A 288,358-nucleotide genomic window follows, 5' to 3' on the forward strand; every position below is an offset into this window, starting at 1 on the left:
AGACGTCAAAGTTCCATGGGGGTGGAAGAAAAATCCTTTGTGGTCTGATCCCTGATGCCTTTAGCTTGGGAAGAGTTATGGAGAAATGTAAAGTAGTCTACCTGCTGAGAGCAAGACAACTACATATCAAAAATATTTGTAGCCCACACTGTTTTTGTACAAACATTCACATTTGTGCTCTCTGTTAGGGAGGTACAGATGTACAGAGTGATTAATACAGGCCCCAAACAGTAGGAAACACCCCTTGAGCTTGATTGGAAACACCAAGTTCAGCAGCATGGGTATAAGCAAGAGTGGCTCCTAGAGCAAAACAAGGAACCCTCCTTCAGCTGCCTTCTCCAGCAAGCCTTCCCTGTACCTGAATTTCTTTCAAGAAAGAACTTTTATCTAGTAGAATTCTTTTGACAAGATGTTTGATCTTGTAAGACAGGAGAAAGAAATAAAAAAGTGAGCTAAGGAAAGTTATTAATGTAGTGAACATTAAATCTTATCCAGAAATTCCATCTATTACAGAAACACAATATAAACATTTAATTAAGCACAAATATGGTGATTACAAGATAGAAATGTAATGACATATTTATTAAGTTAGATAATTCATTCCACAGATTATAGTCAGTTTCAGCTCAAAATAATATATTCTGAAGAGCCTAATATAAGCTTGATTTTATGCAGTCAAAATATCCGGAGGACATACAAAGGGAGGAAAGGCATGAGAACCTATACATATTGGTGGGTTTGTGTCTACTTACTTTATTGTTATTAACAAGTCTGCACAGGCAGAGTATTTGTCTTGCTGTGGGGTGCTTGGTTTCAAGATATGAAACCTTAAAAGCCTCAGCATATGGTAAATTATCATATATATATATATATATATATATATGATTATCATAGGAGAAAGTTTTAAGCTTGGCAGTTTATATGGGATATATTTTTAATATTTCATGATTTTTTAAAAGTAATTTCCAGTCTTCCTTTGTAGTTTTCTTGACTAATTTCCTGGATAAAAGATCTTTATTTTTACAAGGCCTCCTCACATTGCAGATGCAACTTAACTTAAGAAGTGCCTCTCCAAATCTTAAAATAAAAAATCACTCACTATCACTAATTAATTCACATATGAAATTTTCCAGATGCCAACACCACCTCTTTTATCACAATAACATCTGGCATTAAATTCTTCTGTACAAAAAAAAGACCTTACCTTAATGGCTTTAAAGCAAGTGCTTTTTAATTATAAGGACAACAAACCAGTTCTCTAACTGAAGCAAAGTTTCCATCAGGTATGCATTCCCAAGATGGCTATTATGATTATCATCCTCAGAGTTTTCTTTCAGTACTGTTCTTGTAAACAGAGAACTTGTTCTGGAACAATATTGGGCATTAAGTATCTCATCTGATAACTCACTGCCTGGCTACTTCTGAGCAGCAGAAAATCAGTACCTTGGTCTTAGATCAACACTGTTTACCTCCCTTAGAGATAAATGAAGGAGAGATTCAATATCCTTCTGAAGTGTGTGTGATGGTTTAGATGGTATAAGAGATGGAACAGTTTTTGTACAGCCTCTGCAACTCACTGAAGTCAAGCAAAAATATGTCCTTTCTCTGAAATGAGGTATAAATTAGATAAAAAATTTATAGCAAAGTTTCACTGGTGAAGAACTTTATTATTCTATAAGAAAGAATGGTAAATTTCCTTTCTGTAATGCACTATTATTCTATTCATTATTCTATGATTATTCTAGTCAAGCATAATTAAAAGCTCAGCAGTGATCAGCAAAAAAAAAATGTATTTCATATGAAGAATCTGAAACAAATATTTAAGAACAGCTACTGCTGGGGAGTTTTGGTTTTGTTATGCCTTTTATGCCATTCATGCCAGCTTGTTTTCCATCTTACTGATACTTGAGTATTTTGTGTTTAACCACCTTGTTTGGAATACTGTGCTTACTTGAAACAAATGGGGCAATTTAACTTTGTCTATATTGCTTCCAAATCGGAAATATTCGTATTCATGTAAGACAGTGCATTGTGGTTCTTAAAGTTTCCGAGTGATTAAGAGTAGACTTCAACAAGAATTTTCATGACAGATGGAGTTCTCATAAACTTAAGGGTTCTGGTGGACAGCAAGCTGCCCATAAGCCAGCAGCATCCTTGTGGGAAAGCAGGCCAATGGTATCCTGGGGCATTAGGAAGAACACTTCCAGCAGGTTGATCCTGCCTGGTGAGGCACATCTGGAGTGCTGTGCCCAGCTCTGGGCTCCTCAGTACACGAGAGACACGGAGTTCCTGGAGCAGGTCCAACAGAGGGAAACAAAGATGATTAGGGGAGTGGAGCATCTCTCTTATGAGGAAAGACTGAGGGAACTGGGCCTGTTCAACCTCAAGAAGAGACAACTGAGAGGGGACCTGATCAATATTGAAGCATCAGAAGTATCTGAAGGAAGGGTGTCAAGAGAATGGAGCCAGGTTCTTCTCAGCAGTGCCAAGGAAGACAAACCACAATGGGCAGAAACTGAGGCACAGGAAGTTCCACCATGAGCTTATTTACTGTGCAGGTGACTATGCACTAGCACAGGTTGCCCCGAGATGTTGTGGAGTCTCCCTCACCAGAGATATTCAAGAATTATCTGGATGCAATTCTGTGCAATGTGCTCTGGGATGACCCTTCTTGAGAAGGGAGGTTGGACCAGATGAAACACTGTGGTCCCTCCCAGCCTGACCCATTCTGTGATTCTGTAAACAGACTAAGGCAAGTAAGGAAGTGGCATTTACACTCTCAGTGCCATGATATAGAATTATGAGATATGTACAGGTGCCTAAGCATTAACATTACAGTCTTTGAAAATTAAGTCTTCTTCTCTGTAATTGTTCAAGTGAACTTCCATGGAGCACACTGTGAAATTAATTTACTTGCATTTACTATTTAATTCAATCTGGATAGAAGTTTAGCTAGAAAAAGGGAATAAATGCAAATAAAACAAATAAATATTGCAAAACATTCCATTCGGCTGAGAAAAGATTATCCCACAATTTAGATGGAAATTAATAATTTGTTCCAACACTGAGGAGAGCCTAGTGTTTCATTAACCACTGATTTGTGGTGATCTAATTTGGGAATTTTATTTTCTAACCCAGATGTTTCCTTTATTACACATCTCTACTTTGTTACAGACATGAAAACGCAGATGGGAAGGTGATGTTCTATCCCCAACACATGTTCAGAATTTAGTCTCTCGTGTTTGTTCATTGGTTACAATTCAGGTCGTCAGACCTATTGTATATTTTACTAGATCTCCCCTTCTCTTCTTGTCTCCCTCATCCTCCCACCAAAAGCAAAACCTACGAAGCAAAACCCTTTGCTCACCCCAACAAGTCTATATGCACGTTGAAGTTAACAACAAACTCTCGTATACAAATATTTAGTAAGAGTTTCTTTCACTGTAAAATAAAAAAAAGAAAAGTGAGAAAGGGCTAGCTTAAGATCTTAAAAAGCTGCAGATTAAAATTATCTAGAAGGTAAAGTTAATTCTAGGAGGGTTTTTTAAAGTATGTAATGACTATAGACTCATGCTAGATCAGCAATTCTCCAGCATATTACTTGCTGAGGTCTGGGTTCAGTTCATCCACATGTGGGTACCTGTTTGAACCACAGATGTTAGGAACCAAATCACCCCTTGCTGTCTCCCTCGTAAAGAGAGGATTAATGCAGCTAATGTGACTCAGACAAGACCTGGTAGAAAGAAGCTCCTGTATTAACTGAAAAGGAAGAATGGTGCTTTAGGGTCTAGCCAGTTGAGTGGATCTCACCAGAAAGCCCTTTTCATAAAAATTTGGAAAGCCAAAGGCTGCTAACAGCACCTTTCAGCTCCCTTTCTAGTCTCGTGCCATTGTAGAAATTGGGCTTAGGTACATCACGGAAGATCACAGCATGCAGAGTTTTACATATAAACATTTGTACTGTTTAGTATTTAAAATGCAAAGCCATATCCTAGGAAGAATGAGAGAAACTAAGATTTCTTGCTCTTATTTTAAAGGAAGATAATCTGGCCTCCGAGTGAAGAAAATCCATCAGTTCTTCTGTCCTTGCAAGGCAGAGCACGGTGAAATAAAAACAAAAGTCAAACAACCCCTATCAGCTTTAAAAAAACATGAGAGAATTAATTTAAAAATTTTTTTCCAAGATAGAAGTTTCAAAATACCTATAAGGTTTCATTTCCATATTAGAACAAAAATTTTTAAAAATTCCCCTCATACCTGGTTTTCAGTGGATTAAAATGTGTGGCAGAAAGAGATTGAGAGAGAAAGACTTCTTTTCTTCCCACAAAAATGAAGTTGTGAAAAGGAGACTTGAATTTAACCTTTCAAAATTTTCATCAGAATTAGGACATTTCCCCTTTCATTTATGCACATATAATCTTTCAGCTGTTTGCCACAATGAAAAAAGCTGATGGAATGCTATGTGTTCCTGCTTTGGTTTGGTTTGGTTTGGTTTTTTAAGCCAGATACACCACAGTGTAATAGGCTTAGTCTGGGAGCAGTGTGTAGACCGGATAGGCCTGATGTTGTGCATTAAGCTAAATCTGCATTGACATTCCACTGTGCTCCTGCCCACATTACCTACTAAGTCTCTTTATGCACTTCTAAAGACCCCAGGGTGAGATTCTTAGATTGGTCTGTGTAGCAAACATTGCAGAACAAGGTTTTAAGGGGTCAGAGAGATGGGAAAGATTAGAGAGCATTTCTCCCTGCTTTTACCTTTTATTCAGATATACCAGAGTTCTGGTGATAGTAATTCTACAATAGATTTTGGTCTTCCTTGACCAAATTCAAACACTTTTAAAGAAGAAATTTAACTTAAGTGTAGTTTTTTTCCAATGAATTGTGAATTGATAGCATAGAACATTTGCTTTGAAGAATTTTTTATGAAAAAAAAGTAATGATCATACCTCTAGTCTAAAAGTTAGCACATGGGGTCAAAACTATACTGAATAATGGTCCTGATCAGAAGTCTGCTGTGGAGTTTTTCCTAGCAATGCCTTTCCTATTCTTTAGAACAAGTCCCTGTGAGTATGTATACCCAAGGAATGGAACTGGCTCAAAACACATAAACTGTTTAGAAACAAACAGTTTAAAATTTTTGTATTGTTACTGCTAATATTGCTCACAGAATTTCTACTTGTTTCAAAAAGCATGGCTTATACTTCTTGGACTCTTGTATACTCATTTATCTTTCACATTTGATCTCTCATGTTGCTTACATAAGACGTAGATAATTCCCCAATTTACTTTTTATTAGAAGAATATTTACTCACTCTTAAAGAATGTGGCTTAGACCACATTGTGTTAGACCAAAAGGAGGGGGAAGATGATTAATAATAATACTAATACTAATAATAATTTATTGTTTCTCCCAAAGATAAAATTTACATCAATGTTAAATAAAATTATAAAGTATGCATTTGTATGTCCTATGCTTCCCCTTCATGTTGAGCTGTCTGTCTTTTTCTTTCTTGTGGAGCAGTTCCTGGATGAGTTTTAGTAGAAACATAAACACAGGATCACCGTGGTATTTCTGGCAGTACTTCCAGACAAATTGGAGTAAGGAATCCATAGACACCATCATCATCATTGGCTGTGAAGATTTCAGGGTAGTTCTGCAGATGCAAATGCTTGGATAAAGGAATTAAGGATGCATCCATTTTTCTCTGGTGTCAATGTTTAGGTAATATGGAATGGTGCTCTACTCAGACTGGAAGTCTTTCCCTTCCCCTTAAACAGGTAGAACTCTCTTATTGTTTAAAATTATTAACAACATCTGTCAAATTATCTCGAATGGTACTAGTGATTTGAAGAAAGTTGCATCAACAACTTAAAAGAAGCTCAAGAATATTTTATATGTTTTACATGAACATCTTGTGCACACCTCCTCTCTCTCTTTAAGCTTGGTCCCACGTAATTTGGCTTTAGCACATTGGCAGGTGTTAAATATAAGCATCCTTCAAATATAGTTTCCCTTACTCCACACTGTCATCTCAGACACAGAAATATTTTGGTTTCCTCATTTTCAATTTCACAAGAGAAAATTACAATGCATGCAAATTTCACCAGTAAATTCCAGGTCATGGAAGCTATCAAATGTAAGCCTAACATCTATGTGATCACTGATTTCCACTTCTTTGTTTTAAATGTAAGTTTCAAGAGGAAAAGCCATGACATCCGGCTTGAAATAAAACTTTATAACCCACATATTCCCCTGACAGAGTAGCTGGCAATAATCTGAGATGATCATCTGTGAATGAACACTGTCATATTCATTACTCTGGACATCACATCTGAGTTCTGTGACTGCATGGAACTGATACTTGTCAGATAGTTTTGCTTTTCTTTTTTTTTTTTTTTTTTTTTTTTTTTTTTCTTTGATGGCACATAAAAACCACCCAGACAAGGACTGTGTTATGGCAGATGCTCTATATAATATATGATTATGCTTTCAATGTACCCCTAAGGATATTCTGGCCCTTGTCCACCCTTAGATGCTTAGGCAGCCAGAACCAAACATGAAGTTCATCTTCATAGTAACAACAGCCTTCTCCCAAGTAGTGGAATTTATATATATGCTTGTCTATTGAGCAAAGATAAATGAGAAATGGGGTGGAAAATTAATTAATTGAAGCATGGATTTAAACATAGAAAAAAAATTACAAATCTTCTTAACTTGTCCTCAGGGACAAAATTAAAAAGAAAACATACAAGCCCACAATAAACTAGTAAAATACCTTTATCGAACATGATTCTCAACCTCTTTAAAATAACAGCAAGTGTCTATGCTTATAGCTGTTAGTTATACTTCATACCAGTGGAATAATCTGGATGTACTCAGCTCTGAGTACATCTTGTTTAAAGCAAATATACTGGAAATAAATGGACTCCAAAAAATTTAATGAGTTGAAAGATAGCTTGGGGGAAACAAAAGGTGTTTCATTGTTACATATATCTACAATAGTCTTTAAAAATTTGAGAACTATTGATCATAAATACTTCTATGTTCCTCATCAAGGAAAGGAATGCTGAAAAATAAACTGAAACATAAAGCATGGAATGTTTTTTATAGAGAACTTGAAAATCTACAATCTGAATAACAAAACAAGAAAACTTGAACCTGTTTTTTTCTATTTATTCATGATATGAAACATTTCTGTTAAAGCAAAAAAAATCCTCTCATCTTGATGCCATCCAGATGTTGGTTAAATAAGCTCTTGTGTCTTGTTCCTACTTTGAATTTATTTAAATTTATTTTAAATGAAATGATTCTCAGTGATATTGGATATGTAATCCATGAAACGTAACAGTGGGTTGCTACTTGCATGTAGTACAAGAAATCTTTGCAGCCTTTTTTATGTGACTTCTGTAATGTAAACTAGGCTGATGGAATATGAAATAGTTGATATAGCCAGGATACTGTCTAGGAAAGATGTATGTGATTCCCTTCCAAACTGCATTATCATACAAACCTATGAGTCTAAAAGTCACACCTTTCTCCTCCTTACATTTGCTGTGATTTTTTTAAATGCATTTAAACTGGGCAGATCTAAATAGTGAAACCCAAAATAGTTCAAAGGGAGAAATCATTTTAAGATAAACCATGTTAATAAAACACATGGATTAAGGAAGTACATAAAAAAGAGAGAAAAAACACAGTATGTTGGAATAGAAGTGGTGAAATAGTACAAAGAATTTTTTAAGAAACATTTCAGCCTGATTAGATTCTGGGTGTGGCTTCAGTCTGTGTAGAGAGTTTTATTGTACACCAACATTTGTGAATAATCTGGGAAAACTTTTGTCCATATGAATGTTTTCAGACAGCAGATTCCAAATCTGTAAGTCATGGTTTTGTCTCAAAATGTGTTCCAATAAACAGGGAACCAAAATTCACTGTGGGTGGAGCAGCTGTACAGCTTGGCTCTACTAGTCAGGGAGCAAAACCAAAATCCTGTGACAATGGAGAGAAAATATCTAAGGCCTTACTCAAAGGATGTCTATAGGTATATGATGAAGTTTTAAGTTCAAACAGACCAGTAAACAGAACAATTCTTCATTAATTTTGATTACCTAATCTTTTTATAATAAAAAAAAATGCAGGTTATTAATTAATTAATGTTAAATTCAGAAGACATTGTTATTTAGGGACCTTAAAGATAATCCAATTCCAACCCCCATGCCATGGGCAGGGACACCTTTCACTACACCAGGTTACCCAGAGCCTTTTCCAACCTGGCCTTCCAGGGACAGAGTGTCTACAATTTCTTTGGGCAACCTGTTCCAGTGCCTCACCACCCTCACAGTAAAGTTTCTTTTTCTAATATCAAATCTAAACCTACTCTCTTTCAGTTTGAATCCATTCCCCCTGTCACTACATCCTCTTTTAAACTAGGGTCTCTGCATCTCTCTTGTAGGCTCCATACAATTTTCCTTACATGTCTGAAAAATCTGTATTTCTATGGAAAAAATCACAAATGCTTCAATATTTGCATCAGATATTCATTCTCTATAAATTCTGAGATGCCGGAAATATATCCTTGTAATTTATTTATTCATTCAATGAGATTTCTTTTGAACGGACACAGGTATCTTCCTGAATTTTATGGGAATATAAGATCAGTGTTTGAAGATAAGTGTAAGAGATGATACTAAAAAAAATAATAATAACTATAAAACTATGATATCTAATCCCTGAGTTTTATGAAACATTAATTGGGTTGTGAAATGCACTTTTTTTCCCCAGACAGCAGTGCAAGGGGCAAGGGGCAATAGAGACATGACCACGATACACATGGAATGCTGCAACATAGACAGTTTGATGATAATTAGGTCAACAAAACAAAGTTTAGAGAAGGAGAGAAATGTATATATAAATCCAAATCTACATGCAGTAATACGTGTTTTAGTGTCATACTGCTGTTGTTGCAAGTGACTAACCCTAACAGAATTGAACTTCAGAATAGGAGAAAACTCTTTGTTCAAATAGCAGTGTACATAATGCGTTCCATAACAAATAAAAGGAAGTTACCACACTACATGAGAAGAGCTCATATTTTTTACGTCTTTACCGCTGGTCGTTTTGTAAAAGTAAAGCTCACATTTTAAAATTCTGACTTGCTTCTTTAGGAAAGTAGAAACAATAAATACTTCATCCAAATAATGGAAAATAAACATGATGATAATTTAAAGTTCATGTTGCAGTGTTTACTTGTGTTGAGACTTTATTTGCTAAAACTTATCCCGTGAAGACTTTTTTTTGAGACAGATTAATTAAGCCCTGAAAGCATGGGTGGAACTGCAGAACAGCTGGAAACAGAGGGATCACAGCTTTTATAATGGCAGGGCATGCAGCAGTGGAATATCTTGTAGGTAAAACCCATTGGGAACCACACGGTGCTTTCCTGCTACACAAGTAAGACAACAATTGCACTGTGGCAACTGTCCAGCAGGTAGCTTGGTAGGTTGTGGGATGCATACTCTTCAGCTTGTCTAAGGTGCAAGAGTTGGTTTTTCATTTGAAAATAGGAATAGGACTGTGTCTTTGGGGTCTTGGGACAAGAAAATTTCCCAGGATTGTAAAGTTTGCTTTGAATGTTTATCTGTAGTATCCATGTACATCTTCTTTTCTTTCCTGATGAATCTTGCAAACAGTAAGCTGTCTTTGAAAGACACTGGGATTCCTGACAGACTTGATTGCTGCTGGAACAGCCTCTCCTATAATGTTTCGTTTCCTGACTCTTCTTTTTGTGGTTTATTCCATCTGTCCAAGCACTACCCCACCTCAGACATTGTTGTATTGACTCTGGCTGTTGCTGATGTTATCTCTTACACATGGCAATACTTGCTATGACCCCAGATAATTTTAGAATGACAGAATGGGATTATCTACAGAATTTCAAAAGTTTTTTTCTGATTGCACAAAAATGTGCAAAAAGCCAAAGAAAAGTTTAACAGGTAATTTACCTTAAACATAAACAAAAGTGCTCCTACATAGTACAGCTTCAAGGAGAGAGCCTAGGTTGATATGCTTAATACACATCTCTGCAGGAGAATGTTTCATACAAGATTAACTGATCTTTTTTGATTAATAAATAGGTTTTTTTGCAAAGAGAAAGCTTTTAATATATAACTATGAAAGCTTTATGGTTTGCCTAGATTAGCTGAGATTTCTGAGTTTCCTCTCTGATGGGAATAGGGAGGTACAGCTGGAGTCTTATCTTGGTTTGAATCCAACCTAATTCTCACAGGAAGCTGGGATAAAGATTTTTGATCTACTGCCTCAGACCCTAGCTTCATTTTGGAATTCACTGTAGCACACAAAAGGCCAAGGTCAGTTGAGCTTGTGTGATTGCCATGCCACACGCTCAAGCTTTGCACCATGTCAGTTCAATTAACTATTCAGTTCTAGATAAAACAAAAACTTCTCTCTTACATGTTTTAGAGCCATATTGTTTAATTTTTTTTTCCACCCAGCTTTCAGAATTAATCAATAGGTTTTAAAATATTAGTACCTGACTTATAGAAGGAAAATGAGGTCGTATTTCTGAGTATCAGGATTGCATGTGCGCAGCTGAGATCAGAATTTGACTAACACCACATCAAAATACTTTTGGGATTACCCCTGGAAGGTATCTCTGTCTCTTTTGTCTAACCCCAAACTGACAAAGCATATTTTTAAACTATTGGCTAAAGGTGGGCAAGAGGGAAGATGCCTATTTTATATTTGGGTAAAATCACAGAATCACACAGAATCACCAGGTTAGAAGAGACCTTCAAGATCACCGAGTCCAACCCATGCCCTAACACCACCTCAACTAAACCATGGCACTGAGTGCCACATCCAATCTTTTATTAAACACATCCAGGGATGGTGACTCCACCACCTCCCCAGGCAGATGATTCCAGAACTTTATCACTCTTTCAGTAAAAAACTTTTTCCTAATATCCAACCTAAATTTCCGTTGGTGAAGCTTAAGACCGTGTCCTCTCGTACTGTCTGTTGCTGCCTGGAAAAAGAGACCAACCCCCACCTGACAACAACCACCTTTCAGGAAGTTGTAGAGAGTGATAAGGTCACCTCTGAGTCTTCTTTTCTCCAGGCTAAGCAACCCCAGCTCTCTCAGCCGTTCCTCATAGGGCCTGTGTTCCAAGCCCTTCACCAGCCTTGTTGCCCTCCTTTGGACACGTTCAAGTGTCGCAACGTCCTTCCTGAACTGAGGGGCCCACAACCGGACACGGTACTCGAGGTGAGGCCTCACCAGTGCCGAGTACAGGGGAAGAATGACTGCCCCGGTCCTGCTGGCCACACTATTTCTGATGCAGGCCAGGCTGCCATTGGCCTTCTTGGCCACCAGGGCACACTGCTGGCTCATGTTTAGTTGGCTGTCGACCAGTAAGGTCCCTTTCTGCCCAGACACTGTCCAGCCACACTGTCCCCAGCCTATAATATTGCAGGGGGCTGTTGTGGCCAAAATACAGGACTTGGCACTTGGACTTGTTAGACTTCATCTTATTGGACTCTGCCCATCTCTCCAGTCATTCCAGGTCTCTTTGCAGAGCCTTCCTACCTTCCAACAGATCGACACACGTTCCTAGCTTAGTGTCATCTGCAAATTTACTCAGAGTAGACTCAAATACCCTCATCCATGTCATAAAAAAAAAATATTACACAAAACTGGCCCCAACACAGATCCCTGAGGGACACCACTGGTGACTGGCCACCGACTGGATGCAGCACCATTCACTAGCACTCTCTGGGCCCAGCCATCCAGCTAGTTCTTAATCCAGCAAAGAGTGCACCTGTCCAAGATGTGGGCTGCCAGCTTTTCCAGGAGTTTACTGTGGGAGACAGTGTCAAAGTCCTCGCTGAAGTCCAAACAGACAACATCCACAGCCTTTCCCACATCCACCAGGTGGGTCACCTGGTCATAAAAGGAGATCAGGTTGGTCAAACACGACCTACCCCAACCCATGCTGGCTGGGCCTGATCCCCTGGCCATCCTGCAGGTGCTGTGTGATGGCACTCATAATAAACTGTTCCATTCCCTCACGTGGTACCGAGGTTAGACTGACTGGCCTATAATTTCCAGGATCATCCTTCCTACCCTTGTTGTGAATGGGCATCATATTGGCCAGATTCCAGTCATCTGGAACCTCACCAGTGAGCCAGGACTGTTGGTAAACGATGGAGAGTAGCTTTGCAAGCTCATCTGCCAGCTCCCTCATCGCCCTGGGAGGGATCCCATCTGGTCCCAAAGATTTATGAACATCCAAGGAGCTCAGCAGTTCTCTGACTGCTTCCTCCGGGATAACAGGGGGACCATCCTGCTCCCTGACACCATCTACCAGCCTAGGAGGAACAGTTGTACTGAGGACAAACCATCTTTCTGATAAAGACCAAGGCAAAGAAGGCATTAAACACCTCTGCCTTCTCCCCATCTGGGGTCACTAAATTCCCTCCCACATCCAGTAGAGAACCGAGGTTGTTCTTACCCTTCCTTTTGCCATTAATATATTCATAAAAGCATTTTTTATTATCCTTCACCAAAGTTGACAAATTAACTTCTAACTGAGCTTTGGCCTCTCTAATTATTTTCCTACATGCCCTAACAACCCTCTTGCATATTTCCTGATACCTGACCATCCTTCCAAAGATGATACATCCTCTTTTTATTCCTTAGTCCTTCATAAGCTCCTTGCCTATCCAGGCTGGACATTTGCCTCGTCATCTCATCTTTCAGCACACAGGGACAGTGTGGTCCTGTGCCCTCAAGACCTCTGTTTTGAAGCACACCCACCCTTCCTGGACTCCTTTGTTTTTAAGGGCTGCTTCCCTTAAAAGGGACTCTCTGAATAAGTCTCCTGAATAGGCCAAAGTCTGCCCTCCAGAAGTCTAGTGTGAAAGTTTTATTGATGGCCCCCCTATTTCACCAAATATTGAAAACTCTGTAATTTCATGATCACTTCTGCCCCAGGTATCTAACCCATCCCTTAAACATTGCCAGCTGAAATCCACCAACTGATGACCCTATAAAAGTGGTGCCAAGCACACTGGCTCATTATATGGCAGCCAGTCCATTGGTGAAGGCCAGAATGTGGGGTGACTTCATTAGCCCTTTTGAGGAAAGTAGGGAATTGCCCAATTTATTGTACATACCAAGCTTGTTACTCACTTCAAAGGAAATTCTATAATCTCCACATAATTTTTAAGGTAACCTATGAAATTCAAATATGTGAGGTGTTAATTAAATTCACCTAATAGAAAAGACACACATGCCGTAAGAAATTGGTCTTGTATATGATGGACACTGAGATATGTAAAACATTTTGTCCAAAAGGTTTAAATTACAAAAACAGAGAAATTTCTTTTCCTGTTTCCCAGAGCAAAAATAGGCTTCCATGGCCAGAAAAACCTGCAAAGAAATGCTGACAGAAAAGTATTTTATTTTATCCTAATCTATTTATGTTTTCTGATAATTGTTGACTAGTCAGACCAGTCAAATACTTCTGAGATGCATAAAAAAATGCAGTCAAGTTCACTTTTATTTATTTTATTATTACTATTTCAGGCAAGCAGGCCTCCATGCACAAATGTACTTTTCCTGAACAGCAGAATTAAAGCCCTGTATGAGATAACTAGAAACTCTCTATAAATTTAGAGAACTGCCAAAGCCAGGAATACGATTTTCCTAAAGCAACCATCAGATCCTGATGAAGACAGCTGCACCGAGTCTCACTCTGAATATGAAATTTGATTCTTTCCCTCTATCATTTCTTCCCCTGGGGTTTGTCTTGACCCATCATCTGCAGTTAGAAACTTTAGCACTAGAGAGGCATAACCTATCCCTCCTTACAAAGCACATGGAGACAGGTATGAAATACTTGGTCCAGTTCTCCTTCAGTGCAACTCTACCCATATATGCTTTGTTCTCAGAAAAAGCATTAACTCTGAAATAGAGCACGGTCATCAACAAAGGCACTGGGACCAAAGACAGAGTAGTTCTGAATGATATTCAGCAGAGCCAGCAGCCAGTATATTACTGAGAGACAGACGCTTGTGAGAGCCATCTGTTTCCAGCTGCTGACTGCTGCTGTCTTGCTTTTTGGGAGCATTTTCTGTTTCCCACAAACACTGGGAGAGAAAAATGTTGTGTGCCAAACCACTTCAGGGAGACTGTTGAATTGAGCCAATATGCTTTAGGACTAGGGAGAATACTGTCCTTCCCTCTCACTGAAGTTGTTCCTCCTTGAATGAATAGACTGGAGCTTCCCAGTCTGTGCTCCCCCTCACTCTGCACAACCCACGAGCACAAATGTGATCCAGGTCAAGATGTAAGCACATGCCAACCTTTATGCACTGTCAAGTTATCCACAGTGCCTTGATAAGAAGCTTAGGCTACTTGTGTGCCTTTGTCCCAGCTTGGATCTGGATGTGCATGACCAGATGGTCCCTGACACAGTTTAAAGTATTTGCTTAAACAAATCCAAATCTCCTGGACACACTTGCCTTGGATCACTGATCTGTGCCCTGTGACCATGACGTGTGACACAAATTATTCATCTAATCTCTAGGTCCCAAAGAAAGTATGCTCCTAATGATGTTAGGAATAGAAGTCAGGATGTTGACTTCAGGGGACCGGGAAGGCAAGGCAAGATGGAAGTATTGTTGTCCAGATCACGTATCAACATGTAAAATATTTTCATAAGCAATATTCATAGATATTTCTCTCCTACACACAAAGAAAATAGTAAAAGTGTGTGCAAAATCTGCTTTTGAAGGGGAAAGACAATGTTTGTTGTTATCTTGGCAATAAATTAATTGTCCGCCCAAAGACATAATTGTCCACTCGAAGATATGCAAAACTGCATTTTGTTTGATGCAGTTTACAAGGGATGCAGTTTGTGAGCAGTTTATTAGTTTGTTGTCTGCTTGGGGGTTTTGTGTTTTGTAACAGAGATCCTGAAATTCAGCACTTGAATAAAGCCCTCTGGCATCACTACTGCTTTGTCATTAATTTCAAAGCTCTTCAGACAGCAGGACTACCCAATGGGAAAGGCTCAAACAACCAAAGCACTGGCATCCTGAGAGTAGGAAACATAGTCAGTTCCCACTTTTTCAAAGGAGATAGTCATGAGTAGCAGTGAGAGATTCTGAAGAATAAAGAGACAGCAAAAGGGACTAGATTCTGGTGTCAAGCATGTCTGAAAATCTTGTGAGCAACATTTGCATGTTTTGCCGCATTATCAGAGCACATGGAATAGAGGTCTGAAAAATGAAACAGGATTGAAGGAATTCTGATGAATGAGATGGCCAGAAGGATTTTCAGACATCTCTTGAATGAGATGAGCAGAAGGTTATGTTATCTGAACGATCACACTGACATATGTAGGCATAGGATCATCAGAGCACAAAAGTCACAGTAGGGAACTGAGTGGCAGAAAGGATTTGGTAATATTAATGGATATAGAAAGGAAATGGAAGATGTAGAAGTGAAGCAGAGAAGGAGGGCATCTACTGCCATAAGAAAGAAGGCAGAGCTGTGATAAGAAGATAGTAGAGACAGGACCCCAAGGGGAGAGAGGCTGATGTTTAGGATATCTGGAACAAGAACAAGAGAAAGCATAATCTACATCTAGAAGGAAGAAGCAGAAGAGAGAAAGGGCGTGAAATTTATGCCAAAGCCAGGAAGTTTGCTCACTTTATGGGAGATATCACCTTTTAAAGAAAAATTGTCAAAATTGCTTTTGATGAAGAGATATTTATAAAGAAATAAAAGAGTAGATAATGTCCTAGATACTTTAGGATTTAAAACTAAACTACACAAAATTGACAGTCAGTGTAGGTTCAGTCTTCATGGAATGTAAGTCACAAGATATTCTTAAAAAATACAAAAAATGTAAAAAATGACATTTATGTCATGAGTCTCATCTGGGGATATTAATAAATAACACGGAAAACTAAACTAATTGGCTCAAAGCTGAGTAAAAACAAAGCTTGACATGGGGATTTGCTTTACTTCCCCTGGGCTGGAAGTCAGTGAGCTTCTCAACTATTGCTAGAGAAATACTATTGAGAATTATGCAATTACAGATAACACTAATTTCTCAGAAGCAAATGATAATAGTAATGTTTATTAAGGAAATAAGAAATATCTTCATCAGTTACACATCTGGGAAGAAATGAAGCTATTTGAGATTTGTTGGAAAGTAGTGAAGACACTGTACAGAAACAGTATGTACAAAGTAATTTTGGGTGGGACCCTAGAAAGACAACTGAGTTGAAATGGAACAAAAACCCCAGAAGTAATTAAAAAAAAAACCAACAAAAAAAAACCCAAAACCAAAATCCCTCCCAATTACAAAAGTACCTAACTTCAATAATAAATATTTAAATATTTGACATTCAGTATTTAAGGTAATTTAGTATAAATAATTTAACATTCAGTGGGGTTTTTTTGTGGTTTTTTTTTTTGTTTGTTTGTTTTTTGTTTTGTTTTGTTTTGTTAAGCCTTGGTAAACTGTCAGAATAATTAAAGAAATTGTCTAGAACATAAAGGTCGGGGAGCTGTGTAGGATACATCACAGGTTGTGCACCAGTGACTTGAATAAAAAAGAGAAACCCACCAAATTCCTCTATTTAAAGTTGTATTCAAACCACAGGAAAACTTTTCTAGGGAAGAGTTTTTGACAAAACTGGCTTAAAAGCTAATGAAGAAAGAATATAGGTATAGTAGAGAATTCTAACAAATGAGACAACAGGGTGCAAACTACTCATGAAAGAAATCTTTCTAGGGAAATAAAAATTTTAAGGAAAGGAAATAGTGAAAAATTAAATTTAATAGGGCCTTTGAAAGCCTAAAAACTTTCAGAGGAACCATTTGGAGATGAACAAATTTGCATTTATTAATAATCTCCAACATGAGTTTTATAAAGAATAATCTTGAAAAGAGAAAACTATGCATAAACTGACAAAGAACATATAATGTCATAGATGTTAGCAGCCTTCTAACCATCAGAGTATTGAGATGCTGAAACATCCTCCCCCTAAGACAACAGGAGTAAAATCCAATCGAGAAGCGAGTAGAACACATTATGGGATATTGCACTTGAACCTGCTTTAATTGTGATTTCTAAATATCTAACTTTCTTGATAAGAATTAGAGTAGATCTAAGAGGGGAAAAAAAGACAACTAGCAGACCTGAATCAGAGAACTTCTGTAAGATATGGCTGTAACCCTATTTTGGAAGAAAGAAAAACTGAACCAAGCGTCATATCTGTGAGAGAGAGAATTGCCTCCATTAAAGTATTAGTTACAGATACTTTCACTGAAGAGGAAAATAAGGAGAGGGAGAGAAGGGAAGACGGATGTAAGAATACCATGTGTACCTATCTCATTCTTCTCCTTAGGCTTAGTGTAGACTTCAATGAATATTTGTTCTTAGAGCAAGCATGTTGGGCTTTGATTTGGGACTAGAATTGAGGCAGACTGTAACTGCACAGTGTTCCTCATGTTGAGTTTTCTCTGGACAGAATTTCCAGCTAGGGAAAAGCTGGTTTCTCAAACATAGATCAGATACGGATCTTGATATGGATCAAATTTTCATCCTCTCAGCTGCAGGCAAGCCAGGAAGTAATGCAAAATATGAATCAGGACTATATACTAAATCCTTCAATAGATCTAGTTTGCAGTTTGAGAAAGTTTGCCTTAATAGGTAAAGATGTATAAGTTCATTAAGCATTAAGCTGGCTCTGATTTTGCTTGCAGTTAGATGTTTTTTCTTTTTAAAATAAAAAATATCTGATTTCCTTCACCAAATCTGCTTTTTATTCTGGAGAGATAGGAAAGAAATTCAAAGGAGGACTGCAAGCTTGTTGAAATTATTGGCCCAATTGATTTGTGAAATGATAACACAACTTGACACAAACAAGCAGACAAATTCTGGGGAGTGCATTAATTTTCCAGTGAGAGATTCATGGAGGTAAGAACTGAAAGGTTGATTCTGCCAAGAAAAGCTGGAAAAAAAGGGATTTCTTCCAAGTCAGGGAAGGATAGCTCAGGCTAGGAAGGCTATTGCATTGCATTGTACTAAATACAGTCCTGGCAGATGATTTGAAAAAAGCTTAGGGTCCCAATCCAGAAAAGCACTTAAACATGTGGATACCTTTTTTGCAATGGTTGAGTAGACACCTACTTAAAGTTATGAGTTAATAGCACAATTGTTCTTCCCAAGGACAATTATCTGAAATTTTTTCTCAGAACAAGGCTAAAGACAAAACCCTGAAAACTGAAGAAAGAATCTTTCCTTATTGCTGTGGCTGAACAACACACATTCTTACCTTTATTTGTGGTAGCATTTTAAACCTTAAAATGTCTTTATATAATTTATTCTTGTTCATAGCAGAGGAGAGCACATAAATGACTATACTCATTATTAAAACCCTTACACTGTGAAAGAAGACAAAAATTTTGTAAAAAAATACATCAATCCCCTTGACATATAATGTCAGGGACATTTCTATGGCAGTAAACAAAATCACTGGCTACCAAATATGACACCACTTTCACCAGATACGGTAGGAGAAATCAAAACAAATTTAAATGAAAGCTCCAAGGATTGTTTCAATGGAAAATAAATGGTGGAAAAGCCCACAGGAGTCCACAGTGTATAAAATAACAAATACTTCAAATGTGCTGACAGCAGGGCTGAACTGCTAAGGTGACGAATGCTCAGGAAGCTATACAACATAAACAAATGCATGTTTTAAGTGTACAAGTGAGACCATACTTTGAGAACAACATCAAGTCATTTCAACCTCTGGCTGCCTGTGTCTAGTATTGTCTCAGTCTTAGTAAACTAGGTGATTACATTCAGTCCCAAAGACACTAAGACCTCAAAGAAAAATGTAAGTGGTCTGCATTAAAACCCTGGTCAACAATATTTCTTGAGTGTCCTTAAGCCAATCGGTGAGAATGCAAGCCCAATTCAGTAATTACTGGCCCCACTCAGAAGTTTATTGCTGTGTGGTAAAGATACTTAACTGAGAGTCTACATGAGATATATGGCATCAGGAATCCCCAAAAAAGTGTAAGCGTAATTTGACTGATTGGGGTAACATGTAATACATCTCTTTTACAACGTGATCCTATCATAGGTCAAGAAATTAAAAAAAAAAAAAAATTAAAAAAAGAGCCCAGAAGGAACAACATTGTCTTCTTAGTCTGTTGAACAATGAACACATCTATTTATATTACTGATCCTAGGAAGCATTCCAAATTCCCAGTATCCTGTATTCATACTGAGGCAAGATATTGGCATGTCACCCACATTTCTGATCCATATTCAAGTCTTTTTTATAGAAAGGGGGCCTGGACATGTGAGCTCACAGGGATCTCTGGCAGATGTCTGAACTGGAAGACTAGGAGACAGAACCATGGTTTTCACTGCAGTGAATCCCAGCAGGTAAGTCTAGACAATAAATTTATTTTCTTCAATTGCACATTGTTTTATAAAGCAGGAAGGATTTGCTCGCTCTAGTAGTTCTTAATTTCTGAGCCCTCAATCTCACTGGAAGCCAAACTGGGGCAGAGGAAGAAGATCTCAGTTGACATATAGCTGGTTGCATTTTCCTGAAAGGAGACATAAAATCATCAAAAAGAAACATTCTGCCAATACAATTACTTCTCAAATGTCTGAAAAAAAATGAATATGCTATCAAGGCACATCATGCTTACCCAGAATTTTACAGCATAGCAATATGTGTTTACAAATAATTAGCACACTATTTGGGGACCTAGGGCCTCCATTTCATTTTCTTGTTGTCCCAGTCTGAGGTTTCCAGGACTGCTGTAAGTAAAATTATTGAATCACACATATCTTCATACCCATGTAGATGTAGGACATTTTTTCAAAGGCTACGGTCTTCTCATACTTGCCTATACCTCTGTTTTACTTAGATATTTGTTTGATTTTTTTTAATGTGATGACCTCTTAACCAGCAATGTCCTAGAAGTTGATTTCCATAAAACTACATTTGTCAAAGTCAAATAATTTTAAAACTATGTTCCTGTGCTGTCATGGATTCATCTTGATTTCCCATGTGGATGTTTGGGGTTTTTTTGCTGTTGTTGTTTTTTTTTCCTTTTCTTATAATTCAGTTCTTCATTATCAAAGTTTGCCATATACTTCACAAGAAGATCAAATCCTTATTCAGTTTAACTTGAGGTTATTTCAGCACAGTAAAGAAGGCCAGCCTATTCTGAAAGACGCTAAACATCTGTACATGTGGCAACTTAATTTTAGGTTCTTATTCCCCAAGATGGATTCTGTAATCCTTACAGGATGTGGGGGCACCACTGAGAATTTAGTTTACAGCATTTTGTTGCTGGGAGTCATATTAACCAATATGATGTTCTACCCATATACATATCATTTGGGGTTAGAAGGAGCCATCTGAGATGGAGATTTAAAACAGTACACACACACCTCCTTTGATCCTAGAATTATTTTCTTCCAAACATTTTAGTCTTCACCGAATGCTTCAATGAAATAGTTGGAAAGTATTTGCAATATTGGTGGAAATTTTTTCCTTAGCTTCATTTTTAGAAACAACTGAGCCTTTTTCAGCAATACCCTTAAAGAATTACAAAGGGAAAAAAATACAAAAAACGGAACACTCCATAAATCCTGAATCATAAGCAAAGGACAAGCGTGGAAAATTTAAATCCAGCAATTAGTTTAACCAAGTTATAAATATCTGCAAGCCGAAGCTTTTCATGTTTCCATTGAGTTAGACAGTCTTAATTTAGACATTGCTACTTGCTATGCCTATAACACAATATCCCACCCCCACCCTTCCAAAAATGAAAAGGTCGCAGTTACTGGATTACTTAGTTGATGGTTTCTATTTAAACTCTTTCAGACTCTTCATGAAGCTAATGCAGAAATAAGACTCAGTGTCTGAGTATTGTTCTAATCTGTCTCAGTATTGTTCTAATCTAATGAACACATGAAGTAAAATAATCAGACACTGGCAAGTACAGGCAGTTTAGACAGTTCACTTTTGAACTACTGTGCAAATAAATCTTTCAAAGTTTAACTTGACTTAAACAATCCAGTGGTTTCTGTTGCTATTCTTGTCCATCTTCTATGTTCAGTTCTCTACTTCTTAAAATTCTTTCCAAAATTTTCAGTACTTGTTTTTAATTTACTGTTTTTATACAAAGACCTGCCAGCTCCTGTCCTGTGATTTGAAAATTGGTGCCAAACATAATGATTGTTTCATACATTTCCTGAATTAAAAGCTGGGAGAATAGTCTTGATACTATAATAATCATAACAAAAAGTAACCCTCCACCCCCCAAAAAATATCTTGCTACCTGATATCTGAGATTCCTTAGGTTTCTGTCTCCTCTTAATTTTTCTTCAATGGAGAAATCATCGCCAAGGATTGAGCTATATTCATGTATCAGAGCTGAACCCAGGCTAAAATCTTTCCTAATTTTTAACTATCTAATCTCATCAAAGTCAATAGGATTATACCAACATGAAACAAAGCAGAGTTTACTCACTTGCCTCTATCCTCTATCAGTCTGCCTATAACAGCAATAGTTCTTTTGATGACTTCTGCATGTTTTGCCTGTTGTATCTTGTAATCTTGCTTATTATCTTTCTCAGCATGTCTTGCAGATTAGTACAAAAGCAGAGGGAAAGGTTAAATAGGAAGCGTTGTATAAATATCCACCACCATCCAAGCATGCTTGAGTTCAGCAGACACTGTTTCTCCCTTGCTGTGCTGGATATAGATTTTGGCAGCCTTGAAAACTTCTAAGAGAAATGTTGCAAGACTAAGAAAATATTAAATTAAAAGCTTCATCAATACAATTTTAATATATGTATTTTTAAATATGTAGTGTAATCCTCTCTTGCTCATTTGTGTTATTAGTAAGCCAAGGAAAATAATGACGGAACTTTAAAACATCTGTTTTCTTTATTTAGATTATAAATCTCATTCATATTTCATTAGCATATGCTAGTTATTGCTAGCTACTGCTAGCGTCTTCTCAGAATCATGCTGGCAGAATATAAGATAAAAGACTTCCAGAGATGAGAGTTTTCCTGAGATGATCAAAGCACTGCAAAATTTGCTGTTTCACTGTAGCATCTGCAGCTGGGTCATCAATTTCCAAAGTATTTCATGCTGGCTGAGAAGAGTAAAAAAAGGCTATTCAAAGATGAGCTGGAAGATACTCCCCTGCCAGGAAAAGCAATAACTGAGCCTCTGAGTGAGGTGGAATATCTGGGTACTTCCAAAATCATAAAAAATGTTCCCTCAGCTAGCCTAAGTGTGCTATTTCAGGCTTTTGGAGCACTGGATGGTCTTCCTCAAATCTAAGATTTCATTCCACATGACAGTACAGTACTTCATGCTCAGCAGTAAAGAAAAAGCATGTGTTTTTTCTTATCAGGCCAAATAAATTTGGACACACTCAATTTGTTCCATGTACTTCTACAATTTATTTTCCTCCTTTATTTACAGAGAAAGAGCAGAGTGTACTTAAAACAAAAATTTATATATGAGCATCCAGATATACATGTATATACAAACAGAACATATGTATGGAAACATAAAACATACACATGCACAAAGACACACATATATCTAGCTAAAGAAAGAGAGAAAGACATGCAAACACATGTACACATATCAGGATCTGCACCTTTGGAGAAAAAGGATAAATGTGCACAATGTCACACGTAATTTATAATTAACTTGATACAATGGGGTTCCTATCTGGGCGTTTGGTCTAAGTGAGGATTGAAAGTAAATTATGATACAGACAGCCACAATGAATAGCATGTCCTAGGATTACTTTGAGAGTAAGTCACTATGACCTAGGCTATTAGAAACTGGCCCTAAGTAACAGCATCTCAACTTCCATTTTTTCCCCATGGGCACTTAAACTCACAGAACAGCTGCAACAGGGGGATGGCACAAGCCTGTTGGACATTGTTGAATGGGAAGCAGACTTTAGCCATTTTGTTTCCCCATATCTGGGACCAAAATTTCACATTTCATCCTGTAATTGTTAATACCTTGCTACATATGCAGGTTTATCAACTACAGTTATATTTTACAGACAGGTTGTAGCAAGGGTGGGAAAAGCTAGGACAGTGTCTGTATGACTCAGTATAAGAAATTACTCTGAACTACATTTTGCTCTCATGAGTGGTCTGACATCTCTAATTACTACAAGCTTTTGTTTTCCTCCATTTGGTGGAACCCCCTACAATGTCAGAAAGCACAATTCTGGTCTTCGGTAATTGATTTTGGCTGATCAGCTACATCAGTCTGTATGAAGAAATCTCAAATGAGGAATGGCTCAGGACAGTCTGCTTGAGTAGACCTCCCATGAGCAAGTAGTTTTGTTTCCCATATTTTCAAATGTTATGTATCCATGTGTTACCATGTTTTATGTGAAGCTAATCAGAGAGAAAAAACCCACAGCTTTTCTGATTCTCTTAACTTACAAATATTAAGCCCGTCACCATTTGCTCTGTGTGATTATGCAAAAACAGCCTGTTTCTTATTTATTTTACTTTTTATGAGCTGGGAATCTCCCTCAGATTCACTGACATATTGAATGAATCACCAGAACTTTTTTTATTTTAATAATAGGTCTTTTCTAAAAGTTGAACTGGGTAAGCTGAATACTCTTAAACACTGTCCAGCAGTTTAAGAATGGAACTGAAGGCTGTAAGAAGAAACTGTAACAGGATATATTTTGTTTTAAAGGCTTGGCACAACATATCCCAAATACATTCCAAAATGAAGTCTGAAATACCAAAAAAAGTCACGATAAAGAGAACTCTAAACTCAGTGCCTCAAACCTTTTCTTGCAGACAACTTTGATACTGTGGAGTCATATATCCTGAGGCTCACCTCATGTCTCCTCTACTTTTAACCCTTTACATGTCTTTCTCTTGACACAGCAAGAAACAATTTATATGAGTCAAAACACGATGATTAATGGAACAGCATGACATATAGCATAAGTTCATGGGGCCAAGCAGACCTTTATTGTAAGTGTGTCTTACAGTGCTTCCCAGGGTACTCAAAATGTTCATTAATGAGGGGAAAAGGAATGAGACACTTGCTTTTCTCATTATTGTTGGCTTCATGGCCGTTATTAAGCATAATTGTCTGTCAGCATGCTGAGGTGACCTGGGTATAGATTAATGTTCCTTTTGTTGTGCAAGGTTATGAGAAAGCTGAGGATATGGTCTGTCTGAGGGCAAGTCTTCAAGTTGCCCAGCACATAGAGAAAATCCTGTGCAAATTCTTCTGGCCTTAGAGAGCAGCTAAAAATTCAGTTGAAAGAGTTCCTCCTCTACAGACCACAGAATGCATCATTAAGTCAGTTTGTGAAAAACAATAAAAATTTTTGTATAAGAGATTTTGTCTGAGTTTTCTCTTTCTTAACAACACTGCCTTTTATAAAGAAAACACTTCTCCCCTAGAATGATTATTAGAATACACAGCTATCATGCAACTGAGAGGAATGAATACACTGTGCATTGCACCAGGAGGTACTGGTTCATTATGACTGCAGTAAGAAAGACATTCGGTAAAGGGTATTTTAAATCAGCATTTATTAGAGATAGCATTATAAAGAGAGGGTGGTATAGATAACCTTGCTTCCCTTCAGGTGCTGGAAACCCTGAGCTGTGCAGTGCCAAACAGGCCTCTAATCAGGATGTGGAACACTGGGCAGAGCCCATCCATGGTAGAGTTGCCAGAGTTTGGTTATTTGAGCTATTTTTTAAAAGTAAACAACTCTACTCATCATTTCTACTGTCAAACAAAGAAGATATGCACATGTGAACTCACACTGTGAGATAAAGGCAAGGCCATGCAGGCAGTGTAATCACTGGCACTGAGTGGGAGCTGCCTGCAGGCTTCTCTTTTATAATTACTATGTGAGTTTACTTTACAGTCAAGGGATGTGAGCAGCACAAGATGGGTCTGAAGGCCATGCTGTATGTGTCACACAGCACTGCAAGCTCCGCATGGGCCTGCACTGCTCAGGTTAGTTGTGATGTGGGTCACTGCCTCTCCAGCTACAGTGGTCCGCCGGCCAGCATCATTACATGCAGTTATGAAGGTACACTTACATATGCTTCAGGAAAACATTCACAAGGCTATACAAAATCATGCATATTGAAAAGTTTAGGTATAAGACAAACATCCTTTTATATTCTAAGAGGGTTTTTTTCCCCAGTTACTCACAGGTCAAAGACAGATGAAATGTCAGGGTAAGCTTAACAGTTAACTGTGGTTGGAAAAGGTGATCCTGCTGCTCCTTGCTTCATTCCAGATTGCTGCATATTCATTTTCTTGCTCATGGACCTTTCACTAGTAACTTGGATGAACTAGTTCAGCTTACTAACCAGGGAGGAAACTATACACTCCATGTGTCTCCCACCCCTTCTGATTAGTTTTTTCAGCAAATTAATAAATTGAACTGGCTGAAGAGAGAGTACACATTAATAAAAGAGCTGGCATAAATAGATCATGGGGAAATTTACTGCTGAAACAGGGAAAAGATAGTGTGGGTTTGGGGTTAGGGTTTTTTTGGCAGCACACTAGTAGATCAGCTAACCCCACCTTGACTATCTGCATTGTAAGCTATCTTCCTATCCACACACACCACCTCCCCCCATATTGTGTTACAGATGTGAGATGAATAAATTTTAATTATATCAGTGTTGTAGCTTACAATATGAAGAATGTAGTATAAGATGCCTATTATAGTTTTTTTTATAACTACGTATATTTGTTTATGTACACTTGCTGTAATAACAGCACAGTAATATTGTCATTAGGACTGCCTAGTAACACTTTTTATTCAGATTTTAACCAAGATATTAGTAGAATTTTTAAAAACAACTGAACAGGATAGTAATACCTTTTCTGCACACTGTAAAAAAAATTTTGACAGAATGTTAGTTTTCTAAAAGTATACAATTAGATGTTAACCTCTGTTTTTACACAAGAAAAGCCCTTTGTATCATTTATTCAAGTCCCAATTGCCATACTTTTCCTTTGCTTTTTCAAAATACTCAGATTTTTAATTTCCTTATCAGTTCCCAGGCTCACTTTACTTAAAATGATGATTCAGTTAAGAAACTGTTAAGAATTTCTTTGTATAGACGATTCAGAATCCAATAAGTTTCCTATTGATTTCAGCAAGATGTTTGGTCTGCTAGCTTTACAGGAGTAGCATGCATTTGTCATCCCTGATTACCACTTATTTTTTTCCCAGGTTAGTAAATAGGGTTTTATTAAAATGTTGCTCATTTTCCTTGTTATTGTAATATTCCAGAGAAGCTCATAAAAACCCAGAGCAGTTCTTACTAGGCGAATACAGCAGCTTAATCCATTGACCCTTTGTGGTAGAAGCAAGGAAAAAAAATCTAGTTTTGAGTCAGAGCCTGAATTATATTTTAACTAACACTGGGAATGAAGGTAACAGTGAAACCCATACATGAGTTGTTAATTCAGGGGTTATGGAACGTACATGTGATATCAGGTGTGCTTTGAATGATACAGAGCACCACAGGAGGTACTTAGGTGTGACAGCACCACTTATTATTTTAGTTTTATAATCTGGTTATCCATCTCATGTCATTCTACCCCTCACTTGTCAAGTCACACTGCTTGGCTGCCACCTCCAATCCCTGGAAGCTGTGAGACATCATATATTTATGCCTCTCAACCACTCAGTGATCTGGCACATCAGATGTGGCCAGTCTGTGAATTCTTTGATATAATGGCCAGCTGTGCTTGATGAATGGCGTCATGGAGAAGGGAAGAAGCAGCAGTACTGCTGCCAACATGCATTTCCCTTTGTGGAGGTCCCACATTCAAAGAAGTGCTTAGTAGGTGGTACACAGCTGCAGTTCAGTGTCTTAACATCCACAGTCCAACGCGATAGCATCTTTCCTGTTGCATGACCCCAGGTGTCAGAGGCATCACTCTCACCATATATGAAGAGTAGCAGTGGGTCTTGCATGTGGGAGAGAAAGAAACATGAGAGGTCTACCTCCCAGGCAAAGAAAGCATTGCTTATTCAAAAGAGTAAGCAGAGGCTCAGAACTTCCCATGCACTAAAGACTCCTGAAAAATAGGAGTGTCCTCAATTACCACTACACTGCCTCTTTATTGCTTGTACTCTCTTTCTCTCACTATTACATCACCTATGAAACTCAAATTTCCTTCCAAAGAAAAAGGTGGGATTGATCACAGAATGGGTGAACATCTTGGGTGGCTCTTGAGCCAGGCTCAACTGATTTATGGCAGGTAAGATTCTAACTCAGATAATTACGAAAGTTACTAGCATTTCTGCTAACTGTTCCATGCTGGTGTTACTGGACTGAAACAGCAAGAAAAGGTTTTCAGGAAAAAGCAGTATCTTTTTTAGGCCAACAGAAATAGCTGCAAAAAGTATACACACCTTTGGGGCAAACAAACCAATTTCTAACTTTATACATCAATAAATTGCAACAGATCTAACAAGCCACTCATTTCTTCTGCAGGATGATAATCCTCCACAATCTACTTCATGTGCTTCCCCACTGTGTGCAGTGGCTTCTGTCTTATCATCTTTTTGAGGACACATGACTGAGGGGTGATTAATGGAGTGTTAAATATTCTCTGTGAGGATTTACGCTGCATTTTATCATTCAAAACCTGCTGTGGTCAATTTCCAAACGATAAAAGAGAGGAAATGATTTTAAAAGCTATACATATGCTTGTACAGCTTTTAGGATATTTTTGTGGTAGATGGCTGCATTGAAAGATTGCAAACTCTTTTTTGAAAACATACAGATAAATAAAACCCAGGCTGGGTAGAAGAAATACATAAAGTCATTGCAGTTCTTTGCTTCTGCTCTGGGCAACTCTGTGAATGATGTGGTGTGAGATGCCTTTGTAAACCAAACTCCCTGAATGAGAAAAAGATTCTATGACATAGCCGCTTCTAGAAATCTCTTCACGAGATTTCCACTATAAAGATGTGGACCTGTTCATCATGTTCCCATACCTGTTATGTACTAAATGGTTAATGACTCCATAGATAATCATGAGGATTATGTAGATAAAAATCATAAGCCCAGACTAAAGTCAGCAAACAAATCTTTCTGTTACAAGTGCATCTAATTATTACGAAAATCTAGGAAAGATAGGAGTGTAATGAAACCCCAAATAAATGTAATAAAACCCCAAGTAAATGTAAAGAAACTCCAAGATTTCTCAGTTTCTTGGACAAGAATGTTGATTACCTGTTACAGTTATCAGACTAAACTTTTTTTAACTGTCTCCAAAGATGGGAATTTCAAAATGTTCTCAAGAAAAATAATACACTGTTCAATAGTTCTTGCAGTTACAGTGTTTTCTTAGTATCTAGCCTAGAGCTTGCTTGGAGTAAGTTTCTCGTACTAACCTCAGTGAGCCTGAAAAACATCACTATTTCTATAAGGACTACACATTTTCTTAATTGTTGTATTTAGTATTTGGCCTTTTTTTCTAAGGCAGAACAAGCTCATCTTATTTCAACTAGAATTATAGGTTATCTTTCCTAACTTACTTCCTTGGACTCTTTCCAATTTGTATTTGAGCCGGACTGCAAAAAGAGTATGTTCATTATGTTCATTCACACGGCCCTCTTGAACAGACCACAAAGTGATAAGGTTTTGTTTGGAATGTCATGTAGTTAACTTGTGCAACCCCTACACCTTCTTCACTGTTTACTGTATGTGTATTCATTGTCCTTTTGAATACAATTCTCACATTTGTATTTATTGATGTGGCGGTGTTATTATTTTTTATTTCCAATCATTTCACCCATCTAGAAAGATAACTCAGAATTGCAGTTTGGTCCTATGTACTTTAATATTTTTCAATTGCATAATATTCACATATTTTTGAAGTGTCTTCTCGATACCTGATAGCCATTAATGAATGTGGGAAGGCACCAGACCTAAGCTGGATTCAGCTGACATGTTCTCCTAACAGAAGCAGTTACTCATGACTTCTCTGTAACATTTATCTTCCCAATTTATAACAGATAAATCACACTTCTTTAGTTTGGTCATGAGGACATCCCATATGGCCATGTAAAAAGAAAAATCTGCAAAAGTAGGATATACTATACCAATTCTCTCTTCCCATACTCTGGACTAACTACTTGTGTGAGAAGGTTACTAGACTGTTGTTATATTATTTGTTACAGAAACATGCAGAGCAGCTGCTTCCTATCACTGTGTTATTTTACAGATGCTCTTATATTGATTGTTTAGCAATGAGTTAAACAAAGTACCTCTCTTAATACCAGTTTTGCTGATCCATGTTTTCTCAACTACAGCTTTGGTATTTTTTCCAGTCTTCTTGTACCACAATTGGACTTCATGAGCTTTTGAAGATAATCACTAAAACATGCAAGTGAACTCAATAGTGTTTAGGAATTTTATCAGATCTAGACATGAATACCCTGTTAAATCCCCTGTTTATTGCTTTTCTGGTCTATATTCCTACATCCGTTTTTGTTACAAGTTCCTAACTGTGTTCTGAATATGGTCACAGTGAACCTCTTTTTGTGAAGGCCCTTGCAAAAAATACATATACAACTGCAGTAATTTTCAATCTGCATGGACATCTTGTTATTCTGCTTCTCCAAAAAGGACATAAACAAATCTTTCTTCTCAACTTACAAAACAACAGCAAGGAATGGCATGTTTTCCTTTCCATGGAAACTATCCAGAACCTGCTTTGATTGATCAAGTAAAAATTTTGAAACCTTCTCAAACCATGAGCAAGCACTTCATTTCCTAGCATTTCCCCAAATCAGAAAAGAACAAACTCCATTGCCTTTGAATGCATGGCTCCTCTTGGTCTGAAAAATGAATGAAGACTTCTAAAGAAGAAAAATGAGTGAAGTGTTGCATCATTCAAGTAATGTGAATTTTTCATTGATTTATTTAACACAACTTGCAGATAATTACCTGCAAACAATGGAGAAATTATGATTTAAGTTCAGTGTCCTACAACTGTCTTCACTTGATGGATGATTCAGCACATGGAGTGACATGTAGATTCAGTCTCAAGAATGTAAGTCCTGGAACAGACTTAGTTTCCCTGTGAACTTCCTTATTTCTACAAAAGGAACTCAAGATAGATATCCTGGACAACTGCTATATCAGCAGAGAGAGAATGACAGACATGACATATGGCCAAACACTGCTTGAATGTAAAAAGCGTTCATTTGATACTTTTTAACTTGTAGTTACATTTATTTTGGAAGAAAATTATATTTTATAGGTCTCTCATTGGAAGTATATTTTCATAAAAGGGGAAAAGGCAAACATAATGGAAATTATAACACAATAAAAAAAATTTAAGTCCACTTTTAAAGAAATTTTGCAAGCATGCAAGTTTTGACTTAAGAAAATGTCTAGAGCCAAATCTTTCATTTCTTAGCCTCCTAAACTTCCATTGGCAGCTGTGAAAATTCTGGACTGAGGAATAAAACATGATCAGATGGTTTCTTTGATCCTAAAAGATCAAATGTTTTAATTTGGGTTTGGATTCTATTTTCTTCCCTTAACATAAAAGAAATCTACTTAATGGAAATATACAGAAGTAATTAATTACTCAAGAATATCTCTAAATTCACATAACTGTTAAGTGAAGGCTGGACAAATGATTAAAAGTGCTTGACTCCTACTACACTGCCAAATGCTGACTTCAGACTCTTTTACAAGATGTATTATTATTAAATTTTGCATGACTATTTTCCAAATTGGAAAACTACTATAAAATTAAAAGTAAAGGATCTAAAGACATATCTGATATGTTCAAGGAAAATAGCCAGAATAGAAAATACCTCATGGGCAAGCTAGCTAAAAATCTTAAATGCCTCTTTTCTTTCTTCATTAACTACTCTAACAAGCAGCTACATCCCTGCCAGGTATTTAGGTACATGCTTCCCCATGAGCACTGATTTGGTGGTTTAGGGCCCAAGGGTTTAAACCATAAAAAAGAAACTAAGACATAATTAAGTGCTATTTAATTAGGCAACATATCCACAACTTTAATAAAGTTGTGTACAAACCACAGATTTTTAGACTGCACTGATGTTTTAAAAAATAAGTTTCATAAAATATTCTATCACATAAATTGTACCCCTTGTATGTTCAGCAATGCTCTTCTCATTTAATTTTATATTCTTGTTGTAATCAAATACCTTTTACTTTAAGTAGCTCAGTTCTGTTTACCACTAGGATAAGTATACATTTTGCAATAGCTTTCTATTTTCCAAACAGGATAAACTTGTGGGGTGAGGAAATCTTTGCTTCCAGCTTTTGCAAAATGTAAATACTAGCAAAACACTTTACTTTCTGACATGTTTTGATCAACAGAGAAAACAAAAATAAAGCTTCTACTCTAACCATATTCTAAAACATGAGTGTAAGTTTTATGAACAAGCAGAACTTTAAGAATTCAGGAATATGTAAGAATCCATATGTCTAAAGCTAAGTTAACATTTGAAAAATTCTGATTGGTATAGTTTGTTGAAAAATGGGCATATACATATACATATACACCTTGTAGCAAATATTTCTATAGCACAAGAGATAAATCTTCATAAAATTATGCACATTGTCTGGTAATCCTTGACTCCAGAAAAGGTATTGACATTGTAAATATATGCTGAAATATACATAAGTTTCTATTAAAAAATCGCTTTTGAAAAGATAAACAATTATACTGATTTGTCTTCCCTAAAACATCTATAAATGAATCAAATAGAAATTGATTCAAATACAAGGACGTATAACACTACATTACTCTGATTTTTTTACCTAACTCCATACTTCCACTGTTTAGAGTTCCTTATTTTCTAAAAAAAAAGAAAGAAAACCAGTGAATACATTCTTTGGAAAATATTTTTTATTATAAAATGTACAGTATATTGACCTTAATATTATAAAACACTGTAATGTATCAGAGTCTTGTAAAGACCAATAATTTATAAGATGAGACCAAATTCATTGTTAATTTTTCTAGTCTCATAGTCAGAATAAAAAATATATATAAAATATAGAATGAATTAATTGATCATAGCGTCCTTAGTAGCTGGCAAATGTATGTTCGTATGTTAAGGCAGCTAATCTCTGCATGTATTTTTATTAAAATAGATCACTCTTATTTGCTAATTTAGTCTTTGATTTTGAAGAGCTGATAGAAGCATGAACAGAAAGGTTAGTAATCATATTCTATAAGCCTAGATTATGTAAAGGCGCTGCAGGGTATAATGAAAATTATGTTTTACTAAAGTACTTCTATCACTGCAGCTCACTTATTAACAGTTAATACTTCTTTGGTACTTTTAAGGTGCTTGTTAGAACAAGAAATAGCTTTGAACTATTGACAAGAATAGAGTACTTTAGGTCTCAGATGCTATTGGATAGCATGAAAAACCACCTTACACTGTCTTAACAATTTGAAAACCTTTTTCAACATGTTGGTCTTCTCAGTTCCAGTATGTCTAATGCCTCCTTCTATTGCAGGGACTTACTACCATTTTGAGTACAAAAGAAATGCAGATTACTTTCTTTTTTTCCTCTCCTTAGCTATTGTTGCAAGCAGTACTTCCCTCATTGCACTCATTTGGCAGTGACTTGAACACCAGTATCCAGCCAAAGGCACTTGTTTTAATGTTAGAATATGTGTATGTAGGTTGTTTTCGAATCACTGCCTAGAATATTTTTAGCAGTGCATTTATAGAAGCCTGCATCCCTTTGAGTGGACTGCTGGATGACTAATGACCCCTGAGGATGGAGGAATTTGTTTCCATACAGACGAGATTGAGCTCCTGTTGTCAGATGTGATTTATCTGGAAGCTCCCATGTTATTTCTGCTTTAGGAATCCCAATGGCCATGCAGTTCAGTTTAACTGAATTTCCAGGTCTGGCATAAATAACGGGTGCTGGCTCACTGGTGATCCTGGGAGGATAGGCGATCACAATGACAGGCACGGTCATAACAGAAGTGCCATACTCTGTTGACACTTTGCACAGGTAAGTGCCCCTGTCAAACACAGAAGCCTCACGCACCGTCAATGAGCCATTCTCCATCAGGGAAAAGCGACCCACAGCCTTGGGGGCATCCATAACCATCCCATTGGGCAGTGTCCAGGAGATCTGTGCCCGCTGGTTTGCCTGGGTCATGCAATGAAGCTGCAGAGTTTCTCCATTGATGATGCTCACCAGGTTGTTGTACTGGTTGCTAATTTCTGGCCTGAGTCCCACCTTCAGAAAGACTACTCGTTCCACATAACCTCCCAGGTTTCTGGCTGTACAGCGGTAAGTCCCAGCATCCCCAGCAGACAGGCCGCTGATGTGTAAGATCCCATCCCTCTTATGGTAAAATCTGTGCAGGCGACTGCCACTCAGCACTTCAGAGCCATTGGGAAGGATCCAGCTTGTGCTGGGTTTGGGGTTCCCCTGGACTGAGCAGTTCAGATTGATGCTGTGCCCAGCAATGGCAGTGATCCTTTCACTGACAGGGTCTCTGAAGGAGGGTTTCTCCACATGGTCTGTGATGAGGAGCTGCACAAGCAGTCTGGCTTCCCCTCCTTCGTTCCGTCCGATGCACACGAGCTGCACGGCATCTGTTTGCCTCACCCCTCTGATGTCCAGCGTACCATTGCGATGCACAGTGATCCTGTTCCCATAGTAGGGAGCCGGTAAGATTACTCCTTCTGGAAAAGCCCATAAGACACGTGGAGCAGGGATCCCCTCAGCTTTGCAGTCAATAAGTTTCCGGCTGTCTCTGATGGCTGTCTCCCTCACAGATGTTATTGCACTGAGATGACCATTGATTCTGGGAGGCTGAACATCAACATGGATCCAAACGATCTTCCGATCTTCTCCAGCACTGTTCCGTGCTACACAAGTATAGTTACCACTGTCAGACCTTTGGGCCTTTTGGATGAGGAGGGTGCCATCCCTGTATATCTGGTATTTATCAGATAGAGCAGGAATAGGCCTGTTGGTCGGGGAAAGCCAGGTCACTTTGGGAGTGGGTTCTCCTTTGGCTTCACATGCTGCTGTGACAACATCGCCATAAGGTACATTAATAGTGATGTATGTTTTGTTCCTGATGGTTGCAGGCTCTGCCACCACTTTGACCCGCACTTTCATTTCATCCTTCCCAATCTGATTTTCAGCATAGCAGGTGTAGTCCCCTTCCTCTCTCAGTCCAACATCATTGAAATACAGGGTTCCATTGTCAAAGACCACATATCGCTTCGTCCGGCTACCGCTGTCATCCGACTGCATGAAGGTATTGATCATGCTGCCATCGGGGAGACCCCACGAGATCTCCGGATTTGGCAGACCTGTGGCTACACAGTCGACTTTCAGGTCCCCTCCATACTTGACCTTGTGGTTATTCTCATTCTTATGTTCTATTTTTGCTGGTTTCATCATCACATTCACTTTGAGGACCACGTAATCATCACCTATCTTATTGCGGGCCACACACAAATAGTCTCCTGCATCTTTGTCTGTAACTGAATTAACAACCAAAGTCCCATTGCTGAATACTTTGATTCTAGTCTCCAAAGTACTGAAAGGAAAGAAAAAAGAACCTAACATGAGCTACAAAATCACATTTTGGTTATTAATTATTGAGCAAAATCTGGAGGATGGGCGGGAATAACAACTCATCAATGTTAAAAAAAAAAGGAGAGGAACACTGCTATTGTTAGATAATTAAATGGTCAGAAATGTTCAGGATATTCACCACCAAACAGCAAATGGAAAAAAATAGTTCTACTCACTTGTAACCAAGCAATTCTGTTGTGGTTAATGACTTTAATGCTGTTTTTGACACTAAACATTCACTAAATACCAAATTATGGTGGTTTTGACGCTCTTCTGACTACATGTACAGTATCCTATAACATTCAAAGATGATCTCTGAATGATATAATCCATATGGCTATTTGGACCATAATGGGGTCTGGTACCTGGGTCTTCAGTTAAAAACAAGTAACGATGAAGAACTTCCTCTGGCCTCGGGTATAACATATTAAGCCTTTACAAAAGTCACAAAGAAGCAAAATGTTGCTAAGCTTTGAAACAAAGAAAAAAAAATTCCAAAGTGCTTAAAAACCTATTACTCATTTCCACTTCACTATGGAATTGGTGTATTGTGGTCAAAACCAACTTCCTCAGTAGCCACAGGTTTCTCCCCAAAGGAGATCTCCAGTATTTGAAAAGCAGTCCACATAAAGATCATGAAGGAAAATTAAAAAGAAACACAGATTTTTTTTCCTACTGCTATGAGGCATAAAATGAATTCTGGATTTTGTGCTATCTACAGGTTACCTAAATACACTTTTCGTCAATATAAAAAAAAATATTACTATGTTCAGCTGTGAAGAAAGTTGTTCCAAATTATGCATTTTAATTACAGTGCATTTCTCATCTGTTTATAGTGCTCGAAGGTGAGCTATGAATAATTTATAGCACAGAAATTTGTTTTCAGCCAAGTCTTAGGACAGTTATTGTAGGTTTGTAGAAGTGATATTTTACTTGATATTGCAAACATTGGAGAATGCATTGTTTCAGGCATTTATATGCAACCAGGTTTGCAGATCTTACTGTGTGGTAACATTTGTTTACACATGATGTTAAAATGATAGTGCTTATTTAAGTAATTATAACTTGATTTATTTGCTCAGTATTTACTGCGTGCAATGATTTACCTAAGAGATAAAATTCAATGATCCTTTTCCTTCTGGGGAAAAGCAGGCACCTGTGCAATATTATTCAGACTAAGCACATTGGAACAAGCAGTACACAAGCTGTATATCTGAACTTTTGCCACTGGACTTTACTACATTTACGAGTGGCTGTAAAAGACAAACAGTGGCAGCTTATCCTAGAAACTTGAAGCTAACTTCAATACAGCTTTCAGTAAAATTATGCTAAGATATGACTTGACTATCTTTCTGATATAATTTCAAATTCCTTCTTAAGGATTGGGTGGCTTAGTCAAAACCTGCAGAAGTCAGGAATGAAACTTGTACATATATGAGTGGGTGTTTCTCTAAGTTAATCTAAATGCAATTTAGCTGCATCACCCCAAACAGAAATTTACCTGTGTAGGGAATCAATCATCCTTTTGGAAGGCAACCTCCATAATATCCGAGGCCAAGGGTCACCAGAAGCACTACAGTCCAAATGCAGGATTCCGCCATATGTTACATCTGTTCTCTGAGGAGAGCTCCCAGTGATCTTAGCATTAGACGCATGCTTCTTCACATGGAGTTGTACTGTTCTCCTAGCAGCCCCCACCATGTTAGCAGCAATGCACTCGTAGGTCCCACTGTCCTTGGGGGAGACGTTGCGAATGTAAAGAGTCCCATTGGGAAAAACAAATAAATTCCCATTGACAAACTGAGAAGGTCGGATCTGCGTGCCATCAAAGACCACCCAGCGGATGTTGGGAGAAGGTGCTGCTTTAGCAGTGCAGTGGATGTTAATACTGCTACCAAGGGGCAAGGAAATATTCTCTTGCTTGTCCTGCTGGATGATGGGCGGTAAGGCTGCAATGTGCAGCCTCACGGCAATGCTGTCAGCTCCTGCAGCGTTGCTTGCTACACATTTGTAAACTCCTCGGTCTGAAAAAGTTGCTTGCTTGATAGACAAGGTTCGATTTTCATGAAGCATTATCCTGCTTTCTGTGGTGGTGACTGTCTGCAAAATCTTCCTATCTGGGAAAATCCATGAAATTAGTGGGCTTGGAGTCCCACTAGCCTGACATTCCATTGCTATGGTCTCTCCAAAGTAGACCGTGACATCTCGATAACGGGAAAGTAAAATTTTGGGCTGGTGGGCTACAACTGTGAGCACAACAATCATTTTATCTATGCCATGCAGGTTCTGAGCTGTGCATAAATACTGTCCACGATCCTGAAGCTGAGCACTTCGGATAAGGAGAGTACCATTTTTCCAGACTTCAAACCTTTGTAACTTGCTGCTGGTTGTCATTAGCGCTCCTGTGAAGGTGAGAGGAAAGAAAGAAAGAGAAAGTCAAAGGGTTAAAAATGTACATTATTGCAATAAAGAAGTCTTAAGTGAGATTTTAAGTTTACTCAACACCAATTACAACTTCAGCGGGCCCACATGAAATCTTCTGACACTCTCCATAGCTCAAATTAGTCTTTGTTTCTATTGCAGAACTAACCAATAGCTTGCAAACATAGTGTGGAAATTTTTAAAGGCCTTATGTTTTAGGATTTCTCTTAAATCTTTATGTAACTTTTCTGTTCCTTTTGTACATGGACATGATACACACACCAGTATTTAAGACTGCAATGTTAACAAACCCATAGTCACAAGTATTGCCATAATAAATTCTAACTGCTGTGAATAAGCAGAGTTGGCTGCTTTTCACAGCCAAAAATTACTCTTCAAAAATGAACTCATTAAATGGTAGAGTTTTTCTTTTACTACAAGAAACACTGCAAATGTATTATTACTTCTAATGATTAGTTGCAATTAATCATTTTATCTACAATGATTGTAAGTGACAGAAAGTATTTTCCAGTATTTTGAACTACTCCTGTGATCATGTTGCATTTCTGTGCAATACCCCTACAAACCATGTGGAAGAACACGTTTTCCTTTATCTTACCTGTAGAGACTTTTGTCCAAGTAATAAAAGGCTTGGGTTCCCCAACTGCATCACAAGGGATAAAAGCATCCATTTCCGCAAGGACGGATATGCTCTGAGATGCTTTTGTGATAATTTTAGGTCTTTCTCCCTGTACCCTGAAATTAGTGGAAGACTGAATTACAGTCAAATTGTGTGGCATGCTTCCCACGTAAGGCACAGATGGAAATTTTTGATGACGATGATGGACATTTTTAAAAGGATGAACTGTAGTGGTTATTTGTGGTCTTGTGCGCTGAGAAAGAAAGGCTGGGGGGCTGATCTTTAAAAACACTGGTGGTAATGTGGTAGTTGTGGCATGTGGCATTGGAGGCACCGGAATAGCTGTAGCTTTTTGCACTGTAATCCCAGTAGGTAAGACCTGAGCAACCTTCTTCTCCTTTGTGTCTTTTGGGACTAGTTGACTAGGGACGTCTGGTTTAGGATGCATATTTAAGTGAGGGAATATCCTTGTTCTGTTGAAAAGGAAGGGTATTCTGGAACTGGGGTAATAGGGGATCCCTTGACTTGGTAGTCTTCCTGCTGTGCCTCTGTTATCTGGAACATAGTTATTTCCAAAAAATCTTGAATTAATATTGTATCTGTTCTGACCCTGATTACTGAACCTGCTTTCAGTCAATGGATTTATTTTGTGAAATGGAGAGGCTTGTGTTGGGGTAGTTGTTTCTCTCTGGGAGGCAAAAGTTTTTCTGTCCTGGATAGTATGTGCTGCATACGCTGTTATCTCTGGTTTGTTTGTGTAGTGAAGAGGCTGATGTGTTATAAAATAGCGAAGTGGGCCCTGTGTTACAGGAAGCTTCACTGTGCCTCTTACTGGAACATGCCTTGGAGGCACAGCAGGTAGTCTTTGGTTTATGCTTGGTATCATTCCAGCAGGTGGATGGGGAAGATTTGGATTTAGAAGTAAACTGTTGTTTGACTTGCTACTGTACAACTCATTGAATTGCTGCTCTTTTGACTGTATGCTGATCCTGTTTTGGTCAGAGGAAGGAGTAGGGTGAACATTCTGTCTTGAGCTTATCACTATTTTCTCACTATCAGCTCCAACTTGTTTTGCTTCTGGGAACCTTTCTTGATTGAAGACATTACTTTCCTCGGTGGTATAATGAAGAGAAGGATGTGAAGTGCTTGACATGGAAGTGGGAAGAGTGACAAGTTTTATAAATGGAATAAAAGCAGTGGATGTAATAGGAGGCTTTTTAGTTGTCTGCAGATGATGAAACACATGTGGCATAGATTCCTTTCTATCCAAGGAAGATGGCTCTGTCCCAGCCTGAGAAGTAACAGATTTCTTTGTCTGTCTAACTGGAAAAGCCTGAGCTTCTGCAGTGCTGGAAGACGAGGATAAAGTAATTATTTCATGTTGCTGAGGTGGCTCAGTTTTTGCTGGTGTTTCTATAGATACTGTGGGCTTCCATGGTTCCTTTGAAGCTGAGAGGTCCTTAAAAACTTCAACTGTGCCAACAGGAACACTTAAGTCAGGCACAGTGGGATATACCAGCTGGAATGTTCCAGCAGTTGTTTCATTAACCACAACTTCTAAGTCAAATAGGTTAGGCTCCTCCTGAGATTTTGGTTTTGCTGATAGTATTGAGCTGTTCCTATATGCAGGAGAAGTTGTTGTGCTGGATTGTTCCACTTTATGATCCACAGTTTTAGGGTCTGCTTTCATGTCCTTCTCTGCAGATGCACTGTCTAATGAGTGGTATGCTGGCACTTCACTTTGCTCTGGTTTCAGAGGTACACTTGACTCTTTTGTGGGAAGTGCACCTTGTACAGCATATGATGATAAAATCATGATAGGTGCAGTCACTGGAAGTGCCAAGGTTTCAGGGCTAGTAGGGTGCGTCACATGTTTAGCTTTAGGTAGAGCAGTGGTAGGCCTAAAAGAAGGAGTTGTGACCACATCTCTGATTTTTGTAATTTTCTCTACGACACCTGAATCAGGAATTAATGAAGGAGTGGATTCCATACGCTCCTCTTTCCTAGCCTGTATTTTGATGGTTTTAAGATCAGGACTTTCACGAGTTGCAGAAGTAGTTTTGGTAACAGCTTCAAATTCAGGTGTCCTTGGAATAATAGACATTGCCTCTGTGGTTAAAGCAACACGGGGAAAAGGCTTTGGTCTTTGTCGGATTCTGTTTGGCCTTCTCCTTCTGCCATAAGGTCTTTTTCTACCATGCTGAGTAATAAGTGAAGGCATGGTCTTTCTATATGGAGACGTTTTGGTGGCCACAGTGGTCAATCTACTGATGGAAGAAGCCATTTCTAACCCCTCTGCTTTATGAAGAGCATCAGTGCCATGCAAAATGAATATGGGACCCGGTTTTGGAATGGCCAAGTTTCTATGTGCCTCTGTCTGAGAATTGTCTGCATAACTGCTGGACACACTTTCTGGAGTCACTGTTTTCCTGTGGATCTCAAGTTCTTCATTGCTCTGAACCCTGATGGGTGTGACAGCTGGAAAGCCGCTATTTAAGTCTGGTGTTTTTGCATGACTTGTGGATATTTTTTTGTGCTGGTATCTCGTATCATTGCTCTTTTCTCTAACAAATGAAGAAGTGGATGAAGAAACAGTAGTAGTGCCTACAAAATCTGTTGGGATGATCTCATCATGAGAAGGTGCTGTAGTTACGGTGTTAACACTCATTGGGCCCACTTCATTTAACTTCAAGCTTGTCTGCAAGGTGCTATGAAGATCCACAGTCTGAGATTCAGCAAGGAGAGTAGCATCAAGTGGTAGCTCAGCAAAAGCAGAACTTTCTTCAGATATAGCAGATACAGTTTTATCTACATTTTCCACTGTGAATGAACTGCTCTGAACATTAGGAAACTTTGTCACAACTTCTTTGGCTAGAGGTTCTTCAGTGAAGGCAACTGAATCATCCGTCCTGACATCAAGATGCTGCTCCCCTTGGGGATGCAGAGTTGCAGAGACAGGAGTCAAATATGGACCTGATAAAGCTATTTCTACAGTGTCTGTACTTGCAGGTGTTTCTAAAGCCCTGTGGTTGGAAAATGGTTCAGTTTCTGACCCTATTAATACAGACTGCACTGAAAACACTTTCGTGTTCTGTGAAACAGTGACCAAGAATTGCTCATCTTCACCCACAGGTGATGCATCAGCAGAGGAGTCCAGCACATCAGCTCCTGTCTCTGAAGGCGGAGGGCTGGCTAAGGGATAAGGGGCGGGAGTAGTTTCCTGCATGACTGATGGCAGTGAAGTTGTTACAGAGGCGGTTGTAGCTGTTGTTGTTCTAGGAAGATTCTTCCCACGGACCTTTGCCAAAATGTCAGCCCAATGCTGTGGATTAATCTGTTTGCTTGCCACGTTAATTCTCCTTCGAGATTCAAATACTCTCCGGCCTTCTGCAACATTGCTGTCTTGGGTTCTATCGGTACTTTTCCAGATTTTCATTTTCCTTCTGCCCTTCTTTCCCTTTTTAATTTGAGCCTCTGGCACCCGGTCACTTTTTTGTTTAAAAGGTATTTCCCAGTTTTTTAGGTGATTCTTTCTTCGTGGGAACTCCTCCATCCCTCCTGCCCCTGATCCCTCTTCATCATCTATGACCCGCCCTCTTGTTTTTGACAAACCTTTTGAGCCTGGGCGCTTCTTTAGTTTTATTCGTTTAAATGATCTGTCAGACACCATTTTATTTACTGTGACTCTTACAGCAAACTGATCTGATCCTTGCTGATTGACAGCCACACATCTGTAATGGCCACTATCAGTGACACGGCTCCTTGGAATAAGCAAAGTACCATTGGGCAGCATATAGCCTTTTGAAGAGTTTGATAAATCATTGAGTACCTGACTGTTTGGAAGAATCCAGCTCAACTGTGCATCTGGAATGGCAACTGCATTGCACGGCAAAGCTATTGGATCTCCAACATTTTTTTCAACTCTTGCTACATCTGAATCAGCTACCTGAATAGCTGCAGGCTGCACGACGAGTCTGTAAGACATTATGTCCACATCGTCTCTCACTTGGGCAACACAGTGGTACACACCTCCATCAGTGTAACTCACTGCTTTGATTATTAGTTGGCCACTACTGAGAATGGAAAACCTACTGTCTTTCTGATTAAAAGGTGCCTGCAGTTTAGTTCCATCTGGAAAAAGCCACTGAATGGAGGGGCTCTCAGAAGCTTTCACACTGCAGCTCAGCTGACACTCTGACCCTTCCACCACACTCTGTGCTGTCCTTGTGCTCTGATTTTGCTCTATCATTACCCAGTTTCTCTGCTGCCTGGTGGTTTTGGTATGAATTGTCTGAGAAAACACAGTAAAAAAAGATAGCACCACTTTTTTCCCTGTACTCTGGCGCCTGTTTAATTGGATATTTATAAGAGGTTGCATTACCCAGGAAGGCTCAGCCAATATTTGAGCTTTTACACCTGTGTAGTAAAGAGCATCATAATCTGAGCCTTGCCTGTACTGATAGATTATTTTAGGCTCTTTTTTGAGCATAAGTTCCCTCTCTAATTTGACAGGTACTTCACTGTAGTAAGCTATAAGCTTCCACAGTTTTTCGTAGCTTTCTCGATTCATTGGACATTCAAAATCCAGTGCAATTGTAGCATTTATATCTATCTCCTGAGTCTGGATTTGATTCCACTGAATTTTGGTAGAACCTGTTGGTTTTTTGATTTCACAGTTCAGGTGGACTATGTTGCCATGCTCATCAGTCATATTTAGAGCAATGTTCCATGGTGAGGACTGAAGTTCTTCCAGAGGGAGTTCATAACTGTCACCATCATCCTCCTCTTGAGTGCTGCTATTTTGCCTCAGTGAGGACTGAATGACAGGTTTCCTACAGGAAATATCTTTCAAGTTTTGAATATCTTCTTTCTGCAGTTGTTTTGGGCTGCTGCACTTAGCACACAGCTGTCCCCCTTCATAGGCTTTGTCCTTTTTGCATTTTAAAACACCTGCAAAAAAAAAAACAAAAAAAAGGAAGAAAGAAAATGAAAAAAAAGGATAAGCTGAAAAACTCTGTTCTAAAGTTAGACAATTCTCAGAATTGTGAAATAAACTTCATGAGGATTGCCATTATGTCACATGACATATAAGTCAAGACTTTTAGAATGGCACCTCATTGTTTTATAGATGAATGGACACCTGATTCTCAATCTGACCACGATTTCTTCTGACTTTAATGAGAGGATTGAATATTCCATCCTTCTGAAACTTAGATTCACTGCCTCTAAACAAAATGCCTAGAAACTGAAGTGTGCAAAGCAACATTTAAATCAGCAACAAACTATTCTGTGTCAAAAAGTCTGCATTTGTACAGTGACAGCCTAACTTGTGTATCTAATGTGAAGAGAAGTGGGACCTTTCAGCTTTCAAAAATATAGCATTTACCTGAGAACTGCTGGACTTCCTCATTAAATAATCCAGGAAGCTTTCTATTTTTCTCTATTAATTAAGAACAGTATTGGCAGTACACAAAAACTTTTACTGTAGCTACCAAAATGGGCTGACTAGTTCTTGCATTTACAAGCCATTTATCAGCAGGAAAAATTCCAAAAAAGAAAAGTGCCACTTCTTCCCTGACCTCTGAAACAACTGTAAACTTTGTAATGAAACAACAAAAGCTAGAAGAGGAGGGCTAGACTAGGAAACTATAGCCTTGACTCCTCTCTCCTTCAATGCCAGAAAGACTGTTGTCTGCAAAGTAATAGCCATACTTTTATTACATTTTTCTCCTCACTAGAATGTCAAATGTCACCTTAGGTATTTAGTTTGGAGACATAGAGCAAATAAATTTTTACAGTTATTCTAGCCATAAGTATCATCCTGAAGAATGAGGGATCTTTGAATGAATGAACAGTATACCGGTGGGTTATAAGGCAAAACGTCAGGAGAAAGGGAAATGAATGGCAAATTTTCATACCATTATTTTAATTGAAAATATATGCTTTGCTAGTCTGACAAATCAATTTTCTTGAAAATTTGTTACAAATGGAATATTTATATATATCTATATCTCTATATCTATCTGTATATCTATATCTATATATGCAGTTTATTACTTGCAGATTCAAACAGGACATTTCAAAAATAAGGAAAAACTGGCCCACAATCAACTTGGCAGTGGCTACACTGATCTGAAGAAATTTAGTAACTCTTTCTGGACAGAATTCCCAAAGAAGTTAATGTTATAGTTATATACAGATACAAAATCTGCCATATTCGAAAATGGCATGGATAAATTCTTCCTCCTTCCAAAAATCACTACTGTTTTAGTGCAAAGAGGTAACCTAACTGAATAAAAACGCTAGCAAAGCCAACACTGCACAAAGGAATGTTCAGCTAATATCTCATTATTATAACTTACAGTAAAACTTAAGTACACCCATTACACATACACACACAATTTGGATCAAGAACAGAATGTAAGAATATTAAAATGTAAGCTAGTGGAATACAGTATTTGAGTTAGATGCCTCAAGTATCTGTTCAGTCAGGAAGATTTGTATTACTCACACAAGCATCGCACATTCTTAAAAAGTACTGCCCTATAGTGAAGTGCAAAACTGCAATGAGTTACGTGTTCTAAGATGACAAGACCCACCTTCGTTCACCATATGTGCTCGAAAATCATGATATAAACCTTGTGACACCATCACTCATTTGAAACATCTTCAGTTACAATTAAATGCCAATTTCCTCTTAATATTTTAGCAATAGCTCTGGTGTGACACCAGTTCCTCTGCTGAACTGAGATGCCCAAACTGAAAACTGAAACTCAAACCCTTCTTCATTTAGTGTATTCCTGAGACAGAGGCATTATAAAACTCTATTTTTTGCTTCTGCACACGATCAGAAACATCCCAGCCTAAGCAGTGTGATACTTTTCTCACCTCTAAGCCTGAATGAAGATAGACTAGCTATTTTATGAAAAAGTTACACGTTTGAAAAGAAATACGTTGCAAGTACTGGAAAATACTTAAAACAGATTTGCTCCATCATCAAAGGAAGTTGTTGTCAATGAAGAAACGTGGCTAGACATGAAGGATGCATACTACAGCCTTAATGTTAATAGAATCAAAGTTAGAGGACTTAACCAGGAATTTGGTAAACTGATTTCCTTCCTTCCTTAGACAAACATGTTCAAATCCAATCTTACCACCTTCCATGAGAGCATATAGTCAGTAGCTTTGTTGGTTGAGGACAATTGGCAGCCCTTAGTCAAAGGTGTACTGCTGCGCAAGCAAATGGAATAAAAGGTTATAACCTATCTCTTTCCAATTACAAACATCACTACCACTTCTGTCATCCCAAATGTAATGGCTAATTTCTTTGCTGTTAAATACATATTTTTATCTAATGAAACAAAACTGCTTTCTTTTTACACTGCTTTTTAAATACACACATTTATTGAACAGTAACAGAACTTAATACTGCACATAGAGATCATGTTGGCAATAATACTCAGGAAATAACAAAACCAACAACATGCAGAACAGGAAAAAAATTCAACATTATGAGTTCAATAAACACTGGTAGCTTATGCTCCTACCTCCAGAAGCTTCATTCCATTCAAGAAGCCCCTTCAAACTACAGTCACAGGCCCATGGATTTCCATGAAGGTAAAGATTTTCCAGCAGTGGCATGCCTTGAAACATCTCTGCAGGCAAGGTCCTAAGAACATTTTCAGATAGGTAGAGATGCCTTACTGTTGACAGTTTGAAATAATCAAGGACCATAAATGTTGAAAAGGTGTTGGGGTGAAGCTGCTGGAGCAAATTTCCTTCTAAGTGGACCAGTCTTAGAGAAGTTAAACCATTAAAAGCATTTGGATGAATAAACTCAATTCTGTTGTGATCCATGTGCAGTCTCATTAAGCTTGAAAGTCCTTGGAGAGTTTGGCCAGTTATGGCTTTCAATTTATTGTAACTAATTTTGAAAACCTAAAAAAAATTAAAAAAAAAGAACCAGAGATTAATTTTTTTATCTAAATCCAAGCAGAATAGCAATCAAGCAAATGTTTTCCTCCCACATTCAAATCTTTTGCACCACTGAAAAACCATACGTTGGTCAAAGAGGTAGAATAAAACTGAGTGTTAGTTGGGATTATCAAGTTAGACAGAGGCATAGTTAATAGATATCCAATGTATTTTGGGGGAAAATGGCATCTTAATCCTAAAAAGCCACTAGAAAGAACACTTAATTTTGTTTTCCGTTATTCATGGAAGCTAGTTTTGAAATTTAGGAAAACCTAAGCTGTACCTGTAGAGACACAAGATCTTTCAAAGCACCATTAGGAATATTCTGAATGTCATTTCCATGTATCATAAGCAATTCCAATTTTGTAAGTCCCGCGAAGGAGTTTTCGTATATAGACTGTATACTGTTAAACCTGGGGAAAAAAAAATCACACATGCAGTTACATTTTATACACTGACTGTCACAGACTGCAAATGTAAAAATAGTATAACCCAACTTCCAGGAAAAATTGGAGGGACCTTAATGCATTGTCAAAAGGCCAGAAGTTACTGAAAGATTTTTACAAGGCCCAAGCATACTTAGCTCATGTTTACATTAATATTTCTTTTAACTCACTTTGTGGCACTTTAGCCATAAATTAGGAGTAACAGTAATAAATAGGCGTTTAAGTTCTAATAGTTGTCAGTGTATTTTTCCATCCAGCTCAGTTTATGAAATGGAAGTAAGTTAATGGCCTCTGGCCAAACCATGATGCTATGGAGCCTGGCAAACTAGAGAGGCTGCAGTGTTGCCAAAGCAGCATCTAACAATAAATAAATAGAGATTGGGAAAGTAAACATTAAAAATGGTATCTCCCAAAGAGCACAAGAAGCAGTAAGTCACATCCTGCTTCACTTACTGTTACAACATGTATTGGCTACATTAACTAAATACATAAGGTCTAGGAATTGACCTTCCAATTACATAATTCGAGCCTTGAAACTCCTCTTAGATAAGGAATACAGAAAATCTACTCTTTGAAAATATTCAGTTTTGCTTTGGACAAGCGAATCAGACTTTATTTGCCAACCTGGAAGAGTTGCAGCTGGTGGCCAAGCTCTACATTTGTGTTTTTCATATGTATACAGAAAATTAAATGTATTATCTAATCTGGGCACAAAGTCTTACAACTAAGCATAGAATTTCAAAGGTTTTTCCAATTTCTTAGTATTTTCTAGAAAGCAGGGGAAGACACAGCATGAAATTAAAATACTTTGAATACGAAGAAAATACTTTTAGATCCTCACAATGTTATCTATCTAAAGATTCTTAATTTGCTAAAAATTTAGACTATTGTATTAACATTTTTAGTTCTTCTGCAGATCCACTATGCTTATAGCAGACATCTTATTAAAATTCCTTATTTCAAAATCAGTCCTTCAAAAAAAATATGAACTTGTCTAAATAAAAATTTTTCCTAAGTTACTTCCAGTTAGAAAAATAATCTTCACCTCCTAAATGCACAGCACTTAAAATAGCAATATAAAAGAATAAAAGTGCTCTTTCAAAGTGAAAGAAGCACAACAACAGACAGTTAAGACTGCTTCTCCCTGGGAAAGGACCCAAGTCAGAAAATGTCATTTGTAGTGATGAAATACAGAGAGGAAAGGGCTTTTATGCTAACAGTATATCAAACAATGTACTTTACTAAAAAAAAAACCCCAAACACCTTAGTAACTTAGATGTCTACATACCATTTACAAAAACAATTTAGGGATTGGAGTATATATTTCGTTAATATACCTTTACTGAGCACAAGAGCATTTTGAGACTAAATTTAGGCTTTAGGCACATAATATGCTGGTGGACAGAAATTTTAATTATGGAGAAGCAAAAAAACCCCAAAAACCAAGGGCCCTACTGCCAGTCATTGCACGATCAGTTGCAGCTTACAGGCCTTGAAGTTGTGAGGATAATTTCATCACAGGTAGTGGGGCAGCCCTGACACCAAGCAGAAGAGGACTGAGACTCTTGCACCATTCTATATCACACAATGACCCAACATGGTGCTTTTTCAATATGAAGCCTACCAACAGTCCCTGCCTTCTTGTCTCAAAATCTGACAGAAGTGAGTTGGCAATTCCCTGGAGAGCAAAGTGAGTTGGAGCCTGAGCAATCCCTTCCCAAAACATGCTTATATTGCACTTAGTTGCTTGAAAAAAACTGCAACAAAACTACAACTCCACAGGCAGTGGATCAGATTTCTTTCTACTGTATTCATTTAAGATATGCTATATCACATTGTTCTCCAAAATGCTACTGGATTACCTCATAGAATTTTACTCCTGCTGTATTTTTTTTTTAACATCAGGTATAGAATTCCATATTCTGTAGAAATCCCATAAAAGGTTAAATTCAAGATCTTTTTTTATACACTGTAAAAGACTAAATGTTCTATTTGCCAAAAAAGAACTCACACCATGGCATAAATGTTTATTTGAAAAGAGTACTAACTTTTGTTTGAAACATAAAGGCCAACCTAATTTCTCCATGCCAGCAACTGTAGTGTTTGAAACACAGCACCGACAAGTAAGTACCCATCTCTGCAATTCTACTTAAGAACTACACCCAGAGATCCCGCTTTGCCACATGTGTGCGAAGCACTCCAGGCTTCGGCACTAAGAACATAAAACTGTTTGCTCCAAGCTGCCATACAAACCCGAAGTTGATTCTTTCCACATGCTTAGCGATCCGTGCCGGCACGGCTGCCAGGGAGCGGAAGGTGCAGTGGACCTCGGTGGGAAGGTAGCAGGCGCAGGGCTGGGGGCAGCCCAGGGCGCCCAGCGGCAGCCCCAATCCCAGAATCAGGACCACGGACAGCGCTCCAGCCACCACCCGCTCCCCCATCTTGTCGCCTCCCCTTGCCTGGCTCTTCCTGCATTGTTCCGGGGCGGGGAGGAAGAAAAGAGAGAAGAAATGATGATTTTTAAAAACTTTTATATACCCTTTATACATTTTAAACCCTTTATATACCTAGTAATGACCTGCATTGTCCAGAAAGTCTATAGACAATCAAAACCAAATTCAGTTGGAAAGCCATTTTCCTTATTCCATGTTATTTTCTACTTCAGTGTTAATTTTTCCCCTATTACTCACTTCTACTTAATACCTAATCTAAAAAAGTTATGCTGTCTCCCTATGCTAATAAATTTTATAGGCTTATTCTGTACACCAAGAATAGTACTCATCTCAATGAAAAACTAGAAAACTTTTCGGGACATATCTAGCTCAAGCAAACTGCCATGGCTCCCTCTACAGTCAATGAAAGAAAAAAAAAACCCAAGCCATAATCACTTGAAGATTAATAATATCAGCTATCTACCTCATCAGATAACTAGAAATAGTACAACTGAGCTTCATTAGGTCCCTAGTTAGCAAACCTACTACCTCGCCTACTTGCCTAATTTTCAGACAGGCTACTAACTTTCATTAGGGTAAAATGTGGCTCAATGAATCTCATTCATAATAGACACGGGAAATAATAGAGATAGAAAGTAGTAGAAAGAATTGGTTCACCACAGATCTAGACTCTGTCATCCTTTGCCATGGGTTGCTCTGTGATGTTAGATATACTCTTACATTGCAATCTTAACCAAAAAGGTATGGCTGATCAGAACTGATAAAACTGGACAATTTGTTTAAAAGCATAAGCACAGACCTCACAGGAAAAGTTCATAATATATCTACCAATACTCAAGTTCAGATTTTTGGAACTGTGTGTCAAATTCTGCATGGCTAGAACCATGGAGAGTCATTTAAAGAAACACAGTGTGCTAAGAACAGACAAGAAAGCACAACTGTTATCGACCTTGAGCACTAGTAATTTCTGAAAATAAAATCATTTATGTAATGTCTTATTACAGATTAAGCACCCTAACTTTAGACAAATGAGTTTAAAACATTCCTATTCTTATTCTACCATCAGAAGAATTTGAAAGCTTTTCAAATTAAAGCCATACAAGAATATGGGCTGCTATTAGTAACAGAAATTTAATATTCCTGCTTTTGTACAACACTGCGACAATGACAGAAAGTTATTCACTTCTACCAGCTATTATTACGTCCATTAGTAATTTCCTTTTAGTATAAAAGTCAGATTTTATACTGTGCAACAAGATGCACATTTTTTCCCTAAGATTATCATGTGCAAACCATTACAGTTCAAAGGAGAGGCTCATTGGGATGAAGAGTTTTCCCAAATACCCGTGGTCAAGTTAATGAGATGCTTAGCATTCTTTACGAGACATATAGCTTGTAATTTGTTTAAGAATTTTCAGGTGCTGTTTTCCTTATGTTCTCCTCAACGAAAATTCTTTCTAAAAAACAGCCTACCCATTTCAATTTGTTTTGTGACAGGTCCCTTTCAGGACGTGCTCATTGAGGCGAAGAGGAGACTGCAACGACTTGTGAGGGGCTGTGGAAGGGCCGGCCAGAGGGACTTACCGTGCTCTGCCCGGGTAGGACGGAGCGGCAGCCGAGCCGAGCCCTTCCCACGGCCCAGCCGCAGCCGCTCCTGCGGGAGCCGCCGGGAGGCGCCGGAGCAGCTCCCGCCGCCCCGCCCCGCCGCACGGGGGCGCTCTCGGCGGCTCCCCCGCCATTGGCTGCTCCCGCCGCCCCCGCGCAGCGTGCCGGCCAATGGGCTGCGGCCCCGCCCCGCGAGGCGGGGCGTGAGCGGGGCCCCGCGTGGCGGCGCTGCCCGCCCGGCGCCTGGCGGGGCCGGAGGTCGCCCCGCGGGGAGGTTGGCGGGAGGGGCGGTCGCTCCTGCGCGGCCCCGGCCCGGGCTGTGCGCCAGCCGCGGCTGTGGCGTAGGTGGCTGCGAGGGAGCCGTAGTCCCCCTCGGCTCCGTGCTTCTTTCTGCCGTACCGGAGGACAGATGCTTCCCATTAGGGAAGAATGTCCCCGCCGGGCCGGGCGACGGGAGCGCTCGGGCTGAGGGCGGGCGCCGGCCGCGGGACGCCCGACGGCCGCCAGCCAGGCAGCCGCGCAGCCCACCCACCTCCCCGCCCCCGCCCAGTCCTGCGGGGGAACCCCAAAACCCGAGCCGCCCCGCACCCGACTGCGCTCTGGCAGCGGCGTTAGCGCGCTGCTCGTTACCTGCGGCCGGGCGCGGCGCTCTCAGCAGGCGCTGCCCGCCGCTCCCGATGCTCCGCGGGGCTGCGGGCGGCCGGCGGCGCGGGGCCGGCGGTCACCTGGACCCCGGCCTCCCCTCCGGCACCGGCTCGCCGATGCTCATCGCTGCCTGCAGTGGCCCGTCTCGACGCCGACTTAGGACTCCTCATCGCCCGTCATCCTGCGGGATCCGCCGCCGCGGCTGGGTCCCCCCGAACAAGCATAAGCGATGCGCGACAGCTGGGCAGGCACCGCCGGGTGCTGGTTTGTATTGACTGCTACTGCCTCCGAGCGCTCCCCTTCTCCGGGTGCCCCACGATCCCGCCGAACGTCGGGGCGCCGCAAGCCCTCAGTCCCGGCGGCAGTCCAGCGCGTCGCTCCGGGCGCTGCGGGACCTCCGTGGGCCAGCGGGCGGGCGGGCGATGCGGGCGGCTCCGCGCCGCCGGACGGGCTGCCTGGGCGTGCAGCTCCTCCCGCGGCGGCAGCGTCCCGCCGCCCGCCGCCGCATGGGGACGAGAGATGCGGGTGCCGGGGCGCCGTGCTCCGCCCGCCTCCCCGCGCCGGGCGCTGTGCAGAGGGAGGGCGCGGCGCAGCGGCTCCTCTTGCGGGGTGGGCGGCCCCTCCGGGGAGGGGGCGGCTGCGGGCGGGCCCGCGCCAGGGGCGGGGGTGGGTAAAATAGGCTCCGGAGCCGGCGGACAGGGGTCGCGGCAGTTGCGGTTTCGCATGGGTTCGGGACCTGAAGCTCACGGAAAGTTTGTCTCTGGGACCTAGGCACATCCAGCACTGTCGAAGCGCTCAGATGTGCGCTCACACGCACATACACACACACACAGGAGTTCAGCGCATAATCCCTAAAGTGGACCGACCAGTTTGGGTTCCTTTCTCTTCCCATAGTGATATGGCGCTTAGAGACATGGTTTAGTGGTGGGTTTGGCAGTGCAGGGTTAATGGTTGGACTCGATGATCTTGAGATCTTTTCCAACGTTAAAGATTCTATAGTTCTTTGAAATAGGTGTCTCGTCACAACACAAAGAACCAAAGTGACATCAATCCTTATACTTCATACTGGCACAATTCTGCTGCAGAGACCTGTATCCTGTCTGTATGTGAGAATTTGATTTTTGCAATCATACTCAAGGAGAGGCACTCCAATAAATGCATGTGAACAGAAAATCTCAAAGAGCTGGAATTGAGAGGAAATTACAGCAGTAGAGGAAAAGACAGGAGCCAGTAATTAACCAGACTGAATGTAGAGTCGGTCATTAACTGCCTTTTACCTTTAAAATCTACCAGAGAAACAAGCTTTAGTTTAAAATCTTTCAATCATTGACATCCCTATTCTCAATTTCCCTCTGGTATTATCAGTTTTTTCAGTTCACAAAAGTTAAGCCTATCTCCACTCCAGTGAAAAATGCATCATTCAGAAGACCATGCACTACTGCCTAGTTAGTTCCACTGTATGGTTTTTGGATATGCACAATTTTCTGTTCTCTAGATGGCCATTGTGGCAGTTTCCCTCATCTGTTCTAAAAAAACCAAAGAAATCAGTCTTTCAAGACACAGAAGAATTGCAGAAATGAGCATAGATGCATCTTGAGTCGTAAGAATGCCTCTGAGTTTTGGTATGGAGATTTACCATCTCCAAGGTAAGTAAATGTAGTGAATGGCATTATGTTCAAGGCTGTAAAGATGTGGCAAGTGGATCATCACCAAATTAATAGGAATAATCAGAATCCTAATTAATGAACCATGTTTGACTTTGAAACCTGTGAGAGGTGTGATTATCAAAATGGTTGGTGGGGAAATGTCTTCAGCTGTTAGCAATAAGATGTTGTCAGAATCTGGACAAGTCATATGTTCCAAATGCATTAACAAAGTTTCACTTTCAAAAGAAAAGCTAATTATCCAGGCTTTTAGCTGCAGAACCTTTTTTGTGTTGTGGTGGGCAGCTTAGCTCCGCACAGCCTCTCCCTCGTTTACCCAGTTTGATATGGGGGGAGGGAATCGGAAGGGGAAAAGTTTGAAAAATTGTGGGTTGAGATAAAGACAGTTTGATAGGTGAAGCGCAAGCAAAGCAAAACAAGGAATTCATTCACTACTTCCCATGGGCAGGCAGGTGTTCTGCCACCTTCAGGAAAGCTTAAAAGTGACTTTTAAGTCACTTAAAATGCTTAAAAGTGACTTGTGAAGGCAAGTGCTGTAACTCCAAACATCCCCCCCTTCCACTCTCCTACCACAGCTTTATATGCTGAGCATGACACCATATGGTGGATATCCCTTGGATCAGTTGGGGACTGATCCAAGGAGCAGTCCCAGCTGTGTCCCCTACCAGCTCCTTGTGCATTCCCAGCCTGCTCTCTTGATGGGACAGTGTGAGAAGCAGAAAACACCTAAACACCACACGAACCTTGATCAGCAGTAAGATAAAACATCCTTGTATTTTCCACACTTCTTTGGTCACAAAGCTAAAACACAGCACCATATAAGCTACACTTAAATAAATGCAAGTATAAGATATTGCAGACATTTAGAAATAACACCACTAACATGATGTTCACTATCTTCAGCATAATTTTTTTTTCAGCCAAGTAAATGCCAATACTGACCCATATTGTTGTATCAACTCTGTATTAACAGTAAATACATCAACAGTTCACAAGTTAAAACCACACTACTTTGACAACAAAGCACACCCAGATCTAATATATATGTTTACTTTATTGCAAAGTTTTACAATTTCTTTAATTGAAATTATGGGAAAGAAAACTATTAAGGACAGGATTTTTTAAACTGATGTGTAGTACTTACAGTTAGGGAGTTAGCAATAAAAGATTGTGGTATGAAACTTGTAGATGCTACATGTGCTTGGACAGCCCCATGGTCCCATTATTTTTTCAGTTTTTTACTTTGAGGTTTCAGCTATATTTCAAGAAGAGGCACTTACTAGTGTCTAGGTAAGACAGCTGCTGCATCAGCATAATTTCTCTGATGCTAGGTTGTCTGGCATCTGGTGCGGTAAATGGTTGGAAAACATCTTTACAAACTGTTTGAAGTTTTTACACAGTGGATAGGGACAGGCAGAGCAAAAAAAATGGTGAAGGAAATCATCCGTGTCACTGATATTTGCCATTTCAGCTGTGGTACCTGCTGTTTACACAGAATTTACAAAGTGGTAGGAAAATATTTCAAAGGAACAAGGGAAACCAAGTAGAAATACTTGAACTGTAGGGAGCAGCGAGTCTCTGATACAGCCATTTCTGAAAGTTAGTCTGAAGATAAAAGACTATTCACATGAACAAGAACCTGTTGTAGGTGGCAGCAAATGACAGGCTTTTTGACAGGACTGGGAGGCAGCTAAGGGTAAGTCAAGCATGACAGTTTCAGAAACTGTAATATTAGAGAGAACTGTCTTTCTTATTTTCACTGTATTTCACTAATTGTGGAATGCCTTCACTTTGTTCAGATTGGCAGTGTTTGAGGGAAAATTCCATCATTACCAGTGTCCTTGTGGTTGGTTAGCTCACAGGCTGAGAAGTTACCTTCTACCTTCAGTAAGAGCCAACATCAAAGCAGGGTTTTGGCAAACTATCGCAGCATGACTGCTCTCTCAGAAATGCAGGTTTGGGTTTTCTAGGAGCCAGTTACCTGTTTCTCTCTTTGCAGCTGCAGTGCCAGTATGTTGCTGCCCATTGCAAGGGCTCTTCTCTATACCCTTCTTCAGACAACTTATCTCCTCCTAGCCTTCAGATTTTCCTGTTTGGGGTTGTTTTTCCATGGTTTAGCTGCTCTTAATGGCTTTAAGCTGAAAGAGAGTAGATTTAGATTGGATATTAGGAAGAAATTCTTCACTGTGAGTGTGATGAGGCCCTGGAACAGGTTGCACAGAGAAGTTGTTGACACTCCATCCCTGGAAGTGTTCAAGGCACAACAACCCCATGCAGCACTACAGGCTGGGAGCAGAGTGGCTGGAAAGCTGCCCAATGAAAAAGGACCTGGGAGTGCTGGTCACCAGCCAGCTGAACATGAGCCAGCAAGTGCCCAGGCTGATGGCATCCCGGTCTGTATCAAAAATAATATGGCCAGCAGGAGTAGGGCAGTGATTGCCCCTCTGTACTCAGCACTGGTGAGGTCGCACTGCAGGTGCTGTGTCCAGTTCTGGCCCCTCACTTCAAGAAAGACATTGAGGTGCTGGTTGTTTAGAGAAGGGCAATAAAGCTGGTGAAGGGGCTGGAGGGTAAGTCATGTGATGGATGGAGTGTTTAGCCTGTAGAAAAGGAGGCTCAAGGGAAACTTTATTACTCTCTACAGTTACCTGGAAGGAGGTTACAGCGAGGTGACAGTTGCCCTCTTCTCCAAGGCAACCAGTGACAGGACAAGAGGAAATGGCCTCAAGCTGTGCTATGGTAGTGTCTTGGGGTGACTTTATGATGTGTATCCTATATCGCTGCCCTATGCCCAGAAATTAATTTGTGTACCTTTCTATGCCTTTAAACTGAGCCTGAGAGGGGGAAGGAAAAACTGAGCAAAACTTTTTCAAAGCAGTTTGCAGCTTGTTCAAGGTCACACAGAGATAGAGACTTTTTTTTCAGCTGTGACAGGAGAGAGGGAGGGAAGGGAAGCGCCCTGCTTGCTTTTCTTTCCAGCCAGCTTTCGGCAGTTTTTTCCTCAGCTCTTTTTTCCTTCAGAGAGTTGAACTTTCATTTTCCTAGGACTTTGTTTTTTTTCCCTTTTCTCTCTGCTGGACGGTTTCAACATCAGAATACATTGGGAGAACTTTCCACCGAGGCCTTGGCCCTGGAGGTGGGCCCACCACCCCGTCCCAGCTCCAAGGAGGGGGAGAGAGAGATCGACGGAAGGACTCTGAAATTTTCCCAGGTTTCTCTCAGCAGGGCAAGGGGTTTTATTATTTAGCATTATTATCCTTTTCCCGTGCGTTTGTTAAATAAATAGTTTTTGTCTCTTTCACTTTCCTTCGAGGAAAATTTATTTTTCCCGAACCTAGTGGGGGAGGGGTGGTTGTGCCTTCTCTCAGAGGATATATTTTTAAATTTGACCTAACCGGCACAGGTAGGTTCAGATTGGACATCCTGAAGAGTTGATGAGGGTGGTTAAGTGTTGGAACAGGCTGCCCAGGGAGGTGATAGAGTCACAATCCCTGGAAGTCTTCAAGAAATGACTGGACATGGCACTTAGTGCTATGGTTTAGTTGGCATGGTGCTGTTTGGTCAAAGGTTGGACTTGATGATCTTTGAGGTCTTTCTCAGCTTTGATGATTCTATTGTATGATTTTAAGGCCAGGTCTTATGGGGCTCTGAGTAAAGTGGTCTGGTAGAAGGATGATCTTTAAGGTCCATTCCAACTCAACCTGTTCTGTTATTCTATGATTATTCTTCTTGCCCCAGCTTCTGCTTCCTGGCATATCAAAGTGTACTGCTTTATCCCATGGTTCTTGCTGAAAGAATACCTATATGTGGAATTAAGCTTCCTGGCTTCTTTCCTCCCCTATTATCTCTGTCCAGTGTCATCCTTCTCATAGTGATGAGTTGGGATTCTCTCTCAGTTTCTCTTGTCAAGCAGCCTCATACAGGAAGGAGGGAGAACCATGAGGTTCTGTTTGCGAAACAGGACAAACTTTTTTAAAGTTGAAACTGAATTATTTTATTTGCTATGGGTCAACAAAGAGAGGAATAGACTGTCACAGTCCTACTGATGAATAAACCTGATGGACAGGTTGACTTCCCTGACAGCTGTCTCCAAAAGAGCAGAAAGAGGGAGCCCAGAAGACTGAAAAATCCCATGAGTGACACACATGTGAAAAAGCAGCAGTTTTTAAATGCCTTCTGTTGGAGCTGGTAATAAATTAACTATTTACTTTTACCACTTGGCAGCAAATGTGGAATAAATTTTTGCAGATGATTTAGGACCTTGTTTAACTTCCAGCAGAAAAATGAAGAGTTCTAGAAAAGTTGATGGACTGCATTCAACTTTATGATGCAGAAAAACAAACTGTTAACTTACAGAAATAACAACCATGTGCTGTCATGACTTGCTCACTACTTGTCTTCAGGCACTGAGTATTTGTATTGGGAGAGCATGCTGGGTCTACTGCCAGTGTCAGTATTTCCTTTATTTACTTTTGATCTTTCATGTGTTTGAGCTATAATGCCTGACCAGTTATATCACAAAGTAATTGGAGTAAATGCTGATTAACAAGAAATGAAGAAAAAATGAGGGTCAGCAGTGTGGGAAGGAAAGCAGCGATAGGCCAAGACTCACTGAGGTATGCAGAAAATACAGGCAACAGGGAAGGCAGAGAGTCAGTAATAGATGGTGTTAGGGGTCTGCTACAGCCTTGGTGGGCCCTCAGCTGCCATCAGCAAAACAGAACTGTTTCTTGTGCCAGTGCAAACAAAAATGTCACACGGCTGTCCTTGCTTCCAGTGCCTTTGGGCATGTCTGGTGGGTGGCTGGAGCCCACTGTCTGTGTCTGCAGGGAAGCTCCAGACGGGGATTGTATAGCTGTGTTAGCTTGATCCCATGTCTGCCTTTCTGCAGAGTTTGTTTGCTTGAGCACAGCACTAGGCTAACACTTCTGCCCATCACATATCTCTGGATTGACTTGCATCCGGAGACATTTGAGCACAGGACAGACAAGTGTTGTATACACTGCCACAGCTACACATGGCTCTTCAGTTTCCCCCAAACCAGTGTAGCCCATTTGTACCTAGCTTATCTGAGGGGTGACTTGGATGAAAACCCATGGGTCAAGTTCATTCCTCTTGTTACCTCAAGAGATGCAGTGCTGCTTTACCTTTGTGTTCTAAATGACAAAGGAAAAGGGCAGGAAATGGTGTAGGCTCTTAAAGTATTAACAAATGAAGGAATAAAGAGGTACTGTGAATAAAAGGATGAATGAAGGAATCTACTGCGATCTGTAGTGAGAGATACCACTAAAAGAAATAGGTTTAGTTTCCTCTGACTGTATGCCAGTATCTCATTATTCCTCTCATTTTATTTCTGTTTTCCCAGTGAAATGTTGTGAAGAGGAGCTTCTATCTTCTAGATACTTCTATCAGACTGTTAATAACCTGGGAGTAATAACATGGAAACTGTTGTTGGGCATTTTCTATGCCACTTTCACATCTTTGAAATGAAGCGTAACAGTGCCAAATTTTCTTCTTTATGTTGTCAGCTAAAGAATTGCCACAGAAAGAAAAATACTTCTCTCTTTTCAAAAAAAAAAAAAAAAAGCTGAAATAAAAGAGGTGATGAGAACTTTATTTCATTTGCTTTCTTTCCTCAGCGAAGAATTCAACTTTAATAGAAGTATTAAAAAAAAGAAAAAGAATGATCTGTAGCAGTGGGCAGTAAACATTCTCCACATGAGTCTCCTTCACTTTACTGTGGTTTGCACTATATTATTTGGCATTGAAAATTATGAAAAGTTCCTCCACTTCCTCAGTTTTAACCTTCTCAGCCAGTGTTGTTCATTTTATATTGAAGAACAACATTTCAAGTTGAAGAACAAATTCTGTCCTTCTAAGAATGCTGCCAAACTGCTGCTCAGCTGTTCAAGTCCCTTCTGCCAATGAAACCCAAATACTTGGCTCTTCCTTTTAAGCTCCAAGACTTGCTGACACTTTTCTTGGTGCACACTTGAAACACTGCAATGTGTAGTCATTTCTCGTTGCCTCACTAGGAACCCTATGACTATTAGGCCAATGAACTTAGTCTCCTAATAACACAGGCTATCCTGATGTACACCTATTCCCAGGAGCTTAACAAGGTCCTCAGCAGCACTAATCAGGGATGATGTTTTCCCTCTTTCACCAGACAGCTATTCCAGCTCCACTTTTTATCCATCTCTGCTTTTGGAAACATTTTCTTGCCTGAAACAAGTGCTTCTCCTACCCTTTTTGGTATTCTCACACTGTATATCTGTATCAAAAACTGACAGAGAAACACTTCAGAGTCGTTGGATTTTACACAGCTGAAGGCAAACCTTGAATCCTGAAGTGGATGCCCAGGTGACTTGACACTGGAGTAGCCATAGTGAAACAGGCTTTGTACAGTTACTACCAGGCAACTAACAGCACTCTAGGAGTGTTAGCATGCCACAAACCCTGGAGAAATCACGAGATACATTCTGCTCCATCTTTTAAATATTCCTATAGGCCACAGATACCTTAATGCCCTCTATAAGAACTGAACTGCAGGCAGCAAAAATAATACATCATTTTAGAGGTTAGATGATTTTAGCAATGAACAGCTTTTTTTTATTTACTTATGTGTAGATTTGCAGAATGAACAGTTGTAATTGTTTTGTGTCTGAGTTGTGTAAAAAGCATAACAGCATGTGATCAAAGAGAAAATATGTTTCCCTAATGCTCAGCATGTCTGGACAGATAAGTGCAGATTTAGCTTATGTTTTGCTGTATGTTATTCAGTTTCATGATGTTTGTAGTAGTGCAGCATTAGACAGATCTGCCTGATATGAATGGTTAAATTATATCCAGTGACCAGAGTATTAGAAACCAGGATTTTTCGTGTGGCTGCTCTGATAAGTAGACATAGAAAAAATCTAGGCTTTATCTTATGCTAGAGTATAGCCCAAATGACACTTAGAGGCCATATCTAGGAGAGGAGTTAACACATTTGGAGAGTTGAGTTGAAAGTACTAGGCTAGTCTTTTCAGAAATATGTTCTGAAAAATGAAATATAAGTATGGTTTTTTCCTACTGAAAAGGTAGATACATTTAAAAATATTTCTTGCTTATTATTACCACTTTCTTTTTATTTCCTTAAAAAAAAATTATGCCTTCACTGTATCTACAGTACAGAAGTTTTTAACATTTATTTACACAGAATTACGTTTGGAACATCCAAGACCAATGGTGCTACCATTGAATCCAGATGCAGGGACTTGGCCTTGCTTTTGTAATTGTTTCTGTTATAAATCTAAACCCCTATTTCAAAGTTCGGAATCTTGTTATAAAAAATGCTTCCAGAACACAATTTGGCATCTAAGATATCAGTCAAGAAACACTTATTGCTAGTTTGGTTTCAGTGTGGCTTTTGGAACTCACAGATGTGTCTTGAGAGTTTTATCCATGCTTTCAGATATTGTAAAGGTTTTAAATACCTTTGACTAGCAAATGGAAATCATCACAGTGTTTTGGAGTGATAGAATCATTTTTAGCTAAAAATGCCATTAAAACTCTAAGTGATCATGAGTTTTTTTCTAAATAGTAGTGTAGTTACTTCATAGCAGGCTTGAACTAAGGGTAAATTGCAGCCTCACAATGCTCCAGTGAACATGTTTTCACCTAAAGAAAGGGAGAATTATCCAGCTTCCTCAAGCATAGCAGCTACACTGTGAACAGTTAATGAGATAAGCTGCTGATTCCAGTTATAGAGTGGAAATTGGCTTCTGTCTTTTTCGGCTCATTACAGATAAACTGAGCCAACCGAAGCAGGCTTCTCTTGTGTCAGCTTGTTTGAAGACTGCATGAAGAATAACTTCTCTGCACTTGGGCAATGTGAAAATTTTGTCAAAAAATTGCCCAAGATCTTTTATGGATTGTAGAACCTAAGCGACCCAGAGGCATGGAACTGGCTCTTTGCCAAGGGTATGGAATTAGCCCTACAGGCAGTGAGGCCTGTTTTAATCAGAATCCTGCCTCTTTACACTGGTAGTTAAGTAAGGTGGTGAAGCCCACTTGGCCTGCTGAATTGCTTCCTCTTGGCACACACTAAGTTGCACCTGGAGCAAAGAAGGAGCTTTCTGGTATCACTGCATTTTATAACCTCTAGCTACTGAAACAATAATATAAAAATGCTTTTAAGTCACTTTAAGAGTGTGGCTGACCAATAAACCCTTAAAATGAGAGAAGGCTCAGAGAAGATGGGCAAGGACAATGGGACTGTGAAGTTCAGTGAAGAATGCAAGGTAAGACTGACCTCAAATGTTGCGAAGAAGCTGACTTTATCTCGGCACAAAAGAGGACTGAAGAGTGACCTTTGGTTTAGATAACCAACTATCAGCAGTTGAGTGTATCGAGCTCTGAGTTCCTTAAAAGAACGTGAATGACTTCCTGAGTTAGGCAGGCCAGCATGGGGGGAGTGAATACATAGCTCAGCCCAACAGAAAGTATAAAAACTAGACAACTAATATAAGAATTTTGAAGAGGTGAATGGGCTTGACCTGTGGGCCCAATGAGTTTTAACTGTGAAGTAAAACTACTCCACATCTTGTGACTATCAAGTATAGAAGTCAGTTATGAAGAGCCCTCACTGCCAAACAGGCTGGTTGTATTTTAAGATTTTCATAAGAACTGCTTCTTTCTAATGAGTTTCTTCTTTAAGGAAGAACTAATAAAAAATTGATGGATTTTGACCTGATACCAGAGTTTCTTTCTTGGAGCAGGGGTGCCTAGCAGTAGTGCTCTCCAATTTGTGTGACTGAAAGAAGTTCCATGCTGCCTCCCAGGGATCAAATAGTTTCTGGCGTGTTAAAATATATGAAGAGAAGTTAGGAGGAGAAAGGTGTGTACAAGGGCAGGACACCAATTGTCCATATGATTTTGCATTGTAGCATGAAAACATCATTCCAACCGACTGGAAATTTTTTAAGGGAATATTGCTTCCATGGAACGTTTTGATTTGCTGAAACTGCAGGAATGAAGATATATTTGATGGATTAAAATTGCCCTTCCTGGCTCCTTAGCAGAGTCTCTCCTTCAAGCTACAGGGTCATCATCAGACTACCTGGAGGGATATTTATGAGCCAAGAAGATGGAAGCCTTGAGAGGCCTTATCTGCCCAACCTTCTTGTCTTTTTGCAGCTTACTTGATAATATGTCAGGGTTTTTGTTTCTGAGTCTTCTGAGTGCAATTAAGGCTCCAAAACTCGCCAGGCCTGTGGCAGTCCTATGGCATATATATGCAATATAAAGCCTTTAGTTACTATAAATTGATACTGGTAAAGTTATGAAAAATCTGTACTTTTTCTTGGACTTGTAAATCCGTTTCCTTGCCATGTCAAGTACCATTTTTTCATTCAAGAGATATGGTTCAGAACTGAAAAGTCAGACTGTAATGTTTAGAACACTTTAACTATTGTTGTGATATAGAAAAGATCAATCATTCCCTACTTCCAGGTCCTCATCCTATGAGGAAACTATCTGCACCCACTACTGCAGCTGACAGTCCTGAGAACAAAAGCTGAAATCAAAACCAAACCCAAAGTAATTAAGAGCACCATAAAATATTTTAGTTTGAATAGTCCTCATTGTGGATTCTTTAATCTTAAAACTTCTTTCCACCAACACTGCATTTTAGAAGTCAAACCTGATTAGCATCATGGTTTGCTCTTATTTATTACTCAGAGTATAAGAAGCTTGAGTGTTTTCACAACTTTTTTTTTTTTTTAAACTCTTACAGATCTCTGAATGTTTGCTGGTGAAATCTTGTCCCCATTAATGTCAACAAAAATTCAATTATGGCTTCAATACATCCAGGATCACCTCACTTTAATAGGGATTTGTGTTGCTATGGCAGAATAGACCCCAATTTCTGGTTTTGTCATGTTTTTCATCTTAAAAAAAAAAAAGGAGTATGGTTCAGGTATAATTGGCATGATTAAGCTTGTCAGAAAACCCATGTTTGTGGACTATCTGTTCAAGGATCTTCTTCTTATGGATCTCTTCTATTGCTTAATGCAGTGTTCTCATATGTGTAATGTACTCAGTGATTAAATTCAGCATTTAATACAGGTATGTATAATGTGAGTGATCAGATGGATCCAGTCCAGCCTGCCCCTTTTCTCTTTTTCTCTCTAGTTAGGTACAGATTCCTGTTATGTGAGAGGAAACTGGGCAATGGGGAAGTGTAGGGGATGGAAGGAAGCTGCATTCAAACACATGCAGATTAAAAAGACTGATGACGGGTGCAGCTGTGATTTTTTAACACTTAATGCTCTTTTTCAAGGGGATGGCAGCATAGGAAAGGTGAACAGTCCATGCATTTAATGGAAACCAAATATAAACCGAGTATCATGAATTGTGAACTTTAAAGATGTCGCTGGGTATTTATTGAACATTGCTGAAACATGAGGAATAACTGAATCAAATTTTGACATACATCAGGTAGTTACTTTCTCACGGTTTTCTGTTGGATGATATCACACTGATATTTTGCATTCTCTCTTCCATGGTACCCACTTCTGACAGCACTTGGAGTATGATGCAGAACCTGTACATTTCTTTTCCAATCTAGACTCACCTTCCCTGTGATGTATACATGCAAGCACCCAGCTTTGACTGCTCTGCAGTGTACTGCTGACAACAGTACAAGAGGTGACAACAACCACTTCTGTTTCCTCTGCATACTCAGCACCATAAGGTGGTCAATCAAAGTCTTGTTCCTGTGTTGCAAGTACATTGGATCTGGGAACAGTGGGCCATGCAACTGCGTTACACTGATAGATCACCCTTCCTGTGCTCTGAGCCCTAGCTCCATTGAAGCATCACCTGGGCATGTGTTTTGAAGTGGATGGGTCCCAAGTCTTGGCATAGTTACCCTTAATCTTAAAACTTCTTTGTGTCTAACCCTATAGACAAAGTTCTGGGATTCCATTGCAATTGGATACTAGTTGTGGCAAGAAAACATATTATAAGCATTAGATACTCCATTTTGAGTTAAAAAAACGAAGCACCTCTCTGCCATGTTTTAGATCATAGCTGGCCTTAAAAATTACACAGAACTGCAAGGAAAATAAAGCAAAACCCAATTATCTCAGGATAAGGGAAAGGAAGAAAGGAATGTAATGGAATAGTTGGGGGAACAGCTTAAAATCCAATTTCAGTAAGAAATATTTTTCATCCAAGTATCTAGAGGGAATACACCAGAAATAAACTACTTTATAAAGCAACCAGCCATCTTAGTGATTTATCGTGTCATTCCTTGATCATCAGACAGAGAATTAAATTATCTAGATGGGATGCAGAGGGTTGTGGAATTACACATTGCTTTCTTCCAAGGTATATGAACTCCATGTGTTATGACTTTCTTGAGAACTGCGTTGTGGTTAGTCCACTTTCTGGACTTCTTTTGTTTTCTTATGAGGAAAAACTAATCTTACAAAGAGAAAGCAGTTCCCTAGTATATGGTCTGGATTTTATTAGGTACACATTACACTGTTTCCTGATATTGCTCTTCTGTATAACTTTTGCACCAATTGATAAGCAATAGTGTGACACAGCATCACAAAATGCCCTCAGAACAACTTTATAGATGGCACTTACAGACACTTATAATTTAAATGCAGTGAGTAAATAAGAAAGCACATGTTAATAAGGATCTGGTCCTGTATCCACTCAAATTAGTGGCATAATTATCAGACGCTTAGGTAAGTCAGATTCATAACTTTGAACCTGCCAATTTTTTTTTCAATAGAAATGCATTTCATATGAAGGAAATTAACTAAGCAATTTAGTTTTTACTGCAAATGGAAGGTAGAACATATATCACAATAATGTTGGAAATAGACATCTAATATAAGTAACATTAAAGGACGGAGTAAGACTTGCCTTGCCTTCACTACCTTATCCTGTTCTGTCCTGTCCTATCCTACAGGAACCTTTCCTTCTTCATGTACAGACTTTGAAGCGTACTCTGCTTTTCAGTTTGACCAATGCTGCCAGTTACATGTCTTTTCTATTTGATAGAGAGCACCACAGGGATTATCTGCATAACTAGATGTCAAAAGCAAAATGTGAAAATAAAAGGAAAATAAGAAAGAATCAATTTTTTTTAATTTGCTGTCTTTTTGAGCACACAGTCATGACTTTTCTGCCAAATGTCCTCCTTCTATGAGAATTAGACTGAAAGTCCAGAATGGGTGCACCTGTATCAAACACTAAACCTTGTTTATTCCAGGATATAGTTTTTCAGAAGACTGGAAAATGGGAATGTTTGAAATATATTAATCTGTTTGCCTAAGAATGTTAGAAACAGGCAGCATACAATGCTGTGTGGTTTTTAATGAGAAGCAGATGCTGGTGGCATCACCTCTCTGGGACCTGGGTCTGTGGCAACGGGGGCTCCCCTGAGGCTTGTGGTCTTAGCCTGGTGTGCAAATTTTTATTGCCCAAACACAAACCTGACTAGGTAGCTATTTTGAATAGGGGATCTGACAATCAAAGCAAGTTGGTTACAGCCAAGTTTTGCTGTGAAGGGTGTGTTCTCCTTTTTCCCCCTCCTTCATTGAAATGCACATACAGGATATGTTCATGAGCAGCTGGAGGCAGTTATGTATCGGTTTCGCCCATGGCCTGGGACAGCCAGATAGAGCAACCTGGAATTAAAAGCCTGTGCACGTTAGCTCATGCCCAGCACTATGCTAACACAGTTGTTTTCCAAATTTATACAACCACGTTAAAGACTGCGCCATCTGGGCACACGTCTCCCAGGGAGGCAGGCTTGTGTCTTCATGACATAAATCATCTTGATGCTGTGAGGGTCTCCTCCAGCAAGATTACTTTGCTAGACTGAGACACTCAACTTTGCTGTTTTATGGGCATTAGAGGCAGATTTATAAGTGCTGTTTTCCCCATTGCTTTTTCAATTTTTACTTATGGTTCTTTCTAAGCTGTGACAACAATTGCTTTGGGACAGTTTTTATCAAACAAAAGGATATGTTTCAAAGATAGTCTATAGCTTTTCAACCCAACTAGAATGAAAGGGGCCATGGGCCCCACACAATAGAGCAGTTTGAGGTACTTTGGCATGCTGATTGTACAAATATTATCATTTAATTAAATGAAGTTAATGTTCATGTCCTGTGGAAGATATTGTACCATTTAAAATGATTCAAATATATACAAACTTGGAATTTTTCCACTCTTTATTTGCAGTATCTTAGAGTAATCCTGTCACTTGCCCTGAAGATTATTATATTTATAAAAACAAATGACTGCAGTGTAATTTGCAAACAGAATGATAACTTTATTATAATTTTGTTATAAAGTTCTGAAATTAATAGATTTTCTATAATAGAAACTATGACACAAAATTTTCCATCTTTTCACAACTCAATAAATCTCTTTTTGGACTAGCCAAGACCAGCTAAAACAAATAAGCCTACTAAAAATGCTGTTAGGTTTATTTGCATCATATGCTGTTCACTTACAAATTTATTAATTCTGTGATTCTATTACGAATACTGAACTGAAGGGTTCTTTTTTTTCTTATACAACTGCTGAAATGGATGACTCAATATAAAATTTGTAAAGTGTCATCTCCAGATAGTGATTGAAAAGGGACAGGATAAAGGCTAAATATCAGTATAAATAAATTTTCTGTCTGAGACATCACAGCAATATTGTGTGTCACTCACAGTTCTGTCCCATTTTTTATATGTGGACTGTTTCTGCAGTTTCTGAAACTGTTTCAGCACCTGAAACCTGAAATGGCTCTCATGGAAGACAGGGCAAAGGGACGGGCAGTAAATAAAATATAAACATTTGATAAGAAACAAAATCATTACCAAATGGATGCTGTAAGAATTATGATACAGTAGTCAAGTTGAATCTTCTGCCCATGTATAATCTCAAATATTTTTACACATGAAAGTTTATAATAGCTGTTAAATTTTTTATGATTCTGCCTGGTTTACACATTCATTCTGAATTTGTAGAAAACAGTTAGCTGAGACATTAATAACTGGGGGAAGATTTTTTTCAGACCTCAGGATAAAATTGTTTCTGCTGTTTCCATTCCATAAGCCAGGGAAGCTGATTATCTTTGCTTTCATAACACACTTTCTCTTTTTTTCTTCTTTATCCCTCTGTGTAAAAATATCTACATATATATGTATATGTTTTTGAGCAAAAGTGTATCTATTCTACATATTTTGTAAAATACATGATTTTCAACAAAACACACTAAAAATATATCATGTGAACCAAGACTGAAAAACATGGAATATAAATATTTTCACAAAGGGTAGACTGAGTAGGAGTATGAAGACAATATCACTCATATATTTTTTCCCTAGGGCAACTGTAACTACCAACTCTGCATTTTCTTTAAAATTACTTTCGCAACCCAGCAATATTTACTTAAATTAGATAACTTGTCAAATGAATCATCCCAGCATGATCTCTATCTCAAGTTGTTTCCCAGCATTCATAGTTGGAACTTGATTTTCATTTTGCACTCTTGATCTAATTAAGATTATAATTTTCTTATGTGTTTGTGAAACACACAGGCAGTTGTAGACACACAATTTAGGCAAAAAAAATGCCCACAATGGCAGCACTGCTTAGAATTTAAAGGACTTGACAGCTATATTCCCAAAAGTTATTTCCAGCAGATGGTAGTTTAATTTATGTCCTTGTCCTCTTTTCTTTTATCTGTTGTTTTGTACTTTTATCTGAATTAGAACATTTGCCATTTATCTGTCTGTTTATCTCTCTGTCTGTCTTCTGTTTTTATTTTGTTGTTGTAGAAGGATAGAAGGTGTTAGATATCCCACATTAGAGTTGGCCTGAACCCAAAATTCAGAAGTTTTTATTTCTAAACCATCTCAAGGCATTGAAGAAGAGTCAGTTCTTTTCTCCTGAATAAAGTAATATATATAGTAGGAAAGATTGTTCCAGAATGTGGAATGGGATATCTGTCATCCAAAGCTTTTGAGACTAAATCAACAAAGCTATTTTTCTAAATAATGGTTTAAGTGTATTTGGCTCATATTTGTACTGTGGATTGGATGAAATTCTCTTCCAAGTACTTCTCTAGCTTTATTTTCTCCATTCTTTACTTCTGGAAGAGTGTCCCTTCTATTCTGTCTGAGAAAGTTTGAAGAGGATCAGAGGCCCTGGAGCACCTCTCCTATCAAGACAGGATGAGAGATTTGGGTTGTTCAGCCTGGAGAAGAGAAGGCTCCAGGGTGACCTTATAGCAACCTTCCAGGACCTAAAGGAGGCTCATAAGAAAGCTGGAGAGGGACTTTTCACAAGGCTTTAAAACAAAAGAGTAGAATTGGCTTAGATATTAGAGAGAAATTCTTTTCTGTGAGGATAGTGAGATCCTGGAACAGGTTGCCTAGAACAGCTGTAGATTTCCCGTCTCTGGAAATGCTCAAGGGCAGGTTGGATGGGGCTCTGAGCAACCTGATGTAGTGGAAGGTGCCCTTTCCTATAGCAGGGGGAGTTGGAAATAATGATCTTTAAGGCCACTTCCAACCAAAGCCACTGTATGCTTCTATGATTCCTGTATCTGGTTATCTCTATTCAGAAAGAAGAGGGAAAATGGTGTTTCTTCCTCTTATATGAATTAGTTGTTCCTTATAACATACCTTACCCACTAGTCTAAGGCACAATCCAAACAGGCTAATCTGGAAATAAAACAGAAAATGAAATATTCCTAATCATTAATTCAGTCTTGAAAATAAGTGTGATCCAATCAGGCTAAATAAAACAAAATAAAACAGCAAACAACTGAAATTATTCTCCAATGACTCACTGAGAAGCAGAACTAAGCAAACCAGCCTCCTCTTACCAGCCGCTCTCCCTACCTCTCCTGTTGCTTAAAACACAATGCTTCACTTCCTCATGTGAATCCAGCAGACACCCCCACAATACTTTCAACTTAGTACCATAACCCCTAAGCACATTTTATTGCTCTCTAGCTGAGCAAGAGGTAGTGTGCCAAGTCAGTAGTTTAGGGATGTATGTTCCTGACTGGCCTACCAGCCACTACCTCTTTACTGTTCCTTCCCTTTTCTCTGAAGGGGAACACAGATGGGGAACACAGACAGGGAACACTAATCTTACTGTCTTATTTTCATAGCAAATATAAGAACATACTATAGCTTGGATGATTCACCTCCCTCTAACATATTCTTTAATAGCCTAGAATTCAATAGGTTACTGGATAAGGGGACAGGGGAAATAAAGGGAAAGACAGGGCACATTCAAATGGACATGCAGATAGGAATTATTTAGATCTTAATTTCTCAGAGAACCAGCTGGAAATCAGTTAAGGTCATTTCCATTTAGCTGGATAAGAAAAGCTGCTAAAAATCATTTAGCATTTTTCTAGAGAAAAAGAAAGTATTTTCTTTTTTAATTTTTTCATTTGGAAAGATCATTCTTCTCATTTTACGATTGAAAAAGCAAACATTTAGAATAAGTCCAGTCTCTTAATTTATTGTTACTGTTCAAAGGTTTCCTTGGTGTACATAAAATTTGTGATCCTTTGTAACATGGCCAAGTATGAAAACAAAGGGAGAGAAAGTCCATGGGTAACCAAGCTTAAGCATAGTAGGAAAAATCTCTTTAAGGGCTTTAGTATTATATAGAACATTTGCTCAGTAAAAATAACCCAAACCAGAAATGTTTCTGGATGTATTTCTTTCATGCAAAGTAACAGTCTATGAACACCAAACAAATAAGATTTGAAAAAAAAACCAAACAACCCCAAATGAAACAACATCCAGTGTAGCTCTCCCTCCAGCTACAGCAGTTTTTTTAGTGCTCAAGCTTTACTAGGTTCAGTTGAACCTGATGGCAACAGTATCTGGTGATGCAGCTCTAGTTATGGTCTCTAAGAACCCTCTAGCATTAGCATTGAAAAGCCATGTCAACCTCTTGGTTCAAAAGTTTATCAGTGAGTGCCATTGCTAAAGCAGAACTTATTATTTTTAGAGGATCTCAGCCATGGGGAACTGTAGGATCTGTGCACAACATCATCCTACATTAAATATTACTGAAGTCCAGCATCCTATTCAGTGGCTAAACTGGAAATATGGGGAATATTCAAAGTCTCAGGGTAAGAATTATCTCTCCTTTTTCCATTCTCTGGAAACTGTAGTTTTAAATAGCTTTATTTATTGGTTAATGTTAGGAAAACATTACAACTAAGTTCATGCCCACTTACTTTTACTAGCAACCTTTTGGGAATATTTGTGTGTAGGAGCATTTAAGATCAAAATTGTCATTTCATGTATTGAAAAATGTGGGGCTTTTTGGTAGAATCCAATGATTGCATGATTTGCTCTAACTTTGCCAAACAGTACAAAGTAGCACATGAGAGTCCTCATATGGACAATTATTTGTCTGTCTTATGAGAAATTCAGTGCTTTCTTGTCTATGGTGCTCCTTTTAGCCATATTTTCTTTTTGGACCGTTTTTGTTACGGCTGCTTTTTTCTTCAGCTGGAATTAGAGTCAAATTGAATTTACATATTTCCAGGGCATTTCATAGGTTGCTATAGAATTTTAAAAAACATAGACATTAAATATAGCTTTGCTCCCCTCAAGGAAAGATGTTGCCAATCAATTCACATCTGACATTCTTGAAAACAGCACAACAGATGACAGCAAGAATGTAGAGAACAAAGAGCCATATTTTCTCTATGATTAGCTGTGCAGTATTTTATGTCTTTTCCAGCAGTGCTGGTTTATTGTTGATTCCACTATCCATGCTTTTATGCACAATTTTAATGAACTGTAGGACAGATAGAAACCACCTCACATTACTGAGTAATGTCATGCCTTTAACTGGAACAGAGATCATGACCTCCTGATCAAAACAGAAGAAAGAAAAGTATTCATCATTCAGATGTCTATTAGGGGTTTGCCTCTGCCTCCTCAGACTAGCTGAACACCACAGTAATTTTAAGACCAGTAGAGGGTACTAGTGTATGTACACAGAACTCAGTAAGTAACAGCAAAGATGGCTGCATGAGAAATTTGGACTAAACCTGTAGAGAGTGCACTAATGTTAAAGCAATAAGACTTAGTAAGATATCTTTAGCCAGGCTGCTTTATTTTCTTAGCTACTGAAACGTCCTTTCAGCATCCACAGAATATATTCTGATTTAAAGTTAGGTTGTCGTAACCATTTCTTTAGAACACCAACACTGATATCAAATAAAAGGTCTTAATTCCACTGCATCTGTGTTTTTGAAGTGGATTTTCAGAAAAAAAGTAAGTTTTGGAAACACATATATCTTTAATATCTGTACAGTACTTTGCGGTTTCTTTCCTTTCTAAAATGAAGGGTGTATCTACAAAAGCAGTGTCATGCAATCAGAAATATTGTCTTCAGGAATCAATAACCTAGGTAAGAAGTCAGATGAACATAGTTATATTACTTTTTTCAGCTACATAGTATAGTTTATATCTGGACTGTGCACAATCTCTCATATTCATATCAGACACCTAAATAAAGCTTTGCTGATTTTTAGAATTGCTGAGCCATCATCCCTTACTGACAACAATTGGAGCTGTTATATAAATATTTATTTATATCTCCCCTTTGACCTTGTCCCCGGATCCTTGCCCAATAATCCCAGGCACTGGAGCTTATTCAGCAGTCTACCTTCTGAGCACATTTGAACAGCTGCTATTCATTAGAAATACAAGAAAACCTAAAAAAATCAGAACCTCAAACTTCAATCTGAGACGGATATCATTCCTTCTTTTCTCTCCAAATGAATGGTTTCCTTAAAATATACGTCTGGACCAGACCCAGGACTTGTAATAAGTTTCCTATGCACAGAGATATTATGGCCTTAAGATCCAATATCCTTTGCCCTAAAGGGTGAGAAAAGGGAGCTTTATCCTGTTTGTACAAGGGTATATGCAGAATTCAATCCATTTGCTGTAAGGGCTGGAATGAACTTAAAGTGTTTCCACGGAATAATGTACTTATTAAAAAGTTCCTGTACATAATTTTGTGAAGTCTTTTGCATATAGTAACTTTGCTTTTCATCTTTGGAGCTCTGCATTGTTGGATGCTAGGTGATTGGCCCAGACACTATTTATGCATAGGTTTAACCAATTTGTTTCTCTTTAAAACAAGAGAATGTATTCTTTAAGAGTTCAGAAAACTATCAGTTGATAGAAGGATAAAGAAGGGGGAAAGGATGCATATTAGAATTTTAAAACAATCTCAAACATCCAACTAATAATTGTAATATTAATATGAATTAGAACCATTTCTGTGGAAGACATGATTTTATTCTTACTGTGTATAGTCATGGTAGCTTTGCAACTGGAAGGTGAAAATCACTGATTCCTGATCAGCTTAGAAAATCTCAATGGAGCTATGATCAGGGCACAGTTCATTCATCAAACCATAAATGTCTTGTGCCACCTCAGGTTCCTTAGGGTACCTCAGATACTCAGAAGGGCCCAGCATATATGACATAGGAGACGTGAGAAACCTGTATCCTTTTGGAAATGCGCCTGGAGCCAGGGTGAAGGATACTTTATGGATACTTTAAGGATACTTGGATGCCTCTAGACCTCCCTGTTTAGGCACCTTAATAGGTTAAGTAATTTATAAATTAGTTAATATTTTTAATGCTTTCATTAATTAGTTAATAATTAGTTAGTAGTAGTTAATATTTTAAGTAATTTATAAATTAGTTAATATTCATCAAGGCCCTCCATGTTTGCTATGTCTAAACTTTGAATGACAAAACCAAATATAATTTGAAGACTAATGCCAGAGAACTGGTTTCCAATAATCTAAGTCATAGTATCTTTAAAGTGACACTTTAAAGTCACTTTAAAGTGACTGACAATTCAGAGCAGTAAGACAAATAAATCAAACTCAGTCCTGTTTTTGTCAGCATGTGTTGCAAAGCTGTGAGAGACCCCTACACTATGTCCAATATTGTAATATTCCAATGACATACTAAAACCTGGAAAATCTTTCTGCAATAACAGTTCCTGAGAAGAAGTAGAGATTTTTTATGGAAGATAAGAAGGAAAGAGGGATAGGAAAAGTGTATGAAAAAAGGTAATGAGAAGACATATTTGAAATGGGTTATGACAAATGGCAAGCAGCCATCTATTGGCTTCTTTTTACATCTTGGAAAAAGTATAGCAAATGCAAGCCAGTTCCTATAATTTTTTAGCTCTGCCAGAGAGCATTTTTTCCATGCTTTGCAAGCTTTCCCTTTTCTATTTGCAACTGCTTACCATCTGGGAATTTGTGGTTGTGAACAGTTAATATTTAAAAACACACTTGTATTTCACTTGAAATTAAGATTTTCGGTAAAGTGACTGGATTCCACTTTTGGGTGGAATGTGGTGAGATAAATATGTGCAATGCTTGGGGATGGAATGCTGGCTCTGCACTTGGAGAGAAAGTTGGGAGTTTTGTCCAACTCCAGAGTTTTGATTTTATAGCCAGTGATTAAGTTATAAATAATATAATTTTAAAAAAATCTTTTAACACCACTGTAACTTCTTTCTTTTTTAATTAATTTTAATTTCATGCTTTTACAGTGTGTCTTATGGGATTAGTGACAGGATACTGACTATATTTCCTCTAAAGCTATTGGTTAGCACATTGCTATGATACTTGTAATGCAGAGGCACTGTTGAGTTGCTCTAAAGAGTTGACATGGGTAGAGACAGCACAGGCAAATTTCTATGATACTTAGCCTTATACTGAGGTTTCATGGTAACACAGAGTTCTGGGGTCAGAACTAGACTTGCAGTTCCAAAGCTAGATAATTGATATATATCTTGGGGACATTTACTGAATGCTCTAGTTGCAGCAGTGTCTTATCTTTATACATGTTGTAAGTCACTGTTTCAAATCCTAGACCTCTTTCATCACTTTAGATCAGAGAAACGGGTAGTTTTAGAGGACTATCTGCTGTCTTTGTACCACTTCATTTTCATCCCAGTACCTCAATTAGAATAAAGTGGATCTCTGTTCTGGCAGATTTAGCAAAACAGTTAAAGACTGACAGAGCAGGGGAATGAACCCACCTTCAGGTCATTGGTCTGGAATAATATTCAGGCAGTGTCTGAGAACTCTCCAGGATTTAAATGCCTCTGTTTGTCTTCTGCTCCTTGTTCTTTCTCCTATTGATCTTGTTGTCAAGACGGTTTTGGGCCTTTTTTTATCTGTACTTTTGGCATGTCTTCAGGTCTGCCTGCCCATCTCTTCTTTTCCACTGTCTGTTTCACTAATCTCCATTGCTGGCTCATCTTCAAACATTTTGTGTTTGCTTCTGTTTTTGTGTTGCTGTACACCTTTGTAAAAAAATCTCATTACCATGTAGAATTACAGAACTCTAATTTACTCTGCCATTCTTCAGTCAAGCATTTCTTCTTGGCAAGATGATATCTGAGGTCCTTCATGCCTCACTGCCTTTAGACTCCATTATAGAAAGTATCTTGTCCTCTCCTCTGTTTCTACAAAGAACACTAATTTATCATTTAAAGAATCTGTCCAGATCTGGGGAGATCTCCCCACTTTTTTTTATTTTCTTACCATCACTCTGTGTTACATTTCCTGCTAATGACACTGAAGCTTTAGTCTTCTTTTAATCTCACTTTTTCTTCTGTTTTAGCAACAACTTTTTGCCTCTTTCCCTCCAGCTTTCTCTCTTCGTTATTCTTTCTCATCTGTTACAACCCCTTCCACTTTATAATCTTCACCATCCTTACAAATACAAATACAAAAATTACATCTTCCTCTTTCAATTCCATTCTTTCCACTGCTGATTTATCTATCAGCAATCTTTAAGGTTTTTCACCCTCAATTGTTCACTGACTAGAAACTTTGGGATATTTTCATACTCCTTAAATTATGCTTATATTGGAGTTTAGTCATGAAAGTGTCAGGCAGGGACTAATACTGCTCACTTTGAAGAGTAGTCCAAGCTGCAATGGGACATGGTATCATCTGCCTTAAATTCCTCTTCCAGATTCTGTTTGCTTTTCATCCCATGATTCTAGAAAGTGGAAACTCAGGACAGGGGTTTGACTTTGGTGTCTTCTTGCTCTGTCACTGTCTTTCTTTTTCCCTCTCTTCCTTTCTCTGTGTTTCTTGAATGTTGACCAAGATCCAATGGGATGTTTGGAGAGCAGCTAACAGCACTTGCTTAAAAACAAGTCAGGAGTTACTTTTTCAAGTACCCTGAGGCCAGCAAAGACCTAAAGTTCAGGTCATCTGCATCACAGGCAAATAAACTCACAGTATCATGGCATCAGAGACACAAGGGTTGCAAGGGACCTCCATAGGACATCAAGTGTAATCTCTCATGTGGAGCACGACAAATGGCAGCAACAGATAAAGTCAGCCATGCTATTGTCTGGTGGAGTCTCCAAGATCTCCGAGGATGAATTTTTCTTTATATATGTGTGAATGATCTTGACAGATCTTTGCTGGACCCTGCTCTGTTTCTTTACACCCCTCCTGAACTGGGGAGAGCCCAAACTTTGGCAGATTGTGCCAAACATAGCCCCACTGGCACTGTATAAAGGACAATTATAAGTTCCCATGATATTCTGGCCTTGACTTCCTGATGTTTCAGTTTTCCTTATTTGTGGTGAGAGTTCACTGTTGTCCCATTTTCAACCTTGCGTTCGTTAAAACCCCCCCGTATTTTCCAGCTGGATCTGGACTCACACGTGATCTTTCTGCCCCAGGTACAAAACTTGCTGCTTCCTATGTTGAACTTCATAGGGTTTCAATTGGCCCAGGCCTCAAGTTTGTCAATATCCTTGGACTGAAGCTCTGTGTTTGGCACGTCAGCTACACCTCACTGTTAAGCACCACACACAGGTTTCCTGAAGGTGCACGGAGCCAGTGTACCAACAGTCTTCCTTTCCAGCCCCCTTCCTTGGCCCTCATGCTGTCAGACACCTCACCTCAAAAGACAAATTCACTATCTGAAGTCACAGCAGCTGGGGGTCCATCTGATCCTTACTTCAACTGTTTTTTCCTGTTGAGTAGCTCTAGATGTATCCCCATGGATCATTGAGATTGTGCTTTGAAGAAGAGGTATATTAGAGCCTCAGTCACATTTTGAAGTAAAATTTAAATTTCACCTAGATTTAGACATTTCAAATTGTATGCCTGGGCTGGTGTCTGTAGGAAATCCTTACAGCCCAGAGTGACAGGCTTCTATAAGGCAAAATAATCCTAGACGGTATCACTTATCTGCTGTTTTGTGTCTTGTTTCTATGCTTTTTTTCTTGTACTTGTGGGATGCATTTAGCTTATGTACTAATAATGGAGATTGAGGTAGAATTACAGCAAGAATTTTCAGTAAGAACTCTACCACACAGCAGATAACTATATACAGATCTTTTTCCCCTCCCTTTTAATTTCTCATCTTATTTTTAGATTTTCCTAATTGGTCTGCTGGCAAGTCAGCTGTTAGACTGGGGAGGCACAGGGCTAGTAAAACTGAGCTAAACATAGTTGTTACTGCATCATAGTACTTTGAACTAATATGCAAAATAGAAAATGGGAAACCAAATAAGAATCCATTAACCGTAAGAAAATATTCAGCTGTTAGCTATTGCCCTTGTCATTGAACATATGAACTTAAACCAAAAATAAAAGTATTGAAAAATTGCATGGATATTCTTTACAAACCTAACAATCAACATGATGAAGAAAGGACATAAAACCTTGAGACAGAAGAGAAAAACAAGATAAGGTCATCATATGTTCCATGCAGTGTTTTCTACAGAAACCACCACTTTGTAATTCCCATCTTTTATTGGTGTTTTAAGTTCAGTTATGTCCACAAAAGCCTGGAACAGTGCCTAAAAATGAACCATGACCTGAAAGTAGTTGAGGCAATAGCGAATTTTGTAGTAGCCCTGAGACTCAGATTAATAGTGGAGAAATATCTGTCTTCCTAAGATTTCTGGGAGACAGATGCCTGTCAGCAGTGATTGCACACAGAGAAGGAAAACTTGTCTGACCTAATTTTCCACCCCACACACCTGTTGCGATAGAAATCCTATTTTGCTTGTCAGGATTTCTAAAGGAGTTGTCTGCCAGCATCCTGCTTTCTCTATCCCACAACAAATTATCCCCTGGCTGAATTTTCACTTTACTCATTTTGCCAAAATATACCAAAAGCTAGTTTTGTAAAGTTTCAGTAAAGTCCCTTTGGAATCATATGAAATTGTTGAGGGTTTCTGAATACAAGGTTATGATTTAGCCAATTAAAAGGATGGAAGCTATTTAGGAAGCCTGGATCAAGGTCTGGGTTTAAATCCTGGACACCCTTAAAACTGAAATTGCACTGGCAGGACAGAGACTTCCTTTCAGTCGGCTCTGAATTAACTTCAGAGCAGGGAGCAGGGCTGCAAAGAATGGAAATGTCCTCTTTGGATCTTTAGCCAGTCTTTAGCCAGCAGCTGAAAGCACCCAGGCTCAACCCACAGGCAGATGTAAATTAGTGTAAGTACTTATGGAAATATAAATTAAGAAAGAAACATAACATTCAGTCTGTATTTCTTGGGTGAGGAAATCCTACAGCTCAGTAACTTTTGCCAGGGAGAAACCAAATTTATGAATGTGGCTTCTTCAAAATTCACCGAAGATCCATGTGTGTTACTGTGACATTGGAAAGAGGCATGCGAGTAACTTTGTGTGGGTGCAGAAAGCTCTTCCAAAAGGAGGAGATGCTCAAATGGCAGAGCTGTCCTTACCTTCCGTCCTGCATGGGGAGTGTGTTGAGGCTGATAAAGGCAAAACACATGTTAATGAGAGACAGAAGAATGGGAGTGGGGTGTGTGGGATGTGTTTTCTTGCCCCTAAGCCAGAACACATTCCCCAGGCTGCCTCTGCCTTGTGAGTAGGTTGGTTTCGCTGCTATAAAGGTTACGTGAAGAAAGGAGGTTGTCTTCTGCACTGTGCCAGCTACCAGATCAGCCCTGGTCAGGAGCCAGCTCCATACATCCCAGCATGCCCAGAGGAAGCTATTGCAGCTTTCCACTCTTTTCTCACTTCTTTTGCCCACTTCACCTTTGAAATGGGGAAATTTCAAGCTTACTTACCCTCATCAAGAAATTTCTTACCCAGAAGATTGTTAGCTCTAATGACTGTTTTCTTTGTATTTGCAGTCACCAGATGTGAAACATGTTTTGATCTGTTTTCTCATTATGAAAATGCTTTCATTTATGATGCCCAGCAGGGCGACAGCTGATTAACTTCAAGTTTGTAGGTGGAATTAGTTTTTTTTCTTTTTGAAAATGATTACCAAGACCAGCTAAACAGGAAAGAGGTTCTTTCGAGTCTGTTCCCAAATATTGCAGGTCACATTTGAAAAATGCCTAGAACCTTTTCCTGCCTTTTCATATACTTGACACTTGAAAAACTATTTTTCCAGAATTATTACAAGTTACAATGTGGAAGCCTTTTTCCCCTTTGTTATTTACCATTAGATTGCTCCTTAAAAAAATGCATTACTCTTTCTCAAGTTCATATTTAAGGATCAGAATGCACAGCTGTGTTTGTCATTAATTCTAACCAGACAAGAATTTATTGAAACTCTATCAGAATAAATTACCAAAAAATAATTTCATTGGGTTAGGCAGCACAAAAAAGACATTTTTCTTTGTCTTATGATCGAGTGCAATGGGTGGGGAACTGGCTGATGGACAGCACATAGAGGGTGGGGGTAAATTGTTCCATTTCAAACTGTCAATGTGTCACAAGTGATCAATATTGGGTCCAATGCCTTCCTAAGTGATCTGAAAGATTGGATCAAATGTACCCTGAGAAAGTTTGCCAATGATACCAAACTGAATGGGGAAGTTGACTTTTTGGAAGGGAGAGCCTCCCTGCAGAAAGACCTGGATAGGCTGGAGGAATGGGCTAACAAGAACCTTATGAAGTTCAGCAAGGACAAGTTCAATGTTTTGCACCTGGGAAAACATAATCCATAAGTACAGCACAGGATGGGATCTACCAAGCTGGGAAGAAGATCTGTGGAAAGGCTCTTAGTGGAAAAGAACCTCGATATGAGTGAAGAACATGCTGCTGTGGCAAAGCAAGCCAACAGGACGCTGCGTTGCATCAAGGGCTTCACCAGCAGAGATACAGGAGCCATTATCCCACTGTACTCAGCACTTGTTGGGCCACGCTTGGAATACTGAGTTCAGTTTTGGCCCCTCCTATACAAAAGCGATGTATGGACAGCTTGGAGAGCATCCAGAGAAGGGCCACAAAGATGATCAAAGGATTGAAAAGCCTGCCATGTGAGCAAAGGCTGAGAGAACTAGGTTTGTTCGGCCCTGAGAAAAGAAGGCTTAGGGGAGACCTTATCACCATTAGTATTTAACACATAGCTGTGAAGATAGAGGCTTTCTTTTATATGGAAAAGATCAAAGATAATGGTAAGTTACTCCTGGGGAGATTCTGATTAGACTGAAAAAGAACATTTTTCACAAAGAGAGCAATCAGCCACTGGAATAATCTCCCCAAGGAAGCAGTAGACTCCCCAGCACTGCGCATTTTTAAGATTCAGGTGGACAGGGTGCTGAGCCTTCTTGTCAGGATTGTACTTTTGCCAACAAAGTTTGCATCAGATGATCCTTGAGGTCCCCTCCAACCTGGTATTCTATGATTCACGGTTCTATGATTCTTCTGTAAACTGTCAAGCATTTGGAGTTTGAACCTGGGCAGAGTTTGGTTCAAATGTCAAACCCATTATTTCTGAAACTTCTATGTCAGGTATTGTCCATAACAATAACCACAAAATGTCTTTTAATTAAAAGACTGGAGAACTCAAAAAGACTCTCCAACCCTTTGAAGTAACACAGAAAAATAAATGATAGTTTAACTTTTGTATTCAAACAAATCCCCAGCCTCTAGCAAGACAAATTAATTTTATAATTCTGCTGCAATAATTACCATTCTTTTCTTTTATTGCTTCCTTTGGATTGACAATTCAATACCAAAACATGGGGTGGTTTTGTACTTGCAAAACCAAAACATAATGCCTGAGGTTTTGCAAAACAAAATATTTCCTGGCTCATTCCATCTCGTCCGAATTTGATGAAACACAGTCATTTAGGTGCATCAAAAGAAAAACTCTCTGTGTAAACATGCAACAATTATTTACAGTATGAGAAGATCTTCCTGGAGTCCTTCTAACCTGCATAATTCTGTGAATCTATAGAGGAGCTAAATTTTACTCAGTATCATAAAGTCAGAATATCAATAATATTGCAAGAAAAGAGAGGCAGAGAAACATAGCCTTCTACTGTGTAGCAGCTTTCTATTACATTTGAACTGGTTGGGTATAAGAAAAAACTAAGGATAACAGAAAAGGAAATAAAAAAGATGAGTAAATTCCCAAATCACCACAGAGATGTATCAGATAACTCATACATTGGCAATACATTGCCCTTTATAAATTTAGTCTTTTAAATATATTTTAGAGACATGAAGACTTTTAGTAAGATGCTTACATTAATAGTTCACTATCAGCTACCTCTTGTCATGCTTTTTGTACCCTGACAGCACTTCTACAGTTTTTTGCACTTAGCACACAGTCGAGCTGAAGTTTATATCATTATGACAGATATGAACTGAGCCATCTACCAATAAAAATTATAACATAAAGCTTTCATAATCACCAGTCAACATCTTCTATTTACTTCTAATGTGACCAAGAAAGTAAGAACTCAAAAGTAATTTAGGAGTTTAATTCTGCTTTCAAAAAATCATCTTAGTCCTACTGAACACTCTTTTTAAAATTCTTTATGTTTACTAAATATTCTGCATTTTTATTCAGGTGTTATTATGAATGCTTTCTTTCCATAGTATGGAGAAACCTGGAATATTCTGGTTAATACTGAGTGTCAAAAAAGTAGCACCTTCATATTAGTATAAACCATAAATATTCCCTTTTGATTCAAAGAATTGCTGACATTCAATGCAAGTAGAAGAAAACAAAGCAGAATTGAAGTTTTTATATCCTAGATCACTTTAACATACCCAGATAATAGCTAAAAAAATAAAAAAAATATTTAATTTATTACTTGGATTTCTTGATCATTTTCATCCGTCTGGCTACTTAGATGTGATTTTAAAGAATTCCATAAAAGAATCTGTTTATCCTTCAACTCCCACTGTCCTGACAGTGACATTATTCCATTACTGCTCTCTTGTTCCAGAGTAGTTTGCTTTTGTTTAATGAAAACATAAATGTAATAATGTCATTAGTGGATAATGTAAATTGCCTGCCAATTAATTACATTTTCCTAGGGTTTGAGAGGAAGAAATACAAAAGCTTTGCACTCTTAAGGGCCAACCACTACATGGGATTAGCCTTTATAGGATGTGCAGTCCATAGCTGGAGGGAGAATACCATCCGTATGACGAAAGATGAGTGGGTTTGAATTGAAGAGCTGATCTAAGAATCAAGTTTCATTTTTGCAATCCTAGTTCTGAAAAGACATTAAACATCTATTTAGTGTTGAGGAAAGTGATTTGTTCCCATTAGTTCAATGTACAGCCTTATGTATAGACTATCTGAATTGATAATGCTATCCTTGGAATTCACTGGTGATGTGTATCACACTTGTTAAGAAGAGAAAAGAATAGAACAAGTCTTTTCATTAAATTAGTTCTTTGCTGCTAAGAATTTAAGAGTCTAGTTTTGGATAAGATTTGTTGGTACAGATAGACTGGGATAAGAAGATCCTCTGCAAATGGAAAAGTGGTGCTTAGTATTTTTGTGTGCACAGTTCTATTAAGAAAATATGCTGGTTACAGCTGTACTTAGGGATGATTATTAAACACATACAGTCACTGCTAATAGCTTCATATTTATTTGGTGTTCTCTCAGTGCTGTTCTATCTCCTTTCATCTAGTATTTAATAGAGTGTCATGTAACTGTAAAAATAAAAACTAAAAATGTACATGGAAAACAGTTTGAAATTAGTTGGGTAGGAAAGACATTGGCAGCCACTACAAATTGAATTCTATGGATTTTTTTAACAGAAGTGAGCCAGAAATTCCAAAGACTATTTGCTATAATCTTTGGGATTAAAAATAACTTTTCTGAACACAATTTATGTACAGGGGATTTACTTAGTTGTAAAAATCTTTCTTTTATTTCCATTATAATTCACCATTTAGTGCATTCCCGGTGAGTACAAGTGCCTTGCTTTGTTTTCAGACACAATCTCTGTGGTTCAGTTGTAACACTAGGCCAGGTTATGTCCTCGGGTTTGTTGGTAAAATTGATTAAACACTCTATCTCATTAATGTCATCATTTTGCTGCATATAAAGAAAATAGAATTTGGTAACTAGTTGTAGGGGGAAATCCTAATTAATTAAATTAAAACTTGTAGTTGAAGAGTGCATCAGTCACTCTGGTGGGCTTCCAAACTACTGAAGTGCATCAATGGTTTTACAGCATCTCTAGAATTCACACTCTCATGCTGTTGCCACACATTCATTTTTATGAAGCATGTCAGAAAATCCCCAAAGGAGCTGAGCTAGCTGTTGATAGCTCTATAAGGCAATCAGAGATACTATGTCAGTAGAATTCCAAGAGAGCCATATCTCATATTTTTACCTGTACTGTAAAGACAACAGGAAGGACAAAAAATCACTTTTGTTTTAAATCAACGCCTTTGTTCCTGCTCTCGGATGTAGTTTGATATTACTGTTTGTTTGTTCTACTTCAAAGAGCTGTATTTTGGATATGTTTTTGGTTCCCTATTGCTTTCAGGGTTGAAATGTTAGGATGTATTTCCTGTGAATCACAAAACTCTTGGGCTAAGTATGAGCTGGGTGCAGTATTGAAGCTACATCTGTGGACAGCATTTCAGGCAGTATGAACAATGCCTCACATGCTGAGATACAAGTGGAAAACATGAGCATGATTATGAATAGTTTAATAAGAATCTGAACAACATTTGTTAGAGTTCTTGCCCGATCAGAGAAGTGTTGAACATAACATCTACCCAAAGTAATTTGTGTGATTTAGCTTCAGGCTTTCTTACAAAAAACCCAACTACTTTTGTAGACCAACTAGGAGAACATTGGTTTGAGGAGAATTAAAACCAAATTGGATGATAGAAAGAAAAATTTCCACATCTCAAAAATATGTTAAAAAATCTTCCATGTAAGGGAACCTTCATTCTGCCTGCAAATAATCAAAAATTTCCAAGCAAATATTTCAAAAACAAAATCAACAAAACAAGTGCCTTCTTCTTCACTGTGAATTTTACCAGGGTGACAATTCCCTGCATTCCATTCCCATATGAGTACAAGAAAAAAATGGCACAAGGAGATGATTGTTCTGGCTTCCCCTGAAATTTCTAACAGTAGTGTGTTCTTGAAACTTTATTTATAAAATCCAGATTTCATTTTTATCTCCATTAAACTTGGAGGTTCAATCAGAAGATTGGAATAAGCTTCATTTCAAATTAAATCCTCTGCCATAATTGTAATGTAATAATAACTGTAATAATCGCCGTGTAGAAAGTAATACCCTTTGCTATAGGGTAAACCTTTTTTCACTGAGCAAAGTAAGTACTGTCTTTGATACCAACAGTCTTTTTTTTTTCTACACTATGCAAGTCCTTTGTCATTTCCTATGAGAAAATATCACAGAATCATTTAGGAAAGATCCAATGCAATCTCTGCATAATGCTACTGGCCACTTGAAATTCAACTTGCAGGAGGGGTGTGGGGAAAACTAGAAAGAACCATACTTCCTTTATGCACTTCACTGTTTCTTTTCTTCTGTCTGAAAAAAAAAATAGCTTAATTATAAGTAGTTTAATTCATCCACTTGTGTTATTCCAAATCAGGTCTGCATTAATTTAGCTGGTGTTAAAAAACAGAAGGGAAATACTTGTAGAGGGAAGTACAGGTCCTGTTTGAATGGTCTGTGCTGGTGGGTATCACTGTGTGCTGCTGTGTTAGAACCAGTTGCTTCCTTTGGCCTCTTCATATGCCATTTATATTGGCTTCTCCTACATGATAGGTTTGCCTTGCCTTTGAAATTGCCTCTACATGAAGGGAGATTCTGGTCTAGATATACTTGTATGCTTTGACTGGTTTTGATGATTTCACATGCATAAAATGGTCACAGGCAAGTCTTAACTACCTGGTTAAATGAGTAGCTTTATGGCAGCTTTACTGATGTAGTTCAAACTGTGTGGAAGAGTGAATTTAGTCCAGTGAGTCCTAAACAGAACATACAATCACATACAGCTAACACAGACAAAACGCAGAACCTTACAAAGTAGACTGAAGAATAATTCATGCAGTACTGTGCAGTTCAGTCCTCATTTCTTGGCAGCAGCAATTCTGATGGTCTCTTTACTGGAAATAGATGTTGCGTCAAGACAAATTGGACTCCTAGTGAGTAAGAATTAAGTCAGTGCTAGCCAGTTAAGTAAAATGAAATTTTTCCAGTCTGGTACTTTTCACTGATTCAGAAAATGGTTTTCAGGCATAACCTGGATGTGGCATGCTCCAGGAAGTATTCATCAACAACCAAAACTGCAAGCCTGGGGCATAATTTTTTCTTAGAGGAACAATAATGATCTTTTATAATATACTGCTGTTCATACAGATAGGTGGCAGAGTACTTCATAGGCAAGCTTTGTTATTCACTAGCAGAAGAAGGAGTTTTGTGAAGTACATCTCTAGGAGTATAAAAACTGATCTTGACTAATGGGATTTTCTTTTTTATACATACAGATTATAAGATTCTGTCTCTTCCCTGATTCCTCCATCGTGCAGTCTCTACAGAAGTTGAGTCTTTTCAATCACCAGTACCCATCATTAGCTGGTCCTGCATGAAAGAAACATCACAAATCATAGGGAACTATTCACTTGTATAAAATTTTGATGCAGTTTTAGAAAAGGGGCAAAGAATAAGGAAAATCTGTCATCCTAATTCCTTTGTCTGTCCACAACTTCATTTATGATGTTTTTCCATTAGTGTTATGATTTGTGATTTACCACAATAGGTCTTTTGATACTGAGCTGAAGTAGTGCTTCCAAGCTGTCATCTGATTACGTTTTAGAAGAAACGTATTTTGGAGCAGATGGGGTATTTGCCATTTCTACTTTGTAGAAAGTGCCTTGCTCAGATTTAGTTCTTTTACAAGCAATGCATTGATAGAAGATTTACATGAAGGTCATTTACCTCCCATTGACAACTAAGAGCTATTTTGTTAAAAATGTGCTGTGAATTTATCAAAGAGCACTTGTCTGTTAAAATGTATTAAGCATGACTTATTCAGCTTCACCAATTACATATCTCTTTGCTGTAAATATATCAGATTAGTGTGAAAAGACACAGTCAAGTGACTTATTTGTAATTGTTTAATCTTCCCATATTAAAAAATAACAATAAGAACAACTAGAACACTGTGACAATTTTAAAACCTGAAATTTCAGTGTAGTAGTTACCAATAGTAACCAGTTATCAGGTATCTGGAAATGTACAGCATGCAAACATTTCCAGAGAAAGCAAGCTGGCTGCAATAAAACCAAAACAAAATCAGCAACAGGATGTGAAAACTTTCATTGGATGGAAGATACTGGCATTGGAAACACACTTTTAAATACATCAAAACATCTTCCTAATAGCACACACCAGTTTATGGTTTTCAAAGACTTCTTTTTCTTTATGACAATAGTGACATGAAGTAATAAAAAATATGAAATATGTGGGAAAAGAAACAGATAAATATTTTGTTCTAGAATTATTTTCCACCTGAAACTATATTCAACACTTGTAACTTTGTCCCTGGAAGCTGTTTTGAGTGTTATGGTTTAAGATGGTGTTGTACACACAGAAAAAGTTTAAATGTGTACATTTTAGGCCACAAACTATCACAGCCAGATGTCACAGGGAATCTGCAGCTGGAAAGAAGGTGAATACCTAAGGAAAGGGGTTAAAATGTTGAGTTACTCAAGCAGGACATGCACTGTGACAGGACTGACATTGAACCTGTGTTGATACAAGAGTATTGTTAAGCTTGATCTATACCCAGTTTAAGCCTAGAAAAGACCCTGAAGTTTCCGGCTGTGAACTGAGCCAGAAGAAGCACAGGAGGATGTACTGAAAGGTCATTTAAAGATCATGCATATTATCATGATGTGCTGCAACAGCAAGAAATGAGCAAACAACACCTCGAATTGCAGGACAGTGGCAGGTAGCTGTCAGCTCTCCTGTGAATAGGACCATTGTTTTTCTATAGATTCATATGTCTGGATAAGTCTAAGCTGACAGCAGAAGAGAGGATGATGCTTTAAAGAGATGTATTTCTAGCTCCTGTGCAAGTAGAATTACAGTGTTTTTGACAATAAATTGTGGGAGATGAAATTATAATTTGCTCGTTACTCACAAAAGGCTGTATGTGTATCTCCTACCTAACTATACATACAAAAATTGCAGACACTGGCTCTTGTTCTCATGTCACTTCTTGCTCTCTCTGAGTGGGTAAGGGGGTAAATATCTATTCTCTATGCAGTTTGGGCAAAGCTGTGCAGAAATTGCAACGCCTGCAGCTGGGGCTCATCTGTTAATGCCCCTCAGCTAAAGTGGTGGTGAGAGCTTGTCTTTGTTCTGTTCCATTGCAGCAGAAAACAAGCTCATTTAAACCACAGGTGGCTGAAAGAAAAAAAAATTGCCTATAGCCCAAAAGGTAGTGGAAGAAAAGTACTAGCAGTGGTTTTGGAGGCAAGGTTGTAGCACATACCCACATATGATTGAATTTTCCATGTTTTCTTTGGCACTGGAAAAAAGGAGTGCTTCATTCCTGACTACACCTTACTTTGGCCACATCAGTGGGGAGTGCAGTGGACCCTATACTGCAAAATATGCTTAGATCTTTGTGGCTGAATCACAGGATCTGCAATAAACAGAAGAAACAATAAAAACAAATAACATAGACAAACATAAACATTTCTAAACAAAAGGCCAGTCTCCTTTCATTGAGTTAATTTACTTTGACAATTCAAATCTCAGTGGATCTGAGCCAGTTCATGCCAGCAGGTAATTTGTCCCAGGAGAAATGAGGTGCCAAGTTCAGATGTGACAGAGATTATGTTGCTTTCATAGCCTTAGGCTTTTAAATGTTTTTATTATAGAATCTTAGAATCACAGAATATGCTGAGTTGAAAGGGACCCATCAAGAACATTGAGTCCAACTCCTGGCCCTGCACAGGACACTCCAAGAATCACACCATGTGCCTGAGACCATGGTCCAAAAGCATTTTGAAGTCACACAAGCTTGGTGCTGTGACTACTATTTGCTAATTTTTCCTAATAGCAGTAGAGAAAGTTCTACTACTCATTTATTTTCTCACTATGGACTTCAATTATACAACCAAAATTTTCTGTCATACTATGGGTACTTTCTGCAACTATTTTTGGCATTTCTGGATTTTCCCCAAAATATACTATTTTGTTTTCAAATGCAAGTGTTTTTGAAAGAAACAGAACAGAATTCTTTAAGGGTGTAATTTTGTCACATTTAGGTTTTTTCCATCTTAAACAAATATTAGCAAGTGCGTATAGGAAAACTACATCTATGGTTATCAACATATGGAAGCTTAGAGTTCTGGAAAGATTACAGACTGTTAGAGAAATAAAAAAAACCCAGATTTATAAAGTGCAGATTTGTAGAGGCAACAAAGAGCACAAAAGTGCATAACAGCCATTTTGACTTGATATTAAAATCCTGTATGTGGTTGCTATTTATGAAAAAATCTACTGAGCCAATAAAAGCAACTGTATGTCAATGACATAGGTAAATTGCCAGAGAAATTCAGGGCTCATCAGAAAAATTTGTGCTACAAAATATTTTATGAGAAATGTGAAGCCTATCCTGTTTGTGGTTCTTTTCATAGTGCAGAAAAGTAGTACTAAATAAAAGTGGACTTCAGGAGAGATCTTTTTGACATTGTAATGTAACAGTGGAGTGAAAAATCTGACTTCGAAAATCTTTTAAAGGCTCCACCTTCCAAAAATCCCTGTAGCTAATAAACCATTTATGTCTTTATTCTCCTTTATCCTAAAGGAACAAGCTGTAAACATGTATACTACTTCATTACGTACTTCAGAAGGCTAAGAAAGTAAATTTCTTCAATTACTGGCATCCATCAGTTGGAAAGAAGGAGACTATCAAAATTATTGCTTGCCAGAAGAGTTATTCCCACTCCTTTCTGTACTCAATATACCTTTTCAATAATTTGCAGGCCTTTCTCTCCTTAAAACTAAAACATGACAAACAATGTTCTAGATGAAACTGATAGAAAGGGCTCTGCTGCTTTCATTGTCCATCTCTTTGTGCAATTAGTTAAAAAATAATGCACTGTTTTTCAGTAGTCCATCCTGGAAGTCACTTTTATTTTTCCTGGCTTTACCTTTCCCTAAATGTCTTCCTCCCACTGAGAATATATATGTATTTTGGATTACAGCCGTCTTCTTCTTATCCCAGAATTACATCTTTACAGATTGTATCCCATGTAATTATCTTCTGCCTGTGTTTCTGCTCTGTTTGTACACCTGGGTATCGTTCCTCTGCATATGCCAGTTAGGGTAAATTGCTATCATCTGCAGGCTGATTTCTTCCTTTCGGGGATCATGAATGAAGGAGATAAACAGGAGCAGATGTATCATCATTAGACACCTCTCTGTTTCAGTGTGCTGCTGTTAATCATTGGTCAATGTTTATAATCATTTAGCCAGATTTCAAAATGCATTATTGTGTTTGTAGCCAAGCCAATTTAAACTGAATGGGTATTTCTAGTAGGTTTGCATGAGAAGAAGTATTATGTAATGCAAGTCTCTGAAAGGTCTATAAGCAACAATTCAAGAACCCTTTTGTTCTTCAGGTGGTCTTTGGACAAAAGGAAATCTAAGTATTGTGCTTATCAACTTTATCAAATTTTTCACTATCAGACATCTAAGAGAGAAACATTTTGGAGGGTCATTTCTGTTTTTCACAGTTTTTCAAGAGAATTAAAATGACACAAGTATGGAGATCAGAAGAATAAAGAAAAGGATTCTAGATGAATGGCCATTTTTAAATATACAGCTTTGAGATAGTCTGTTCATTACTAAAAATAAGCAAAAAATTCCGACTGTTGATACTGCACAAGCAAACAGAAAAAATTACGTGATAATCTGTGGCAACTGGAAATATGCCAAAGCACAGTGGCTGAGTGGTGCTGCTGAGCTGCTTACTTTTCTCTGGATGAAAGTGTGAGGAAAAGAAATATTTTCTGTAATTGGAAGTGAGAGAAGCTAAGCAGTTGGGTCATTTGAATAATAGGGAGGAAAAAAAAGAGACAAAATAGAGAAGAAATGAGGCTACCAGCTAGGTGTGGTTTTTGGGGTTGAATCAGAAAACTGTTATATGTCTATTTCTTCTAGGAAGGGAAATAGAAGAAAATATATCTCTCCTTTCACCAGATGGAAGAGAGAATGAAGAATTACTCAGGAAATGAGAAGCTGAAAATTTCTGAGTAGTCTAGGATGCAGAAGAGAAAAACAGAAAAATATCTTTTCAGAAAGGCTTACAACAAAGTCAGAGAGGAGGATTCCCCCAAGTATCATAGGTCAGTGTTTTTCCACTACTTTCCTCACTATACTGCTTGTTTAGTCCATGTCTGTCAATTAGTTTAATTTAAATAATTCTTAAAATCTGATTAGGCAATTGTCAGGTACAGTTCAGCTGAGATATATAGCTTATATATATATATTTGGTAGAATAAACTAATTACAAATAAAAAGAAGACTTAGTATACAGAGACTTTTAATATATTGACTTAAAAGAAATAGTTTAAATTGTCATATTGTGATTTTCCAAGTGTAAAAATAAAGGTCTTCATTCATCCCAGTGTGTATACATGGAATAAAAGAAGTTTCATTAAAAGGGCTTGACCTAGGACATTAATCCTCATAATTTCAACATTGTAGACCACATAAAAAACAGAAAAAAAATAGCAGGAAACATTTATAAAGCTTCATTAATGAACTGAGACTCATTGTTTTCCCCAGACAGTGATCTGATAGTGAAAAGACTTCTGTGGGATTTGAAAACAAAATGAAAACTGGCAAGGACACCAATCTGAATAACTTTTAGGCAACTTACCTCTTCTGGTAGGCTCATAAAAGTTAGAGCACAAGGAGAAACTTGCTATTTGTGGTAAACAAAAGAGAGATGGCAAACCTGATGCTGTAGGATTGACTTCCCTTTTCAGAGTCTACGCCTCATCATGTTAGGATGACTTCAGGCACAAGTTGTATTACTCCAGCTGCTGCATTTTACTCCATCCACTCCTGCTGGTTAACAAAAGTTCTATAGAAGTTTATTTAAATGTAGAGTTTGAAGTTACACTGCAGATTGATATGCTAAACAGAAGCAGTTAGAGAACCAATTTTATCTGGCAATTTTTCTGCCAACACCCTTGTAGTTCGAACATTTGGGAAAGTTTTTGCTCTTTGATGAAAGGAAAATGATGCATTTGTTTTGGGATGACAGGTCAAGGCTCAGTTATTACATATAAATCTCATCCCAGCAATATTTTGGCTTCTGGTATTTTAAGCAAAATTGTCTTGGCTTGAAGTGAATGTTGACCTTATGAGGGATCAAGTCAGCCTTCCTGTTGTTACTTGCAATGAGCACATATTTTCTCTGTCTCTCCATACTCAGGATTTATCTGAGTACCACTGTAATGAGAGGGGGGTGTTGGGGGTCAGAGTTGTGATGCTAAGCCTACAAAAGGTAAAATTTACATGGAGACCCTTGACCATGTTATTAATTTTTCTTTCTGTGTCTAGGAAAGAGTAATCTTACGGGAATTGGTTATTAGAAAAGTGATAAACTTGTTGGCAGTATTCAAACTACATAGTTTCATTGGTTAGTGAGAGTTATAGACACAGTTATAATTTACTTCTGCTTACTATGTCAATTAAGAGAAGTTATGTTGAAATAACAGATGGGGAAAGGTGTATAGGAGCAGTCTGATCTCTAATGCAAGGCCTGCAGGTCATTTGGACTCTTGAGGGAGAGATGGCGGGAAGGCTGCAGCCCTGGTGGAAATTCCTCATTGCAAAATGTTGTAACACACCACGGTACACGTAAAACTACTGGGGCTAAAGTGAATCATAACTTTCTAAACCTGAATGTTCCAGGGAGCAGTGCTAACAGTATGGTGTGTGCCAATAACAAGGGATTGGAAAAAAACCCTTCATTTCTTCTTCAGGGGGGTAGAATATTTTCCACAGTCTCCTAGATGGCCCTAGTTTAGCTTAGAAGTGTGGTCAAAAAGAAGTAGCATCTTTCAGTTCTAATAAAAAGCAGCTGGTTTTTTCTGCCATTAAGTAATGATACTAACTTGTAAACATCCACTTGCAGAGACTGCAGAATATAGACTAGTAGACAGAATTTGGACTTCTGATTAATGAGACATATTCTTTGTATCTTTGTGATGGCCATAATTATACTTTGCGGAACACAGGCTACCTCCATTTTTCCTGGAGTAGAAATCCAGAACAGAAGCCTATTAAAGCATGCCACAGCTCCACGTCGTACAAAATTACCATTTCCTGTCCATGGAAACCAAGAAAGAGTACCTTGAATGGCTGAATACCAAAGTTGTATGAAATTTTCCCTGGTTCTTAAATCTAAATGTACCTATATGGAATTGATGGATGACTGAATTCAGCAGCACTATTCTCATTACAAGCATTTCTCACTAGAGAAGCTGTGAAAGAAATCCATATTCAAGACACAAAATGCCAGAAGTTTCTACAACACTGAGTTTTTCCCAGGGACTGTGAACTGGCTCAGGTGCAATAATCCTCCTGAAATCCACAAATCCCAGGTCATTTGTTAAAGAATTGTGTCTCCTAGTCTTGCTAGAGAAAGGGAAAAAGCCCTGTGTGGTTAAAATACCCTGTGTGAGTGAAAGTACAGAAAGCCAGATAGCACTTACTCCTAATAAAGAAAATCAGTCAGTGATGCAAAAGAATCTTTTAATTTTCTGTGGAATGACTTTTTGTGACCTTTAAACAATTTTTGAAGCAAAATTTTTACTGACCATGTCATTGCCATAACTGATAAGCAATGTAAAACCTTGGCTTAAAACAAAGATTTCTTAGGAAACATTAGAAAAAGCAATAAAATATAATGTAAAAAATATTTGAAAAACACAGCATTTCAAAAGCACCCATTAATTAATCCCTGCAGCTTTCTGTGTTTGCTTTTAGAACCAGCAGTTTCCAGTAAGCAATCTATTTTGGGGAAGAGAAAGCCCTCTCACGAAGTTTGTGGGCAGAGGCAGCTGTTTGCCTCATTGTCACAACTCAGAAATGAAGTGCGTGGTGGAGCCCTGCCATCTCTTTCAAGCTGCATGAATGAGCAAACACTAGCATGGCTTTGGCACCTGTACAGGATGTATCCCTTCTTGTTCTCGCTTTCAAAATATAGCCATCTGCAAAAATTCAGTTTCTGAGAGGTACAGGGAATTTAGTGAAAAGTACACCGAATCATGCCGTCAGAAGGGAGAATAAAGAACAAAACTGGACTACACGAAGAAAGTTGAAACATTTCCCAGCCGCTCTCCCCCAGTTACCTCAGTGGGTAGAAGAAAGATTTTTTTTTTTTCTGTTTTTTTGCTTGTTTGTTCGGGGTTTTTTCTATCTTTCTGTGGATGTTTGCCAGCATGCCATTTTTCTTTTGACATCTGCATCAGTCAAGTGTCTCTTTCCAGTCTCTTCAAGATTTAAAATGTCTTTTTTATCCTCTGTGCTGAGTAATCCACTCAGTTATGTAGCAAGTCAGACCGGGTGGTTTGCTCTCTGTTACTAGTTCAGCTTTTGCATTTCTAACTCCCTTGAAGTTATTTACAGCAGGTGTTTTACCTTTGCCATTTTCCTTATTTTTTCTGCTTAGTTTCTTTAAAGGGTTCTTTTCACTTCATCCTATCTCAAGAAGTCAATCATAATCAAGCTACTGTGAACTGCAGTCTACTTCATCATGAAGTCTCTTTAAGAAGCACCCTTTTCTCCTGTTCTTCAGTCCCAAGTGGCTGTGTCATTGCGGGCCTCATAAGGGTGGTGTTACAGTGCTGGTCAGGCCTTCATCACATAACAAACATTACTCATGGTTAGCTCTTGTGCCTAACTTTTAATATGTGAAGCACTACAGAATTCGGTGTGAAAATTTCACAGGTAAACTATGCCTACACCACACAGGTACTGAGCACATTATAAAAACAACCACACCATCATGAGTTTTCCACAGGAAAGTTTGTTTTACTTCAGTTTCTCCTGAGACCCATTTTCTTCTGCTTTTGCAGATACCTGTCACAAGACTGACTTCACTTTGCTTTTTTTTCTAACATACCTCCCGTTAAGCCTTCAGCTTTACTGGTTCTTAACTTTCCTGCTGACAGCCATCACTCCTGCTATTTTCAGGGTTATACTCATTACCTGCCTGTCAACATGTGAAAATGCTTGAGTCTTAGCAAGTTATGAGGCTCTCCATCACATATCAATCAAGAAAGTTATGTTTACAGGAAAGTGTCAATGGAAAGAGTACTGAGCTAAAGACAGGGGGGTCTGTGAATGACTTAAATTTAAGAACTGTTTTTCTAAAAAATATCTTTTTTCAACCACTTCTCCCCATGGGGAAAAAAGAAATCCACACTTTGCTGTTTGCTTTGCTTTACAAAGTAGAAGTACCGTGTATATATATATTTTTGGTATCTTACAACACACAATTCAGAATTTGTTTGAGGGTGGACAGGGACTGGCAAGGGATGAACTGGGACTCTTGCCTTGTATCACTAGCATTGACAAAGGGAAGAGTTCACATTACATTACACAAATGCACTGCAAGTGTGTGCTTCTTGCTAGTCTGACACTCACCAGGAAAACAATCAGGGAAGCAAATGTAGATTGAAAAGAAGGAAGCATAGAGGTAATGCCAAATGAATAGGGAACAAACCAGGACAGTGTTGTGAATACAGATTATTTCACTGATACTTGTTGGATTTGCTCCCTCAATTTTTCTAAGGCATTAAAGGAGTGCATTCAACGTGTATCTCCAGACAATTGGTTCAGCAGGCTTAGATCTTCAGGTTTTTTTTGTGTGGAAACTGCAGTATCAGTTGTTGACAAATCTGTGCTGTTTCTTCTTCTTCTAAAAATTAAGAACAGTTGGACACTGATGTCAGCTCTTGTGCCTTCCTTTTGGCACATGAAACACTACAAAATTTGGTGTGAAATTTTCACAGTTAAACTATGCTTATGCCACAGTATGAGTTCATCTTCCAGCAGGGCTTTACAGTTTCAATTTGATTTCTCTTTGGTTGATCTTCTAGCAAACTTCACTGTTCTCTCAGTGAACCTGTATCTGCATCATTCACTGCCTATACAGTGAATTTAAATTACTAACTCCTATATGACTGTAGAAGCTATTTACTTTGACCTATATGTTGCATTACAGTTCATTTTAGCTCCTGTGTTACAAAGGCAATCCCTCAGGAAGATTTGGGACTAGATGAGATGTGGAATTTAACCATGCATTTTAAAATGATGAGTTCTCATTGTTGTCTGTGTGAAGGAAAAAAATGATCCTTCGTCAACAATACTTGTGTATTTCTGAAAAAAAATTGAGGGTTTTTATCTGTGGAGTGCCAAGTCAGTCTGACATGAAGTCGAATACTTGTCTTGGGTTAAGAAAATTTAAGAGGTGGAGGCTCTAAAATGAGTTACCTCCCCTTAGTTTCAACCAATCTCTTTCCACCAATAAGGAGAAAAGCAATATGAGCAGAAATAAGCGAAAAAATAACAGTTTACCAACAAGCAAAACAGTGACAAGATATAACAGTGAATAATCACTAAATGCAAAATTGCTGAATTTCACCAGCTCCCTGAGAACAAAGAGAAACCCAGAATGGTGGGGTAACCTTTTCAATATGGTGGCTGCCATGGGCAACCTCATGTAGGGGGATAACGGGGAGATGGCATCAGCATCCTTCCCTGTTCCCTGCTTCTCTCCCTGGCAGCAGCATTGAGAAAAGCAGCTGACACACTCTGGCAGCAGCTGGAACTCAGTCAGGGGCTAGAACTCGTGGAGGGACTTTGCCTTCCTCATGGCAGGAGATGGCAAGGCAGCCAGGGCAAGGCACAGCAGCTGGGCTGGGGCAACTCGTGGCGTTCTCTCCTTGGCCAGGCACTGCTGGAGAGCAGGAGTGATTTGGTCTGCAGTAGGGCTGCTCTGATCCTTCCTGGCACTGTGCTGTGACTGTGGGCAATCACCCCCAGAATTTGACCCAAGGCAGTCCAAGACCACAGGGCTCATCTTCTCCAAAGCAGGAAAAAAAAGGAGAAAGAGAGAGAGAACTCATAAGGGAATTACCTGCACATGCTGTCTCAGCTCTACGGAAAAAACCCCAAGAGATAAGAGAGGCATGAGACACAAGAGCAAACCAAAGGCAAGAGAGAGACTCTGCCCACATCAGAGACCATGAGGCCAGAGCATGTTCTACTTCTGTGGGCCAGCTTTAAAACCCCTGGCAGCCCCCAGCCTGTTTCAGGATACACCTATGGGTCTTCAAGAGACAGTAACAATTTGGGCACAGACAGATATGGAATACAACAACACTTTGGGTTACCTAGGACAATCCTACAGCATCCTTTGTTTTAGGGAAGAACATAAATGTCTCACAGGAGAGAAGAATCGTGTGTATCTTTCTAGAGCTGCCTATAATTATATATCATACATGTACCCAGGCACACATTAGTACAAAAGCAAAGGAAAAAAGAATGCAGTTATTCGGGTTAATGATTTAGGGGTCAAATCCAAACTAGATGGATAATTTTTTTTGTGAATAATTTATATGTTCTTTTTAAAGATAGAGTGTTGAACTACTTCACAAAACAGTAGCTGCCTTGCAGTTCCTATTCAGTTGTAAATTTAAATGTAAAATGTAAATGTAAATGTAAAATGCTGTTGTTTCTCAGGTGTATGCACTATTTAATGTTATGGTCTTTCCGTGAATTAGATTTCACAGTTTGAAACACAGCTATTTCAGAATAATAAAATAAAGAACTAACAGAATCAAGACTTGGGGATTTCTAGATGTAGTGGTTTGGTCCAAAATACTCATTACTGTTTATCTTCTGTGAGATAAGAATTAGGAGAAATGCAAAGCAGGCACCAATCTTGAAAGAATATAAAGAAGTGTATTAACAGACCTAAAAGAAGAAAAAAAGAATCATACCACACCTTCAGAACTCTCCTCCTCCCCCCACCTTCCTCCCTTCTCCCACTGACAATGGAAAAAGACAACCCTTGAGATGTTCAGTGTGTTTATCACTTCCATAATAACCTTGTTCAGTCCATTTAGGAAGAGGAGTCTCTCTTGCCCATGCTATGAACACATTATCACAACGAGACAGTCGCCCACTTCCAAGTAACTTTGTTCAGTCCATTTAGGAAGAGGAGTCTCTCTGCTCGCATGTGAGTCCCTTCCCCCGACTTGCAGCTTTCCCACAACTGCTTTCGAGGGTCCACTCTTGCAGTTTTTAAGGTTGAGCCATTCAGAAACAAAAGTTCTCTTCACCCATCTCTGGGAGCATTTCATCTCTAAGAACAGAGGCCCTTTTCCTTCCCTGGGAGCAAAGGGTCCTCATCATCTTCATCTTTAGGACTATCTCTGGGAGCATCTCTAGGGACTGAGGTTTTCTCCTTTCCCATTTGGGCAAAAGTCCTCATCACTTCCATCTCTCCCTGTTCAAACTTCTCATGAAATTACAGCTGCGTCAGCATCTGCCTATCTCAGCGCAGGTGCTTTTGCTCACAATTTGAACACTCCACCCCCCATATCTTCATGAAATTACAATGGGATACTCTGATATATCATAGCTTCACAACAGAATTTCAGCTTTAAGCATCTCCTCTCTCTCTTCCCTCAGGTTTTCAGCTCTTCACAGCACTAAAAGGGTTAATCTCACCTAGGCCTTGCAGCTGGAAATGTCGCTTATCGCTGTTGGTCACATGATCTGTGCCGGACAGCGGACAGCGATGCAGCTTTAGCTGAAATCTTGGCCTTGGCCACAGTGGAGAGTGGGGGAAGCTGAGCCACTCCGGCTGCCCACAGCTCTGCTCTGGGGGGATTCCACGGGTGGAACAGGGCCCATCGGCTCCAGGATGGCCGTGGCCCGGCCCAGCCTGGCCCGAGCAGGGCCTGGGCTGGGCCAGCCAGCCCCCGTGCGGGGCCCGCAGCCACCTGTCTCAGCACCGGAAATGAGACAGAGAGGCTCTGCCTCGGAGTTTCCTATTCTTAAGTGTGGATCACAGAGGCGGTCACAGCTTTAAGTGGCTCAAAGAATTGTCCATATTCAAACTGGCCAGCTGATAGGTTCTGTCAAGTCACAGAGGAAGCTGTAAGCACCCCTTTGCAAGAACATCACTTCCGGGACTATGCTTGCTAGCCCATGACACTAGATTATGTTTTGGGCACATTTTGCTTTGTAGTTATTTTTATTTAATGGTTATTTTCATCTGGTTTAAACTGTAACCTTTGACCAGTCTCAAATATTTGATAGGAGAAAACAAGCTAGCAAAGAAAAATAATCCCCAAAACTATTTTAAGAAGAGCATTGTCAAATTGAAAGGAAAAATTCTTCATGGTGCTTGTAAGAATTAATCTGATGTTTAAGTTACCAATATTGCTCAAAAGCAGAGAGGGAAACAATGTAAAAATGTCCATAACATTACAGAGATGTATGTTTTTCTTAGAGGAAGACCATGAGGATCATTAAAACTGATTAATATGTCTTTATTAGGACATTGCTTAGGTCCAAGGTGGGGTCTCAGGCACAAGGGTGTGAGTGGCCACACCATATATCAATACCTGTTATCAATCACTTCTGTATAGCCTTGGACAACTGGGTCTCTGCTGAACAGTGATAAGGGACCTGTATGCAAAGGCACCATTCCTGCTGTGCTGTCTCAATGCACCTGCAGGCTTCAAACCTGCAATGCAACTTTTACACCTGCACTACCCAGCTAGCTGGTATCCCAAATTCGAGCACTATTTGACTGGCTTCAGTTTAAAGCTATTGAATGTACTGTCTTTCTCAAGAAATCTGGATGTCTCCACAGGATCAATATTTTTCATATACAGACACTAAAGTGGACTCCAAAATGTCTCTTTTTCTGGTTTTAACATTTAAACTGCAGTTAAAACTGCATTCCTAATAATCTTTTAATGGGGTGAATTTGTTTTTTTCTGTTGTATCACTAGTGTGTAAGTATGACACTTGCATTTATTAGCTGAGCATACTGAGTTTAGAAAATGTGCACAATATTTGCCAGATTAAGACTAGTAACCATGAAAAAGTTAATTCTGAGCTGGTTCTGAGTCAAAAATATGTTTTAAAAATTATTTACAGAGAAAATTGCAATTCCTTCCATGAAAAATAATGGGACCTTTTGAGAAAAAGATTAACGAATAGTTGGAGTCTTATCTCTTAACATTTATCCTCTAACAAGCGTATCAGAATAGGTTACTTTCCTTCCAAATCCTTGCCTAAATCTTTCTGCAAATGGGTTAGAGAAACACCTCAAATTTCTTCTCTTAGTATTATATTTTCTTTATTAAATATTTCCAGTTTCAAAAATTTTGCCTAATTTTCTTTGATGCAGGCAGTTTCTATAATGTATGTGAGTTGCCTTCCTTCTCTAAGACAGATTTAAATAACCTTGTTAATATTCTGGGTTTGAAACCCATCAACAATTTCTCATTTTTAGGAGATAGTCTCTTAATCATTTTCCTTTGTTTTTTAAAGAAAACTGACCTAATTTTTTAAATCATTTGGGGGAAAAAAAAAAAGCTAAAATTCTTCATTCCTTTTCTCCTGTTTAATGTTATCTGTTTCAGTTTTCTTTTTGGCTCCACGCTTTATCCCTGTCATTTTACAGGGAAAGTAAAAACTGTAGAAACTTTGATTAAAATAAACTAGGGGAATTTCTCTTTTCCCTAGACCTTTTCTGTGGAATTTATAGTAGGGAAGAATGATCCAGCCTTTTCACCAGCTGCCTTTGTTGGGTGTGGGGAAGGGAAGGTCACATCTGGAGGAGCACAGTAATTTTAAATCTCTAAAGCTCAAACACCATGGAAAGATTTTCACTCTATGAGGTTAAATATGCTTAAAGGGCAAAACTCTCAGCTGCTGGCAGAAATCCCTGCTCTGCAGAGATGTGTGGTGAAACAACTATTATCTGCTTTCTATGCATCCAACTGCTCACATTTTCTGCATGTGGCTCATAATCATTTTATCATGAGTTTCTTGAGTGATAGGTCAAGAAAGGCTGACCAGGTTCTGATTTTTGGCTTTGGGGCTATTCCAGTAGCTTTCATCTTGCAGTCCTTTTTTTGAAACTAATTTTCCAGTAGCTTTCACAAAGATGTATCACTGGCATTTTTCTTGGCTGTACTGAGATAATATCAAAATGCAAAACAATAAGCCTGGGTTTTATGCTGTCTAGATATATTATGTTTATAATTATTATGACTTATTCATGGTCAATTAGAATTTTAATATGAACACGTAGCATCTCCCCAGATTGGGTTTGGAATAGAATGCCAAGTACTGGTCTAGACTAAAATTTTACTGGCTCACTTCAAGTCTGTTAGTTAAGTGATATATTTTGCTGATGGAGCTATGTTGGAAGGAGGCCTAGGAGTTCTACTAGGAAAAGGTCCTTTTGCCAGTATAGCTTTTATCCTTTTTTTAAAGCAAAAGCAAAACCTAAGGAAAAAAAAAAAAAGAAAAAATCCTTTTCTTACATTTTATTTTAGGTTTTGGTTCCTGTATCTACACTAATAGGGTTTGTGTCCACTCCCTGGGGCATCACAGTCCTGTGTGCTGGTGGAGGCAGACAGTAGACTTGTCTGTAATCTTGTCTGACCTTATTCCCAAAAATTACAGCGTGCGTTGTCACACCTGTTTTAAAAGCCATCTGGGGATGACTCTCCAATAACCTGGTAATTGTATATGGAATGGTTTTACTACAAGGAAAAAGAAGTTTACAATTTTCATCCAAGCCCACAAGAAGTGTCTTATTTAGTTGCAGCTGAGTAGACTGTCCCTTGCTTTTTGCTAAGATGTTACACAGGTGCAGCCCAGCAATTCAGTCTCACTAAACCTCACCTCTATTTTGCTGCTAAGCCCTTTCAACCCCTCCCACCCACTCATTTCAATTTTAATTTGATGCAATTAGAGCTGATTTTACCATTGCTTTAAAGTGTCTAGACAATCCCATGCTCATATAAATGCTCCAACACTTCACACCACTGCCTGTATTGTCTTACCTTTGTTCAAGTTTTGGCAAACAAATGCTACCCCAGAGCTTTGCTGGGTCAGATTTCATCATTTTGTCTGGTTAGGGCCTAAGCCAAGCAATCTGTACCCACGACAGCAGCTGTTATCCTGCTCGGGTCAAGTAAGGTATGATTTCCTATTTTCCTTAAGCTAAAAAATGTGTATTGAATCAAGACTGGTGAGACAGGTGAGCGCAGGGGTCTGCACAAGGGTCTGTAAGACACCTAGAGCTGTAATCTTAGATCAGTATTGGCTCAATTGTGTGATAAAGACCATACATTTTATTACTTTTTGCATGCATCAGACTAGCATTTTATGCATAAGGTACCTAATAAATAAGTGCTCCTTTAAAAAGATAAATTGGTATTTCCTATTTTAATTCAATTTCAATTTTGAACGGAATTCATCCCTTATTTCTTATTCTTGTCAATGTTTGTTTTCTTTGCGGGGAGGGAAGGGGAGATTTAGATAGTTGAATGTAGTGATGCCATTTCTGAAAATAAGGATAGATGACTTTGCTTTCTGAAAGATTGCCAACAATAACTAGATCAGAGACAGTTCACCCTCTTCTTGAAAGTGATTTATGAGACAGTATTTAATGAGGTCAGATGGCCCTGAAGAAGAGCAAACCCACAGTGAAGCAAAATAAGCAGAAGCAATTGGGAAATCTTAGGAAACAATTTAAGATAAAGAAACTAAAAGCCATGGTGAAAGAAAGGAGCCTTCAGAATAATATTATTGCCTAATTCAGCTCTATTATTTCTTGTATACCACTTCATAATTTCAGTTTCATTTGCCCAGTATCAAATGGGTACCAAATACTGTGTACCAAAAATGCTGTACCAAATACTGCATTTGTAACTGTACTAGCATAGTTTTCCCATATTTGAGCCCCAAACAGTACATAAATTTGTTGCACTATTTATGATTGTAGTAAAAAAAATCTATTATTTTTATGTTATAAAAATAGATCTCTTATTTCTGTTTTGATTTCATATATCTAATTTCCAAGGTTAGTTGGAAATTTTTATTTTCCCAGTTTGTATTTGGAATTTTCATGATGAAATAATGATTTTTGTTCTCCTTTAAATAATTGTTTGCTACTTCTAATATTACAAAAAAAGTAAAATCATACAAGACAAAGGCCAAGATTATAATTTTCCTTCAAATATTTCTAAAATGGAAAGCTTACTCTTCAATCCACCTTTGAACTGGTACTTTTCTTTGAAGACTCTCTCTCAAGCATCTACCACAGTAAAAAAACGGATACCCTCCACAAATACATCAATAATGAAAAAAAAAGTATTGCTCTATTATGTCATCTGTAAGTTCTGAGTCAGCTCAAATTACATTCTACCAGTTCGTAAAGGGAGTGAATGCGTAGACCCTTTTTGCCAGTTGCCATTGACTCAGCTGCTAGATTTCTGAAGCACAAAGCTAACTTGAAGTAAGATGTAGGTAGAAAAATGCTTTCTAAAGCTATTGTGAGAGAAAAAAGTTCTTTTTTAGAAAAGCCAAGTCTTCATTTCTTTTTGTGTCAGATTAATTTTTTTCCTTTCTTTCATGATATGCTTTAGTGGATCTAATTGTTTCTACTTTTACCGTATGGACTAATTAAGAAAAATAACCAACCTTCCCAGAGAAACGCCAATCCCTTTCCTAATTTTCAATGTATTTTATTATGAAAACTTTCCAAGTCTATAGCTGTCTCCTTCCTTTCATTAGCATTTTTCAAGACACTGAGGAGTTTCAAAGTTGCCAGCCTGACTGTATTTACAATTTGACTCATATTCTGCTGTCTTGTTTCTTCTTCCTTGAATACGTATTGAAATTTTTGTCTTCCTAGTGATTATAGGATTTGATTTTTTACAACTTAGAGTTCACTGCTAATTTACACAGACACCATTTTCTAGGGAGATCTTCTTTGAAACTTGTATATATATATATATATATATTTTTTTTTTTAAATAAGGTTTACTAAATCAAAGCAAAGACAATTCTGATGTAAATTGTCTGGGACAATTTACATATAGTCTTTTGGTAATTCGTTTTCTGTTCATACTATGGACATGTATCAGCTTTAGTCCCACTGGTGTCCTACAGATCAGACCACTGGGATAATCATTCCAATTTACTCCCAACATCTGCTAGCAGCAGAGGCAGATAGATACCATATTAAAGGGATGTCTGTGCTGCTCAGCAAAATAGTGTATAGCTGTAATGGAACTTACTCCTTGATCAGAGGCCATGTGGCCGTGTCATCCTGGCAGGGTGCCTGAGTTACAGAGTCGTGCTGGGAGGCAGAGACCACAGATGACACAGGCAGAAGTTGGTACAGTCCCAGCCTCTGAGATGTGGAGGGGGAAGGCTGCACAGCATCATGATAACCTGTCCCACAAAGAAAAGGGCATAAAAAGGGGTGTGTACCTGATTTGTAGTGGCAGAAATGCAGTGATGAGTTGAGACAGTTTTATTCTTCATAGGGTTTGCAGAGGAAGATGCATGGACTGACTCCACAGCCTATGTATAGCAAAGTCAGTGGTGAGAGCCCTAGATTCTGACAGTGACCAGGAATTTGGGCTGCTGCTGTGGCTGGTTAGTAGATGTTTGGCTGTCCTGTCTCAGCATATGGTGCACCACACTGCTGATGAAAGGGCTGAATGGCTTTTAGTGTCCTCAACCTGCATGGCCTGGTCATAAGACTAAAGCTACCTCATTATTAGTGTGTCCACTGTGTAGATCTGCCATCAGTATGCTCTTAGTCTTCTTGCAAACCACCATCATTTTCTCCTTCCCACCCCAGCAAAGCTTTTTATAAACAGTGAATGAACACCAATATAAAATCAGAGGGAAAACTATAGAGCCTATTAAGAGAAATGGCGAAATACATCACTGAGAGTTCTAACTCTGAAAACACAGTTGCTGCCTTCTCTAATGCTGACCGCAACAACACTGCTAAGGCTCAAAACAGTCTTGATAAGAAACACACCGTGAATTTTGTTTGCACACATCAGTTGTCTATATTGGGGTCATTCTCTGACCACAGTGGTAGTGTGGTGTCCCACAACAATATTGTGGGTGTCAGATGAGCATTGTCACCTTAGTGAGGTCCTGCAAATCAGGCCACCAAAGTAATTTCCCAGAATTACTAACTACAGCTGGACAGAAGATGCATATATAATGATACTTTGAATTTTTACAGCATTTTTTTCTTTCTGCCTTCAGTTAATATAGTTAATATATTCTAATCCTCTTATTGACCAATGTTTTTCTCGTGCTGTTGATATTTCTCTTCTCTTAATTATTAGTGTTGTCTTTGCAATGCTGAATTATCTTGGCTCATAGACCTTTAGTCTCCAATATACCAGTTTCCTAGGACTTTTTTTTTCTTTTTTATATAAGGTTTGGTAAAGTTTGTCTGAGGCTAATTAAATTTTTCAAAGGCTAGCATACTAAATCAAATGCTACTGTTGTCATTATTCTTGATATTTATACATAAATCACTTCTAAGTATTTCATATATTTATGGACAATATTGAGATAATTTTTACTCTAGGAGATGATCCTTCCATTTGACAGTAAGTAGATGAAACAATTTCAGATGGAAATTAATTTTAGCTGTGGTGATTACGGATTTACGTCTGTAATGACTATCTGATAAAACACATGAAAAGAGGATTTTTCTCATGGAAAAAGGAAATTTCTCTCAGAATTTGCTTCTAAAGACTCTCCTCAGTACATAGACTGGCAAGTGGTGGGTCAATACATCTGCATAGTAGAAACCAACCTGAAAAAGGTAAAACAAGTGCCAATGACCCAAGATTTGCCTAAAGGCTAGAGTTTAGACATACCGCTTTTTATAGTTGACAGGATGCTACACAGAACATTATGGTTGTTTGGAATAGCTTGCTTCCTTTTTACTGTGCTCACCTCCATGTTGCATCACACATGAAGCAGTTGCAAATGTTTTCTAGATCCTTTAAAATGTTATTCAAGAGAGAATTACAGCATTATGGGATGCACATTCTGTAAAAGCCACAGTAGTTAGTCAACACCAGAGGATGTGCTGACCAGTCTGGCCCTGCCCAATCACAACTTCTACATACTGCAGAAGGGATTAAGTTCCTGTGGTGTGCATAAAAAATATACTGGGGAAAACAGTCTGGGTTATTCCCGTCTCAGGCAAAGGCAAACTGATTAGAGAGATTGCTTTTGCTCAAGAACCTGGGTGCACTTGGTAGATAATGTGAGAGGATTGGGAGGTCAAGCACATGCCTCAAAGGGATTTAATCTTGGATGAAAATAGCCAATTAATTAAATCAAGTGAACTCAATGGACCTTTTTGGGAATGGCCCACAGACTAAGGGAATCATATCTGTGCATATATATATATATACATATATATATATATAAAGACAAGAAAGGAGATGAGTTTAGCTGGGATATATTGGAAAATATAGGACCTATACATGAATGGTACTCGCCAACTGGGGTTAAACCATGACACATGATGTGGTTTGGTCTTTCTTTTTTTTTCTTTTCTTTTGCAGCGCACATTCAATAAACAGAGAAAGAATTGGCTCTCCAGCCCATATTTCTTTTAGGCAAATCCTCAGAGACAAAAGGAGAAATCAACAGGAAATCAGGCCTCATTAATTCTGCTCTTCATGGAATTGCTGGGTTTTTAATCACATTTGTTTGGGGAGAAGAAATGGAAATAATAGGAGGAGGTCCTCAACCTTCATCTATTTCCAAGAAAACCATATTGAGACAGAACCATAGTATTGAAGTTTTGGGTTGCATTGTAAGTATTTCAGGGAGTTCTGACTATGTGAAAACAGGATGTTATGAACTTTCCTGATTCGAATACTTCACTGGAACATCTATAATAGTAATAAGCATAATAATTCTGCTTAGCTTAAAAACTTTGAAGCTGAGTAAACCGCTGAATGTTCATTTTGAAATGCACAGCTGATTGTATTTAAAAAATATTATAACATAATAGGTAAAATTATATGAAATAGGACTGAAATTATTATCAAGGCATTTTACTACAGTTAAATAACATGAAAAATGAATAGCATTTTACTACAGAGAAAGTTCTTCTAGAGCTGGTCTCTAGAGAATAATCACATCAGGATAGAAATTACATTCAAGAAGAAAGACACATGCATGTGTGAGGCTCTGTAGGTGTGTATGTGAGTGAGATTCAGAATGGAAGTTAGCATACTGAGAATTTCTTCCCACTATTTTACATCAATGTTAGAAGTATATTTCTTGCCTGTAATGCAGGAATTATGGGATTAACTCACTGCTTTTCTGCTCCTACATTCCCAAAGAAAAATTCAACAGGTTTGGGGTTTTTTGTTGGTTTGTTTCGGGGGTTTTTAATAATAAAAGGAATATGGGATTTAATCTGAATATTAAATTATCAAAACTCCCAATAAGAAATTGAAATTAATGACTAGAAAACAGCTGAAATATGAAAATATTAACTACTCTGAACCAGCTGAGATGAAACTGAGAAAATTTCATGATTTATTATCTCTGTAAAATACATAAGTAGGCCTTAAGAATCTGGGCATGGATGTAATGTTTTTGAAAGCACAGACAGTTATTAGTACTGGCTTAAGCCCAGAAAAATGCAACTTCACACTGTGCAAAAACTTCACACAGGTGTGCGTGTATTTTGGTCCATACCACCTCAGCAAGCATCGCTTTCTCATAAGCTGAAACTGCCAATCAAGCCCAGGTGGATGTTCACTGAGATGTGAACAGTTCTGGTCAAAATGACCATATTCATTTTCAGTTGTGATCCAAGCAAATATCTGGTGAACAGAAACTTTTCAGCACTGCTTTAACTAACAATAGATCACAAGAAAGACCTTAAGGTTATATGAGAGGAACCATTCAACATTAATTTTCTAGAAGTACAATTTAAAAAAGGGAAAAAATAGTTGTGGTGTAGGTCTCAGGCCTTCAAAACAAAACAAAAAAAATCAGTGTCAATACTAATTTGCTTTTGCTGGAGCCTACCCATAGTCTTTGAAAAGTCTCAGCACTGTGCTGCGTTTTGGGGCTCTCATAGGTGAAAATGATATTGTACAATATTTCAGAAAAGGACTGCATATAGTGGAATGTTGCTTCAGAGAAATCCATATTAGTGAAGTTGTGAAACTTTTCTTCTGTGTAATTGCATTTCAAATCACAGATGGTTTTAGAAGAATTGCTGAATATGCTGTATTCAGAATGTAATGGTCATGTCCTGGACTCCTACATGTCTGCTCCTCATTATTCACTGCAATTTGAGTTTAAAGTATAAATTCAAACAGATAATTGCACATGTTTTTGCCAATCATTCACTGTGCTTCACTGAAGCAATAGGTTTTCTATTTGACTAATTAAAAAAAAATAAAATCATTAACATCCTTGGTTTTCATCCAAGTCTAGGGAATGGAAAAGGGACCCTCAAGGTCAGTTCCATCATAACTAATTCTCATCTATATTGAAGAGGACTAAATCTGAGACAGTCACCTAGAAGTGAACATTTGTAGCGGGATTCATCTGCCATATTTTTTACATCATCTTTAAGATGGGATAAATTAAGCTCTTACTCTTCAATCAGATGAATTCCATTCCCAAGCTGGACACTGGCTGCCTGTGTACAGGGTTTGGATCGCATGGCATTTAGGAAAAGGGTACGTACCATAGAACTGCTTAGGGAAGCACCTAGTTGACCCTGAATACACCCTGGAGTTGATGTATCTTAATTTTCTGAGTTCTCCTGGACTTACGAAGCAGGGTACCTGTGTCTGTAAGCTTCAGCACCTAATCCCTTCCTCCATGTCTCTCCTCCCCTAAATGTAAACACCCACATTCTTTCGGCTCACTCCTGTTTGCTGAAAACATGGCTTGTGAGCAGGATCCTAGAGTCATAAAAACAGTCGCTGTGGTTGCCAAGGGAGATGAAGATTGAAGCAAAATTTTGTCCTAAGTCAAATCTGGGCCCAAGCTTGCATCTCCCATGAGACTGGAGGTTATGATAGGAGTCCCTTGGCAAAGCTGAGCTACTGGTTCAGACAAGAATGTGAGATTAATAAGTGCAGAGGGAGTCTCTAAATGGGAGTTGTCAAAGCCCACTGAAGAGGGCAGCTCAGCTGCCATCTTGGAGGAGCAGCTGCGAGACCAGCACTGGGAAAAGCCCCAACCACTTTACACTTTTTCTGCATAGTGTCTGTCTGGTATTTCGTCTCTATTTTGTTGTGTTTAGGTTTACTTTTTCCCTGCTACAATTGCTGATAATAGGTGAAAATCGATTTTTTTTTTTCCAAATATGGGAAACACTATCAGTGCTGCTGGGTTTTGAAAATTAAATGTCAAACCCAAAATATGTAGTGAGCTAGAATACTGGCTTCTCTTGTACCAGTGGCTTTTTATGCAAAGACATGGACACCAGTTGGTAGAACGATTTACTGTTTCACAAAAAGTTGGAACAGTCTGTTTCATATTTAATGAAAAATAGCACTCATGTACTGAAATGAAAATGAACTCTGAAAGCTTTCCAGTGGACATGCAATCAAACAGCAGGTAGCAGAGAACAAGTGTTCTCCTTGCAAAGTAAATTCAATTCAGATGAAATTAATGTTTCCTCTGGAATTCAAAATATTTAAACGTGTAAAAGTTTCTTTGCAGGTTTGAAACCTGGTACTTGCCATTACTGACATTCACAGAATTATATTAAAATAATGGGTTTTTTTTCCGGATGGATGGTTAGCCTTTTATCTAAAAGCAGAATAAATATATATATGTATTCTTCTGAATTGTGGTCCAGGAGAATTTATGCTTCAAACCAAGGATCTACTGCAACTGAAACAGGAAATCCCATTCTATTATCTTCAGTCTCCTGCAGATTTTTGAAATATTAGAAACCTGACCCCAACATGGAACAGATCCTCATAGGCTCTGCATGGGGAATGAAGCTGGAAGGAAGTTCCCATGAGTGTTAAACTTCCTTCAGTGTCCAGCTGAACAAAGAACAGAAGAAACTACACACACAATTGTTTCCTAACTGATGTTGATATTGTTAGCTGTACACATACTGGCAGAGGAATAACAGCTGTATTACAACATAGAAGATTTGCTTTAATTTATAGTGACAGTACACTGGAGACCATGCTAGCATGTTGTATATCTCAGCATTGACTAGGCATACCTGCAATAGTACATATTCAGCTAGTTAGATTGAAGCCTGAAAGGAGGTTTTAAAATTAGTTTTGCTACAGCAAACAAGGTGGTATAAAATATAAACTTACATGTGCAACACTGCTGTGCTTCCCACGTCACACTTTGAAAATGAAATCTGGATACTGCTGACAAGACATATCTGTCAAATAGAGAAGCTCCAACTAGATGAGCTTTGTTTGTCCTTCCCACTTGGAATGAGGTAGTGATGTGAGCAGACAGAGTGGTGACCTGGTTAGAAGGGGAAAATTACCAAACAGAAGACACCTGCCAACAGAGAAAATGCCTGCCAGTCTGGGAGCTGAGATCCTAGGAATTAGACCTATGAACCAGAAGCATCCTTGAGTATGTGAAGTGCATCTGGGTATCTAGAAACTGATGACATCCTGAGATATCATCAATAAGTGAGAAAACAACAAACTTTCGTTGCAATTTATCATCCAAAAAGGTGAAAAATAGTCTGGAAAAAAAGGAAAACATCGTAAGAATGTAAGATTTCATAAGTGCATTGGTCTGTTCTAACCGCAAGAAAAGAGAAAAAGCCTGGAAAAGTAAAAATTGTTCTGAAGGAATAGAAAACATCATTCTCTATTGGCTGACTCTAGTGAAGAATAAAAATCAACAGCCCTGATTGGCTGATCAAAATGGTGGTGTCCTACATTCTCTTACACCTCTATTGTATATAAATGACTTAATTTTTATTTAAAATGGAGCTTCTCTCATTGAGAACTTCCTGTGCTGCATGTACTTTTCCAAACTCTCCACACAAACTTGAGATCTGGTGTCACACCAGACACAGTTCTGGCTGACCCTAGACTTCATGTCATGGATCATCTTTGAAGTGAGGCTTTGTCTGTAACTGTGTTGGACCCCCTGGACCCAATTCTGAGATCATTTCAGTCTGTCCTCCCATTTCCAGGATGGTTAGGCCATCACCTCTGGGGTCAGTTCGATCACCCTTCTAGGATCCTTTGGCCCCTTTTGGGGACTGTCTAATGCAATTGAAACCAATATTATTATGAACTTGCATATGTATGCATACACATAATTTATCATAAATATATCTGTGGTTATCAATGTTTGCTTCACTCATCATAAGATGCCTCTTAGGCTATGACATGAAATTTATTTCACAGACAGTGAAATGTTAATTCCATTCTATTCTGTTCTATAGTATATATAAATAATAGTATCCCCATTACAACAAAAAATAGAAAAATAATTATGAAATACTCAACCTTATACTACACCTACTATATTTAATGCAAGTTTAATAGAAGAACTGAAAATGAAATGGTGGTATTTTCCTACTACTAATTCAAGTCCCTTTTCTAATATTTAGTCAAGACTATTGACTATGTCAATTCGGTGAATCTTAAAGCCAGCAGAGAGAATATTATCTGCATCATGTAAGTATTGGCTAATCCCTCTGAAAAAAATGCCATTGTATAATACATAATGTTTAATTGCTTCTATCTGTGAGACCACGTACTCTAATTTTTTATTAACTCCTAGCAGACCAGATGCAAAAAAGCATGCGATCAGTAGAGATTTCTGGTAAGGGAATTTTAAATTATTTTATTTTATTTTATTCAGAATATTGAAACCATTTCTTTCCCAAAAGGTGAGAATTTTTAGGCTATTTACATATCTAAACTACCAAATTAAACAGGGCTTAGACAGCTAAGTATTTTCTGCAATCTGATTACTCCCTTCAATTTTAATGTTAGTTAATTTTTTTCATTTCTCTTTCTTACAAAAACTAGTTAATTATTAGTTTGGAGCAAGAGGAAGTCAAGATCAAGCAAATTATGGCTAAACAATATGAAACAAATTATTCTGGTCACTTAATAGCAATTCTAATGTAATGGAATGTTTACTCTCTCACTCAGAGCAGATTACACAACATCATGTGTAATGAATAGTTATAAATTGCCTTTGAGTCTAAGAAAAACTGGAGAGTGTCATTGCTTTGAGTTTGTAATAAAATATTAATTTTGGTTCATGTACAGCTGTTTTGGGGAAGAAAAATTACAACAGTCTTAAGGCCACATTCCTCACTTTCCCCACACTTGGCACAAATGTTGCTGACATTTTAGCAATAATGAGTGTTTGGCAGCATATCTTCAGAAGGATCAAACAATATCTTAAAACGAGAGAAGTTCTCATGACAGATGTCTAACTGAAAGATTTGTCCTGGCTGACAACATATGCATTTATTGTCTTGTTAAATCTAGGCCAATCTACATAAATCTAAATATTTAAAATGAGAATTTTTGGAGGTCAATCAGGATTTTAAATGATGAATGCTTCTCTGCAATGCTATGTTTTGCAAGAAATCTCTCCCCAGGTCTTCATATCATTTCTACTGCTAGAAGGAAATATTTCTTTTGGAAATGGAAGGTAATTTCCTAAGTCTTCATGTCACTTTTGGCTCCTCAGCTGAATGAACAGATAGATATTGCTGTACAACTCACTTTATCATCAATGATACAAATCACATTGTTGTAAATATTCATAGAATATTTACCACATAGATTAAGAGTGCAACATAACTTTTCCCCAAATAGTGTTTTAGTAGCATTTATACTGGGAAAAAAAATGCTTTAATGAGAGGTTTCCTGCAGTTCTGACATATAAAAATAATTTAAAACCCCCACAAACCTCTACTTTCTGAATTGGAATGGAGCTGTTTATTTTAAAATTCTGAAGAGAAGAATATGGGGAGACTTGATAGGAATCTGTCTGAAGACATCTGGTGTCCCAGGAGCCATGTTGCAGGAACTAAATTCTATGTTAGAGACACTGAAAGCCCTGAGATATCCTTTTGTGGCCTTTTAATGCTATGCATGAGATCCAGTGGTCCCAGCAGGTCCCAGTAACTAACCAGAGGACTTGGAAGGAATTCAGGCAGAGAACAGATGCAGATGAGGTAATTAGATATTTACATAGAAACTAATCACCGTTATCCTTGTCATAGTGAATATTTAAACATTTTCTGTGAGTAGAACATGATCAGCAAGCAAAGCAGGACTTATCCCAGAATACTTCCATTTTATTGAATCGTGTAGTCCTCGTATGTTTTCAACTGCATACAATATTCTAGATCTGAATACTAATAGCCTAATTCTAGATAGCACTTATCAGATTGATCCCTATCAACAGAGTTGTGGAAAGAAAGAAAAGAAAAGGCAGAGGGGTACATCCCCTGCTCTATGACTTTAGGCCCTTTTTGCAAAGCATTGTTTGGGTGAATGTATTCAGAAAACTTCATTCAAATTTATGGATATTTTTGAGGTGCCTAAATCCACATCTTTTAGTGAATAAAATAGAATGTAAGTAAGTTCCAGCTCAGTATTTATCCTGTCCCCCCAAATATCTGACTCTTCAATATTTCCCTAAATAGATACAAGGACTATCCATCAGGGAGGAGAGAAACAAAGCAGGGAATTGGTGGGAAATCAGAAAGATCAAAGTTGGTTTTACATCTTTTTTTTTGTACAAAAGGTGTCCCATGAATAGGAAATTGAAACCAAGTGATTCAATAGCACTCATTTCAGAGTTGGTTGTGTACACTTATCTAAAAACTTAAGCATTGTGGAGTCATTCTGGGCAACACCACTTCCACTGTCTTCAGGGATTTCATTATAACTGTAGGCATTTGTATAATGGATTAGAGGATAATACACTAGGAGATCAAGGAGAAAGATAAAAAAATACGCTTTTGAGGCATTTGTAATACACAAAGGGATTAGGTGTCTTAGTGTTGGTCAAAGTCTGGATAGCATTTTCTCATAACCTGGTGGAAGCTCTGTTTTGTTGTTTTGCTGGAGTCACAGACTTACCACATCACTCAGTATTTCTGTTTATATCAAAGAATCTTTGTAGATCACAAACTCAGACTAGGTGGCACCCAGTGGTTAAAAAAAGCAGGAGTATATATCTTATGGAAGCAGGTGCTGGTATTTAAAGTGTATGATATGGTCTGAGTAGAGCTCCTTGAGAGGAGGAATGCCACATCTGAACCACATCTGCCATACTTGTTTAACCAAGTTTCATGTCCGGAAAGAAATTAAGAAAATGTCAGGTTCAGTTTCTCTTGATCAGGGCTCTTTAATAGTCAACAAATTTCAAACATCAAGGAAAAATGTTTTTCATATATACACTTTGCTCTTGCATCTCTATATAATATTCCTAGATTTTTCTGTTAAAAAAATGAAAGGAGTCAGTAACAACAAAATTAATTTACTGATTATGTAGTTTAAACTGGGTATATTTCTGGCTAGGTAAAATATTGGTTTTTACTAATCAAGAAGAAAAAAATGAATGGGCAAAAACCAGAGCATATAATGTGAGCACCAGAAGCCCATGATGTGAGAACGATTGGAAGGTGGTTGAGCACCATATACTGCTGAGTCAGGGTGAATATCTAAATCAATTTCAAACTTATGCAAAAGATGCCACAAAGGTTCATTTACTACAGAGAAGTTACAAGCACATCTGTGCTACCAGTGAGTCAGAAGCATGGAGAGAAATACAGTAGCAGCCAAAGGAGAAAGACTGTTCTTCAGTGGAAAGAAGAGAAAATAATAGGGGGAAAACTAAGAAAAGAAGAGGAAGAGAACCAGGAGGTAGAAATTATTAGCAGCTCAACAGCTATGGCAACTCTCAACTTGAACTCCCTTATACAAAGAATGGCACAAGTGCTTATGTCTCAAAGAAGGCTACACTGTCATTTTACTTTCTTTCATGCCGTTTAATCTGTCTGCAGACATTTTTACATTCAAATCACTTCATTCATACTGCTACAAATAGTGCTTGTTTGGGAGTTTATTTATTCTACAGCATTACCTCAAAAAAAAAGGGTTTTAAGACATGGTCTCTTAGGTAAACCTCCCTTTAAGGGAGGATTACAGACAATTCCAGATTGTAATGAATTACATGCTTGTGCAAAGGGCAGCTGTTTCTAGGAGTATCCAGTAGACTTTCTAAATGTTTTGTCCCTCATGTGTTCCAAGGGACAGAAAACAGTTTGCCATCTTGCTCTACCAAAATTCAAAATTGTGATATATTGTAGCTTAACCTGAATAAGATCATCCTGGTTTGTTCGTAAGTAGAAGAGAGCAAAATCAGCAGTTGCAGGGTTGTTCAGCTATGGTAAGGGACAAAGCTAATTTTGACAGCAGGCAGAACATAGAAAGTAAGTTTTAGAGAGGAGAGGCTGGGTTGTCTAACTGTTTGGATATGAGTATGATCTAAGTATCTGATCTTTGGTACTGTCAGTGGTGATCTAGGGATCAATACAGTTGCCCTTTAGTTTCAACTTCATAAAGAAATATCAAAGGTTTTTCAGAAACCAGGGACATTTTAAGCTACCAACTCACCTCATGACAATATGAACTTGCCCAAGAATCAGGCTGCCTGGATGTTCTCAATGAGTTTATGTACTCTACAATGGGCTCCTCAGAGTAGAGAAAACTTTATTAAGGACAGAAAAATCTCAAAATTTCATGAATACCTTTGGAGTCTGATGAATAGATATGTGTCGGAATAATATGTAACTGAATTGCAGACTTACGCTCTGATTTCTCTTTCACATACAATATTGCTTTAAGTGAATAAATTGGTCATTTGTGTAAAACAGAGAAGTAAAAACTTATGGACATTGGCAAACATGAAAGTAGTATTTCTTTATTATGCTATTACTTTCCAAGGAAGACACTTCCACATAATTCTAAGGTGTTAAGAAAGAGCTGCAAGGGAGACTACAAGACAGTCATTTTACATAGCATATATCTTAGCCAAACCAGAGCAATTCTTGTTGCTTAATAACTCACTGTGAGCTATATTTAGCTGAAAACAAACATTAAAAAGACAGAGGAGAGAGTTATGCCAGCCCGGAGATATTATCAAGACCTAATAATGAACTAATTTGCTATTAAAAACAGATGTGGTTACAGACTTCACCTGCATTAATAAATGTAACTCCTTTTTTTTTGTATAAAATAAGAAGCATGCAATCTTAATATAGTCTGTGGATTCAGTTAGAAACAGTGGGCTGTCTCAGAGACACAATTCTCATACAACAAGTTTGTATTTTGCTTAAATATTTTGACAGATGTTTGTAATTTCTAAGATATATGCCTTGGATACCTGTCCAAATCATTGTATTTTTCATGGTTCTTTGCTGAGAGCCTAAAACAACAGTCTACATCTTTCCGTCCACTACTGTGGAACTGGCAGTGTGCTTGTCTGTCATTCCCTGATGGAGAAGAATGGAGAAAAGCAACAGAGTAAGTTCTGTGTCAGTCTGTGTCAAGACGATATCTGCACTTCCCCATGAGCATACAGCCCTAGATAGAGGTGCTTGAAAACAGCAGTTTTTTGGGTTTTGTCTTGGTTTGAAAGACAGGTGTCTGCTAAGGAAGGCAGAAGCCTCCCTTGGAATGGCAGATGCAACCCCCTTCCCTCCGAATTATTGTAATTTTGAAATCAAGGGGGCTTTTAGGCAAAGATGTGGGAAATAGGAATAACAGTTCTTTACTGTTATATATCTATATGTGTATAACCAGTCAAACAAACAGCAATAACTCTGGCAGTAACAGCAAACAATCACAAACCCAGTGCCAGCCTTCTCGGCTGTCAGGCCCTTTCCCCTCGGGTGCAGTTCCGCTCGCAGCCGGCAGGGGCGCTGGCGGCTCCCGGTGAGCAGGGCAGGTGCGATGGTTCCCCCGCGGCTGCAGGGGGCGCTCCGGAGCGAGCTCGGGGAGCACGCGGCACCGGTGCCCCGGGATCCCGGGAAGGGATGGGACAAAGGCTTCACAAACCGCTGGGCAGCCGATCCCGGTGTCCGGCTGGACCCTCAGGAACAGCAGGCTGGAGCAGCAGGCTGGAACGGCAGGGACGAGCACAAATCCTGGGTGGCCGACGAGGTATATTGAAACGGAGAACCCCCCCACAGAGGTCTGGGCAGGCAGGGTGAGCAGGGCTACAGCATAGCGAAGGCTCGAAGCAGCGGCGGGGCAGGGCAGCCACGGCCCGGCTCCGAGTGGGGCAGGGAAGGCGGGCTTGGGATCTCCGAGCTTCTCCAGTAGTGAGGAAAAGCAGCCGAGGAAGCAGACTCCTTCCCTCTCTCGAAGGCAGAGAACGACTGACCCCACACCCAGGTGAAACAAAAGAATAGCCAGGTGCACGCCACCCTCAATGGGTAGCTCTTTGTTTTCCCTTAAGTACAGAGCAATTTGTTGTCTTAGTAATAGTATGGGGAAAATTCCTTTAACAGAAAAAAAAACTAGAACTCTTAAAACCCCAACAGGTTTGTAGCCCTGAGCTGGGATGACATCTCTCTCCAGCTTTCAAGGACATAGGACAAAAGGACTGCCATCCAAAGGGCACTCTTGTATCCATAGCCAGACTATTCCTAGCTGGACAGAACACATGTGGTAATGGATGAATCTTTTCAAAGAATATGTGGGAATCATGGCACCCTGCTTCCATGCTCTCAGGCTCTGAGTGCAGCCCACGGTCCTATCATTCCCAGCTCCTTGGGCACAGGCTGCTCCTGCTCCAGCCAGCGCTGCTGCAGCCTGGCTGGGGAACCTGGGCTTACACCACTGGGAAAGACCTGGGACAGAAAGAGAGGGGTGTTTCACTCGGGTAACTTCACAGCTCTCATTTTCTTGGGAACTGCATCTGTGACCAGATCCTCAGTCTTGGTCCTTGCCTGAGCTATGCCACAGTCTGTGTCCAACCTTGTACCTGCTGTCCATCACCTACTGCCCTCACTGGGCTTTGCACCTGACTGATTCATCACTGTGGTCTTGCCAGGTGTTTGCAGGGCTCTGGGCTGGGCATGGTCACAACCCCTGTCTCTTCCCTGCCCCCTTGCTGCGTGCCCCTGGATGGACCATGGGAGAGCACAATGTCAATCTTTTGGCCACCCTGAGCTCCCAGCTCCCTCTCATGGGAGCCATCCACTGCAGCATCCTGACATGTTCAGAGGTGAATGCTCAGATCACAGAGAGATACCAGTGCTAATTTCTCCCTTATGCCCTTGGAGCACATCATTCCACACTTGCCAAATCAGAAAGAAATGTGAGCTTGGTACGGCTAGATAGAGAATTCCAGAAGGAATAAATCTTTAAATAAAGTATTTGGGCATTCACTGGGGAGAAGAAGATTGAGTTTATTCCCTTGTTCTGAAGATCACTTGAGCTCTTGGTGTTAAGCAGTTAATGGACAAGGAGATAGACCTGGGTACCTCCCAAGAAGGGTCTCCTGCCTAGTGTGTGGTTTCCCAGGCCCCCCTGAGGACTGTTCAGAGTGTGGCAGTGGGGAGTTGTAAAAGTCTGTATCTCCTCAGGTCAAGGAAGACCTTATATCTGTTCTGTTATACTTAAGAAACCTCTAGAATTAGTTGATTATGATAAAGAAAGAGAGGAAAAGACCCATAAACCCCAGAGAAGACCAGAGATGAAAGAATCCCCTTTGCCTAAGGATTTCCTCTTCACCACAGGCAGGTGGGAGTGCTGCTTTTGGGTAAATCTCCCTACAGCGTTGAAATTGATTCAAAACCCACCATGAGACTAAACTCTTTCTACATGTTCTTGTCCTGTACAGGGCCTGTGTATCTGGTGATGCAATTTTCTCATCCTATTTAGGATCTAGGTATTGCAATACTTACTGCTGCTGTCAGTATCTAAGCCTCATCTTGGTTTCATACCCTTATTTCTCTGTTAATAACATAGTGTTTGAATGAGAACATGGCTACAAATCCTATACATGGTATCTTTATCCTTTGTTACTCACATAGATGAGAATTCTAAGATGAGCATTTGGAGTTCTTACTTCAATAATGAATAGAGCGAGGCTATTTCCCTGCTCAGGGAGGTGCCCGATGCCTGGAGCTGGGGCTCCCTGGTGCCCTAGGCTGCAGTTCCCGGCTGAGGGTGGGATGGCCCTGAGTGCCAGGCCCTGCCCTGCTGTACTGGGGGTTCCCACAGCCCTCAGGGAGATCTTGGCCCCCATGGGGCCCTGGCAGGCATACACTGAATGTGATGTCAAACGTCTGTGACAGTTTCTCACCCCCAAAATATATTTTTTAAAAAAATTATACAAGGGCCAAGGTTATAATTAATTCTGTTCAAACCTGATACAGACAGACCCCTTAGACTCTTATACAGAAACCATACCCTGTATATAGAGACAGTTGAGAAATTTCTTGGTTGTCTGAAATTTCCCTCCACTAGATTGCTGCTCTTTTTAGAATTGCAGATGGTTATTGGAGTGGATTGCGCTTTACAGCTCAAAATTAAGGAGAACCAAGATAAATGTGTGCATTAGGCCACTACATCCCTCCCTTTTCAGTTCTCAGGCTGTGATGGCCCCCATATAAGGAAAGTAATCAAATTTTCAATACTGCAGAGAATGTCAGTGCAAAGCATAAGCGGGGAAATGACCTGCGAGATTACCCAGTCTGCCTCCCTGTCACTGCAACATCATTTCTGTGAACATGTTTTATTCATACTGTCTCCAGACTCAGACAATATCCTATATCCTGATTTCCTAGTATTTTAAGCAATGGGAGTTTTGCCCCTCTGGGGAATAATTGAGCTTAAGTGGCCTTCATTATAAGTTTTTAACTATTAAACTAAATTTTATTTTACCCACACTACTATTAAATTGAAAAAGGCCATTTTTGCATGAGAAATAATACCTTAAATGAGTAGTAAATGTGCTTGGGTTCTATTTCTACAAATTTCTACAAAGAAAAAGTCTGAAGAGAAAAAAACTAAAGAATTCAACATGAATAAGAGCTTAATCTGGATTTTATAATCAATCTGGTTCATCAGAAATTCAGTATGTGACCACAGTGTACCATTTTTCAGATATGTTTTTTGAAAACTTTTAATTCAATGTTCAGAAACTGCAGCATGTTCTGGTGCTCTAAGAAGTAAAATCTGTACGTTTGCAGAGGTATCCATGAGATAAAGCTGAGTCTGGATAACCTTTACTCTTGAAATGCCTTAGAAGAAAAGAAAATTGAATTTAAATGTTTACATGGAGTTTGCTAACATGTCTATTAGAAAAAAAATTTTTTACTTGTAAGCTGAACAAATGTAATATGGTATCACTGAAATGCAATAAAAAACCACAATGCATTTTATAGTCACTTTTTAGAGCAGAACCACATGTTAAGTATTTACATGAGAGTCTGCAACAGTTCCTGGGCTGAAAGTGTTTATTAGGTACCACTGGCTTGATTCTGCTTTCCTTGCATCTTGTGTAGTCATTTACACCTGTGCAATGATGCATTCCACTTCACATTATGGGATTTTTTATGAGATTTTGTCAGCACAAAGGGGTCATAAAGTCAGTCAATATAATCATTGAAGAATACTTTTAGACTCTGTATGGTGTGCAATCAACTTAAAAGTCTTTTATCACTCCTCTTCATAAGCCTGTAAATACAAACCATAAATCTATAATTACAGAAAAGGGCGGTTGACTACAATATTGAAATATGTGAGACAAGTGAAAACTAGGCCCACTGAATGGAACAAAAGGTCTACTACAGATCTTCTGATAGCATTTTCCTGCTGTTTCAATGTCCTGAAAGATGCCAAGATTCTGTCTGGTTTGGGAAAGATAAAATGGTAGGAGAGGCTGCAGATAGTCTTTACTCCTAAAGACTAGCTGAGCCAGATCATTCCCAAATCGAAGAACTTAACACATAACCTCCATATTAATCCAGTAACCTCTTATCCCTTTAAAGACTCTGGCTCAGTTTTCCTTCAAACTCATTCCAGAGTTTTTATCTGTTTGCCTCTCTTGCCATCTTTAGAAATTCTATGCATTTTTTTTTAATGGTGTCTTAGGGTAATTTGCAATCCCAGAGGTATAAAAAAGAAACACTTTTGATGCCTTAACTTCAAAACTTTTTTATGTCATCAAAATTTCCTGAGAAAAATTTTGTTTTAATTTTCATATTTATATAGAAGAGACCATCAAAAGTACCTGGTAGCCAATGACAGGGACAACAGAGACAAAAAGGGTGAACTTGTCTGCAAGGAACAGATGATGGGTCTGGCTTTCACAACTGCACCTTGCTTCTGAACTGCCTAATGCTTCACTAATGACTGATTTAAATTCAAGAATTTCTGTTATAGCTGGACTGAGCATCCCATTTGACTTTGCTAAATGAAACTTTAACATTAAAACATACCAAGGGAGTATACTTGGACTCAAGTGAGCAAGACAGACTTTTTAGGCCCCTATTCCTTCTGTAAGTCAGCTGTTGCTGGAAAATCTTCACACAGCTGCTGCTGCTGAATTTTTTTGCTTTTGCATATAGACCAGAAGACTCATACTTAACAGTGGAAAGAAGGAACAAACCCAAGATCTTTGCAACAGTAAGTTCTGCAAGCAGGAGTAACTAATTTGAACTAGATGGTAAAACATTTTCTTTTGTGGTGAAAGCTTTGAGGAGTTGAAAATATCCTCATTGTTGACATTTCAGTGAGCCCAAGGATCTGTAAGATTTGAGCTTGAAAACCTTTTGAAGTCCTTCTCAGAATAGCAAATAGCTCAGGGAAAAAGACAAGCATCTGAGATGCAGGAGGTCCACTTTGGCCTTCTTGAATTCAAAGCAGAGACAGAAGCATCAGTTGTATATATGTCACAGGGTATCTTGACCACCACATTTTAGTTATTTGGGTTCATTACCTCCTCAACAGAGGCCAGAATATCATCCTACCAGCCAGAAGATTGAGCATTATAATAAATATTGAGAAGCATTATAAGAAAGAGAAAGAATGTGGCAATTATGTCAAATAAAAAAAACATATGGGAGGTCCATACTGATCTAATTTCTGCTTTATAACCAAAGCAAATGGAAAAGGAATATTGATATTACAAATGAGTGAAAGCTGTTGGTATAATGTCAGATTTCTAAGAAATGTAAACAAGAGTTAGCCTGTGGTCACAGAAGAGTGTCGAACAGCAATACATCATAGAACTCCACCATGATAGCTCTCAGCCCTGCCAGTGCAGCTTTCCCATCAACACTGTAAAAAACTGAGACGAATCAGCCTCCTATTTAAGGGCTTATAGAAAAGGAAATGGAGCTCCAGCTTTAGAAGAAAACAAAGGAGTAGATCCTCCTTCACCAATGCAGATATCAAATACGCAATCTGCCCTAGAGACTCACATGATGGCCAGTGCTGGTTCTGGCAAGATTTTGGCAAATCTGCCCTCAGATTTGTACACATACAAATGACACCAATGACTTCAATAGAGAGCGATGAAAAGCAGTGAAATCAGAAAGCAGTATGGAAACCCACACGGACTGGGAAAATACTACATGTGTCTGCAGTATAAAGAACAAACTCCTGGATATCATCAGTGACCATTTAAAACTCTAATTGGCCCATATCCCATTGCAAAAGATGCAAATGTTTGACTGGTTTCCAGGAGCACCTGGGACTCTACATCTTCAAGGGAGATTGTACAACTGAAGAGTTTGCAGTTACGTTGATTCAACAATCTCACAGACTCCAAAAGGCCAAAAAATTTAATGAAATTTAAGCAGTAAGAAAGTGATTGACACAAGAAAACAGTTAAAATTTTGTTAAAAATAAAGCAGCTGAGAGAACTTAGTTTTTGCAAAGGTATACCAACACAACCCAGGCCAGAAGTTTCCTCAAAATCTCAATAACAACTTTATGAAACAGATCTAAAGGAGCAGACTCTGAAAGATGCACTCCTTGATCTACTGCTTGTCAACAGAGTGGATCTCGTGAGAGATGTGGAGATTGACCATCCTTGTGTTACTATACCTTTGCAAAAACTAAGTTCTCTCAGCTGCTTTATTTTTAACAAAATTTTAACTGTTTTCTTGTGTCAATCACTTTCTTACTGCTTAAATTTCATTAAATTTTTTGGCCTTTTGGAGTCTGTGAGATTGTTGAATCAACGTAACTGCAAACTCTTCAGTTGTACAATCTCCCTTGAAGATGTAGAGTCCCAGGTGCTCCTGGAAACCAGTCAAACATTTGCATCTTTTGCAATGGGATATAGGCCAATTAGAGTTTTAAATGGTCACTGATGATATCCAGGAGTTTGTTCTTTATACTGCAGACACATGTAGTATTTTCCCAGTCCATGTGGGTTTCCATACTGCTTTCTGATTTCACTGCTTTTCATCGCTCTCTATTGAAGTCATTGGTGTCATTTGTATGTGTAGCTGATAAACAGAAACTGAAGTTGTACTTTTCCTATCGTGTTAACTATTGAGATGTTAGGGTTTCTTTTAATTTGATTTCATTCTAGATGCTTTGTAACAGAGAAATAATCTAACATCAGCATGGCCTGTGTTTTCTTTCCTTTTTATCTAGATGAAACAGCATGGTTTACCAATAATGAAATTTCCAAACCATGTGCTTTTCTGCATCTGCCTTTTTACTTCTCCTTCTCACTTTAAAACACACTGACAACCCCCTTGGTTTTAAGTGCTCATGGTGCAGTTCACATACAGTGTGTTCTTTCTGTGCAGACAGAAGTTTAATCCAGAAATTTTCTTAACACCTTAAATGCTTATTTAATGTAGCTGAACTGGACCGACTAATGGACCGACAAATTCAAAGAATAAATAACAAGGAAAAAGAACTATGCATTGATACATCCAGATACTGATCGTACAAGATTTACTGCCATACAGAAAATGACTCAAATAAAAAAATTTAAATTCAGACTCTCATAGAGAGTTCAGATAGTGAAGTGTGCCTGTTTTTGATGTCTTTTCCCAGGAAGAAAGACTCATTATTTTTAAAATATATTTCCAGGCTGGCTTGCCAAATACTATGCTTTCTTAACACAAAAAAAGATGGAACAATGTATAAAATACTATAAAATAGCCTGGTTCTGTTTGATTTTCAATTTTCTTATAGTTTCCCACAGTCATTTTGGGAGGGTTAGTATCGTGCTATGACACAATATTCTGTATGAAATATTCCTGTTCCAAGTAGAAAGCAAAACTTTGCCTGACTGATCACAGCCACCTGCCTACATACTCATACCACTCATACACACTGGGTTCCACAGTTTCTAAATGTTGTAGTGTGTCTTTCTTGAAGAATTTGATTCAAAACTTTTGAATTTTTTCTGAATCCTGAAAATCAAAGTAATACTTTGCGAATAATGAGGATGAGCAATTATTAGAAAAGAATGTATATTTTATGTTAGGAAAAGATTTGTCAAATTATTTGTGACTGATCATTGAAAATCATCTCAGGTAAAAGGTGAGACTTCAATATAACTATTGTTATCCTGTAAGATTTATCCACTTGAAACTGGACCACATTTATGGAAATGATTGTTGCTTCATAGAGAACTAGCAAGAAGCTTAGTCATTTAGAAAAGGATGACCACAACAAATGGAACTCTTTCATGATGCATGGACCATTGACATATCCTGTCTGTGTTAACTTAAGGAAAAATAAAAAACAAGCCCGCACTCTACATTATTTTTCTACTGTTTTCTGATGAAGCTGATTTATATCATTATCAGCTCTCCAAAGTGACATTATGCCTGAGTATTTTCTGCTGGCTTGTGCTGTGGAAAATAAACATTAGAAATTAAAAGAGACTTTGAAGCTACTAATAGCATTTCATTTTACAGTTGCGGAACACGTGGTTTTTGTTCGTATTGTACATGCTCAATGACTGCTGACAGGTTATTCACTTCTTGACATTCTACTGCATTTTGATGATGTGAAAGGTCTTTCAGTCTTTGAAACTTAAAGGCATATTATCAGCCACACTCTTAATATACTCAGAATAGATGGAAATCCCCTATTTTTACAGAAATGAGACAGGACATTTTAGGCATCCCGGCTGGCATGAAGAATCAAGATGCTGAAAAGGAAATAGCCTTACTAACTCTGCATGGATTGCAAGTTCTCTGACTGGAATTATTTTCACTAATCAAATAAAGATCCCTCTAAATACTTTCTGAAACTAATGAAATTTACTTGAAAAAGGGAAAAAATGTTGAATTTTACCACTGAGAATTGTTTCTGAAATAAAGAAAAATATTTGCCACACTTTAAGTAAGTTCACATAAACTGACCATGAACTGTCATCTTAGACACAAAAGATTTCATTCTTCTGTGTGTGTAGTCTCATAGCAACAGATTTGCTTAAAAAATGTATTCAGAACTTAGTACAATAGAGATTTGAATAGAAAGAATATGAATGGTTTAAAATACATACCTAGAGTCTACTGAGAGGCATCATGGGTGGCAACACTTCCAGTTTTTGTCTGCAGACATCATAGGGACCAGTTTGTGAAGGCATGGCAGCAAAAAACAGTGAAATATGTAAAATGATTCTTCTCCTTGAGCATGCATCATGTTCTGACAGTCCCTACTCCTCCCATAATATTGAGCTTTGAAGGAAAATTCAAGATGTCCAGAGAAGGCAAAGAGAAAGGTCTTTATATGCTTTCTAATTGCTGAGACAGTCCTCCTGGTACGCAGTACTTTTAAAATCTGTCCACACACCAACAGTCTTGTGAATCGAGGAAGAAAACTTCACTTGAATCTGATATGTCTTACAAAGATACTTCTAAAGGAAGCATGAAAAAATGAGGCAATATTTTTTTGCATGCAGAAAAAACTCCTTATGGGACATGGGACATATATGTTGTCACCAGATTTCTTTTGCTTCTGTGCTATTGTAACTTTTGATGAGCTTGCTATGGTTCTGGAAATGAGAATTCCAAGCAGATTTTTATTGCTATGTTATGTATGCAGATCACAGTCATATGAGTCACTGTAGTTTTCTAATGATGCTGACTATCTTGTACACTGTTAACCAGAGGTTAGGAACAGTAGTGAACTCTGGAATTCATCTACCAGGGCTTTGACTTCAAAGTTCCCAAATAGGAGATCATCAACACTGCTGGAAATTGAGCTAGTGGCTCAAGACAGGTATCTGAGTATCTTGATGGAACCTCCCCCAGAAATGGGGTCAATAAGTGGTGACTGGGATTTTGAGGTTGTTCACCAATCATGTAATACATGTCATACGGCAAGGAATAAACATTTTCCGTCCTTTCCGTCCGTCATATTTGTGTCTGTAATTCACTGAAGTTGTAGCCTTTGAGCAGGAATCAGAAGTTCAAGAATGGTTTTCACATGTATGTGTAAATCAGCACTAAATAAAAAGAAAAAGAAAAATTAAAACATTTCTGAAAGAGTAGCTATGAGGCAAATACTGAAAGTGAAGATGGAGAAAATGCAGAAAATGCATTTTTTTAATATAGATCAGGTAGAGGAATAAAATCACACTTTGATGAAATCTAATCATTAAGACAAGAGCTGTGGTAGGAGGCAATTTAGCACAAAAAGACACACTAGGAAAGTCATATACCTTTCCACAAATAGATAATAAGCACAATTAATTTATTTGATGTCTCTGCTGATAAAAGTACATGCATCAGTTTAATAATGAGGTGGCAACTTGGTGCAATCCCATTTTGGAATGCCATAAAAGTTTTCAAAGACGTTGACGTTTAGTTATTTGCTCTGATTTTCAAATTTTAAAAAAAAGCAAACCATCACAACAGCAACAACAACAACAACCTACTGTTATAAAACTGAGCTTATTAGACTTCATGAATTATTTTGGCAAATAATGGCGAGTAATTATAAAGTAGTAAAAGCTGTGGTTTTATTGAAGTTATTCTGTGCACAAGTCTTGCAGTGATCACAACCTAACAGCCAGGTGAGTTCCACAAAGGTAACTTGCAACCGGCACAGACAAAGTGGAGTCATCTCATGATGCTTTCAGTACTGTGTTTATGCTGGTGCACAATTTAGTGCTAACCTCACCCAAATCACAGGCTGACTGCTGGAGTAGGAGCTCATGGAATCTCCTGGAATGCCAACAATGCTCACACCAGCCACTTGACAGACACCTTATGGGACAATAATACTCTATTTGTGTGCTTAAGTCTGACCCACAGACAAAATGCTCAAATAATCTATCAGTTTGTCTTGCTTTCTCTCAGATCTGGCTAATGCCCAGCAGAATAATCATTATTCATAGAATTCTGTTAGCAAAATTTTAAAATCTTAAAAAAATTACATGTGTGCAACACATCAGTGATTGTCAGCCTTGGTGTGCTCATAAAGATTCACATAACCATAACAAGGCTGATCTCAAAGATATGTCTACAACTGCAGAAATTAGAGCAATGCTTCAGCTGTGTTTTTATGGTATGTGTGTACTGCCCCAATTTTTTTCTTTTTTGAAGCCTGATTTCACTTTCATGGAAACACACCCATATTTGCAGAAATTCAGTTCTAATATTTTGGAATTATGTGGATTATACATACACATTATATGAAGGATGCTGCAAGTATATAAGATCAGATGAGTGAAGTTTGCTACAAACTTTTCTGATTTTCATCTCCCTAAACCAGATGTTCACTATTTTAATATTTGGAGAAAAATTAATATCTTTATGTTCCAATGTTTTGGATTCTTTCTTTCCAAAGTTCATGTTGTATGTGTTTAGGAAAGAAGCCACCTTTTATATGATTTATCTAAATTTCTCTGCAGACGAAATAAAATTTTAAAAAAAGGTGCATTTTGAAATATACAAACACATTTTGAAAAAAAAGTGCTTAGAATATACCCTTATTTTGTAAATTCAACATAGTGTTTTCAATAATTCAGTCAAAACAGAATTCTGAACACCATAGTTTGGCAACTAAAAAGCATGTAATTGAGATTTAAAACATGGTGTCCCCAGACTGAGTTTGTAATTGTTAAAAAATTTTAGTTTTGTTGGAATAACATTCTCAAGCAAAAAGTTATTTAGAGAAAAATTGTCCTGAAAAGTTGAATGATGTCTATATATGCTTTAGGGAAACCAATACTTATAACAATATATTTGGTTTTAGGGAGAAGTGTGAAAATTGCTGTGTGAAAATTAAGTGGTGTTCATTTTAAAGATTAATGTAAAAAAAGGCATTCAAACAAAAATACTCCTTCATAGATGAAAAGCAAAATAAAACTACATCTCAGGTGCATTGTTTTGCTGTTCCCTGAGGCCTGATATTTCTGGTGTGAAATACATACAGACATACTGCACTGTAATGCTGCAGCTGAGACCTATCAAGAAGCTCTGAGATGATTGTGCCTAGAATCTCCTGCTTTATTCTCCTATTACATGTGTAGTAAACTCTCACTGAGTTCTTTTGAAATCCACACTCTTTCAAATGCATTCACCATAAAAATGGAGTTACCTTATATAATTCTTGGCCTCTTATGTACTGAAAAAAAATACTTCATCTTTTCTTGGCAGAATTAGTGATTAACTAGGCACAGACCCAGGACTGCTCTTTGCTAGAGTTGGTTTTTCCTGTTTCCATTTTTAAATAATGTAAATTCAGTAGCTAGAATTTTTGGGAATACTTACAGATGAACACAGAAATAATTTTTCTAATTATAGTAATAATAATAACAACAACAATTAATCTTATGTTAGAAAACTTAGAGTAGCATGAGGATTTCTATGAAAGAAAGATTAAAGTAATGGTGAACCTGTAGGTCTGGACACAAAAGACAGCACATTTCAGTGTTAAACTAACCAGCCCCGGTGGGGTGCACAGAAACTGGAAATATCAATTCAGATGTTAATGAGTGCTGAGACCTACAGACAAGATGTAACTAGGCCACTATTAGCAAACTGCAACTTCAGGTCTTGGACAATCCTCCAAATCTTTTGGAGTAATCCAGATGGAATAATTGCTTGGATGACATCCTAGCAAAGGATATGGTAGAACAAACTAGTTTTCTGAAGTGGCCCGTATTCCATCTGTAACTCATTCTGCTCATACCAGGGACCTCCTAGGGTCTCACAGTCCTATTTGTATTTCCATTAGAGATTCCCACCTGTTGTGGGAATTTTTTATTCTTATTATTTTCTTATTTTTATTCTTATTATTATCTTATTTTGAATGAGAGTTCTTTTAGGGTGCTTTTCATTGAGAAATTCATAGAGATTTCAAGAGGAAAACAAGCTAATGTGTGATAGAGAAAGGATCTGTAAGGGATGAAGAGAAGTGTAATGCTGTTACCTTTTAACAGTGACCATTCTGTACCAAAATATTTAGAAGGACAGAACACAGAATAAAGCTTTGAGGCCCTGAAGGGATCTGAAAGAAAGCCTCAGACACAACAATCAGAAACCTTGATATCCTTGGCAAGTTGTGGCTCATCTCTTCCAGCCAAATTAGAAGCGACAAGTGTAATTGCTGAACACATCTCCTCTACACAATGGCTGATGTTCTCTGGAGAAATCCTTTTGCTCATGTAAAAAAACCTCATCAACACTGAGATAAGAAGAGGAATCTGAACAAGCTCCAGAAGTGGGCTAATGAGTGAAACTCATGAGGTTCAACAAGATCAAGTGCATGTGCACTCACAGCCCAGAAAGCCACGTCTGTCCTGGACTGTCTCAGAAGAAATGTGACCAGAAGGAGGTTGAATGAGGTGAATCTTTCCTGCTACTCCACTTTCCTGAGGTCACTCTTGGAGCAGTACAACCAGCTCTGGGGTCCATCCAGCATAGGAAAGAAATGGACCTGTTGGAGGAGTTCCAGAGGAGGCCCACCAATAGGATCAAATGGGCTGGAGAATCTCTCCTGTAAGAGAGGGGGAGTTTTTGAGGCTAGAGAAGAGAAGGCTCTGGGGAGACCTTATCCCAGCTTTCAGTACCTAAAGGGAGCTTGTAAGAAAGATAGGAACAAACTTTTTTAGTACAACCTCTGGCAACAGGGGACAAGGGGTCGTGGTTTTAAACTGAAAGAAGATAGATGTAGACTGAGAAGAATTTTTACAAGGAGGGTGGTGAAACACTGATATAGGTTGCCTAGGAGGTGGATGTTCCATTCCTGGAAGCATTCAAGGTCAAGTTGGATTGGTGCTCTGAGAAACCTGATCTAGTTGAAGATGTCCCTGGTCACTGCAGAGGGCTTAGATAAGAAGACCTTTAATGTTCCCGACCAATCCATACTATTCAATGATTCTAAGTCTAGAAAACCAACTAATTGGTAAATCAACAGCAGTACATTAATTCACTCAAATCTGAATTAAATGTTATCTATTTCATATATTGCACACTGAAAGAAAAAGAAAAATTTCAGATATTCAGAGCAATATGTAATGAAATATGATTTTTAACCAAATAGAGTTATTATTGTTTATCACCCTGTCATGCCAGCTTGCTTTTGACTAGCTAATACACTCAATAACATTACAGAAGTTAGAAAGAATTGTCTTTGAATTATATTTGGTGAATAATTACAAATCATGAATAATGAATATCAAAATGAAGGAAACTGTCTGCACACATTTCATCAACAGAAAGAACTAAATACATTTAATATATTTTTTAAGGTATTCTTTACCTTCTAGTTACCATCAGATATATATGGAGAGATGAGTAGAAATATCTAAATGAAAATGTATAAGCTGTTAACTTCAATGCCCTCTGTCATAAAATCAAGCCATTGACAGCAGTCATAAATGCAGTGTTTAATATCTTAAACCAGGCAGAAACAGAATTCATGTGGCAACATTAAAAAAAAAATAAATAATTCAAATATTCATCAAGGAAAAAAAACCACTTAAAAATTACAACAAAGGAATAGGTCAAATCTAAAAAATCTGAGTAATGGTCCTACACACCATTGTACCTAGTAAAAGCATGGAAATCAGAAAATTCAGTAAGCTTTTAAATTGTAGATGAATCCGAAAATTAGAAACAAATCACTGCTGCAGTATGTGCCCCAAGGCTGTTAGTCTCTTCACACACATCTGAAAGATTCTGTTGATGAATGTGTTCAACACAAGAAGATAAATTAAATTTCAAATTATGTATTTTTCTGGAAAAGTGAAATTATATTATTTAATATTGAAATTATATATTTTCCTGCAAATAGGACTCCAAGATATCTGTGTCACAAAGTGCTAGCAGTGGGAGACATTCATATATCAAAAGTGCATGTCTCATTTCAGAAAGACGTAGTATTCATGTCTTAAGTCTTTTTTGAGGATACCACCATGATTCTATTCCACAATCTCCATTTTTTGTTTTTGCTTAAAATAGCTGCCAAATGAAAAAGTCCATCTTTCCCTATCCATTCTTACCCTCTTCATTTCTCCTCTCTCAATTAAAAGAAGCAAGGAGCAGAAGGATGTAGTCTGTCAATATATCCCAATTTAATACAAACCCCTTGGTCATACCAGGTTCAATGTCTGGAGAACTTCCACATTGCCACAGAAAATTAAACTAATCTGGATAGATTCACAGGAAGCTGTATTTTCTGCTGAATGAAAGCTTTGGTGGCTTTTACCATTTTCCATTTCAGACTGAAACCATTAAGGAAACACATGAACACCTGAAAAACAAAGTGATTCTAAGACTTCCAGCTGTGAGTTGCATTAGGGCTTTTTACAATTACCCATTTTCTAGCTGCCAATTTAAAATGATCTGGTTATTACATTTTTTCTCAAAATAAGGATCAAGTTCCTTTAAGATTTAGAAAATGTTGTGGTGATGGAGAGACCACCCTGTTGGGGCTGTTCCTGTTGCACTGTGCTTTCTGCACTGAAATTTTCATCCATTTTCATCCACACTGGAAATTTCTGTGTTGAGTCTTCACTGAGTAACTACTCAGCCTTCATGAAAAGTCCGTGTGCCTTCATGGGGGTACGTGGGAAGAGGTAAGCTGAACTGGGGAGGCTGTGACTGTTGGAGGGAAAAAGATAGAATAGAGGGATAAGAGGGTAGAAGAGTTCCAGGATGACTTGGCTTGAGGAGAATAAACCTGGTATCAGGATTCAAAACTGGAAAGGTATGGAGAATATGCTAGGCAGAAAGGGAATTAAGGTTTCAAAACAACGTTTTTCTATTTGATCACCAGTTATGATTAGGTATTCAAATTAATAATCCTAAACTGAGTGTAAGTAATTTTAAATGTAACACTAGAAAATGTTCCATTTTGCCCTTTAATTTGGAATGCTTATAAGAGACATTATTTTTTTTTAATCTTGTAAAAGAAAGGAAGGTTGAAAACAGGGACTAAAATAACACTCCTCATATTTTCCTACCTGACATGAAGATAAAATATATCTTAGGAACAGGAGATAATACTGTGCAATGTCTGCAAGTTTTCTGCAGTATGATTTTATTCTGTTATTAACTCACTGAATGTAACCAGTGTCAGAATACTGAAAACTGATGTGAGATTTCTATTAATAACACTGAACACAAACTTTACCAGAAGATATATTTGGTACTTATGTCAAGAACAAGTCTTCCAGATGAATATAAACAGAGTATTTCTAAAAAAATAAAATTATACAGTGTATGGTATCTTTATACTGCATTTTTAATAATATCCATAATTAGCCTGCCTTCCTTCCTTCCTTCCTTCCCTCCTTTCTTCCTTCCTTCCTTCTCCTACATAGATATCTACCTCTCTCTCTCTGTTTACCTATTTACCTTCTTATATTCAAGAAGTCAGGCTGTAAAATTCAGTTTCTCCTTTTTCTTTACAGATTATGAAAGGATTTATTCATCTCGTGATACAAGGGGAGCACAAGTCAAAGAAAGAAGGTAACAGCAAAAACAAGTTTGAAAAACAAACTGGAAATTAAACTGAAAAAAATAAAGGAGTTTCTTAGAGTTTATTAATTTTTGAGGTACTGATAAAGGCAGACCTAAGAAAAGAAAATATGCTGGATCTGAGTGTGTTCTGTGGAGAAGGATGGGAGTATACACTTCAAAACTGTGATCTGGGAAAGTCATTTAGCATCACGTCAGCTCAGTTTTCCTAAATATAAACTGGTGAAGCTGGTGGAAAACAGTTTTGAAAGTCCTCTCTTGCTCAGGCACAATGTGCTTACAGATGTTCTCATGCCAAAGGGATAAGGAAGTTACAGAGTCCCACAATCTACTGTGTGGGATCTTTGTGTTTGTAAGGTTCATTCTTCATGTAGAAGATTCTCTCTATCTTAATCTAACACACTGGATTTAGTAACCTCGTTGCCTCTGCTGCTCTGCAGAGGTTTGGATGGGATTTTGTATACTAAAGAGGAGTACATGGAAGAGTCTGTGTCAGAGATGAAGTAATTTCAATGGGTAAATTAACTCTGTTGCTGCTTGCTGCTCTCTCAGAATGTTTTAAGGTGCTTATATCAATAAGATCAAAGATCATGGGAGAAAGTATGTCTAACAACTTGTGAAAGAAAAGAAAATAGAAAGATCTGAGGAAGCTTTTCTTTTCCACCCAAACACAGATCCAAAGACAGAAGGAAACACTGAAACATTCATAAAAGCATCTCTTCTGTCCTACAATCCAAACATCTGGAGCAGCTGCCTTTGGCACTTCTTGATGCTGACGTAGTTTCTTTGTTAGATGTTACTCAAGATTCTCAAGTTTGTCTTGCAATACTTGAAATCATAAGGCACTGTAGATTTTAGAAGTTCATAGTATGACTATATGACTAGGCAAGCACTTAGGAGTTATTTGGTTCATAGATTTCGATTGCTTCTTATTTTTTATGTTTAATTATTGTAACATTCATTTCATGTTTAATCATCACTATTCCACTTTCTGTCAGAATGAAAGAAATTTGACTCCTGCTAAGATCTTGTCCTAAAGGATTGATTTCGCTAAGAATGCTGGAGCCTAAAACAGGACTTCAGGTACCTTAGTTAGTTTTTCTTCTGATCAATGTACAAATGATCTAAGCATTTTAGCACCCATATTCAAATTAAAACTTGACAGAACCCAGAAAATTAGTTGCTACAGTGCAATAGAATTTGAGGCCTGAGTCTTTACCTATGTTTTGTCTAGGGGGATTTTTTCGGGGAGATGGAAAATTGAGTTTGGAATGGATGAATCAAAACCAGGAAATGATGATAACAAAGTTTCTTGCAGACTTATTTAGCACATCCATTTTCTACTGCAACAGTTGCATGTAGTAAGGATATCAGCCTTATTTAATAATTCAAGCATAACAGATGAAAGTGTCCACTCTCAATAGACTTTTCCAACCTGCACCACATCAGAAGAGTTGCCTGCAATAACAGAAGTTCAGGATTATTCAGCATTCAACAGCCTCTCCCAACCAGCCCTGAGCAGGAACAGAGCTCTTCAGCTTGCCCTAAGCACATCTTAAGTTTAATTAATGGAATGTAAATACTTAACTAATTTTCAGGTACAATTCCAGGACCAAGCAGTTAAAACATTAGTCACAAAACTGCATAACTCTTAGGACCTAAAATTGTTTTTCTTTGGTGTTAGTCCTTCTCTGCTGCAAGACAGGAAGATTGGGTTTTCTGCATTAGATTAAACTTTGAGAAGATGCCTACTGTGCTGAAAAGGCACAGTCGGAAGTGGAAGCATCTGCAATGATGTGATAGTGTACACATGGTGGATGGGAGATGTAGCTTCTGCTGATTATAAACATCAATTCCTCAGCGGGAAGTCCCACTGACAATATTAGTTTTTACTTAGGAACAAGTACATCCTCCAAGTTCTGTCTAATGTGAAAAGATTTATTTAAGAGAAGGTGAAAAGCTAGCTTTGTTATTGCTTTTGTATGGCTCTTGCCTATATCACAGGGCTGTAGGCAAAAATATAGCAGGAACTATGGAACACCAACATGAAATTTGTGTTAAAAAATAGATCAAGATCACATAGATGCTTGTGTCAGAAGTAGTTTATGTCTCACTTAAATAACACTTTGTTTTTACACACCTAGGACACTTACTCAGATTTTATCATGTTGAAAATGCTGTTCTTTTAAGTTACATTAACAGAAAGACCATTCCTGAATCACCTTCAAAATAAAGGCAAGGAAAAGGTAGAAGTAAGCAAACAGCAGCAAAATGAAATAGAAAGTAAGCCAGCATTGTAGCTGACGAACTAATTAGTTTTAGCACATGACCAAGCTGGAAAGCTCTGATGAAATAACTATATCATAATTCTGTCATTTGCTAGATATAAACCCAAAGTAGATTATACATTTTAATTGCATTCTGATGAGGACTAGACTCCTTCAGTGTACACATTACTTCATTTTCCCTTTAAATCAGTGTCTTTTTGTTCTCCTTTCTATTTATTCCTTTGGAGTTCTGAAGCATCAAATCATCTATCTGAGCAGTTTCCAACATGAATCCCAAAGCTGAGGAATGATTTATACCAGAACCTCATGTATCAGCAGTGCTGTACTTTTTCTCCAGAATTTTGTCATATCCTGTTTTGCATATCTTGAGTATAAATGTATTTTCCACAGGGGCAGGATACGGTTTGTTTTGATCCCCATCTGAAAGAGACTCAAAAGCCAAATGATGAAAAACAGACTCAAACTTCTTTCTCCACTGAGTTTGACAAATTATTCTAATATGCAGCAATCATAAGGAAAAGGTAAGAAGGTTCCGAACTCAAGCACTACCACCTCCCTCTATGTGGGAAAAATAGATTTTAACTTATAGAGTGCTTCTTTTTCTGCTTAAAAGCATGATTTGAAAATGCCTATTTGCATGTGATAGATTAGATAGATAGATAGATAGATAGATGGATGGATGGGATTTCTTCTTACTGCTTTGGAAGGAATTACTCATAACATCTTTCATGGAAAAAAAAGAAATTCGGTACTTCCCCTCACCTATAGGATAGACTATAACTACAATTTTAAATTCTAAATATCTAAATATTCTTTAAATTATAAATATTCTTTAAATTCTAAATAATTTTAAATTAAATTTCATCTCAGTAGTTCAGACACGTGTCAAATTGCAGACTGTGCAGAACCAAGCTGCCCATTCCCAGATCCCAAAGGGTTTGCCTGCATAGCCCTGTCTTCTGCATCCTTGGGCACTTAGAGCAGGGCTCTCAGGAACACAGTGTCTTTCTGCAGAATTAGAGTCTGTATCAATGAACCCGGAGAACACAGAGGCAGTGCACACCACTATCACCTCCTGACACATCAGTGCCAGCACATGGTCAGACTCTGGACAGAGGAGTTGGGAACACAGCTCCTCACTGTACCAGCACAAGTTTAGGTCTCTGCCTCCTGTTAACCACTCTTCCTAAACCGAGGTGAAGTGGGACAGTCTAATTAACACCATGGATCTGGCCTTGGTCCACCAGAACTAATCGCAGCTCTTTTTGTACCATAACCACACCGCAGTGCTGGTTTTACAAGGGCTGACAGAGGCTCAGCAAATTTGTTTCAGTGCTGCTCTGCTTTTGGTATCTGATGGCAATAAAGGCATATGAAAAAGACATTAGGCCTGATAGATCAGTCTTGATAGACTGTGGCTAGGCAACATGGACATAAAGCAGAGATTATCTGGAGCCAAAATACATTGCCCACAGATAGTGGAGGTATTCAGGCTCCATGATCTTTCATTCACTTCAGATGACTGCATAAATCCCAATTAGATTTCAAGTCACTTCTGTGAATAAGGCCATAAGTACTTTTCTCTCTCTCTCTCTCTCCTTCTATTCTGGCCATTTACTTGTCCATGAATGTCAGTGTCCCAGGGTGCAGAATAGGAAAGGCTGTTCTGTATCCTGGGACACTGGAAAATTCAGGTACAGACTTAGAAGATCAGCATTTATTTAGGAGCAATCGCACAGTGTAAGGGTATATAAAGATCTCAAAACCCCTCTCTGATCTTAATCTGTATAAAAAGGCAAAAAATTTGCACAACTTTAAAAAAAAATTATCTGCATATTGATATGCAGCCTTTAAAGAAACCTGGAAAGGGAGAAAAGCGAAATTTGAGTAATTTATTAAATGTTGATTTATTTTCTTCCCCATCTGTGTCAACTGTCCACAACTAAACTGTTACTGGCACAATAACCTGTTGTGACTATTTCCTCTGCAGGCTTTCAGAACACACTGTGAAAGTTGCATGTCAGGTCCCAGTGTCCTACTTTAAATTTGAGGTCCTCCTCTTAGACAGGTCAGCTGCCAGGATTAAATAAACTCTGTCAGTCTTGGCCTGGAACTGAAGATTTTGCTCTCCTGATTACAGTTGGCATACAGCATCTTCTGGATTATCACTGGAACAGGTTTTCCAGAAAAGCTACGGTTTCCCCTTCCCTGGAAGTGTTCAGGGCCAGATTGGATGGGACTCTGAGCAACCTGGTCTGGTGGAAGGCAACCCTGCCCATGGCAGGGGAGTTGGATTTATAATGTCTTTAAAGTCCCTTCCAACCCAAACTATTTTATAATTATATGTTGTTATGATTTTATGATCCAGCGTACTTTCAACAAAGATAATTTTGTTCTTTCTTTCATATTTTTATCACCACTAGTGGAAGATGAGAGAATTGTGAGGGAAGATGAGGGGAAAATGAGGGAAGAATGAAGAAAGAATGATTTTTTTTTTCATTACTCCATGTCCTCAGCAAAGTATGGCAAGATTTACTGTTTAGTGGTTCACAGGCAGTATTATTTGGCCATATAAGGTTCTAAGGAATTGAAACATGAGTCAGTCCACAGTAACCAAGTCAACATTGAAACACAGTGCCTGCAAATTGACAAACAGTGGTGGGGTTGCTTTGACAAAAATCTATGTCATGATATACACGTACCAAGCTGTGTCTCAGCTGGCTGTGCAGATTTTATAGTGATGAGTTTCAGACGAAACTCTTAAAGAGGATGTCTAAGAAACTAAATACATATATTATCTAATAACTTGTTGTAAAGCTTGAAGCAGTGAATGGCAAAATTATTACACTGAATATCAGTTGCCTATGAATATGTACATAAATAAAATCAGACAAATTATGGATGTATATAAAAAGTAACCATATTTCTTGCTTTTCTTGTTTTACCCTCCAATAAACAATTTAAACAAAACTATCTATTTTAATACCTTATTTTTCTGTGAAATACTTGATATTTTCATCATTAAACACAATTTTATCTGTGGTATTCATTGATTCCAAAGGATGCTCTTAATTTTATTTTCAATAATGCAGGCATCATGTTTAATGAACACAAACAGTTCTTTTTAGCTCTGAACCAGTGGGAACCACAGAACCCTGAATTTATTCCATGAATCCTCAGTAGATGGCATGGGTTTTTGCTCTTTACTTGCTGAACATTTCACAAGATAAAAAGTTTTGCTGTAGGATTTAATCTAAAATGTCTTGCCATTAGTGGAAAACTATATCTTGAAAATATTTTCCCCTTTTGTGACATTTCTTGTTACACTGTGAAGGTAAAAGAATAAAAATAGAACACAAATAAAAATGACTGGTTTAAGTCAAAATTATCTTTGACCATATTGCAATTTATGACTTTATCTTAGAATTTTTAAAGTTCGATTTCACTTTTCTTAGCTGGAGTAATGATTCATTAGATATAACAATGCAAAAATTCAAAATGTTATGTAAATAATTAATTTTGCAGAACAGTAAATATAGTTTTACTTGATCTGTGTAAAAAATAAGTCATATTTCAATATTCCTTATGAAGTGAATGAGGCAATTTCTTCATCATTTAGCAGTGATTTAAAAGTAAGTAGAAAATAACATGAGAAGAAAAAAAGAAACACAGCCTGGGTCTTTGGCTATACTTCTCAGCAATGCTAATTAAGATAAGGTCCTCAGCAATATCACGTGATGTCTGTGATGCTCCTTTTACTGTGGAATGTGGAATATCTGAGTGACTGCTTAGGGAAGGACTAAGAGGCCAACTTGTTGTTGGGCAGAGAGCTGCTAGAAAAGCATTAACTGCCCATAAAGAGTAAATAAAAAACAAATTTATGGTATTAATTTCATGAAAAAAAATTAGTAAACACAGATAAATTCAGTGTCTTTTCATAACTGTTGAAAGCTTGTTTTCATGGAGTTTGCTTAGCAGTCCGCCTTTTTCCTTTATTTTTATTTGAAAAGATATGTCTCAAAGCATCTTATTTTTTTTTCTTTGCCTTATTTTACACATTCTTATGTGTTTTATTATGCAGTTTATATATTTTTCTTATGCAGTTTATATATATACAGCTTATACTTCATGTCTAGGATTGATTTTTACTTGATGTATATGGTCAACTTCACAGGAAGAAAAAATTCCAAGCACTCAGTGTGCACTGATTGGGCCTCAGCTGCAGGTAAGCTGGATTTTAACAAGATTTGTTACAAGTTCAGCTCAGAGAATGTTAAGAGAAAAATCAGCACTAGTGATTTTCAGTCTGAAGTTGATAAACATCATATGAAGGTTCCACTATTGATTCAGTCTGGTACATGGGCAGACTGGGTCTGGTCAAATCCAAAGACAAATCTATACCAGTCACCAATCTGAAAAACATAAGGTAGTGTTAGGCCTAAAATATTTTAATATCTCTTCAGAAAAAACATCATTGTTAACCTTTAGCCTTCTTGGGAAGTCTGGTCATTTCTGAGCCTCCAGACACAGATGGGATTGATGAAAACCAAGAAGCTCATGTGGCCTGAGCATCAATGAGCTTACATACCTGTGAAAGATGCCTGGCCTGGGAATATGGCAGATATGCCAATTTCTTAGCAATCTGCAAAAAAAATGTCAGAATCTGACTGAGACTGTATTTCTTTTCTGCAGGTCTCTGGTTAACAAGATTGTCTCAGAAAATAAATGGTGCAGCTGTTATTAAAATCTGCGTGGAGAAAAGATAAAAGTCTGACTGCCAATTGCTTGTCAACATCCTTTGGGTGCATGACAAATCTACTTTATCAAGAGCAAAGCATTGGTTTCTGTGTAGCTTTCACTGATTTAATAAAACCCAAGTGTGCAAGCTTAGCCTGATATGTGTGAGCCCTTTCCCATGTGGTTTCTGATGTTTCTGAGATAGCTGGGAGCTCTGATACCAGAATAGTTTGGGAGAACCCTGGAGAACCCTCTTCCACTTCATTTTAAGGCTGCTGTACCTATCCCATTTCCAATGTATCATCTGGTAACCCCATAACTGATATTAGAAGTCAATTTCAAGCCACAGATGACTTGATTAAACTCTTCAGACTCCTATTTCATTGGATTGAGACTGCCAAAAAGAAAAAATAAATTCATCTACACAGACATATTGAATTGGAACAATTTGCTAGTTTTATGATAGGCTTTGGACTACATTGTTGCTTTGAGGAAAAGCAATAATATGCATAAAATCGCATCTGGAAGGGAGAGGTGAGTGGGAATCACCTCCAAGTCTCCTTTGAAGAAACTGCGGATGGCGAAGTCATCTCTCATTTCTATGAAGGCAAGCAAGCAAAATGCGTGCGGTCTTTAGAGGAGCTCATTCTCCCCCACATTAAAGCTTTTACACCAGTGTTGTAGACTGGAACATTGTGAAACATCATTATTTCACAGACATTTTTCCAGGAGGAAGTGACTACTCCTCAGCAGATTGCAAGACACTTCTATGCCACTCTATGGCCAAGTGGCCTGAAAAGTTTCAATAACTAATGTTGTTAATGGTTCAGAGGGATGAATTCTGAGTCTTCAGAAGCACACATGTGGCATAACTTGAATATATAGCCATGCCACAGTTAGTTCAACTATCCTGATGCACTGACAATTTCTTTAATCATAAGGATGACAAACACTAAGTGTTGAAGGTAAATACGCAGAAGAGTGAAGAAAATCACTCATAACTCATACATATAGATAGTATTGCTGCCAATAACTTAAACAAGGATAATTAGATAAAGTACTTGAATTGGATTCAAGTATCACTAATCACATTTAGCAAGAAAGACCAGAGGTTTGCTGAAAGAAATTACGGCAAACAGATCTCTATTTATAATGCAATCTTTTCCCAGCAAGTTCTACAAAGTTTCAGTTGGTTTATTCCAGTTTCTAAGGAAAAAAGGTCACTTGTCTTCAGTTGGTTTTGTACACTTTTTTCCTCTCATTAGTGTTTCCCCTATTCAACCAAAATAAAGGTGGTCATTTTAAAGTTACTGACATTTTCTGACAAAAGAGCTATTGCCATTAAATGTAACAACACTTTGTAATGCCACACCTCTTCAAAAAGTACTTGAAGTCCTGTAGATCCAACATATCATTTACTTTATTTTTCTTAGTTCCAGGACACATTTTGTGACCTGGTTACTCTCCTTGGGTATCTTCTGAAAAAGGCTATGTTTTCTGTCTGTGTATTACCCTGGAAAAGAAACACAGCAGTTACAAAACTGTGTAATTACTTAATCATTACTTTTCTATCACAGTACTATGATCATAAAACTGTACAAAAGTTGTCCAAGTGGATGAATATTTTCCGTTTCAGGCTCTAGTGTAATACCACAAATGCACAACACATTTTAGAGGCCCTGTCCCAACAAGAAAAAAAAGCCCTTGTTTTTCCATCACAGCTGAGTGGAAGCTTTAATAATCAAGATAAGTATGACATTCATTAATACTTAACACATGGTTGCCACTTGAATTTGTTGTCAAACATTGGATATCCAGTGAAATTAGGTATTAATGCTGTCATAGAACAGATAATTAAACACTGGTTTTGTTGATCAGTGTTGTGATCTTGATCTTCAGTGGTAGCCAAGACTGATAAAATAGTAACATAGTGCCAAACTAAAGTCAGTAAACAGTACATTTTACTACTTTATATGATTTTTGATTTAGCTTGTGATTGCTTTCCAGAATATTAAGCTGATCTGGATATGTAGTAATAACAAAAACCATGAGTGCTCCATATATTCCCATTGGATAACGGTTTTCAGAGCAAAAATAAAATAGACTTTGGCTATGTGACCTGTGTCATTTCACAAAACCTGATCATGCCACTGATTCTCCCATATGCTTATACAGGGATTTATGTCAGAGAGCTGTGACACCCTTGAGCAAACGACATTTTCTCATAATCACAGGACATTTTAGGGAATAATTAACTTGAATCCATTTTTCACTCTTCATTTACTGCTAAATTTTATACAATTTAACATTTTAACATATTTTCTGTCACTCTATCCAGCAGACTCCACAGTATCTCTTACTGAAAAAATATTTTAAAAACACACAAAGTTAACTGCCTTTCATTTTCCAATACTGGAGTGTCTTGACTGTGTTTTGGCTGTTAAACCTCCAAATACATAACAGGAACCTTTTTAGACAGAACAGCATTAATAATTGCACTGATTGCCCAGTGGTGACTCAACAGCTCAGTATTAAAAGTTGAAGGCATAAAACCTATATATATGAACTGCAATTGCTTCAAAATCTTACATGTTTCCACGTATGATTCAAAAATTATTAGTGCCTTCATCTCTGTGAAAACACTCTGTGAACTCTACTGGCTCCATCCTGAGCAATGGAAAGATCTCTAAGTTTTCTCTGCTTCAGCCTGCCTATACTTCCTCCAGTAAGACATGGCAAGTAATAGATTTCCAACTACTTCCAAGTGAATTGCATTTTATTAACCTAGTAGAATATTCCACTGATTTTCTTGTATTTATTTTGATTCATTTGGTGTTTTAGAAAGGAAATCACCAGAATAATATGTTGGAAGTGAACAAACATTTCCTTCTTTTAAAAATAAGCAGCCTAACTTCACCTACACAGAGGCAAATCCCTCCATGTATGAAAAAGAAATGAGGTATATTGGTATTAAGTGGAAAGGTAGCTCAAGCAATGAAATGTCATAATTTCTGTAATATCAGTAACAGACTGGTGAACCTAGAACTTTACTGCCTGTTAGTTGATACTCCGGACTGATTTTATACTAAAACAGACATTACACTTATCTCAGGCATAAGGAGCTGATGGAGTAGAACTACTAGACTGAGTAGTTCTAGCTAAATTGAGGTGTCTGTCAACAGAACACTGATGGACGTGCCAAAATAAAGAGTATCATTCATTTATGTGAATGGCCAATATCTCACTTGAGATACTAAAAGAAGGCAAGTTTAAGCAAGGCTTCAAGTAGGAACAGCATTTTACAGCCTTCACCTCTTGGACTGATAGTTGCTCTGTATCCAATCACCTCAGTTTATCCACTCCCTGCCTGTGGGAGCATTAAGGGTTACATATATCCTATAAATTCCTTCATAACTGAAAAATATGCAACTGAAAATAGCAACTGGAATAAGCTCCTGGGGACCTGCCCACTCCTACTAATATCCCAAAGCACTTGTAAGTTTATTTCATTTACTATTGTTCTCGATAGTCCACAGACACCAGCACAACCTCAGTGGATTTGAACAGAGCTCCATCTTATACTGTAGGACATTTACAGCTGGGATAAATCCTGAATACTTCAAGAAGCATGAACAAGTGTGCTGTGATATTTACTGTGTGAATCTTGTCCTTCTGGCTTGCAGTTACCTCTTTCTTTGGGCTGTAGGCACGATTAGACAGCTCTGACCATCATTTGCACCTTCCCTCTAGATAATGTACAGCATATTTATGAATTTTTTTCTACTTCTGCTGCTCCTCAATTTAAATGTTGAAAACAGCAATATTTCTCATCTCTCTCTGCACTGGTTTCCAAATTCTGACACTGACAACCGCTAAAAAGTATTGCTCTTTATTCACCTTCTCTACTTTATATATGATTTTACTAGGGTTCCACAGAGCCCTGTCCCCCACTTATTGATATCCCAGGTTATTTTAACCTCATTTTTATGTAGACATATTTCTTATCACTGATTACAGAGAGATCCTAGACATCTAGATTAGAAAATACAATTAATTTTTTCGACTACTGAAGAAAGATAAGATGAAAGCCACTTGGGCTTTCTATGCAGTTTTAATTCATTGTGCTCTGCATTCTCATGTTCCATCCATCTCTTTACTCTGTGTTTTGCTGCTTCTGCTCCTCTTGCTCTGGGTTGAGAATTTTTCTGAAGTTGTTAGATATCTCACTGTTCTTGCAGCATTTCTAAATCTCAGATATCATTTGACTTGCATATTCCCATCTCTTGTGCACTTTGCTTTTGGTACTTCTTCCTGTTTGATCTGAGCATTTCTACTTTATAGAATCTGTTTTCCAGCTGCCTGTCCTCCTTGATCTGCCAAGTGCACACACATCTCACTTTCCTTCTTGTTCTTTCAGCCTCTCTTAGGTGATTTCTGCATATTAATGCAGACTGACATAAGCTTTGCATATGCTTAAGTCTCCATCTTCCAGAAGTCCTATCTGTAGTTTTGGATCTTAAATTTAAATTACTATCTGATCTGTGGTAATTAAATCTGGAAAAATTCCACAGTTAACATGGTTCCCATTAATTTAAGGTTAGACAGGAATTCCTCACAGAATTCTCCCTTGCTTCTGCAATTTCAAATGAAGTCTGATCTTCCAGAGGTTTCGTTTTTTTCTTGGGCATGTAGTATATCTTAAGGCACCTCACTTTTGGAGTTAAAGCTATCATTCTAGTTTGTAGTTTTATTATAATAAACGTCAGTAACTTCAAGTCCAGTAAAATAGGTTAAATATAATTAAATATATAATTAATTATAATTTAATTAATATAATTAATTAAATATAATGTTTTGCTTCTGGATCTAGTCCTCTATTTCTTTGGATATTTAGATGATAGAAGGGAAAGACTTGTAAAATTTACAGACTTATACTCAAAGACAGTGTAGAATGACAAAATAACCAGATGACAGGATTAGGAATTTTTTTGACAGACTGGAAAAAGAGTCTGAAAAAATGGGGCAAAATAAGAACAAAGACAAGACTTTACACTCATGAAGGAATAATCAACAGCAGAGACACAGCTGTAAAACAAACTTAGTTTTTCTTTGTGAAAGAATCACGACAAATATGAAACTAACAAGAGTCAACTGTACCACGCAGTTGTAGGAGAGGCATAGAGCATAATGAGATATACAAACAAAAACAAATTACAAGTAGTTCTTCAGTCAGTTCATCATTATTACAGCCTTAGCTAGAATAATGTGTCTAGTTTTAGACAGAGCACATGAAGAAAAAAAAAATTTACTAATCTGGGAGGTAAAAAATCTGTTTTAGAGCAAGTCTTGTTTTGACTAAAGAACAGAAAATTGAGGGAAGATGTCATACTAGTCCCCAAGAAAGTAAAAACTGTTTCACATTACTCTGTCAAGAAGCAAGGAAAAAATCTGTGTTTTGGATTCATGGAGAAAAGCAAGATGACATGAATTTCAGCTACCAAGAGATTTGGGTTAGCTGCTAGGAAAAAATTCCTAGAAATAAGAAAAGATAAAAATAATAAAGTCTGAAAGGAAGTTATATTGCTTCAATTAATTGCTATCTTTATAAGCAGATTAGACAAGCATATTTACAGGTTCTTCTGAGGGATAAGGGGGAAGTATTAGAATTACCATCCAAACGGTGCATATGTTTTGAAACCCTATTTTTCTACAATGGTGGGGTAAAAGTTAAACTCAAACAGCCACTTTTTATCCCTCCCTTCCATGAAATTAAATCTAACTCTTCATGTGCATATTTTCTTTCTTCCCAGTATCTTTTTGCAAGGGTCTGAAGCAATGTTGGAGAGCTTCAATTCTCTGTACTCCTACTTACCTGAAAGTCACTCTGTCCCTCTGCCTAAACAGATCAGGCTGACTAACTTCTTCCTACATAATTCAGAGATAAGGGCAGACTGCTAACCTTTTTCCTAGGTAGTTTGGACTTAAGGTCTTACCAATTACTACCAGCCTGACAACTGCCTTTTAGTTGGTTTGTTACCATTTTGAACTGACAACCCAGAATTAAACCCTGAGGATTTATAAGGGATGAGATTCACAGAAGCAAATGCACAAAAGAGAAGTGGGAAGAGGACTACCTGCATCTCTTGAGAAATGCTGTGCTGATGATGGGACTAAAATCATATCCTTTTTCAGTGTTTGTGTGTGTAACTTGGGGGCTGGGAGAGGCTATACTGCCTAGTCAGGATACAAATATTTTATAGGTGTAGACACCTATAAAACATTATTTGAAAAAGTCAGTGATATCTTTTCTAAGATACTGATGTTAAAGCAATAGGAAATTATGCCCTTTACCCTCAAAAGCCCTTGGTGAGAGCACTGTTTTAGAAAGTGACAAGCCAGAATTCAATGCCCTCTTTATCTAAATTAGTCAAAAGTGCACTTTTTGTCCTTCCAGGACAGAAGTCCTAACTTCTGGGATCTAAGTCCGGACATCAGAAAATGGAAAAAATTCTTTGTGTTATTCCGATGTCTATTCAATAAAAAAATTGTGTGAATAGCTCTAGGAACAGGGACAGAATACAGACAGGAATTGGAAACAGAAGAAAAGCAAATGAAATAGTACTGGAGTCAGGGATTGGGTCCCAAGGCTTCCCTTTCTTCTCTGTGTGCTTTAACTGCCAGGCACTGCACAAGCACTGATCCCAGTATGGAATGGAGGGAAAGTAGGAATCTATGTACTCAGACGGTTCTGAGTAACTACAGCAGAAATACAGCCATAGGGGGATTTTTAGGCCAAGAAGAAAGATGCTTAACGATTTCATGTGACTTCTGTGCTAGGTGGCTGGGGATCATGTTTTTTCTTTCATTACTGTCTCAGCCTTACTGCCTAAAATTTAGTTGCCTGGGTCTAAAGAAAAGTCCTGTTAAGAATTTGAATCCTCAGATAAGGGCACAATTGCATTACGTGTTGATTAGAATCTTCATTTCATCTCATCAAATCAGTGGGGTTGCACAACTGCCGGGAAAACAATATTTTGCTTAGTTATGCAACTGATTTGGCATTCAGACTTTCTGTTTGTCCATTCATAAGTAAAACTGGAATGATGATTCTTTTCCTAAAGTAAAATTTAAGGTATGAGGACTTTGCTTTTTTATTGCTGTTATGCAAACAATTACAGAAGTCAAATAATAAATTAGTAAGAAGTAAATTGCATTGATATGGAGGAGTTCACCCTTAAAGACATTTATTCATCACATCAAGTAAGAACAGTAACTCAGGCATCCAAACTGTAGCCTGAGAACAGGAGCTCATACAGCATTCCTTTGTTTTTATATCACTTTATATTCCCAATGCTCTTTCTGAGCAGTGACTTCTACTGTCCCAGAACTTTTGAAAGTCAGCAAAGTTATATCAGCAACTGAAAAAAGCAATAACCCTTGAAATTTTAAATGTGAAACAAGGCTCATGATATCTATTGAAGTGCTCCTTCTGTTGTGGTAAGCATTTCTATGCAGGCCAGGGGATCTTGTCCTGTATGTGCCACAAATCTGCTACATGTAAAAAAGCAATAGGTGATTTTGGATATGCAATAGTCTATGCAATGCTTTTTGCACATTTACTCCCAGCTTTCAATTCTGTTAGTGGAAATTTTAACAGTTATGGGTTTGGGTTTTTTTCTTCCCCCTGTTTATCCCATAGCTACAATTAGATGTTTTCCAGTTGTGGAAAGTCCTCTAACGTCCTGGAAATAGATCAGGTTCTGGCAAACAAAAAGCAATCCCTAGAGACTGAACTTTCATACAATTCACAGTGGGCATAGTCCAATAAATTTGTTCATTGTCTGAGCAAAGAAGCTTGACAATGGCAGAATTGTTTTATGGAGAACATAACACATGGAGTGTCAGAACCAGGGCAACAAGTCTAAGATTACTGCCGTCCTTGCCAGTTATACACACGTACGATATTTTTATACATAGACTGACTGAAGAATCCCAGGGTCTAGTTCTTTCCCCAGGCGCTACCTGCATTTTCTTGCTGCCTGACTGCTTGAGAGAGACCATGGTCCTCCTATTTGAGTAGTTTGCATTCATATATGCAGTCCTTAAGTCATGCAACTGCCCACTCCCTGCATAATGCTAATAACTGGTGCTGTTCAATACATTAACAGAAGATGTACCATAACCCAGGGAAAATAAGCACTGGCTGGGTACAACATATAGCATGTGAAATTTATTAGTGAAAAAATATCTCCGGATCAAAAATAACATTGGGAACACCTTTTTACTTAATCTCTAACTAGTTTAGCTCAACAACCAAACTGACTTAATTGAGGAGGAAAGTCTCATGTCATGGTGTAGTATTAAAACTAACCTGGTATAAACAGTCTGATATAAATATATGTAATCCTTCAGCACTGATGAGTGTACATAGCTTGACATAATTAATCCTGTCTGCCAGCTTAAATGCATAGGAATTACAGTTCACTCCCCAGGTGATAACAAGATCATGCCACCTTAACAGCTTATTATGAGCATGGTGGTCAACAGCAGAACTCCTGTCATGAGCTAACATATCAGCACAAAGCAGATGCTGTAAGCAATCATCATAGCCACAACAACCATAACCTCTGCTGGCCACATACATTTGAAGATGACTTTTTCTAGAAAAGAGTTTGAAATCCAGAAAAAACCTGCAGATAGGGAAAAGGGGAAGGGGGAAGGGAAAGGGAAAATAAGAAAAGGGAAGAAGAGAAGAGAAGAGAAGAGAAGAGAAGAGAAGAGAAGAGAAGAGAAGAGAAGAGAAGAGAAGAGAAGAGAAGAGAAGAGAAGAGAAGAGAAATTTACTTTGTTATTTTCTCTCACTGTCTTACCTTCATGCTTTTTGCATTAGGATATTTAATCTTTTCTCTTTGTCTGTCTGATAGCTTCTTTCTAAGACACCTCAAGACATTTGAAAGAGTCCCACTTTTTTTTTTTTTTTTCCTTTTTAATGCAAAAAGAACCAAAGCAACGTTGGCTTCCTGAATCAAGTAACACCACAGTACCTTTTCCCCCTGGGAGAGGTCCTGTTACCGGCTGCTCGGACATGGCAGTGGTACCTGATGGCTCCCAGCTGCCTACAGCAGCAGGGGCTGGGATGGTGCTCCGTTCACTGAGTGGGAGGTGAAGGTAACATATGCTGCTCTGACAGCAATTGAATAAACCTGGCCCAAAGGCTGGCTGCAATGGTAAGTAACTGATAAATCAAATTTTGATCTATGCAGGGATGAATGGAAAATGGGAGAAAAATGTTGAACTTTTTACCTTACCAGAGGGGAAGAAGGAGCTGATTAATCTGCTCTACAAAATGTGAAGCAAAACAGTTACTTTGCAGGGCCTCATCCCTATCTAAAATTGAGAAGTGATGCTAAGAGAATATGTGAACGCAGCAGAGATAAAACTGCATCTAACAGTAAAGTATCTTGTTAGCTCCCACCTGTATCACACACAGCATCACTCCACAACTTTCTCCTGCTGTGAGCACTGCTGGTGTCCACTCATATGGGCCTATAAACAACCTTAGCAGATGATTTTTGAGCCTCTGGGCTCATCCATGGAAAAATACAGAGATGCTGCAGACATGTCTGAGATGTGGCCACAAGTGAAGCAGGTGACTGAACTTCAAAAAGGTCAGTGTGTGTTTTTTTCCAGTCTAAAGTACAAACTTAAATCCCTGAAAGAATGTGGATTTTGATAACCAGCTTCTGAGTCCAGAGGACTAATGAGACAGATCGTCTGCCATATCTGTAAATACGGAAATAAAAAATTGTATTGTTTACCCTCCTCCTGTTTTGACATCTCAGAATAGCACAGCATCCTTTCCTAATAATACAGTAACCCCCCTCCTTCCAACCAAAATATCCAGAGATGGAAACAACTGGCAGCTTCTCCCTTCCCTTCATTATTATAACTCATTCATTTCCTCTGGGAAACACAAAAGAGAAATGTTTTGCTGGGATTGTGTAAAAGGGAGTTTCAGCTTGCTGCATGTGGGTCAGAGGGTCACCTGACTCCTCAGGAACAGCAGAGAGAGGATGGGGGAAGTTGGTGTGCAGTGAAACATCAAATAACCGAGGAACTATTTAATGGGGGCAAAGATGCATAATTGTTCACTGATTCTTACATCAAACCTGTGCAAGTTGTTGGAATCAGCAAGGGAAAATCTGGTTGAACAGAGAGACCAAGAAATAACCAGCAGAAACACATAATGGTGGTCCAGATGAACTGAAGAAGGTAAAAGCAGACAGGTAAATTAAAGGGTCAGTCTGGAAAAAGGGAATGTAAGAGGGAAGTAAACAAGCTGAGCAGTTTCTGGTAAACAGGGGGTAGAAAAAGAAAAAAATGTTCTGCTAAATAGCAGAGGTTATATATTCATGTGAAGAAAAAATAAAAATTCACTGAAAAATGATATCTGGAGGAAAGGTCTCAAAAACAAAGGCTGCAGGGAGCTGAGACAAAACAAGAGACAGAAGGTGGCATTGGAAAAGTTAGTGAATAAACTCTCTGTTATTTGCTTTTCCTACAACTATTCCCTCACATATATACCCTTTCCAATATGGAAGCAACATTTGGTTCTTAGGGGAGTACAATCTTCAAATCCTGCTGAGCACTTTCAAGAATTCGATTCTTAATATCCAGAGGATCCTTTGAAAATCCGGGATGCCATTTCTGATAGAAGTACTATCCCACTGAAAAGCAGCATTTACTCTATAATAAATCACAAATGCTTTTGCATGATTCATGTCTTGAACAGTATCTTATGCCAGAATTCACCAGTCTGTAATTGTCCTGGGGTACTACACTTGGCAACAGTTTAATACTTCTTACTCTTAGGCTATCATCTTACACTGAGGTTCTGACTTTTGAGACAGTAAAGAACATGCAGAAGCAGTATTCAATCTCTATCACGCTCATGAATCACCCACTCTTCTTAGAGGCAGTCTGTTTTCATTTTAGTTGATCCTTGAATTTTACCTGTGAGAGCACAGATCATGAATGTGAGGATGCTACATTGCAGAGATCATCAGTGACTTAACAAAGCCTTAGTGACTAAAAGCTTCAGTACAAGTTTAAAATTGTCATTCATTTAATGCATTAAATTTTTCTTTAATCAGGAGAAATACAGTAAATATTAAGGAAAATCCACTACCCTTTTTGACCATCTCACACAGTCAAAGGAGTAGCAGTTGAAAACTGATACGCACTGCAAGTATGAATCATAGCGTAACAGCACATATAAGCCCCTAATTAACCTCCTCTTTGTCTCCAGAATTCTCCAGAAAGGCAAAGGCACTGAAGGCTGTTCTGTTCTGCAAAGCAGTTGGTTGAACACAGAGATCAAGAAATAACCAAAAGAAAGGTAGTCTTCAGTTAAATAACTATTTTTTAATAGAAAAAAAAAAAAGAATAAATTAAAAAATACAAAATTCAACCTCATTTTAATAGAAGTCTCATTATGACTCCAGAGAATGACACATGAAATTACTTGAGAAATATTAATGGATATAAATTGGAAAATTTTGAGGCTAAGGTCTTGCCCTAAGTGTAAGAATTTTGAGAATGGAAAATCTGTGCAGGATGTCCCAAAGGAAAAGGAAAAAGAAAAAGATTTTAGCTGGTGTCTGAATTCTAGTAGCTTATATTAGAAATTTCTAATGCACCTATAAAATTCTCACATGAAACCCAAAAAGAAATGTGGAAGTAATCAGAAATCTTAATGCATACAGATAGCTTTTCTGGGTCCAATGGAATAATAGTGTCAATAAATAAGGACTGAGTATCTGCCCAAGTATGCAACTATGCTTATATATAGACATATGTAGATATAATAATTCTAAATGATCTACTGGTTAAAACAATTTTGAAATCTCAAGATTTCAGAGTTCTGCTGTTTCTAACACTAACAGATGACTCAATCTTACAGGATGCTCTGTATTGTCAATTACTATTCAACTGGGATTAATGTGTGGGTAAAGAGAAGGGCTGGAGGTGGAAATTATGCATATACAGCCTCTGCCAAAGAAAAAAGATAACTTTTTAAATGTTATTTTTGCAGTGATTCCTACAGAAATTGTATCTATTATAAATAGTTAATAGAGTGACAGAACTGGACGTTTTGCTTGAAAATTATGACAACCTCCAGTGAAGACCCAGCTCCAATGAAAGTATTTTCAATGCCTTGTAACTCCAATTAGAGCTTCAGCACAAATGATTCCTTGCTGAAATCATACGGCCTTCTCTCAAAATGCACCTCTTTGAAAACACAAAGCAGGCGACTTTGCTATTTTCCTAACTTTAAAAGCTAATGCTGAACACAGCCCGTTTTATCCAGAAGTAATTCACAGAGAAAGCACCTTTCTGGAGCTAGTTCATCCCTTAGTGCTTCCCTATCTTCTGTCTTTTGTCATGCAGATGTGCACAACTATGCCAATGGGAATGTATGAGAGAGAAAGGAAACCTAATTACCTAATTAACTTTCTAAATGGCATTACTTTGAAAATTTTGCAAATTTTTCAAATAAATTTCATGAGAAATATGAAGTCAGTTATGTACAAGTGGAATGTGTGTTAAGATTTTCCCCTGGGAAAGAAAACCAATTTTTCTGAGGTGTATGGTGGCCCCTAGTGGCCCCTGTCTTCAACCAAAATGTGACAGCTGTCATATTTTAAAACATACTTGTTGGGATGGTTTATTTCAAACATATTATGTTAGTGCAAATGACATATTTATTAGCTTTGCTTATTTGCAGCTGCATATAAGTGCCTGATGTTGTTTGTCTTCTGGAAGGAAACCTGCCATAAATATATATATATATATATATGTGTATATATATATATATATATATATATACACATATATATATATTAAGATACATACGTATCAAAGATGGACTTGAATCCAATTCCTTAATTTAAACATCCTTGTAAAAAGATAAGAGTATTAGTTTTGGTTTCAAAAGGTTTTAGCACTAAACATTTTCACTGCAAATAGGTTTTTGATACTTCTTCATCTGAGCTTATTGCAATGTAGACAACAGTTGCATAGGAAAAAAAATTGCTGGTGCTTTAAAGTCCAAAGTATAAATCCTCAAAATTTTTGTTTTGCTCTCATTCTAGAGGTGCATAAATCTTGGGGGAGCCTTAAATCCTTTAATAATATGCATTTTAAGGATCTTTACAATTCTAGTGTGAGGCAGTCCCAGAGTCACCTGTGTCCTGTGGTGCTGAGAAGCAGAAGAGTATCACACACTGAGTCAGGACATACAAATGTGATATGGTTTTGTCTTGCTTCCCTGAAGAGAGTTTTCTTCATAAAGCACACTTGCCAAAATGGCCTTCATGCAACAGGCAGTGGGAACTAGATCTTTGCTTACAATTTCTTCCTTTTACTGCTTGATGCAGTTGGACAGTCTTCCCAAAAGAAAAGCCCTTGGTGATTGTGGGAAGTCAAAGATGCAGGTAGGAGAACATGGGCCACCTTTCCTTTTGCCTGAAGGATTTAGACTTTCCTCTCAGCTCCCATGAGTGACTAAATACCCAGACTATTTTCTGTGGGAGGGTGGAGTATTCCTTGTATTTTCTGGTGAATCTGATAGTTACTGAAATTCACCTTGGATGACAGAAATGGTGTCAGAAAAAAACAAAACAAGGGTGACCTGCATAGCCCCTTCAGCCCACTGCAGAGTCAGGACACAAGAAGTCATGCATTTCTGGAGTCCTATCAGCTTAACACAGCTAGTTCAGAGTGCCTGAATCACAGCACCACTAGAATTTTTTGTGTTGTTGGAATATAAATACTTCCCTAAAATTGGGATAAAATCTCACTTTTCTAAGGAGCATTTATGATGGCCCATTTAAGGACAGTCTTTTATAATGGAGCCAGAATCTTGGGGAACCCATGGACATGAACAGAGGAGACTGGGTGCTTCTTGGGAAGGGTTCATCTGGCCACCTAGAGAGAACTTCTTATGGATAAGATGAACACTACATCTGTGAGTGTTCAATTAATTTGATTATTATTCAGCAATTTTCATCATGTGTGACCAAACAGGATTTGAACACCACAGGAGAAGACTACTGAGGCAGCTAATCTATGAAAATATTAATAAATGCCCACAAACCTATTACTTGCATGGAGATGACACCTAGGTAGGATAAAAAGTAATTGATTATATATATAGCTAAAGAAAACCAAGTAATTAATATGAAATAAAGAAATAATGCTTACTTTTCTCCTTCTGAGTGTAGATTATTCTTTCTTTTTGAATTTGAGAAAGCTGAATCATACAATATTCTCCTTTACCTCTTATTCCAGTTTGTGTATTTTATGCTGTTCTGTCTGAAAAAGCACAGCTGGACATGTTACAGCACATCTCCTCAGACGGAGATTTTTTGTCTCAACAGGAGAGGCAACAAAAGCTGTCTTTCTCATCCCTTGCAATTCTCAGCACTATAAAGTGATGAATGCTGTCTTTCAATCATGCTACTACATTGGCTGTAGCACTCTGTCTTCAGCACAGGTCCTTCACAGTCTTTTTGCTCTCTGAACTAAAAAAAAAAATCATAGAATGCCTCTTAGAGCTGTAAGGCATCACACATATAAGAAGAGACGGGGCCCAAGTCACAGGCAGGCTGTGGACTCTCTGCTGCAGAAGCAGAGTGCTTCACAGTGCTCTCTGCACCATTATGGTGAGCAGTGAACTCTTGCTGGGGAGTAACCATGAGGATGAAAGTTGTGCTTTGGTCTAGAGTTAACGTTGCTCTGCAAAAAGCCACCTTCATTTCTTCTCATCCTCTAATGCTGAATCCTTCATGTGTCAGAGAGCCTCATAAAAAAAAACAGATTACAGATCTGTAACAACAGATTTTGCAGACTACATTACAGGATCCCTTCTGTTTTGTTTTGTTTGTTTTATCATGACTGACAAGTATTTTCTGGTTTAAAAGCTCTTGAGAGGACTCCAAGGATATAATAAACAACATAACTGAACTGTATGGTCATTATAATGCTGGGCACTAAAACAGTGGAAAAAAATTGAGTTGGCTGAACTATGGGAACATTTGTGTTCAAAAGGGATCCTTTTGTGAACAGCATTATTTTCAAATAACAATTTGAAAATGCTTCCTAGGCTTTAACAGACATTCTTTATTGTTTCCTGTAGCCTGATGAAGACCAATTAATGCATTGAAAATAATGTGATATGTCCTGAACTGACTGTTACAGTGTTTTATAATTAGGAATTTAATATATTCAGAAAATTTTTAATTTTTCTAAAATTCTGGTGGTTTTCTAATTGGTTGTATCTAAAATTGGTTTGTATATGCTGTGGTATTTCTCAAAAAAGCTTTCTTATGGAATATTTAGCAGGTAAAATCATCTTTGGTATTTTGCTAGTTACAATAACCATTACCTCAATTTCAGAGTTACAGCATGGAAATACCTAAAAAATTAATTTCATGGTGGAATAGTTTCCATGGAATTTAACATGTTATGAAAAATTGTGAAACAATAAACAGGGAAATGAGACATGTCTACAGGGAAACTCTCATCTGCAGAGAGACTGATGGAATGTCACTCTCGGTTCATGCTACATGGCAAATCATTTACTGTCTTTTTGCTGAACTCTGATCTACTGGGAATTGACTATCCCATATATTTCTGAAAGCTGGTGTTATCAGGAGAGAGCTGCTGATGACAGTGTCGTATAAATCCTAGAACACAAACAGAATAATCCCAGAAAGTTGCATGCTGACCCTCAGGAATATCCCCTTCCAGTTTTCATGTCATTGTGGTCTGCAGATATTCCAGATCTGCATTCTTACTCTAAACCTTCATATATACTGAGACAGGAAGAGCTTTCTCTCTTCCTTCTTTTCTTTACTCTCAATAATTTGATCTTCTATGTATGGAGTCCTCTCCTATTAATTTTGTGCCAAACACTCCTCCAAGCTTTTCTTTTTAAAAAGGGCCCTTCTGTCATGTACTGCTACCTTCCTTTTCCACATAGCTCTCCTACAGTATGTTTGACCTTGCTATATCCCTATATACAGAAAGACAGGAAATTTAAAAATTTTACAATGAAGGTCAACAATTCACATGTTTTCCCACTATAAATAAACCAGATGATCTGACTTTTTAATATAAAAAAACTCGTCTGTACAACCTCTAAAGCAAGAATTTAACTCATCAGAGCCCTTGTAGATTTGGATCCTCTTAAGGGATTGGAGAGCTTAATTAACTAAGATTCCTCAGCTGGGAACTCCAGTGATGAGTAACTGAAATTTTACCTTTAGAAACAAAAGATAAAACAAGGGGCAACTTGTTTGTGGCACCTTGGAATTTTGCCAGCCCTTGCCACTGTGACAAAAATTAGCCCCGGGAGATGTGAGAGCTGCATCTTTCACAGTGGATTAATGTCTTTTGGAGCTTTTTACTTTGAGACATGAGTGCCCTGACTTTGTCTCTGGAAGCCCAGGGGTGGCCATGGCCATGTCCTGCCAGGCAGCTGCTGTGTTTGCTGCTGTTTGGAGGGTTTGATCACTGCAGAGCCCCATGCAGAGGATGTCATATGCTGCCATATCTCTCCTGACATCCCCCACTCTCCTTTTCCACCTCCCACTGGCAGAAATGGGTGAACATTTCTCGAATTTTTTTTTAAAGAACTTGAGAAGTCTGTTTATGTCTGCTCAGTTACATCACTTGCAAGATGAACACTCTTCCCACCTGAGATTTGTTTTGTGTATATATACAATCAATTACCTTTGTAAGTTAATACTCTCCTGCAATCAGCCCTAGCATATGTTCACATTGGCTATCAATTTCTCCATAAATACATCTTCCCAAGGAAACTCACTTTCAAAATCTGAAGCCCTGAACACTCTGCAGTGATCATCAACTGTCTGTTTCAACAGAGAAATTCTCTATGCCTTTTCTGGATATAAACATGTCTGAGATTAATGCATATACTCACTCACCCTTGTACCAAATGAGCATTTACATTGGGTCACCCTATGCCACATTAGGAGGAAAGTCAGTAAATTATGTAAAAATTTCAAAAAAATATTGTTACCACAGCCCCTGGTGTAGCCATCCTGAATTATTTACAGAAACAGTCCCAGGGAGGGTATCCAAACTTTTTTAAGGAGCACAAGAAGGCAGATTTTGGACATACCTTGAATGAAATTGACACTGCTTATTGCATTACAAGTTTGTATCTTTCAAATAAAAGTCTGCAATCAACAGTCAGGAAAAGCTCAGATTCAGAAACTTACTGGTAAAACAGGTTTCTAGTGCATGCTGACCCATATAACTCAAAACTGGTCTCTTATACTATTTAGGAAATGTGGAAAATGTTTCTGGTGTCCTTGAATGGAAATTCAATCATTTTTAGTAAGCTTGCTCAGAAAAAATATCTTGGTCTGAAGTGTCTGGGTGTGTCTGCTTATACATGAATTTTGTATTTGAAAATGTCCAAACTTAAGTGTCCAGTAACACAGGCACAGAAGTCCTAAAATACTGAAGACTTCTATGCAAACCTAGTTTCCACTCTTATTATGTTTAAATATATAAAATTTAGAAAGTATTTATCAAAAAGCTTTGGATCTTGACCAATTTACCCAGTTTCTGAGGGCAAATGCATGACCTGGCTTTGTAACTTCCACAACCTGCCATTTCCTACTATTGCTTGTCCAACATCTTGAAAATACAAACTCAATTTTTTAAAAACCAGGTGGGGGGAAAGATAAATATGACTCCAACAAATAGGTACAGTAAAGTTGTGATGGCTTATATGTACTCTACAGGAGAAATTTTGGGTCGTGAAAATGCTATTAAGTTTTCTATAACACTATTTGTAAATAAAAGCACAAAGCCTGTTTTCTTCCCTGCTTTCCACCTCATGGTACTGTGAGTTAGATGAACAAGCAGAAGGTGTCAGACACCACTGAATCATGATGGGAGCACAGTGAACTTCCTGCTGAGTGGGGCAGTGACTGTTCCAGGTGGGCATTTACATGGACTCAAACGAACATCAGTCAACATGCTTATTTGAAATATCTCTGAAGGGATTCTCTATTAGCTACTGCTTTGTCACTCCCCACAAGTTGGAATGCAAGGAAAATCCCATGTAGCCCATTCTCTGCTGGGCATATCACCTTCATAATTATTGGAGTAATAACTCACATGGACTACTGTTACACATCACCAGCTTCACCAGTTCTGAAAACCCTGTCCTGGCCAAGATCACGGTAGCTGCTGCCACAGACAAGCAGCTTCAATGGCAAACAATTCTTGTGCCTTGCCATACTTCTCAGCTAAAGATCTCACTTCATAAACAGTCAGCCCTCAAAAACGACATTTTATGGAAAATGCTTTTGCAGAGTTACTGGTGTTGGCCTGGGAGGATTGTGCGGATGAATATTCAGATTCAGAATCCTTAGAATGAAACTGGAATTTCAGAATTTACCATAAGCAGAAACTCTGATTCATCATTATTTCATTTAAGTTCAGTAAAATCCAATTTAGGCAGAAGGGACTTATGCTATGTTTTTAGACAGGTATATACATATGCATGTATATGTAGTTATGTATAATTTTTATATGTATATAAAAATTACAGTAAATCAACATCTTCTTCTGCTATAAAAAATGCACACAGTTCAGGGTTCACATATGCTGAAAGAAAAAAACACATCTGTTTTACTACATGGCTTGACTGCTCAAAATATATCTGTTTTAACCCTGTTAAAATGTGTTCATTATTATGCAACCAAAGCAACTGTGTGTTTCATTTACATACTATATTTTGAGTGTTATCATTGAGAAAACAGAAAAAATATGTTAATTTCTTATCAAAAAAAGTTTCTGGCCTTTAGAGGTCCTTTCTCATTCTCTTCCTCAGCTTTTAGAAATGTACCGTTTCCTAAGAACCAAAAATTAAAACAAAACCTCTCATGATATATTAGAGTCTGAAAGCTGTAAATGATTTTATGAGCCTTGTACATTGATATTCCACAACTGCTGCCATAAAACACCTCCACAGAGTAATAATGATTTCTTTCTGTCACTCTGTGGGAGGATCAAAAAGGAGAGCAACGGAGATCAATTTTTCCTTCTCAAAAACACCAGAAAATATTTATTAAATATTTACTATCAAAAATGTATCCATTTAGCATTTACTTCTTTCAAAGGCAATTTCATAAATCCTCTTAAGTCAATTTTTTATTGCACAGTCTGATAAAGTGTATTGTGCCAAATATGTCAGATGGTCCTACAACAACACAGAAGATGTTTGAAAACAGGAGCCAGTTCTGAAGAAGTGACACCACTTTCTTAGCTTTCCTCTAGGTTAAATCTCACCCAAGCAGTTCCTAGGCCTAATCCTGAGCTTGTGCAATGTGTGACTCTGACTTCTCCTGACAGATACCCTATCTGTAGGGAACTGGAGTTCTGGGCTCTGCTTCCAGGCTTTTTGTTAAATTTAACCCAGGTTCATCAAGATCACCACTGAATCAACAGACTGCCATAAAAGTGTGCTTTGTCCTTCTTGCAGAAGCCAGTCTCCAACAAATTTAGCATGCAGTCATGCAGCCAGATGTCTCAGGAAAGAATAAGGCAGCGTTGGAGAGAGGTCTGGGTGGTACTGAGATCAATCTGCTTCCTCAGCTGTTCCTACTTTACCATTATCTTATATCTTAACTGCTTAGCATCTCTCAGGACCTACTCCAGTGCTCCAAAACCTCACTATGTTATTCATGTGATGTGCAGGGGCATGGGTGTGATCTGAAATAAACATTGGCAGACAAAAAAGTATCAGGGAAACTGAGATGCAGGTATGGCCAAGTGCTCGACAGTAGCACACACAAGGCTTGGAAACGGCTGTTCTGAGAGCCACTGCTTCCACTTCCCATATGGACACAGGCGAAAAAGCCAGCTGGAACAGCTTGAGATTTTATGCAAAAGATCATCTTACAAAATACTGAGCTGTCATACCTCTGCCAGCAGGGCAGACCTCTACTGGGTCCCCCTGTTCCAAAACATCATCGCGTAGCAGACTTTTGAGAAAATTGCGGTTTGTAAGAAGCAAATGCGCTTCACTTTGTTCTGGAAAGACACTGAATAAAAAATAATAAAACAATTAATTATAATTCTCTTGCAGATTTTGAGGCAAAACTACCTTAAGGCTCCTGAAAGTAAAAACAACAACCAAAAAGTTCATAATAAAGGAAGACACGTGTGCGTGTGTGTGTGTGTTTTAATTGAGTCAAGTAATCTATTTGTCCCTTTGAAACAATTAGCCCTGCACTTAGAACTTCACCAGGGAGAGGAAGGGACAAGGGCTGATCACAAACAAAAGGGAGGAATGAGAAAGAAAACATAATGAACAACTGCTGCTCCTGCAACATTCCTCAGTCCAGACACTGAATCCAAACCTGAAACTGGATTGGAAAATAAATCAGTAAGCCAATACATCATTAAAACAGAAGGAAGAGACTGTAAATTCATGCTGCTCAGTAGAGATTTACTGTAATTGCCTCACTTTCACAGTGGATAAAGTTTGAGCAGTGAAGGTAATGCCATTGGGTGCAGATGGGGTTCTAGGACAATCAGCACTGCAAAGGGTGTTTACTGAACAATTCAGCAGGTTTAGGCGTGGTCCTGAGACTGACAGAGTACTGGAAAACAGTGTGACTCCTGGCTTCTCGTGTTCTCTTTTTCTTTCCTTCTATTTCATTATTTTGTAAGATATGGAAGAGTTTCTGAGTTTCTATATTTCTCCTGTTAATGCCTCTGCTGTTTCTATTCAGAAATGTAGAAAAGGGACAGCTTTTGCCTGAAAAAATGTTTCTCTGCTCTATTTTAAAAACTTTTTCTTTTTTTTTTTAATAAAGAAATAAAAAGGTTGTCTCTATAGTTTGTTGCAGGGAAAATATCACTTAAAACTCTCTCATCTTACCTCCTTTTTCCCTCCCAAAGTAAAATCTGAAACATAGTTACAGTCCTGAAAACAAATTATCTTCTATTTTTTTCTTTTAATTCGGTTCACGCCATCACCTTATCTTAGAAATGGGCCAGAGTTGCAAATATAAGTACAGACGCCAGATTTCTGAAAGTAGGGGTTTTTTCCTGATTTTTTTTTTTTTTTGGTTTATCCTTTTTTTCATGTAGATGTCAAATCCATATGGAAGTCTCGCCAGACATTCCTCTTTAAATGCAAAGCTGTCTAAGTCATCCAGCTCCTTGCTGTGTTTTAGATGTTCGTGCTGCCTTTGTTTGCTACAGGAGAAACCAAGAATCTTAACCTCAAATCTTAGCCCAGTAAAAAGGCAACAATACTGCTTCAATAAAATGTCTTCCACTTTTAGATCACCTTTTCTCATCTCTAGATTTAGTCACCTGAATATAGGCTTTAGAAACCTATTCCATTTCTATATTTTGCTTTTTAATAAAAATGAAAAGTCTCCTCACCACAAGTTACTACAAGAAGTAAGATTTTGTAGAGAAAAAAAAAGTAAAAAAAGTGGGAAAGCTGACTATAAAATTCTAAAAGAAACATGAAAGCTAGTAACTATCTTTATCATTTAGAATGTGTGGAGGAAAATTGCTGGAAATATGTGGCGCATCTAATAAGACTTTGGCCACAGCACTCGTGCTGCAATAGGGCAGTCAGTTTATGTCTTAGTATCCTTATCTTACTTCCCAGACAGTTCCCTGGAAGTGCAGACTCACACAAAGCACTGTTGAAACAGGCCAGAAAGCTGATCTATGAGAATTCTCCATATTTTCAAAAGAGAGTTTGATGTAAGCACATGATTTTCTTATATGAGCTGTGTATACAGATAGGGGTTCCCAGAGTTTTAAGGCTCAACCCACTTAGCAAAACTTACAGCAACTGCCTAAATGGGTGTTGCCATTTCTCCTTATTTAGTGAACCATTTAACATTAAAACATTCAAAATGTAAAAAGAAAGACCACTGGCGATATCTTTTCCAGAGAGATAATACATCAGTGAGCCTAGGTCTTCCAGGAAAAATTATAGTGCCCAGTTTAAGATAAAACCAGCTGCCTTCATTTTTTCCAGAAATTCCTGGGTGTTTTTAAACACTGTTTCAAGAGATAGTACACCCTCTACTTTCACTGCACTGACAGTATTTCTCAAGAAACAATGCACAATAGTCAGGCATTGACAGGATACAGGAAAAGAGACAAAAGACAGTCCACGTAACAGTCAAGAGAAGATGATGCCATATCAAAAGATGTTACGACTATTATTTGGCAATAAAATATTTATTTGTTCAAGCACTAACACAAACAAAACCCAGGTTGTTTGGAAACCAAAGTTTAGAAATATACAGACGTAGAAAGTTTGCTTCCACATTCTTAATAAAATTTTTGTGTCCAAGTACCTTTTTAATCAAATATATTGTTAAAAGTTTTAAACCTGTCTTAAAGATTTTAGCTGTGTACATAACACTTCACACGGCTTGACCCAAAACAGATGAAAACAGACAAATTTTAGACTGCTAAAATGTAAAATAAAGGGTTCTAGTAAAAGAACAGGCTTTTTGTTTTTATATCCTCAATTTTTAGGAAAGGAAGACTAATGAAATCCAATTATATGCAGCTCAGTTCCTGGGATGAATGCCAACCAATTGCTCTGTCTCTTATCTTCTCCTTTGACTTCTAGGGCTTTGAAATTACGTCTGTGAAGAATTATCAAGAAATGTAGAGATATCACTTGTATACTTTAATTTAGCCTTCTATTTATTTTCTCTCCAAAGTGCTGCCTCCAAATCATACCTGTTTTCTCACACTGCTATGGTGGCCTTGAACCGGTAGAAAAAAATAATGGTAAGCTCTGTTCTCATTTTATTATTGTCTACTTCCCTAATCATAGGAATAAGTTACACAAAAACTCTAACATCCATACAATTTATCTTCTCTCCCACATACCTTCTGAGATATTGATCCTTTTAATAACAATGAGAGAAGAAAACCCTCAGTTTAAAATTCTCAGAATCAGACAACCACTTCTGTCTCCTGTAATAATAATCTGAATCCAAAAAGTTCTTTCTACTGAAGAAAGTCAGCACATAAACATCCTAAGAAATAGTTTGTAATACAAGGTATTGTGTTCATTGAACATCACTCTCAGTAAAAACAATTTTAAACAAAGGCAGTACCAAATGGCAAAACTATCATAAAACCTGTCTAGCCACACTTTCTTAACCTGGAATAAAAACCTTCTGTTTCCTCCGAAGAGTAAAAACATCAGTACAATTTTACTTAATCCAATATCAGTAGAAGTGCTGTTGGTCCCTAACCACACACATAGAATATCTGAAACTGCAAGACAGCTTTGCAGAGAAAAGCACTGGTGTTGCTGAGCCCTACCAAACCTAGTTTGAAAGAGTTTAACGGGGAGCACTTCAGCATCCTCGGTGAAGTTCAGCACATTTGCAAGAGCAGAGAAGTTGGTCATGGAATGCAGATCAACAGCTCTTGTGAAAATATTTTTAACAACTCATGAAGGATAATTTTTATATGACAACTAAGAAAATTAGAAAAGTAAGTGTCCCTTTCCATAAGTAAGAGAGAAATACTGCATAATGACAATTCGGAGATCATGCATGGAAGCTGTTATAGAAACTACCCAGGAAACCCTCTCAGAAAATCAACAAAGGCACTGATCCTCAGAGGTAACTCCATGAAAATTGCTGGATTTTGAAGATGGTAAATGTTCTCATTCCTTGTGTTATTCTTTTGGAGGCCTTGTTTCCTCTCTTTCCAATTTCCCAAGTTTCAATGAAGGGACTTCAGAAGGTGAAGCAGTACATTCTACTAAAGTACTATTTTCTGGAAGGCTTCATATAAAACAGGCAAGAACTTATTGCTAGCAACAATATCCTAACAACAGACTCTGTTGTACTTTCATCCCCCTGCTTTCCCCTTTATGTAGCCATGTTCATCTGCCAACCGGCCATTCAAAGAGGAAAATCCATTAGAATATGATTTATAGTGCATCCACTGAGATCACATTCATTACTATTCTTGGGAGTTATTTCAGCAATATAAAGCAGGCATCATGCTGACTTACCCTACTCCATTATGCTTAGGGGTCTATTGTATTATTAAAGCAGTGGAATGTAGTAAAACCACACCTATTTTAATGTTCATATAAAATATTCATCTCTTTTGGATAAAGGTTTTCATTTTTAATGCATTACATAACATTCCTAACTTTAGTAGCAGAGGCTACAACTCAGGTTGTTTGAATTTATTTGTATTTTTTCAAATGAAAGGAGATTTTCTCTTTGGTTTCTGTAAAAACAAACAAAACTATTGAGACGTCTACAACTTCTGTGCTCAATAAAGAGTCAGAATGTTTGTTTAATAAAAAGGGCAGTTTTCATTTATTAACTGGTATATTGAAAGTACAGTTGTCAGTTCTCAGGTATAGAGAGGTACCTTACTTCTACTCTGGAGAAAGATACAGCTATGCAGTTTCCCAAGAGCCTGACTTCTGTAAGAAGGTAAATCAACACCTCCAAGAGATCTCCAGAATCAGGGGACCAAGCCTATGCAGAATGCCAAGAGGTCATAGCCTCACTCCAGTAAAATTCTCATAAAATTTATATCCTGGGGTTGGGAGACTTCAGTCACTCTTTATGATACTTTTTCCTTCTCTGATTTTTCTGACTATTTTTGGTCTTTTGATTTAGATCTTGTACCTGATATATATTAAGGACAGATCTCTTTTAAAAAAAGCTAAAGGCTGGAGAAGGGAAAGGAAGGGAAGGGAAGGGAAGGGAAGGGAAGGGAAGGGAAGGGAAGGGAAGGGAAGGGAAGGGAAGGGAAGGGAAGGGAAGGGAAGGGAAGGGAAGGGAAGGGAAGGGAAGGGAAGGGAAGGTCACATGTTTGATGAAAATAGAAATTTGGCTCCCTATCAGGGACAGAGTCCAGCTTTTTTGAACAGTGTGCAAGTACCTAGGTAAGAAACCCCTCTCTGTGCTTGAAGCTGAGGGCACCTGGGCTGCTTCCTTCTCTCACACAGCTTAAGGACAGAAAGACTTAAATAATCCCACTTGGCAACTGGACCACAGATGCAGAGGATCTAGAGAAGGCAATGATACAAATCCTCATATTGTGAAGTGTGTGCCCCTTTCAACCCATTCCTGAAATCCTGATCAAAATTTTGGAGCCTTTATGCATTACAGGCTCCCATTCAGCCAGCACAAGACAAACATCAGGAATCAAACTATAATGATGTCAAAATTAATTACTTTCTTTGTATCTGTAATTGAGTCTATCAATAACAGATAATGACAACTAAGGATTTAAAGCTAATGTTTATGGAGAACTGGCCTCCTCTGTGTATTCTGTTCATTTTCTCCACTGATTTTTCCAGATTTTTGCGCTCCCTTTATGTGGCTTTCTTATCTGTGCATGAGTGTAGGCTGTGGACTTTCTAGCGTAAGACTACCTTTATATGAAACTTAACAGCGTAGGGTCTAGCCAGAATTTATAGCTGTACTGCAAGGAAAATAAACATTATTAATAAAAGGATTTAATTTTATTGAACTTTCCAATTTAAGAACCAAGAAATTGATTTCATAGGCTATTCTGTTTACCAAATGTAGTATAAATACAGATAGATTTTTTTCACCTCTGACAAGTATACTCCTGTATATGCTGAGATTCCAGAAATATTATGATTTCTTTTGATTTCTTCAAGTTATTTAATGTGTTCAACCCAACGGGATAAAAAGAATTTTTAAATCCTGCTATGTTTGTCTGGTTCTTTACATAAAATTCAACATCATACAACTGCATCGAAGGAATTTACAAGGTAAGAGGGAGTTTCAGAAACTTGTTCTGAGATAAAGCTGTCATGTTAGAAGACAAAGATAGTTCAATACACACACGTGGTGGAAATGTGGCAGTATATCTGGAATACGTCCTCATAAATACCACTTCTGTATTGACTGGGTGAAAAATCCTATAACATCAAAGGATGCTTTGGGAGAACATGGTTTCTCGGAAAGAATAGCTTATTGAATATGGAGCTTAAGTCCCAGAAAAAAATGTCAAGATGAGAAGAGAAATTCTTGATACCTTGCAATGCACTCAGATCACCTAAACATTCCTGCTATTTAAAACCAATCCCTTTTGAATAGGTTTAAGTTGTCAATATTGACTTTTATACCTATCACTATATATTCATCATTGTGGTCATTTCTATTTAAAAAACAAATGACATGGAAGAGTCTGGTAACAATATGTCTAATTTTTATTTCATATTTTTTGCAGTACCCTCCTTGCAGAACATGATTTTGGAAAAGAGGTTGGTGGAGAGAAGGTCAAAAGCTCTGCGATAGGCCCGAGGAACTGTAGCACAAGGGGGTCTCCTTGGGGGCGATGGTAACATAATAATAAAATTATAACAATTCTGCCTGCCAGGCTCCCTTCTTCAGGGTATTACTGCAGCTCATCTGAATGTGCTTTGACCTGCCCAATGCTTTTTGATTCCTTATTCTGGGAACTATTTGCTCCTTCACGCACATTTCTGACTTTCCTTTAGGAGAGACATTAAATGATTGAACAGATTTAACGTAATTTTTGGTCAGCAGCAGTCAACGAATAGTTGAATATTTCTTTTTACGTCTTGATTTCACAGAAGCTTCAAATCTGTCAAGATAAAATCCTTTGCAAAACTTTCCATCTGAAATCTTGGGAAAGCCCTACTTTTAATCACTTACCTAAGTACCATCCAGATGCAGTTGCTGTAATGCTTACAACCAGAACCTACCTTTAATTAAAACCTTACTGCAACAACAGAGAAACAGTGGGCTTTTCCACCCAGCCAAGCGGAATCTGCACATTCTGTTTTATAATTCAATTTTTACAGTGCCCTTTCCAGAGGAGACTCTTCTCTTTCCTGTCTGTCTTTGATTATTGCTGGGCTGGTGCCACTATCATGGTCTGTGCACCACAAGACCAAATCCTAGTTTATGCAACGCAAGAGACTGGGTCCAGCTCCTCAGTGACTCCAGATTTGTATCTGACAGCACTCTGGAAGCACAGACCTTGCACAAACTGCCAATAAAAGCCAACCTCCCAACTGCATTCCTTTAAAAGCCACTATTGTTCTCATTCATGATTGAACAGCTCAGCTTTCATTTCAAATGAAAAAAAAGAAGACCAGGCTGCATTGAACAACTTCCAGACATTTCCTCCACCCTCAGAGCATTTCAATCCTGTTGTAAGGCTTTTGAGTGTAGCACCCCTGAAATGGTGATGGTTATTATTTTTTCCAATAGGACAAAATCTCTCTGATTAATGCCAGCACAATATTTCTATATTCTTTAAAAAGAAAGTTTCCATACGTATTAACTTGCAGAATTGGAAAGGCAGAGCAGGAAATTCATGCAAGGCACAATTTTACTGGCAGATAAGTAGATGATGGATTAAATCTGGTGTTACTTCAACTTCTTCAGTAATGAGCCGTTTTCATTGTGATCCCAAATTATTTTTCTAAGTCACATTCTGGGCTTCAAGACAATGCAAGCAGTTATAAATTATTTTCATTTTACTCAGTGTTATGCTAGAAAAACAATGAGCTCCGGGAAGATGTCATGAATGGAAATGTTTTTAACACAGACATCTTGGTAGCCCTTTTCACCTATTTCTTGATTATGTTTCTTAATTTATCCCTTCACTGGAATTACTACCTAAAAATAAACTACAAAATTCCAGTGAGCTAGAAACCAAAAAGAGGACATAGTCCTTACCCAGGAGACATTATGATATAAAACACAAGCCAACTGGCCAGTTAAATAAAACAAACATCTGTATATTTTTAATATCTATATATTGTTAGAAAAGGTGTAATTTGCCCCAATTCCTTTCTTATTCTGACACATGTATTTCAGGAAAGGAAAAATAGGGATAGAGATTATTTATATTACACGCACAAGAATCATAGAAGGCTTAAGGTTGGAAGGGACCACAGTGTGTCATCTGGTCCAACCTCCTTGCTCAAGCAGGGTCATCCCAGAGCACACGGCTCAGAATTGTGTCCAGATGGTTTTTGAATATCTCCGGTGAGGGAGACTCCACAACCTCTCTGGGCAGCCTGTTCCAGTGCATGGTCACCCACTTCTTTCCAACATAGGAAAGAAGTCTTTCCTCATGTTCAGATGGAACTTCCTGTGCTTCACTTTCTGCCCATTGCCTCTTGTCCTTGGCACCACTGAGCAGAGCCTGGCTCTGTTCTCTGACACCCTTCCTTCAGATACTGATAAACACTGATCAGGTCCCCTTATAGTTTTTCCTTCTCAAGGCTGAACAACAGCTCCCTCAGCCTTTCCTCCTATGACATGCTCCTATGAGATTCTCCTCATCATCTTCGTTGCTCTCTGCCAGACCTGCTGCAGGATCTCCATGTCTCTCTGGTCCTGAGGAGCCCAGAACTGGACACAGCACTCCAGATGTAGCCTCACCAGGGCTGAGTAGAGAGGCAGGATCATCTCCCTTGACCTGCTGCAAATGCTCTTCCTGGCGCACTCCAGGATTCCCTTGGCCTTCCTGGCCACAAGGGCTCACTGTTAGTTCATGGACACCTTGTTGCCTGATATTAATTTAGATTTTATTCATATCAAAAAACCCCAACACACTGGTTTCTCTATGGTGAACCAGCAGAGGTGGAAATGCCCAATATCTATGGGCAGGTCAGACAGATTTTGGTGCTTTGCTTCCTAGTGGAACAGGGAGCAAAAGTACTGATGCCTCCCTCCATTGTGCAAGGGAAAAAGGTAGATTCAAAAATGATTATTTTAAAAATACAACCCTGTGAGTAATAAAGTATTTACATGAAAATGTTAAGTAGGAAGGTATCTTCAGTCCTGCTTTCTGGTCTTTCAGTGCTCTTTTTGATAAAGAAAACCCCCTTAAAAACCAGAAACCTCTGTTAAACGTGAGTCCAGGCAGAGTTTTTCATTAAGAATGATACATGGAAGATATAAAGAAAGACCACTTCTCTTGGGCACACTCCGGTAGAGAGTTTCCCTTGGTGCTGGAGCACTGAAAGTCTCCTTCCACTTGGAGGGATTCAGACTCAAAGTTCCCATGAAGCCGGGGTGGGGACAAGCCTCAGATACCCCAGGGAAGCTGTGCATGGAAGTCACTCAACGCTCACTCTAAGAGGAAGCAGAGAGATACAGTGAAGGTGGGAATCTATAGCACAATGATTAGGACACTCAGCTGGGAGGCAGGAGAGTAGCAATTGATTTATTGTTTGCACCAGGTTGTAAAGCCCAAGCCATATCCACAGCAAAAATCACTCCTATGAAAAGCACAGACACCTAAGCAGGAGATGCAAACAGCCCTGTAGTGAGCTAATTTAGCTACCCAGTAATCAAGCCAACAGTAAGCAGGTGTCCCATGTCATTGGAAGCACCTGTCCCAGCTGTCTCTGGGATCCTCACCCTCTTTTTTTTTTTTTCTTTAATTAGCTGCTTGAAAGAACACCTTTTTACACAAAATGAAACAATTATCATCTCTGTTATCTAATGGTTTAGCTGTTCAGCATTTACATTGAAAGTCATAAGGAAGGATATCCTTGTGGACCAGCTTTCTTCCACAAAAGTAAATAAGCTCAGCTCCATTCCCCATTTCTATGAATATTAAAGAATTTTATACCAAGTGTAAATAGCATAAACTTGTGAGCAGGAAAGGACTTTCCTCAGTGGTACATCCACTGGAGAGGAGATAATGTTTGTTCACATTTGACAAGATGAGAAGAAACTGAATGGATCCTGCACAAACTGGATGAATTTTCTCTCTATAGAAATACCAGGAAAGCCAGGACCCACTATATTTGGCACAGTCTTATTTAGTTGAGATAGTCAGAGTAGAACTATCTGTAAAATCAGCCCCTTGGACAATATCAGCAAAACAACGATTACTGTGTCTGCCAGGACAGTGATGGACTAAATGTACCTATGCTGTTTTGGCAGTGGAAGCTACATATCTGTGAGATAATGTAGCAGCTGAAGGAGAATTTTGTACATCTCAGGAGCACATGATGCTGATGTAAGTTCTTTCATGGTAAGGAGGTGCAAGTTGGCTGTAGAAATCTGTACACAATGGGATGAATGAGATCTGCTATCCTAATCTCTCCAGACAAATAATACAGTAAAGCATTGTTTAGATCCATCTAAATTTAACATGAGGGGTACTTACTCTTTTTATTTAGTGGATTAGCAGTGTCCTTATCCAAGGACACTGGATAAGTCTCCTTCTTATCTCACTGTTTCCTTCCCTATTGCCTCTTTCTCCTCTACAACTGGGAGGAAGCATCTCTTGGTCCCACAGGACTGTCCACTGGCTCACCCTGTGCCTGTCCAGGGCCCTTGCCCCAGATGAAGATGAACACACACATCTTAGAGGTGTTAGAAGACTAAAATATATGGGCAATGGTAAATAAAGATTAGGCACCAGGAAGCAGGGAGAGATGGAGGAGGAAAGTAATAAAATTCCTTTCCTGCCACCCACACCCAGCTCTCCTCTAAGTGCTAGAAAGGGATGAAGTCTCTCTTGTTGTCTTTCCCCCTGCTTCCCTTCCTACCTGGACAGATGTCCCCTGGCCACTCTCCCACTGGAAAAACCTTCAGCAGATCCCAGGACTGATGCTCCCAGGTCACTGGCACATGTGAGGGACTGGCCTCTTTCAGAAAATCCTGGTGACATGTGGCCAGCTATTCTACACACAAAACCCTGGAAGTTCCTAATGTGTTCAGCATGTGCAAACTGATTAAGTTCTGACGAGAGGAAAACATAATCATCTGCATATAATTGGAGGTAGTAAGAGGAGAAGTTATTAAACATGGTATGAGGGAGTTTATTAGGAGTAATAGGATGGAACTGAGAAGGCAAATACTTGAACATATGGAAAAGCTGCCAGACAATGAGATCAACTCAGTGTGAAAGGCTAGTGCAAGGAAGTGGAGGAAACCACATTTAAAATTAGACTAGAACACTAGAAAATGTGCTGTGGGGAACACGCCTGCCTGGCAGAGATGTGCAGACCGATCAAGTAAATCTTTTCTCTCCACACCTAGCATCCTTGGGTCTGAAAATAGGTCCAATCATGACAGATCCAGACTCCACAATTTGAGGTTTCATACCATCTCTGATACAATCAGAAAAAAAATCTTTTTAACATATGTTATGAGCTACTGGAAATTGTAGCTGAGCTGATAGTCACAAAGATGGAAAAACCAAACAAGGGATACAAGGACATCTTTGCACTGATAGAGGCCAAAGAGCACCTTACAGGATTGTGATATTTATTTCCAGACTTGTTATCACCCATAGCTTTGCCTAAAACTTTTCCTAGTATTGTCCAGTATTTATTTCATCTAGTATTTTCTGGGTGGAAAGGAGGTGAAAGGAAACTAAGATGTGTGAGATTAAAAAAGAAAGTCCCTAAAATTATGTCCAGGGTGTGGGAAGTGCAAGCAATATATTTTGCCTTTCAGTGTAAGGGAAAGAGAGCTGTTGGGGAAGTCTGGCATGGTTATTTTTACAGCTTCATGACTATTGCTAAACACAGCTTTGTATCACCACTGACTGGAAACAGCCACCCACCAACTACGTATTTATTGTGAAACCAAGGCAATAGCAGAAGGCACCAGGGCTGCCGTTACCAAGTCAGCTGGGAACACCAGCAATTCCCATGTCCTCTCAGCAGCCAGGCAATCCTGGAGCTCCAACTCAGCAGCAAAATCCTGGTTCTCAGATGATACGACACTGCATATATGGGACTAAGAAGGCTTGAATTAACTGTCAGACATTGCCTCAGGACACAAAGATGCATAGATTTTTCCATTCTCCTTTTATTTGCAATCTCTCCACTTAATCCCACACAGCAGTTTCAGTGAAACTTGATAGGTTACTGGTGGGTTGCTTCCTGCAGCTCCTGTTTTCTTCCTCTGCAGACAGTCTCAAATGGAGCAGCTAAAACAGGTTTAAGTGTCTGACACACAAATGCCAGAAAAGAGCAGAGGTTTGTGTAGATATATTAATAGGTGTATTGATTTGCATGACTGAATAGTGCTTTTTAGGGGGTTAACATGGAAATGGCTACAGCTATTGTTGCAATTTGGTATTTTTGAAGGGTATTCTGTTTTCAGAACTAGAGATTTTTATTTTTGAAAAAATATCTCTGTGGCTCTATTTTATACTATGTTACAGTTTTACACCCTCATATATGGACTCGGGGGTGTCTTTATAGTCTTGCACAATTTTAATGTACAAGTCAAGAATATTTCACTGTGTAAACACACACCCAAATGAGGCAAATTGAACTATTTCTGTTTCCAACCAGCTGCTGTATCTCAGAGTCCTTACAAAGCAATTACACAGTTGAATATATTGTCCATGATTCTTTTTCATTACAAAAGCTTGACTAAAATATTCTGAGTTTGTATTTATCTTCGTTATTGTTACAGACTTTGGCAGCAATACGAGGAATTCAAATAAAGTCATTTTCATTATTTCATCCAAATGATAAACATTTCATCATGTGGCTTGCATAAAATATTGTAAGTACAAAGCTGTGAGGAGTTGATGAAATACTTATTAATCACTATATCCAAAAACAATGGCAGGTGGGTACTAAAAGATATTCAGGATTATGAAGCTGTGTAACTTCACAGTTGTTGAAAAAAACCCAGTATTTCCATTAAACTTAAACGTTGTTCTCAATAATGCTTCCTACTCAAATGCATAGTCAAAGAAAGTTGGGAAACACTACAAGTTTGTGTTTGTTTTCCTGTGAGTGAGGAAAAAAGCCAGTGTGTGTTCACCCCAATCTTTTGGTTTAGGTTTTCAGAAAGCCTGTAAGTGAAATGAATTTGCCTTCACTTCCAAAAAATCTGAAATATTGTTAGCACTGCAGAGCACCTTCTTAAAAGGCTATCTTAGAAGAGTTATATCAGCTGTCCTGAAGCCTTTGTTAACTCAACTCTACCATATTTATCTTGCTTTTTATTTTAACATAGACAGACATGAACACAAGGTACACAGTGCCTATTTCTTCTGCTGTGCTCCTGCGTCATTGGTGTTACCAAAGGATCAGTTAGAGAAAAAACAGGCTTTGGAGGTCTATAGTCTTGGATATCAGGCTGAATTTGACCATTTAAGTGAACCTTAGCAAGTCATATCATTTTGCACATCAGTTTTCCCTTATGACTGCCATTTGTAATATCCAGGACATTGAGATTTCTGGGTGGATGACACTTTTATTAATTATTTGCATGACTCACATCCAAGAGGCCTGGTCACAGAGTAAACTCATCTGCATTGAACACAGTACAAAACTGATAAAAACACATATAGACTGTAAAATTGTGTGTTAGGGGCAGAGTAACAATAATCCATAATGGCAAATAACATTAACATTAGCTGTCTTTGATGACACTTGCTCATGACTCATAGAAAATCCTGAAGGAAGAAGAGCTTTGAAAATTACACAAATTGATGAAACATCCACTAAAAATTACTTAGTGACAACAAGTTCCCTGTTCACCAGCAGATTGTTTTGACAAGCTGCTATCTGGAGTATCTGAGGCAAGGCAGCTGTTTCCAGTCATCCCCCTCCACAGTGAACTGTGCATGCAAAGTGTACAATGAGGATATGTGGAGGCAGCGAGTGCCTACATGATATCACACTGAAGTGATCAAACATCTGAGTTTTGTTTTATTTCATAAGGCTTTTTTCATTAACAAAGCCAAATGTCATATTCTGTTATCCTAGTCATTCCCATAAAAGGATTATAGCTGTCTAGTTTATCAGGGTTCATTTTTTGCTAACAGTGGGCAGATTTCCTTCTCTTTACAGTATAAGACATTAATCTTCATTTTTCTACTAATCAGTCCAAGGGTTTTAACACTTAATACGTTGCATGGAAAGCAAAAGAACTGTCAGCATGATATAATTAAATTCTCTCTCATTGACCCTTAACATGTTTTACAGCACCTCTTCCAGTGACATAATTACAGTAAATTGGAAGGAAAGCTTCCAAATTCAGTTGGATCTCCTGAATACTAACTGCATTCATTATTCCTGAATCCACAGCTGTTAGCACTCCTGTTGAGATTCATTTAAAGAACCTTCAAAGAGTAACAACAACATACCCATAACAATATTAGGTAGAAAATCCTACTTACATCATTGGTGATTTGTTAGATATCAAAGACCTTTCTGCAAAATGTTTTATTTTCCAGTTAGAACACAGTATCCAGGATTTAATAAAAATAATTTAGTAGATGTCTCTCTGCTCTACTTTCTCAATAAACAAATGTACACAAACAGATATCAATTACAAACATTTCTGATTAGAGATACTTAGGGGAGTATCCATGTTCCAGGCCATTGGCTTCAGAAAAATGAATACCATCTCAGGTCATTTAGAGGCAAGATTCAGGAACAGATATAGAAAAAATTAATTATCAAAGCAAGTTTTAAGCCATTAAGTCTGCCATTCTCTTACACAAAGAAAGGCAGACTACAGATTGCCTTGGTCCTGGGAGAGTCCACCCTTCAAGTTTGAGAGAGGGCCACCTGGTCTGACTGTCCCAGATACCCTAAATGAAGAATTTTCTTTTTGCTATTTTCTTAACTAACTCTCAGTTTTAATCCTTACATGTACAGGATTGCACAGACAATTTCAAACTGAAAAAAACAAGGTTTTTGTTTACTCGAATGTTCTCTTTCACAAAGTGAAACTTCCATGCAGTGACAGCTGGAATCATCATATACACCAAAAAACCCCTGCCAATATTGTCCCTGAAAATAACTCTGAGAAGACACTGGTTTGCCATCTGCATCCTCTGCAAGTCCACTTCCTGATTATTGATTTATCAGAGTTTCCTTCCCTCCATGAGCAGAACTGACCATGCACAGTTAATTCACCAAGGAAGTGAAACAGAGGACCCACACTCCCAGGGACCTCACAGCTGAGCAAGAGCAGCCACCCTTCTGATTCACACCAGCAAATCTCTGTTCTCCACAGAGAATTTCCCTAGACTTTTCCTGCTGATCAAAGTCTCGCCCAGTGATAATGTGGAGCAGAAATGGAGGTTTCTTGGCTGCTGGAGGCAAACATGATAGCACTCAAGGTTAACATATGTTTTTGCTCTATCAGAAAATGATCTCAGCTTCCACCCCCTAAATTTCTTGTGCTAGAGGAAAATCAGACAAGATCAATGTAGGAGATAGATATTTGAGGAGTGGGAGGAGAGCTCTATTTCCTTTAATTTAGGCACCATCAAGTGCTCCATCCAGGTCTGGCACATCCATCTCCCCTTACTGCTGTGAGCTTTTTCAATGGGCAGGAGGAATGTTCCTCTTGCTCCACAGTGTGTTCAGGGCAGATTTCAAGGCTGTTATATGCTTCCACAGCCAGACCTAGGAGCTGGGCCTGGGACCAGGAGACCGGCTCATTATCCAGAAATGTGATTCTGATTTGGACTTTGTGATGGGTGAGGGAGCTGTGCTGAGATTCCTTGGGGAAGAAAAGAGTTTGGCCAAAGCCTTTGTAACATGATACATGCGTAGACCCCAGAGCTGGGGAATGCATTGTGATAGAAGGAGCTTTGGCCAACCTCATTTGTATCACTTGCAGCACTCCAGGACTTGCAGCTGTACCAGAACTGTTGTTGCATGTAAGTGCAAATCATCACTGTGTTCACAGCCATGAAAGGGCACAGCAACTCTTCAACATATGACCGAGAGCAAATGATTTGCACTCGCCTCACAGCTGTTTGCTCCTGCTTTGGGAGAGGATTAAAAATACAAGGAGAGCAAGGAAACGGGCTTTGTGCTGGTATCCTGCTTCTCCTTCCTGCTTGGAAACTGTTATGTGTGGAAGAGCAGAGAGGCAAGCAAGCCTCCTTTCCATGAGCACGGTCTCTTTGCAAACTCAGTGGGGTCTTAGCTGGATGGAGACAGTCAAACTCACTAAGCCAGACTGCCAAGGCTTGGCAAAAGAGCTGTAATTATTGGAGCTGTTTGCATTTTGTTTATTTACTTGATTGTTATATGATTACATAAGTAACCTGTTTTTCATTATTTATTCCTTATCCTTTCAATTTCCTCAGGAAAGAAAGGAACAAAAGATATTTAATAAGCAAAGACAGGGACCCACAGTATTTCCAAGGTCTTCTATCCTACAGGCTCAGGACTAGAAAGAGAGCGAGTTCCCAAGTGTTCAACTACAAATTATGACTACTACAAATGTAGGTAGGATGTCAAGAAAGAGGGGATGTGTGCTTCCCAGTTAGACTGGTTTACCTTGCCCAGCAATAATCTCTGGTTCAGGGATGGAACCCTAGATTCCTCACCAGGCTGCAAAACCCCATCCATACTTGATCCTTGCCCCTAGAGCACCACCTAGCTTCAAGAAAAAGCATGGTCAGGGATGAGAAAGTAAACAGTGGTCTTGAACTTCTGTTTTCTTTTTATATTCTGGTTAAGTAATCACTATTTTACAAAAAAATAACTTAATTGGGAGACTGTGTTTTGCAGTTACCTGTGCCAATATGTAAGAGAGGATTTGAGGCTTTCACTCAATCAGACTGAGGCATCTTGTGAGCATGTCTGTCTGCCTACGTAACCTCAAAAAAAGAGAGGAAGTTCCCACTATTCCAGCTTAAAATCTCTGCTATTTCACACAAAACTACAGTAATAGATAAGTTTATTTAAGTAACTCACAATATAATAGGATAGTATTCACTAAAAGCAAAAACAGAAAGAGAAAGGACTGCAAGGAGAGGACAAACAACTGTGCATTTACAGCCTCTAGAGCTAAAGAAGCCAGGACTTCCCAGCAGAGCAATCAGCTTTGCTAAAATGATGGCAGCAGCCCCCAGGAGCAGGAGCCCTGCCTGTGCAGTGAACAGGACTGCAGGTCTGCAAAGCTGCTTGAGGTGAGACAGGTCTGTTCTCACTCCACAACCCTCTCGGGAGAAGGGGATTTTTCTGCTGACTGACCCAGGCTGAAAGAACAAGCCCATTCCTAGGGAGGAACATGCTAAAACCCCTTAAATATTTTTTCTTTCTAAGAGGGCTGCTTTTTCATCTCAGTGAAGATGGATGCAAGGAAAATGAAATCTCTCCATTTAAGTCCTTTCAGCCTCATTCCTTTTTTAATTAATTTTGGCTATGTGACAACTTCCTTTTCCTGTCCCGTTGCTCTTTCATATCTTACCTCTTCCCCCCACAAGCTGTCAGAGCTCTGCTTTCACTCTCTGGCTGTCACTTAACTTCTTAGTGCAAATCCCAGACCACAGGCCCTACCCCACAAGCTCTATTTCCTTTCTTCCTCTTGGACTGCGCTTGCAGACTCTCATCTTACTAAAACACAATGGAAAGAGACCCCTCCTTATTTTGGCTCCTGTGTTTATGCTGCTGTTACAGAAAGTCTGTGGAGAGGCAGAAGAGACGTGTGGGTGCTTGGATTTGCACATTGCACACCAGGATGCTTTTACATCTCCACCACACTCACAGAGGTAAAAGTATCAAAGAGTTGTAAGTACTCATTGTACTAATTTAAGGACTAATTTGACTCCAGAAGGTCATTTACAGTGACTGTGCTGGATAACCACCTGGAAGGTATTAAGCCTTGACTCAGGCTGAAACAGGTGACTCAGGGTGCCAGGCACCCTTCAGTAGTGTCTGACAACAATCAAAACTCCAGTGTGCTGCAGGCCTTCAGAGTTTTTCCCACTATTTGGATGCATCTATAGGATAGTATGGAAAGATCATAGTGAGAAAACTCTGCAGAAGCTCTTTACTGGATCATGGCACACTTGTTGTACGTGAAGATGACACACTTCCAGCCTGTTGAATCACATGTTTTTAAAGACCCCATATGGTACCTGGATCTATAAGTATTTTGGTGTATTAGTAAAAGTTTTTCTTGTCTGTGAAATCATGTGTTGAAGCATTCTTAGGAATCAAATCACTTGAATCACTTTGTCTTTAACTAATCTCTCAGCTTCTTCTCTGTGAGACTATTTAAAGCAAAAAAAAATCAGAAATTTTGATCCAACTTTGGTTTTTTGTGCACTTTTCCTTCACATTCTCTGGTCCTAACCCATGTACCATACATTTTTCCCCTCAAAATGCCTGACTTATACATTCAAGTTAATAATCACTGTTGCATTCAGTTAAAACAGAAACATTATGATGTTAACCCACTATGACTGGCTTAAGAGAGACAGACTCACACACATATGAAGAAACTTATGTTCTTGAAGTGCTTGGAAACTCCTAAACTATTACAGGACAAATAATCTTTTCAATCTCATGACCATGTTCAAGTATTAGCCAAATTTATAGGTGCCATTCATGTGATGACAAAACTATTTTTCAGTGAGTAAAGGCAACCTAAAAGGACAGCAGTGCACTGGAACATCATAGACTTCTTAAATCACAGCAGAGCTACTGAATAGGGAGTCTTTAATGGTTACTCAGTTGTTAAACATAGTTTTCATCTGGATAAACCTACAAGTGCCACTATAGGCTAGAACTTCTTGGAAAATACCAGGAAAGAAAAAGGAAAAAAATAAGGAAAAAGAAAAGAAAACCCCAGAAGAAAAACAAAATTGTCCTTGTTTTATAAAACAGTCCCATCAGATGCCTCTGAGTTAAATGAACTGTTTTGTATTATCACCCTCACTGACCCAGTGATGTTGTATTTGCAGACATAAATATCATAAAATATATATTTCAATTCTGTGAAGTTTTTCAGACTCACAAGAACACAACAAAAAAGTCTTGGGATTGAAGTCTCAAAACTCTTGAGACTCCCTATACTCCAAGTCCACATTGAATGCCTTAAGTCTGTGATGCCCCAAGCGAGCAGACACAGCCCCTCCAGAGATGTGTGGAATCTCCTCTTGTCTAAAGACATTTTGAAGCTCCTCTGCCATTTACTTAAATTCTCGGGGCAGAGTTTCCATCTCCTGATCCAGTTATATCCCTCCTTTTCGAATCAGGACCATTGGGAGGAACCAGAGCACTTGGTGTTATCTTGGTGTCCCTGTTATCTCGCTGTGATTTTACTACTACGTATTACACTACTAACATTGTGATCAGCAGCATTAGAGAGCAATGTATAACGTATTAAACACATTGCAGGCTGGAAGTGGAATTGCTTCTGTAGCCAGTAGTACAAAACCACTGGAATGTTTTTAATAGTGCTGTTTTAAATGGTCTCATTTTTAAAGAAAAAAAAAATTACACACTGGATTATAAATTCGTGCTTTGCTTGTGAGCACATTCTGTGATCCTTGTCTAGAGGAGTTCATGGGGGAGCATTGCATGCCAAATTAACTAAAGAAGAGCCCAAATTCTCATCAGTTCAAACAGGAAATGAGAGATGGAGAGTGTTTTGTTTTCCTGCACATCTTTCTAAGATAAATTCTTTTAACTCCCAATTTGGAACTGCTTGGAACTAAGCCTGGTTGAAACAATTAAATGATTTACTATTGTTTAAAAATAAATATGACTCTGGAGTATACTTTAAAAGTACTTCTGTGGTTATTTTATTCCTTTTTTAATTTTTTTTTTTTTTAATTTAGAGGGAGAACAATCCTTCCTCTATACTTCTGTCACCAAAAGGACAAAGAACAACTCAGGCTCTGTTAATTAACAGTGGAAAAATGTTTCTTGACTTTGAAATGATTTGTTAAATTATTATATGGTAATTCTAAAGAGGGGGATTAAAAAAAATATATGGTGTTATTAATGTATGTACATAAACTGATGCTTAAGTAAATGAGGAGAGTATCACAAGAAAGGCATAACTTGGAAATGGCATCAGCTTCCCTCTGTTTTCAATTATACATATTCCAGGCCAATTCCCATGGCACAGTTTTCAGTGGAGGAGAAAAGAAGATGTACACTGTACATTAGCAAAAGCCAAAATATTAAAGGGAATTCTTTTGTTGACATGAGGCCCCCTGCATGAGCAATATGGCAGTTATACACTTGGGGTGCCTAAATAAAACCAGGTGGAAGCAGGCAAGTGTGTGTCTTTAGACCTACGGCACAACACTGTCAGCCAGTCCCAGCAGCAGACATGAGGCTGCTTCAGCCTTTGCCCTGAACGCCTCCCCTGACACAGGTAACATCTTTTCCAAGAGGTCTTGCTGCGCTTCGTTCCCATCTGCCTGTGATAAATGTTGGCTGGCAAGCCAAACAGGATCATGGTTGGGCTCATGGTTCCTGCATGGGCTTTTTAGTGGAGATGTATTCTCTTCCCACACTGCAGCTGGCCATGTAGGATCAGCACTTATTAATCAGACTATGTCTGGTGGAAATGCAAGCCCAATGCCACAAGATGTGATTATTTGTCAGCTTGTCACATCACTATAAAAAGAACTGGCAGCAAGTTTCTTGTGAAACTTTATTTGATGCAGGTGTGTTTTGCGCAGCCACTCTTTGGATTCAGTGCACATCCAACAGCTTGTGAGCACACCAATTTTTGTCCCTCAGTTTGCAAAGAACTGAGTCCTGTACTAACTTCAACCCGCCTCCGCAATCCACAGAAAGGCCAACTAACTGTCAGACTTGAGAGAATCAAGGTTGAATGGCATGGCCATTTACAACACCTCTGAGGTAAAAAGATTTATTAAATATGGGAAACTGTGGTTCTACACATGGAAGTCACTGATGTAAAAACTTTTTACCATGAACTTGACCAACAAAGTCAGTTTCTTCCAAATGAAAATGCAAAGCTGTCTGCAGATAGCAAATCCAGCACCACCTTCATTCAGGACTTGCTTGTCAAGAGCAAGCAGTGTGCAGCAGCTGACACCAACACATGGTCTTCTTCATGACTTCAGACCTCTATTAAGTCCAGAGAGGTTAAGTAGTCCTGTAGCACTTGAGAAGACAAGGAACTGAACGAAATTCTTACCTTGTAATTTCAACGATAACGCTGTCTGTGTCATTAATTGTTGTCTTCCCTGATGGGGGAAATGATCAGATTTTGGCCCGGAGGAAAAAGGAGGCGAATGGGACTTCATGCTTCTCAGTCTCCAGACAGGTGTTTATTAATTCTTATCTAAGGAGTACAAGCCCCTGGCGTGGCCTAGACATAGCACAGAGCAGAGAATGCAGCAAGAAGAACTGCAGCAAGAAGAAGAATGCAGCAAGAAGAACAACTTACCAAGATCTCCCAGCCTTTTTAAAGGTAAATTACCCAATGAAAGCTTAAAATGCAAGGTATTTCCACTTTTTTACCAATGTCCAACAAGTTCCTAAATCATGTAGATAGGCACTGTGGAATTCTGTATCCAATCATCCCAAACCACTATTGCTGCAAAATATGGAGTTAGTGAAGAAGGAGAAAGAAGCTTTTAACTGCAACTTATCCTCCATTTTGAGGTTTTCTACTTCTATCTATTTACTATGCAAATAGACCTAAAACCTCTAAATTTTTCACCCTGTGATAATCTCACATAGTATTCTATCACCTAATTCACACCATTGTAGATTCTAATTCTTCCCAGAGGCTAGGAAAATTTTCCCGTGGACAAAGGTCAAAACCAGTACTGCCCAGAGGGGTAAAACCTTTCAAAACAGGCAGAGAAATATTCTCTGCATTCTGGGTTCCCACACAACTCCACTGAAGTTTAAGTTGTGAGAACAATGAATTATATTACTAATGAATAATACCTTGTTATTAGTGTCTGTTTAGAAAACTTTAAAATGGAAAAAAGATTAATCTAAAAATAAATGCTTTATTTTTCAGAGAAATACCAAATAAAAAAAAGAGCAGTGTATATTTTATACATATTTGTTTTAAATATTTCAGCTTTTGAGGACAATTCTAAGAATGTCACTTAGGATGAATACAAAATACTGTTTTGTTGTTTTGGCTCTAGATGGCTCTGCCTGAGCAGGGGCACTGGGCCAAGCTGATCTCCGGAGATCCTTTCCAACCTCAACCATCCTGTGCTTCTGTGAGATGGTCAAGTGAAAGTCAAAAATTTTCCTAAGTATTTCCTTCTCCTGTTTCAAATTGATCCTTGAACTCCTGAGCTCCTCTGGTGTAACATAAGGCACCATGCATGAGATTCTGAAAGAAAACTTTCAAACCCAAGGATGTAACACTTCCTCTCCCATTCCTGAGACGTTGCTGTTCTTTAGTTTCAAGTACTCTCTCCACCCCTAGAAACTGCATCTGCCTTAAATCAACTGCTTCATGGGTGGTGGTGTTTTTTTCGTTGGTTTTATTCTTACAGAAGAGGATACAGTATCAAAGGAAATAAGCACTGAAGATTTTTATTTCACATAGTCCTTTTTTCAATTTGAAAAAATTTAACCCTCAAGCAAATAAAGGCACACTGCCTAAATGTGCTATGGTGGTACCAGGCAATAAATGCAATGCAGATATATTTTTTCCCCCTTCTTGCCACAGGTAAACATTTGTTCTGCAGTGTTACATTTCCATTAGAGCATTTTGTAGAAAGTAAGGTTTTCACATTACCCAGAGACCCTCTTCTTCCAGCTACTTACATATATCCCTACTAACTTCCCACTATTCAAAACATGCAAACTGAGATAAATTGGGGGAACGGAATTATTGACATTAATAGGAGAAATTTTATTTGATCCTTAAGCTTTGTATCTTTAAGGCCTTGTTTAAAAGAATTTTAATTTAATCATGTTACTGGAAATCCTTTTAAATACTCTACCATGATAGGATGTGTTCTCTCTCTTTTGTCTCTTTCTCATTGTCTTTCATGTGACTCATGATAATGCATTGTTTCAATCTGTAATGTATTGCTGCTATTGCTCGTAACACCTTGAGAAAGAACAGGATCAGGCATTTTTTCAACAGAATAAACAGCAGTGAACTCCACTGAATGTCACCGTCAGGGCAACAGGGAAACAAGCTTGAACATGAAGAAAGCACTTCCAAAACATTACAGGCAAATACAGCTATGGATGCCTTTAAAGGGAACTAGCTGAAAAAAGTAAATGCAAGAACTTTCTTGGCAATATATGGAACTATACTGTAACTCAAAGCTGGGTCTCAAGGTGGCTTGTGTTTTAGTGTCCAGAACATCACATGGTACGTGGCCCTATGCAGAGAAAAAAAAACCAATAAAAACCAACAAAACCCTCACACTTTTGGACAACATATGTTCTAAAACTCATTGACTGTTTTTATATTCTTCTTGCAGCTTTTCTTCTTTTAGTTGCTTGAAGTTATGCCAATCTCAGATCAACAAAAGAGATTTAGAGAGTGGCAAAACTTATGGAATGAATTATTTCAAGTAGCATGACATCTCCACTCCATGTACAGAATACACTAGAAGCTTAAAGACATTACAAGGTAAATGACTCCTCATTTGCATGTTTTATTGTATTAATTGCTATTATTTTTGATGGTTTGAAAACAGAAAAGAATCCAACACACAGACCACAACAAATTAAGTAAGTTTCAGTACTGTTCATTACTTTGGCACCGGCATGATAAGAAAGTCAATTTAATTTTTAATTGCAATAACAAAAATAATCACTGTTTGATCATTGAATCTTATTTTATACTTGGAAATATAAAAAACGTCTTCAGCAAATCTTGTCTGTCACCACAAGCCCAATGGCAATTTGTTTCCTAGACTGGTAAGTTATCTTAATGAAGGCTATTTCACTCCATGAATCCCATCCTTTAGTAAACATGACCTACAAAAAGATTTTTACTTTGCAGAAAACTCAGAAGCTGAGAACTGTCTTATATTGGCAATTTCCATGTGTCACATAAATAGAACAAAATTGGTAATGATGCCATGAAGATTTTTGCCTTTTCTTTTTTACCCCTGTTATACCCGTTATACCTTTTTACAGCTTCTGTATTCCTAGTGCTTTTGCCTACATTCTTGGACTTGTTTGTCAAGCTAAGAGGCTAAACATTTTAGAAGCTTCATAGGTAGGGATCAGTGTGCCCCAGGCCCCAAGGTCCTCTCCATAACACATTCTGTAAACCAAGATAGAACCATCCAGGGGAAGGTTCCTTGGGGAGGGGGGGCTCACTTGAGCCTCTCATAGGGGAATCTTTGATAGATATGCTAATTAGTAAAGCCTATAATGTTACACCCAATGTTGGGGGGGAGGAGGAGGAGAGACACAGAGACACAGGGAAAGACTCGGTGGGGTGCATCTCGATGCACGTGACCTGGATGTGTACACCTAAGGATCCTTAAAAATAAATACCAAGGTAAAATCCCTCTTCCCCTTCTAACTGTGTATGCCTCTTGATTTTAAGACCAGGAAAAGGCATCAGTAAAAAGCACCATCTTTTAAAGCTGCAAACCCTCCTTTGATGAAGAAATGAGATACCACAAGTCAAACTTCAAACCATTTAATATTTCATGGAGATGCTGTAACAAAAAAAAAAAAGAAAAGAAAAGATAGGGTTAATACTATTAACTTGGCTGCTCCTTTTCCATTGAGGTGAACCTTGCTCTTGGGGGTAGGAAGTGAGATTTTATACTTTGCTATCAAAGACTTACACTTCAAAGTGATACAAAAGGCATTTAGAGTGACAACAACCAACAATCTGTTCTCAGGAGGTGACTCATGAATGCACCCCAGTAAAAGCTGATACAGAACAGAGGACAAGCTGCAAGGCATCACCACAACCTAGGCTGCCGTTTTGAGAAATGCCCTGTACATATCCTAGCTTCACTCTTGGATATTGGCTACTGCCATAGCTACACTTTTACTACTTTGTAATTATTGACACGTGGTTGGAAGAGTAGAATTGAAGAAAACTTCCTCTTTTTATTCCTCATTCAATAGCTCCCAGTGTTAATCCCCAGCGGAAGAATTGAAATCAACTCACCTTCATGATACTTGTTTATTCAGACAATATTACTCTGTTTCCAACCTTAAAATATTTTGCATCCAAAGCTTTGATATGGTTAAGTATCTTATTCTTAAACTGAATGCATAGACTTTTCTTATTTGGTTGCCAGTTCAGCATATTAATTAAAATTTTAAACAAATTAACATAATAATTTCAAATCTGCCATATTTTGCATGTAAATAATCACCAGCCACATAGAAAAAAAAATAAAATAGAAAATTACTGGCAGAATCTAGTCTCTGAAACAGACTTCAGATGTTTTCAAAATCCAAAAATTCATTATCTCAAAACCAAGGGTCAGCAAGAAAACCTGACTCAAGGGTAATGGTCACTCATGTTCTGATAGACTGCCTAGAAAATCTATTTAAAAATAAATATTACTATAATTTTTACTATTACTATAAATCTCCCTTTCTTCAGTAGTCAGATGGTGATATTAAAGAATGGATTCAGTCCCTAACAACACCTGCTTAAGTGATCCACCACCACACTTTCCTTTCTGCATCACCAAGATTTTGCTGGGGATTACATGAGTCACAGGAGCTTTATGAAAAAATTTGAGAACAGGTTCAAAATGCACTGTTAGAATTTTTTTTTATTTTACAGCACATTGCAATAGTCTCACTCCCTGGTGGCAACTACCTGCAGAGAACAGAAAGACTTTAGCCACAATTAGCTATTGAAAACTCCTTTTCAGATAAACTAAGTGGAAGTAGTGCTTTTGATCCAAACTTCAGGTCCCAGCAGGGAAACATTTCTGATAGATCAGCTGGGTCAGCAGGCTCACTTACAGCTGCTACATGGATGATGGCAGAGTGGCAGGAGGAACAAGTGTCACAGCACAGGACTGCAGTGCTGCTTTAAGTCACAGGCCAGTAAGAAAAATAAATCTAAAAAACCTAAATCTGAATAGATTCAAAGCAGGAATTTATTAATATGAAGAGATTGCTGTTCCTGGATAATGCATTTACATAAAATTGCTGTTCTTTGTTTACATATCAACTCACAGCTCAGCTTTAATAACATGAAAAAATATATTTTACCTACTTCTGTTTATGTCTCTGTGCTTACTTTTTGCAAAACCTGCTAGTAGAATGGGTAAAAGCTTGACGAAAAACTAAGAACAGAATGTTAAGCCACCTAGTTAACATGCATCAAAGATGTTGGAGTGAAAGCTCCTCTGGACTCAGGCCCAGAGGGAAGCCAAAGCACAGGGATTGAATTAAAACCTTTGGACAAGCTGAGATACATGAAGCCACACCAAAGTGAAATAGAAACATAGATTTTTAACTTCAGTAGAAATATATGCCAAGGGCCTTGAACATTAAAAAGCTGTAGCAGAGACCTTAAACACAGTTCTTGCTGAAGCAGTGTTACCTTTTCACAGAATTCTTTACTTTAGACAAAATATAGATAGAATTACACTGTTCATATTTTTTAGATAGAGTGTTCACATAAACAAGAGCTGATAGAAACTGTACATGCAAATCTGTGTAATACCTATGTAACACTTGTGTAAGACTTACGACTGTTAGAATTAGACCAGGATAGGTTAAGAAAAGAAAAGCTAGAATCGTGTGTTAATCTTATTGGTCAGTTAGCAAATATAATCCACACTTCTGTAAGAAAAAATAGATGGAGCATATAGAACATATAGAAGAAGCTGGTTTTGCCTGCTGTTGCTGCTGCTGCTTGGCTTTATCATGTAACTTCCTTCGAACTCTGCCTTCAAGAAAGCTGTGAGACTATGAAATAAAGAATTTAGCAGAACAGCAGCCTCCTCTGCTCTTTTACCCTGGTCCGGGAAGGAAGGGTACCCTGTCAAAAGCTTAACACAAAGGAAACTGGTTATCAGTACAAACAGAAGACATGCCAATTGTGAATATTTTACTTACTATATTAATACAACCTAGCAGCACTGCTTCACTTAAATGGTGCTTCACAAGCACTTTGATTAGAATAGGGTCCTAAATTCAATTACAGTGTCTTTTTAACTGAGAAAATAGAAGCAGGCCAAAGAAGCTCCTAGATATTATACATACAATTTGAATCACTCTGTGTTTTTTGCATTTGTTCACTAAACTTCAGAAGCACAAAACAGCATAGAATCTTTTACTTTTGTATTCCAAATCAAAAACTGAGCTCTCTAATGCTTAACTTTTGAAGAGTTGCCATTGTAAAGCTCAAGAGTTTTTCTACAGCTAAGTTTTAGTATTTGCTAAGCTGCTCAGTTATACTCTCACAAACCTGCTCAAAGAAGAGACTTGGTCCTTCAAGGTTTAAGTTTAGGCTCTGCAGGCTCAAGCAAGCTGCTGTTTTCGTCATGTGAATTGCAACAGTATTGGCACTGAAAGGACAACCACCTCCTCTACATGGCTTACACTTGGGCAGAAAATTAAGAGCATGATGATTGTAAAGCACTGTCCTTCTCCAACTGAAGGATTTCACTATCAAAGATTCTCTAAACTAAAACAACTATTGACTGAAGTTCAAATAAACTGACTCCTAAAATGACATTTTTGTATACAATATTGAGAAAAACAGGAAATTTAGCTTAAAAGCCAGCATAAACCTAAACAGGCACCATTTTTTCTACAATGTTTAATGATAGAATAAGTGCATTTGCAAGTAGGTACTGGTCAGGCATATCAAGTTACTTCTTGGATTGCAGTCCAATTCAAGCTTATTTGTTTTCCCAAAATACTTTTCTCTCATTCATCTTCTGTATTACAATAGTCCAGAATAGGGACAATATGCTGGAGAGAAGAATTAAAAAACAAAAAACCAACAAATGACTAAAAAAAAAACCCCAAACCTGAAGTTGGTTAGTTGTTTAAGCTGACAGACATTTAGAAGGTATTTATCTGTACTCTGATTATGTAAAAACCAGTACAGTAGAGACAGCACCTGTATGGCACCTTAGAGTTCTGCATACTAGAAGTAAGACAGGCCCACATGTTTGTTGTTTCGGGTTGCATACCAGTTTTGGGATGCGCCTCAGAGACTTCAGTGGCCTGAATTACAGATGCAGTAAAAGGTGTTAAGACTCTCGACTGCCCCAGCAACTCATTGGCATTGAAATCTACCTTAAGTCAAAGTTGGTATAATAGCCCCACTGACTGCTGCACTTTTCACAGAATAATTGTTTGAAATATGATTGCACAAAACTAAAAAAGTAGTTGATACATAGAAAGAAATTCATACCATTCAGCTTGCTAAAATTTTACAGTATTTCTGGTTTCAAGGCTAAATACAAAGCTTGACACACATTCATGTGGTGATTTTTTGAAGGGTAGATGAAAAGGGGGCAAGGAAGACAGAACAGAAGGTAGAGACTTCTACAGGCAACAGTAGGAGAGCCTTTTACCGTCCCTGTGAAAAGCTGCCTGAATTCTGAAGCTGAGATTGAAGCAGCTAGCAGGAGTTTGCACAAGGAAGGGCTCAATTTGTGAGTTATATAAGAATTCACAAAGTACTGGGCAGTATCCAGATGTAACAGGGCCAGCTGCTTTCTGCCATTCCTTATATTACACCTTTACTGGTTAACAGTGGGTCACAGAACAGTGGGCTCTTGTCAAATGCTGTTTTAAGACTATTTTGCCCTAAAAAGGCCCAATGAAGCATGAAGTGAGAGATTTGGGAGTAGTGAGTGTGGACCAAAAAAACCTACCTACCGACCCTGAATGAGTGAAATAGCGTATTTTAAATGGCCTCTATTGGGTAAGATAGGGAGTTACATGGGCATTCAAAAAAGATACAGCACTCAGAACAAATGAACAAAAACTCCATCCCATGGCTGGGGTATGAACAAGATGCCAAACAAAATGCTTTACTGTTACCATTCAAAAACTTCCTGTGTTTTAACTGAGAAGTTCTTTTGATACATATCAAAGACATGTCTAAAAGCATGCCAGGACTCATTGCACTGTTCCTTCATTTTCCATTAGCAGTCTCTTGAAGCACACAACATAGTGGTTTACAACAGCAAAACATCAATGCACAGAATTTAGAATGAAGCCAGGCAGAAAAAAAAAATATTCTGTCTTAAAAAATGAACGCTTAACTAGTCCAAACTTTAACCAGTCAGATCTATGACTATGCAATTGTATCTGCCAGATTACCATATCCAGTGGGTAAGAAATAAAATACATTTGACTCAAGAGAAGGAATTTAACACAAACAGCTAAACATATTTTGTTAAAAATGGGACTTTTCAAGTTCTTGATGGAAGATGAAATAAATAAAGGGTAAGTTACGTGTGCTTGACAATGTAAGAATATTTTTTGTGACATTTTAAGACTATTTTCTGATGCTTAAAGAAACAGATTGAAATGAGTGTTCTGGACAGTTTTCAGGTCATTAAGCTGTGAAAATGCCAAAGCAATTAGGGTCATATAATCGAAGTTTAATGAGAAGTCTGAGTTAACACTTCATTAGTGGTGCACTACCTGAAATGGTTTTGAAAATGTACTTTTTGGTGCTTCTTCCAAACCATCTGAGATCTGTTCAAACACTTGTGTTTTGTTCTGAAAAGATTTAACACATGAAAAGAAGGAACAGTTGTTTTTCTAGTCCTCTCATCTTCCCTTCATCATTTTCTTACTTGAAGAATCCAAATCTCCTCCCAACATAAATGGAAGCAAACTAGGTTTAAACATTTGAAAAGATATAAAGATTTATTAAATGAATCCAGATTTGACAGGTATTACATTAAATTAAACAGCAATAAAGTTTTACTAGGGTTTATGTACAGATCACAGTGATTTTCATTGTGCAATGAGGGCTGACTTTGTAACTTTGAACAGTACTTACACATGTGAGCTACAACAAGCAACCAGCCAACACACAACATTAGCCCAAGTTAACCTTGCAAGTTGAGCAGTCCAAACGGATTATGCAGCACACAAATGCCTGCTACCACTATCACTACTTACTACACAACAGAGTATTTATAAAGCAGTCAAGGTTTGCCATAGAAAAGTGCAAAACATGGGAAGTCTGTACACAGTACAGTACAAAAAGGATTCATGCTACAGTCATTGAAAGCTGAAAAATAATTCTATAGCATAGGAAGCACTGCATCACAACTCTTCTGAATGGCAAGCAGATGGGCTGAGGAACAGCCGTATCTTCATTGCTTTCAAAACTGCAAAATCCCTGTTCATCCATTTAAACATAGTTTAGTACCTATATTTGATCCATAACAATGACTTTCTACAGTGGAAGATCACATTAGTTAAAGCTCAGTAGCACACATATTCATTGATCAAGCTAATTTACAGGAAAATCTACAGCATGTTCTTCATTGAAATCATGAAGCATTTATATCATTTGGTTACAAGGCAATTGAGTTTACAATTCATGTTTATCGCTTCAAACCTCAGATTGGGCAATTAAAAATATATATATATAAAACTCAAAAATAAAGGTTGTTTTTTTAATGCTTAATATTCTTGTTCACTGATGTAGAATACCAAAGGCCTGTGGGCTCTCTCGCAAGACAACAGTCCTTATGCAACAGTCTATACGCAGAAGTACACATTAACAGAAAGAATCGAAATGAACTTCAGAGAACACCCTACTTGAATAGGAACTGAAAAAATGTTCTAGTCTTCTTAAAAAAAAATCCATAAATCCAGAGTTCTTAGTGCAGTATTTACCTGCATGAGCACTCAGACAGAACTACATTAGTGGGCCATGAAGTCCCAGTAAAGACTTAATATAAAGCTGACTCACTTGTGCAAATAAATGAAACGGCCAGGTAATAACACCTCATTAAGTCCAGGACTGTAGAGAAAATAACTGATCACTTAAAATAATGATTCAAAAATGTTTTGGTTTTATTTTTCAGTTCAGGATTTTAATTTAAAAAAATTGAAAGCAGTTTTGTACTAGAAAGCATGCCGACGAGGTCAGTAGTTAGGTGTATGTACACATGGCTCGGAAACAATGTAAAGTCAATGGATTATCATTATTATTAATATTGTATTCACTTCCTTAGTCTCTATCATAATGAGTGTCAGTGCATCCACTGCCAGCAATGGCTAAGATTCATAAAAAGAAAATCCACTATCTCCTGTTGTTCAAGCATTCCAAACTTTAACCACCACTGTGGCAAATTATTCAAATTCAACTTCATTTCCTCAGATCTGAAGACACACAGCAGCTTTGAAATTTGAAGAAAAATCCTATATTTAGCACACTTTCTTGTTGCAGTATGCAAATTTTTCAATAAGAAATTGATGTTGTAGTATTCAGAGTCCATAAAATACCATAAGCTTGCACATCAAGAAAACTCCCGAACTGTTTGCTCCCCCTTAGACAAAGTAAGCTGTATTTTATGTGTTTCAGTTTTTCCAGTTGATTTAGAATAACAACTTCCACAGATAAAAAAATTAATCTGGCCCACTATATTTGTAAGAGAATAAGGTACTTACACTAGGTCAAAACTGTAATTTCCTACGCATTGTCCTGTATTTCATTATACATTCCTACACAATATTTATTGAGTGGCAGCTGTGGCCATCAACTTGCATTGATTGCATCACGACAGTTTTCTGATATCCCAGAATTATCATTTTGAAATATCCTGATTTTGTTACACATTGTGCATTTTTGCAAAGAGTTATACAATCTACACTTGGCTTTATGAAGAAATAATCTAATACCCTAGAAATTACAGGTTCACAGCAGCACTTCTGTATTGTTTAAACAAAAAAAATGGAGGTCACTTTTCCACAAGGAGACCCCAATAACAGATCTGCCATAAAATGATAAATATGATAATTTCAGAAAAAATTTGGTATAAATATGGTAATTTCACTAGAAGTTATCTAAACCCACAACATCCTATAGACTGTAATTGCTTTTTGTAACTGAAGCACTTCAAAATCAACTCTCTTATATTAACACAAGTATCACAATATGTAACATGAAAAAAAAACCTGAAAAAAGAGATTCTGACTAGTATACAATCTACCTTCATGTTTCTGTGCATTCATATACATAGATACATACATGTGCACGTACTGATATTCAGTGCTACTTAAAATGAAGCAATATTGCAAATACTTCCAAAACACAGTGTGCTCAAGCTGCTAGAAAGATGTTAGCACAGGATTAAAAAAAAGACTCTGTGCATCTAAGGTTTGAACTCTGTACATACAAAATTGCTGGCAGCAGGTACTAGGACATCTTCAAAAAAGGGGGAGCAGAAAAATAAGGCTATACTATATATTCAGTCTTCCCTCTGATATTCTGTAGTGCCCAGCATTCAACAACTATTTCACCAATGAAAAAGATCTGTTACAGCTCATGCTTTATACTTGGAGAAGACAACAAGCTTGAGAGGGAACATCTACTGTCAGAGTCAGTTAAAGCTCTTTTATCATTATGCACTGACTTGCATGTTTACAAACAGTTTTCATGTGAGGAATCTCATTTCAGACAGTGTATAACCACTCAAAATTCTGGTTTGCAAAGAGACACAGTTGTAACAGAACTTCATAAATTAGCCATTAAGATGCATCTTAACAATAAAACATGCCCTTGTCTTTCTGCTTTCAAGTACTATGGTTGTAAGTGTGAGGCATTGGAAATTTTAGGTACAAATCTTTTTTAAAACTTAATTATTTTTATTTTTTACAAAGAATTATAAAATGTATATAAGATGATGAAAAACTCATTTATCCTTTTTAAGACTTTTATTCCTAAAGAACTTCTTGAAAAACATTATTTGAAAAATAAAAATCATAGACTCTGCAAAGTACAAAAATTTACATCTTTGCACAATTCCTGTGCTTTAGTTGTACTGTATTCATTATATACATATATACTAATTTGTGCTTTTTATTACACAAGTTTAGTATAAACTTATAAAATTAAGTCTATGAGTTAACTATGCAAAAAGGGTCTGGGAATAGCAGGAAACTTAACCATAAGTTAAAAAAAAATCGTAAAAATATCTTTTTAGTTAGTCTACTTAAGAGCAGACTATCATTATTACAATTTACTAACGTCCAATGTTTACAGCAAAAATTATTCCTGCCTGCCTCCATCTTTTTAGACATTTACTATATATTAATACACATATCTGAATGCAGTATCATTCTTAGTCACAAAGAAAATCTTCATTTATATCTGAACTCCATTATTCTTCAGACTTGCTCTTAGCACTTCAATTTCCTTCCAGTTTCTAAGACAAAAGAAATAACACAAAACTCAAGGTGTAGTATTTGAACTCAGTAACAAGTATCAACCTATCACAGTTATAAAAGAGAATATCCAGGGTACAGAATTAATCTGACAATCTTATTTCTCTAAAGTCTGCATTCTTCATTGAAAAACCTTACAACTAACAACTATCACATTTCCTTATCAGTCAAATCAATCTAGGTATTTCTTTTTAACACACTATTTTAAAAGATTTAAGGACAGAAGAACTTAAATTTATCTGTATGCATATAACTCTTCATCACTGTAGAAAACCAAAGCGTCTGAGATTAGTGATCTTTGTCACTCCGTAATGCATTATCAATCAGAAAATGTAATTTCTGCATGTGGCTCGCACTCACAGATCTGCCATGTTTTCAAGAGCACTCTTGACTTTGGACATACCTTGTCCAGTGTAGATGTTACATTCAGAAGTTCTTGAAAATTTCTAGATCTTTAGGAGGTACTGGAGGTGTCTTGTTCCAGTCATCTTCAGGATAAGCTTCAAAATTGGAAGTATCTCCATCATTGGATACTTTGGGCACTATGGGAGGCTAGTCAGAACAAGCACAACAAAAATGTTAGTAGTTTCCTCAATGAGCTCCTCTCCATCATAATAAAGCAGAAATTCTGTAAAAGATCTGTTAAACAAATGGAGTACAGATTTACAGTTCACCTTTTCCCTAATAATGAATGGCATGAGAGAAGCTTGCAGCAACACATACATATTCCCACACTTTGTCAACTTTACAGTTAAATATTGTGGTTAAAAGTCACTTAGATAATTAATACACTTAATGCAGACACCTATTTTATTGAGCACTAGTTTTAGCTGCTTTGCAGACTGAAGGTAACTACTGCAAAAAATTACAACTAAACATGTTATTACAACCAGGCACATGTTACCACAGCATAATATGCCACTCTTCTTCATTCCTCTCCTCTTCCGCGGCCTATGAACAAAAAGGTGTGTAATCATATTAGGCTCTTTTCAACTAAGAATCTCCAGAGCAGCATGGGAAATTGCTTCCATATTGAAGGAAAAAAGCCTCCTCTTTGCGCTGCTTTCAAACAGATTGATTGCTTTCAAAGAGGTTGAAATTACTTACTTCTGTCTACCTACTATGATTTTTCCTAACCTAGCAATAAATTCAAGCAGGTAAAGAAATTGCTTCACCATAACTCATTTCACAAGGATGGCTATAAAAGAAGCTTAATTCAAATGGATTGGTTTTATGAAACTTGAAGGTGCTAAGAGAATTATCTGTTTTCTATTTGTTTTCTCAGAGAATCCTTTCAATTTCTAGTATTGCTCATCAGCTTCACAGTACCTGTAGTTTCAAGTCGTCTTAAATCTAATATTGAGATTACTCTGCACTTCTGGTCACAGACAGTGAGGTAAAGATGCTTTCATGAACGTTTCACTAATTGCAGGTGTTAATGAAGGGCAAAACCCTTTCTCTTCTCAAGGGACATTCATCTCTCTATCCTTTTCTCAGCAATTGAGAGCTTACCTATCGTGCTGAGTCCAACAGAACACTTTAGAATAAGAAAACCTTATGAACGATCACTGAACTGGCTTAAAGTTAATACCACAGACGGAACTATAAAGTTGTAACTGTAAATGTTATTCTGCATCTCCTCAAAAAGATAAAAGTCTGGCTTACACTAGCTCATGAGATTTTATCTGATCTTTTGGGCTTCTCAAAATGATGTCATCATCAGTAGGTTTTCAATGGGAAAGCACAGGTCCCTGTAAGATAGTACTTCTACCCTTCAGCCAAAAGCAGAGTCCTAATTTTGTGTCTGGCAGTCACAGTAAAACTGCCCAGATGCTGAAGAAAATGTGCAGAATCTGCTCTGCCCCAAAGAACTGTCTGCTCCACTGTGAGCAGCGTCTGGTACCCCTCCTCCCCAAAACAGTTTTGTTAAGTGTCACACAGAAAGAGAAAACAAAAGAAAAGAGAGAAAGGATGATTAATGAAATGATTTTCTCTCTTTCAACCATTACTATTATTTATATGATATTCATATTTAAGACCTTATTAGGACCATGAAACAATGCATCATTTGTACAATAGACAAATTAATGCTTTTTACAGGGGAAAAGGGAGCATCATGTGTATTATTTCATATTTTTAATCTCTTCAACAGTATGAAATTGTGAAACAAATTCTGAAGAATATAGCTGCCTCTAGAAATAATCAAGTAAAATTCTGATCCACTTCACATCCCTACTCTAAGGTTTCATTAAGTAGCATCTCATCTTCTAAGAACTTAATGTAACCATCACAAAGATTAAGAAACAAGTTTTGTATTCATAATAATCTGAATGCTACAGTAACTCTTTTAAAATTTATTTTTAAAATAAAAATGCCATGCAAAGGATGTTTGGACCCAAGACTTTTGATTGTACATCTAATGATAATTTTTTAATACTATTTGATTTTTATTGCTTTGGTTGTCATAAACTTCAGAATTTATATACTTATAAAACAGGTTATTATCCAGTTTATGTTCTTTGCAGGTTTCAATAAACAGATGTGACTGCATTACAATGCATATACATAAAACATCAGCTGGGTGCAGTAATGATTAAAAATAAAACAAACCCACACATTTGAAACACTGTAAACTTATTTTTCTTAAAGAGAAAAGTCACTACAGCTTTGTATTACATGTTGTTTACAAGAATATGTCAAGAACATTTTAATCTCATCTTCTTTTTTTTGCAAGAATTCAAGGTATACCTGGAAATTAAGTGGAAGAAACTAATGCAAAGAAAAGATAAACAAAGGTTTAATTGGTACTTGATTGACTGCATATGGCAACTCAATCTCTGTTACAGAAAATCACTGCTGTAAGGAACTGTACAAGTTAGAACTCTGAGGAAGGAAAGAAAGAAGGCAGTTTTACTTCCAAAGGACTTTAAAAAGCATTTTGCAATGTTGATAGCTTTTGCAAACATCTGCCCTCATGCAATACTAGAATTCAGTGCTGTTAAAAAGTATGTTAGAATTACATTCATAAATCCTTCTCTTTCACCTTCCCTATTCCTCCTATTCCCATATGCATTACATTTTATTAAAACATTTACCTGAATTGAACTTGGCACAACAATTTAAAGCTCACAGTAAAATACTTCCATAAATGTAAGGACAAGGAAAAAAAGAAAATAAAGTAAAATCAAACCAACAAACTACCAAGCCCCTCCACTTCCCCAAATAAAAATCCACTTACGACAAGTAATCACTTACAAAACGCTAAACCTGTAAACTAAATTTTGCATTAACTAATCAGCTTCAGCAAACTAAAGCAGGGATTTATTTTAGACATTTCGTATATAGACAAAAATGCAAACAGACATTCATACAACTAACTCTGCATTGCAAAAGAGCAAATATGCCTTTAATTATTAAGTGTGTGTATAGGCATGTGGTCATACACACACAAACACACAGATGCAACAGCCAACACGCCTTCAACAGATCAGCTTAAATGAACAATGATTTCTCCTTGTGATGTCTATACAGTATTTGCAGAATGTACCTTTAGTCTCCTTTGAGGTACAGCATCCCAGTCTATAGACCTGAACCATCGATGTCTCTTCACATCATCTGCTCCATTCTTTAAGGAAAGAAATCAAAATAACTATTTTGTAAGCTACATGTAAGCCAAACCATGTATTTCATTACAAGAACTGTGATATCAAAGCAGACTAACAGTCTATCCTTTTTTCTTTTTTCCAGGTGATAATCATTAAAAGATTCTAAAGGATAAATTCATAGTGTTAATTCCCTAGCAGTTCCTGAGTTCCAGCAATAAAATCCAAGTATTTTTGATTTGGGGTTTGTTCGGGCTTTTTTAGCGCTCTTCTGACACAAGGGAGATCAAGAACAGGCTTTAAAGTACTCACAAAACCATTCACTACAGTCCTATTTACTTCTGTTTTCTCCAACATTTTAGACAATGCCTTTTATTCAGATATACTTTCTAATTCTTGCACAAGGAAAAAATAACTGGCAGTTGATGGTGTTTAAATAAAAATAATGTCTAGGGAGCACATAGTTTTTTCAAATATTTCAGTTGTTTAATGCTAACAGCAAGAGGTTCTCAGTACTGTTATGAAAGTAAATATATTAAAACATTTGTTTTCATTTTAGATACACAGTTAAAGGTGTATTTGCCTTGTAATGATTACTCTCTCTGGGTTGCCTGTTTTGATTACGTATGTAGGGAACAAAAATGTATCTTTTTTTCATGATTAAGCTTCTTTCAAGCACAGACTCATTCTCAAGGCATTAAGCACCAGGGAAAAACATCTGGCTCTCTGTCTCAGGCCTGATCACAGCACAGCACTCAAGCTTATGGCACATACAGCTCCACAAAATGAAGTGTAACACACATTTGGGTTTTTTCAGGTTTATGTGGAGTGGAACTATCCATGTTCATATCCAATGAGGCATCAAGGAGAACAGTATCACCTACTTCCCTCAAAAGCAGATCTGACTCAATGCTTCACCAGAAAATGTCCAATGGGATTCACATCTTTTTAAACCAATTATGATCGTGGAAAAGGATCAGACAAGTCTGACCTACTGCTCCCACCCCAAAATCTGCTTTTAATTAGAACTGGTTTTGATTTAGGCATTTCAGTCAATTGTAGGGAAAACCCCAAAACAAACCTAAGCAACCACAGACTAAAAAAATCCCAAAACAACACAAAAACCAGCCAAACACATTTCCCAAAACCCATGTTTGAGTAAGTCAAGATTTGCTTCTGTTCTTGTTTTCCTTCAAAACTGTCCAAAAATATACAAGTTTTCACTTTGAGTGAACTTTGAGTTTATAAATTTTCAGCTTAAGAAATCCTCCTGAAAAACACTAGGATTTCAAAACATAAGAAAAACATTATTTCCTGTTTTTTCTTACCAGTCTAAGTTTGTGCCATAAAAGGCTCCAAAAGAAAACACTGGACAGCTGGTTAAAGCATTTATACTTTCATCAATATTTTAAGAAAACCCTGGATGATTGTGCACCTTTTACCTTCCTCACCTATGTTTACCATGTGCTTTGGGCCAAAAAGAAAACCTCTAACATTCCTTGCCCAGAGAAATAAAAATTTTAGATGTCTCTAAAGAAATGAAAGGTTAAACAAGCTAATTTCAGTATCTATTGTCTTTGTAAATCTGTTCAGATTAGGGTAAATAATTCTTCCTGGTGGAAGAGTATTTGACTGTTCTTATCAGCCCCACCAAGACAATGAACAGGTATCATGGTACTACAACAATCCTTATACTCCTAAAAATAATTTTTAAACTTCAAATTTGGTTAGTGCTCCTTCTGGGATTAACACTTCCACAAAAAAGAACCAAATGAGCTGGCACCCTGTACTACAGGACTTAATACCAAGTTTCTGGTCTAATCTCGCTTTTCAAATTAATGAAGGGAGTGATGGTGGGGGTGGTGCTGAGGACTGAGGGAAACCATCATGAAGGATAGCATTAATCCAAATAGGAGAATGATTTTCAGAAAAACAGAAATACACAGGTTAAACTTTGCATTTAGGATTGCATAACCAAAGTAATGTATGGGAAAATGTATGTGTTTCATGCTTATAAAAACAAAAACTTTATGAAGAGCTGGTCTACATATTTCCTACAGAATTCTTTCAACCTCGTTCTGCGTTACACATAAGATTTTACACTGACCTTCATATTTCCTAGTCGTCTTGTTCTGTCAACCACAAGCAGCTTCTTAATAAGGTCTCTGAAGTAAAGAAAACATGTTCTCTGTTAAACAGAAGTAATTTATATTTGACCGTCATACAAGTGTTACAGAATACAACATACTTCCCTTTGACCCATTCATTTCCTCATCTTTTAGGATATTTAAGAGTAAGCAATAAAAAAGAATCTAACAGAATTCTTGCAAATTGCTTTTAAACTCTTTCAAGAAACAAAGTAAAAAAACTCTCTCTCCTCCCCTGCCCCTTGCCAAGTAGCAAGCACCATTTATTTCTTTGTATTTTTGTATTTTGCTGGGCATTCCAAATCTCAAAATGGATCTCCTATCTGTTTGTTAGAACTCAACACTAATATATATTAAAAACGCAGATAAAACTGCACCCTCATCTTTATGCTAAATATCCAGGGAAACCATGGAAGAGTTAGTCATCTGCTTTAAACTAGTATCATCTATAATTTCATTGAAAACAAAAAGCCTCATCGAGATACTGGTTCATTCAACAGATCTACATTACACGAAATCAATATTTCAAAGGACTAACAGACATAAAACTCTTCCATTTTAATAGCAAAGTTCTTCAAATATTAAGGCCCAAACAACTATAACAAACCAAAAGTATCATAATTTATGGAATTAGCTTGATTACTTATGAGTTGAAAAAAAAATATGGCTTCGTATTTCCATAAGCAGTTATGTTTTATCTCAAAGATTATTTTGTTAGTTAATTTTAGAAAAATGGCATTCTGGTCTAATTGCATAAAGTACCAATGACAAGAAAGAACGAAAGTTCAACCATCCTTATTTCTACAATCTTACATAGTCCTGAGAGATGACATACTGCATGAAATGCTGGGGATTACAGAATATGGCTAGTTCCAATTTTAAACAATATGAAAGGTTAAAAAAAAAGTCAACCGTTTTATTTACATAAAAGAACACAAACATAACAATGACACACCAGACTCTTTCCATCCTTATCTGTAACATCTACTATCCCCCCCCAAACAGCATTGTGTCACCTATCCCTGAAATCACAAAAATGTATGCAGAAAGAACACATGAACTGAATGTGCTAGACTGTTTAAAAAGCTGTTGCATTTTGCAGGAATACAATTCTAAAATTCAACTGGAAGAATATTCAATTACCAGATACATGAATAAAAAAGTCCATGTAGAAAGCAATTTTTAAAACTCTCATGATTATTCCAGACAATCAATATTTGAATTAGATTAAATCTAATTAAATGTGACCAACTCCTTTTACAGTCACCTTCACAGAAATATCCCTTTCTACTTCACAAAAAAGACCATTCCTTATGGAAGGGGCTACAAGGATGACTTTAAGCACACTTTAAAACAGAAGCAGGACTGAAAAGAAATCCAGAAACCCAAAAAAGACATTCACAGAGTTTATGACCAAAGATACTTTCCTGTTCCTATAAAACCAGACAACATTTCATGGATCATTCTTGGCTTCCTTCAAAAATTCATCACAGCACAGTTAAGGGATGAGCTTAAAGATGATTCTTGCTGCGTTGGACAGAAGAAATATCCATTGAATTGAAACAAATAATAGATGGTTTAGTACTTCTTTACTACACTGGTTCAAAAAAATAATTTAAAAATTATCTTGTTACAATTAATTCAATAGATATGTTGCTGTATGTATTTGGAGAATCAAATTCTACATGAAGGTCTCTCCAGACAAATAATCACTAAAATGCTGTTCCAGTGACATTTCATTTGGAGTTTTCCAAAACTGGCTTTTCAAAGACAAATTTATAAAAGCAATAAGAAAGATTTACATCCATGAAGCAGGTGGGAAAGCAGAAGTGGTACAAATTCAGAAAGTAAAAAGTGCGGGTGATAGGGGGTAGGTGAGTAAAATAATGTCAATGCCCGTAAGCTCAAGCAGTACATATACCTAGGGAGAGAAGAGTTCAGAAAGGGAAATAATTTTGCTGCCTCAGAACAAAGAGTTAAAATACTGTATAGCACTAATACTTCAGAAACTGTCTAGGTGTGACAGGACCCAAGATAGTCTTCTTTCTGGCTGAAATACAGACTTATTGGGAGAAGAGAGAGAAAACAAAGAGGCTAAAAACGTAAGGTAAGAAGAAGACTGCCTTCACTGGACAAAATAATCCTGGCACTTGCTTTAAGTTAATGATGCAGATATGTTCAAAGATTACCCAGTTTTGCATATTGTGGTTTAAAAGAAGGAAGAAGGGTTGAGGGCCAAGACATTGTGCTCACAACTCACTGCAGAAAGCAAGTGAAGCCACAGAAACAGTGTGGCCAGCAGGACAGGACAGTGATTGTCCCCCCATACTTGTCACTGGTGAGGCCACGCCTAGCGTTCTCATGTACAGTTCTGGGCCACTCACTTCCAGAAAGACATTGAGATGCTGGAGTGTGTCCAGAGAAGGGGAATGGTGAAGGGTCTGGAGGATAAGCCCTGTGAGGAGTGGCTGAGAGAGCTGGGCTTGTTTAGCCTGGAGAAAAGGAGGCTCAGGGGTGACCTTACCAGTCTCTGTAACTTCTTTCACTATATTAGATGGGTTGTTACTGATGATAACCTAATTTGAGGTGTTCCAGCTTCTGGTCACAATATTATACTTCAGTGCACAGAATACTACAAGAGATAACCAGTTTTCCTTCCAATACCAATTGGATTAGGAAGACCAGACAATGAGACTACACTAAACTGGAAACAGCGTAGAGCTACTAAGAGAAAACTGTTACAAAGAGACAAAAATATGAGACACTCGTCAGCCTAAGGGGAGGCAGACATGCTTCATTCACTGCACCCAATGATTCAGTGGAGGCTTTAAAAAAAAAAAAAAAAAAAAAGCCCTTCTCAAACGATTAGTTTTGCTTTTATCTGTTTACCCATTTGTGACAGTAAGCAAGTGCCTAACAAAACATCATGAACGATTAACATGTAAAATAAATTCCTGTCTTCAATCCCTCATTCATTCACTCAATTATCTCTGGTTCTTAAGAGAAACTTCATGTTTATAATTGCATTTCTTCTGTTTTAATGTTTACTAAAAATTATTTCAGTTATGGATTTTTTAAATAGAAAAAAACATTTCATCTGCAATGTACTTTTAACAATTGCAAAATACTGAGAATTAAACACACATTATATGTATTTGTAATACTGCATATTGAATTGGGCCCCCACTATCATAAATTTAAGTTGGTTTTAGACTAGAACTTCTGAAGTACGAGAGTTCTTTAAAGTAATTATGTTGAGAATGATTTAAGTAGTATGTATCTATAGATAGAAACAGCTCAATGTTGTCTTCCTGCTCTTCTAATTTTTACTCAAATTACGTCCTTCGTATTTCTCCTCTTTACCTTCTTACAGTACAAGCCAATGAGGCTTGTACAAAGTGGAAGAGCATTTAATATCCCATAATACACAGAAAAGAGTCAGATACTATCTTAAAACTGTGCCACGACCTTGAAGTCTACCAGATATCTAAGTTTATTTGGACTGCAAGTGTAAATGTAATATAACATTTTCCAACATTATGTTTCAGAAAATCAGAATCTGAAATCAGGTCTTCTAAAAAGATTATTTAGGAACAGTGCTCAGGAGGTGTTTAGAATAGAAAAGAAAGTGTTGGGAGTTATGGACTTACTTTACATATAAATCCAAATGCCTCGGGAAATCTATTTTGCCAGCAAGAATCTTCTGATATATACCAAATGGATTGTCATCAAAAAATGGAGGAAACCTATTTTAATACAAAAAATTTTTAGGTATTAGAAAAAGAAATTCTAAAAATCTTATAAGCCATATTATGTTATAGCAATTCCCCTCAGAAATAATTGATTATATTTTTCTTTCTGGTAAGACACCACCAATCAAATACTATCTTGAAGAATAACATAAGGCTGCCATTGCAAAATAGAAAACATTTTTGTATGTAACACATTGAATGCAGAATTAAAATTTAAATATAACAATAGAATAGAAAAATATTAAATTGTTACATTAATGCAGTAAAAATATAATTTATGAAACAAATTTTCAGTGTTAAAAGTAAAAAATTATTTGCTTTTACCTCTAAAACCCAGGGATATACTCTCCAAAAGAGGACTACTATTTTTGACCTTATCCTGTAGTTACAGGCACATCCTTATTTACCAGTTTCTATCTAAAGTGTTAAAGAGTCTTTGCATTAATACATTATCCAGTTCAGTTATTTGTTGTACTTCTTGAATTCAAGTATGTTTTGCTAGATAAGGTGTTTGAAACAGACAGACTACTCACAACTCTCCAAGTGCAGCTGCCTTTCTGTGTGGGACAGATAAAGTTTTCATTTCACAATCCTCCCCACGATGAATAATAAATTAAGATGTAATTAAAATTCTACATTTATATTGTTTATGAAGTTCTTAATGAAGTTATGAGCTGACAGAGAGACTACTTCTTGTTGTACAGTTACAGTAAGAACTGTTTTCTGCTGTGCTTCCTTTTCCCGTATAGTACATCCCCCAAGTACTGCAAGAGGCTCAGGGTACATCAGTACAGCCAGCTGAGCCCAGGTGCCGACAGCTTTGAGTGTCAGTCATGTTCTTAAAAGTTACCACAGGAAACCTTCTAAGGGAATGGAATAACTCATTCACTAATCTCAGTCCTGCTTTGCCCTCTGTAACATGACTCAAACAACCCTCTTACTATGTTTCTGCCTCAAAATCCCTATAGAATTTAAAAAAAAACCCAGGTTTTGAGTGTTGATCATATTAATAACATCCAACCACTATTACAGTTTAATTAAAATATTTTCACATCTCCCTAATGTTTTATAATTACTTTCTCGGAGAACTTAACTGTGTGCATACACACACAAATGCAGTGCTTGTGGCTTTGGAAATCACTGGTAGCACAAAAACAAGGAGGAAAACAACATTTCCTCACTTCAGGCTATTTTTTAAATTTTATGGTACTCAAACTAGCTTATTCCTCAACAAGTACTATAGATTATATTCATTATATTTTCAGAAGTATTAATTTCTTCATTATTCAGCTGATGATCAAATGGATTAGCATTCCCTTTGAAATACTGCAAAATTCGTCCATGGAAAAAATCAAATCCCACCAGAATAATAAAGACAAGCTGTCTGTAGGCTTATGGAAAAAAAAAAAACAACCAGTAATAATTCAAAGCACTGAAAAGCATGACTAAACTATCTGGTTAGGGAAAGACTAAAGTACATTTCTTGCTGGTGTTCAGAAAGCCAGAATACCTTCTTTACAAAAAACTACTTCCCATCTAACTGGAAAGTGGAAGAATCTCATGAAGAATATTTGTGTTATTAAAAATTCCTGCTTTGACACTCAAGAACAAGGAAAACATGGTATGTATTTAACATACACAAGTTTTTCCCACACAAGAAAGACTATCATATAAAGTTTCTTTTTCAGTCAAGCAATATTAACATCCTTCACAGTCTCCACAGCAAGCTGACAAACTCAATTTTCTATTTGTTATTACCTATTAGAAACTATAAATGCATAAAGCAATTAGAATGATAACTTGTAACTACGTATTACAAAGCTGCCAGCTGCAGTAAGCAGATTACTCTACATGACTGAGGTGTGAAATCAAGAAGAATAGAAGTATACATATTTTTTTTCATATTTACATGCTTAAGTTGCTCTTTGCTTTCCCACTTTGAAAATCCAAAATTACTATGCCTAGAGTTCTTGAGAGAAATTTAAATCACACTTGGCTGTATAGCAATTTTATGGCAATTCTGCCTAAAGTGCATTTGAACTGTAGGCAAAATGGGAACAGCTTTGAAAGACTACAGAGTTTTCTTACGGACAAACCAAGTAACTTGATTTTGACGCTTTTTGTAAATGTCAACCTTCAACAGATTTCAGACAAAACAATGCAAGTATTGTGCTGGAAGCTACCTAATAAATCAACAAAAATCCCCTTGAGTTTCAGACTTTCTTCACACCACAACACAAACAGCTGCCTTCTTTTCACCAACGGAAGAGAAGCTACAAAAAATATCATCTCTGTAAATGGGAGAACGGCTGCAAACCATTCATTTTGTTAACTGAAGCATAACAGTGGCATGGACATGAGTCTCAAAGACAGTCTGAAGAACAGAAGTTGTAGAACCTCAAGGGGAAACACACAGGTCTGAGAATATGAAACTGCAGACAGGAACCACTACCTACCTAAAATGACAGACCAGCACATCACATATGACCAGCAAAGCAAAGACAAAAACCACAAAGCCCACATGAAACCACAAAATTCATATCAGCTGCATATCTGATAGCAGTACAATTACTAATATCTATACATATCTAATGTCAAATAACAAGTATATTTTTCTCTGCATTAAATTTTAACAGAACTCATTTACTCAAAATAAACAGATGTTCCAACTTGTGTATTGACAATTTGTTTAGCTTGTTTAGATTAATGCTATGAGCTTGGTGTTATTCATCTGTTAAGATTTTTTTCTCACCCTTGCTTCTCCCTGTTCTTTCCCTTTTCTGTGTCTTACTATGCTAAACCTAAATGGGACCTTGCCTTAAACCTAGTTTGTGCAGAATGAGAATTCCATGGGCCTCTGGAGATTAAGTTAGGGAAATAAGACACTGTAGAACAGGAAGGTGTGGGATTGTTTGTTTGTTTTTAGAGAGGCCATTTCCTTACATACACATCTACCAATTCTTTTCAATTGCTTTTGGGCTTCAGAGAAACTAACTTCAGGAAAAAACTATCAAATGTCTTACATTAATTTACTTGCAGACAGTAACTTAGTCTTGAAGTCAGGTTTTGTTCACCTTCAAATATTTTCAGATTCCTTAAATCTTCTTTGAATTTTGATGGATAAAGTTAACTAGGACTACTTCTGTAATAAAAGCCTTGATAGTAAATATCTAGCCACATCCTGAGTTGGTGAGGAAAAGGGCTTCAAAACACTATTGCCAAGAACAGCAAAAAGCTGATGAAATGCTAAAAGCATACACTCATTGTGACAACCATTCCATAATTCCTGCCCTCCTTTAACCCCCCCCCCCAAAAAAAAATCCTAAGAAAATAGTATCTATCTAGACGCCCATCTCAAAAAACCCAAAACAGACAAAAAAATCTCCAAACACAAACATCCCAAAAAACAAGCTTGTGTTAAGCCCCTGTCCCAGCTTTGGAAAACAACTGAATGCTACTGCGTTTTATTTTTTAGTGTTGGATGGAATCCCTATCCAAAGCAGCATTCAATCATTATGAAGAGCACGTCTATACAAGTACTGTAGTAAAAATCCTTAGAATATCACACACAGCAGACAGCTGCTCTGTCAATCAGTCTATATAAAACCTCACTTGCCTTTTAGAAAAGTGGAATCTATCTCTATTGGTTAAAAGTCTCTAAAGGCCAAAGTGTTCATATTAAGGCACCTCCTTCCCATCCCCCCCACCCTGAAATCCGGGTCTCATCCCTTGAGCCAGATGGCGTCAAGACACAGAAGACCCAACATAGAAACAATGGCAGCTGCTCCCTTTTTTTACGAACAATATATACCAGTCATATTTCAGCAGAATGTACAGCAGTCATACTTCAGTACCCTGCAGTCTTGAGGTCTCAATGACTCCAAATATCTTGCTTGATTACCCCCTGTAGTCAGTATGTTAACTTTGTAAACCATGTTTCTATTAGTGGTCTAGCAGAGAGAATCCCACCAACAACTCCTTAAGGCACGCAAATAAAAAAGGCCCAATATCCACTTACACTGCGACCACACAGACCTAACAGAGAGTGGTCCCACTGACACCCATAGCGGGAAGGTAAATCACAGCTGGGTGACTGCAGCACCTGCGCTCATATTACAGCACCAGACACTTTTATCTACAGTTTTCCTGCTGTCTAGGACTAAGATTAGTGGTAACAACCCTGCTGGGAATCTCTTGTTCCTTTCATCTCTCTGAGAAGGACTCTTTTGACCAACTTGGGCTGCTCACCTTACAGGGAGCAATGGAAGAAAGGTGAAGCCTCGTCTCTGTACAGATCAGCCTACATAAATAACCATTTTGTATCAGACCAGTCAGCCAAGCCTGCCTGGGTCAGCCAGCAACTATTATATATTTTTATTGCTTTTCTGTCCACAAATTGCCGTGAGAGTCAAAGTCAATACATATACAAGCCTTCAGGACACTAAGAAAGCAAGCAGTGAGTAGCAATGCTGTGCTGGGATAAAGTTGTGTTGCTATTGGGTGGACTTTACAGCAGTACACGCAGTGGATTAGTGCTCTGAAGTGACCACCCATCCGTCAGGGGAACTACTTGCTAAGGCAAACTTACAACCTTGTCCAAACACTGGAAGAGTCACCAAAGCCACTTTGAAATGACAGTACTGCATAGAGAAAAGGATGAATAAATCCAAGCAAGGACACTTGGTTCTGATCATTCTACAAGGCTGCAGATTTATAAGGAAAGGCCACAAGGGACTCCTGACACATCCGGGGACTGAGAAGGTGTAAAGCAGAAGGCAGAAGTTTTAAGAACCATGAAATCAAACTGATGAAATATACTATGTTTCTTTGTAAGCTATGAAAGTCTTGCTTTCATCTGCATTTGTCATATAGCACCCACCACAGCAAAGCCAATTGCTTTCAAAAATCCCAAACTTTTTCTGCAAGTACCTTCAAACAACACAATCAAGACAAAAAAAGGGAAAAACATGCGGATGCCTTGTTTAGCACACAAGTAGCACACACTCTCCCAAAATCAGTTATTTTACTGAAAAAAACATTTATTTTTTGAAATCAGAGCAAACTGAGACAATTACTCTTATCTAACTAATACTAACAAGTCACAAACAGTTAATTATACTAAAGCCAGACTGTTTCTTCAGTTTGAATTTGTATCTTCTGGAAACATTGTTTATCAAACAAATTCCAAAACACCAAAAGTTGCATTTGAGCAAACTGATTTCAAACAGACCTATAAAGCTTTCCCCTGTTCTTCCTCTGGGTTAAAGAAAACCAGAGCTCAGTTGCAATAAAAACTGTATTAATAGAAGTTTTCCTACTTGCCACTATGCATTTTTACAGACTGAAGTTCCCACTGGAACTAGGATTTCACTATGCTGAAAATTAATTACAGAAGTTGTCCTGTTCTTTTCCCTTTAAATAGAAATGATTTTATGAATAAAAATTTGAACTTTGACAAAACTTGAATTTCCAAAACAGATAAGGAAAAGAGAAGCTATTACAAAAGTCTTAAGTAAAACAAAAACAAACAAACAAAAAAACCACAAACTAAACAGAAAACCCAAAACCAAAACAACAAACAAAACCAATGAATTCAAAAACCTAAAACATTCCCATAACAACAGTGATATATGTTCTTTTGTACAGCTTCCCAATTCCTTTCTTCAAAGGCAGAAATTAAACTGGCATATCAGTAATAAATTTAACCCAAATTTGCTAATCCAAATATTGTAAACAGAACTAGCAAATAATTCTGTATTACATAATATTGCTGTGATATAGTAATTATCACTTACCCCGACAACATCTCAAATATAAGAATTCCTAGGGCCCACCAATCCACAGCTCTTCCATGGCCTTTACTTTGTATAACTTCTGGTGCAAGGTACTCAGGAGTGCCACAGAGTGTCCACGTTCTGGGAACAAAAGAAAGAAAAATAAAAACACAAAACAAACAACAAAAGCAGATCAAAGTGAAACTGAAACAACAGTAATAGGAAAAACCAAACACACACATAAGAAGTACCCAGCATATACCTATGTATTTACTGTATAAAGAAACAGAGAAATAAGAAAGGCCTCTACAAGATCTAAACAGATTGCTTTGATGATCTTCTCCAATTCTCCTGGAACAGAGATATATGCAAATTAAGAAACTTCCTGTCTGCATAAAATATCTGTGTACTGAGTTTCCCAGCTGGTGGTGTGGTACTCTACCCAGCAGACTACACATTGCTTTGAATTATTGACAGTGTTTTTCACTCTGTAAGCTGTAGACCCTGGAAGTTCATGGACTACTTCTGACAGGCCCAGCAGAAGACAAGCTTATTGGCCTTCTCCAGCAAAACAAAGCTTAATTAAAAAAAAGGGAAGGAGGGAGTTTTTGAAGAAGTAGTAGTTTAAACAAGTGAAAATCAAAGATTATTTGTTTTATGATCTAGGTAAAGTTTTTCAAAGAGTATTGGAATCTAACCTATCGTCACTTCCACAATAGTCACTAAAAGGTAAACATTTTGTATTTTTAGTTATTTACAATATTTACAAGGTATAGTTACGCAAGTGTGAGATAAGTAGGCAATACGTTTTTTTGATATATTTTAAAGTCATTTTTAGTCATAGCTTTCTATGGTAAGGTCAGAATAAAACTGTTATATTGCTAACTAACTGAGGCTCAAATTCTATAAAGAAACAAAACAAACTGAAGCTAAGCAGTTAGGTTTACGAAGACCAAATTACATTTGAAAAGAAGAATATTCTGAAATAATTTCTTCCAGAAATGTGAACTTTTCTTTGTAAAAATGCCCAAGTAGAATTTGCCTGGCTTCGCTCACTTGATTTAGGTTTAAATGTACACTTGAGAAAAAAATATGCTCTCATTTTGAATAAATTACCCTTCCCCAACATCAAGTCAGAAGACAGAACTTTGAAAATGTGCTACCAGTTCAAGAGAAATTGAAATCACAGCACAGAATAAGAAAGAAAAGTGTATCTCATTTTAAAAGGAGTTCTAGTAAAGTATGACAAAGAACATAGTCACAAACGGTCACTACACATGATTTCTAACTTGCACCAAAAAAACCCTCTGAGTATTTGTGAGAGGAAGAATTTTCTCCAACCAAACTCGTAAAACACCTCTGAACAAATGCAGTAAGATGAATAGCAATCACCTTTAGAAGTAATACTAACTCAACTTCTTTTTTTCTGAGAATGCAGGGAAGATGATTGTTCCACCCTACTCTGTGCTGACACAGCCTCACCTTCAGTCCTGTGTTCAGTTTTGGGCACCACAATGTAAAAAAACCACATTAAGCTACCAGAGAATGCCCCAAGGAGGACAACAAAGATGGTGAAGGGTCTGGAGGGGAAGCCTTATGAGGAGAGGCTGAGGTCACTCGGTCTGTTCAGCCTGGAGAAGAAGAGACCAAGGGGAGATCTCATTGTGGTCTTCAACATCCTCACAAGAGGAAGCAGAGGGGCAGGTACTGATCTCTTCACTCTTGTGACCAGCGACAGGACTCAAAGAAATGGCCTGAGGCTGAGTCAGGGGAGGTTTAGGTTGGATATCAGGGAAAGGTTTTTCACCCAGAGGGTGGCTGGGCACTGGAACAGGCTCCCCAGGGAAGTGATCACAGCACCAAGCCTAAGAAAGTTCAAAAAGTGCTTGGACAATGTTCTCAGGCACATGGTATGACTCCTGGGGGTGTCCTGCACCAGGCCAGGAGTTGGATTCGATGATTCTGATGGGTCCCTTCCAACTCAGCATATTCCATGATTCTCTGAAATATTTTAAAGGAAGTTTTTGGGATGTTTTTTTGTTTGGTTGGTTTTTTTTAAGCCTTAGCCTTGATTCACAAAAACAGTTAAGATAAAGAAAGAGAAGCTGTACAGTCAGTTAAGGCTTTAAATAAAGAATTATGACTTGAACTTCTTTAAGCTTCATTTTACTACAGCGAAAACCAAATTACTCCAGCTAAACCGTCAGAAGCGTTAAGCACACCTTGCGTCCAATGTGCTTCAAGGTTCTTGAAACTACATTTGCAAGTGTAAAGAATACATATTTAATTTTTATCATAAATTTGTCTAAAAACCATAAACTCTTATTTTCCAAATCGAGCATACTGAATTCTCACATACATTGCTGCTTTACACTACTGCCATCTAGCAGTTACCTAGATCAGGACTACAAAATGAAGAATAACAGCAAAGCTCTGTCATCTTTTAAAACGAAGTATTTCTCCCTCTCCCAAATTTAAAAAGCTGTATCCATCATGTGACTTAATCATACTGATTTAGCCAGCTGTGCAAATGAAGCAGCTGACAGTTTTACTGTGTTTTTATTGAAGCAAGAGGAAAACTGAATAAAGGCCAACGTAACTTGAAGTCTCCTAGCTGCATTAGGAAATAAAATTCATTACCACCAGGTTAACCACTTCCTTAATTTCAATCAAGAAATTTATGTTTACTAGCTACACAAAAACTTGGAAGAAGCTCATGTTCTTTTTTAAGATGTGTATTTGTGCCGTAAGATCATGACTTCTGTTTCGTCTTCTGCTGGTCATGAAACAAACTATTCAGTATTTTGGAAAACACATCAAGTAAATGCTACAAAAAGATAGTATTTTAATTTTTTTTATCATTACTATTTTGTGACTATTGCATATTCATCTGAAACTTCAGCTAACTTTTTTGAAGAAAAATTACAGTGCAAAAAAGTAAGAATAGACTGTTCCCTTTAGACTGCTACAAAATATTCATGACTGAATTTTCAAGATAAAAGCTGAAGTACAGGTAAGTGATAATTGATAAGGCTGAACATGTAATTTTAAAACATGAAGTAAAATAAAGAATCTACATTGGTTACAAAGGTAAGCTACAAAGTAAGTTTGTGAAACTTTTGAAGAGTACTGTGTGAAGAAGTTAAGTCTCGATGGTTAATACGTTTTAGCATTCTACACCATTCAGCATCCATCTCTGTAGTACTTGACAAGCTTTTCTGCATAGGAACCAGATTAACAACGTTTGTCTTGGTATTCTGGCAGTTTCTCTATAATTATATTTAATAAAGATTGCTTTGTATCCAGCTGACGAAAGTTTGTTCTTCAAGACATTCCTGCTTCCTTCTACAGCGACAAACTATACACTTTGCAAACTAGACTTACTGTGTCTTACTTAGTCTTTTTCTGTTCAATCCACTGTGTAGAACAGTCATGAAGCACATCCAGCTTAAGCAACAGTGCAGAACTATCCCAAGTATGTTTAAGACTAATCACTTCTCAAGTTTCTAGAAAGACTCACAGGTAAATTTTTTAGGAATGTAAACTGAATAAACTAAAATTAACAGTGAATAACATTCCAGAAAAAAAATAACTCAAGTCTTAATTTTACCTAAAACTTTTATAACTTTCTGAGTGAAACCTGTCCATAAAAAAATCCATGAAATTCCATGCAGATTAGTTTTGTGCTTCTCTGAAAGAACACGGGAATTAATTCCCCTCCCAGAAAACCCCAAACCAAACCAAAAAAACCCTACCGAAAACCACACAAAAAAAGGAAATCGGATCAGAAAAAATTTTCAGTGAAAATACTATACCCAAAAAGAGGTATATGCTTTTCAGAAAGAGAAAAATGTAACAGTTGCAAAGGTCAAAGGAAATCCTTTTCACAGCCTTCAGGTAACAGTAATTTATAAAAACCCCCTCCCCATCTTTCTTCTTGACATTGCCCCCTTTTAAAAGTAGTAGCACATCTATTTTATATGAATGTACTTACAAGAAACTGAAAAGGTTATTAAGTCTTCTGTTAAGCAACATCAAGGTGGAAAAGAGAAGAAATAAACAGCAGCTGAGGCAAAGACAAACTGTTTTGGAGAAAAATTTAGAATTTTTACACATATACTATGAGTAAAAAGGGAGGAACAAGGATAAACAGAAGGACATACCAACAAAGAACAGAAGGAGCAAAGAAAACCTCCTCTCTTTTCTCTGTCTCTAACAAGAAAATATTAAGAGCCTAGCCCTTCAGAAATTGTACTAATAAGAAGGTACAGGTGCAGGCTGCTTTCCACAGCGGGAACATGAGCTACGAGCCAGCCACTCTTTCTAAAGAGCAGCTTAACTGCAGGGCGACATGGTGAACATTTCATCCCTTCACACATGGTAATGGGAAAAAAGGAAAATGTGTACAGAAAAATGTCAATTAGGCAGCTACACAATCATTAGTGTGAAGCATTATGTATTTGGAATGTGCAATTGTAACCAAAATCTCGTGCAGACCATCTTTTGATTTACGTACTGTATCTTCTTTCTAGCAATGTCTTTGCTGATCCTGAGAGCAGGTTACCTCACAATGTTTGAAAAACATAAATACTTCATGACTTCTTTTTGCACTTCATGAATACTGTATACATGCACACATCTATACACTCACTGACATCTATACACCTAAGAGTCATGTGTACAGATGTTTGCCATGAATAAAAATGACAAAATACGTCCTATACTTTTGATCAAATAGGCTATGCCATAAACAAAAGCACCTACTGGAGTGCATTAATAGATAAAAGGCTGATAACTGTGTATATTTACAGTGACAAAACCAGTGTCCTGATGATTACTTCAGCTAGTGGTGAGAATATTACGTAGTTCCAAAAAAACCCAGTAACACAAAAAGCTAAACCAGATTAGCACAGGTTAACTACCTGTGCTCTAATTGAGAATGTCCTTGCTCATTCCAATTTTATGGTCTGTATTTATGTTACCTGTTGTACATTTGAAGGTATCAGCTATGAATATAAAACTACTATAATGTTCCATGATTCAATTCAATACAAACTGATCAACTTCACTGCTCTCCAAGCAATATAGGGAACACAAACCCAATTAAAACCAGTAGTGGTAACTTAGTTTAATATCCTAAAATATATTTGAACAAATTTACTCTTAGAGATTCATCTTCCAAGTTGAAAAATATACTCTGATGTGAACTATCACCTTATTTAACGAAGGGTTACTTCTCTTGTGACCTAAACCCACAAAATAGGAACTACCACTAAGTGGCAGTATTTACATGCAAATGCAAGTCATAAGAATTTGTATGAAAACGTCTTACATAGAGATTGTACTACTTTCTTACATGGATGTTTGTAACCTCTTCCTGCAAAAAGTTATTTTGATTTAAAAACAAAGTATTAAAATAAAAGGCCAGAATTTGTAGGCCTTTTTGCTTGGGCAGTGGAAACTGAATTCAAATGCGTTCATAATAAAATTCTATGGTTTTAAAACAGATTTTCAGACCTTAAAGGTGACTAGAACTTTTCATTACATTTTGTGATTGGATTTGTCTCATCTGACTTTTACTTCATAAGGGATCTACTAAGCAGCTTCCTCAGATCCACTCTCCTTTCAAATTGATCTTGTAGAACTCTCCTCACACCTGGACCCGTTTGTTGCAAAAGCAGCATCAAACAGGCTGATGACCGAAGAGGATGAGCACCTACGTAACACCTAACTCACCACGACACTGCCTCAACCAGAACAATCAAATATGGTATCCCTCAAGAGATGACTCAAAGGCGTAACACCAAACCTTGTCACACCGCTTTCCTGATACGACAGGAGGTTTTACCTCCCTTTTTTTGAATCCCAATGCTCTTGCTTACTCTTAAAAACATGTATTATGGTCTTGGAAGAGCTGTCCGAAGAGCGAGAATTGAGAAATCACTGGGCTGGGGGGGAGCCTCCACATTATCAAAGAAGTTTACATATTTTAAATTTTAAACTAAAACCGACAGCAATATAGAAGCTAGATTTAAATAGATCAGTCCTGCTGAAGCTGGCCTTATGGTTTCTGTCTAGATTTTTGCAGTTTCATTTTAGCAACAGGCTAGTGAAACCACCATATCCCATTTTAAAATGTTATTCCTACACTTCAAAAATCTCTAAAAGGGAACTTTTTACAACACGACTGCTGAAAACTTAAATATACAAAAGCAGAAAAATAAAAATATTTTTCTCTGGTTGCTTGTGTGTGATATTCCTCCTTGTTATACCTAAGGGGTAATACTGGTTTCCAAACAGTCACTGTAAGATGGTAATTTCCTTCATATTAAGGGATTTGACATAAGTGAACCACATGGAGTGCTAAATGAAATGCTGAGCACCTGAAATCAAACTTTTTTTCTAACTGTTAGCATGCAAAATGTAATTACCATAACAAAACCCCACTCACCTGTCCACCAGTTTTTTTGCAAATCCAAAGTCAGTAAGCTTGATATGTCCTTCTTTGTCTAGTAATATATTTTCAGGTTTTAAGTCTCTGTAAACGATTTCTTTGGAGTGCAGGTATTCTATTGCACAAATAATTTCTGTCGAGTAAAACAGTCCTGTGCTGTTGTTGAAACGCCCCATGTTGCGCAGGTAACTAAAAAGTTCTCCTCCTGGCACATATTCCATTAACATATATAAAAAACGTTCATCGTGGTTGGTCCAAAATCTGTAATAAAAGTATTATTTTATTGAATAAAGAAATTATGTCTCTGATTTGCTTTACAAGTAGATGTCTGTAAAATGGCCTCTGCTGACCCAACCATGTACATAAGTGATTTCTGATTCCCTGCCTGCAAATATTGAACCCCCAAGAAGTCATCAGGATTACGTTAAGACATTCAAGTAGCTGCTTAACCTGCAATGTAAACCAGATAGTTGAGGATAAGTACAGCACAGGCCAAGAAAAAAAATTGATACATTCTGTGTCATCGTACAAAACAGGTCTCTTCTAAGCACCAGACAACTGACTTGATATAAAGACTACACATTTTTTACACACCTTACATTTCATATTATCAGGCATTGCCAAAGTGATGGTGGTAGGCAGAATCTGCTTTTGTAAAGACTTTCATGACAACATGTTCAAAACCAGACATCAAAGAGTGATCCTTCTCCCCTCCTATCCCTTCTTCCCATGAGATACACAATCCCAACTAAAGCATCAGATGCCAATGCTTGCTCTTCTATGGCATCTTTCACAAAAGCAATAGAAAAGCAAAAATGACAGCAAAACAAGATTCATTTCTGTACCTCAGAATTAATCTAAGGATAGGTACCTTCCACTCCTCAGACTGCCACCTTTTGTTTAAGAGCTATTTTTGTGGTAGTCAGAGCCACGTAAAGAACACGTAAAGAAGAAAGAAAATGATACATGGCTTTAAAATGCTTCATTATAGAATACAGGAATCTTGTCTTCCACATGCCCCTAAATTATGCTGTTTTTCTTTCTATCTACATTAAACAACTCACATACCACAACCCTCAATGTAGCTCAACGTTTAAGAAGAAGGAAGTATCTGGTAACATCTTAAAGCACACTACCATTTAAAACAAAGAACAATCCCTAATTTCATAATAAAAGGTAGAGAACACTGTATCCTTACCTACTTATTGATACAGTGATACAAGAACAGAAGCTACTTTAGCTTCTAGTCAGTGCTTCTGCAGTATCACAAGTACCTTGTGCTTAATCAGGGCACAGAGCCTCAGGAAAGATAAGCAGAGCAAACTGAGCTCCCTAACACACGAATGACTTTTACTCAGGAAGATTTTATTTTTGATACCAGCACTGAGGAAACCCAGGAAATAAGACTGAGTAACAGACATCAGCTACAGTTCTTCCATTCCATCAGTGATGGAGAAAGCAGAGTCCAGCTTGCTTTCTGCTTTTATGGAACTTCTTCCCTATCACAGTCATCAACATCATTAATTGGCTACTGATGATGTGATGTTCACAGTATCTTTATCGACCATGCAAAAACACTCTGCAAATGTATTTAAGGTAATTAGGCAAAGCTGTATCTACAATAAACAATGAAAGAAGAGCAGGAGTGGGTGCAACAAAGTAAACCACATTTATGGGAGAGGAAGAGCAAAATCTGACAATACAGAGGGACAAAAATGGAATACCTACATATACATTAAGCACAGAATTTTTACTGGAATTAATTTCTTCAACAGTTGACTCAAAGGTTTGTCTATCCACAGAAAAATGGATATATTATTTGGTATACATGAAAAAGAGCAAAACGAAGAACTTCAGTACTTGCAGTTCAGATTGCTTTAAATGGTAATTTAATACAAAAAAAAGAAAAAAATCACAAAAGCTGTGATTAGAATAACGTGTGGTATCATTAACTCTACAATTCAGCTTTACTACATAAACTGTGGATGCCATTGTGAACTCCTACAACCAACCTGTTTTAGCTTACACGACTACAAGACATAGTTGATTTTTATTAATTCTTGTTCTCTTCAAAAACAGGTCAACATTACACCTCACTGTAATAAGCTGCACCACAGTAGTATGACATGTTATTCAAACACGTCAGTAAAGATTGCCTAGGAATCTCCTGTGATCAGCTGTTGCAAAAGCACCTAAGAAGCGTTTAAGAAAAAATTGTACGTAGATGAGTAATTCCAGTGTCTACAGAAACACTGTACCTCCCTATATACAGGATAGGTATTTCTCAAAAGTAACAGGAAAAGGGAAAAAAAAAAAATAGGACTCTTTACATATAGGAAGATACATGGAATTTCCAAACACCAGAAATGAATTACATGCAGTATTACTTTATAATTTTCCATCATAAAATCCTGAAATAATATGCTGCACTGACACCTATTCCTCCCTGTTTTGCAACCAGGAAAATACCATCAGTGTTTAAGATGGCGAAGCTAACTGAAAACATAAAAACCAGACCACGTAGATAACATACTTTAAATGCAATAACTATAAACTATAGTTAACTAATAAACTAGTATAAACTAAATATAAACTAATAACTATGAACTATAAAGTTTCTTCCTCATTTTTGTTAAACACTTATAGTAACTAACAGAAAAAAACCCCAAACATATATTGGGCAGGGGGTAGCTGAAAAAAGCTTTTAGTGTGTGACAAAAAGCTGCAGAAAGTGCTATTTGTCATACACTCTAGTGATAATCATCCACAAAGGCTTGTTTAACCTAAAGCACATAAATATTGTTGTGACCTAAATTTTAACCACCTCACTTTAGCTGCATTGCTTGGAGTCTCCTCTGCCAAGGAAAAAAGGCATCACATGGACAATTACATGAGCACAGCTGATGCAACATATCATTGGACATTTCAACAGAAAAGGCAGAGCTCTAGAAGACATGAAGAATATTTGCCTTGCACACAAACTGAACTATTTGAGTTGCATCCCTCGGCAACTCAAAAAATCCGTTATTTTGTAAATAAGGTGTGAATGAAATCCAGGAAAACTCACCTGTTTGGATTTTTGATCACTTCTGTATGAACATGAATCCTCCCATCCCTGTCTCTGACATCTCACCCAAGTTTCTCCATTCCTGCTGTTCTGACACACAGACCTACTGACATGGGGTTTATTTGGCAGTTTCCTTGTTGATTATGGTAGGGTTTTCTCTTAAAGAACGTACAAATGTACATAGATAAACATAAAACATCCTGTTCCCCCTGTTCCATCCATATTTCAACCCGTCTAATCAGATGTACTCAGCCTATCCATCTTGCTTTCTTCCATGAATCTCAATCTCTGCACACTCTAAAACTCATCTTACTGATACTACGCCACACACAGGATTTCTGAACACTAGCTGGAAACTAATAGCATCATGATGCTGGAAAATGCCAACACCACACCAGGGAACAAGCCTCCTCCTGCAGGGCTCATTCCATCTTCTGGATGACTACCATGCTGTTCCTTCTTCTTTTCCTTCTGATACTTTCTTAACCCTGGGAGGAAGCTGCACTCCCTGCAGCTAGATTAACTAAGGTTAATTTTGTCTAATTTTATGTAAAACTGATTAAGGCAGATAAATGGAAACATATCTTGGTTAATAGCCAGCCCTGTACCCATGCATGAGAAAATATAAATGGAAATTAACTCTGCAATTACCAGACGTTTCATTATCCCATTAACAGATGTGGACTCAGACACACAAGAAGCACTGTGGTGCTGTGAACAAAAAAGTAGGATACGTTCTTTCTCTCTTTAACAATGGGACCATTGGGATCATTAGAATTACCTCAATTCCACAAAAAAAAAAAAGTATTCTTCATGAACTGTGTTTAAATCATGCTTCTCAATAGGTTCCATCACTTACAATCTCAAATACAGGAATACCGAAGTCAAAGAAGTGCTGCAGTTATTTAAACTCTTTAAAAATAAAGTTTACAAAAGAATAGTTCACTTAAGTTTTAAAAAACTAGATATTTAAATCTAGGAATATCTTCCTCTATTTACCAGTATCTACAGCACATACATGTAGAAATACTTTCATCACCATTGTAACATCAAGAATCGTTCTAGAAGTCATTTTGATGAGCCAGTCCTAATAATTCATTAGCATTTTCCCCTCACTTCAAGAGAAAATGTCTCTTCTGCAGTGGGAAAATAAGAGAGAGAAAACACCTTTTAATAAATTATTGTTTGAATGTTTAAATTATGCCTCTCAATTTTAAATTCTTGATTCTTCTAAAATACATACTTTATTCCAAAATCTATTTTAATCTAGATTACATAATAGAAATTAAATGCTTGATGTCAGTAAAGTACATAAGAACTTGCAATGAGACTCTGGAGTAATTTAAATGCACTTTCTGTATGAGTGAAATGAATTTTAAAAATACAACAACTTACAATCTGATCAAAAATGGGTGGTTGACTTCTTTCAAGACAGACTTTTCATTGTGCACATGTTGCTCTTGCTTCAGTCGAATGACATCAGGAATGCTCATAACTTTCAGTGCAAAGTAACGCTTGCCCATTTTTTCTCTCACCAGATGAACACGTCCAAAGGTACCTGTGCCTGAAAAGTTGAAGTAGAAACATCAACTTACTGTAAAAAGGGAAAAAGAACAAAGATAATTTGCTAAATGAAAACACACAGGAACTCCAATTATTCAGGTGAGGAGATGATAAACGTAAATGCACACGGAGAGGTGAAGTGATTCAGTAGGATAAGGAAGTGATGGGAAATAATACATAAAATTTATTGATCCTCCTAAATATAAACATTTTTTTTAAAATCTGCTTATAGTGCTCAGTGTCATATCACTTCGAAACAGTAGCTGTCTGCCATCCTTTTTTTTGTAGTTAATGTATTCCTTTTCCAGTTCACTCTAAAAATTAAAAAAGGAAAATCAAAACATACTGACTTTAAAATAATGCATTAGGCATTTCTCTATTCAACAGTCATTAAAGTTCCTTTAAAGTACACTGAACTCAAGACAATTGTATGTAACTGAACTGAGTATCTCTTTTAGTTTGAAATGAAAGCTAAAAGTATCAGATTTAGCCACATTGGTATTTGTTGTGCAGCACAGTGTTACACATTTGAAGATGAACACACATTTCAGCTCATTGGGTGGTTTCTTGTTTTTCTGCTCATTAAACAATGCCATGGAGGTTCCATTACCACAGTGCACTCGATATTTTTAATCCCATTCTCAGACAGAAATATGTGCCACTATAAAGGACACTTGGCATTCAAACCAAGCGCCTAACTTGTAAAAGGTCACTTTCTCCAGAAAAGTCAAAGGCTTATACTTAAGCTGACAATCATCCTCCTCTTCTTTGCCCATACCCTAGGAAAGGCAGCACACAGACCTGTTACAGTATTATACACTGGTTTGTTACTTGATTTTGGATTGTGTTGATCTGTTATGATCAATTTATAGTAAAAACAATTTCCTAGGATGTGTAACAAGTATAGGGAAAGGAGTATGTATGTGAAAGGAAATATATTTTTGAGTGGTAGGAGAAAGAAACAAACAAATGAACTTCTAAAATTGCATTACTGGGGAGATGAGAAAAAACAACGGAGTTTTTGCATCTGGTAGGTTCAATTTATGTTTGAAGTACTTGTTTTCTCTAGGTGTATTCTCACCTAAAACATTTTGTTTTATTTAACAGTTTTCCTTTCCAGTCACTTAAAATATTGTTTAAGACACAGCATTTACTAAAAACAAAATACTCATCTTACAAACTAAAAACTACCAACTCCAGCAATCCAGTTTTACAGAATGTGCAGCTCCACTAACAATACAGCTTTCAAAGCCAGTTTTTAAGCTAAAACTTCTCACTACACAAACACATCAAAGATTACCATTGTACAAGCACAAAAGATTCTATCAAAGAAGTTTTACATTCCCACCTGTCCTGAGTTACAGTTCTTTAATCATGAAAACTGTATACAGGTCTCAGAAAAAGCCTGCTGTTACAGCAAAGTAAACCATCAGGTTACCCTGGAAAATTTATCAGGCAATTAAATCATTTAACAATGTAGTCACATTACATGACCACACCTGTAAACTTCATTTGCTCAGAGATGGTCTTCTGCAGTAAAAAACAAAAAAAAACCAACAAAAACCCCAATCAAACAAACAAAAAACCCCAAACAAAACAACAAAAAAAACCCCAACTCCAAACAAACAGACAAAAAAGGCCCAAAAGCTTCCAAGCAGAGGCATCTGTTCAAGCTCCTTGAAATACTGATTATTGACATTTACACTGAATGCACAGACAAAGGAAATTAACTTGGCTTATTTCTGAATTAGGAGCTGAAATTTAAATTCTGAGTAAAAACACTGTGAAGAATAACTATAATCATACTGCAAATGAACACCATCTTTCATTTTTAAAACTTCCAAATGTGGACTCAGGGAAATTAACAATACTAACCCCATAAGCAAATGTGGTTTTACATGCATTTTGATACTTCTATGAACAAACTGCTTCCACAGACATACTCAACAGATAAGTCAAAAGTGAACATGTATTTAATTGTCCCTAAGTCTCTAGAGATTACATGTTTCAGGACTTGTTCTGCTTGTTCTAGAAATTTTTATTTTAGAACGCTTTACTTTTCCCTATGATATTGGTTTAACTTCACAAGCCACTGTTCAGAAGTACCAGCAGTAATAATAGAAATCATAAGTTCCATCTATATGTCAGGGACCTATTTAGCAATAGTTCTAACTTTGGAAACACTTCCTCCTTAAAAATGTCTCTGCCAGGAACAGCAAAGCCTGGCAGGCTGTTCCAGAATAGTGGCAAGGACCTAATCTAGAAAGCCCTCTGGGAAACCAGAAGACCACACACAGGCAAGAACAGAGAAACCTCCCTAACCAGTTTTATTGTTGAACTGATCCCAGGCAGACTTTTTTCAAACATCTTTAGCACAGTTCCAAGCAACTATGAAAATCAAGACAATACAGACCAAGAAGCCCTCTAACATTTGTTTTCAGACATCTCCTCTCATAATAGGCATTTTCTCCCCATCAAGTGTTCTCAGAAAATCCATTAGGCCTGCATTAGCTGGCAGTACCCAGACACACACCCACCACTCTCCTGTGGGACTAATTGTTACGCTTTTTGTTTCGTTTTATGCCTAGCCAGTCTTCAAATAACCAGATAAAGTTTGCATACAAAAATACAAATTCAAAATCTCACTTCAAACCTGCTCATACTTTTAGCCATTTCTGCAAACATTTTTAAGATTTTCTTCCTTGCCTTGCCTCCATAGGGAGGAGGGAGAAACAGGATGACAGTCAAGGTGGGAGGCTGCAACAAGATGTTACTCTGGTTGTTTAGCATAGTCAAGAAAGTCTGGTTTTTAAGAACATGTCGCATTGTGACTAGGTGGAAATTATGCCCCTCAGATTCATAAAAAGAAAACTCAAATCCTGAAGCATTCAAGTGGCAGTATACAAGGTAAAGGCTCAGCTCCATAAATTTTCAGGAAGGTTTCTGGAAGCAAAAAAAGGCAGCGTTATTAGTCTTCCACCAAAGCACCACTGCGTTCTACCCTCCAGGAATGAGACACTAAATTCACAGAACAATTTCTGTTAATCCCCATGAAAGAACTCGTCAACTTTTTCCCCTCATCATCTCAGAGTTCAGCTGTGTGAACCGATTAAATTTGACCTTTTGTGACAGATAAGTAAACATTCCTTAGGATTACCTTAAAATGGAAATATTCTCTTGTCCATAAGAATTAAGAGAAATCTTGCTTACAGATTTTTACATTAGTCTAATGACGTTTATTTAATATTTGGTTCAAACCAAGAGAACTTGAGGGACCCTGCACCATTCTAGATTAGTCCTGGGATCTACCAAGTACTATCCTGCTGAAGGAAGAGCAATGGCTTCATACACTCCCTACATACATAATCCTACCTTTCTGTTTATTATAGTACATACTACCAGAGTTTCAGAGCAAAAATAAAGCACCTACATGAGGAAATCACACCTCAAGAAAACAGCTATTCTTACAAAGTCTGAAGGCAGATTTGTAATTTGCACAGGCCCCTTCTCCCTGCTAAGTCCTATGGCAATTGAAGATCTCTGGCCACCAGTAACAACAGCAAGTGAAGAGCGCCTGTGCTGTTTTCAACACAATTCAGGATTTTCAGGACTAAATGGGCAAACAGAATAAAATATGCAAAATGCTAACCACTAATCCAGCAAAATCTGTTTACAACAGAAACAATAAAATTCTTGGATCCCACTGCAAATTTTATGTGGTTGCAGAGATTGAAGGAATGCCAGCAATCTTCTCCATTAGGTAGTCTTCTCATGTTAAAGAGAGGAGGCCAAAACCTGCAGAGGACCAACTTGGCCTAGGTATCAAACACAAGTAGGGTATTTTCAGTCTTACAGAACAAGCTGGATACCCTAATACCATGCAAAATACCATAGCAAGTTTCCAAGATTTTGCTCTCTTTGAAGCCTAGCAGAAAAGAATAAAGAACGTGGGAACATTTCTGACGCAATTTCAAATACTTTTGATGCTAGGTAAACCAATCCTGCAACTTTTGATCAGCTAAAACAATTGAGTGACTAGTCTTGTAGCTACTATTTTGCTATTGATGTAAATGACTAATTTAATGCTAATCCAATGCTCTTCTTTATTTGCTCCCATTAATTAGACCCAGCTATTCCAGCTTCCCATCCTTTGAATCCCCAGCTCTTCCTTAAAACCAAGTTTGCCTTGCTCAGATAGTTACCATCTGTTTTAATGAAGAATAAACTAGGTCATGTGAGCTCTACGACCCTGAGGGCTGCTTTCTGAGCCCCAGAAGGGTTGGCCCTGACTTCAACAGATGCCTACAAAAACCATCAGATGCATTCACTTTTATTTACAGTTAGAAGAAACATTTCCTACTGTGATGAGTATTAGTCTTTATTGATAGCCACAAGCACAATACACTTAATTCTGTTAAATATCAGAGATGAACTAAGTGAATTGTATCAGATTACAAACTCACTACTGAATGTCAAATTTTGTCTGCCATTTAATCTTTGTCTAGTTTTGGGATGGAACTTGAACAGGCTAGACTAGGAAATGGGGGTTGTCAGTAATTCTTGACAAAGAAGTGGAAAAGTGGCACAGCAAAGGAAAAACAGCCTGCCCAAACAGACTGGTAATCAGAAGATTAACACTTGGGAGAAAGATTTGGGGAAACCACAAGGCACAAGCAACTGCGGGCTTCTACAACAAAAGATGTGGTTGGCACATGAACAGGGCAATTCAAAATGAGGATGATGATTTTGGACATCACAGTAGCCAAGTCCACATTTTTACTAATGTTTCAACCCATAGACCAATGTCACTGAAAACGCCAAATTCAGTGTCTTCATTGATCTGCAAGCCAGCTGTGGATTGCTCACTGTAAATCTTAGACCATTGCTTTTATAGATCTGCATTACTCTAGAGGGTTCAGATCTAACACTGAAAAATATGTCAGAGAAATAACAAAAGTCAGAGGAGGCTTTATAGGATGCCCTTTTTTTGTCTAGAACTGAGCTTCTCACACTCCTGAATAAATGAAAGAAATGTCTGATCACAATTTTTGCAAAGCTTTTTCATATCCTTCAGTGATATGGACTGAAATCAGACACAGTCTGATTAAGATGTTAACAGCATAGAAAACAGAGATGTGTGTGTAGTGTTCACACTGACAGCCCTGCCAAAGGAGCTTGCTTCTATGCTGCTTCTTATTCATCCGTTGTGCTATGAACACTACATTTCCATTTACATCAAGAACCCCTTGAGTAAAGAAAATGTCTGTCTGCTTAGCAACAATGAGAGCAAGAATACAGCAAGAACTATGCCCATCACATTCCAGGCAAGATCACTGCATTACCTGTTCCAAAAATTTTACTGGCACTGGCAAAACAGTGGTTTTCTCTTCTGTTCTGGATGATAGCTTCACCCCTTGCCAAACCAACTGAAAGCTCAGTATCATTAATTCTTTATCCCAGCTCAGTAGAACAAAAAAAAAAAAAATTAACCATGCATGCTCCAAGTACAGCCTAGCTTTTGACTCAAAGGGGATGCCGTAAAAACTTTCCAAAGATCCCAAAGACCTGGCAATTTTTAGGTTTCTTCTTACTTGGCATACAAGGAGCCTGCAACAACACACCACTAAAACTACATTTCACCACCTGGAATTCGGTTTAGTCTCTTCAATTTCACACAAGATTTAATATGCCAGAGAATACCAAAAAGTTGAGTCAACAACTCTTGTTGTTAACCCACCCATTTAAATCTTTCTGAACTACAATCCTTAAGAACAAAGGACATGGGAATCACCAGGCTAATTAACACCCATCAGCAGAGTTTCCTGTTTTTCACACAGTTTGGAGACACGTTTCTGATTTCCAGAAAGTGCCAATCAACTGGACACCAATGATGCAAGTTCCTCTGTAATTTTGGGTTTTTGATTTTTTTTTTTTTGCTCACAAATTATTGTCTCTCTACAAAACTATTGTAAGTATCAAGGCGTCGTTAAGCAAAACAAGCAGAATTCTTGAAACTTTCTTCTGTCTCTTTATTCTATCTTTCTTTTGGAATACTAGAGACCAATAAATACATGAAACCAGAAAGTATCCAGATTGCTGGTTACTCTCAATTTCTAAACAACTCTTAGAACACTGATTCTAAATGCATCTCCCTTCTCAAAACTTTTAACATCCACAACCTTCAGAACAATTCTCATAGAATTGGTATTTCCCTACTTGGTTCTTCAATGGTATTTTTGCAACTGTTTCTTTGCCTTTCATGATCTGCAATTCGTGACACGTTGATAAAAAGGAGATGAACAGATGAGTGGATGATAAAACTTTTACTCCATATTGAAACTAGGACATTGCAAAATCATTATTACTCCTATTTTTACCTATTTAAATATTACACTTGAAGTATAGATAGGTCACAACTTGAAAACTGGAGTTTTTTATAAAAACAGCTCAAATAGTAACCTTGAAAGCTGAACTTCTTTTTCACCTAGAAACTAAGTTTTATACTACTTGCTGAACTAAATTAAGGAGGCCTGTGGAAACAGCTTATTTTAAATGATACCAAACACCAGCTAAAAGTGAAGCTTATCAGTCTGTACTAATATAATTAAAAAAAAACCAGCCTATCATGTTTTAAAAGACAAGTATATTTAAGCTAAGAATGAGGTACCTGTCTGGTTAGTAACACATGCCAAACTAAAACACTAGAAAGCATTACATTTTCTCTTTCATCTGGTGAGAATTTCAGGTAATTAAAGCATTAACAAAAAGTGCCACATTTTAATAGCAGGAAGAGAATCCGTAAATTGGAAATTATACTAGAAGACAGTCCTTTTTTGGAATTTAAAAGGTTATGTCATTCAAATCCTATTCACAGAACTGATTTTTTCAGGTAGGGAGAGGTTAAAATAAGCACATGAACTAAGAGCTTCTCAGAATGTAAATATTAAAAGGAAGAATTTTTAACCTATAGTTTCCTTCCAAATAATTTCTCAAACAACAAAAGCCAGACATGCAAACCCCACACCCAGCCTTCTGTACATTAACTGATGCTTAAAATTCCCATCAAGTTTTGAGTAATTCAGGACTCTTTCTAAATAAATATATGTTCAAAGTTAACCTTTTCTAATGGCTTTAAGTATTTAAAACCACTATGAAACAGCATCCTTAAAATGAAATCTAACACAAATGGACATTTAGGCTAAAAGTTACTATATTTCTATTTAATTCAAGTGTGTTACACTTCCATTTACCATGAACAAAATGGGACACAAAATAACCCAGACTCAGGCAAAAAGAAGGAAAAATCAACAAGATGAGTAAAGTACTATCCCAGGTATGATAAAATCCCAAATTTTAGTCTACAAGATTTGTCGTGTTTAAAAATTGCAATAAAAATGTTATGACAGAAACATTTTATAATACAATCCAAAGTGATGAATCTCTCTTCAGATACTGTTTGATTTTGTGTCTGTGAAGAGGTGTGAGTTGTGAATATATAGCTCCTGCTTCTTGAGCTGGAACCAGTACTACACTCAATATTTTGAATTGGATATCCCAGACACAGTCTAAGCCAAAACAGTCTGTCTTCTAATTTTCTAGAAGGATGAATAGCATGCAGTTTACCTCTGGTAGTACATAAAGAATCACTTCCAGTAAATCATTAACACACCATTTTCCATTTATTCTGTTCAGTTAATGAGAAGTGTTTCCCAGTGATTTTTTTTCCCCCTTCCAAAAAAGGTAAGTAGGGGGAAAAAAAAAAACCAACAACCTATGCAGGGACATCTTATATTGGAAAAATAAAAAGCTCTGTTTCTAAGTGTCATTCTCATAATCAAATTTTTACCCGAGAGGACAGTAAAGCTCTCTCTCATCATTTATCAGCACTTCTATCTTTACCTTCAGTTTCCCTGGTGACAGGAAGTATTTACAGAAGTGTTTTGGCTGGTTGCTTTACTCAAATTCAGCATGAAGAAATTTAGTTGGTTTTCCACCAAAAAAAAGAAAAAAAAAAACAAAAACCAAAACAAAATAAAACAACCAAAGCTAAACAAATTGTCATGTCACAGCAATTACAAGTTTCAGCAGACTGAAACACTTTTCAGGTAACTTCAACTAAAAGAAACCATCATTAAGGCCTTCAAAGTTCAAAAGCACCTCTGTAAAAGTTACACGACTCTTCAGGTACTTGAAATATTGTTCCAACATCTTTTGAACTGTCAGTTGCTACAGTTGAACATACGAGATCACATATATTGTCATGAAACAATTATACACACGAAGCTTACAATTACACCCAAAGAAAAAAGAAAACCTTAAAATAAAACTGGCCAGCCAAACAACTACAAAACATGGCTGTGCCCAAAACTCATGTTTTCATCTCAGAAAAATAAATAAAAATAAAATTTTGATGACTAAGAATCAAACCCTAATGCAATAATCCGTAAAGGACATAGAGGCACTTAGTCCCAAAAAAGTTAATGCTACGCAGAATCTAATAAAAACCAAATCCATGCAACAGCACAGATCAAAACTTTAACAGCAGCCCCCTCAGAATTAGGTAAATCTAAATAGGGGCATTTAGTAGGTATCTGATTAGCCACCTTTCTTTAAAACCCAGAAATATGTCTCTTCATACTTGTATACGATTTTACACAATCATCATCTTTTGGTCTGTCCTGCAACTCAGCTTTTCTGAAACAGCTACTTGCTGCAAGTCAGTCCCATGTTAATGCAAAGAAAGCAGGAGGCTTAATATCCTTGATAGTGTCCTTTTAAAAAGCAAACAAAAAAAATCTTGTTGAAGTACAAAGGTTTATTATTGCTGACCCAATGTAATAAAAGCCACATTGTTTGTACTTGACCAACTTCCTCCTTCTCCAGTGCTGGACAGAAGCCTTTGAGGGACTAGTACCTCTTGTAATACATTCCTTTCAATTACATTTCACTTCCATCTTCCCTGAAAGCAGTGCTAAATCAGACACAAATCAAGAGAATGTATTCCACACAGTGTGCAAAAACTGTATTTTTAAATACTTTTCTGACAGATTGTCTATTTATTACTTAATATGTACTACAGTGATAGTAAACTATAAGACTGAAATTATGTTGAAGAGGTTCTGTTGAAGACAGATCTAAGACTTACACTTAAGAATTTAAATGTACTCAGGACATTTTAGTTCTCTCATGTGTTTCAGGAAATGGATAAATAGGCAACTAATAGAATAGTGTTCCAGGATTAGCTATTCCCTGTGATTTTCTGTGTTATCACATAATTAAACACAGAAGGTCCTAGTCCAGAAACACACTTTCATGTTTGAGAACACACATACCAGCACAATTGAGAGTCAGCTGGAAAGGCCAGGTTGAAAACCTGATACACTAATATTCAGAAAGCAAAATGAAATCAAAGTTCAGTGGTGGCCAACACCTACTTTTCAATTTTTTTTCCAATCCAACTTTTCACCTTCATTTTTAAATTTTAAACTGACCTAGAGCTAACTCAGGATATGGGAAAACAAAAGAAACAAAACCTCTGGACATTCCCACTGAAGACAAAGCCTAACCACTGAGTGGCAGTTAAGGACCTCAAAACATCAGAAAGTTCAGTTTTCACATTATATCTTAAAACCTTAGGACTGGTATTTTTGAAAACTGGAGTGCTTTCCACTTTCAAAGACAGATTACCACAAAGCACCATTTAGTTCGTACCATCTTCCTCATGGCTAGACATCAAAAGACACAGTAAGCGTATGCTTTGAAAGAATGCCATTATTCTCGGCCTGTTCCAATGTATGGTGGAAACTTACAAAAACTCTCTGTAAAATACAAAAAAAATGAAACTAGCAAAGTTGCAGGCTAAGAGTATACAAGCTGTTATTGTACCCCAAACACAAGGTGAGAGACAGAATTTCTCCCATCTTTTAAGCAAAGAATCAACAGCCTCCCCAGACACCATGAGCAGGAATATCTTCACTTACTGCACAGCTTAGCTTTGGACCAGCCATCTGGAATCCCCTGCAATTCAACAGAGGAGAAAAAAGGTACTTCTATATTCAATGGAGTGGTTTTACACATCCAATTTATGAACACAGAGGTACCTATTTCCCTCTGTTGACTCTACACACACGTAGGTTTGATAGCCGTTTACAGTGCGTAGGTCTACATTCAGACAGAAGAGATTAACCTGAAAGTTACATGGTCTGATAAGTGCATGTGGGATCTCATGTGGGATGACATGGAAACGACTGAAACAGAATATGCTAATTTGTATAAGGAAGTATATAAATTTATGAGGTTTAAAAAAGAATTGTTGGCAACTCAATAAATTCTTCATGCTCCATGTCATGAAACCTATGCCAAATGATACCTATACAGCTTTATAATCTTCAGCACTGTTACCTAAGAAAAACTTACTGACTCAGCGTCACAAATGTGGTATTAAAAATGTCAGTTCACTCATCTAGCTCTTTTTCAAAATACTGATATAGATTAAGTCTGCACACAAGAAAGGATACAGTTTGTACAAATAATCACAGTTCAAACCATACCCAATTTGCAAGCTTGAATTTCTCTCTATGTTCTGTAATCTTACATATGTTATTCAAGTTTATACAGCACAGTAGTCTTAGAAGGTATTCAAAACATATTCCTCACACTTGAGCTATTATGCTGATAGAGAAAAATACTTCTGATGTAACTATGACCTTTTCTAAAAATTCTGTTTAGTATGATCTTTGTTTTGAATGGATTGTAGTGAAGTACTAGAGATTTTATTATAATATACACAAATGACTCAGCATTGTAACCATAGCAAAAAGAAGTGCCTTTCCAAAAGGCTGAAACAATGCCTTTGCATCTACAAGTTATGAGCAGTTGCTGTGCCACTACTATCCTGCATTCTAGCTTCTGTAAATGAAGTTTTACAAAACAAAATCAAACTACAAGCCCACAAGAATTTTCTCCTAAAACACTACCTCAATCTGGAACAAGCACTGCAAATATATTTATTTTTGGTTAAAGGTTAATACTCTGAGAATTCATGAGTGGAACAAAATATTCCTCAAAGGGAAGGCTTTGTTTATATTCAGAAGGAATATCAACTGATATTCCTAAGAGAATAACAATGCCTTAGGTATCTAGAATTTACTTCGTGTGTTCCATTACCCTTCCGAATTCTCACATAGTATACCTTACAAAAATTAGTGTCACTCTGTACAAGATAAGGTGATGAAATCACCATTGTTTGGCACCAGAATGAACATCACAATATTCTCCACATAAAGAGCTATTATGCAAGAAAGAGGAAGTAAGTCTAGAATATCCAAATAAAGTTATATTTTATATGGAACTGGAACAAAAGCCCTAACACAAATATTAAGTTTCAAAATCCCAGTCTACAAATTCCATTCTCAAATATCAATTAAACATTTCAGAAAAAATCTTGATAGTGCCCAAGAATTACATTACTAATAGAATTAAAGACTGAAAATATCACTTGTATTAATATCTAACGTTACTGAAGACAAGCCAATGGTAATTTAACATTTAAATACTCTATCAGAAAAGGACCATGGTCTGAATTTGTCATGATATTCAGGGTTGTATGGATCAGTCACTGTTTTTTCTCTGCAATGCAGAAAAATAAGTCTAAACTTAAATTCTGTTCTAACTTCATTTCACTATGTGACTGAAACACAGAATGGATATATTAGTTTTTTCTGTTTTTACTATGCAGTTCCCTAACAGGAAAGAAAAGCCACTCTACCGATCTCCCATAGTTTCACCTTCCCCTGAGTTTTATGCACACACTTTCCTTCCCATATTAAAATTGGGATCCAATCTCTCTCCATTATTATACCTCTAACATCTTGCCCAAGGAACCCATCCAAGCCAACAAATAAGAATTTAAATAGAACACTGTACATAATTGACATTATTTAAATGGACCAGGATGAGAACATTTGAGAATTTATGAAAAAGTACACCCAAACAATCTACAAGTAAATTCCTTTCATTAAACAACCCTGATTTTCCAAATGACTCATAAGAAACTTAAGTCTGCAAGAAAAGAGAAAAAGAGTCAATACTAGAGTATGTTTCAGAGGCTAAGGCATATATCGTAACAATATCATTAATTCTGCAACAGTAAGGATAGACTTTTTTGGCTGATACCTGATGGCATTTCTATACTGGACACTGTTTCTGTACAATCTTTCCTTTTGTTCTTCTTTAAGCATAACATCATCTGAGGTCCAATATTTATTTTTAAAAAGTTTGTACTAAACACAGTTTGCAAATTTCACACATCTGAAAAGAGAGGTGGAAAGATGCAATATGTCATGAACAAGCAAGGATAGAAGTGAACTCCCTACACAATGCATTTTTTCCCATGCAAAAGGAAGATTGACGTACAAGGTTATAGAATATATCTCATTTGCAATGACTATTAGCTGTCTCCGAACAGGTATATTTAAAGAGTAAATATATATGTATAATAAAGAATTTATCAGATTTGGAATTATTAACAAGAAATACACACTTGCCGCCTGGAAGGTCAACCACATCCTGGGCTGTATCAAAACCAGTGTGGGTGAGCAGGTCAAGGGAGGGGATTCTGCTCCTCTACTCTGGTAAGACCCCACTTGAGCAGCGTACAAGTTCTCAGCACAAGAAAGACACAGCCCTGTTAGAACAGGTCCAAAGGAGGAACACAAAGGTCATGAGAAAGCTGGAGCACCTCTCCTGTGAAGAAAGGCTGAGAAAAGGCTGAGAAAGCTGGGTTGTTCAGCCTGGAGAAAAGGCTCAGGGGAGACCTTACTGAGGCTTTCCAGCAGTTAATGAGGGCTAAAAAAAACAAAACCAAAACAAAATAGCTACTTTTCACATGGGCAGATAGTGACAGGACAAAGAAGAATGGCTTCGAACTGAAAGAAGGTAGGTTTAAGCCAGATGTTAGGTTAGATTACTCAGGTTGCCTAGAGAAATTCTGGACACCTCATCCCTTGGAAGTGTTCAAGGCCAGGTTGGATGGGGCTTTGAGCAACCTAGTGGAAGGTGACCCTGCGCACAGCAGAGAGGTTGGAACTAGATCATCTTTTAGGTCCTTTTCAACCATTTCAAAGCATCCTCTGATTTAATGAATACTCAAATCTTGAAAACAAAATCGAGTTCACTTTTTTTTGTAAGAATCAACTTTTTCTTTCAGATTTTCTGTTATTTCACTCTGCTATCCTATGTATGTCTTCATCATACATCAAATTTCTTAGCAACATATACTTACATAAGTAGAGATATCAGTATATAACACATCTATACACATGCATCCATTTATCCAAACTCAGCTTAATTTATTTTGTTGTTTACTGCCATAGTTGCTTCTTACTTCTACTCTACAATTCTCTCACCACATACAACCTCAGAATTACCTGAACCTAGTCTGATATACTTAAAAAAAAAACCTTATACTTAAATTAAAGGAAGTAATGAAGAGCAAATTCAACACCACTTTGATAGGATAGATAAAATTACAGCTAACTGAATTCATGAGCTATAGTTCACACACCAAGAGTACTTGATTTGCCCTTTGCAGACTGTTTCTCCAAAATTGAAACATCATTGCTGTCACTCAATATTATACCCGACACAGCACACAGCTCAACAGAAATGTATTTTAATTCATATTCAATTTAAAGAAAAAACAGTTCAATATCATTTATAATTCAAGATTTACATTTAAAGGAATAGTACACAAGCTCAAAGCTGCTAAAATTAGAAGGCAGGGACAGATTTAAGGATCAGAAATAAACACAAAACCAATCTATCTGGGCCTGCTCATCAGCTCGTATTTAATTCAAATCAGTTGTAACTGAAAGCTATGGGTAACCTGATTGTTATTATACTATTATCCATGAACACTTTTGTAAAAAGGTGAAGCATGTTAAGTTTTCAGTAGAAAAGCCAAAAGGTGTACTTCTTCCTTGAAGACAGATGAAATAGCCAAACAAGAAAAATTATCAGGCATATTAGGTATTTACTGCTACTGAAGCTTGTTTCAGATGCTTGCAGATTTCCTAGGAACAAGTAACAGTCTCAGAAGACAGGACAGAGACTGATGAAATTATTGTTTCATATACATGAGGTCCTCCTACATCACTGATGGAAGAAGAAACCAGCACTGCACTACACAAAATACACCTCCTCACAAGGTACCAGACGAAAGCTGTGCCAACAACTAATAAAATTTCATACTTCTTGACATAAAAACTAGATGTTAGCCTTTGTGGGACATGCCAGTAGACAAGCTAAGTATAATCAATGTTTAAAGAGTCCCTAAGCACCTGTTTTCACTATAGTGGCCCTTTCAGTCAAGTTTACTTTCAGTCTTTAAAATGAGATCTGTGTATGACATGCAAAACTACTTAGAGATGACTGTACTTTACGGTAAATTATTCAATAGTCTCCACCCCACCCTGCCCCCCCCCCAAAAAAAAAGGATTTGTCTTGCTTATAAAACATAACAACTGTACTGTGGAAGGCTCTCCAGAGCAAAGTGATCAAACCCAGTATGGCTTTTCTCCTTCTCTTTGCTCCCCCTTCCCCCAAGTGGCCTTGCATTTCTAGATGACTTTTTTTTTTTCTGTCCTATTACTACAATCAAGAATCATATTTCAGAGAAGCAAAGGAGGCCAAGCAACAAAGTTGTGTTTGTTCTCAAACAATGCAGCTCTTAACATTTCTATCAAAAATGAAAGCCAATCGGACTAGAAATCTCAACTATCATGGGAGGATCTGGAGTGCTGAATCTCTCCATAGCTATTACACCCAGCTGCTAATAGAAGATTTTTTCCCCCTTGCCCAAATATTTTAAATGCCAAAACATACAAAGATTAGAGAGAGGTTTATTAATATATTTTATTACAGGACATAAACCAGACATATTTCATGCAGGAGTGCCCAACTTGAGCATATCAGAGAACCCATTAAAAAAGCACCATAGCTGACTTATTTCCACGTGAATAGATGACATTGCGCACCCAGTATTACCAAGCAAAAACTACAAATTCAGTTACACTTACCGAATCAAGAACTAATGACATCAGTTTCTTCACTTGCAGTCATATAGAACACCCAACTGTGCTCCTAGTTACACTTTCACTCAGTTCTACCAGTTTTGCACTGAAAAGAAACAATTACACCAGAAATACAAACCCACCTAAACAAAATGGAAGTGTCTCAAAACAGCATTAAGCCCCCTCATCCTACCTTTTTTTTCCAACACCACTTTTAGTAGGAACTCCAACATTCCATACCAAAGACATAGCCTCACCTATGCATTTATCTCCATTGCCTGCCAGCCTTCTCTTACTATGTATTTACTTTAGTAGGTCCTCATTTCACCAGGAACCCTCTTTTTTGAAATGCAAATAGCAACCACACAAAGTCAGCAAAATTCAAAAAGAATATTTGACACAGAGGTGTACGTCCTCGTCTCCAAATACTACGCCAAAGCATTTCACTTGCAATTAAGACCTGGATTCAAAGACAAACTTATCTATACTGCAGGCTTTTATCACCCTGGTACACTCACAGGAAACTCTTAAAGCAATGTGAAATAGGCATACACTAAACTATGAAATAAATAACTGTGAAACCAATGCCTGCTTTAGCTTTAAGTTAGCTGGGTTTACCTGCCAACCTGTCAGGACTAACAAAAAAAGAAAGACTGCTTGCTGAGACACCAGTTAATTAGTCATAAAACCAGCTGTCTTCCTCATTTATCATTTCACAGTGTTGCTTCTCTACTTACGATTAGCGTCTATTTTAAGCTCTTCTCAACAGATCAAGAATTCACCGATAAGAAACATCACTTGCACACATACGTATTTCATGTTCAAAATAATTTTAAAAGAATTGTTTTCACAGAATTATCCCACATCAAACAAACCAGTCAGTACTCTGCCTAATCCACAACCAACAATAATCTAGGAGCACCGAAAAATTTAGGCCTGCCTAAGAGCCAAGACAGCAAAAAATTATCACCACTGCCACCAAAATAAATCTTTTATCTTACAGTAAGTCAAGTGTTGCAGATAAAAAGTTGAGATAAACCTAGAAACTCCTTACTTATTAGAACAAAGAATATAGTTTATTTTATTACATACTTAACATAGATAGCTGTCACAAGCTTTACAGCATCAGGATTGGATGTGCCCCAATTTGTATATACTTTTCAAGTGATCATTGTATAAAACTGAACGAATGTGTAAAACTGAAATGAAAAAAAAAATTTTAAAAAATATCCTTTTTTTCCCCCCCAGAAGAAATATATTTTCATGTTTTTGAAAACATTTTGCATTAACTGTTAACTCTTTTTTTTCAGATTCTTCTCAGTTACTTTTGTTTTCCGTCTAATGGCTCTGTCTTGTAGAACACACTGTCTTTCTCACAGCTTCTTCCCAGCTGGCATTTGTAGCAGAAAAAAACAAAACAAAACAAACCCAACTTTAATCAAGAAAAATTTTCCATGAACAGATCCAAGGAACCACTGCTACTCACTGTAAAAACTCTAGAAGAGATGTACAAAAGCTTTCAAACAGAGTAATTTGAATTAAGGTGCAATACTGGGAAAAATTTAGGAATGTTTTTTAAATTTATTGTAAGCCAAATTCCATTATTTCCAAATACATAAAAGAATGAGCAATTTCTACAAATATGGGAACTGAACTGTGTCAATTACTATACAAGGAGGAAGAAAAATGTTGCTACTTCACCATAAATTCTAAATTCACCATTTCTGAGTGTGACAACTGGCTGGCCTAAATAAAGACATAGTGCCAAAGTTTTTATAGGCCTTTGAAAGTCACAAAAGTCAGGGAGCATTTAATGGCCTCAGAACACGAACTCAACATACTGACATGCAACCCAAAAATTTTTCATAAAGAGGGGACAAAAATCCCAGTTTAGAAACAGACTGACCAGCATTGTCCTCATTGTTTGTTCTCCAGCGACAGACAACAAATTACCCACTAATCTTCCTGGCAACAAACTAAAATTTTACAATGCATACTCTGAAGTTATTTTTGGCAAGCCATGCAAATTAAAACTTTACAGGCTATCATCTCCTGCACCCATGAGCTGTAGGAAGCCACTCCAAGCTGGGAGGGAAGAGGTCTGAGGCTAGAAGTCTGTGATCAGTTTAGGGGCAGGTGGCATGAGTAGTCTGCTATTATAGCACCCAGAAGTTCAATATGAACACAGTCAGCCAGCAGCCTCTTCATTTTTACATTCGCCATCCATATAGCTATTACAGTGCATCCTCATTAGCAGACCAGCCAAGGTAAAAATCTTATACCCAGTTTAGCCTGTTTTTGGAAGAGTCTGTAGAGGGATAGCTCTCTTAACAACTACCTAAATCATTTCAGAGCATTTAATTTACTGACTGGAGCAATACCTGAGAGGCATAAAAAGCAGTACTAACTAGATATTTTGTTTCCATCCAGAGAGTACCCTGCACCTTCAACAATAATGGCAGAGTCATCACTATTAATATTTCAAATTGCTCTAAGTCATCATATTCACCAACACAAACAAAACAACACTTTAACAAATACCAAGAACACTCTGTATGAAGCTACATTTTAGCAAAGAACCATTCCAAAACTCATAAAAAACACAGCATAGTGGACACCTTAAACTGTCACTTTATAGGATTTTGGTAATCAGCCATTACCTCCTTGGTAAGAATCACATAAAGAAGAAGCAAACAAACAAGAAAACCAACCAAAAAAAAAAAAAAAAAAAAAAAAAATCCCACACCTTGGCACCTTCACCTGATTTCCTCTTGTATTAGACAATGTCAGAGGGTCTATAATCGCATCTTCCAGGCAAAATAATTTACTGCATTGTTAGCTTTAGTGCTTTTAAAAATATGCCTTAGACAATACCAAGACTACATACAAAAAACGACACATGCCTAAGTTACAGGTTACAACTACTAATAATTGTTTATGCTACATAGCTCTTCTGTTTTGAGTTCCCTTTCTCCAGTACTTCAATAAGTACAAAATATAAATAATTACACCAGAATATACAAATTGCATATTAGAATCAAATTAGCAACAGGTACATGATCTTCCATGAAAAATTAGTTCAGAACCAATCCTTTAAGGCAGTAAAATAAAATCCTAGCTTAAAAATTAAATTTAAAAACACTCCTGCATGCTATAGGTACTGTATGAACCGTTTGTAGAAAAAAGATCTGGTAAGTGTGATAGCCATTAAGAAGTCCAAATACGCTGACAGAAAATGAGCAGAAGACTTACATATTCTCACTCTTTCTCTATCAAGCTGCAGAATGGTAAAACTTACAGTTTATGAGTTTGTATAAACTTAAATATATATGTGTATTTATGTATATAATGTATAATCCAATTGAGAAAGCTGTAGGTAACATTCAAACCAAATATCCGGTAAAGAAACAAGAACAAAGATTTCACATAAAAATTAATCTCTTGATATATAGACATGATAGCTTGTTGGCATAAGGGCTATGAAATACTCTCCTCACCAAATAGACAGTCACAAGACTAGAAAATCAGATACTTCGGGAGCAGTTCCACTGACCAGATCAACCCAGCAGAAAAGTCTAACATTCCACCACCATCAGCAGCATACAGAAATAGGTTATACCACACAGTTCAGTGACATGAAAAGGATGCTTCCTTCATTGAACTTAATGTGCTTCAGTTATCAATAAATAAATAACACACACACATACACAATTAGTCTGATTTGAAACATAAAGCAGACCAACTGATTCCCTGGAGAAAAACAACAACACATTTACACAAAAGTTACTGTCAATCAATTAACGGACCAGCTAGCAACTGCTTCAAGCTTGGATGTGAGTGAAGAAACTGACCAGAAGAAAAAGGATAGACAAATGAAAAGTTTTCATGACCAAATCCTACAGATTGCCATCTTTGATCCACTCCAGTATTAAAAATAAGGATAAAAAATCCCTGTATTTTATACGAAAAACTGAACCAGTGCTCTAATATGAAGTACAAGCAGTCCGGTGCACAAAGTGAACATTCTTAGCAAAGAATGTTGTATCATATACCTCTCCCTTCTTTATTTTTTAAAGAACGAAACCAACACTTGTTCAGTCATTTGAAAGACAAGTCTTCCTATGGGAAAGTAGAAACAGTCTTATTTTGAAAATTGCTCTACTCTAACACCTAAATATCCCAGGTGCACACTACCACACAGTACCCAGCAAAATTTTACTGTACCAATTTCAAGCTACTAAAAAATGCTCTAAAACGTTGCAGAGATAAAAGGATGCTTTCCCAAGAAAAGATAACATGTTAAATTACTCCTCAGTAGTAAAAGCTAATACTGAAAATGTTTTACACTGGTAAGTGTCAACAGTAAGGGAACTATACTAAGCTAAATAATTTGGTTAAAAAGAGCTTATGCCCAGACAAAACCTTGGAAGGTAAACACAAGTTCCCATCTGTTACTTTACAAAAATTCACTCTTCATTGCTGTATACACATCTATGTCTCTCATAATAAACAAAAGTGGTATATAAATTCCACCACACTTGGTTTTTTTTTCTTCAGTTATACTGCCTATCACCCTTAAAAGTGGACCAAACCACGATTAAACACACTTTAGGAAGGGATTTGTTTCACTAAGTTTTCATTATATGAAAGCCCAAATATAAAGGCATTCATTCCAAAAGGCTGCTCTCCCTGTCCACTACAAACAGTCCAGACGTACAAAGTCAGGAACCTAAACACAGAAAAAATTGAGTCAAGTCCTACGAGCCTACATGCTTTCTCAACCCCTAGTACTTTAAAGTTCCTGTTTCTTCCCACTGAAGAAGAAAAAAGAAAAAAAAATAGTTAAAATATATGTATCTCTTCAGGTTTCTTATCTTCTTCAGTTTGGGCTGAGACACAACACTTAACAGAGGAATTTTTCCGAAGTATTTTCACCTGGTACATTAGTTTTATTTAAGCACAAACTTGGCAGGGGAAAGGTACAGTGTTATGTGCTTTTAGTTTTGTGGGTGAGTTTTGCATGCTTCTTACTTCTGAAATATTAGTAGTAGCTGGGTTCCAGATTATTCGATTATTTGCATTGCAAAAGGCACTTCTGGGCATCTCTGTGCTATTTATAGGACTTAACAAATTACTTATCTTCAAGAAGTGTATTCGAATGTCGAAGCCTGTTCTATAACACACAGTCAAATTCACAACATCAGAAAAAGAATGCTGAATTTCTTTCTGCAATCAATTAAATATCTAAACTAGATTCAGATAAAAGAAACAGGTGACAGGCAAACACTAACCATTTACCTCAAGACTGATTTTAAACACTGAAGATAGAAAAACAGAAATGTGAACTTTCAATTTTCACATGTTCAGACTTCTTCCATACACTCTCACTTTTCTGACCCCTCTGAAAGATAAAAGAGAATACTTGTTTCAATCCATTTTCTTCCAGCCTAAAGAGAACAAGAAACTTATGGGAAGGGACCTGTTGCTGCGTAATCCACAATAAACACTATGGTATTGAAATTCACCTCAGCAGTGGATGACAGAAAAAGCAAGAGAAGAAAGCTGAGTCACACCTGGTCATTTCTCTCTACAACACCAGCTATAACAATAATGATTTATTTTGGGACAAGTGTTATTTTGTGGGAGGGAAAAATGAAGTAAGAAATACAGAGAGTGAAACCAAAATCCAAGTCATTTAGCCTTATGACTGAAGTCTCAAAGACATTCAAACGTAATGGTGAATTCAGGTCACCACTACAGTCACAACATTCAGACCATGTTTTCTTTCAAAACCTGTGGTATTTAAGAACATTGCCAAGTAAAATCATGGATTATTATTTATCATCTCAGTATCAAGAAAAGGTGACAAAACAGGGAAAAAATGCTAATATATCCCTTAGAAAATTTAAAATAGGTGACAACTTTGGTAGTGAAACAAAAATAACACGTGGTAAGAAACTGAACTAATTTAAGCCTCCAGGAAAAGGAAAAAAGACACAAGTGTTCTTTTCTTGTAAAGAACTTGGCTACTCTGGGGCACAATTTCTTACTTAGACAATACTCTGGCATTAGACTACAGCTGTGCACCTACTGTCCTGCTGATACAATGCCACTTGAAATGTATTTGGCTAACATATTATGTGTGTGAACATAGAGAAATTAAGCATTTTAAAATACATAGCACCTCATTTTTCCCATGAGCTTTTTAAAATTTTCCCATGCGCATAAAAATGAAAACACTGGTATGCCCAATTTTTTATTCTGCATTTGTTTAGTGTAAAGCACTTCATGGGAACAGTAGTTTAAAAGAATCTTTTTGCATAAAAATGCTCTTATTAAAACATTTCAATCAATTGAACAGATTCACAAACCCAAATTTATATTTACAAAGCCTGCTATGGAATTCATTGCACTTTGAAAAGTGGGCAAGAAACAGATCTCAGAGGAGAGAGGGCAAGAAAAAATTTGTCATCTTTCTCCTCCTGGTTCTCTTCCTTCTACCTTTCCTATTACCATGCATTTCAATTGGGAATGTAACACTTCTCCCACCTTCACCTACTCAAAAGTGAAGAAGTACCTTCTGGTTTTCCTGTATTACTTATTCTAGCTTACCTGAATTACTTTTTCATTATGGCATAATTAAAAATTTAGCATCTCCATTTCACGATACGTGTCAGGTGTCCAACTGCAGGCACTCTGGCTTCTGGAGCAGGAAGGTTGCCCATATTAAATGCTCAACAAAACCAAGGATGATTCACAAACTATGCCACTAGTGTTCAGAATCTCCCTCTTTCACTGACCAGACCAACAAGAAGTTTGAAATGAGTTCAGATAAGCATGGCCCATGAACTTTCAATGAACATGGTGGTCACGGCATATAAATTTTTGCTTCTGCACAGCACAGAACTAACTCAATCTTGGCACAGTTGAGCATGTAAATTCACTGAGATTCACAGAGTATTTCAGCCTGGCCTGAACAGCAGTTTCTGAGTGTGCTGAGCAAACATTTGTATTTCGACCTCTTTTGAAAGGAAAATTAATTCAAAACAACCAGGAGGACAACCAGGCACCTTCAACAGCTCCAGAGCAAGAGTGTTCAACTTTCATATAAAAAGACTAGTTAAAAAACCCATACACTTCAAAGGTTCAAAGACACATTTTCAACCCCTCAGGAAGTACCCTTAAAGAAATATTTTTCCTGTTTAACTTCTCTTAGTGCCAGAAATCAGTATGTGCCCCAGTCTTGTGCCCTCCCCAAAGCCATGACTCCACTTTATCAACTAAGCATTAAGGAAGTCCACTTCAAAGCAAATCCAGACTCTGCTCCAATTGCCTTTTAACAAAGGGCCCACAAACAACCAACAAAAGTTGAGTCCTGAGATGTTTGGGGGAGACAAATGTCCCCTGAATCGTTATGCTAAACTGTACTTCCCTTTTGCCCTTCCCACCTTCACAATAAGTTCTTTGCTAAACCAGGCACAGCAGAAATCACAGAAAACCCATGCAATCCAGCCTGCATTATGGCAGCCAGGTTAACAGAGAGATTTTAATTCTCTGAGACTATGAAGGATACTTAAAACAGTAGTTGCTATATTCAAAGCAGGTATTCAACTGTTGGGTTTTTTTACATGGATTTTATTGCATCCTCAGAGAGAAGCTGGATAAAGTCATGGATGACTACAATCTCACAGACACCAACATACTCTGTTACCTTAAATATTACTCATAAACAGCTGCAAGAACATGGAACTCACCTCCCTATTCTGACACTTTCTCAAGTTGATAGCTTCCACAGCCATAACTATTTCTAAGCCTGGGTATACCTACAAGCAATGATTCTAATAAATGAGATACCAGAACTTCCTGTTATGTAATTTTTGGGTATTTCCCCTCCCATCTCCAATTATCTCAGAGCACACAGCCTTCAAGAACATCAGCACAAAGAAAACAGTTATCCTTACCAAAGCAGTCAAACTGCGGACAACTCTAAATTGCTGTAGTGAAACTGATGACATTAATCCCATCTATTTGTGCAGGGAGATCAAAATGGTGGATAAGGTAATACAGACTTAAACCACTGGTAAAAACAACTCTAGATATACTCTTTCAGTACATGTGATATAAATCTACAGTTTACTTAACTAACTGAATTTAAAAACTTAAGCCAAGCAAAAAAGTTTCTCAGGCTAAACTACACATCTACTCTACTACCCTGCAGTATTTTGCTTTATTTGATTTAACCTGCAGCCCATTTAAATCAGGACTCCAATGCAGCATGTTAGTAGGTGCACACAGAGCAGTGCAACCTCACACAGACTTACTGACTCAGATCCCAGATGCACTACAGAAGCATTAGCAGGGCACTGCATCGTTTATAAACTCGGCCACTCAGAGCAGGTATTCACGTGCTCAGTTTCAATATCGCTTTGAGGCTGCTATATTGCTTCCTGGTCAGGAGCAAGACCCTCTCACAGACTTCTACTGAAGCACAAAGGTATATCTTAAATTCATTTTTCAATCAACTTACAACAAGCCAGCTCAGTTTCTTTGACAAGGTAAGGCCTTGTGCAGTTTCATTCCTTTCCAGTTTTGCATTTTGTCTTTACTCTCTCTATAAAACGACTAATGACACAGTTCAAAAGAGATGCAAAGAATGGTCATCTTTTCAGACAAAGCTATTACAGAAAAAAGAAAAGAAAAAAATCAAGCTGGGGAAGTCAGAGAATGAAGGGAGACTATGTATTCTGTCAGTGCCTTGACAGGCAGCTATCTCCTCCTTTTACCTTTTATTTCCTTCTTTGTAACTTCATAACAGGCAGTCTCACTTTAAGCCTCTCTTTAAATCCTGTGGAATCACAATTTTCCCTTTCCATAGCCTCTAAAGAGCATCTTAAAGAACACTCTAAAAAAGGTATACAGTATAAAGTTGACACCAGGATTATTTCCACATTTCTTCACTGGCCTCAGGAATATTTTCATGAGTACTATGTCTTCTTTCAAAATTACTGTTTTTCTGCAATCTGTATTTCATTTGAAGTCTTAATCTGTAACTTCATCCTTAAGTGATGACTACTGTATCCACATGGTCATGATGTAATGAAGAAAATCAACCACTTCTGGAGGAAAAAAACCATCACAACCCTTTCAAGAAGTCTCTTAATAATCTCAAATAATTTATCAGTAAAATGTCTGCCCACGTTTCAAACTGGAATATTATCTCAAAACACAGCGCACTTCAAGAGAAGATAATGTGTTATTCACTGATAACAACACTCTTGGGCCTTTCCAATTCAATTTTTAAAGCCATCAACTTCACTAATAAAGGGTTTCTATCATACCTTTTTGGCTGAAGAGAGCTTAGGGGAAATTAAGATTTGCATCACATTATTTACTGGAGTAAATCTATCCATAATGATTTCACAGTCCTGTAATGAAGAAGTGAATAAAACTTCCATGTAGTTGAACATAAAAGCTTTTAAACCAGGTGCGAAAACCTTCTACCAAAATTCTACACACGCAAAGCATCTTTGTATCAATATTCAGGGTAACAGCATGACGCGGGTTTGACATATGCTCAGCTGCATTCGGCTAACCTGTCTGATCTCTTCCTGGCCCGGCAACTAATTTATATGATGAATTTTTACTCATGATGCAGGTAAATGAAGTTAAACCAGATAAACGAGGTTTTATACCAAAAGGTCTTTTAGCTTCAGCAGTGGCAGTACTCATCTCACAGACAAGCTAAGCCCAGGTCCGGGTACAGGCTTGCTCTACCGCAGATCCCGCAGCCAGAGCCAACGACATGGCAGCACCGGGGCCATACAATGCCCACAGCCCCGCAGCGCGGCTCCCGAACCGCGCCGAGGCTGCGGCGCGTCCTCCTCCTCCTCCGCCTCCCACAGCCACCTACAGCCACCCCCAGCTGCCCTCACACCGGCCAGCGGTGGCGCGGCGGGAGAAAAGGGAGCGGGGACGGGGAAGCGGAGCGGGGAGGCGGAGAGAAAAAAACACAAAAAAAGAGGGCGCTGGGGAAGGGGGCCGCTGGCTATTGGGGCACCACCTCCCGCCGGGCACGGTCATAGGCACCTCGGCAGCTCCTTTGTTCCCCTCCTTCCCGCACTCACCCACGGTGGCCAGGGTCTCCAGGTCCTCCAGCTTGTAGGAAACGGGCTCGAGTGCGGCGGGCGAGCCGGGACCGGCGGGGCTGGGGGCCGGCACGGCGGGCTGAGGCGCGGCCACTCCCGCCGCCGCCGCCTCGCCGCCGCTCTTCGCTCCCATTTTGGCCTTGGCAGCGCTGAAGGCGTCCATGGGGCCGAGCAGGCGCCCCGCGGCCGCTCAGCGCATGGAGAAGGGCGAGAGGAAGGGGGAGGAGAGGGAGCGGCGGGGACGCAAAGTTTCAGTCTTCAGCAGGCGGGGTGGCTGCTCCCCAGGGTTGGAGCCCGCTGCCGCCTCTGAGGGGGCGCGCAGCCCTTCAGCATCGCGGCCGCAGCCGCCGCGCCGCCCGCCGGTGCCCGCAGCAGGCAAGGACCGCCGCGCAGACAATGGCGAGGGTGCGCCCAGCCGCGCCACACGCGGGGCGGAGGGCGGGGTTTGCCGCTGCCGCTGCGGCACCGTCCCGCTGAGGGCTGGCGGGGCGGGGAGGGGCCGGGGGAAGCGCGGCCCCGCCACACAGCGGGAGCGTAGCCCTCGCACCCCGCCGCGGGCACGGCCCGGGACCTTGTGACAGCCCCGGTGCTCTCTGCTCGTCCTTTCCCACCCTGCGTCCCGCCCGAGGGGCAGCGCGGCGGGGCTGCGGGGAAGGGGGTGGAGGGGAGTGCCGGCGCCTGCCGCGCCTGCCCCGCGCTCCCTCAGTGCTGCAGGGGCGCTTGGGACGGTCCCGTCGCTCCCCGCAGAAAGTTAAAAATGAGCGGTAGAGCCCTTGCGAAGTGGCAGCCGGGCCCCCCTCGGCTGCACAATAACAGCCCTGCGAAGAGCCGGTCGTTCCCCTCGCGTGGGAGCGCCTGTTCGAGTAGCTCCCCCCGCACGTCCCAAAGGATTTGCCACGCCTTATTTTACACCCCGTTTCCAAGCAGGTGTGGCTTCCGCACCGTCCACAGGCCGTCCGCGTCCCCTGCTCCAGCCCGCAGGGTATTCGTGTGGCTGAGGGTGGCTGGCGGGAGTGCTGGGCTGCGCTCGGCCGAGGCAAGGAGGCACCCGCCTCATGCAGCAGCAGCAGTGGAGTACCGAATATAGCTCCGTCCAGAGCAGCCAAGAAGCTGTTGACGATTATGCTAGAAGACAGGGCAAATTGGTGTGTGAACCAAGTCACGGTAAAGCGTACGCATCAAAATTGGGAATGAGATCCTAATTTTTTTCATGCCTAGGTCTGGCCCAGTTTTACCCTGTTCACAGCTCCTACCCTATGCTCTAGTGAGCAGGATATCTGCAAAGCTGATGCGTAAATCAAGTCACACAGGTGGCGTTTGGCATCTCCTTTTTATTAAATGTGACATCATGAGAATTAAAGGCTTATTCTTTTTTGTGTGGAGTAGGTTCAATAATAATGAGGAATAATTGTGCGTATACAAAAAATGAGTACAAATATATAAATTGTTTATAAGAATTAAAAATTTATGTACATTTATCCTGAAATTTAAGGCATCCTTAGAGTGCAATTTATCGTCGTAATATCAGAGGATATAACATGCACTTTTAGCTTGTTGACATGAAGAGTTATGAATAATTTGGAAAAGCGTTAGGTCATCTCTGCTTCCTGTCAGCCTGTGAAGTCACCAGTCAAGGAGGATGATATCGCTTCTGCTCCAAAATTTCGAATTTTATTTGTAAACTGTTTGGAATGCAAGTTTTGCATTTCTATTTTTGCTTTGCTACTTTACTTCCTTTACTACTTTACTGCTTTACTTCCCTTTGTGCTTCTTCACTGTGAGGTTGACTGAGCACCAGAACAGGCTGCCCAGAGAGGTTGTGGAGTCTCCCTCACTGGAGAGATTCAAAAACCATCTGGATGCAATTCTGTGCAATGTCCTCTGGAATGACCCTGCTTGAGCAGGGAGGTTGAACCAGGTGACCCACTGTAGTCCTTTCCAACCTTACCTATTCTGTGACTATGTTTTGTACATTGTATACCAGATTTACCGTGATTTAGGCCTTGAATGATGTATTTTAAAGATTCCTTAAACTGTAAATTGGAAATGTCTTGGCAAGCTGTAAATTTAATTCCTGTTTGATAAAAAGGTACGCAAACCAACAAAGCTCTTTCAACAATAACTGAAAATGTTGTTTAAGATAGCAGTTTGAAAAATAAACATTAAAACTTTGAAGAAATCTCAGTGTGTATAAAAATGTAACTTCGTTTTTTTAGCCAAAGAATTGCAAATTGAGAAAAAAGATACAAGCTGATTGTGATAATTATTTGAAAGAGAGAGTACCTTAACTTCAGTCTACCCAAGAAAATTGATATTTGGTCTTCCTGAAACCTTTCCTTTTCAATAAAAACTAAGAAATCTTTCACTGCTCAGATGTTAAAAAGGACGTAAAGTACTTTACATAAGGTGTTGATTATCTTCAACTGGTATTTCCATTTATGCTACAAATTTTACTTAATGTTTAAAATACTTGCATCCAAGACGATAAAACTTTCTTTTAAAGAGCCTCCTACTGACATGCTTCAACAGTTGGTGGCCTGTATGATAGCACACATTTAAAAGAGTTGTGATCGGCAAGGTTCCTAAGCACAGGATTAGCTCCATTTGATGCAGTGTTTGTTCTTAAGATTAAAGTTTGCTTCCTTCCTTTGTGTCCAAGGCATTTGCCAGTTGTAGTTGTGGCAATATAATTGCAATGTTTATATTTAGAATATCAACATATTATTAGTGTGCTTTGCCACCTCTGTATAACCCACTTAGAATTTATCTTGCAGATAGTGATTATTATTCACAGTACTTCAGGGAAAGAAAATATTCTTTCTACATACAGTGAGGTGTTACAGTGGGGATACTGCAATACGCGTATCAATCAATGAGGCCCGTGGAAAGAAATATACATGGACCGATTCTTGATAGATGTTTCAGAGAGATGTTTATTTCTCCAGCCGCATGGCCGGGATCTGCCGAGGAACTGAGGCAATCATGGGACCCGAGGGTCCTTGCCCGCACAGGGAGCACAAACCAACCAATGGGAAATGAGGCTGACCAGGGGCAGGGAAACACCGTGCCTCCCCTCAGGGCCTCTCTCCCAGGACCCCATGGCAGGGGGAGGGACCCCAACAGTGAGGATGAGAATCAAAACTCCTAACTTCATGAATTGCAAGTGCAGGTAGAGCTGCCCACTGGATTGCAATAGTGGATATGAAGCATAGTTTCTTGTCCGATTTGGACACAATTCATAGGCAAGCCTGCAGCCCGGTACTCCTTTTCTCTTTCTTTTTTGCTCTTATTTCAACTTAAAATGTGAACTTTTGGTCACAGGCACTTTTTGAATAATCTTGGCCTTTCGCTTGCTCTTGATAATTCATAGTTCTCAGCTTTTTCACTTTCCCCACACATGCATTAGGTGCTTACACCCAGGTTCCTTTATCTTAAAATAGTTTACCGCCTTTATGTTTCCATTCCTTTACCTTACAGGTGCTTACACCAATGGTTAGTTCTATTTTTGTTTTCCTTTAAAAATACCAGATGTTAGAGATGATTCTTTCCAAAGACAGTGAAAACCTTTCTAAAAGAGATTTTATTTAGGGGAAAAAAAAAACCAAAAAAACCAACAAAAACAAAAAAAAAAAAACAGAGAACAGTAGTTTGAATAGTTTTCTCAAGTTATTATTTTAGTTAGGGCTTATTCTTCTTCTATTTCAGCTGCAAAAAATGTTCAGTGTACTTATATTCCTTTGTAAGATCAGAATTTTCAGGGACCAAAAGAGTTCCAGGTGTCAATTTGGTTATCCCCTGCAACCTTTCACATATGAACATTTGCCAAACTTAGCACATACAACCACACTGGTATTTAAATGTTGCTTTGGGTCCTAAATTACTAACTTTCCTCCCATTCCTTCCTTTTTGTTTGTTTGTAGTTTTTTTATTTTCTGCCCGGAAACCTTTAGTTAACAATATTAAACCAATGGAAAGGATAACAAACTTTCTACCTATCACTGAATTGATAGATCATTTCTCAGTCATTTTGAGGGGACATTGTGGTACACATTCCATGTAAATGGAATATGATTTAAGCGCCTAGATCTCTGGGAAAGGAATAGTCATTTAAATGTCTCCATGACTGCAGACAAAAGAGCCTTTCCTGTGGTCTGAGCAGGTTTGTCTTTGTCTACCTGAAAGCCTCCTTCTGTCTTCCCTGCAAATATATAATTTTCCTTATAAATCTTGTTAAAGCATATCTTTACCATCACCATCATAGTAAAACTACTACTACAAGTTTGCTGGAGAACCTGTTCAAACCTGTAGGGAGGAAATGGAGAAGTCCTTCAGTGGTGGTTATTACTAATAAATAGCTCCGTATCATCTCCTTTAGTCACACTACATACAGTGCCTAAAAACATGGGACTGCTCTGAGGAGGAAGCATAACTAGTAAAGATAATTAGTACTGGTATGTGTTTTTCATTTGTTTTGTTTTGCTAAAGAAGTTCATGATCAGGCAAGCCCTATTATGTAAACCAGCACCCTTTCGTGCAAAAAATCCCAGCCTGTGACAAAGGAAGGGGGAAATTATTCCACCCATCTGAAGCAGTTCCTTCATAGTATGGAAATAAGCCCATCTGTATAATGAGCAATCACACACCATGCGAATGTATCTACACACTCATAAAGCAACTATCACACTTTTATTTGAATATGATTATGTTTAACGTTTTTTAAAAAGCATTTAAATTATGATGAGTATAGTCGCTGTATCCAAATGAGAATTTAAACGCAAAGAGTATAACAGAGTTGCCTACATCCAAAACCGTGTTTCTGATGAGTCTTGCTGAGTTGGTTCCTTGCTTCAGAAAGGCATTGGTGTAGCCAGTTCAAACATGGAAATGCTGTTACTAGGGTGTCTAGACTTCTGCCCAGTCTGAGCAAGTTTGTGCCTAGCTTCTGCCAAAACTAGATTGAGATCTGGAAACAAGATGTTGCTTTGCCTGCATTTGCTGAGGAACTTGTTCTGTTAAGCATTCTGAAAGTATATCTTGTATATATGCAAAACTGCTCCCCTCACAAAAGTAAGTTGTGGCCAATGTTTTACAAAAAAAAAATGTTCTAGCAACACTGTTAGCTGAGAGAAGACCCTGAAACACCAGCGTGCTGGACAAGCTCTTTGAAGTCAGGTACTGATATTTGCTTCAGTTCAAAGATAGAATAAAGTAGCAATGCACTAGGACATCTTTCTGTTCATTCTTTTCCCCAGCAACTAGTTATGTACATCGGCACTGGCATATCTCATTTTGAATACTCAGGATAGTGTGCAGGTTACAGCAGTCACCCAGAAAATGAGATATCCAGAATTTTTGATCTTAATTATATGAGAAGAGCTCTCATTCTAGCCTCCCTTGTTTAAGTTACTGCATGCTGGTTTAGGACCTGTTCTCCCAGACTGTGCATTCCTACTTCACAAACACTTCATATTTACTGTGCCAATGAAAGGACGTGTTAGCTACATTGCTGTGTGGAATTCTGTGAAAGCTGTGTAAATTAAATATAATTCAATTCACATTTATTTATACAATTTATGGTATGTAGCTATAGTGTATTTTTACAAATTTTATCCCCTTTCTGCAAAAATTAGTGTAAAATAATAAATTCCACAAACGAGTAAATTGGTTTGAGCTTTATTTTTTTTTTGTTGTTGTTGTTTTTCATAGCAAGACATTCATTATGTCAACTTTGTAGCATTCAGGGTAGTCAAACAGAATAACAAACCCTATCTGTTGCTACCAGCTTCAGGGAATTAAACTATCTCCACAAGGAGTTCTAAGTTAGATAAATGTAGAATTTCTGTAACAAAACATTTTTTCTCCTGTATTTAGAATAGTTAAAAGCCTTTTAAAGTGAAATTGCGTATGTCTTTTTTTTTAAGACCTGCACATCTAATGCATGAACAGAATAAATCTTTTACTTCAACATTTTTGAAATTTTATTTGATTTCATATTGTTATCTTCATATCCAAGACTAAGGACTTGGTGAGAAAAAAGAAACAGCTAAAATCTTCCTCTAGTCATGGGCATCAAAGTGAGAATGTTGCCAGGCCTCAGAGTCCATCATATCTGCATTGATTTAGCATCAAATTTTCCCCCTGTCACAATTTATGTGGGCTTCAGGTGTGGTTCATTTTAACCTGATCCAAATCTAGGCTGCCACAATTCTGTTGTTCTCCTCCCTCTCTCGCATCAGCACCCACGCCCTTGCTTTTGCTTTTGACACTCAGGTAGCTTCCTGGTGAGCCAGTTCAGGAATTAGCCCAGGGATTTATTTAAGTAAAGTTATTAGGGTTTCTAGCCAAATCACTTCCCCAAACCCTTGCCATGTACAAGGTTTTAGGGCATTTGGTGCCCTAATCTTACAGCTGTGGGGAATTGTGAGCCAGACTGAATTTCTATCAAGCTGGTTCAGTTTTATCCACCACTTCCTTTTGCTTATGCCTTTGCTGTTTCATGCACTAACCCTTGAAAAAAAAATTGGCACTTTGAATACTTCATAGATGTACATGGCTGCAGTTGAGGTTCCTATTAATAGTTTTTAAAGGTATCTTAATTCATAAATCTCTTCAAACCTAAATGATTTTATGCTCTGCATGACTAAATCACTTCACAATGGTGTTGAAACTGGCCATAGAATCAGAGGAAAGAGATGGGCACCTCATTTAGATTGTCAGATGGTAGATGGTATTCTGGATTCCTTTCTTTGCCTAGCTCTATCAGGAAATAAGCAGTTAGATTTAACTCAGATCGATTCTGGATGAGACTGTCATTCTCTCTTACCTCTGTAGCACTTAAAATCAGCTAAGCAAAATCTTACCCTTATTTACTCCAAGGTTAGGCAAATCTTTTCAAGTCTTTGCAGTTTATCTCTAAAACAAAGATGAAATCACAGCCCCCAAAGTTTTACAAGTAGTATACAGAGATGTTCTATAGATATTTATATTCATGGCTAAATGTAAGCAAGTCTTGTTATTTTTTTTCATTTAAGACAAAATGCTTGCATGCATGATAGCTGCATCTTTAAAATTGGAATTGAATTGTGAAAAGAAAGGACATTATCAGTTGAATTCAGCAAAATGAATTATGTATTTATTATTTGTAACTTGTGTCTTCTGCTGTGAAGTAATATATTCTTAATCTGCTTTTAATGTAATTAAAATACTATAAAGTCTAAATTCATTCTGTAAGTCACGCTTACCACTTTAACTCTTCAAGCTGGCCTAATTTATACTTTTATCTTTTATTATCAATTAATATACTTACAGGAACATGGGCTAAAGCAGATAGAAAAGCCTTCAAGATATTTCTACTGATACCCTTACAATCTGATTACTACTGAAGGTGAAGAAATTGGTTTTAGATTTCTTAAATTCATTACTCTTACATATGAAATAAAATTTTTATATGATATTCAAACTTCTTCTGCTAAACAAGTATCTCTTTTGCTGAACAATTTCAAAGTGATATAACTGTGATTCATTCATGTGTTCACAGTTCAGTTCATGAACTGTTCAATACATGAGAGTCATTGCAGACTCATTAAGCAAAGTATTTAAGCACCTACTTAATTTTTGTTAGTTTTAAGCAAGTGCCTCGATTCTGTTAAAGCCAATGGAATTATTCACAAGGTGCAGTGATTCAATAACTGCAGCTGAGTTTACATGTTTACATGCATGGTTAAAGTCATGCATGCACTTAGTGCTTTATGAACGGGAGCATAAACCAAAAGCATGAAACTGAGAAAGGATCATATTTCAAATATAAAATGAAAATGGAATAAAATGAAATTTCTTAGGAATCATGCTCATTTAACTATGAACTTCAGCCAAAAAAAAAAGGCATCGTGGCATTTAGGAAGAGTTAAGGGTCAATTTAATACATGATCATTACAGATCTGTGCAAACCCTAGGTTATGCCCGTTACATAGCTGATCACAATAACTCCCGAAGAAGAAGGACAATTTATCTTTAAGGGCTTTATTTGTGAATTCATTTAATGGTCTCACACTTTTTGCTACTTTATGGTACATTTTATTTTTTTTTCCATTGTGTATTGCTTTGATGTAGTATAAAATCTGTGAAGTAGTCAACATAAATATTAAACGTCGTGATTGTTGGGCAATACAGAATATGAATGTAGCTGAGTTCAGTAGCATATGAGCAGTCCAAACTTTCATTGATCTTGCAAAACAACTAATTACATAACTTTTCTGCTATACTTAGCAGCTGATCTCTGGCCTTTGAGTCAACTTTGTGTGTATTGGAAGATGATGGATCATTTCTTTAGACAGCTGGAACAGATCACTCATTCATATATAAGAATGAAAACTTTTAGAAGGCCAAGATTTGGTAGACAGTCATTCTTCTATTCAGGTTTCAGACTTATGTAATTTTACAAATTTTATACAGATGAAATTAGGATTATTTATTTAAATGTAAAATCCAACAGTTCAAATTTAAGCTACTAGCATTTCAGGGGATAGGTTACTGCATCAATTGAGGCAATTGAGGCAATTGCAGGGAACTGCAATCAATGCAGTTCCCTGCAAGTCTGAGGGGAATGAGGAAGACAGTGCTTGAATGAGGAAATATTCATTTAGGAAGAAGAAATGCTTTAAATAATCTAAAAATAATTGCAAGCATTCTTTTCCAGCTTTGATCTTAGTATACTTAGAAATCACATCTCATCATTAATAAATTCACTTTATCAAATTTTATATCCAGTGTTTTGGAAAATTTCTCAATGTGTTTATCTCTTTTTGCCATAATAATTTTTCATCATCCATTCATCTACTCATAGTCACAGGGATATTTCTGTGATGACAGAGGCTTTGCATCAGGTGTAATCTACATACACTTGGGATTGGTTTGTTTGTTTGTTTGCTATGATTAGTTAGTCATGGCATACTTCAAGTATTGAAAAAATGGTTGCTTAGATACTGATTCCAGCCTCGTGGAAATTAACAGGAATCTTGCACTTACTGATGTCTGAGACTAGTAGATAATATATCAAAAATTATATATTAATTTTGTAAAAGAATAAATAATTTTGGGAAAGTCTCAGATTACAGGAAAAGGATCTTTGTTGGTGTTTCCCCCAACTAGTTTCCTTCTTTCTCTTTCCCTGTATATGAAAGAGACAAAAATATATACATTTTACTGAAATAGCTCTGACTATATATTTTTATTTAAAAAAACCCCAAAGCCCCGTTTTTAGCTTGGGCTGCATTTAACTGCTTGATAGGTCCTGTAACGGGGGGGATAAGGTTTTTATCTTTATTTGGTTACTCCTTTTTTGTGACTGTTACTATTCAGATACTTGACTCCCTTAACCATTTTATCAGTGGTGTTGCTTTCATGAGTATAAGAACCATGTTTATATGTTGTGGGTTTCTTGTCTGTTTCTGTTTTTGGAAACTCTTTCATCAGACAGCCAAGCAGTCTCATTGCTTTCAACAAGGTTCATATCTCCCACTGACACCTGTACAGTTGCAAAGGTTACTACTCAAAAATGAAAAAAACTTTGCTAGATGGTTTCACATTTCTCACATTCTCCATTAAAAATTATACCCAAATTCATGATAAGAAAATCTAATATGTGAAAAATGAAAAGATGTAAATAATAAGTAATAGCAGACATATAGGCCAAAGAGAATGAGTGTTTTCTGTTGGAAAAGTGGGGTGGGCCGGGTAGTGGGAGTCAGGACTTCCAGGTGGCAGGGCTAAGGAGTAGGTCTGCTGAGGATTTCTGAGCCCTGGGGAAAGTGTTTTGAAGGAGAGTGTTGGTAGGGTTTCCTTTTTTCAGCTTCGTCCTGAACTTCTAGTGGGGGGAACAGCAGATTTACATTTCACTGGGGACTGAGAAACCCATTCTATAGAAACAGCTGAAGTTTGGATTGATCATACCATGCCATGAATTGATCATGGCTCATGCCATAACTTTCCTGGACAGCTCTGTCCTTTTTCAATCCTATAGGAGAAATGGGTAATAAATGCACATGCAGTAGTGCATGACTCTATGAATCTGTTTCTAAAATTAATGGGAGAAACCTGAAGTTCTTTAGCAATGATTTAGCCAGGTTTGTCAGTTGTTTTTAGTATCTGCATTTGAACAGCAGGAACTTGGGGAATATTGGGAAGAAGAAAATTACTGTAATTCAGAAAGAAATGTAAGGGGATACAGGGATTTCACAAAGAAATAGTGAAGAGATAAAAGTGCTTCCCTAAAAATGCCAAGGTACAAGTTTTAGGGTATAGGTGACTGTAACACTGGTGAGGTGTTTCTCAATGAGCATATGCTCTTTAGTCTGGACCACCTCATTTTTCTATCACTGGTAATACTTGACCACGCCAACCTATGCCCCCAGGGATTGTTACATAGGAAGAGTGAGGAATTTAATGAAGGGGCATGCATGAGATTTTCAGAAGTTAGGAATTTAAAAGCTGAAAATGTGAAAATCATATTGTGACGGTGTTAGAGATAGTAGAGTAAAGAGGCTAAATTGGACAATGGAGACATCAAGTGTTTCTACAGGTTTACTTAGTACTCTTCTACTCTGTTATTTGGGATGGAGTAAAAGTTACCATTGGTAGCTTTTTCATTCATTATAAATATTCAAGATCTTTACTAGAGTGGTGTGCTGTTCTATTAAAATTATTTTGGTTTTATTATTTGATGGTGAAAAAAAAAGCCCAAAGATGACTTGCACATTTGCGAAGAAATGTGAAAATACTTGGTGATATTATTTCTGAGCTTCAGTGAGAAGTGGTTTTCACTAGATGATTTGAAAACCACTGATAGCATTTATTTGGCAATATTACAAATAGTGCATATTTTAATCTCATTACATTACAGATGATTTTTATTTCTTAAAATCAGTAGCTATTTGCTGAACATAACATGAAAACTTTGATACTTGTTCAAAGCTTTTTGAGAGAAAGGTTTTAACTTTAGATTAGGTTTCAGAGGTTGACAATTTAATCTCCCCAGCCATACTCAGGGACTTTGAGAAGGAAAAATCCTTAATGAATTTTAATGAAAACAAATGGCAGCTTTTCTTGGGTAAGACCATTTGAAATGTATTTCTCAGTTTGGTATTGTTTTATGAAATCAGTTATATGCATTTCCCACTTAAGTTTGTATGTGATTTGGAGTCAATAGGAACAAAAGAAATGTTTAAGCACTTTGTTGACTAACAAAATGTTAAGCACATACTTAACAGTAAGTGCTTTACTAAATTGAAACTCTTCTAATGTTTTCTCCAGTAGTGGTGAGAGTAGAGTGAAAGAAGGAAAAAAAATTACATTTGATCTCACTGAACCATTTAAAATAGAGGTATGGCTCTCTAGGAACCTATTGTATCAAATCAGGCCAATTCAGTGGAATGAAGCTTCAAACTGCATATTCTTATTACAAGCAACACTAATTTCACTGGGTGTGAAAGTGTTTTTTGCTAATCCAAAAGCATGAAATAAGCACTGAGCAAGGAATATCTCATAGAAATAAAGTACCACACTGATGGTTTCTGGCAGTAAGTAATGATTAAGGAGAGGGAAAAGGTATTCTCATGACACAGGATTGCTGCAAACTGAAAAATTCCCTTTGCAGCACCCTAACTTACTCGTTTCCAAAGATGTACTAAATTTTGATTTCACAAAGCAGTAAAAGAGTCAAAAGTCAAACTATTAATACAAGCAAATATGATATTAGAAATTAATATTTTTGTGGCTTTATAGATTTACTGAAATTATGAATTTATTTCTTGCCAAATGAACCTTACAGTGCAGTACAGAAATAAAAGACTGGCAAGTGATACGTCACTGACACATGTAGATCTCTGTGCTAAGGCCTCCCAAATAATTAAAATATTTTCTATTAGTTTGCACATGTTAATATAATCTAAAAGAACTGGGTTCCCCCTTATTACAGATATAACGTAAGTTGTCACAAGAAGTGATTATGCATCAGGTATCTCAAAATACAACAGCAGTGATAAAAATATTCTGAAAAAATTCTGAAAAAAGGTCTGCCTCAATTCTGAGAAGTGTTTCTGCTGAAGCTGTGAAAATCAGTCAAGGCCATGAGAATATCTGCTCTGTGGTGAAGCCTCATAAATAAGTAGGGAATTATTTTAACATGGGGAAAACTATATGACCTCTGTAGCCCTTCAAGACCTCTTCCTATATACCACAGAAAGATTTCTGCTAATTTCTGTTTGTCTTTATTTAGCAAAGCTTAATTTCATTACAATAAAGCAGTGTTCATATCATAGCTTTTATGGGAATCTTATATGTGCCTCCAAAAAATAACTCAAATTATTAACTTACATTTTTATTCTTTAGATTTTTGCTTTTGTAAAATGTAAACATGAACATAAAGTCGTATACCGATTATTTCATTCTAATTCAGTATTCCTGTTTTTATCTCGGTTTATGCTAGTGAAAATTATATATTTTCTAAGAAGTTCATTTATCCAACCCAGGCAACTTTAAAACTAGATTAGAATCATCACAATTTATATTGCCATGTTTTAGTTTGAAACAAAATGTTTCAAATTTAAACAAAACATTATTAAGAGTCTAATATTTTTCTTCTGAAAACATATTAATTACTTGAGTTTCTCTTTGAGTTATGCTTTCCAATTTTTAAAAAGTGTATAATTATCATGTAAAATGCCATTATGTATCTTCATTTATCTTTTGGAAATCTCATAGATAACTGATTTTTTTCACTGAGTCTTGAAAACACACGTTTACTTCATATAGAAAACATTTCACTAAAAAAAAAAGATCCCTTTTTGTGAGTGCAAGTGAATTATCTGTTTTTTATTTTCCCTCTGTAAAATTCTCTCTGTTTCTCCCTGAAGAACTCGATTCTTTCTGTGGCATAAAAAGAAGAAAGAGTTAGCACTGCTAACTACACTAATGTAGTACTGAAACCGGAGTTACAGACCCCAGTGCACTGAGGAAGGAACTAGTAATCATCCATGAGTGAGTGGAGGTCAGAAAAGGCAAGGGCAAGTGTGGTGTGGACAAAGCTAAGAATTTACCTTTGATAGGCAAATCATAAGCATACAAAGTCAAGATGGAAATGCAGGTGCCTTGTCACCTCAGCCACTGGGGTAAAATGAGATTCAGGCAAAGTTAAGCAGTCCTCAGCTAATTGTTTCTTTTTCCCTCTGCCCCTTCCACTTGTCCCCTCAGCTGTGTTCACTGTTCACACCGTGAACAGTCCTGGCAAAGCCATCAGACTGAAAAGTGATGCCATAGAAAGGGAGAGTTTTTTGCAGCCTCACCAGTTCCTTGGTTTGGGACACCACACTTTTACAATAATAGCTCTCCCAGAGAGATGGAAGGAGTGATCAGGAAAAGAGAAGGTAGGTGAGCCACATGAGATGGTGCTGCAGCTGAAGAAACCTACTTAAGATAATGACCTAACAGACCTATTTTTGTCAAACTATGCCTTGCCATTGACTCACTACAGGATATAGTGGAGTCAGAACAATTGTATTCTAAATCTAGATGTAAGCTAAAGGTGTTTTTAAGATCCAGTGTTCTTAAAAACAGAACACCTTATGTTTGCTTATGTACAGTGGTTATGAAATTGGTTGTTGTACCTAGGAAATAATCTGGTTCACCAAAATTAATAAGAATAGTCAGAAGAGACACAAATGTAGGGAGACCTGTTTTTAGTGATTTCTAGCATTCTTAGGACTGCATTCACAGTTGAATTGTAAACTGTAGTCCTTGACAATAAACTCCATGGTTTCATTCCAAGTGATTTCTTTTGTATTCATATTTCTTTTGCATTCCTATGGTGCATGATCCACCTTTTATAACATAGACATGGTGTTGTATTTTGTTTTCTTATTGTTTTGGCCTTATTGTCAAAAGTATTTGGGAAGAGCCTGTCTTCACATCGTTGAGAAAGAAATCTGTCATTTTTACATTGACAAAAAATTTATTTTGTTCTAGTCCTATTACTGCAGTATCTCATTAGAGCCAAATTTAACTCAAGATCTTGCCAATCTTGACTTCTTTTTATTATTCATAGTTCTTTACTAACTTTGAAACACATTGTCACAAAGGTTGGACAGCTACCCATATGAATTTCTCAACAGTTATTATCAAGGTGCTATTATACTTTCTGTGGGGCTTTTGACATTTTTCAGCCTTCTTCCATTATTTCACATCTCTGTTTTTTCTATATTTAACAATCTCTTTTCTTCTGTGATTGAATGGTAATATATAATATAATATAATATAATATATAATATAAGTGAAATCTATCATGGCTTTTGGTTTGAAGACTAAACCCTGTGGTACCATCTGCATTTAACTGTGTTAAGTTTTGTTCTTCCTCATGACATATTTAGCATTTATATTTCTCCATATTTCTCCCTATCTTTCATCTATTTCATTATTCTGGAATAAAAACATTTTGTTGCAGAGCTGTCACTATTTGTTTTTTAGTAGCCTACAAACTTATTCTGCATTCTATCTATTTTTCAGTTCTGTAAACACTAAGAATTTCTGGCATATTTCATTCATTACCACTCACAACTGCCTTTCCTTCTGCTGTTTTATATTTATTTCACCTTCTGTAGCAGCATTTGTATCAGTTTTTGTAATGCATATGTGTATTTAAAAAGTATTGGTATAATGATGATTCAATATTTTACTTATTTTGCAGGAATATAAATATTTAACAGAATTTATATGCTCTGGTTCTTTTCTGTCCTCATCCATTTCACACATATGTATTTCATCAACTGAAACCTTACTTTTCAAAATATGTTTGATAAAAATTCTCTTTGCATGATTAATGGGTTGATTAATTACTGCTATGATTGATGATAAATGAGCCTAAAGTACATACAACAGAGGAATCTTCCTAGAAAGGATAGAAAATGAGGAAAAAGTTTGAATTTTTTTCACTGTGAAGTATGAAAGAGAATCCATACTTATCCTAAATCAAGATTTTGGAAGCAGTGAAGACATGCAAGTACTACACAGGTCTTTTTAACTGTGGTGCAGTGATGGATAGTGCAACAATGCTGCTTCTGTGTTTTACCAGGTGAATTTAATAATTATTTAATTAAAATTATATTAATTAAAAGTTCAGCTGAAGAGTAGAAATATGCTGACAGAGTATGCTCTAAGCTATGTAAGTTATTATAAAGTCAGCTGCTTTAACTGCATCTTGCAGCCCAAGGTATCCATTTCCTCCTCTGGCCTCACTGTGTTCTTCACAACACTGGAGTCACCTCACTACTAAGCTTTGTCTGGCAAAAGACCCTGGAGAAAAGCCCTGCAGAGAAGGTGTGAAAAATTAAGAGAAAGAGCTTAGGAAGCTTCAGGCTCCCTAGTCTTCTTTTCATGTTGAAAACAGCCCTGGTTTTTGATCCCTGCATCACTACTGCTAGAAAACAGACTATTCAATAACTATTTTTTCTTTTCTGTGAGATTCCTCTGACTATGACATTTTTGTACCAACTTAAGGAGGCTGAGTGATGTCAGAGAGGCAACAAAGCCAGTCTTGTGCACTGCATAGGGGGAAGGAATGTACATGACTGGTCTCCTCCCAAGTTAACTCTCATGAGAAATCAGGCAGTTGTAGAGTTTCAAAAATAATTCTTGCCTGAAGTAATGGAAGATTCACAGATCAAATGATGTATTTCCTGATTCTGTAAGTGCTCTTCACAGTTTGTGAGAACTGCTAATTGACAAGCAGAATTCAGGCAGAATTCAGGCACAATTTCTGACACATCTTCCATAGGGCTGAGCAGCACTGGACAGCTTAATGTTGACTAGCAGATTCCCAGGTCCTTATTAATATAAGAATGAAGCATGCTATGTCAAATTGTTCACTTGCGAACAAGTCTTTTAGCATTTGTAACTAGAACTTAAAAGTGAAGCGGGTTTAGACAGCTGCAAGAGTGTTCTACACTCTTTTTATATTTTTTCTAATTAGGTGTTCTTTACACCAAACGTAATTTTTTTTACAAGCATTTAACTTTTGTATTCTTCTGATTACATTATGCTGAGTGAACACTGTGTTTCATTACCTCTTTTGGTCTCTTTTTATGCTTGTTACAGGGTCTTGATCAATTTTTAAGATTATTGTTACTGCTTTGGATTGCAGTAGAAAGCAGATTATTTATAAAAGGAGTGGGTATGACAGTGGTTGTACAAATGTTCTCCTCTAATGCCCAGAAGTTTTCTACTCTTCTGGCTTTTCCAGGAAATAAGTTATCCTTGTTGTAACATAATCATGCTAAAATAGTGCTTTTAGGTAATTTCTTATGAGGATTGATTTTAAGGCTGCTATACTTAAGCCTGAATGCTCACTTCGGGCTCCTAAATTAAGGTCTGAGTTTTGTTAATGCTCAGTGTCTGTCAGTTTCAACCAAGACAGCTGCTGCATACTCTACAACATCAGAAAATCATATTACTGTTGTCCCTGTGTGGGCATAAGAAGCCAGTTTTATATTTGATTGAATTAGAAAATCTCATACATTTATTTTTGCATTTTTGGGAAGAATTCACATTGGGCTTAAAATTTTAAGGATGTGCCCTCATTTGAAAGGACAGAGATTCTCCTATACAGTGCTCATTGGAATTAATTGGGAGTGACAGTCACAAAAATAGCATGTGTCCATCATACTGCTTAGGCTTTAAAATTCTGTCTGAATTGTCCTTTTTTCAAATTAACAAAAATAAAGAAGATATTTTTATCACCACAGTCATTCAATAAATCATGAATAGCATTTTATACTAAATCTTGTTCTGATAAGTTACTGTGTGTTTTTAAGAAATAGTTAATATTTAATTAATATTTAAATTATTTAGATGCCTTATTTTTCATTATTTTAGAGAAATGGATAAATATTATGTTATATTAATATCCATGTCTGATCATGTATACAATTCTAGGACATGCTACATCTTTAATTAATGTACTTTTTGCCAGAAGATTCCACGGTCCTTGGCATTGAAGGCCTTCACATTGCTACTATAATTAGTCCCTATGTAATCTAGAGCCTAATAATCATATATAAATTCCCTACTAATTACCCTGTAATCTACTATTTGTTGATTAGAAGAGCATGAGATGAGTATTTCTACTATTATTAATCTCAATTTACATGATAATTATAGGGCTGTTGCAGATTTTCCTTGTTTACTCACTTGGCTATGCTGTGCGGCCTTTTGTTGTGTTAATAAAATACTGCTTTTTTATATTCATCCATTTTAATCAATACTCAGCCAGCTTCTCCTTCCATGCACTTCTAGCCTGCATTGTTCTTGGGCTGGTACACAGGCAGGTCACTATAACAGGTCATTTGTTTTCCCTGAAAAGCACGCAGGCAAGTTTATGTGAAATAGTTACAGTGCTCTTGTCTAGTTTAAATATAGGGTGAAACCCTGCCAGTGCTGAAGGACAAACACAGGGAACTGTTGCTCTGTGGAGCAAGAATGTACACATACCTGCTCTGAAGTTCAGGAGGAGGCAGTGTGGTTGGATACTTGGGTGAAGATGAAAGGGAAAAAAAATAAGGTTAATTTAATGGTAAGGATATACTATAAACTGCCAAACAGAAGGAGTAGGTGTGGATGAGGCTATTTTTGTGTAGCTATGTAATGCATCAAAATAGCAGGGCTGTGGGAGATGGTTTTAATTAAGCCTGTATCTTTGAAAGGGTAATTTTGCTTTTCACACAAGGAATAATAACTAGTCAGATGGACACAATATTTTTTTTTGAATAAATGGTTGGTACTAGCAGTTTTAGGTGTGATTCAAACTAGCCAGACAATACCACTTGAAAATCCAAAGACATGAAACATGTTGATGTATATGATTATGATGTATTTGGGATTCTAGGAAGAGGCTGAATTTATGGAAGAGGAGGAAAAGATGGAAGTATACTTCAGCAAGGGAGACTTAGAAAATTCGAAGTGTTGTTAGGTAGGGTCTCATGGAAAGATAGAATGAAAGAAGGCTAATTATCAAGGTAGAAAGTTATAACTTTTAAATAAGGTATTCATTAAATTTTGCAACAGCAAAATATCTCAATTAAAAAAAAAGTGAGAAGTTAATGAAAATGATAAATTAGAGAAATTATCTGAAGTCAGTTAGATGAAATCCAGTAAAGAAAAAAGCAGAGTAAGGCACTAGGGGATCAAAAAAACCCCAACCCCAAACCAAAAAACCAACAAAGACAAAATGGGGAATCACTCTTTAGGCAGAAGGATTGCAGAAAAGCATTTTGAAGAGACTTCTACAGCAACATAATAAATGTAAATCAATAGTTTGATGTGGTTAAAGGAAAAGCAAATTTCATTCTAGGAGGCATTAGCAGCTGTGTTGTACATAATACAGATAGTTTTTTCTGCTTTTTCCAGATGTGGTAAGGCCTCAGCTAAAATAGTGTGTCTACTTTTAGGTATTATTCTCTGTGAATGATATAGGCAAGTTAGAGTAAGTTCAGAGTAGAGCTAGAAATGCCAAAAGATTTAGACAGTATGATCTCGGAGGACAATTTGAAAACACTGAGCTAATTTAGAAAAATATGACTGTTAAAGGATAAAACCTCAAGCATATACAGGTTGTTGCATTGTGGTTTTCACCTATCTTCCATGTCCACCAGAGGACAAGGACCACATTGACTGAATTTGCAATATGAGAGGTTTAAGTTAAATGGGAAAAGATAATATTCAAAACACGTTGTTAATTAATAACAGGAACAAGCCGCCTTGGTGGAAAAATAGTGTTTCTATTATTAGAGACTTCGAAAGAGAGTGTAGGAAACCTCTGTTAAGAGTGGTCCAGCCCCCTTCAGTAGACAAAGATAAACTCAGTAACTTTTTTTTTGTTCTTACGCCATTCTAATATTTCCAGTTGTTTTGTTTGTTTTTTTTTTTTTAATTAGTAACACCTTGGACTTTGGAGAGTATTTTAGCTCCTAATGAGGTTGATGTGTCTAAAAGTGGACCTACAAACTAGCTCCAATACATGGAAAATGTAGTGGCAGAATACATGAGTGAGATCCTTTCCTCTTACCAGCTTTTATATTAAATCACGGGATATGGTGTATGACCCCCAGAAACCATGTAAACAGATGAAAAATACACTGGGTGTGTAGTATGAAATCACATAGCTCAGCTATATCATGGTATTTGAAAATTTTTGCAATTATATGAGTTCAGATTGATGCTCACAATTTAAAATTAGGTAATTTCCACTAGAGTGCCTATTTTCAGATTCAAATTATAAATGACTCATTCAAATAAAATTTATTCTTATGAATGATACATTATCAATCTTATTTGAACCATTGTGAACAAATGTGGAAATTAACAGAAATAAATGTTTATTTATTTAAATATAAATAAATCCATATGAAATTATACCTTTGATAATCGGATAATGTTCCATATAAAAAACCTCACACACCTTAAATATCAGAGTGACTGACTTTCATGAAACTGCTTGGAAAATCTGAACTCTAGAGCCTTCTTTATATTAAATATATTCAGTGAGAAATTTTGCTTACATCTCCGAATCAAATAAATATCAGTCATGAATTATAGAGAAGCCATCTCGCAAGAGTTAGCCTTGTATGATGGAAGCCACCAGCACATAGCCAGTGTTATAATTAATACAAGGATCTAATTGTTGCTTTGCTCTGAATAAATGGAAAAATGATAGTTCCACAGAGTGGAGGTCTTTATGGAATAAGTGATATGTTAGTGTACTTTTATTGTATAAGATATTGTGAAAGATCACGTTAAGATACATATTTAGGATAGTTTTCCCATTAACTCCTGTCATGTAGAAGAAAACATTAGGGATCTTTATTTTTATGATAAATAACATATGTTTTAAAAGCAATACATTCATTACTACTAGGGTGTAAAAGTAAAGAGATGTATCCTTAAAGTGCTGTAAAATTTCTTACAGACAATCTATATGTGTGGCTGATTGTTTCGATACGATAGCAAGATTCAGAATGTTCCTTTTTGAACATTTGCTTATGAAAATAGAGGCAGTGCACTGTGCCAAGTTTCCCTCATTTTTTGCTGTCCCTTTCAAAATCCATCCTTTTTAGGTTTTGAAGGACTGCCATATAAAACCGCTTGGTAGATTACCCAGATTTCATCAGTAAAAAATTTAAGATTCTATCACAGGATAAATAAGGGAACTCTCATCATCACTGTCATTGCCCAGGCACTATAGATGATGCATTTACCAGCTAAAATTAGGCTTGCAAGATAAAAAGCCATTTAGTTTTAAAATTCTGTAGAGTTCATAGAGAGAGAGAGCTTCTCTGTTAGGCCTCTTTTCTGAAGCAGAGGATAGTTTTATGAAAATCTTTCTTTGACTTCCTGCCTCAGATATGGAGGTGGAAACTCCCAGACTGTCAGCTGGAAGCAAAGGAAGAGATTGTGATATTGAGCTCAGCAGACCTGGGCCAGGACAGGGAGGAACCCAATCTTGTCACCAGGATCATCAGGGATAAATCAGGTTATTAGGGAAGTATTGAGACAAAATGGATAAACTGGGAGTGAGATGGTGAAAGAGGGAAATCATTGTTATGGAGTCAAGAAGAATTGAAAAAGGAAAAAAAACAGGTAAGTAATGGGGAAAAGCCTGGTGTGGAAAAAATTGGAAAAGAAGGAAAATACTGGATAAAGACTGCAAAAGGCTTTGTGACCAGAGTCACATGCTCCTCTTCAGAAATTAGGGTTGAAGTAGAGACACATCAAATGTCATCAGCATTCTACTGGTGACCTATGCAGACCATCACCATGATGCAACATTTTATGGTTTATTTTCTGTTGCTTCTGTTTAGATTTTGGAAAATACACACAGAGAAGGATACATTAAGGAGATACAAAGTTTCCAAGTACTCCAAATTAAGAAAGGCCAAGCAGAGGCTTGTGTCTTATATTAAAGTATTACCTTTATTTGCATGATCCAGGATCCGGTCCCATGAGTCTGCTCTTGTAATGGAGGCGATTGTCATCACAGTGCCTTAAGTTTCATTTTAACTGCAGCTGGAGGCTTTGAAAAATTACTACCTTGCTCTCTATTAAATAAACACCATCTACACTATGTACTGCAATTATTCATTGTATGTAGCCAAAGAATAATGAACATGTAACAACATCCATGCTATTGCAGACGATATAGTGGGAGACTGAATCAAGATGGGAGAGGTGATCTTAATTTAATTGCTTGGTCTTTTCTGACAACTTGATTGTGTCCATTGAGTTCATCTAGTCTGGGCTGTTCTTTGCCTTGGCCTTAGATTCAACAGTCTAAAATTGACTGTGAAATGTATGGACTATCACAGATAAATATCTCTCTGCAATCTAACCGTTGGGGGTTTTTTATGCTGAAGAGGAAACTTTGTTTCTAGAAGCTGCTTTCTCATTCAGGTTTCACCAGAGCACTTTGTCTGCCAGAGTAATTTTTGCCTTACTGCCTGATTTGTATTGTTCTTGCAGCTTTATTGCTGTAGTCATAGAGTTTTTACTAGTTGCACTTGGGATGTGCATCTTGATTGTAACTAGATAATCAGTGGAAAGATTTTATTCTTATAAGCACTTCATGAATGCAAAGTAGATATTTTTGATTCAATTGTGCTCTTTATCCTTTATTTTTCCTTGATCTGCCCTCTTAGCATCATGGAAGCGAGAAGCAATCTATTTGTACATTTAGGGAAAAAAATCCCTCATACCCCCTCAGGAAAAAAAGGAAAGAAAAATAAATGAAAAAAAATACAGTTGATTGAAGGAAGAGGTAGTAGCAGAAATTAATGAAAATTTCCTTTAAAATGTAAGAACAAGTAGAAATTAAGAGTGGAGATGAGGAAAATAAAATGAAAGAAACCTAGTGAAAAGATGGTATCTCATAGAGAGGGGGAATCAAAGAGCTTGTCTGATATCTGGAGGCCTCAACATTCGCAGAATGCAACATTACTTTTTCCTGAACATTTCCTGTGTACACAACTGGGGGAAAATCTGTCATGACGTGTCCTTGAAGCTGTTGTGACAATACAGGTAAATCAGAAACACAGCCTAGCAAAAAAAAAGAACTGTTCTCTGGAAGCTGTGTAAAGCCATCCTCTCTAAGGCTTATTGCCTTCCTCTTTCATCTGAACATCTCTCTGCCCTCTGGGAATGCTGCTACCCTGGGACTGTAACTGTAATCCCAGAAGTCTGCTCTCATCATGAACTAGTACTTCATTTGTGGTCACTATATTTAGCTTGTAAACTACTTTGTACCAAACACAAGTATTAGGGTTGCAAAGGATGTGACGCAGCAAATGAACAGAAATACTTTGTGTAATGCAATTTCACTTGTTACAAAAATAGCTACATCTAAACCCTGTGGACAGTAAAAAACCCATATATATATATATATGTATATTAAATAGTGCCAGAATAATTCATCTATTGGTAGATTTACTGTGTGGGAAGAAAGAAAGTGATTGAAAGTACCATGATAGTAAAATCAACTGAACCGGAAAACCAATAAAGAGATAGAAGCTGACTTGCTAATTACCACTACAAAGAAATGGTTAGTGAGTTGTCTGTGTGCCAAACACTGCTTTCAGAGGGCAGGGTTCAGTTTATTCTACATTGCTTGCTCCCTCCTTTCCCCCTCTTTTCCTTATGTTAAACAAAGGAAACTAAATGATTTTCAGGAAGGTAGCAGCATCTGTTTTTAGTAAATAAAACTATTTCTGCCTTTTTTCTTTTTATTCTCCCACTGACTCAGAGTAAGCTACTCAACAGTTCTTGAAGAAAGCATGGTCATAAATTTGTCAGAAAACAGAAAGATGACTGTGGCACATTCACTGTATATTGCAGTATTCACTGCATATTAGGAAGCTGGAAAGTTTTCTGGGAGGTGAGGAAGATTTATGTGGTGTCTCTTTGGACCCAGCAGTAACCTCTTCTGGTGCAGTACAAACACATGGATATCACTGACAATTTAGATAATTTAGATACAACAGGTACACAATGCCTTCACACGAATTGCATTCAAATTGTATGGTAGGCACCATGAAGTGCAGTAAATGTCTTTAAAGTCACACAGCAAACATTTGCCAAAAGCTGCAGGTACATCTAGTGTGGGTCACTACCTGGTAGTGACATGGTAGAATCAGTAGTGGGATAATTGATTCTAAGAGAATCATCACCAGACTTCAGCAATAACATCCTGCCAGGAAATACAAGGCAATTTATGCTATTTCAAGCCATTGTTCCAGACTGTAAACTTGGAGAGAGATTGCTGCATTGATTCCACAGTCATTTTATGTTTTACAACACTGGGACTAAAGGCATTTTAAATAAAAATTGTGAATCTGGAAGATGGCAGTTTAAAAAAAAGCATCTGACATTATGCAGCAATGTGCTCAGGTCTGTAATCATATTATAAACTTTCCCTGTAAGTAAGATTTAAGCAAAGTAGATAGGATCTGGCAGTCATCACCCTTGGCTTTATGTGAATAATAGAAAAATGAATATCATTATGGCCAGTCTCTCTGGTACTAATGATGTTGTGGATCCTGTGGCTATCTATTGTCAGGCTGATGCCTTAAGAGGCCACCTAAAACAGAGACTAGACAAGAATAAGGAAATAAAGGTAGGTATTTATTTGAAAGGCCTTCAAAGGTACCCCCTGGGGAGCCAGAGGCTGCTGCCAAGATGGACCCCAAGATGGACAGCAGGTCACGAGTTCTTCACACTTTTATAGGTTTGGTTCATTTGCATAAAAGGGTTAATTCTCCAGTTAAAGCTTCAGTTAATGATGTAATTCCCCTCAGTTTACCCCCCCTTAGAGACTCTTTCGTTTATACTTTTTGGTCTAGGACAGTCTTGGTGTCCTTGGAGAGCAGGCCCAGGGAGGCTTTGTTATGTCTACCTAGCACAAGAGAGCAGAAGTTAACAGGCTACAAGAAACTTTCAGAGTTACACACTAGGCAGTACAGAAATTGAAAAATATGAAAGTTAAAACCTAAGGCATCAAGGTCACTGACGACTTTTTTAATAAACTAAGTAATGTTTAGAAACCTTCTTTACATTTGAACAGTGCTCTGGAAACCAGAACCAAAATCTGCAAACTCAGACACTTGGCTCAGTGGAGACCAAGTGACCTGTGACCTTAGTAACTGATGATCAGGTTTGTTATGTGTCTGAGCATGGATCTAATTAACTGGGGTTAGACATACAAGTTTGACATTTTAGAACTGCTTTTTAAATTTATTTCTGACTTTGAATTTCACTGTGGTATAATTTTGCCCTGGTGGATCAAAACAATAGTAGTGACCAAATATCAAGTGACATTTTCATTCCATTCATTTTCTGTGAACCAGGAGAGAGAAGGCCAGTATACCAAAGCTTATTGCCACCTCTGACTACCCCTAAAATTATCTGTCTTACAGAAATATATAATAGGTAGACTTACACTATTAAACAACACTCAACAGTTGGATATAAATCATGCTAAATCTTTTATTGAGGTCTGTTTTTTACAAGTAGAGCAGGGACAGCATATACCAAGCTGAAAGGAATTTTGGACTAGGAGCTCCTAGAGTGTTTTGTATACCTGCAGGCCTGGAGTAAAATAAAATGAAGTCTGATAGCTAATACCAAAGAACAGGAGGCACTGTATTTTGTTAAATGTACCATGTCAATGTCACCCTTTCTGTCCCTTTATCCTTTGAGGGAGCACAAAGTGAGCTGCTTCCATGTCTTTCCTGGACTGGTTATTCTGGCCAAGGCAGAGGCAGAGAGAGACGGGTTCCTGACCTTTATTTTTACATCCATTTCTTTGTGACAAGGCTCTGGCTGTTTTCACTATTAACTTTAAACAAGCTTCATGACTGGGAAAACCACTTTGTGTTCTGATGTCCATGTCTTTTACAGGATTACTCTAACTTAAATGATGGTGTTAAGTTTATGACTTAAAATACTGGCAATATCAGAATCATGTGATGGAATTCAAAATTAAGATATGTTGTTATTATTAGACATTTTTGTATTCTCTTAACTAAGAGTATGTTGTCTTTTGAGGCTGATGTTTACATTAAAACTCTTAACTGGTGCCAACAAAAGCAAGGCTTGCCTGCCTAACAATAGGAACCCTGTTATTACATCTTGATGAGTGCCAAGAGAAAAATGTCTCCCTGCTGCCATTGCTCAATTAGGCTGGAACAAGCAGCGTGAAGGGAAAATATGGCACTCATCGCAGGTTATCTATGAATGTGACCATATCAAGAAAGTGGTGGTGTTTTTTGCAGCCTGTGACACAAGAACACTCCAGCATCTCTGGGTATTGTTAAGGAGCTGTCAGCACCACGATAGCCTGGCTCCACTAGATGTCTGTCCAGAGAATGTAAGGGGTTAATGCAAAATAAAAGAGATGGAAAATGGAAGACAAGATGAAAGAAATAAAAGCAATTAGTCAGCACAAATAGTGATGAGCCTCTTTCCAGAAATAGCAGATTTAACATTTATTACGAGCAAGAACAGAAGTATCTTACTGACATTGGCTTTGTGGTAGGAGAAATATAAATAGAAGCAAGCAGTTATGAAAGCAGTTGAAAGAGAACTAGAAAACACATGAAAGAAATTGGAATCACTTAATCTGATTACAAAGAAGTAGGAACCTCCACATTAAAGCTAACGTTAATATTCTCAAAAGTAATTAACAAAATAAAAATAATTAAAATGAACTAGGAAACAGGCATCCTTAGTAGCCAACCTAAATTGGTTAGAGGAGGTTTTTTTTAATTAACAAATTATGAAAGCCAGGAGGATAGATGGACTTGATTTATTTTCTCTCTTCCTTTGGTTTATGTGGACTGTAAATCAGTTGTTTGCTTACCCTTTCTCATTTGAATCACCTCTTTGTTCACTGGGAAATGGTCTGAAAAAACTCCTTCATTTTCCTTGCTTCCTGATGGATTGTATCATTGCAATTTTGTTTGGGAAAAAAATAGAACAAGGGAGATGATGGTAGACACAATGCAGAGTCTTATTTTTAAATCCCTGTTTTGTTTTGGCACAGTTCAAAACTGAGAGTCAGGTTGTTGGATGTGAACCAGCCCTTTGAAACTTTTGATGAGGTTTAGATCTGATGCATCCCACCCTTAATCACTACCCACCCACCCTGTTGAGTCTGAGCCTGCATTTCTCCCATTACATCTCTAGACAACATCCAGCGATGTTCTGGGAAGAAAAGTCTTGCACATTGCTGCTACCTTCCCCTCCTTACGAAGAGGTAACCCACTTTTATCAGTCATGTTTGAACATAGTCTGAGGTCTAATGCAAATCAACAAAAACGCTTAGAGCCGACCTGCTTTTGGCTGAATCTTTGGTCATACATTACTTTGGCACTGCAGATGGCTCAGATATACTAATGAGATTGTAAGGAGAGTGATCAGCATTTTTGGATGTAGGTGTGGTATGTTCATAAGAGGTATGGTTTTGGGTTTTTCTAAGGTACTCTTGGGGTTTGTGTTAATAAATTATTTAAAAACAAGGATGATGAGTACATCAGTTTTTAATGCAAAAAGTCCAGCCTCTTTGCCAACAATAAACTCAATTGTAATATTACAAAAAGGAGAACTTAATAAGTAGTATTAAAAACCCTCCATAAAAATGTAGGAAAAAAGATACCAGTCCCAAACTCATTGTAGAAAGAAGTATTAGTATTAGTATTCGTAGCAGAGGAAGGAATGCAGAGATGTCCACTGAATAGAAAGCCACCATAGAAAAACAGCTCTGGTTTTCTCCAGTGATGAAGGACCAACAGACAAAAGCAACCTTAGACAGGAATGGAACCTAATATGAGGGATTTCCTCTATGTATCATGATGCACAGAAGCCACAATGTTTTACCATAGCCTAGATTTACTGAGAGTTTACCAAGCGTCAGCCTTAGTACATGTAAGGACTCTCGCATTCACTAAAGCTCCTCAGACTACAGGCAGCCAGCTAACTCCCTAAGAGGTTCTCATTGCTAGAAATGTGGGTAAAATGCAAGTGCTTACAATTGCAGAGAGATTAAAAAAAAATTAAATATTGATTAACTGAAATTATCAAGTACTTGCTAACTGCTAAATTGTAGTAAGATGACCCAGGAAAAGTTCCAAGATTTTCCATTTAAAGCACTGTTTGTTTCTACTTGGTTCATCTTCATACTGCATCTTCTTCTGGATTTGCAGCACCTTCTAAATGCTCCTACTAGAGCCGAGTTTACACTTTGTGCTGGATGACTGGGGCAGTTAAAACTTGATGCTGGGGTAGGCCCTTGTATTCCGAAGGCAAAAATTTCAGGTTTCATGGTCTGCTTCCTGTCTTTCCACAGTAAACTCAGAAAAAATATAGGTGACAGGGAAATCAGTCAACAAGTTGATGTTTAGTAAGTTGCTGTTCACTTGAATGAAGTGGAACAATTAGCCAATCAGTGGGATTTGCATTCGGCCTGTAGTCTAAAGTAATGAATTTTGGCTATTGAGATAAAATTAATTCTGCTAAAATGAAATAGTACAGAACTACTAAGATATAATACTTTAAATTTTCACATGTAGTTAATAAGCAATTTTCAGCTGCAAATAGGATAATCTTCACTATACTATAATTACACTTTCATGGATATCTTTGACTGTTCTAATAGAGCTGCAATGTGGATTGCAAAGCTCACAGCCCAATTACAGTAAATATCTTGACGATCAGCATGTGTCCACTGCATCCAAATGGATCTTTCTTTCTATTCAGAGAAATGTTTGACTTCTAAATGACTTCTAAACCAAGTGACAAACAGTTTAACAAACTGAAGCCTTAAAAAAAAACCCCTAAACATTTTTTACTTTTGTGATGTTTCCATTGCTAGAAATAGTCATTCAGCATTAGTACATGAAAAGGTACCTTTCAATCAAGGAATTATCACTTCAAATCCAATTGCAAGTTTCTAAACCATTTTCCTGTTAAAATCTATCCTGGCCATGTAATCGCATTAGCTGTTGACTCGCTTCTATCTGGGCAAGGCAGAATGTCATGATTGATGCAGAAACTTGGCACATGTTAGCTCAGGCCAAAGAGCATTTCTAAAAGGATTATCCACAGAACAGACCTTGATACAGAATCACAGAAGAATCCACAGCTGTGTTCACCTATCTCTATACTTAATGCTTTTTATGGCTGTTCTATGGAGAATTACTGAAAAGCATTTTGTAGAATTATTCTCCATCTCTTGTGTATGTGTTTTGGCTTTAAGTTGTCTTTGTAGATGTACAGTGGATCTATACCACCAGATACTCTTTTTCAGGTCTAACTATTATTGAATGGATTAAAGCGGGAAGACCTAAGAAACTGTATATTTAACCTATATAAAAAATTATGCAAAATATACTCAAAAATAAAGGAAAATGTACTCAAAAAATAGAGGAAAGTTTGAATTCATGATGATGTGTAGATTGTTGTCTAGAAAATAGCTGTGTGGTATTGGCAGGTAGACCACATCAAAGGTACGAGATAGATCATGGTCGTCCTGTTAAGATATGAGGGTGACTGTTTAATTATATACATGTTTCCATGCATTATTCCTTCAAATTTAGTACCAGAATAAACTCTGTTAGCATATATTTACATATTCTCATACACCTCTCCCAGCCTAACTAACTTTTCTTTGTAACATCAACACTTCCAGTGGGATTGAGTCCTGATGACATCAGTCACATTCTCTAATTTTTGTGATGGTGGCTTGCCATCTGAGGACATCTCCAAGCTTCCTTCTCATTTTGGGGTTCTGCATTAGTATAGCTTTTTCTGTAGTCTTCATGGGGGTTAACCTAAATTGCATCTCTCGATCCTAGCAGTGCCAGATACATTCACTTCCCAGGCCACACCTGTAGACCTGGAACTATAATGGGAGCACTCTACCAGCTCAAAATTGTCTGCATATGACTTGCACTTCAGAAGTGGGGTGTGAGGAGAATCCTTGTTATTCAAACGAACTCTAGCAGGAATCAGGATGCAGCCTGACAGAGTAGATGACCCTCTTTTCTCCAAGGCATGACATGGAGAGGAAAAATATTGCATAGGAGATACAAACAGGAAAAAAAACAGGTCAGGAGAATTTATGGAGCAGAGTAGCCCGCACACAGAGCGCAGCAGACACACAGAAAGGCAGTGTGCTGGCAGGGGCTTGGCATTGCAGCTATGTTTCAAGAGAAGGGAATTTTTAGTTCCTTTAGAAGCTTACTTATTGAAAGAGCCTTTATTACGTTAACTCTGTGATCACTGCCCTCTGAAAAATTACCCAAAGAATGTATTTGGAATTAGCCGGTGAACTTTGTTCTGTGTTGCCAGCATATTTTCTTTGAACTTCATGCACAAACATGCGCATTTCTCAATATAACACTCTCAATTTTTTTTTCTTCTCACGTAATTCTACAGCTGCTTGATAGAAAAAGCGAAAAGAACCATTTGGTCTGACACTTCTGAATGCCCTTTTCTAGTCACAAGGAGAAAAAAAAATCCAGTGATAGGGTACTCAGACTGTGTTTAAGTCATTATATCTTGAACTAACATCAAAACTAGAGTGTGTTTATGTAAAGTATTTGCTTTATTCTGTGTGTGTATAAAAGAAAATACTTAAATCACTGAATCTACTCGAATAGAAAACTGATTTTCCGTCAAGCATTGCACTGACTCTAAATATTTCTACATTTATAGCTGGCATAAAAATCAGAGAACCAAATTAGGTGAAAGGATGAGAGAAACTTGACTCATGCAGTAATGTGGTTTTTCAAGGTTCAGCATGTGGATGCTCTGGCAGACAGAATTGGATTAAGTCTGTCTTTTGAAATGCTTTCCAAAATATTTTGAAAACATTTGTGTTACAATATAATACAAATCCAACTAATTCTAAAATAGGTGATAAACATGATTAACTTTGTAGTGGAAGCTATTCAGAAAGCTTTAGGCAAAAACTGTTGCCATCCTGATGAATTAAGAAGGGGATAATATCACTCTAATGGATATTTTTGTATAAGTGTATGTCATAAGGCTTTGTAATTAGATAGTCCCCGATCAAATTGCATATGCCAGTTTTGACAACATGTTGTTTTAAAAATAAATTCCCTTTCATCATGGTCTTAAGACACCTACACACTGATAATGTGTAGATAAATTTCCACTCTGCCCCTTCAAAAAAGACCATGCAAACCCCAAGTTTTCTGGATCAAGACCATATTTAAGCCCCCAAATTGTATTTTATATAACTGTTCTGGGTTTGGTTTTAATTATTCTCCTTTATTTCTGTTTTCTTTTACTATGCACACAAATAGACTGATGGGCCGTCTATTTTTTGAACAAAAATAGCCTCTATTTAAGCCATGAATGTGAATCCAGGTTAGAGTGTCCCAGACTTTTTTTGTGTGTATATATATCTGGACTATTGCTACAGATTGCAGCTAGTATAATGCAGGGACTTTAGCTCAGCGGAACATGGATTTCAAGGTGCCCTTGTGATACTGGAGATCAATTCTGCAGCAAGTGGGGTGTTATACAGTGCTAGATAAAAAGAACTGATTACAAAGCTTTAAGTCTTGTCAGTACCTGGGAAAATATCAGTACAACCTCCTTTGGTCAAATCCTTTCACTCTTAACTATAGAAAGAAAGATTTTCCTATATAGTGTCTATTAGTTTCTTCAGTTTGTATCACAGGGAGTTAAGTACTCTCTATATAAATAAACAATGCAGAACAAAGCAAATACCCATGACAACATTGACTGTTTTTCTATGCCATGAGGGTGTTGTACTTTAATAACAGATGAATAATAAATACATATCTGTAGATTCAAAGTGGTTAAGAACATAAGGCCAGACCTGCTGCCTAGAGAGGCTCTGAACTCTCCACCCGTGAACCTGTTTTAACCTGGGCTGGATGAAGCCAGAGCAACCACACTCACTTCAGAACTTCACAGAGAGTTCCCTTTCATTCTACATACATTCACACTTACATTTATATGCTTATATATATATATATATATATATATATGTGTGTGTGTATTTCTTAACAGTTCATCTTGGCAAAATAAGAAATCTAATGATCAGACTTTTCACATTTCCACATTTTCAATGATATATATATCTAGACATTTGTAATTAATAGAGTTTTTGGAGGTTTTTTGGTTTTTTTGGGTTTTTTTGCTGCTTCTGTATTTGCTTTTCACGTCTATCCAACTAGCATTCTGTGTTAACAAAGTCTTGTGCTACTTTTGCTGATCATTCTTTCCAACTATTTTTACAGCTTTAAGAATGGTGCTGTCTATGTTCAGTCATGCAAGACCACACACAGGGATGTTTTGGCCACATAGTCCAAAAGACTACTTCAAAGAAGTTGTACTTGGGGACTTACCTGTGTAGCACAGGAATTCCTCTTACAAAATTTAGCAGTTGGACAATAGTAGTATCACTCCTGAGCTCAGTAACAAGAGTGACACAAGACCATCCTTAAAACCTGTGTTTTAATCAAGCTGTTCAATAGTATTTGTACATGCCCTTTTGCCAAGCTGGTAATTTGTCTCTTTGTTCTAATTCTGTTTTGGTGAAAGGTGACTGATTTATGGTATAGGGAAAACTGGCTTTTTGGATTATAAGATTTTAGCCTGCCGATTTGGCAATCACAGAAACAGGTATTCAAAGGAAAGGAATGATGTTTGTATGGTGATGTGAAATCCTTGGGTAGAAGAGGACTGCTTCATTATTATGTCACCTCTTATGAGATGACATTTCATTTATATTGCTTCTCCAAATTGCTTTCAGCACAGAATAAACTGGATGTAACAGTGATCCATGTTGGTGCAAAAACAAAATTTTGAATAAAAATTCATTGAAAGAGAATAAGAGGTGAAAATAAATCCCCAAAGTAGAATAGGCAGTGATGAAGGTAGGCTACTATAACTTTAATTTTTTGCCTGCTTGTGCAATATAATACTATCTCTAATTAAGTAAACACAGAACATATTTCTAAACAAGGCAAATCCTAATCCTGTTTTATTGCAAAGTTTAATGCTGACGTCTTTCCCCTCACTCCTTTCTCCATTCTTCCCCCTGCTCTCTTAACTAAATCGTGCTGGAGAAGTGTTATATCTCCACAAGTTTTCAGTTGTAGTGACTTCGATATGCACAAACTAGGTGGGGAAAGAGTAATTATATATCAAAATTTTTAGCTATTGTATAAAAGTTCTGCTTACATTTTTATATTGAAGGCATTAAAAACAGTACTGCAACTTAAAAGTCAACTTCTTTAATAAAAATAAAAGATTAAATTTAAGACTGGGACAGTTGATTCTACCTGGTAGGTGACAAAAGCAGTTATTGGACTTGCTGTCATTCATCAGCAGTCTGAACCTGCATGGACAGGTATTGGCTGATGTTACAGAAGTGAGGTTGCATTATTTTGGATATTGCATTTAAAAAGGATGGCCTCAGTCTAATATCTAGGGATGAATGTCCCTCTTACTTGAAATTTAAGCTAAAATTATGCACCCTGTTGCAGTCATTAGAGGACAATTACATCCCAATGGGAAATTTCCGTTACAGTGGTAGTGTGGTATTGTTTATTTGGTGCATTTATTTGGATTTCCTGCATTCTTGCTTCATCTTTCTCTGAAAGTATTTAAGATAAGTATTTCATACTGTTACTCTTTATTTTGAAATACAGCAAAATCTGATACCAAACAATTTTCTACAATAATTCTAAATGAATTGAGATATTCTGACCTCTAAAAGTAAAAAGAGTAACAGAAAAAAGAGGCAATAATCTGTGATTACAAGATGAAATTATGTTTACAGAAGCAAAGCAGAATTATAAATTTCCATCTATGTCCAAAGAAATTTTTCAGAGGAAAAGGCATAATAAAAGTTCAGCACCTTTCTTGCTGCTGTAAATGGGCATATGCACATATTAGTAATTTTGTAGGAAATGAATATTGAGTATTCTTACTTGTGAGTCTATGTCTACTTGACTACTGTTCCTTCTTTTCACTGCTTCGGAAATCTTAATTCAGTGATACTTGTACGAAGTAAGACCAGATATCCATTTGACCAATCCAAGTATAAAATGTGATGCATAGTGCATGCCAGAGCTTGCTCTATTTTCCAGTCTTCTGTGGTTTGAAATAGGTTTTGTTTTTCATTTGGCAAACTGGCAGCACAACTCCTCACAGCTGTTACAACATTTTCATGGCAATGCATATTATTACAGACTCATAGTCTGTGCCTTATATGCATGACAGATGTTTTTGTTTAAATCCTCAATCAGAAGGATTTTTATCTTCTTTACACAACTGAACAACTCTAATCTGTATACAGTAGGTATAAACATGCATAACATTTTAATGAAAAATGGCCTCTGCATAGTAATCCTATTATTTCTTTTAAACACCAAATAACTTTACTCTTGGATTTTAATTTATGTTCAGAAAAATTTTACATTCTGATCTGCTGACTCTCTTCTTTATGTTCATTTTCTACGTAATTTAATGGAATTGCATTATTTAGTATAGGGTTATTAAACCATCCCGCAAGTTTTTCTGCCTGAGACAGTTATCTACTAAATCTTAATTGATTTAATAACTGCTATAAAATGTGTTTAGCATTAATAGAAACATATATACTTAATTTCTAATACATTTTATCAGGTTTTGCTCTAAGGCACAGTGTACTAAGGAATAAACAAACAAATAGATTGGTTTATTTATAAACAATGAAGACCAAAGCAAGCACCTAAATGAAACACTGATTAATTCTTCCCTGCCACATATTCTGAGAAGCTCCCATAGGAATACATGCAGCTGGGAGGCAGTTCTGAACAGGGACATGCAAACAATTTTTTTGGGTTTTCTGTTTGTTTATTTGTTTGCTTGATTAGTCAAAAAGCTCATTTTAGCCTCTGTGCTGCTCCAGTGGAACCTTCTGTGTTTCTTTGTTTTTAATAGAAACAAAATGGTGGTCTTCACATTTCAAAATCCTTTTCAACTAACCTGCTCCTAAAAACTACCCTTTCTAAATGTGTTCAGCTGTTCTTGTGATAATATGTAAATTCAATTTCTTAGGAGATACCTTGAAATAATTGATATGGCCTTTTTCTGACTAGAGCTATATTTCAGGAACTATAAAATCCCACAAACAGACCTCTAAGAGGGAACAACAGTCACAATTATTTTGGCTTACTAGATATTAGTTTGAGTACTTTGCCTTGTGCGTGATCTAATAATCTAGCACATTAAAAAAATAAAGATTTCAGCAGCAGAAATATATATCCATAATGCTCTCTGACACAAATGTGTGCAGCAGTGATTATTCTTGTTTGCTCATCCATGAAGCTTCACAGCTTTGAAATATGGAAATACTTTGCTCTTCTGGAGACACAATTCATCTTACACCTCCTCAACACACTGGTATGTAGGGAGCATGAATCTACAGTGTTACAGGACTAGTGAAGGTATAACTTACTTTCCTTAAATAAAAAAGCCCCAAACATTGGGTAGCTCTGTACATTATGCAATTATATATATTTAGGTGACCCAATAGATATTAATCCCCCTAATTTAAACAGAGAGAGATAAAATGTGTTCTGCCTGAATAAGAAACGAGTTACAACAGTTTAATAGATGAGGAAATACTCTAAATAAGATAAAATAATTCTTTTTGTTTACCCCTTTCATCTTATCCAAGTAATTTAAGCATTTGTCACTGTAAGAACTTGAAAAAATAATAATCCTCCCAAACAGTAAAATATCAGAAATTGTTGTATTTGAATTATATATTTGCCCATCAGCAATCTTTGAGGAGATTAAGACATGAATTTTTCAAACATTTGGAGTGCTACATATAGACTTTTATGGGTTTTTTTTTCACTCTGTGAGTCTATGTTCATGAAAATAAAATTTCTTTTTACTTTGGCCAAGTTAACTGGTTTAAAACTGCTTTCATACAGACAGGATGTAAGTACACTATTTTGTATGTCTGAAACCTGGGAGAACCACACCCACGTTTTTGCTAATAGGAGCAGTCAGCTCTACTACTGACCAGCAGAAAGTTTGTAGGAATATGTCCATAATCTATGGATTTTTACATTATCATTTTCCCTTCTGTGTTTATGACTCTGCAGAACTAAAATATGAAGCACATCCACAAAACACTTCACAGGGAAGCTGTAAAACACCGGCTTAAAAACTAGAACAGCCCAAACTGCATTTATTTTTAAGGGGCACCTGGAAACAACTGTACATTGTCAGATCAACTAAAACCATATTGAGACTGAAGTAACAAGGAAAAGTACCTGTAAAAATTTTTGTAATTCATAGCTTCTGTAGAACATACTCTGTTATATCCAAAAACCCACAGGTGCTAGAAATATTTTCTTCCACAAATTTTTCAGAGATACCAGAGAAACTTGAATGACATTTTTAAGTTATGAGTTCATTCAATAGATGCAAGTGTTACTGTACTGCAGAATGGTTTGGTGCGTATTTGGCAGAAAAGTTCTCATCTTTGTGTGTGTGAATATCTTGTAGTCAATTGTGATTGCCATAAATGGTGAAATTATTTGCACTGCTGTTCAAGGTCTCTTTTTTTATGCCTGAAGGTATAAGAATTCAATCAAATAGGGGCTATGAACTCTTCCATTCACAATGCAGAAACCATATTGTGTGACCAAAAAGATGTAACAGATTGAACAGTGAGTTGTTCCTCAGAAGTTTTCATTGTCATCTCCAAGACTTAGCAAGACCTGACCCCCATGCTTGCCCCCCCTTGACTGGGGTGATAGAGGGTAATAAAGCATTTGAGAAAAAAATGCATTTTGAGAATGTGGCATGTATTTCATTAGCACCATAATTCTTTCAAGAAATAGTTTATTGAGAGCTATTTTCCCAGTTGTGTTGCTAATATATTTTAGATAGATGTCATGTATGAATTTTCAGAGTACAGGTCTTGACTACTCACTGGGACATTATTTTTAATCAGTCAAGTCCAGTTAAAATGCTAAAGTCTTTGTGTATATAAGCATATAGGTCTTATAAATAACTTATGTTCCCATAGTGTTTTATTTTGGTAGTGGTCAGAAAAATACAGATTATTTTTCTTTATACAGATTGGTATTTATTGTATTCTTTCCTCTGATTAATGATAACTGATGCTGTGATTCCCAAGGCTGTATACAAAAATGACAGGAGTTACTTGCATTGGCACTGAAAAATAAGCACATTCATTTCAGTATTTATGTGTGTGTGAGATACTTTTCATAATCTATATCTTCTGTAGGATTCATTTATTTGACATATGAGAAGCAATTTTTCTCAGACTGCATAGAGACATTTCGGAACTCATTTGGTGAAGAAAGAATAAAGAATAGAGGTAGATTCACAAGCAGATTTAGTCAATTATATGTGCCTAGTATAATTAAAACAATGTAATTTTTATTATTAATAATAATAGTGTGATCTAGAAGAAATAATTGTGAAGAAAAATAACTACTTTTATCTCTTGGCTATACAGTCATCCAGCTCTTGGTCAATTCTATATTTGGGTTGCTGAACACTTCCCTAGAAGAAGATACCACTGATAAAAGAAAAGAATCTCTTCTGAATATTCTAATCATTAGGGTATAGAAAAGCTGGATGGTGACATGCATGCCTAAATTACATCCTCCTAGTTTTTACAAAGCATGACCCCCGGCTAGTTTTTGGGGCAAGGACCAAGAGATGACTCTGGTTTGGATTCCCCAAATGGAATGGGTTTAACATATCCTGCCAGGTAGCTTCAGGCAGTTTTCTTGTTAGTGTTTCCTTGTCAGTGTGCATAAATGCTGAAGTGCCTCATCACAGACATTTAACTTTTTGTATGTTTTGTATCCTAAGTGTGTCTGAAGTCTTGACTATATGGGTGAGTACAAACATATTCAAGCTATTTTGTCCCTTCTCTGGGGTGTATGAACACACACAGGGACAGGCCTGCGTTTAAACCAGTATAGAGCTTTTCTACTGACTAGCCAAGAAGGCTTTCAGGAGGATTTGCAAAGTTAAAAAAAAAATTTAAAAAGTCACCCCTGTTAAACAGCATCAGGACTCACCTTCCCAAGTACAGATGTCCATGGTTTAGGTATTACAATAGTTGTCTGCAACCTACTCCAGCCTTGAAACATTGACAGAATGATGAAACAGGTTTGAACTAATCTTTGTGATACATGAAGTTGAATTGGGACTTCGGGGGCTCTTGTTCATGTGTATAAATATCTGAAGGGAGGTTATAAAGAAGACAGAAATGGGCTGTTTTCCAGAGGTGCCCAGTGACAGAGACACTGGACACACATGAAACACAGGAGGTTCTCTCTGAATGTCACAAAACACTTTTCACTGTGATGGTGAGTAGACTGACAGGTTGCAGAGTTGCCATTCTTGTAGATATTTAAAATTAGTTTGGACATGGTTCTGGATATGGCCCAACTCTAGGTGGCCCTGCCTGGGCAGAGGGGTTGGACCTGATGACCACAAGATGTCCCTTTCAACCCCAGCCATTCTGTGACTCTGTGACCCCATAATGTGTGTTTTCTCAACAGGATTTTAGAGTTATAGCTTCTTTCACTGCTTCATTGTTACAGAGATTGATATCTAGGTCTTAATACCATGTGGTAGGGAGAAAAAATATGCACATGGCACTATTTTTATCTTATAATTTAAATAAAGATTTAATCTCAACACTTGGCTGGGTTTCTTGGGCAGAAATGCTAAGTAGTGCAATCATTGGAACTAAATATTCCATGCAAGTTGGCACAGGAATTAGAACAGGAAATGTGTTGGAGTTTTCCCATTCTAAAGGTGTGGCAAAGAAATGTTTTTTCAACCAGTAAATTCCAAATTAATGAAATTTTCCAGTCTATATTGATTTTCATTCAATATTAAAAAAAAATTTAAACTGAATCATTAGACGTATTTATGTTGTATGACCAATTTGAGTTTTAATTAACTGTACTTCATTGACAGAAATCCTTTAATGTTAATCCACAGGAGTGTTATTAGGAAAAGCACACTATGAAACTAATATTCGATTATTGTTGAGTTACAAACATGCAACATAATCTCTACATCGTAAATGTCTGTGACTTTTTCATATAAATATATGGCAGTTAACTTGTATTGCATATTTGCATCCCTCAACAGGCTTTTAAATTTTTTTAAGGATCTTTCATGCTGAAAGCTCTGATCTCAAATACTCTGCAATTTCCTTGACATGTCTTTGCTCTTAAGTTGCTTGTATATTTTCTTCGTCCTAACTCTGTTTTGCCATTAAAGTAAATGAATGATGACTGTTTTATTCAAAAAAGATCAGTTACACAGTCCTTTCCTAAAAATATCAGTAGACAGCACAGAATTTACCTGGAGACCAGTATTCTACCACACTGAGGGCACAAACACACCCTGCTAAGCAGAGGACATGGCTCAGGTAAAAAATGTCATTCCACATAAACCTTGCTCCTTGTTTTTTTGTAAGCATATTCATTTTAGTAATTTTGATCCCAGTTTCTTCCCATTCCATTACTGTGTTTTGTAATTTTACGTTTTGTGAAGTCTGCAAGACTCTGGTTTTAGGAGTATGTGACTGTCTAAGGACTCCTTGCTAGCTTTGGTGAAATTATTTACAACTCTGCAACATGACCACAAAATGATATTGATTCATGATGGTCCTGCTGGGGAAGCATTTAGCACCCTATCCTACTTGCTTCAAAGAGACATAAGTGATCACATAGAAACAGAATTACAGTCACTAGGGGATTAAGAAAATAACAGAATTTTCATTATTTTTACTTACGTAAGACACCAAATATGTGAAGGGGAAAAATTAAAGCCCCTGTAATATTTTTTTTTAAAGTTCCGTTTTGCATGTAATTTATCATTTATAATCACAATTAGTTATTTAAAGAGTATGAGGGCAGATTATCACTCTATGCACTTCCTGAATACATACACTCACAAATGTACATGTGCCCACCTGTCTGGGAATCTGAGGAAAATACACTCTGTGACAGGACGTGTTTCACATGGCAGAGGCTCAGAGGAACACAGTCCTTCTACTGTATGGGAATGCATAAGAAAGCAGTGTTCCTTACTACCGTTCAAAATGTGACTCCCAGTTCAGCGTCAGACTCCCCTGAAGTTCGTAAGGTTTTTGGGGTTTGCGAATTACTTCTCAGTTAAGTTACTCATGAGCAGCTGGGCTCATGGGTGAGTGTGATGTGTGTTTGTATGTGCATGTGATTTACACAAAATGTGATGCAACACAGAAAAGTAAAAGAACCCCTCATCAGGAGCAACCAGCCCAACAGAACAGGGTTGGTGTGACTTTACAAGAAATACACCTAATGGAAAATTATATGTTTCAACACTGAGAACATTTCAAAACCTTTGACAGTGGTTTGGCATACTTGCTAATGAGATCCAAAGAGAAAACTCTGGGTTTCTGTTTTGGTTTTTCTTTCAACCCCTTACACTGATCTTAATGGTTGCAAAGCTGATATTGGATATGCAAGATTTTTATGTGAAAATGTTTAATGATTTTTAAAAGAAAATTAATAGCGCTTGCTCCTCAAGGATAACATCATTTTAAGCAGGTGACTTTTGCCTGGATTCCCTGCAAGGGAAGGAGGTGTAATGATGTAGTGACAAAATTATTTCTGCATAGGGTGTGCTGTGGAGACATAATGGGTAATGTGCAGTGAGGTGAGAACAGAGCTCCTGCAGGTGTGCAGCTTTACAAGGTGCTAATTAAAAACCGGGTGAACACAAGTAAGGAGCAGGGTTGGTACTTAGAGAGGTGGTAGGGAATGAAGGTACAATGCAAACTCCATGTCTTGTAATGCACAATGATAAAAGGGTTCTGACTCTTCTGTTTTGCCTGACATAGCCACAGCTGAACAAATTTAGTCCAGAGTAAATGTTCAATTATATATCTTAGAAACAGCAATCCCTACTCTATTATAAAATGCTGACAAGAGAAAGACTTCTCTTCTTAAGTCACACATGTTAAATTTTAAAATCTGTTGTGGGAAAGGGAACACTGACAAAGGTAAAGAGATGGCTTTTCCAAAATTTGTGCAACAGGCTGTTGAAGTTTAAACTGCCATTTGAATGCCAGCTGCCAAATAAATCAAATGTGATCTTTCCTGGTGAAAAAAACAAAACATCAACTTTGACTGCTATTAGGAAGGCAAAGTAGGAAAAAAACGTCTCCCATGCTTCAAGTTTAAATAAATGTTTCCAGCAAGACAATAAATCAAATTGCCAAGCATTTTCATGATCCAGTAATCAAACAGAAAATTTTAACTGACCAAGTAAATATTCCATTTTGATTGTTTGAAAGTCCTGAATTGCAATTTTGCTAGGTATTTATATTTTTTCTTAAAAATAAAGTTGGAATTTAAAACCATATTCTGAATCAGAAAAAGGAACTTTTTACTGAAGATATGAACTGTGACTTATAAAGTTCAAAAACTGTAGAAACATGACGTTATGTCTTCTTTTAAACTTCATGTTTTTCAGCATCTGTAGCACTTTTCCAGAGATTAATTTTGAAAATAATGTCATCACTGTGCATTAATGAATAAGCAGAGTGTATTTGTTTTGGAGTATATTCTTTGCATAGAGTATTTTCACATTCAACCTCTATAACTGGAGTTCTTGAAGACAAAGTTGAATCAAACAAATTATTTAGTCCTTTTTTTCTCATAAAAATTCTATGGAGTAATATATTCAATTATATTTTGAAAAAATCGTATTTGTTGCCATCAACAGAATTTGATTTATTCAAAAACCTCTACAGCTTGGCTTTGTTTGAATGTTTCAGATAGTTACTTTGTGTGGACTCTTTGTAAATTTCCTGAATTTTAGTGCTTAGTTTTGATTAGCTATTCACATAAGCTCTTTAAATACGAAATACATTGATTTCAGCATCTAAACTCGATTAATATACATTTCTCAGACAGAAGTGTTTTTATTCTTGCAACAATTCAGTTAAAGTCATCCCAGTTTCTAAGTAAATTAAAAAGGCATGGAAGATTTTAGTTCTGATACACAGAAATAAGGATTTAAGGATAGGTAAGTAGTAGAATAAGGTTTCGAAAGAAATGAGCTTTGTATTAAAGCAGATCAAGCAGGTGACAATACCAAGGACACATTTGTAAGGAATGCTATAGACAAAAGAGGTGTTTTTAAGTGGAATAGGGAATATTCAGAGATATTAAACATCCCTGCTTATTTTCATAATGTTATTTTTAGTTCTTTGACTTGGGCAACTGACTGAGATTAAATGAAATTTTAACAGCAGATAATGAAATACCTTTCAGAATCTGAGTATATATGAGGCAAAGTCACAGAGGAGATACCTGGAAAAGCAGGGAGCTGAGCTGCAGTCTCCTGTGGCCCAGAATAATGCTCACTCCATTGAACAGCCTTTCCTCCTTCAGGTAAATTAACAGAACTGGTCATGTTTCTAATTAGAGGGACATTAAATCTTTGCCTGTGATTGCATAACTGTACATTTCACCTTCAAGGTCTTGTATATAAAAACTTGAACTACAACCCCGCAAAAAACTTTGTCTATTAAATCTATCTAGAGTCTTATTCAGATATATGTTGCAAGTGATCTCAAAAGACCGTGGCTGAGTTAACTCATATTTAAGGGACAATTATTTTGCAATTCATCGTACTAGATAATAGCAGTACCAGTACACTATGCTAACACAGAGTTTTCCATGACAGGACCTTACAGATTTAATGCTAATTAGTTAGTTTAATGATAACACTGAGAAAACCAGGGCAGAGTTTGGCGCTCAGTCTTAAAATCAGGAGAACCACATAGTAAGGAGGAACATGAATGAAGCCCAGAGAGCAGAAAGTTCTACTTGAACACCTATTGCATATAATGGAAAGACCACTGAGAAATCCCAGGTCTGTCTTTAAACTCCAAGGGAAATTGGTTTGGGGTCATGAAAAACAGATTTTTCCTTCCAGTATTGTCTGAATGATAAAAGCAATAGTTTGGGGGTGTTTCTGATGTTATTTTAAAGACTTTTCCTCATAACAATTAGCATGATCACACATATAAGCAAGGCAGAGCTGCTCTGAACTGAGAGAATGTCCCTGAAGTCAGTTTCAGTTGTATGTATTCCATAAGAGAGGATTCACAACTCTTCTAAGCCAATAAAAACAGCACTAAAATATGAGCTTTTGAATCAAGACCTATTTTCTAAAACGGGAATATTCTTTATCTCTTTTGAGCACAGATATTTTCTTCTTACTTTAGGGATTTAAAACAGAATGATTTTGGTATAAATGTATATGTATCCATAAATGCTATGCAAATTGGTCATTAAAACATGACATTTCATCCTGCAATGATTTAAAGGGAATTAAAATGCAATAAATTGAAAAAAAAATGCAAAGGTAGGACACACAAACCAGCAGAGCTGTTCTTCCTGTGCTTTTTAAATTTCAGTATTTTTGAGATACAATAATTTTGTGCTGAAAAATCAAGCCAGTCCCACTAATATGTAAGTAATTTCTATAAAACACATGATAAATGAATCGAACATACAAATGCAGTGGTCTTCCTGCCAAGGTAAATTTTTCATGCTGAAACTCACTGGATATTTTCACTCTATGGAGCCTCAGTTCTGTTTTGTCTGATGACACAGTAGGGATTAATAAGTTGTATTCCACTGCCATTAGTTAAACATGTGATAGCTACCATTTATTTGTAAAGTTTGTGAACCTTCAAAAAACTGACAAGTCTTTAATTCCTATCCATCCAACCAGTATAATATGTCATTTTGTAATCTGTGAAGACTAAGGATTCTCTTGTATTTTACTCTAATTTCATCTTCTCAGGCATGTATGTGTGTTTGCATGTGTCTTAAAGGTCAGAATGCAAGACTGTAGGGCGTTTCATTCTAATGGATTAGCAGTTGAAGAAAATAAAGGACCACAGTGCAGATATTCATCCAGGTGGTCCAGCAGCTGAGTGCAAACTGTATAGACTGTGAAGTATGGGTGAATTTACGTGCTGCTCCTAGAGGAGGGTCGGTATTGTGTAGCATTCCTCCTAGCTGGGATGGGAATACATACCTCTGATCTAAATTAATATTTAATTCTCAAAAGTAATGTACCATGCAGTACTGGAGCCTTTGGTTAGTGTGGTAATAAAAAGAAGCTTAATTGGAAATTCTTTTGAGAACTTGCATGTACTGTACATTATTAGCCTGGGGTAGGTCATTCTCACCTCCATTAGTTTTCTGACTGATAGAACACATATACATTCTGCAATCTGTGTAAGTAGAGAATATGGGTTTTTTATTCCCCCTGCTATTTTCCTCAATAGCTTTCCAATATTTTCTTGCTCCAGTAAAACAGGCTGATGTAACAATTCGGCATGTATTGCTTAAAGCTACTTCCATTGTCTTTGGACAGGTTGGCTGCCAGTTCAAATGGATTTGTTGAAACAACGTGCTTTTACCAGGCTACACTCGCTTCTTCTCTTAGCAACAAGAGGTTCTGACGTTAGCAAGCTTATTTTGGAAAGCTCTGCTCTGCTCAGTGTGGGATCAGAGCACCCCAAGGGCTTGAAGTCAAACTTTGTAACTTGTAGCTTAATCAACAAGGTTCAGAAACATCCTAGAGACAAAGCAAAAAATATTTGCTTTAAAAAATAAATAAAGCTGAGAATATGGTAATGAAATGCTTAGGGTAACAATGAAGATGCCATAATGGCTCAAATATCCAGTTTGCTGTTGATTTACAATGACGTATTAAAATCAAAGCAGGATTAAATAGGCTAATGACATTGAGAAGCCTGTAGCTGAAGTTATGTTAAAAAATCAGTAGGAGATTCTGGTAAAAATAGAATATAACAGTTGCAGAAAATTAATTGATTTTTAAAAATAAGGAAAACCTAAAGAAAAAGGTGCAAAACCTTGTCTTGCCACTTTACTGACCCTCTTTTCCCCCTTGCAAATCAAGTGAATGATGTTTTATTTGTAAAAATTTTTACAGGACAGATAAGGCTAGAAATGCAGATAAATATTCCTGAGAGTTCTCAGCCTGGGAAAGATCCCAAGGGCTTTCCAATCTTGTTCTGGGGTCTCAGGCAAATGGAGGAGAATTTAGCTATTAAAGGATAGAGGAGAGGATAAATCTTAATAATACAGTAATACTACCCATTTCAGTGTTATTTGAGTATGAATATTTGCACACATAACTTTAGTACTTATCTTAAGTGTTTTCCTGAGCTAAAGACTGAGGACAGCCTTGAGGAGCTGAGACCTGGCAGACTGTACATGAAGGAAAACTCTCGTATTCTGTGTCTGCAACTGTGCTTTGTCTGCACCTCCACATTTCATAGGGATTACTCCTGTCTCAGTGTGAGTAATGACTCTGACCATCAGGATAGGTGTCCCTTGGGCCAGGCTTTGATCACTCTTAGAAGAAAAGTGCACTTCATTTCCCACTGACTTCAGCAGGGCTTCAGAGCACTGAGCATTTTAAGGGTATCAACCCATGTAGTGCTTATATAAGAGGTGGTTCCCGAGAATTGGAAAGAAGTCATTATTCTTTGGGAAAAGGAGTTTGAAATGAACAATGAAATGTTGCCTCTGGTGTGCCATCAGATGTGTTTCCCTTTATCTCCTGAGTGTGAATACGTTAGCATCAGCACTAGAGGGAGAGCAAACTTGATAAACCCTTGAGGGCTCGATACTCACAGGACAAATATTGCTATGGAGGAGTGCAGTCACTGACTGCAAACAAAGCAAATTCAAGGGGAAAATCTCTCTGAGCCAACCTTTTTAAAGTAATCCTTTTAAGATTTAGTGTTACTTCTGTATTACTCAATTTCTTTGTTTAAACATATAAGGCTGTAGTTCCGAGAAAGTTGTTTTATAATAAAATACACAGGTATTTCCAGGGCTTTTAATGTGTGAGCTACTGCACAAACCTACAGCTCCAGCTGCTGGCAGATTTTCCTGGATTTTCTCAGCCATGAGACGTAAAAGAACTCTAAAAAAACACCCTTTTCCACATAGAAAAAATAATACATAAATAATAGTAATAAATATTCATAATTTTTCCTAAACCCACATATGTTTAGAGACCTTTTAATCCCCTTTTCAAGGACAACCTTGCACTGTGTTACAAAGAGATACACAGGATACATTACTAACACGGCACAAATCACAGGCTAGGTGGATACACTGAGTCACAATGCTGATATATATATATGTATATGTATGATTAATCTAGATATCACTAAACTTTCCTGATCTGTCTTTGTGCCTGACAGGTGTTAGTGGATTGTAGG

The 288,358-nt window shown here is 37.6% G+C and overlaps 2 protein-coding genes and 2 long non-coding RNA genes across 7 annotated transcripts; 1 reads left to right on the forward strand and 3 right to left on the reverse strand.

Annotated features, from left to right (window-relative positions):
• Positions 1-31,149: 31,149 nt before the first annotated feature.
• On the reverse strand, positions 31,150-51,380 carry MXRA5 (matrix remodeling associated 5). Its single transcript, XM_032100577.1, has 7 exons — positions 50,940-51,380; positions 48,505-48,720; positions 46,089-46,218; positions 45,379-45,769; positions 37,811-42,781; positions 36,272-37,172; positions 31,150-34,732 (listed from the first exon to the last, which is right to left on the reverse strand). Exons 1-7 carry the CDS (start codon positions 51,122-51,124, stop codon positions 32,821-32,823), a joined length of 8,706 nt encoding a protein of 2,901 aa, XP_031956468.1. The 5' UTR covers positions 51,125-51,380; the 3' UTR covers positions 31,150-32,820.
• A 6,829-nt stretch (positions 51,381-58,209) lies between these two features.
• Positions 58,210-138,533, forward strand: LOC116440165. Of its 3 annotated transcripts, none has more exons than XR_004238439.1 (5): positions 58,210-60,903; positions 131,011-131,068; positions 133,756-133,886; positions 137,540-137,590; positions 138,058-138,533. It is a non-coding gene; the product is annotated as an uncharacterized LOC116440165 (long non-coding RNA). The 3 variants fall into 3 exon arrangements; XR_004238440.1 differs by lacking the exon at positions 58,210-60,903 and adding an exon at positions 122,822-130,173; XR_004238441.1 differs by lacking the exons at positions 137,540-137,590; positions 138,058-138,533 and adding an exon at positions 135,506-135,607 and having other exon boundaries at positions 58,213-60,903.
• Positions 138,534-178,822: 40,289 nt separating this feature from the next.
• On the reverse strand, positions 178,823-179,559 carry LOC116436706. Its single transcript, XR_004237050.1, has 2 exons — positions 179,375-179,559; positions 178,823-179,341 (listed from the first exon to the last, which is right to left on the reverse strand). It is a non-coding gene; the product is annotated as an uncharacterized LOC116436706 (long non-coding RNA).
• A 2,881-nt stretch (positions 179,560-182,440) lies between these two features.
• Positions 182,441-243,235, reverse strand: PRKX (protein kinase X-linked). Of its 2 annotated transcripts, none has more exons than XM_032100579.1 (9): positions 242,857-243,235; positions 217,494-217,662; positions 213,029-213,292; positions 206,599-206,718; positions 200,702-200,797; positions 197,012-197,069; positions 194,850-194,927; positions 191,706-191,854; positions 182,441-182,601 (listed from the first exon to the last, which is right to left on the reverse strand). In XM_032100579.1, the coding sequence occupies exons 1-8, from the start codon at positions 243,038-243,040 to the stop codon at positions 191,729-191,731; spliced, it is 1,095 nt and encodes a 364-aa protein (XP_031956470.1). In that variant the 5' UTR covers positions 243,041-243,235; the 3' UTR covers positions 182,441-182,601; positions 191,706-191,728. The 2 variants fall into 2 exon arrangements, with proteins under 2 accessions (XP_031956470.1, XP_031956469.1); XM_032100578.1 differs by lacking the exon at positions 182,441-182,601 and adding an exon at positions 187,739-191,283 and having other exon boundaries at positions 242,857-243,234.
• Positions 243,236-288,358: the final 45,123 nt, after the last annotated feature.

Source organism: Corvus moneduloides, chromosome 2 (genome assembly GCF_009650955.1).
Source record: "Corvus moneduloides isolate bCorMon1 chromosome 2, bCorMon1.pri, whole genome shotgun sequence".
Taxonomy (NCBI): domain Eukaryota; kingdom Metazoa; phylum Chordata; class Aves; order Passeriformes; family Corvidae; genus Corvus; species Corvus moneduloides.

Bases quoted from the DNA above. Each gene is read 5' to 3' on its own strand.
- PRKX (XM_032100579.1), bottom strand. From the start codon at position 243,040: ATGGACGCCTTCAGCGCTGCCAAGGCCAAAATGGGAGCGAAGAGCGGC. The intron at 217,663-242,856 runs GTGAGTGCGGGA...TCAACTTTTCAG, and splicing joins GGAGACCCTGGCCACCGTGG to GCACAGGTACCTTTGGACGT. The intron at 200,798-206,598 runs GTAAGTGATAAT...GTATTAAAATAG, and splicing joins ATATTTGAGATGTTGTCGGG to GTTTCCTCCATTTTTTGATG.
- MXRA5 (XM_032100577.1), bottom strand. From the start codon at position 51,124: ATGAGGAGTCCTAAGTCGGCGTCGAGACGGGCCACTGCAGGCAGCGAT. The intron at 37,173-37,810 runs GTAAGATAAAGG...TCACCTTCACAG, and splicing joins TTGGACAAAAGTCTCTACAG to GAGCGCTAATGACAACCAGC. The intron at 34,733-36,271 runs GTAAATTTCTGT...CTTTCCTTTCAG, and splicing joins ATGATTGATTCCCTACACAG to TACTTTGGAGACTAGAATCA.